Raw genomic sequence first — 288,358 nt, forward strand, 5'->3', positions numbered from 1 at the left:
AGTTCATCCAGACAAAAAAAAAAAAAAAAAAAGCAACAAGGAAACATTGAAACTGAACCACACTTAAGAACAAATGGACCAAATGGATGTTTATAGAACATTTCATCCAACAGCAGCAGGATACACATTCTTCAAGTGCACCTGAAACATTCCGCAGGATACATCAAATGATAGAACACAGAACACAAAACAAATCTTAGCAAATTTAAATTTGAAATCATACCAACTTTCTGACCACAATGGTATAAAACTAGAAATCAACAACAAGAGGAAAAGTGGAAAATTCAAAGCACATTTCTAAATAACCAATGGGTCAAGGAAATCAAAAGGAAATAAAAAAGCTATCTTAAAACAAATAGAAATGGAAATATGACCTACCAAAACTTATGGGATGCAGAAAAAGTGATAAATACATATGTTTAAAGATTAGAAAGATCTCAAATAAACAGCCTAACTTTATACCTCATGGAACTAGAGAAAGAACAGATTAAGCCCAAAGTTAGGAAAAGGAAAGAAAGATGAGAGTAGAGCAGAGTAGAAATAAATGAAATAGAGATCAGAAAAACAACAAAAAGATCAATAGACGTAAGAGCTGGTTCTTTGAAAAGATTAACTGACAAAACTTTAAGCTAGACTAGTAAGTCTAAAAATCAGAAATGAAAGAGGGTACATTACAACTGATGCTACAGAAACACGTAAGATCCTAACAGACTACCATGAATAATTATATGGCAACATATTAGGTAACCTAAAAAATGGATAAATTTCTAGGAAAAAAATGGGTAATATTCTAGAAACACATAACCTACCAAGACTGAATCAGGAAGAAATAGAAAATCTGAACAGACCAGTAATGAATAAGGAGATTGAATCAGTAACCAAACACCTCTCAAAGCAGAAATCCCCAAGACCAGATAACTTCACTGGCAAATTCTACTGAACAATTAAAGAAGAATTAATGCCAACCTTTCTCAAATGGTTCCAAAAACTTGAAGAGGAGGGAGCACTTCCAAACTCATTCTACGAGGTTAATATTACCCTGATACCAATGCCGGATAAGAACATAAGAAAACTATAGACCAATATCCCTGTTAATTATAGGTGCAAAAATTCTCAAGAAAATATTAGCAAATCAAATTCATGAACACATTAAAAGGATTATACCCCATGACCAAGTGGGATTTGTCCCTGGGATGCAAGGATAGTTCACAATGCAAATCAATAAATGTAATACATCACATTAATAAAATGAAAGATAAAAATCACATAATTGGCTCAGTAGATGCAGAAAAAGCATTTGACAAAAACCAACAGCCTTTCATGATAAAACCCTTGACAAATTGGGTATAGACGAAACATACCTCAACATAATAAGGCCCATCTACCACAAACCCACAGGTAACATTATACTCAATGGAGAAAGAGTGAAAGCTTTTCCTCTAACATCAGTAACAAGACAAGAATGCCTTCTCTCACCACTCATTCAATGTAGTACTGGAAGTCCTATAACTAGAGCAATTGTGCAAGACAAAGAAAGAAAATGTGTCCAAACCAGAAAGGAAGAAGTAAAATTGTTGCTATTGTAGATAATACGACTTTGAATATGGAAAATTCAAAAACTCAACAAAAACTGTTGAAACTAATCAATGATTTCAGTAAAGTTGCAAGGTACAAAATTAACATGTAGAAATCAATTGCATTTCTATACACTAATGATGAAACATCTCAAAAATTAAACCATCCCATTCACAATAGCATGAAAAGCAATCAAATACTTCGGAATGAATTTAACCAAGGAAATGAAAGTTCTGTACTATGAAAACTATAAGACTTTGTTGAAAGAAATTGAGGAAGAGATACAAAAACATGGAAAGACATTCATGGATTGGGAGAATCATTATTGTTAAATAGTCCATGCTACCCAAGGCCATCTATAGTTTCAATGTAATTCCCCTCAAAATACCAATAGAAATAAAAATAGAAAAAACAATCCTAAAATTCCTGTGGAACCACAAAAGACCCAGAAATGCCAAAGCAATCCTGAAGAAAAAGACAAAGCTCTCCTTTCAAACTATTTTACAAATCTATAGTAATGAAAACAGCATGGTACTGGCACAAAACATAAACACATAGACCAACAGAACAGAATAGAGAGCACAGAATTAAACCCCAATATATATGGTCAACTAATATTTGACAAGGGAGAGAACACCCAATAGGGAAAGGATGAGTTCTTCAATAGGTGGTATTAGGAAAAAGGGACATCCATATGTCAAAGAAAATTGGACCCTTATCTTATACCAGTCAGAAAAATTAACTTGTGGTGGATCAAAGACTTAGATGTAAGACCTAATACTATAAAACTCCTAGAAGAAAATATGGGGAAGAAGCTCAACATTGGCCTTGGCAATGATTTTTTTTTTTTATTTGAGTATAGTTGACACAATTGTTTCATTAGTTTCTGGTGTATGACTTAATTGTTTGACAAGTTTACACATTATGCTAACAAATGTAGCTACCATCTATCCCATTCCATCACTATTACAATATCCTTGACTATATTCCTTATGTCACATTCCTGTGACATACTCATTCCATAACTGGACCTGTATCTTCCTCTCCCCTTTTGCCATTTGGCAATAAGTTTTTGGATTGGATACCAAAAGCACAAACAGAAGCAAAATAAATAAATAAATAAATGGGACTACATCAAACTTAAATGCTCTGCACAGCAAAATAAACAATTAACAAAATGAAAAGGCAACCTATAGAATGGATGAACATTTTTGCAAACAATGTATCAGACAAAAGGTTAATACAGAAAATATATAAAGAACTCATACAACCGAATGACAATGAAAGAATCCAATTTAAAAAATGGGACGAACTAAATTGATGCTTTTCCAACGAAGACATCTAAATGGCCAACAGGTACATGAAAACATGCTCAACATAACTAATTGCCAGGGAAATGCAAATCAAAACCACAATGAGATATCACGTCATACCTGTTAGAATGGCAATCAAGAAGAAAAGACAGGGGCACCTGGATGGCTCAGTTGGTTAAGCATCTGCCTTCAACTCAGGTCATGATCTCAGGGTCCTGGGATTGAGCCCCTGCATCGGGCTCCCTGCTCAACAGGGAGTCTGCTTCTCTCTCTCCCTCTGCCCCGCCCCCCCACTTGTGCTCATCCTTTTTTTTATATATTACAACATATAAATATAACAAGTTAACATTGTACACCTTAAATTTACACAATGTTATTGGTCAAATACATTTCAATTTTAAAAAATAATGAAAGAAAGACAAATTATAGAAAAGAATATAACCTCATCAAAGAAGTTTCTGAGAATCAATCGCTAAGAAGAACTGGAAGAAGTTTAATTCACGTCATCCACCCCATTTAACAAGTCTATATTTCAGTCCCTACTATGTGTCTAATATCATACAAAGTAATATCCAGATTACAAAAATTTAGAAAGGGTGTTTCTGAAACTAATAATCCAGCTACGGAATTTTTTTTTTTAAGATTTTATTTATTTATTTGACAGAGAGAGAGACAGTGAGAGAGGGAACACAAGCACGGGGAGTGGGAGAGGGAGAAGCAGGCTTCCCGCCGAGCAGGGAGCCCGATGCGGGGCTCGATCCCAGGACCGTGGGATCATGACCTGAGCCGAAGGCAGACGCTTAATGACTGAGCCACCCAGGTACCCCTACGGAATATTTTCTAGATATATTATTTTTATCTTAAAAAATAATTTGTTATTTGGGTTTATCTCCTCTCTCCTTAGGATTCTTAGTAATTTAAGTGAAAAAAGCTGCTTCTCACAGGACACTAGATACATTTTGTTTGCAGGATTATTGCTAAGTAATAATCAAATTGCCACCTTGCAGCTGACAAACATTAACTATAATGTCCACCAAAACGGTTGATTAGAATAGCATATCTGTGGTGCCATGTTGGCCTTGAGATTCAATTTCTCTCTGTGCTCCTTCTTCCAAACTCCTATACTTTTCTATCTCCAAGTCACTTTTTACATTTAAAAATGTATTCTGTGGGCCTTCCCTCCTTCAGCACGGATTCATGCATGCTTTCATTCAGAAATATTTATGAAGACCTTACTATAGGTCAAGCATTTGTGAAAATTATTCAATCACTGAGGATAAAGATTGACTGAACACTAAAGCAGACAGAAATGTTTTTAAAAATTTTTTAAAGGTTTTTAGATTTTTTTTTATTTAGTATTTTTACATGAGTGTTTTTGGAATATTGACGTTTCTCCCAGTGTCAATGGGATTTTAAAAGTTCTGTACCATGACTAAATATTCCATATATGAAATAACATGGTAATCTGGTCCACTTCATTCTCACAGCCCCGGTAGATAAGTATAAACATACTCAAAAACATTTATTGACAGGACATTATGTGTTTAAGTTTAGGTTCAGTTTTAGGTGTATGGAGAGAGGGAGATGACTGAGGGGGCAGGCAGGGAAAAAGAAGCTACAGCTCCCCTCCTTTCAATTCCTTATGATTACTTCACAATGCCTGTGTGGGAGTGGCTTGAGGCCAGTCCATATAGGGGATCAAAGGGGGCAGATAACATAGGAAAGTAGAAATTTAGTGCTGGACAGATATAGAGAGGTTAGAACCCAAACTGCTTCTGAAAAGTTAATAGGATTTAGATGGTTAATGTCAAACACAAAGCTAGATTTGAGGCACAATTTTAAAAGGCTCTTTATTCATAGACTCTGGCAAGGCAACCCATCTGCTCTTGCTTTATGTCAGCAGGGGTTCAAATGAGTTAGCAAGGAGAGTAAGTTTTAGACAGTAAAAAGTGAAAACACGGACAGTCTCTGGTTAGCAAGCATTCTATTCTGGTGGTTTTGGGTTTTGGGGGGAAGTCAAGGAGTCTCATTGGGCTTCAGGGGCATTAGGCAGTCCTTGATTGGCTGTAAGGGGCTAAACACACAGTTTAAGGCCAAAGGCAGAGGATTATTCAAGGTTGGAGGGTCAGTATTTTCTATGGCCAGCAATTTCCTGGAACAAGTGGGTCAATGAGAAGCTTTTTTGGCGGTCAAGTGGTCATAATGGTCCTATTGTGGTTGCTGGCTGCCACAGCCAGCAGTCCATTGCTGGTAGAGAGGTAAGGGCCACTCCAGCATGGAAACTACATGAATTAAGTCCTCAGGTGAGGATGAACAGGCAATGGTCTCGCCATTTATACAGTGAGAAGACCACCCTGGTGAAACATCAGGAGAAATGAAACTTGTGCTTCCAGAAGATGAACTGTGAATGTCTAGAATTGGAATATGGGTTTGATAGAAGAGAACTTGGGGTATCATTTACAGGGTTTTGAAAACAGGTGTGAAGAAAGAACAAGAATTTAAAGAAGGTTCGGAGAGCACCTCGTTAATATGAAGGGACCAAGTGGCTTATAAGTGAGTCATGACTAAGCACGGGGATGTTACTTTGAAAATGATTCTGGCCTTGATGATCCACCTGTTCTTTGTGAGAAGGAAAAGCACACTTAATATTTAAAAACTGGAGGAAAACACTCACCTACACAATTTCTGAATACCAGAGACCAACAGAAAATTCTGCCCAATCTAATTAGTCGAAAATACAAAGCCAACTCTGAAGAGTTTGTACAGGTTAAGAAAAATACTTAAGCATTACATGCTCACCCTAGGAGCCCATTTTCTAGAAATTTGGGGGGGGACTCTTTGGATCAAAAAGTTAAAAAGCAGCTAAATAGGAGAAAGACTTTAGAAAAGAAATTGCTTCTTTTATGCCTACAGATGTGGGGTTTATTCACTATGTGGGTCACTGAGTTTTATTTTCTTATGTCCACAAATAAGCAGAGATTTTAACCAAATATTTCAAATTCGTGTTCTATTCACCATGTAAAAGGCACAAATGATCAACATTAACATCAATGCATTCTGTTCCCCTCAAGGAGAAATTCAAACCACAACTCTCTTAGTAAAGTTAAAAACCAAAACTGTCATCTTGTGTGAAATAACTATTGTCTTCTCTGGTGGGCATCCTCCAAGCACTGATACCTTTGAGCCCCCCAATTATAAAGAAGCCATAATTAGGGCAGGCTTTAGAATCACAAAAACTATATCCTATAATAAAGGGAGACGTTGGAGGGGAGTTTCAAGCACTTACCTTCAGCCTCTCCCTCACCCCAGCACAGACTCAGAGCTGGAGTGAAAGTTCAGCCAACTTGGGAAAGCTGAGGATTTCAGTCGTTACACTACTCAAAAGATCATGATTGAGGCCATGGGTGACTTTTCAAAGTTTCTTACCAAAGTTCCGTGGACTGTGATGGTGGCTCCTTTTCTCACGAGCTCCCTCACTTCCCAGCCTTGTCTTTTCCTCTTCACACAGCACCCTCATGCAGCCTCCCTGCTCTGAAACCAGTCCTGGGGTAGGCATTTCCTCACTGCCCAGAGCAAAGGAGCTCAGCACTCACAGAGATCTAACTGGCTATTTGATTAAAACAGGGACATTTTTACCCTTAGAGGGTCCATTGGAATCACTTGGGAACTTCAGCCTCCTGATTCTGATGCTGTGGGTCTGGGGTGGAGTCCTGGCTTTGTGGTTTGTAAAAGCGCCCCATGTGAGGCTTATGACAACCAGCTGCGGCTGGGAACACTGATAAAAACAACTCCCAAGATGTTAATGATGTTATGAGGGTTGGGGTTGAGAAAGAGGAGCGGTGTATTTGTAAAATTAAGTTTGTTTCCCAAATAACCTCTAGCCAGGAGAAACTTTGGGAGGATAGTTTTTGATCTCTCACCTAGAGGAATTAGAACATGGATGGGGAGAAGGAACGCACATTACAAACTGCATTCATTTTCCTCTTCCCTTGTTTGTGGAACAAGGCCTGTGTGGAGGTGGGGGGAGGGAGTCTGGATGTTGGGGAGCACCAGTGGGAATTTGGGGCCAAGCATGGATCTCTGGGTCTCCTCACCCCTTCCCCTGGAGAAATGGGCTGTGGCTCAAATAGAACACCTCCACCTTTTCCTGAGAGTCTCGAAGAACCTTCAGCCAATCCTTTTCTCCAGTTTAAATAGATACAATCCAACCTCACAAAAGCACCCGTTGGTGCAGATTCAGAAGTGGCTTTTCAGGGTGAAAACCTGATTCTCACAGGGAACTTTCCCTGCATGCCTCCCCCAACATCCCTTTAACCATGTCTACTCAGCACCCTCCCCTCCAATGGGATTGTCTCCCAACTTCGTGGGTTGGGATTATGAGTCTCTCTGAGTACATCCCCTGTCTCAGGGGGAGGAGAGCTTTGGGGTTTGGAGAAGGAAAGAAAAGGTGTGGCTGGTCTGAAGGTCATGATCAAAAAGGAATTTTCCATTTATGTAGTTTATCTCATGTGTTATTCCTTGATTGGCACCATCTGCTCCACCAGGAAATTTAGCAGTGCAGACTGTCAGACCTCAGTCTAGATTTACAGAATCAGAAACTCCAGGGGTGGAGCCCAGCAATTTGAGTTTTAACAAACCTTCCAGGGGATTCTGGAGCACGCTAAGATTTGAGAATGACCACAGGCTGTCTCAGGTTTTCTCTGGGCTTTTCCTTTCCGACCTTTGGTTACTTTAAAAAAAAAGAAAAACAAAAAGGAACTGGAGGAAAGGGGGGAGGGGAAAGAAGGGAAGAGCAGGGGAGAGAGAGAAGGAGAGAGGGAAAGTGATTTTGAGCTCATCTCAGGATTCTATTTCAAACAAGCTGCTCTGAGAGAGGTTGCTGCGTAAACCAAATTCAGTGCTGCCTCCTGCTGGTAAAAACATTTTGTAGGAAGAAAGGAGCCCGGATACAATATGGAAATGTCTGGTTGAAGATTATACGCAACTAATGAATCATTGAACACTACATCAAAAACTAATGATGTACTATATGTTGGCTAATTGAACATAATAAAAAAATAAAAAAATATTTATTGGAAGGTTAAAAAAAATAAAGAGTATTAGGCTAGTCACAAAATGGATTAAAGATGCAGGCAAGTCCCAAAACTGACAGTCAGCTGAGTGGGTAACCCTGCATGCCCAGAAAGGCTCTTGAAATATCATGAACATCTGTTAGAAAACTGCTCAGATTTATCAGGTGCTCTAATTACTTTTCAGGAGGGGCTGTGAATGGCATCTTGCAAAAATGTTCTGTCTCATAGCAGGTTCGGGAGAACTGTTTTCTTAGTTTCTAATCTCTTCTTACTAATTTTCTTTTTCTCTTTTTCATTTTTAGTAAATAATTTAAACTTTCCAAATCTCAATTGCTTCATCTGTTAAGTAGGGAAAATGATTTCGAACCCAAATGAAAGAATAAATCTAGGGAAAAAAAATTATCTTTTTAGAGTCTTCCAAGATCTGACTGACTAATCAACATTATGCATTAAAAGGGAAAGGTAATATGAGATATTTTCTATTCTCAGATTCCAATACGAGCTGTAACACCAAGCCCATGGTAGATGTATTTATTCTGTCATTTATCAATCATACACTTAGATAGTTCCTGCTATGTATTATGCATGCCCTATGCATTCACAAAAACTCAGTCCACGTGATTACTCTGTGAGGTAGGTACAATTATCTCCACTTTACAGATGGTAGAACGGAGACAGGTTAAAGAACTAGCCCAGGGTCAACAGCTGGTAAGTGGCAGAGTCTGGATTTGAACTCAGGAAGGCTGCCTCTAGAGAATGTGTTCTATAAGCTGCTCACTAGTTGATATGCTGTCATTCTGCTTGATTCTCCAGACAGGGTGAAAGGACCTTAGATCACCTTAAAGAAGTTGAACTTCAAAGAGCCCCAGTGGGAGGGAATGAAACACCTAGTTCAGGTAACTGAAGCTAGGTCATTTCCTTGTATTGCAGTGTGTGCTGACTGCCCACTCTGATGCTTGTCCATCTATATTACAGCCCTCAGCCCCTGGCTGAACCTTCTCCACCCAATCTGAGCGTAGGCACTGTGCTTCACCCTTGTTATTCCTCTTATGACAAAGGAGGGTTCCTATGTTGCTCCTCCCCTTAGCAGGTTCTCTACGTTATTCCTAAGGGAAAAAAATGTAACCTCACAGGATGGAAGATATTACTGCCTTGATGTTTTGAGAGCCCCCGACATTTTTTTGAGGCTTTAAAAAAATCACTGTCTCAGGTAGTAGGAGAATGAAAGAATCCATGTTGGGGACTTTGAGGGCTAAGAAAGAATAATGAGCAGGTGTGCTAGTGATAAGTCGTTAAGTACAAGACTGCCGCTGACAAAACTGTTTCTTCAAGTCTGAGCAGGTGGAGAAGGCCTTTCTTTGGCCCTCCTTTGACTGGATCTTTAGGATGGCCCAGAGGATGCACATGTAGGAGACTAGCATTAAGCAGAATAGCCAACTAAGACAAGCATACAGGCAGCAAGGATAACCACTTGGTTGATCCATGTATCAGCACAGGCCAGCTTGAGGACAGAATTTCACAGAAGAGGTGGTTCACTTCCCTGGGTCCACAGAAGGGCAACCTTAGAAGGAGAATTGCATGTGCCAGAGACAGAATAAATCCACATGACCAGGAAGTGACAGCCAGAACCAAGCACACTCTCCAGCTCATGATGACAGTATACTGGAGAGGATGACAGATTGCAACAAACTTTTCATAGGACATCGCCACCAAAATCAGGCACTCTGTAGCAGCAAAACCCAAATACAAAAATGTCTGCATTATGCATGGGACAAAGGAGATGGTTCTCTTCTGAGTCACTAAGTTTGCCAACATCTTGGGGACATTATTGGATGCATAGGACATGTCAATGACAGCCAGGTGTGAGAGGAAGAAGTACATGGGGGTGTGCAGTCTCAGGTCCAGATAGATGAGTCCAAAGATCATGCCATTTACCAACAGACTGCAGATGTAGAACAAGGAGAAGATCCAGAAGAGGAATACTTCCATCTCTGCACTGAGCTGGAGTCCCACCAAGATGAATTCTGTGACCCATGACTGGTTGCTTCCCATTTCTTAATGACAGTTTATCAAGGACTGAAGTGTGAGAAAAGGTAGAGCTGGAGAATTGACAAAAATTAGAGTTACTTATCTCAAAATGAGCTCAGAGAAAGGTTGTATCTTTGGCCCCACTTGCCAGATCCCGCTATTCCCAAAATTGATTACCTTCTTGATTTGAATTTTTGATAAGGAATAAGTTTAAACTCACAGAAAAGTGTCAAGAATTATACCAAAAAAACCCATGTTCCTTTACACAGATTCAACAAATTTTAATATTTCTTTCGTATTTACCTTATTCTCTTTTTCTCTACATTTATGCTACCCTTTCTGAGTGTAGGATGAATTCAGTAATTTTTTAAATACTGAGAATTATTGTATATCCTTTTAGAGCATACTAGGGATAGAGAATTGTAAATTCTCAATCTAGTATATATTGGGCCAGAAAATGCATCTGGGTCATTCAAAAATATTAGTGTGGTTATAAACTGTGTGCATCACTACCCTCATTGTATAATCCTGGTGGGGTGTTGCCATGGGGTCATAGTCCTCCTCATTTGAACCATTTTCTTGTAGGTACCGCTAGGTACTACAAAGAGAAAGAAGGCAGCCTACTTGATCTTCTCTAGGCCCCATTGGGAGGCTAATGATGAAACAGCCTGTAAAAAGGGTCTTTTCTATTCTTGTGAATCAGAGTAGATGCATCTGAAGAAGCTCTTCAGGTACCTATTAAATGTATGGGCGTGGTCAATATTAACAGTTAAGAGGTAGATCATCACTATGAAGATCTGGATAACCCTCAAGATAAAATCAAAGATAGAAAGGGGGTTATACCAAATGTCGTGTATTTGAACTGAGATTCTCTTTCCCAAATAGGAAGTTTTGTGGGTATGTAATATGTTCTGAACATCTTTATATCCCAAAATAACAGGTAAAGTTCTCGATGAAACAGGCACTCAGGAAATGTTTGTTAGATGGATCGTTGTCATTTTAGTTCAAAAATTGATGTGCTACGTATCTTATATGTCCCAGTTTCATTTGACAAAGACATGGTTTCTCCTTCCCTAGAGAAGTTCACAGAATATGATCACTGGAAAATTAAAGAGAGACAAAATCACAGATTCGTTCACCTCCATGAATATGATTGCATTTGGGAAGCTTCTACATAAATGTGCCTTAAGTTTGTGACATGGATTTTTGCTACAATTAAAGACTATGCCTATGTTATGTAAAGTGGAAGACAGCAACATCAGTATTGCAGAATTCTAGAGGCACAGTGGGATACAATAAGCAATGTCTGAACCACATTTACTCTGTGAGCAGAAAGGATAAAAATACTGTGGAAGGCACAGAATCCATCACTGTTCAGTGGGAACATTTGTTTAATAACTTTTTAGCCTAGTTATTTTTGTGTCTGAGTTAGTATATTTTTTCATTCTCATTTTCATTACCGTTATTACCATCTTGCTGTTAAAAAAATGAACAACACAAAATAAAATTGAAAGTAGGTTAAAACTCTTAAGCAAATACATTACTGGCATAGAGAAGAAAATGTCATGGTAGTGATACCTAAAATTTCACAGCCCCAATGAGGTAAATGAAACAATAGCAGCTCAAATAAGGAAAGCTTTGCTCAGTTGGTAGGAGCAGCTCTCTCTGGGCTGTCCTGGACCCCAGAATGTTTCTTGATCAAGGGAGATATATCTATTTCTCCAACCCTCGTCAGGAGCATTAGCACTCCTTCTATCCTATTTTGTGATAAGAAAGACATGTACATAAACTCAGTGATTTTTTAAGCCTAATAATCATCATAACAGGGTAATAACCTCGGATAGTGCCAAAAAGAATGACTATATGGCAAACTTACATCTTACAGTGTTTCAGCAAAGACTTACTGTAACTGTTACTAGAACATTCTTTTCCATTGAGACAGGTTGCTCTAAACATTAAGATCTTCATTTAGGCTAGGTGATATTGTACTTTTGTTAATTTGGCCATTTGGGAACCTTGTTCAGAGAAAATGGCTGCATAAGGCTTCTCATTGTCTGAGCCCCCTCACACTACCCTGAGACAGCTGTACTAGCTCTGCCCACCACCACTCAGTTACATTAGGAGGAAATGGTGAGAGAGATGCTGGGGGAGTTCAAGGATGCCTGCCCACCACACAGTGGGCAGATGGTCCCTAAGATACAGGAGGGAGACATCCAGGTGTCTATTGTATCTACCTACAGGGCACAGTGTGAGTCAGGAGGGAAGTTCACCCAGGAATATCATTTTTGTCCACATAGCCTGCCCTTTATCAACTACCTATACTGAAAATCATCTCCCAGCATAAATTAATAATCTCTTCTGCATAAGGACAAGTTAGCACTGGGTTTTCTCACAAGGAGCAACTTTAACCTACAATAAACTCCACAGAGTTGAGAAATGTACCTCTAAAATGGATGTAGGGTCCTGTTCCCTTGGTAGCTTTCAGAGGATTAAATCCCAGATACAGGAGTCACTCACTAGACTTCTGAAGGTTCTTCAAAGAACCCCAGGAGCATAGCTTTTATTTTAGAGTCAGATGAATTAAGAACATTCTTGAGTTTCTATTGAGAATTCAAATTCCCAGAATGATCATACAATATTATACCTATTTATCTTCTTCCTAAGATTAGGGAGGGAAATCCCTGAATTTTCTCTCTGGGGGAGAGGTTGGTTGTGTCTGATGGTCCTTGGAGGAAAATTCTGGTGAGGAAACAGGGTGGATATTGGCATCACACTGTTTGTACACAAACTTCCAGCTATCTCAAGAGTTATAAGATAAGACAAATGTCACAAGTTACTGTACCAAAACTCTCAAATTGATTACAGTTTTATGAAGTCATGCTTCTTTACAATCCCCATCAAAGCATCTGAGGGACTGGGATTTTTAGATGCTTGAGAAGTGGATTCCCATGGAACGTGTTATGGCAAACCTGAGAGAGAATAGATCCCCAAGCCAAGATGTATCTCTATCTGCAGCAAGGATTGGTAAATACAAATGAGGAAGGTTTCTACTATTCATAAGCAACAATTATTGAGCCCTTCTCTTGTTTCTGAAAATGTGCCAAATGCTCTATACTGACTACATGGTTTAATCTGATCAGCATTACCATTTTATGAATGTGGATACTAAGTTTGAATATACTAAGTTATTGGTTCTTTAAGTGTGGTCCAGGGGCTTGGGGGAATGTCTGAGAATCTCTCGAAGGGGCCATATGATCAAAACTATTTTCATAATTATATTTAGACTTTTTGCCTTTTTCACCCTCCCTTTCTCATGAGTGCCCCATGGAGTTTTCCAGAGGTAACATGACATGTGATATTGCATCAGACAGAGTACAGCAGAAATATAAAATTCAGCTTTCCTTGCTTAAGCCAACATGTAAGATTGTTCAAAATGTGAAACAGGGGTGCCTGGGGGCCTCAGTTGGTTAAGTGTCTGAATCTTGAATACAGCTCAGGTCATAATCTTAGGGTAATGGATCCAGCCCTACGCCAGGCTTTGCACTCAGAGCTGAGTTGGTTTAGGATTCTCTAACTCACTCTCCATCTGCCCTTTTCCTGCTCCAGTTCCATTCCACACCCCCTCCTAAAATAAATAAATATTTTTTTAAAATGTAAAACATAGCTACTCTCTTTACTCTTTTTTTTGCTTTATAAAAGATAGTTATTTTTCATAAAAATACATTATATTAATATATAATAGAAATAATTCTCAATGAATTAAGATATTTAATAAATTCTCACTTTTGACTTCTAATATGGTACATATTAACAAATACTACCATATAAATAATATATCTTTAGGTCCTCAGTAATTTTTACGAGTTCAAAGAAGTCCCAAGACCAGAAATGTAGAGTACCATTGCACTAAATGGTAGATTACTAATCTTGCCAGGGCCAGAGTTGAAAACAAATAGATTTTATCTGATACCAAAAGTTTTATAGTTTTCTCTTGTTGCTGCCAGAAGTGAACACAAACTTAGCAGCTTAAAACAACACACAACTGGTATCTATATACCATGGAATATTACTCAGCCATAAAAAAGAATGAAATCTTTCCATTCACAGCAACATGGATAGACCTAGAGGGTATCATGCTAAGTGAAATAAGTCAGATAAATGGTTTCACTCATATGGGGAGTTTAAGTAACAAAACAAGCAAACAAAGGAAAAAAGAGACAAATAAAAAAATAAACTCTTAACTGTTGAGAACAAACTGGTGGTTACCAGAGGGGAGGTGGGTGGGGGGAGGTAGGAAACCCATGAAGGGGATTAAGGGTACACTTATGATGAGCACTGAATAATGTACAGAATTATTGAATCACTATATTGTATATGTGACACTAACATAACACTGTATGTTAATTATATTGGAATTTTTAACAAATTAAAAATATATATATATATATATAAAGGGTAAAAAAAAAAAAGACCAGACACATTAAAAAAAAAAAGAAAAGCCCACATGTGTTCTCTCCCAGTTTCCATGGATCAGAGTCATAGAATGGGGCAGCTGGATTCTCTGAACCTGTCTCATAGGCTGACATCAAGGACATGGCTGGGTCTGAAGTCCTTATCTACAGACCTTGCACATGACGCCCTCCATCCTCACACTTCAGATATCCTGACCTCCTCCTCTGCTCCTAGATGAGAACACTCCCTGCTTTCCAAAAGCTCACCTAACTGGGGTATGCCCACCAATGTAACTCCATAGTTTAATATCAGTTGATTTATAAAATATCTTCACAGCAGAGCCCAGATTAGCACTTGATTAAAAAAGAGTGGAGCAGGTACCTCAGGGGGTCATCTTGAGAATCCTGCCACCTGCAGTCTTTTCTCTTAACTAGGGAGCAGCCCTTGGATTCCATGTTTTTCCTCAGACACATGCTATCCTGTCACTGCTCTTCATCATCCGCCATATGTGCCTCCAGGAATCCTACCCCTAATTATCAAAGTAATTCTGAATCCCAACTCAGAGGGACACAATTTCTAGTTCTGTGGCTCACTTTAGCTGTTAGGATCAGAATATTTTAAAGTTCCTTTAAATTCCTAACTTATACAAATTTAACTGAGTTAACCCTTTCTTATGGCACGGTCCACACACCTGGACCTCAGCCTACGTGCTCTTCCAGCAAAATGACCATATTTTTCTGAGCATCTACATTTAAAGAGCACTTAGGTAGCAGGTACAGCAAGGTTTTACTTAATAGGATAGATACAGCAAGAGCATGAATATGCCCCGTATTGGGAGGAGCCAGTGGAGACTAGGGATAGATTCAAAGAAACAGTGATATCCTAGAAAGCCATGGCATACATTTTCACATTTTTGTATTAATTTGATTACTTGCTCCCCTTGGAGCTATGTTGTTTGTACCTTGTAATAACCTTGAGCAGAGCTATTTAGCATAGAAATGAGCTGATGGTTAGTCAACTCTAGGGCTTCCCCAGACCAGCCATTTTCCTTTGGTATTACAACTTGAGGAGGCTTTAACGTGATCTCCCAATACACTTGGTCATCAGTATCAGCATTGACATATCATTTATTTCCATAAGGTGGTTGAATTTTATCAGTAATGCCAATGGTACCCCACAGCAGAGTATGGTCATGGTACAATTCGGTTTCATTACGAAACAAATCAGTAAGAATTACAGAAGTATTTGCTGTGATGTTCCAAAAGATTTGGCCCTTGTCCATACACCAGATTATTATGATGACAGGTGTCCTTACAATTAGCCATGGTTCACTGATTTCTGAGTTCCAATCATTTGAAGACAAAACCAGTTACCCTACCTCAGTTTAAAGGCTTGTGCTGAAGCTAGTTTTTATTGTGTGTCATTATATATCAATGAGGACATGGTGTTATTCAGAGCAGTTCCTTTTCCTCCCAGCTGATGACCTTCATACATGTTAAAAACTCATGGGCTTTGTTGCTCCTAAAAGAGGCTCTCAATAGGGCCTGGTGTCTACAACGCCACCCTGGTGTCTATAGGCCTGGTGTATGGCTGTGGGTGCCTCATGAACCTTGCCTTCCCAGCAGTTGTATTGAAAATCCCCATTACTGTTTTTACCTTTAGTAACTATAATTTGGTGACAAAAGGATTGGGTTTTGTTTGTTTGTTTGTTTGTTTTACTTTATTCTCATAATTGAAGGCAGTGTATTTTAGAAATTTGCTTTGAGATCTGAAAAGATTATCTAGTTATCAGTCAGGGTTTAAAAACTCCATTTCCAAGCAAAAGGTATTTATTTATTTTCATTTTGTTTTGTTTTTAGAGATCAGAGATTCAACATTTCATGACTTTGAAGTTTGCAATTGTAAACTGTTCATTTGAACATTGGCTTATTATAATTCTTTTTTAATACCAAGGGATTGGCAGACCTAAGAGGAAATCCATCCCAGTTGTATGAAGGTCAGAATTGGGCATGTTGATTTTCGAGAAAGAAAGGGCAAACAGTAGTACGTACTATTACACAGCACTCTATAGCTCAGGACAGAAGAGAAGGCAGATGGATTTAAAGGAGATTATTGCAAGTAAGGTAACTCGCATTCTGAAGATCACAGAAATTCTCAGCTTTAGAATTCTCCTGGACCATCAGTCTCCATGATGCCCTTTCTGTACATAGCAAAGATTTGCCCATTATACGAACTCCAGCTTATTCTAATACAACCCTTTATTGGGTATTTTCTGTGGAAATGCCCATGAAGGCAATGATGTAAACCTTCCCTTAATCCTGTCTTCTGTCTCCTGAGCACCCTGGTGTCTTTCCTACATGGCCCTGCAAGGCGTGCATGCCTCCTTCTCCAGGACCTGTGAGGACAACAAACTTTGTGTTTCCCTGACATTCCCCTGTGTCTCCTCATGTGGACATACCTGACTCACCATCGCATTTAAAAAATATAAAACACTTCATCTGTGATTTGCATTTCTTGTTTCTTCATAGTGACTTTGATGGTCAGAAGGATTAATTTTGAAAAGGCCTAATATTTATCAATTCTTCAAATTCTGTGTCTTGTGCTTCTTGAATCATCTCTAAGAATCTTTGCATACATACGGTCATGAAGGTATTCATCTATTTTATTTTCTAAAGTCTGTATGGCTTCAGGTTGTATGTGTAGGTCTAAAATATTCTATCTTAATGTGGCATTTATTATAGCATAAGGTGAAAAAATGCCACCTACCATATTTCATGGGGAGCAGAGTGTCCCTCACCATGTTGATTTTCGTTATCCTTCACATGTGCCTCTGCTTGTATAGTGCTCTCCTCAGGGCACCCTTGACCTCTGCGTTCCTCAGGCCATAGATCAGTGGGTTCAGCATAGGGTTGAAAAGGCTATAAAACAGGGAAAGGATCTTCTGCTGCTCCTCAGGGTGGTGGGATTTGGGGGCCATGTACACGACAATGGCACTGCCAAAGAAGAGCCCCACCACACAGAGGTGGGAGGAACAGGTGGAGAAGGCCTTTCTGCGGCCCTCCCCGGACCGGATCCTCAGGATGGCAAATAGGATGCGTGAGTAGGACACCAGGACCAAGCAGAGGGGCCCCAGTAAGATAAACACACAGGCCACAAAGATGACCACTTGGTTGAGCCTCGTGTCAGCACAGGCCAACTTGAGGACAGACAGGATTTCACAGAAGAAGTGGTTGATTTTATGAGGCCCACAGAAGGGCAGTCTCAGGATGAGAATTAAATGGACCAGAGCCAAGAGGAAGCTAAACACCCAGGAAGTCACAACCAGGACCATGCACATTCTCCAGTTCATGATGACAGTGTAATGTAGGGGATGGCAGATTGCCACAAACCGGTCATAGGACATCATGACCAAAATCAGGCACTCTATGTGAGCAAAAGCCAGATACAAAAAAGTCTGCATGAACAAAGGAGATGGTTCTTTTCAGATTCACAAGATTTGCCAGGATCTTGGGGACACTGTTGGAAGCATAGGACATGTCAACAATGGCCAGGTGAGAGAGGAAGAAGTACACGGGGGTGTGCCATCTAGAGTCTAAGCAGATAAGCCCTAGGATGACTCCATTCCCGAGAAGGGTGAGGGTATAGAAGAGGCAGAAAAGTCCAAAGAGAAAGAGCTCCAGTGCCGGATCGACCTGGAATCCCAGCAGGGTGACTTCTGTGATCCATGTCTGGTTGCCTCCCATGTTCCTATGGCAGAGACTGACAAGTCCACATTCACAACAAGAAGGTCAGAGCTCTAGGGTAATCAAGACTCAAAATAGCACTAAATGTTACAGAATGAACATTTAGAAATATATTACTCTGGATCGATTTTCTGTCATTTATTTTTAGATATCTCTAAAAAACTCAGTGTGCTAATATAAATCAGAAAAAAATTCCCCTTCTATCAATGGAATGATAGGCTATATATGTATATAATTTACTACAAATAAAATATATTACAAGATAATATTATACATTATTATATACAGTACCTAATAGCATACACACACATACACGCACACATACGTTGTTTTGGAGAATTAAAGCGCTCTAGCTTCCTTTCAAGGGTGTGAGTCTTGATTATTAAGGTAGTTAGAAGAGAGATGCCCCGACAGAATGTATGGAACAGGAGGTAGTTTTGTTTCCTAAGCTTGCTTGTCTTCTTGGTCCAAGATAGGAGGTGATTAGGGCCCTCTGTTCTTTATAGGTTGTTTACTTAACAATTTCCCTTCTCAGATGCTTTTCTACTTATTTGTTTCAGATTTGAAGCGCCTTCTAAATGAAGTCTCATTTTATAGTGTCTTTATAACTTTGTAAGCCCCTCATTTTCAGCTACTAATCCTCTGTACAAGCTTCTTCTAGTACCTCTTTTCCATTTTCAGTGTTTGCGGTTTTATTCTGAGAGTTTTATTGCAGCACTAGATACTGAAATTTAGGCATAAGTAAAAGAACTCTTTGGCCCCATGCAATGAACACGTGTATATATCCTAAATTCAGGTAAACAGAAGGACATTTCTGCAACTTTCTCAACTATGAATCTCAAAAGGGAAAATGAATTAACATTAACAGCTATATTGTAATTGTATTTTCTTTGGGTGTTTTCTCTTTTTCCTTTTATAACATAATACACAGAAAAATCTCAGAGTTTATCTTATTTTCTGGTGTGACAGAATTGTCATCTTGGTATCTTCCCAGCTTTGGTAACTCCTATGGCCATCAACTCCCCTCAGACCTTCTTCACCCGCTACCATGCTGACTGCCCCCTGCTGTTCTGATGGGTTCTGAGCAGGTCACAGGGAGTGGGAACAGGTGGGGCATTGGTTGGATATTTCTTTCTAGGAAGCTCTTCCTGGGAGGTGGCTGGGTCTATCCAGGGGGAAAACGGTCATGGAACAGCCAGATGGTGACATTATGCCTCGAAACCATGTAAACTGGTGCTTGCTGTCCCTTTACACTCTCTTCACATTGTTCCCAGAAACAACCTGAGAACTATCTTTACTTTCAAATTAGGCTGTAGTTTCAAATCCAACAGAATATTTTACAAATAATTTCATTTTTTTTCTTTGTAAAAACTTGAATCCTCAAAGTCATATTTTAAAATCAGGATTATATTACAGAGACTATTTTTAACTAACATTTCCCTTAATATAATGAACATTTTTCTTGTATTAAAAGTAATATTTTGGGCGCCTGGGTGGCTCAGTTGGTTAAGCGACTGCCTTCGGCTCAGGTCATGATCCTGGAGTCCCGGGATCAAGTCCCGCATCGGGCTCCCTGCTCAGCAGGGAGTCTGCTTCTCCCTCTGACCCTCCCCCCTCTCATGTGCTCTCTCTCTCTCTCTCTCAAATAAATAAATAAAATCTTAAAAAAAAAAAAAAAGTAATATTTTACAGGTATTATTTAAAACTAATGCAATATTCTATTATATTACAATTTATTTAATTTCTTATTGTTGAAAAATTTGGGGTTCTTATTTCTCTTATTAGCATCAAGATAAATATTCTTTCAAACTGAAGTTTTGTCTATGTTCATGATTATTTAGGATATATTCTAAAAGTCAAATTGCAGGTGCTAAAATATATAGACATTTCAAAGCTTGTGATACCTATGGCCAGCTTCCCTGCACGAAAAATGTACCAATGTCCCCCTCTTATCAACTTTGAAAATGGAGTATGTGAGTAGTTTTTTACAATCTAAATTTCTATTTCAATAATTCTTTAACACATATTCCTTGAGTGCATCATCTGTTCCAGCCTCTCTTTTAAACTCTGGAAGAACAGCATAGGGAAAGTAGATGCATTCTGAAGGGGATACAGATATTGAAGAAGCTGGGTGGTGTACTTGTCATCTACTCTTCATGTTTCCATTTAGGGGAGAAATCTCTCTCCCCCTGGATGGAAACACGGGAGGATACCTGCCGCTCTCCTGCTCTCTTATTTATAGGATTTGTAGAACAGGAAACGGGAAATGAGGACGCCCCTTCTCTGCTCTCTTTTTTGGTCATATGCATTTCTATTCTTTCAGGCTAAAGCCTACAGGAGCATGTACTGTCCCATTTAGGGAGTGGAGGTGGGCTAATGGTTGTGATTTTAATTTGGAGAGACATTTTGTTAAAGCTGTAGATCATATTTTCCAATAAACCTCACTAAGAAAGCATATATTTTTAATTTCTACCTGATTCCTGGGTCTATTTCTCTATTTCTTCAGACCAGGAGCAAGGAGACGTCATGGTTGATTACCATCCCTAAAACAACAGGAGCAAAGTCGTAAAATATTTGTTCATAGTGGAAAGTACAATGATGAAAATGAACAGGGTAATATGATTGAAAGTCACTTGGTGTGAAGGGAGGTCCTTTAGATGGGATTGTCAGGAAAAATCTTTCTAACAAGGAGACACATGGGTAGAGTCCAAATGATGAAGGGGAGTCCACCCTAACTATTGCCAAAGTAGACTGCTCCTTGCTCAGGGAACAGTAAAGACAAAATCCCTGGGCAGGAAGGACTTAGTGAGGTCTGGGAACAGAAAAAGTCCAATGTACCAGAACTATAGTGACTAAGAGGTTGTAAATATTCATTATAACCCTGCTTATATTTTAAAAATTTTGGAACTGATATAAAGGTTATAAGTTGGAGATGGATTAAGATATTTGGCTACTTTTATAACACAGGATGCAATGCAACCATTAAAAAGGTTAATATAAATCTTTATATAGTGAAATGAAAAATTTTTCCACATGAAGTAAAAAAATGTGCATATAATATGATCCAACTTATATTTTAATATAAAAATATTTATACACATGTCTTTTGTGCCTACATACATATATGTATAAAAATTCTTTGTTTTAACCATGAAACTGTTTATATTGATTATCTGTTGATATTGATTAACTATTATATTGATTATATGATTTGTTTTTTATATAAATTGTTTGCTTATTTACTCATTTCCTTAATAAACTTTATGCATTACCAGGGGTAAAAAAAACAAAATATTTTCATTTTGGAAAAATCTACAATGTAATATACAACTAAAGGTGCACATTATTCCTACTCATCTTCAGAGTAATCCTCACCAAATTTTAACAGGAATCTCAAATCAAAGCAGATTTTCTTACAGCTTCATATGGGAGAAATCAATCACTACGTTATGAAAAATAGTTAACCTTTGACAGGAAAGGGGAAATTGAAAATCTCAATCTCATTTTTCTTTATACAGATTTTTTTCCCCTGAATTGTCCTAATAGAGAAAAAGATCAAGATCTTCTACTGACTAAAAGTAGAAATAGATCATAAATTAGGTTGAAAATTATTGCAACACTCACCAAAATGTGAACAAGACACAGGCAGAGCTGTGATGTTGCGGAGGTCAAAGAAAGTGGCCTTTGTCATTCAGAGAAGCACATTGAGATGCCCTTTTAATTTCTTCATCTGCAATGTAGCTTTTAGGGGTTTGTAGTTAAAAACCAAAACACTGAAAACAATAAAAACAATAAAACTGTAAGCAGAATCAGAAGTGACAGAGAATTTACCTGTCAGCTAGGAATCTTCCCATCAGTATCTTAGAAAAAGTCACATAGGACCGGCCTGTTTACTAGTGGGAACTTTTTATCCCAAGCCAGTTCATGAAGGCCTCCTCTTTCCCTGGACACTGCTCAAATGTTGCATACTAATGTTTGCCTCTGTGAATTCCCTTTGTTTATAATCATGTAGTTGACCAACATGCTTACTAGCAGACACATTTGTGCAGAGTGCAATGAAGTTGCAAATTTGAGAGGCATTTGCTCTCATGTGAACTTATGTGTCTATTTCTCTGTGAATTTGGTGTTTCTCTTAAAAGGAAGTGGTTGTCTTAAGCCAACTTCCTACGTTCTGTGTGGACATTCACTGGAGGTCCCAAGAAATAGCAGCAAATTATGATCAGTAAAATATCTTACAAAGTCACTCAAATATTACTGATTTTATATGGGCTGATCTACTTTTGACTTACTGACTTATTTTTAAATTCATGCAAGCAGAGCACAGTTAAAGGATGTACACTGAACTACCAATTAGCAGATATGAAATAGGAAACTGTCCAACTGTCTGGACAATACAAATTCTGTCTGAACAGAATATGGCATGTTGTGGACAGACTGAATATTGTGCTAATGGGTCCCAGGAAATCAAGCCGAATAGGAGGGCTCAGAGAGCTCTTAATGCCCTAGTCCTCTGGGAATATGGACATTTTGTAAATTTTTAAGGCTCTTCTGAAATAAACACATTCTTTCACCATGGAAAGCAAGGCACAAGTAATGACAGAAAAGGAGATCATGCTTTCAGAGAAAGTCTTGTATGCATGTCTTTAGAGCTAATAAAGACACAGGAAGCCGAAAGACTAAATTTTGTTCCAAAGATCGCCTTTGGATGAGTCCTAGGAGACCTCCTGGAGGTGAATGTGATATGAGCTTGAGGAGGACGGGCAGGCAGGCTGAGCACAGAGCCCGTGGCCAGGGAAGCCTGTCTGGGCCTGAGATGGGATGCTGAGAGTGGATCCAAGGGCAGGCCCCAGGGGGCTGATCTGTGATGTGTCCCTGTGTTACTCCTGCACCCAGGCCAGTGACCTAGGACAGCAGACACTTGGATCCTTCAGCTATCAGGCCGGGCATTAGCTTCCCTTTCCCAAATGATTAGAATTGTTTAACTCATCAAAGTTCATACTTAAAACAAGCTGGAACGATAGAGTTTTATGTGTAATTCTTTTTCCTAAGATATTTTGAGAGAAACCAGTAACTAACTTCCAAAATGGCAGGAATGAAGGAGGCAAATGGAATTCTTAGTGAAACAACTCGTTTCGTCAAATGTGAGCTAACAGACTATAGGTCCTACTGGATGCCAATCTCACCTTTGTACAGTTCTGTAGGAAGGTCACAAGGAGACCACTCTACAGCACACACTGATTGTTGATCAGCTCATTTGTTGAGAACAAAGAAAGTAGAAAAATACAAGATAAGGTGAAAGCATTATTTCCTTTTAAATATTGGCATGATTTTGCACTTTGAATTTCACAGTTCAAGAAGCCAGATTTGTTTTTTTTCCTCTGAGAAAAAGCCTGGGGCAGATAACAAAAAAGAGAGAGAGAGATCTCAAATTACTTAAGTGTCCGCTCCAGCTACATATTCAAGAAAAGTCTTCAGTGCGCAGAATAAGGGACATTTCATGGATACATTTCTCCGTTCTTCCATAGCATGAAAATTCACAGGGACTGAAAACAGCAAGATCCCTGAACCAGGATGAAAACAGCATGGTTAACAGTGTTAACAGTGCTGGTCAGAGCATCGTTCCAATCTCCATTCTGCAAGGTGAATGGTAGGACCTGGAGCCACTTACTCTAGTCACCGCCTCATTGTTTTCATCCATAAAATAGTGACAACAGGTGTCTAAAAGGACTGATGTGAAGGATAATGACCACTAAACCGGCATATATTAGGAGTTATATAAATGTTAATTGTTATTAACAGTATTAATAAGACCACAAATTTCAAGAAAGAGTCCAAATCATCAGGATTAGAGATCTAACAAAATCATGGTATTGTAAACCTTTTCACATTTATTTTGTCTTTTCTTTTGGTTATTTTTTGACTTTAAATAGAAAACACACCAAATAAATAAATAAATAAATAATAAATAATTTAATAATAAACAAATAAACACACCATTTTACTTTCATTTCTGTTAATGTTTTTATATGCTGATTTTTAAAAACTAATTTTCAAAAGGATTTTAAAGAAATGGAAAAGTCCTTTAAAGGAAACTCACTCCTGGGTTGAAGAGGAAAACACAGGTTTTAAAACTCAAAAATCTCTTGACAGGAAAGAAGGCTGTACTTTGGATATTTAGCACTGACCTACACTGAGAGGTTCTATTGATCACTCTGAGTGAGAGCCCTGGGCCGTCAAAGATGGTGTTCTGGGGCAGCACACATTTGTCCAATTTCCACACTTACTCAGAAATTACTTATCATCTCCAATACTTACTTCAAGACTCAGCTTGATCTTAACGAGTAGCAGAGTGCAACGAACAAACATGGATTCTGAGCCCCCCTGCCTGGGTTCAAACCCTGACTTTGCCGCATGGTAGTTTTGTGACCTCTCTGAGCTTCTCCGGTCCTCAGCTCTACCAGCTACAAAATGGGGTGAACAATAAACCTCATGAGTTAATTCACATAAGACACTTAATAAGTTCCTAACAATATATTAGGGATTTGAAAACCATCACGCAGAGTAACTTCTGGATTAGATAATCATAAGGAAACATGTTAAGAATCGCAATACTTCTCTGCTAAAACAAGGAACAAAAAGAGAAATCTGCACACCAACAGACCTGGGCTTCCCCTGTAAGAGATGCCATCTCTCTCCCAGGCAAGCGACAAGGGGGTCCTGTTGGGGCAGACAATATTTCTGAGCGTCTGCTGGGGCAGGCAGTTAACAAGGCAGGGAAGGAAGATAGGTCTTAGGGCAAGTAACCACTTACCTCCGACTTCAGAATTTTTTATTTGTAAGAAGACGCATCTGGGCCACGTGACCCCCTAAATTTCTTTGTAAGCCTTTTGTCAGTCAGATCATATCCTACTGGATGGTTAGCTGATGCCTCTTCTCTGACATGGTCATGACAAAGCCAAGAGCTGCCACATGAGGACGATGAGGAGAATATGGACCGAGGGTCTTAGAGGGTCAGAGGCATCGTGGCTACACCATGGGAATTAGTAGCGGTACCTAGAGGTCCCCATCAGGGCCCTAGTTATGAAGATAGGCTTAGGGCCACACGTGAAAGGCATTTAGTCACTAATACCCAGAGCCAGTGATTTCATTCCCAGCCCCCTTTTCCCATTTCTCACCTGCAAACCCCTTCCTACGGCTAATGAACCACGTTTACTTACAGTGGTATAATCTGTGTTCTTTTCTTCAAATGTGGCCTTGGGTTTAGAAGAAATCTCACAGGGAAGGACCAGGAATGAGTCCCTTGTCTAACGAGACCTCATCAGGAGGTGAAGCCCGCATTCACAGTTCTCATGGCAGAACCTGATGATGGCTTCGCTTCTGCAAGCTAGGGCTTTGTTCTGTCATCATTTGAACCCAGCTCCATCCCCACAGACACAAATAATGATTCAGGGGACAGAACCCTGTGGCATTACATCCACTCACATTCTCCTCAGAGAGATTTAAAGAGTTTGCTACTTTCCTATCAGCAGGTGAACCAATAAATGCATTTCCCACGTGTATTCATTTTGATCTTTCAGTGTCCCCCGGAAGTTTTAATGTGCATTTGTTTGGGATTTATGTTTGCTTGGGATTGGGTGAGACCAGGATGTCTCTAAACTATGCAAGACCCTGCCACAGAAAATAAAAAATTCAAGGTCCTGTCATAAATTAATTTCTCTCCATATATATTTTACCAGGCTTAAAACTGCTCCACTCTGTAATTCTTCCTGTTTATAGAAGAGAGACTGTGATTTCTTGATGTCTTATGGTAGGGGCGCCATGGACCCTCTTAATACACAATCCAGAGAAACAGCTTTCTCCCAGTGGAGAAATATCGTTGCCAGGAAATCACTGCACATTTCTCACTTACTAGTATTCTTGACTTGGCAGTTTAGATATAATTCTCCCTTAATTTTCTTTAGTTTGGTCTCCATTTCAAACTTCTCAAGATTTCTGGATCACATTTTTATTTCTTCATTCTGGGTTAAGGCCTACAGTTAAAATGAATCTCAATAAAATATTTGAAAAGAAAAAAAAGGGTGGAGGGTGCCTGGGTGGCTCAGTCAGTTAAGCGTCTGCCTTTGGTTCAGGTCATGATCCTGGGGTCCTGGGATTGAGCCCCGCATCAGGCTCCCTGCTCAGCGGGGAGTCTGCTTCTCTCTGTTCCTCTGCTCCTCCCTCCCCCCCCCCCCCCCCACTGGTGCTCTCTCTCTCTCAAATAAATAAATAAAATCTTAAAAAAAAAGAATCTCTCTCCCCGCCACCTCATGTGCTAAATGATGTTTGATGATTGTAAAGTCCTTCCACTTCTAACTTCCAGAGTGTCCATGTAGAGTCTTATTTCTTAAACTTTGGTAGAAAAGTCACTTCAAAATAAAAGTAGTATACTTAATCTATTGGAAAGCAGAAAAAATATATTTAAGGGGGAGGATATTGATGTTATTTCTTTTCTTAAAATAATCTGTGTTGGAAAGAGCCTCACTCCACATACCTTCTCATTCTTCAAGACACTCCACTTTAATCAAGTACTACTCCTCCATAGCTCCCACTCTTGAAATGCTTTTCCTTGTTCCAAGTCAATTTTGTCCTTGTAGTACCCATTTGACTTCAAATATAATAACAATCCTTCAAAGCACTCAGGGTGCTCTCTTCAGCTATCCAAACCCAAATTGGTCTCCCTTCTCCGGAAGACTAAAAGCACTTATGATAACATCTTTCAAAGTTGTACTTAAATAATTTTATAATTTTCTTATTTTTTTATTGTTTGTATTTCCTGTATTTTACAAGGAAAACAAGATTATTACAGAAAAATAAATTTCACTCACCAATACCCAGATAGAACCAAGGATAATATGTTGGTGTATGCTCATTCAAATATACATATTTAGCAGTGCCTGGGTGGCTCAGTCGGTTAAATGTCCATCTTACTCTTGACTTCAGCTCAGGTAATGATCTCAGGGTTGTGAGATTGAGCCCTACGTCGAGCTCCATGCGGGGTGTGAAGTTTGCTTAAGGTTCTCTCTCCCTCTCTCTCTGCCCCTCCCTCTTAAAAAAAATATGTATATTTACCACTTTTATTTCTTTTGGTTGAATGATGATATTTAACACAGCATATTGTGGATACAAAGAGATGTCATGGTTTGTCTCTAATTTTTTGTCTCTAATCTTTGAAGTGGAGAAAGCAAAAGCATTTCTTATGAAGAGTCTTAGACTTATTATCAATATTCATAGTGATTAATACTTTAGTAAGAATAAGTGTTACAAAGCATACGTGGCTCTCTCCTTAGTGATGGACCTTTATTAAAGAGTGTCAGTTTAGAGAGAGGTGTTTACAGATCACAAATACAATACCTACAGCTGCACCTAAATATCATTTTAATATTTTGCCATCTCTGAGACAGAAAATCCTCCTTCAGAGAGCTTGAGTCTTGTCTTTCTTTCTGTCCACATAGCACATAGAATTTCAACATGGTATTTGAAGAAGATAAAATAGTATAAGTGATGAGAAATGAGAAGTGGTTATGATTGTTTTCAGCACTTTTGTCATGATAAACCTTTCTAAGTGTATGAGCAACTGAAGGAGGTGCTCCATAAAAACAAGGAGAGTAAACCAAGAAAGAGAAAGACGAGATTAATGAACTAAGAAATATAACACAGGGTAAAGGCAGATGAAATTGCCAGGAAGCAACCAGTCCAGATAGAAGGAGAATGGAAATCTCCTGAAGGATGGATATATTATTTGAGGTGGCTGATGGGGATTAAGAGATTGTGAAAACCTTAGGAAGAGGGAGTAAGAGTCCAAGTGGAGGGAAAAACAAGGTAATTTGTTAACATCACCTTTATCACTTATACCTAGAAGCATTTAGTTGCCATATACTTCCTGCTTAGAAATTGGGTGAGGGAAAATATTGGCCTAATAAAGAGTTTTCTATACAAACTTTTGCCACGGCTGATGTGTTGCGGATGAATGGGCTTCAAGTGTGGTGGTGTTTCTCTTTCTTCCACCCGTAGACTTTTCCAGAAATTGCGTCTCCATGGTTGGGCTGATCAATGGGACAACAACATTGCATTGTACCCTGCTCAGGATCAGAGTGGGTGCTTACCACCACTATCTTCCCTAATCAGATGTTTATTATAGACCAATAATGGTCAGACACTAAGGGATACAACTGATAGAGACAAATCTGCATTTCCTTTGCTCAGATCCTAGTGGTAAACAGGAGGGCTGCACTCACGTTACCTTCTTTCTTAAAAGTCTTCATGCTTCTTTACCAGCCTCTCTCCACCCACTTTTAGAGGAAAAAAAAAATGGAATTATTTTTGTTGTAAAAAGGAAATGAGCTCCATATGTGAAAAATAAAGCAATCCTGAAAAGTACAAAGAAAAAATCTAAAATTATTCCATATCAAAGCACTCTGAAGTAACTACTAGAGCTCAGTATCCCAGAGATTTCTTCAAGTAAATCGGATTCAGGGCTAATAAAATGTAATCACATGATATTTTAGGAAAGTATTTTGACTTTTTATTTTGTGTAAAAAAATATTTTCCCCAAATGAAAATAAGCAGTTCAGAAAAATACATTACCCACACATTTGGTTAGTGGACTCCCACATATCTCTGTGTGCTTAGAGAAATATAAGGAGGGAAGGATAAACAGATAACATTTTAATGAAAATTGATTCATACTTCTCATGCTATTTTTAAGTATATATATATTTTTAATCTAGCAGAAGGAAAAGTACCTACTATGTAACCAAATTATTCTAATTCAGAATTTTTTAATCTTATAAGATTCTTAATACAATCTCTTTGATATAACAATAATTTTTCATTATATTTAGATGTTGTAGCCTCTAATTTAGGTTTTAAACATTATGCCTTATTGTGAGAAAATATCAGTTGGATTCCTAAAGCTAAAGGATGAGAAAATTAGCACACTTAATTTCCTACTTAAGATTCAAGAAGTCTTGCTTCACAACTTGAACCACTTAGCAGATACTGTTAGTTGTCTGCCCTATGGCCATTACCCCTTCCTTGCTGAGCTAGTACTGATATTCTTGAGGTATTAAGTAGTAAACTTATCAGAGAAAGTGGCTCTCACTCTGAGCCATAGGGGATTAAACCATAATGGATCTAAGTCAAACTCTCAATTTCATCCTCTTTGTCAGAGACTGTTTAGAGATGACCATTTTGCCCAGTTTTTGCCAGTGGAATACCAGGAAAAATCTGCTGAGGGGGAGTAATTCCAGAAAAGATCTTCCTTTTTGATAAAGAGGGAAAGACAGACAAAAAAAGTTTCTCTTTGCTTCTTAATCAGTTTTAAATATTGATATGTCAGAAAATTCTACCACCAAAACATCTGAAAATGACTCATCTACCGTATGTCCAGGAAAGAAAAAATCTTCATTCTGCCTTTATTCCTAAAGTCTGTTTATTCTGTAAAGTGATTTGGATACAAAGATAAGCTGGAGTGATATGGTAGAAAGTCACCTAGTCCAGACAGGTGAGACTCTGAAATATGCTGGTCTCTGCAAAGCCTCTCCTTTCCCCACCGAACTGCCATGCCACATCCCTAATATAGCAAGTGTCATTTTATAAAGTCATGAATCTGCTTCTATGCTTTGTATTCTGTTCAGTTTATTTATTGGTCAATGCCTGGATGAATGACACACTGTTTTACTTACTGGCACTTTATATTACACTTTATTATCTGGAGAATTAAATACTCCCCCAACTTGTCCTTTATCTTTTTTAATAGTGTTTGGCCCTTTGCATTTTAGAATCAGCTTGTGAAGTTCTGCACATACCCACACAACTGGAATATTGTGGGATATTGATTAGGATTACATGAAATATATTAATCAGTTTGAGGAGACCGAATCTTTGTAATATTATGTTTCCTAGTCCAAGAAGTCAGCATATCACATGTTGTATTATCTGTGTATTTAGTTGTCATAGGGACTCAATAAATTTTTCTAATTATATCTTTATAGTTTTTGTATATGGTTTGTTAAATTTATTCCTAAGCATTTGAAAAGTAAGTCCTGTAGTCTATACCAGCATTTTGTAAAATTTCATTTTAATTATTTGTTATATAAAAATGTATAATTGATGTTCATATTGATTTTGTATCAAGCTACTTTGCTAAACTTTCTTATAATTTGGATTTCCTACATATGTAATCATGTTATTTTGTATATAATCACAATTCGTTTATTCCTTCTCAAATGTGTGTGTGTGTGCACAAATGTGTATGTTTCTTCTTATTCTCTAACTGTACTCTTCAGGGTCTCTAGCAAAAAGGTCAAAACAAGGAAAACAAGTGGTGAGAGTCTACATCTTTGTCTTACTTTTTAGCTTACAGGGAAAGGTGTTAGCATTTCACCAGTAAGTATTATATCTATTATATGTGTTCTTTTGTTTTTTTTGTAGATTGTATACTAGGTTTTAAAGAGTTTTACCATGAATTGATGTTGAATTTTGTCAAACACTCTCTTGGATCTACTGATATATATCCTTTAATTTGTTAATGTGGCAAATTATTTTCATTGTTTTAATGTTAAATAATTCTTGCATTTGGAGGATAAAACTTTATCAAAATGTAATATTATTTTGTGGACTTATTTTACTAATATTTTCTTTAAGATATTTGCATCTCTGTTCATGAATAGGATTAGACTGTGATTTTCTGTTTCATAATGTTTATCTCAGGTTTTGTATCAATGGCTTAAAGTGTAAGAGTATTTATATTCTCATTTTATAAGAAATCCAAAGATAAAGAGTACTGGGTTTGTTAAATTAAGGGACTCAAAAGGGCATTCAAGGACCCAGAACCATGTGTTAAAGCTCACAGTCTTGGAATACTCCAAACCAGCCCTCACACTGATGACTTCTTCCTCAGAAATCTCCTCAGGGCACCCTTCACCTCTGCATTCCTCAGGCTGTAGATCAGTGGGTTTAGCATAGGGTTGAAAAGACTATAAAACAATGATAGAATCTTTCTTTGTTCCTGAGAATGGCTGGATTTAGGGGCCATACACATAACAATGGCGCTGCCAATGAAGAGCCCCACCACGCAGAGGTGGGAGGAACAGGTGGAGAAGGCCTTCCTGCGGCCCTCCCCAGACTGGATCCTCAGGAGGGCAAACAGGATGCGCATATAGGACACAGGCACCAAGCAGAGGGGCCCTACTAAAACAAACACAGAGCCCGCAAAGAGAACAATTTGGTTGAGTCTAGTGTCAGCACAGGCCAATTTGAATACTGACATGATTTGACAGAAAAAGTGGTTGATTTTTTGTGGCCCACAAAAGGGCAACCTCAGAATGAGAGTAATATGGATCAGAGCTAAGAGGAAGCTGAATATCCAGCAAGTGGCAGCCAAGATAGTGCATATCCTCCAGCTCATGATGACAGTGTAATGTAGGGGATGGCAGATAGCCACATACCGATCATAGGACATTACTACCAAACTCATACACTCTGTGACAGCAAATGTCAAATACAAAAATGTCTGAAGTAAGCATGGAACAAAGGAGATGGTTTTCATCTGCATTATAAGATTTGCCAGCATCTTGGGGACAATGCTTGAGGCATAGGCCATGTCAACAATGGCCAGGTTTGAGAGGAAGAAGTACATGGGGGTGTGCAGTCTGGAGTCCAGCCAGATGAGCCCCAGGATGAGCCTGTTTCCCATCAGAGTGAGGCTATAGAATAGCAAGAAGAACCCAAAGAGGAAAACTTCAAGTTTGGGGTCAACCTGGAATCCCAGCAGGATGACTTCTGTGATCTATGTCTGATTGCTTCCCATGGTCTTTTCACAGATGGGTACATTGCTGCACTTAGCACAGGAATTTTGGAGCTGAGTGGTAGAAAAGGAAAAAGGAATGATACATTCATACAGAGTAAGAATTTATGCAGAGGCCACAAGTCAGTAATTCATGGATCTAATCTAGTCCAAAGTCTGTGATGTTGATCTGTACATTTGGCTTTTAGAGATACCTAATAAATTTAGTTATTGACCAATATTAACAATTAGTAGACTTCACATAAAAATTGGGGTCTCTGGCTACATTTCAAAAATAGAAGAAATGTCATTTCTTGAAATTCATTGTAAACAATAATCAGCTGAAGATAATAAGGAAATAGAGTCAGATTCTCTTTCACTTACCTCTGCTTCCACTAATTTCTATTTTCTCCCAGAAATATTATTAACAATAATAATTGACACTAACAATTTTATCATTGTATTACACTATTGGTTGTATATTAGTTAAGAAGAAAGGTCTGTGCTCAAGAGGAATTCCTAACACGTGGAGATGAGAAATCAAAATATAAAATACAAACCCCCAAATAGCCAGAGTTTAAAATGAGATCATTTTTGCAACACCAGAAATGAATCAGAAACATGTATGCTCCAAGTATGAAGGCAGAATGTTATACCTGGAGCTCAGCTCTTACGGAGTCAAGGCAAGTTTTGGGAGATAGGATATACTAATACGATTGCTTGAAACTAAGGGCTTGGGTATAAAAGGAGGTATAAAACAACTATTGGGCAGCTGGATAAGGTGACTACAAAGAAGTCAGTATGCTTCCTGGCTTTCTCATTAGATCACCAGAGTCTGAGACACTCTTGTATTATATATTACATATTATATATTATATATGCAGGGCCCATAGAGCTGGGTGAAGAACAACAAAAATTCAAAATCACAAGACAGAAAAAAAGAAAAGTTGGAAAAGGCAAATAAAAATAAAAACAATTCTAACAACAAAAAATCTTTCACTCAGAATATGAGCCTAAACACATTTTGGGGAAAATAAGTTCTGCTAATGAGGAAAAACAAAGTAAACAATTAGCTTTGAATTCATTCAGGATGTAATAAACGTATAGCACAATCTTCCAAAGACTAAGGATGGTTAGGATGCTCCTATAAATTAATAAATTTATAATAAATAAATAAATAATAAATTAATTAATAATAATTACTGAAATGCTTGATAAATTAAGAAAAATGAACAAGGTAGCCATAAAAAATGAGTGTATAAAATAGATCAAGCACAGATATTTGAAATAAGACATAAAGCTACATAATTTTATAACCAATAAGGAAGATAGTTTCCAGGCCTCACATTAAAGAGAAAAAAAGTGTACTGGAAGGTCACATTTAAGAACCCATGCAGATGTTAATGCAGACAAACAAAGGGCTACCATTTTCAAAGTGCAATCTTGAGACATGAATAACAGATTGAGTGGCTAAACTTAGACATGATAAAGTTTCCAGAGCAAAAGAATGGAGAGAATAGTGAAGAAACAGTATTTGAAGAGATTTCAGCAAAAATGTTTCAGAATTCAAAATAGACCTAAGTCCTTAAATGGTTAAGAAAAAAAAAATGCATTCCACTTAAGGAGCACAAAAAAATAAACATAAATGTACACTCAAGCAAAATGAAGTATTTTCCATTACTGAAGAATATATGAATCTTTGGATAAAAAATGTATCCAGATAAAAGAATAGGATAAATAAAAATTCTCAATGAATGTAAATTCTTAACAATTATCTCTTCGACTGTTGTCTTTTCTCCATCCTCTACATTTCACTGTGTCTAGACCTTGTGGGTCTTTTATTCAAAGTGTAGTCGATCAACTTATGTCCCTTAATTACCCTTTCAGATGTTTTTCTTTTTCTCTCTTCACCATGTGATAGACTTTTTCATGACTATATTGTAATTGTACATTTATTCTATGACTAACACCAGGTTAACATTTATCCCATCTGCCTGATTTTTCTTTTTTTAATTTTAATGACTTTATTTTTTCCTTCCTAAGAGTTTAAAGTTGATTCTTCCTATACACATTGTTCTTGGTTCATTAGGGTGCCCTTTCTGTTTCATACATAGGATTTGTGATTTTTTTTCCATTGGGCTACATGCCCAACATGGAGCCCAACACAGGGCCCAAACTCACAACCTGAGATCAAGACCTAAGCTGGGGCACCTGGGTGGCTCAGTTGGCTAAGTGTCTGACTTCAGCTCAGGTTGTGATCTCAGGGTCTTGGGATCCAGCTTGCGTCAGACTCCTTGCTTAGTGGGGAATATGCCCCTCCCCCCACTTGTGCTCTCTCTCTCTCTCTCTCTCTCTCTCTCAAATAAATAAAATCTTTAAAAAAAAAAGACCTGAGAGGCGAAAGATGGTGGAGGAGTAGGGGACCCTATTTCAACTGGTCCCCAGAATTGAGCTGGATATCTACCAGACCACTCTGAACACCCACGAAATCAGCCTGAGATGTAAGAAGATCTGGATCTTTACAAACAGAATATTGCAGGCGGTTGGTTTTGAGGTACGAAGCGGGGAGCCCTGATTCCGCAGGCAGATTTCAGAGGATAAACGGCAGCGGGAGGGTGCCTGGCCGTGGGGATCCTACACCACCGGTGAGCAACAGCCTCGCGCGCTGGGGACGGGGCACAGACTTGCAGACCGGTAGCGGAGGGGAAAGGACTTTAGGGCAGCCCCCAGGGCAGAAACCCAGAGCGGCGGGGTCGCACCTGCAAACTGGGGGCAGCTGGCGGTTTTAGAAGCACAAAGGGCAGAGACATGCCCCGACCTGGAGGCAGGACTGGGGGTGCTATGGAGGGGCGCACAACCCAGGCCGCTGCAGTTTATAGCAGCACGGACAGAAACGGAGACAGTGTGGCCTGGAGAGCTCACTGAAGAACAGACTGCGATCTCTCTGCTCTGAGGCAGAGGGTTGGAAAGGGTCTCTTCTGCTCTGACTTGCGGAAGAGACGCGGAAAGCCGCCAGGGAGAGCCGCCAGAGAACAAAAGCCCCAAAAACTGATTCCCGCTGAGCCCATCCCCCACCACAGGGGGCAGGGCAACTCCGCCCAAACAGGGTTGCCTCAGTAACAGCGCAGCAGGCCCCTCCCCCAGAAGACAGGCTGGGAAAACAAGAGGCCAGCAACCCTAAGGTCCCTAGAAAACAGGGGCATCTTGCTTGGGTTCTGGTCAATAATTTGGACTCTAAACATTCCCTCAAACACCCATCAACAGAATGACTAGGAGGAGGAGCCCCCAAAATAGAAAAGACTCAGAGATCATGACTTACACTGCAGATTTACAAATGGATGCAGATATAACCAAGATGTCAGAGATGGAATTCAGGCTAGCAATTGTGAAGACAATGGCTAGAATGGAGAAATCAATTAATGGCAACATAGAGTCTCTAAGGGCAGAAATGAAAGCTGAATTGGCAGAACTTAAAAATGCTATCAATGAGATCCAATCCAATCTAGATAATCAACAGCTAGGGTAACTGAGGCAGAAGAATGAATAAGCGACCTGGAAGACAATATAATAGATGAAAAGGGAAAAGAGGAGACCAGGGGAAAACAACTCAGAATCCATGAAAATAGAATCAGAGAAATAAGTGACACCATGAAGCGTTCCAATGTCAGAATAATTGGAATCCCGGAGGGAGTGGAGAGAGAGAGAGGACTAGAAGATGTATTTGAGCAAATCGTAGCTGAGAACTCCCTTAATCTGGGGAATGAAACAAACATTCACGTCCTAGAGGCAGAGAGGACCCCTCCCAAGATCAAGGAAAACAGGCCAACACCCTGGCATGTAATAGTAAAACTTGCAAATCTTAGAACCAAGGAAACCATCTTAAGGGCAGTTAGGGGGAAGAGATTCCTTACGTACAAAGGGAGGAACATCAGAATAACGTCAGACCTATCCACAGAGACCTGGCAAGCCAGAAAGGCCTGGCAAGACATATTCAGGGTACTAAATGAGAATAACATGCAGCCAAGAATACTTTATCCGGCAAGGCTGTCATTTAGAATGGATGGGGAGATGCAGAGCTTCCATGACCGGCAGAAACTGAAAGAATATGTGATCACTAAGCCGGCCCTGCAAGAAATATTAAGGGGGTTCTATAAAAGGAGAAAGACCCCAAGAGTGATCTACAACAGGAATTTACAGGGACAATCTATAAAAACAACGTCTTCACAGGCAACATGATGACAATTAATTCATATCTTTCAATAATCACTCTCAACGTGAATGGCCTAAACGCTCCCATAAAACGGCACAGGGTTGCAGATTGGATAAAAAGACAGGACCCATCCATATGCTGCCTATAAGAGACTCATTTTAAACCTAAAGATACATCCAGACTGAAAGTGAAGGGATGGAGATCCATCTTCCATGCCAGCAGACCTCAAAAGGAAGCTGGGGTAGCAATTCTTAGATCAGACAAATTAGATTTTAAACTAAAGTCTGTAATTAGAGACACAGAAGGACACTATATCATTCTTAAAGGGTCTATCCAACAAGAAGATCTAACAATTGTAAATATCTATGCCCCCAACAAGGGAGCAGCCATCTACATAAGCCAACTGTTAACCAAAATATAGAGTCATATTGATAACAATACGTTAATTGTATGAGACCTCAATACTCCACTCTCAGCAATGGACAGATCATCTAAGCAGAAAATCAACAAGGAAACAAGAGCTTTGCATGATACACTGGACCAGATAGACCTCATAGACATTTACAGAACATTCCACCCTAAAACAACAGAATACTCATTCTTCTCGAGCGCACATGGAACTTTCTCCAGAATAGACCATATACTGGGTGACAAATCAGGTCTCAACCGATACCAAAAGATTGAGATTATTCCCTGCATATTCTCAGACCACAGTGCTTTAAAACTAGAACTCAATCACAAGAAAAAATTTGGCAGAAATTCAAACACTTGGAAGCTAAAGACCACTCTGCTCAAGAATGTTTGGGTCAACCAGGAAATCAAAGAAGAACTTAAACAATTCATGGAAATCAATGAGAATGAAAACACATCGGTCCAAAACCTATGGGATACTGCAAAGGCGGTCCTAAGGGGGAAATACATAGCCATCCAAGCCTCACTCAAAAAAATAGAAAAATCCCGAATTCACCAACTAACTCTACACCTTAAAGAACTAGAGAAAAAGCAACAAACGATGCCTAAGCCACACATTAGAAGAGAAATAATTAAAATTAGAGCAGAAATCAATGAATTAGGAACCAGAAACACAGTAGTTCAGATCAACGAAACTAGAAGTTGGTTCTTTGAAAGAATTAATAAGATCGATAAACCACTGGCCAGATTTATCCAAAAGAAAAGAGAAAGGACCCAAATTAATAAAATTATGAATGAAAGGGGAGAGATCACGACTAACACCAAGGAAATAGAAACAATTATTAGAAATTATTATCAACAACTATATGCCAATAAACTGAGCAATCTGAATGAAATGGAGGCCTTCCTCGAAACCTATAAGCTGCCAAGACTGAAACAGGAAGAAATTGACAACCTGAATAGGCCAATAACCAGTAACGAGATTGAAGCAGTGATCAAAAACCTCCCAAAAAACAAGAGTCCAGGGCCTGATGGATTCCCTGGGGAATTCTACCAAACATTCAAAGAAGAAATAATACCTATTCTACTGAAGCTGTTTCAAAAAACAGAAACAGAAGGAAAACTTCCAAACTCATTCTATGAGGCCAGCATTACCTTAATCCCCAAACCGGGCAAAGACCCCATCAAAAAGGGGAAATTCAGACCGATATCCCTGATGAATATGGATTCCAAAATCCTCAACAAAATCCTAGCTAATAGGATCCAACAATACATTAAAAGGATCATCCACCACGACCAAGTGGGATTTATCCCCGGGATGCAAGGGCGGTTCAACATTAGCAAATCAATCAATGTGCTAGAACACATTAATAAGAGGAGGGAGAAGAACCATATGGTCCTCTCAATTGATGCAGAAAAAGCATTTGACAAAATACAACATCCTTTCCTGATTAAAACTCTTCAGAGTATAGGGATAGAGGGCACATTCCTCAAGTTCATAAAATCCATCTTTGAAAAACCCACAGCAAATATCATCCTCAATGGGGAAAAGCTGAGAGCCTTTCCCTTAAGATCAGGAACACATCAAGGATGCCCACTCTCACCACTGTTGTTCAACATAGTACTAGAAGTCCTAGCAACAGCAATCAGACAACAAAAAGAAATAAAAGGTATTCAAATTGGCAAAGAAGAAGTCAAACTCTCTCTTTTCGCAGACGACATGATACTTTATGTGGAAAACCCAAAAGACTCCACCCCCAAATTACTAGAACTCATACAGCAATTCAGTAATGTGGCAGGATACAAAATCAATGCACAGAAATCAGTTGCTTTCTTATACACTAACAACGCAACTGTAGAAAGAGAAATTAGAGAAACGATTCCATTTACAATAGCACCAAAAACCATAAGATACCTCGGAATAAACCTAACCAAAGAGGTAAAGGATCTATACTCTAGGAACTACAGAACACTCATGAAAGAAATTGAAGAAGACACAAAAAGATGGAAAAATATTCCATGCTCATGGATCAGAAGAATAAACGTTGTTAAAATGTCTATGCTACCCAGAGCAATCTATACCTTCAACACCATCCCAATCAAAATTCCAATGACATTTTTCAAAGTGCTGGAACAAACAATCCTAAAATTTGTATGGAATCAGAAAAGACCCTAAATCGCCAAGGAAATGTTGAAAAAGAAAAACAAACCTGGGGGCATCACGTTGCCCGATTTCAAGCTATATTACAAAGCTGTGATCACCAAGACAGCATGGTACTGGCACAAAAACAAACATATAGACCAATGGAACAGAATAGAGAACCCAGATATGGACTCTCAACTCTATGGTCAAATAATCTTTGACAAAGCAGGAAAAACCATGCAATGGAAAAAAGACAGTCTCTTCAATAAATGGTGCTAGGAAAATTGGACAGCCACATGCAGAAGAATAAAACTCGACCATTCTCTAACACCTTTCACAAAGATAAACTCAAAGTGGATGAAAGACCTCAATGTGAGACAGGAATCCATCAAAATCCTAGAGGAGAACATAGGCAGTAACCTCTTTGACATCGCCCACAACAACTTCTTTTAAGATACATCTCCAAAAGCTAGTGAAACAAAAGCAAAAATGAACTTTTGGGACTTCATCAAGATAAACAGCTTCTGCACAGCAAAGGAAACAGTCAACAAAACAAAGAGGCAACCCACAGAATGGGAGAAGATATTTGCAAATGACACTACAGATAAAGGGCTGGTATCCAACATCTATAAAGAACTTCTCAAACTCAACACCCAAAAAACAAATAATCAAGTCAAAAAGTGGGCAGAAGAGATGAACAGACACTTCTCTGAAGAAGACATACAAATGGCTAACAGACACATGAAAAAATGTTCATCATCATTAGCCATCAGGGAAATTCAAATCAAAACGACATTGAGATACCACCTTACACCAGTTAGAATGGCAAAAATGGACAAGTCAAAAAACAAATGTTGGAGAGGTTGTGGAGAAAGGGGAACCCTCTCACACTGTTGGTGGGAATGCAAGTTGGTACAGCCACTCTGGAAAACAGTGTGGAGGTTCCTCAAAAATTAAAAATAGAGCTACCCTATGACCCAGCAATTGCACTCCTGGGTATTTACCCCAAAGACACAGATGTAGTGAAAAGAAGGGCCATATGCACCCCAATGTTCATAGCAGCAATGTCCGCAATAGCCAAACTGTGGAAAGAGCCGAGATGCCCTTCAACAGATGAATGGATAAAGAAGATGTGGTCCATATATACAATGGAATATTACTCAGCCATCAGAAAGGATGAATACCCAACTTTTACATCAACATGGATGGGACTGGAGGAGATTATGCTAAGTAAATAAGTCAAGCAGAGAAAGTCAATTATCATATGGTTTCACTTATTTGTGGAACATAAGGAATAGCATGGAGGACATTAGGAGAAGGAAGGGAAAAATGGGGGGTGGGAATTGGAGGGAGAGATGAACCATGAGAGACTCTGGACTCTGAGCGACAAACAGGGTTTTAGAGGGGAGGGGGGATTGGTTAGCCCGGTGATGGGTATTAAGGAGGGCACATACTGCATGGAGCACTGGGTGTTATACGAAAACAATGGATCGTGGATCACCACATCAAAAACTAATGATGTATTGTATGGTGACTAACACAACATAATAAAATTAAAAAAAAACAAAACAAAAAACCAGTTACAAAAAAGGCAAAAAAAAAAAAAAAAAAACCTGAGCTGAGATCAAGAGTTGGATGCTTAACTGACTGAGCCACCCAGGCACCCTGACTTTGTGATTCTTTAATAGAAGCACTAATTTCATTTGTCTCTTCAGTAACTTTTGTTAGACTGTTTTATCATTTACTTTTTTCCAGGATTAAGAGGAAATATTAAGAGTTACCAAATATAAGAACAATAAAATACATAGGAACAATAATTCCAGTGCCAGTGACTTCTCATCAGCAAGAAAGGGTCTGAAGATACAACCTACTACCTTAATTTGCCAAAGAGGTAAGCTGTTGTTCTAAAATGTACCTTCAAGGGGCGCCTGGGTGGCTCAGTCATTAAGTGTCTGCTTTCGGCTCAGGTCATGATCTCAGGGTCCTGGGATCGAGCCCCGCATTGGGCTCCCTGCTCAGCGGGAAGCCTGCTTCTCCCTCTCCCACTCCCCTGCTTGTGTTCCCTCTCTCGCTGTGTCTCTCTCTGTCAAATAAATAAGTAAAATCTTAAAAAAAATAAAATAAGTAAAATGTACCTTCAAGAACTCTCTTGAATGAATGACGGCAAAGACATTATTGGACATACAGATAAGGAGGGAAACCTACAGATCCTCAGTACCCTATTAAAGTATATTCCTCCATAGAATAAGCGTGAATCAGAGGTTTTTTTTAAAATACAATAGTAATATTGACACAAATAATTTTGACACATCACTTGAAAAAATATGCTGGTAAATTTTATGGCCTATGGATTATAGAATAATTATTTTGGTATTTTAAAGGGGTGAGATGAAATCTAAAAATAGTAAGTAAACAAGGAAGGGATGTTTGATAGGTAATGAGTACTAAATTTCCTTGATGAGAATTGAAACCCCAAATGACTTTAAATTTGTTAGAATAATTTACTAAACTTGGATATTACCAATTAATGAAAATCATCAAAAACAGACATAAAATCTATAGTTTTCAAAATTATAAGGCAAATAAAAGAAACTAAAAGCATTGTCAATCCAGGAGCAAGCAGAAGGGGAAAAAAAGGAAATAAAAAAGCAAATGAGGTTTGATAAACAGAAAATACAAAATAAGCTGGCATTAATAAATCTATATATATTACTGCATTATACGTAAATATAAGTCACTAAAAGACAGAGTTAATCATATTAGATGAAAATCAGAAAATCAATTTACAAAATCTTACAAGAATCATACCTAAACCGCCCAAACATAAATCCAAACTCTTCTCTTTCTGTCTCCCTGTCTCTGTCTGTCTGTCTGTCTGTCTGTCTCTCTCTCTCTCTCTCACACACACACACACACACATATGTACACACACAAAGTTTAAAAAGAAATATTGAAAAAACATGTTCTTGGCACATAGAAACTAGTAGTGGCCATAGTAATATCATTCCAAAGCATTTATCGGCACAGAGGAGATACTGTACAATACTAATGGGAAAAAAATCCACCAACAAGATAAAATTCAGGATCTATTTCCTAAAAAAGACTTGGCAAACTTCAAATAGAAAGGAACTTTAATCTGAGAAAATATTTACAAAACCTATAGAAACATTACATTTAATTAATGAAATATTAAAAGCTTTTTCTGAGCTAGGAGACAAGCCTACTCTGCTATCATAACATTATGTCTATTTAACATTGACTCAATAACTAGCGAGTATATAGGAAGAATAAAAAGTAAAAGGCATAAGAATTAAAATGGAGACTATAAAATGTCATTATTCACAAAAACACAATTATGTATGTAGAAATTTAAAAAAAATTATAGATAGGGTGCCTGGGTGGCTGAGTCAGTTAGGCGTCTGCCTTCAGCTCAGGTCATGATCCCAGGGTCCTGGGATGGAGCCCTGCATCAGGCTCCCTGCTCAGTGGGAGTCTGCTTCTCCCTCTCCTTTTGCCCCTGTACCCTGCTCATGTTCTTGCTCTCTCTCTCTCACATGCTTTCTCTCTCTCAAATAAATAAATAAAACCTTTAAAAAAAATTATAGATAAACTCTTGAAATCAATGAGTGATTTTATAAAAACTCTGGATTCAAGGTCAATGGACAAAATGAAGGATATTTATATGTGCATGTGTTTACAGATTAGATGATTTATAAAGTTCTAAATCTCTCCAGATTATCTATACTTTCAATGAAATTCAAATCAGAATCCCAGCAGGTTTTTTAATGTGTGGAAGTTAATAATCTTACTCTAAATGTTACATGAAAATGCAAATGTCAAGGATAGCCATGAAAATCTTGAGAAGAATGAGGAAGGAGTTATTCCATTGCCAGCACTTATCATAAAGCCACAGTAATTAAGTCAGTGTGGTATTGGGGCAAAGATAAACAGTCAGACCAAAGGAACAACTTGATTAACTCAGAAATTCAGAAACACACGCATGCACTTGTGCACCCCCACTCAAGTGCAAATATTTCTTACATAGAATTCAAACAAAGAAAAGATCATCTCATTATGTCATTTTTTTTTTTTAAAGATTTTATTTATTTATTTGACAGAGAGAGACACAGTGAGAGCAGGATCACAAGCAGGGGGAGAGGGAGAGGGAGAAACAGGCCTCCCACGGAGCAGGGAGCCCGATGCGGGGCTCGATCCCAGGACCCTGGGATCATGACCTGAGCCGAAGGCAGACGCTTAATGACTGAGCCACCCAGGCGCCCCTCATTATGTCATATTACACACACTGACCTGGATTCTCCTATTTCTTTTTGCATTTTTTAAATTTAAGAATAACACATTTTCACTCTAGTTACATTGTTTAAAAAAAAAAAAACACTTCTCAAAAGTGACTTAAAAAGTAAAGAGAGCATTTAAATTTTTTAAATTTTATAGCATAAATGTTTTCACTGAATATGCTGCCAGATACAAAACAGAGGTGAAATAGAGAAGCTCTGTAGTAGTGGTTTTTACCATATTTCCACCAGCTATACTTTCATCCTAATTTTAAGCAAAACTAGTGATCACATAATCCCATTTAGGATCAAAGTGTTCCCCTAGGATGAGGACTACCATCCCTGAAGAGCAAGCCTGGAACACCGAATAAGAAAAAGCTAATCAGGGACCTCTACGAAGCTTCACAGATAAACAAAAAATAATAATGGAGTTTTATCAACTAGCTATAGGATTTCTCCCTGCTACTGATTAAGACCTCCCTCCTGGGCAGCATATAGATGGACCCCTAGTGTTCTCACTTCCCTGGTTGGAAGATATTTCTAAGATGTGGTAGGAGCAGATTGTGCAGCTGGGGAAGAAATGACAAGTCAAGGAAAATTGTGGAAGACCTCTGGCTCATGTTCTTCAATTGTAAAAAGAGGCAAATGGATTAGATGGCTCTTATGCACCTTTCAGTTAGATAGCATGAGTCACATGGTATCTGCCTCTTCCCATAAGTGTGACTGAGGAGGGCTTGTGACAGCATAGTGGTCAGGAATACTGGTACTACTGAGATCCCCAGCATAATGGGAGAAAGAGGTCTCACAAAAGTGGCTTTTTCTTCTTTTTAAACCTGATGATTTCTGCCATCCTTCTGTCTTGCTCTTCTGTTACTCATCAACCAGTTTATCTACAATGATTTGTAAAAGGGGGATGCTATTTCTGGTATATCCCTTAAACTCGGCTTGAATGTACAGGAAAACTCACAGAGATGGGCAAACGAGTCACCTATTCCCTGAAGCAGGTTTGGTGGATGATGAGTCCCAGATATCCTTTCTAGCTTGACCAAGAGGACAGTACTCAGAGGTGCTCAGGAGGTATCTAGATGGGAGAGCTTTATACTCTGATCACCTAAAACAAACCCATTGCCCAGAGGCATACCTGTGGCATCCAGGGAACACATTACAAAGTGTCTTCCCACCATTCTGTCTTCCTACAGAGCAGTGTAAAACCTATGTAGAGTTCTCCAGCTCTGTTATCCGTGTGTGTGTGTGTGTGTGTGTGCACCTGCTTATGCAGAAAAGTGAGAACTCAGGAAGAATGGCATGAGCGATCCTACTCAGGAGGATGTTGGCATGAAAATGTAGCAGATACAAGTCATATTGATGGCTTATGTCACATAGTACAAGCCTCAAGTATTCGGACTTTTATGTACTTGATCTTCAAGTGTGCCTGCTTCCACGTCTCCTCTTGGAATGGTTTAAATGTTACAATGTAAGTGTGCCCCCATGGGGCTTGTTAAGGCAGCACCTCAAAGGACTATATCCTCCTTAGGGAGTGAACAATCTCTGTCTGCTGAAAAGTGTTACTGTAAAGTGAATTATCAAAAATTTCCATCGAAAATATTTATTTTTACATGGAAACTCAGAGATTGAACCGTATTCCCTCAGTGCTTTCCTGTCTTCCTTTGATTACAAACCACCCCCTAAATACGTGTTCATTTTTTTAACATTTCTTTTTCCATCCTACACTTAGAGAGGTAATTTTAATGCCTCTGTTCTACACCTTTAGGTGTTAGACTGAATTTAAATGGTGGATGGCCTTGCCCACCTCCACACATCTGAAGAAAAACACATAACCCTGATGACTCAGGCCACTTTAAATTCATGAGTATTCACATCAGTTTGGTCCTCGATGCCACCAGAACTCATCCTGTTTCCCTAGTCTCCTCTCTAAGAGGATTTTTCCCCCATATTTTCTCTCTTTAACCTCCCAGGAGTCCTCCCACCCACAGTCCCAGCTACTGACTGACAGTCACTGAGAACGCAGAAGCTAGCCGATGATAATTCACAATCTTAACTAAAACATTGACCAGGATCCTGGATCTGCATTCATTCCCAACTCTGCTGTTACTGTGAAGTTACTGGCTTCGACCCTCATGAAGGACAGCCTGCCACTTAGGTTGTGAATCCCACCCCTCCTGCCTACTCAAGAACTTCTCTCCAGCAATTTGTCTCAAATGTCTTTGCTCCTATTCCCTTGAACACATCCAGTCAGCACGTGAAACTCTTTTTCTCAAAGACACTAATTATCTTGATTTTGCTAAACCCAATGACCAGTAGTTCTCTGTCCTTATCTGACTTGACCTGCCAGCACCATTTAACCCAGTCAACAGTGTTCTCTCTTTGAAACACTCCTTTCCTTCGACTCTCATGATGTTCTGCTCCCCCTGTGGTCCTTCTACCTTCCTGGTGGCTCCTTCTCTGTCTCCTTGGTGGGTTTCTCCTCATTTCCCCAAACTCTGAACACTGACATTTTTCAAGGTTTATTCTTTGTATCTATTTTCTGTCCACTTTCTATGGGGCCTCATCAGCCCCAAGGACTTCACTGCAATTTACATGCTGATAACACTTAAATTAGTGTGTCCCGCCAGGCCTCTTCCCAAATGCAGTGTTCCAGACTGAATGTTAGCCTAGTGCACATCAGTGTGGATCAGCAGTGCCCACTGACCTCTTATCTCAAGAGAGGAAATCCAACATCTTTAAAGAGACTTACAAGACTCCAATTATAAGCTTCCCTCTCATGTCTTCCCTCTGTTGTTGAGAGAGTACCTGCTTTATGTAGAGGCTGATCCATAGTATACATTTAGAAATGCACTTCCATACCCCTGTGCCCTCTGTTCTCTCTTCCCTTCTTCTGGCTGTCTTTGGTGATTGCTATCAGTTTATATATGTTTTTGTATTGCTTATTAAACATTGAAAATGTACATTGTATGCTCAGATGTTGATAAAATTTAGTCTTAATTCCACAATTTGGATGAGAGTGTAAGAGTACAGGACCTAAGGTCTACCTGGGCTCTAAGCCCAACATCAACATTTATTTATTTATTTTTTAAGATTTATTTATTTATTCTAGAGAGAGAGAGTGAGCAAGTGGGGGGAGGGGCAGAGGGAGCAGGAGAGAAGCAGACTCCCCACTGAGCATGGAGCCCAAGGCAGGCCTCAATGGAGGGCTTGACACGTGGGCTCCACGCAGGGCTCCAGGCTGGGCTCAATCCCAGGACCCTGAGATCATGACCTAGCCGAAATCAAGAGCTGACTGCTTAACCCACTGAGCCATCCAGGCGCCCCCAAACCCAACATCAACATTTGTACACTAACTGCTATTTGTTTTCCATATATCTTATGATGTTTTGTTCCTCTGTTCATTCCTTCATTACTGGCCCCTTTTTGTTAAATATTTTATAGTGCACTATTTAATTCTCTTGTTGTTTCTTTATACACACACACACACACACACACACACACACAAATATATATTTTCGAGTTATTTTCTTAGGGGCTACCCCTGGGGATTATGATTAGCATTTTAATTTATAATAATATGGTTTAGGTTAATATCAACTTAATTTCAATAGATTACTAATTATTTGCTCTTTTATTGCTTCAACCATATTCTCTCCCTCCAGAGGCTGCAGAGATGTTGGTTTCCACGATGACTGTGGGGCTATTGGTTTTTGAGGATATCACAAAGCTGGGGAGTTGGTGATGGAAACACAGCAAGTTGAACCACCCCAAAGCTCATGGTTCATAACAAGGTCAGCAGTTTTTCTTGCATGCACACTCCCCAGATTGTGCCTTTTTCCCCCCTGAGTTCTGAAAGAGTTGATTTCTACAAATTTGTCAGTGTACTTTTTTCTTTACAGAGGAGAGGATTTTCGGAGATCCTTACTACATTATTTCTATTGACCACTGCCTACATTTTTTTGAAGAAAAAGCATATTTCCTGTCTTCACAGATAGCATACAGCTGCTCTTCACATCATATAAGCTTAGATAAATGTAAAGAAACTTTTCTAGCCTTTCATATCTCTAACTCTTGTCTGTTTAGAAGCCTTATAATTAGGTTTCTGATGATTTCTCCAAACTTTATTGCACTTGGTGTTTAAAACATGAAGTTAGGGAAGAGTTAGCATGGATGAGATTCTTTTTTTGCTCTTTTGAATTCAATCTGCTAATCATCAACCTGGTGTAGTGACTGAAGAATATATATATATCATATACATCCATACTGTCCATAATGGTGTTTATTTTCATGCAGGGTCAATTAATTTTTAAGGTAAATTTTGCTTATATGATTCTTTCAGAGGGTCTCAGAGAAATGCAATGCTTGGCAAATTTATAGATAATCTTGATGTGATCATTGTGCTTTCATAAAGTGAACGTCAACCTGAAGATATCTAAGATAAGAGGTTTTGTGTAATGATACTAGAGATGCTATTTTTTTTCCAAAAGACCTCAATAAAAGACTTTCACAATTAAGAAAAAAAAAATTTTTTTGTTCCCAAACTTGAAATAAACTCTTTGTCATGGTAAAGAATTTTCCAGTAGCTGCTTAAACGGTATCTTTGGTAACTGACTTGCACCTAACAATGCTTGGCTCTCTGCTAATTAATATTCATTTGATTCTCTATTTCACCTCTCTATTAGTTTGCTAGGGCTGCCATAACAAATTAGCACAGTCTGGGATGCATAAACAATAGAAGTTTATTTTCTCACAGTCCTGTGGGTTAGTATACTGAGATTTCAGTGTGGACCGGGTTGGTTCCTTCCAAGGTCCCTCTTCTTGGCTTGTAGATGGCTATCTTCTTGTGTCTTCACATGTTTATATCTGTGTCCTAATCTCTTCTTATAAGGAGACCAGCTATATTGTTTAGAGCTACTCTAAATACCTCATGTTGATATAATTACCTCTATAAAACCCCATCTCCAAAAAGTCCCTCTTTGAGGTATTACAGCACCATGATTTCAACATGTAAATTTTGAGTGAACACAATTCAGTCCAACCCAGCTAATTACTTGCTTGTCAGACAATGAAACCTTATCACATGGTATCTATGATTAACAACCACAAGTCAACTTCCTTAACATTTGCTTCTCAGGTACATGACTTGAGATTTCAGAATAATCATATCTTTTGGAATATCGTTCAGGATTATATTGCCTCAGTTCTTACCTACCTATTAAGAGAGACTTCAGTATAAAAACAAAACCGGAGCAGTTTGCCATTTGGATGAATTACATATAAATGCCCTTTCTAAGCCCTCTTCAAACTGGCAACATTATTTTCATGCTGCTTTAATCATTAATGAGATCAATTTTTCACAAAATTTTTATTTGATGATATTTAATGCTTTGTTGAGCAAGGCAAAGTTGCTAAGATAATTAGAAGTGAGTTTAGGCTTCACATGAGGGTGTTTAGGAAGTATACCAATAGTACAGGGTTGTGCTCCTTGAGAAAAAGATATATAAAGTGAGCTCACATTCACAGAGGCTTTCTTCCAGAAGACATTCCCAAACAGTGGCCATAAAAGTAGAGTCCAAGCAGAAAGTTGCAGTCTTGCTGGGTACAAGCAACAGAAATTGGAGTTACAGAAAAATAAAAGAACTGGGAATTGAGTTGGCATGGGGACGTGGAAGAGGAAGGAACTGTATGAGGGGAGTGGGGAGTTTTCTTAGGCATTTCTTAGTCCTAAGTACATGGATGCTGAAACCTAAAGGAGACCAATGGCTGAGGTGCCAAAAGATGAGGAGAGCTGGGAGGAATTGAAAGGAGCTGAACAGAAACTTCAGAAGTTGCAAAATGTTCCAGGGGATTTGGAGTTACCGTCTAGCCAGGATGGAGATCTCTTCATAAAGACCTTGGTGTAGACACAGAAATGATGCGTGAGCCGTAGGGGTAACGCTGAAATTGGTTAGTTTTAACTAACCTAAAATGGAACCCCAAGAGAAACAAGGTGATCCTCAACAAATTTCACTGCTTTTTCAGGGAAAAACAAAAACATATCAATAATCTTTATAGAAGTCTGACAAAATTTACAGCTTCTAAAATGCATCATTTAACACATGAAAAAGCAAGGAGAAGTTATAACTAATCAAGAAGTAAAAGAGTCAACAGTAGAGGTCCCAGATATAACAGATACTAAAGTTACAAATAAAAACTCAAATAACTAAATTCTGTCAAAGAAAAGGGAAATGAAGATATAAAGAATAAAAAATGTAATATTTCAGTGAAGTATCAGAATCTACAAAAAGAATCAAATATTCATTCTGAAACAGTAATATATAATAAATTGAAAAGACACTGGATGAATTTAACAGATGATTGTGCCCGGCAGAGAGCAGGACCAATGTCTAATATTAAGATTAACAGAAAACTATCAAATAAAAACATAAAAAGAAAAATAATGGAAAAATGAAGTTGAGTCTGAAAGATATAAAGGAGTGTGGTAAAAAAAATTCTAACATATACTCAAGAAGAAAGAAAAACATAATGGGGAAAAAAGCAAATTTTGGAGAAATTATTTTTGAGCATTTCCCAATCATGGTGAAAGTGTGCTCCCATGAATGCATAAATCTCAGCAAGTCATAAGCAGGATAAACTGATATAAAAGATAACTGGAAATTCTATAGTAACATTTTTGAAAACCAAAGATAAAGTAAATATTCTTAATATTTAGAGAAAAAAAATTATACCCATTATGATCCAGGAGCATTCCTGCAGCTAGAAAAAAGGTATTTCTTTAGGATTTCTTGCAGTGTAGACCTATTGGCAATAAAGACTCAAATTCATTTGTTTGCTTGTTGGTTTTATTTTTGTTTTTGTCTGGGAACGTGTTTATTTCATCTGAGTTTTGGAAGGGTACTCTTCTGTATATAAAATTTTTGATTGACACCTGTTTTTAAAGGCTTTAAAGATATTCTCCCACTGTCCTATGACTTTTGTAGATTCAACTGAGAAGTTAACTTCTCAGTTAGCTGCTTATTACTGTATTCCCGATGGTAATGGAGGAAGGGTCCAGTTTCATGAAGGCGTCTTTATTCTGATTTCCTGCCTTACATAAGGGAAGGCTGTATCTCTCATGGGCTTGCAGTCATTGCAACCCGGAATCCTGGGGATTGAAAGTGACCTGAAAGCCAGATGCTGGCTTACAGTCTCACCACTCAGTTGGTGATTGTGCCTCATCTTTGTTCTTTGAGAATTTTATTTATGCTTTTGCAAGCCCAGGTGTGCACTTAAAAGTTATGGTTTTTAAAATATTTTATCCAGTATTTTTAGGTGCTTTATCATAACATGATTTTCAAGATAGGTACTCTGCTATATTGCTTATTGTTTCTATTTTAGAAATCCTAAAAGTAGTCTATGTAGAAAGGAAGCCAAATAATTGCTATTTCTCTTTGCAAGTAAGTTACTCAATGCAAACAGAGCTACACTATCATTACCCAAGGTCACTTACAGCACCTACTTATAAAACCTTGTTTCTCAACTAAACATTATTCTTTACTCTTCCACATTTCCCATTCCAGTTTCCCGCTTAAGTGTTGTTCGATGGTACCTTCATCATCTCCCATTTCCAATGTCATTTCTTCATCTATTTGCAAATTATTTGATGCATAACTCGATTCCTGTTTTCTTATATTTTCCAATTATTCCAGCCCATAATTTTTTTGTCTCTACATGATCAGATTATTTATAAACCTGCATTTAACTGTTTCACAGACTTTCTATTTTTAAAATTGTGCTTTTCAAAAAACTTTGTATTTCTTCATTATATAAACAATACAGATTCCTCAGTTGGATTTGAAAATTCAGATAAGCAAATAGAAGAAAAATCCTTTCTTTATTATCGTGAGTTTTCCCTCAAAAATTGGATATTATTGGGGCATCTGGGTGGGTCAGTTAGTTAAGCTTCTGCCTTTGGCTCAGGTCATGATCCCAGGGTCCTAGGGTCGAGCCCTGCATTGGGCTCCTTGTTCAGCGGAAAATTGGCTTCTCCTTCTCCCTCTGCCCCTCCCCCTGCTCATGCTCTCTCTCTCTTAAAAAATTAAAATCTTTTAAAAAAATTGGATTATGCTTATGGCATTAGTAATCTTCCTTTTTTCATGTAATTTGAATTATAAATATATTACGAGTCAACAAATATACAATAAAACCTGACCCTGATTTTTAAGAAGATATTCTTTAGTATGCATGTTCCATTTAAATATATATTTTACCTATATTCTAATATTGGAAATCTTGGATGTTTTCAATCACAGTTAGAGGGTTATTAGATATGATGAGAATAAATCTGAAAGCACATGAGTATTTCTCTACATTTCCCATTAGTTTCTCTGGCTGGAGACAGAGATACTTATGGGGAGTGGGAGAGGGAGAGAGAGAATCCCAATGTAGACCTATTTTTGAAGGAGATGACAGCTGCTGAATTTCAAATATTGAAATTATTACGTTATCAATCTCTCCCAATTGCTGTATCTTAAACATTCTGCCAATTCCTTGCTTTATTTTACAAAATGTTGTCTACTAGTCCTGATTACAGAAAAATATACAAACTTATTTCCTTTTATTCAGAATATTTCACATAATTATATTAAAAGTGTTTCCACTGTGCAGCTAGCGGGGTTATTTTCATTTTCTTGTGCAGCATTGACTTTCAATGTCAGAGGGAGGAAAGTAGAATGATCTTTCTTGGGAGAGAGTGCTAGGAAAATCTGAAGATGAAAGGATGCCCTAGAGGATATTTATGAATCCTGGTAAATATTGGATGAGATGATTTCTCAGGTCCCTTTAAACTCAGTTATTTTATCATTCTACAGGTTTTCATGACATTCTCTCTTTTTCAAGCATCCTCTTCAGAGCAGCTTTGACTTCTTTATTCCTCAGACTATAGATCAGGGGGTTGAGCATGGGATTGAAAAGGCTGTGAAACAGGAGGAGATATTTCTTCTGCTCCTTGGGGTTCCCATATCTGGGCCCAACATACATTATAATGGCTGTGCCATAAAAGAGTCCAACCACACAGAGATGGGATGAACAGGTGGAGAAGGCTTTCTGGCGCCCCTCCTCTGACTGAATCTTTAGGATGGCACATAGAATATGGATGTAAGATATCACAATTGAGGAGAATGGTCCCACCAGCACAGACACTGCTCCAGCCAAAACCACAATCTCATTAATGTGGGTATCGACACAGGCAAGCTGGAGGACAGCTATGATTTCACAGAAAAAGTGGTTAACTTTCCGGGGTCCACAGAAGGGCAATGGTATGAGTAACACTAGATGTACTAGGGCCAGGAAGACTCCTAAAGTCCAGGAAGTCAATGCCAGGGTGATGCAGACCCTCCAGCTCATGATGGCAGAATATCGGAGGGGGTGGCAGATGGCCACAAACCGATCATAGGACATCACCACCAGAACAAGACATTCAGTATGAGCAAAAGTCAAGAAAAGAAAGGTCTGTGTCAAGCAGCCAGCAAAGGAGATGGGCTTGTCTGGCTTCAGGAGGTTCACCAGCATCTGAGGCACAGTGTTGCAGGCATAGGCTATGTCGACGATGGCCAGGTGGGAGAGGAAGAAGTACATGGGGGTGTGCAGTCGGGAGTCCTGCCAGATGAGCCCAGGGATGAGCCCGTTCCCCAACAGGGTGAAGACAAAGAAGAGGGAGAAGAGCCCAAAGAGAAGCATCTGAATCCCTGGGCTGAGGGGAAATCCCAGTAGGATGAACTCTGTGACAGAGGTCTGATTTCCCCCCATTTCCCTGTGAAAGAGATAATGGAGCTCACCAAGTCTGAATGCCTGAGGGAAGTGTTTAAACATGATAGGTCTGTGTGTGTCATCATTTATTTCCTAAGAAAACATCTTCAATGAGATTTTTGTCCCATTTGTCACTTACTAAGTGAAAACTATGCATTCCAAATGACACAGAAGGAAAATTTTTTCACTGCAATAAGCTAAATCCTAGCATGCTATTACAGTCTTCAGTAAATCTTATGTTTATTGACCAACTTTCACCACAGTTCAAAATGTTAATAATACTTAAATTGCCTTCATAGGACTGGGCACTTCCTTCAGTTTGTAATGATTCTATCAAAGGTTTGCCCATGTGTGTTCCTGGATGGCGATATACATATATCCATATGTGCGAATGTGTGCTGCTATCTCAAGTATCTATAAAATGAGGATGGGAAGAAGGGTAAGGTGCACGTCAGTGATTCTTCCATCAGGTTTTCTCATGAATTTGTTCCTTCAATATATTAATTATTTGTAAGCCTTGCAATCTTTACTGAGAGCATAATCTTGAATGAAATAAGAGAATGGTAGGCTTTTTGTCACAAATTTGGCTAGATTTCAAATGGAGACCTTTGTCTTTTGACTTTTGCACCTACAGATGTTCTATTTTGATTGTGCTATCTCATCATCAGGATGTTACACCTGTCACCCCTCTTATACTCTGTTATATTTAAATTCTGTATCTATCTACCTGCCTACCTACCTATCTAGTTTTTCCCAAATATTTTGCCATCTCCTACAGTAAGAAATACTACTAGGTACATACATGCATTAGTATATATATCCTTGAGTCCTTATTATGTGCAATGTATTTTCTATATTATTGTATTCTATTTAATTAATAAAAATGTTGGTTGAATGATTTCAGGGTGGGTCATAGCCTGGCACTTAACAAGTACTGATCCCTATCCAAGTCTAGAGCAAGAGCCCTAACTATGGACTCATATTCATAAAATCATTAGCATATTTTATAGCTTAACTCTATGTAAAAAAATTATTATTTATCGTGAATCTTTAGGTTTTTGTGGCTTATCAAATTTTAAAAGAATCTTTCTGTAACAGAGTGGGTACTCTGAAGTTTGAGTCATTGTAGCTTTTAAGCCATTGCTTCTGTTTTGCCTGATTCCATATCTTTCTTTAGTCCAGAATCCATCTGAATTTCACTAAAATAAGAATCCTAGAAGAATTCATAATTGAGTTCCTATCAGTTTCCCATTCAACTTTTCTGTTAAGTTAGTATTTGAAAGATTTCATAAACAAAAGCAACTAATCTTTTGCCCTGTTTCAAAGGCAGAATCAGAATTCATAGTAGAAATTATTGAAGGATGATTTTATCTTAGTTCAATAACAGCTGTAACAATTGGAATCACCTCCTTGAAAACTGGTTGTTTTATTGGAGTTGAACTTTAGGTCAGTGAATGTTTTAAATCAGAAATTGACTAACCATCTATTTAAGACAGGATTCCTGTGTTGAACCAGAAGAATGCCAAGGTCCCTTCCAACTATAGGATTCACTGGCCCTAACTGTTTAGAAAAGTGTTAGTCATATTCAGTTCAACTTTCTTGCAATATCTGGAGCCAATGAAGATCACAATGCTATTTCTAAAATTTCATATGATGAAGGCACACAATAAACCAAAGTGGAAGGACCAATGAGTACCTCATCTTCCTCCTACCTGCAAATAGCTAAAAGACAAAATACAAAATCCACAGATATTTACTAAACATATTCTATGTCCTGCTTCATGTCTCAGCTGAGGGTATATAAGACAGTTCATATCTGCTGGTGTATATAACCTGGTTGGAATGACAGCACTGTTAAAAGGATTCACAAAGATGATAATTCTTATATTTAAATAAATCACCACAAGAAATTTCATATTTTAAAAATAAAACTTTCAGGGCACCCCTCTTCTGTAACAAATTCCTTTTTTGGTCAATCAAACCCATTATTTCATGAAAATACCATGAGGCAATAGAAAGGTTTGTAAGCAAACCTCTTCAAACAGCTATGTTATAATTTAAACAAGAAATTCAACACTAAATTCAGAAGAGTAAATGGTACATATTAGGTGTATCTAAAAGGGAAGATAACTTTTAAATTATCCTGTTAGCTAAATTTGGCGTTGACAGACACTAACAATTAATTTTGTATTGTGATTGTTCATTACAGCCTGTCTGATGTTGTACAGTGAACAAAGACTAGATAATACACTTATCTCAGATTTACAGCTAAAAATGAGGAGACCAACTGGATAGAAGTTGGGTGAAGTGCAAGTATACCAATAAAGTAAACGGCATCTGTACATTAGTGTTGAAATTACTTTCTTCCAATGATCTCTTGGAAGAAAAACTTTCTCAACAGAGGCAACGGGATTTCTTTCAGAAGAGAGCATTTTATGCTCTGCTCAGCTCACCCACCTCTCAAGATGCTTCTGAGTGTTTGGTGTCGGGGGAGAGATGAAGACCCATCCTGCACACCGCCATCTGCTCCTGGGGAAGAGGGGCTCTCACTGTACTTAGCTCTGGTTTTCTTAGAGGGACATTCATGACAAAATGCTGCTGCTGCTGATTTCTTCACTCACTATGGAGTCCATGATCCTAAATGTAAGAAGCATTAGAATGTCTTCCAGGCTCCTTCATATAGCACAATTAACAGAACCTTGGATTTATTTCGGTTTCAAAAACTCCAACACCCCCCCACCCACTAGCCCCCCCAAATAGATTACGTGGTATTTAGGGCAGATGAAACTCATATATTTTTCCCATGCTCTCTGGTGTTGGCTAAGTTTTATACCACACCTGACCCAACTGACCATGCATCCTATTTTTTTCATCAAGTCACCACAAGGAATGCAATTTATAAAGTAAGACCAGGTAGCAGGACCTGCAGAAGCTATGGGGAACACGGTAAAGAGTCAGGAAATAGGATAAGGTATCCCAATGGGACTTGTTAAATCCTGTTTTGTAGAATTTAACTGGAGTGCAGAAAGGGAAGGAAAATTCTCAGCAGGAAACAATCTCTATTTTTTAGTTTCCGGAGATTGTGAGCTCAAGGGGGTGGAAAGACCAAGGCTCCCCTAGGTCTGTCGCTACTATATTTTCTCTTCTTCCTAAAATGGCAGAATACAACGGAATCCATTTGATGGTGGCTTTGTGACTTAAATTTCTTTTGTTCTTTTATCTAAATCTATTCTTATACTCAAATATAAAAGAAGTAGAATTTCCTAAGTTAAAGTTATTTTAGTGTACATGCCAACCAAGAAAATTATGGACAGACCAATTGTTTTTTTACCCTGAGAGCACTGACCTGCAGTAGATCTGAAATGGGCTTTTCTCCATCACACCTGTTCAGGGAGAGGCTTATTGGTGACTGACGTCCAGATTTGTACCCTGACATGTCAGAAAGATGCTATCCTCTCATACTGATAATGTCCAAGGGCCTCTGGTGCCTACAGAGAAACAGTCACCATTACCTGTATGTTGTTCATGGTCCAATTTATTAAACATATAAACCTACCATATTTCCTCCTCTTCTAATTCTACTAGCATATAAGGCTCCTATTTTTCTCAAAAAAATTTTTTGCCTAATATTCTATTTTATCTGAAAAATATCTTTTGTTTGATATTGAAAATGCTGTGCTCACTTTACTAATTATTTAAGATTTTTGTATTTATTTCACCTTTTGAGATTTATTCAATAAATTACTTTTCTTCTACTAACCTTTTCTAGTTTTGTCATCAATGTTCTATTAGCCTTGTAAAATGAACTGGATAGTTGTCCCTCTTTTTCTGTTCTCAAAAAGGTTTTACATAAGAAAATTAGCCATTTCTTGAAGACTGGTAAAATTTGACTTTAAAACTATTTGACTTAGTGTTCACTGATTGTAGGATAATTTTGGTCATTGATTCAATTTTTTTGAATATTTATTGTTCAGATTTTCTATTTCTACATAAGGAAGTTTTAGTAATATTTCTAATTTTAAAATTTATTGAAATAAATTTTGTTCATAGAATTCTGTTTTTAAATCTCTACTTTTTTGGTTATATAATGTATTATTCCTAACATTGTATATGTAGATCTTTTCTCTTTTTTTTCCTCACAGCCTTATGTATTTTACTGCTATTTGTAAAAAGAATTAGGTTTATATTTTAATGATCTTCAAAATTGTTTATTTTCATCATTAAGGTTTGCTCTTTAAACTATATCTTATGTTTATTTTAATTCTCTTTTTTAAAAGATTTATTTATTTGAGAGAGAGTGAGAGAGAGAGAGCATGAGATGGGGGAGGGTTCGAGGGAGAAGCAGACTCCTCACTGAGCAGGGAGCCTGATGCGGGGCTCAATCCTGGGACTCTAGGATCATGACCTGAGCCGAAGGCAGACGCTTAACCGATTAAGCCAGCCAGGCGCCCCTGTTTATTTTAATTCTTGATCATCTTCCTGAGTTGATTATTGAACTTACTTTTTGTGTCTTTTTTTTAATAAATGTAACCTGAGATATAAATTTGCTTTTTTTTTTTTTTCCATTTTAGCTATATATCTCAAGTGTGGTAATTAGAACTTTCATCGCTAACTTCATTTCTAAAACACAAATGATGTTGAAGTACATTTTTAGGTTTCCAAATATTTGAATTACCTTTTATTATTAATTTTAAATGTATTATCACTGTGGTAAAATAATGAATCCTTGTGATATTTTTCTTTGAAAATTGGAGAGGTTTTGTTGCTTTGTATATATTCAAATTTTGCAATTTTTATATAATTTGCATGTAATATATATTCCTATTTCTTTTTTTTAAGATTTTGTTTATTTTGAGAGAGAGAGCAAGTATGAATGGGGGGAGGAGCACAGGCAGAGGGAAAGAGAATCTCAAGCCAACTCCATGCTGAGCCCGGAGTCCAACGCAGGGCTCGATTTCACAACACTGAGATCATGACTTGAGCCAAAATCAGGTGTCAGATGCTTAACTGACTGAGCCATCCAGGCGCCCCTCTCTATTTCTTGGGTGTAGGATTCTTTATGTATTAGATCAAGCTTGTTAATTCTGTTTTTCAGAACCTGTATTTCTAATTTTTTTCAGTATTATCACTTCGTTTCTGAGAACATTTTGTTAAATCCCCCACTACCAAGTTGGATTTAACAACTTTTCATGATAATTCTCTGGGTTTTCTTCCCCTAATTCTATACTGTAGCTATATTGTCACATACATACATATTTATGATTGTTACATCTTCTTGATAGCCTATTACCTGTATTTGTATATAGTAACTCTCTCTATCCTAATTAATGTTTTCTGCCTTATATAAACATAAATGTAAATATCTGCCTAGTATTTACATTGTTGCTTCAATTTGTCACATATTTGCACAGGATATGTTCTTCAATACCCTTATTCCCAGGTTTTCTTTGTGACTGTGTTTTAGTTGCTCTTGCAAACAATATATAGCTATATTATATGGGTTTGAAAATATCAATGTGAAAATAGGAGGATGTAATCTATTTTCATTCAATGTAAATATTGAGATAACTAGACCGTCTACCATTTCTGTTTTCTGTTTAGCACTCTTCTTCTTGACCTTTATGTTTCTTTCTTCTGTTCCCTTTATAAAGAGATACTCTACCCTTGTCTGACCTGGTGCCCACTTTTTTTTTTTTTACTTCATTGTTTTGTCTTCACTTAGCGAACAAAATTCCTAAATGTCTTGGGCATTTTCACTCATGGGTATAGGTAACACACACCACACCTATAATTACTGGATCACCTTGAAACACATCAGGTAATTTTAGAAATATTACAGAGTAATTTTCTGTTCTTTAACTCTCATACCTGCCCAGATATTTTATGTAATAACTCGTATAGCTGTCCCAAATTTCAGAGTGCTTTTCAAACCTCTCTTTGAATCAGATGGGAATCCCACAGGAAAAGAGAAGTCATACAGATTTTTCAATAGAGATTTTAATGTAACAAAATGGTTAAAGTGACGTTGCAGAATTTCAACAGTAAAAATGGAGCTCTGTGAGACACAGATAGGAGTTGAGTGAAGCAGCCACCGTCCGTCCCTAAGACTAAGACCCAGAGCAGAGCTTGGCGTAGTTACAAACTAGAAGGTCAGAGGAGTCAGGGTTCAGACTTTACCTCTGAGGGGGAGGTGCTCCCCAGCTTGCACTGTTGCCCTCCAGGGGGAGGAAGGAGGCTCATTCTGGGAAAGTTGGAAAATAAAGACTGGAGCGACAGGCACCAGCAGCACTGGCAATGTATAGGGTGGTTGAGCAATCCTGACAAGACCAGCAAGCAAACAGGAAGGAGCAAGTCCCTTTACCCCTTGTCCCAGCTCCCAGTGTCCTTTAGAGCTCCCTTCCCACGCGGCACAAGCAACTGTAAGCCACTGAAATCTACAATCCAAATGCCCCAGTGTGGTGAGTCTCAACTGTAAGCGTGGGTACAATATGCTGGGGTATTCAAGTTTGTCAATAAAGAACAAGCTTCTACATCACTCCTATTGAGAATTAATTAAGGGAGAGAGACAAGAGCTATTGAAGAAAGACTAAGTGGAGAATGTGATTTAGATGTGGTACTCACGGGGCACCTGGGTGGCTCAGTCAGTTAAGCGTCTGCCTTTGGCTCAGGTCGTGATCTCAGGCTCCTGGGATAGAGCCCCACATTGGGCTCCCTGCTCAGTGGGGAGTCTGCTTCTCCCTCTCCCTCCACCCCTCCCCCCTGCTTGTGCTCTCTCTCTCTCAAATGAATAAATAAAATCTTTTTTTTAAAAAAAAAGATGTGCTACCCAAATAGATTTATTAACTGTTACTCTGAACAGAACCCACTGTCAAGACACAGGAAACATTATAAAACAACTGGCCTTCCTTACAAGACTTACAACACAGAAGGGAAGAGGAGAATGTGTGCTTCGTATTGATAGTTGACACCCAGAGGGAAGGAGAGAGGAAGATGGGAAGCCAAGCACAGTTGTGTCTCAGAAGCTGACAATCAGGAATCTCCTCCATGTTGATTCCTCCAAGGAAAAGGTAGTTATTCCCTGCTCACCTCCATCATACACAATTATCCCCAACCCAAACATTACCCAACACTCTAAAAAAGTACTGTACCCTAAGTACTGTATTGTCGTTTCTGGACTAGCTTCCACTTAAGGTCAGTAAACGAGAGTTGACATTTTATAAATACGGTAGTCTTCCTGCCTGATAATGATGTTCATTGTCACAAGGACTCTCTGACAGAATCAATCAGGACCCCCAGGAGACTCACAGTCTTATTAATGTTTTGTTCTTTCATGAAATGTTACCCAATTTATATACAAAGTGAATGCTAATCCTATTCTACAATACTGATATTTTAAGTGTGTTATACTCCAGTTAGTAACTGAGTTAAAAAATTAACATTATAATGATAAAAAGATAACCTTATGATTATGATTAGCTTTCCTGTCATACAAAGCTTTTTTTTTTTTTTTAAGTATAACAGACACACAGTGTTACATTAGTTTTAGGGGTACAACATAGTGATTCTACAACTCTATTCCTTATGCCATGCTCACCACAAACGTAGCCACCATCTGTCATCATACAATGCCATTACAATACCACTGACTATATTCCCTAAAGGAGGCAAGATCATATAAAATTTTTTGAAAAATCTTCAAAGCAGCAAAATTTTATAATTACTAAATGTAGTCCTACCAAAAATCCTTCACCATGGGCTTCTTTATCTCAGTCATCATTATTATTTTCAACAGCCTTTCTCATAATTACATTATCATGGAGCTATTCCCATTGGAAAAGTACCCCACTTCATAATCTGCAGAAGGAAAACATTGACATCAGCTGACAGGTCCCCACTCTAAAGAGCTTCAGAAGGACAAAATTATTCGAAGTAAGAGTCACTAGGAATCTTTCTGCTCTATGTTTGACTAGTTCCACATGCCTTACATTTCTGCTGTTTATTAATAGTTTCCAGGGTGATTTCCTTTCTTTACATGGAATTGTCAACACAAATTTACCACAGAGAGAAAACTCTAATATAAAAAGAAAATAGAGTTTTATTAGAACCCAAGGTAGGGCAGCCCAAGGGAAACAATCTTCACAGGGAAGAACGTGCTCCAGAGAATGAACGGTTTTTACAGGGTTATATACTTTTTTATGTCTTGTAAAAGCTCAAAAAATTATGCATTTGTCATATAGGCAGGAATCATGAGTTTTAACATCAAGGAATGCAGGGAGTAGGAGCATTGATCAATATCTCAAGGACAAGATGGCTTTCCTTGAGGCTACTCATTCACAAAGCCAATGTACAATGCATGCTTGGCAGGCCATAAGTCAGGATTTTGGTTTGAACAAAGTTTATGGACAATCTTACCGATTTACAAAGAAAAAAAGTTTTTCTTTCATCACTATTGGAAACACGAGGTGGCCTGTAATTTTTGTCCTATCAAAGAAGAAAGGATGAGAATTATCTGTGTCTGACCTCATTATATTTGCTGTGGTCTAAAGGGGTTCTGCACCCAACTCCACTGTGTGTATTGGGGGATCCCCCCCACACATGCAACGATTCTCTAGACACCAGCCAGGCGTTCTACAGTTCAACCCAGATGTGACAGTATCTACCCTGAGATTGTGTCAGATTTCACAGATTTAGCATTCTGCCCCCACAAGGTTGCCCCCCATTTCGGATGCCAATCACAAGCCTTATCTGGGCTTCTGACCTCCCGGCTACAGACCAGAAGTTCCCACTACTGCCTCCTTGGCCTGCAGATGACAATCACAAGTCCATGTCATTACCTATGTGCTTCTCACCAACTGGCTATAAATCCTAGGTTCCTGTGACACCATCATTGGGTTTGCTTAATTTTCCAGAACGGCTCACAGAACTCAGGAAACCGGTTTACTCACTTCTGATTTCTTACAGAAAGGATGCAAATCAATAGCTAGATGAACAGAGACACATAGGGTGAGGTCCTGGTCAGAGGACCCAGACATGGAAGAGTTCTGGTTCCCCAGCCTGGAAGCTCTCTGAACACTGTCCTTTTGGGTTTTAATGGAGGCTTCATTGCACAGGCATGACTGATTAAACCATTAGGCATCGGTGATGGATCCAACTTCCAGCCCCTCTGGTTCCCCTGGCAACCAGCCCCCACCTTAGGTGCTTTCCAAAAGTCACCTCATTAACATAAAGACAGCTGTGGTGGAAGGGGGCTTGTTATGAATAACAAGACACCCATTTCACCTTTATGGCTCCAAAGTAATTTCAGGAACTGAGGACAAGAGACTGAATGTTATAATAAAAGATGTTCCCATTGCTCTTATCCTTCAGGAAATTACAAAAGTTTTGGGACCTGTGAGCCAGGAAGCATGGATGAAGACCAAACATATTTCTTAAAAATCACAACATCACAGGTCAATATCTCACTTATTAAATACTCATTGGGCTGAAAGAGAAATCCTACCAGGAAAATCATAGGTTCTCCAGAATCTGATTCATTTTTATAAACTGGGTCATCTTTTAGGATTCCAGAATATTTTCATCCTGTTTATGGACCATCTTTCTAAGCAACTTGCCATTCTCAAAAATCTCTCTCAGGCGCCTGGGTGGCTCAGTTGGTTAAGCGACTGCCTTCGGCTCAGGTCATGATCCTGGAGTCCCGGGATCGAGTCCCATATCGGGCTCCCTGCTCAGCAGGGGGTCTGCTTCTCCCTCTGCCTCTTCCCTCTCATGCTCTCTGTCTCTCATTCTCTCTCTCTCTCAAATAAATAAATAAAATCTTTAAAAAAAAAAAAAGCTCCCAGGTGATTCCCAAGGTCAGCCAAGGACAAGGACCATTTCTTGTGATTATCTTTTTCTTTTCTTTTTTTCTCTTCCTTAGACTATGCCTTTTCTTTCATTCCTTCAAAAATTCCCATTTCAACACCTGGTTTTCTGTAGGTTTATAAACCACACTGATAGATTCTGTTGCTTATCTAGCAGATTAAGAGAGAACAGCATATTTTCTTTTAGAATCATTAATTTTGTTCTATTCGGGCTCAGTCTTCTGGAAATTTCTTGATAACACTAACTGGATGCTAATCCATTCAAGGCAAGGGCTGAATGTTGTCAATATTATTGTTTTCATGGTTAACAACAGTATTATTCTGAAATGAAAGGCAAAATCCTCAGTCACAAACTGAACACCTTCAAAGAAAAATACAACTCCTTGTTGTGGGGTCGTCAAGCCCAGCGGCCAAGAAAGAATTCTTGAGACATTTTGCGGTGCAACTTTGTAAGCTTATTTAAGTAGCACGGGGACAGGACCCATGAGCAATAAGAGCTTCACTTTTGCTGTATGAAGCTGGTGGTTATACGCTTAGTGCTTAAGGGGACATGCAGGGAGTATTAGATCATAAACGTTTCCTCGAATTTCTACTCGTAAAACTACTTTTGCAAGATTTCTCTGGTGCTTATCATTCAGCTGGATATTAACTAGCGCTGAGATGTACAGGCAGTCATGAGTCCCTTGAAGAATGTAGCAACCAGTATGTATTTGATCCTTATCAGAACTATGAAGGCTATAGGTCAGCCTTCTGGGCTAACGGTGAACATTTTTCTGTTTCTATCCCTCATCACTCCTCAAAACTGTGCTTATTCTGCCTCTTCAGGTAAAGATCACCCCATCTGACACCCTCACTAGCATATTTTGTGATAATTAATTCGTATATCAGGACCCATAGCACAGAGGCTGCCCCAGTGGTCTGGCCCACGTTGAAAATTAAACCTAAGTCCTGCACTTGCAGGAAACACCTGCGGAGGAATCCTAACATGCACCAATCACAATCCAACTCAGCCTCAGCTAGCTTACTTTACTCTAGAACATCAGACCTGCTGGCCATATCAGGAAATCCCCAACCTCCTAGCTAGCTGTGCCCATTTCCAAGGTGCCTCTTCTAACGCTCCTGTGAAACTGGCTCTTGCCTCAAATCCTTTGGGAACAGTCCTCTGTGGCGAGTGAGGCACTGCACTGCTGGGGTCAGGACTACTGGGGTCAGGGCAGCCAAGCTGCACAGACACTGATCTGACCCAGTTGGCACAGAATTCAGGAGCTTTGTGCACCAGAACAGTGGTCCTTGTCTGTGGCTAGAAGTCCATGGCATCACTGCAGGGTGGGTAGACTTCAAAGTCACTGCAACCACCTAATGAGGTAAGGTTTCAGAGGCAGCAAAGATGATCTACCTTTAAATTTTTTAAAAAAGATTTTGTTTATTTATTTGAGAGAGAGAGCACAAGTGGGGGGTGGCATAGGGAAAGGGAGAAGCAGACTCCCCACTGAGCAGGGAACCTGATGTGGGGCTCGATCTTGATCCCAGCACTCTGGGATCATGACCTGAGCCAAATGCAGATGCTTAACCAACTGAGCCACCCAAGCACCCCTTTAAATTTTTAACACACACGTTAATTCTAAATTTTTCTAATGAAGTCTACAATTTTTCAAGATTTTCATCTTGCTAGCTATGACGAGGGACTTCTTTTGATTTAATGACTCACTGGTATTACTTAATCAAACTTTCATTGCTGATAAGCTTTCCTTTTTCCTTGTTTCATATAAAAAGCTGTTTTGTCTACATTAACAGCTACATTTACTAACATGTTTTAGCAACATGTGTGCTCGGCATGCTTTCCTTACATCATATACTTTCACTTCAAAAAAGATCCAAGTACATCGGTTTAGAGTTCTTCCACTGAAGGCCTGTGGGGCATACATTTTGCTAGGCTTTATCTCATAAGATTTCCTCTCGTTTGGTTCTCTTATTCCTGAATGAATTTTTGGCTAAGTGTAAAATCGTAGAGTGATGCCTCCCCCCATCATTTTGAATGTTCTCTTCTGGCATCTGTTTTGCTGAGGAGAAGTCCTCTGTTACTTCACCGTATCTACATTCCAGTGTCATTGGGGAAAGATGCGATAACATCTGGGAAGCACCCAGCAGACTCCTGTCACCCTCAGCCCTCTGGAAACTGTGACTAACATTAAAAGAACATATATAAAAAGAAGTCATAACAACAAAATGTAATCTGTTTATTAAAGTCCTGTAACTCAAATATTGAAACAATTAAGAGTAGTCTCTCATACACTCAGGCATTTTCTTTAATTTCTTAACAAAATACAGTTTTTGGTTTTGTTTTCTCTTTTTGAATCAGAGCCTCTCCTGAGACCTGCTGGAGGACATCTCTTTATAACTCATCTATCCCAGTTATCTTGGCTAAAGCTTGGTCTTTCTGGTCTATGTTGTCTCAAGTATTTTTTGAACTGACATAAAAGTGAATGCAATCCCCTGATTTTTTTAATGGGTCCTTGTAGAAACATTCTGAATCCAAACCTATGGCTTATATTTTCTGTGAGACACATTATCCTATATTTGCCTCTTCTTCTTCCCTCTTTGGATTTTAACCTTAATTTAAGGTATACATATTTTAGTGAATAATAATTTTCTAAGTATAGTTAAAACATCATTTTTATAAAAATATTGCTTGTTTTTTTTCTACTTTTAAAATAGGTCCCACAGTAGCGCCACAGTGCTTATTGTTACATTTAGAGCTAATATTTTTTTAATTCAAATTATTTTTTTTGGTAGGGGGAGAGGGGAGGAAGGTCAGGGGGTAGAGAGGGAGGGAGCAGAACAAGCAGAGCGGTACTGAGCAAGCAATGTCCTGATACTGTGGAGATAAGGAGACTCAGATAATGGCCAGAGACAAAATGTGTTGCCTAAGTTAACTAATGAGTAGAATAGTCAAGGAGATGCATAGTCAGCAACAAGGCTTTTTGAGAAGCAAAAGGAAAATCATGCATTAGGAGAGAGACGGAAGGCAAAGGTTTCCCTGGTGCATCTTAATTTCATGGAAGAAGAAAAATGGGGACTGATATTGATACATGAGAGGATGTGAAAAAAATAGATCTACAGAACATGGATTATAATATATAATCACATATATCATACACCTGAATGGCACACGAGCCTACCAGAGAGGAAGAGAATTCAAAAGATGACATACTTAACATGTTAAAGAAATCACTGTTGTCATACTCTTTTGGCCACTTAGTTCCCAAACTTGTGTTAAAAAGAAAAAAAAATTACTCTTCCTCATCATTCTGACCACTTGGGCCCAAAATAAGTGATCAATATTGCCTAGAACAGATGCTCTTGGAATTTTGTTGAGGTTCCTACAAGTCTTTACCGGACTTTGTCGTGTTAGTGGTTCTAAACATGAGTCTACATCATTATGTTAAGCTACTGGCCTCCCTTCATGTCTTCCTTTTACAAGATTTTCTTACTCTTGTGATATCTTTTTTTAAGATTTTATTTATTTGAGAGCGAGAGAGAGAAAGAACACAGAGGGCGAGAGCACAGAGGGAGAGGGAGAAGCAGACTCGCCACTGAGCAGAGAGTCCAATGCAGGGCTCGATCCCAGAACCCTGAGATCATGACCTGAGCCGAAGGCAGATGCTTAACTGACTGAGCCACCCAGGTCCCCCTACTCTTGTGATATTTTATGCCATCATCCTAACGGTCAATTATTACCTACACCTGGCTTTGTAATCTGAACACTGGAAAAGGAAACTCTCCCGAATAACTGACTCTCATATTTATTCTAAACACAAACTCATTTAAATTAAATGGAGCAGAATTAAATAAAAAGAAACAAAGATCCTGATATTTCTCTGCCTCTCATCTACATATAAAAAATCCATAAAATTAAACTTTACTTTTCACAGAAATAGATTCCTTGGGATCAGATTTAGATAACTTTTCAGAACTAATGTCATCATCCTTAGACTTGAAATTCCTTAGTGCATTTCCAAGGCGGGGACTGCGTAACAAGGTCAGTATTTATCCTCTTATTAGAGGTGCACTATTGCACAGAATATATTATGGCATTATTAGCATATACTTACAGCAATAAGGGAGATGGAAATCTTAAGGGAGATGCGAGAGAAAAAAAGCCTCAAAAGGAAAGAAACTGGATCTTAGGTAGCGCTGGGAACTGGCCAGAGGAGTCCATGACTCTGCTCAGTGCTTCACCAGTACACAATTCTTCTTGTATGACCTGTGCTTTGTGGTCTGGAAGTACCCCATGTCTAGGGACAGAATCTGATCAATATATATTTTTAATATTGAAAATCTGAGACCTTAGATTCTTAAAGCATTTCTATTACCTTTCCTCCAAATCTCATCGAAAACAGGTCTTCCACCTTTAAGACTGTCCCTGGCATCCCTCACATTGATCTCTCCTTCCACAGCACTCTCTTCAGGGCACCCTTGACCTCTGCGTTCCTCAGGCTGTAGATCAGTGGGTTCAGCATAGGGTTGAAAAGCCTATAAAACAGGGAAAGGATCTTCTGCTGTTCCTCAGGGTGGCGGGATTTGGGGGCCATGTACATGACAATGGCACTGCCAAAGAAGAGCCCCACCACACAGAAGTGGGAGGAACAGGTGGAGAAGGCCTTTCTGTGGCCCTCCCCAGACTGGATATTCAGGATGGCAAATAGGATGCGTGAGTAGAACACCAGGACCAAGCAGAGGGGCCCGACTAAGATAAACACAGAAGCAGCAAAAATGACCACGTGGTTGAGCCTCGTGTCAGCACAGGCCAGCTTGAGGACAGGCAGGATTTCACAGAAGAAGTGGTTGATTTCAAGAGGCCCACAGAAGCGCAGCCTCAGGATGAGAACCACATGGACCAGGGCCAGCAGGGAGCCACATGCCCAGGAAGTGACAGCCTGAATGGAGCACACTCTCCAGCTCATGATGACAGAATAATGTAGGGGTGGCAGATCACCACGTACCGATCATAGGACATCATTACTAAGATGAGACACTCAGTGTGAGCAAAAGCCATGTATAAAAACATCTGCATTATGCATGGGACAAAGGAGATAGTTTTTTCCTTGTTGAGGAGGTTTGCCAGCATCTTTGGGACATTATTTGAAGCATAGGCTATGTCGATGACGGCCAGGTGGAAGAGGAAGAAGTACATGGGGGTGTGCAGTCGGGAGTCCAGCCAGATGAGCCCCAGGATGATGCTGTTCCCCAGCAGGGTGCAGGCATAGAACAGGGAGAAGAGCCCAAAGAGGAACACCTGCAGCTTTGGGCTGAGGGGAATCCCAGGAGAATGAATTCTGTGACCCATGTTTGATTTTCCGTCATTCCCTGGCAACAGTATCTGTATCAGTCGCTGCTGCTGCAGTAGGCTGTGTGCTGAGGAGCAAACGCACGTCTGGGTTAGTTCTCAAACAGAAAGAGGGGGTTTAAAGTATATCCTGTGTGTTACGTCAGCTGGCGATCCTTTTCAGAGCCATTACGTCAAATCCTTTAATCCACAGTAAAGCAGAAAGAAAATTATTCAAGTAGTGTAAGTGAGCACAACGTTGCATGTACTATTTTGATGTCTACAGAATTTTATTTAACTTTGATCACAAGACCCTTATTTTTACTATCATGATGGCAGTCACATAATAATTTATTTTCCAGAATGACAAATTATTTCATTTGGGGGAAAGTGCCATAGCCATATTCTCATATATGTTTACTTTCTAATTGATTTAGTTTTCAAATTTTGTTCCCATTTTCTTTTTATCATTTGTTTTGCTTTTATTTTATAACTTGTGGAGTACATTGCACATAGCAGGTGCTCAATAAATGGTAGAGTAAATAAATGAATGAATGAATTAAGGAATAAGATTTATAAATGTAACCTCAAAGAGATCTGTTTCCCTCTCTGTTCACTAGCTTTAGGGCTTTAGCAAATGAAGTTGGCACTAACTTTCTTACTTCCTGATGCTACATAGGGAAATCTGACTGTTTCCCTTTTAAGCACGAGCAGAGCAACATCACTAATCTGGTCAGCATTCATAGAAGTAATTTATGGTATAGGGTCAGGGCAAGTGGTTATCATGTGAAGACTTAACTATATAATGTTTCTATTCCTGCCGCACCCCACCCTCTTGCAGAACTGCTTCCCTGGCTCTGTGTAGATGCTATTTCTGGACCCCCCTGCATTTGGACAGTACCTAATACAGCACCCATTTGTTGGATGGATGGATGGATGGATGGATGGAAGGCATTACATTAGGAATAACATCCAAAGTGCCTCTCCCAGAATTTAATCAAATCTTTGACTCTTCTTTCATTTTTTCTGGCTGCCATTCCACCAACCATATGGCCACAGGGATGACAGAAAGGGAATCCTGGAATGTTCCATAGAACTGATTATATACACCTATTATATGACAACTCATGATACTTGATCATTCTCAATATGCAGCTTATGATTCCAGCTCTGAAAATTTCAACCCTATCTTAAGACCAGAAAGCTGCCTGCCCATAAGTTGACCTTGTACCTCTTGTTCAGGATGCTAATTTCTGAAGCTCTTCCTTCCTCCAGGCCCCACCTTCTCTCAACTACCACACTTTGAAAAAGGCCCCTTACTCACTGTGATACCAGCCTTTGTCTTATCTTAGAGATAGGATTAGATTTAGAAGAAACTGCACAGAAGTCACAAGGGTGAACATTATGCAGTATGTAGAGAAAATTTTAATTTCCAGAGAGCCTGTTAATAAGATGTTAATCAGAAATATACTACAGTACAAATGTACATTGACTTCCTTGTGAAAATGAGAAGTAGCTATTACCCTGTGTGAAAAAAGGACTCAGCTGATAGCATATGATGCCAAGGATAAAGACGCACATGACCAAACATTTCCAAAGTGAGAATTATAGTTCATCCTGCTAGGAATCCATCACATTCAAAAGAAGCTTCTGTTAGTACCCTGGAAGCATACCCATCCTCCAGTAACTCATCAATTAATTCCTCAACACACACAGAAAGGCTGATAAATAGGAAAATAATGGATTTCACACCTTCTTATTTTTTTCTCCAGTTAGGGGACAAAAGTCTACATGATCTTTCATATCTCCAGAACTACAGTACAGACTCAAAAAGAAGGGGAAGGAGCGAGGACATTCTCAAACACAGAGTCAGTGTCAGATGGCCTGTGCATTAATAATACAATTTTGGGGGCGCCTGGGTGGCTCAGTCGGTTAAGCATCTGCCTTCAGCTCAGGTCATGATCCCAGGGTCCTGGGATGGAGACCCACGTGGGGCTCTGCTCTGCGGGGAGTCTGCTTCTCTCTCTGCCTGCTGCTCGCCCTACTTGTGCTCTCTCTCTCTCTCTCTCTCTCTCTGTGTCAAATAAATAAATAAAATCTTAAATAATACAGTTTTGAAGGATAAATTGCATATCTGTTAATTTGTTGTTTTTTTTTTTAAGAAAACCATTCAATTCTCCCTTAACCTTTCAACTATTACCCATTTTGTAGCGTGGGCTTAGGTGATAGAGAAATGTTTCTCAAAGCATGGTCCAAGGACCACCAGCATGAGAAGAGCACTTCACTCTTTATAAGAAAAAAAAGCACTTTGCAAACTCTAAAACTCAAAGTAAATGTACAGTTCTATTTTTAAAAAATCTTTTATGCATGCAAAGAACCTTAGAGAACACTGAATCCAAAGGTGTCATTTTAAAGATAAGAATACTGAAGCTAGGACAGGTATGACTAAAGGCAGATTTCAGATAAGAACCCAGGCATCTCAAATCTAGTGTATTTAAAATGAAATGTTCGGTTTTCTTCTTCTTGACTTATCTATCACAGTAAGTTGCCTCACTACACCCCCTGCCAAGTTACGCAAGTGAGAAACAGTCATTCCTGATTCTCCTTTCTCTCTAAAAGGTATCTGAATTCTGTTCATGGCAGCCCATAATCTAAGCACCATGGGGTGGTGGGGAGGGTGTGTATCTGGATAAGAAGGGAGGAAGATTTGACCCTCATAGTATAAAGGGCCTTAAATACATACCTTTAGCATGGTTTCCATTATTAATTAGTCAAATGAAAATACTTGATCTGTGCCTTTCTTAACCTCTGTGAGGCTTTATTCTAGTTGAAGGTGGACAAAATCCACTAAACTAATGTAACGTCTCTTTAACTTGACTTCCAGCTCCCATTCCACCTCCTGCTTAAAAATTTTCAATGTCCTCTCTTTGAACCATATAAAATCCAAATTCCCTTTGAAGGTTATGAGAGTGCTAAATGATCTGGCCCTTCCGGCTTCTCAAACTATATCTCTGGAAATCTTCCTCTTCGATCAGGGAGTTAAAGTTATACTAGACCTAGGCCAGTCCTAGATCATATCAAAATCTTGCCAGCCTCAGGGTTTTTGTGCTCACGGGTCCCTATGCCAGGAGTATGTTCTCAGTTTAATTATCACTTGTCCCCTTCTCCCCTACCACACTACCATGTCTCATAGCAGCACATGCACAAGCTAAAATTTGTATGCCTTTTCATTGCTGCTTCTGTCTTCTCTACTAGACGCAAAGTCCTTAAGGGCAGGGACTACGTCTTGTATCATTATACTGAAACCCCAGTGGCTTCTTATAGTAGGTGCTCAATTAATTTGCTGCATAAATAAGTCAACACATTTATGATAATTAGACTTATTTCATAGTGGCTAATTGAAAAGAGTTAAGAACATATTAGTCAATTTGTGCTTTTTATGAAATACACATTTTTATTGAAAAAGATTACATTATTATAGCCTTAGAAAAGCAGATTTTCCTCATATGTTTGCTCACGGATCACCATTTCCATTACACTGAGCAGGACTTGTAAGATGTTCAGTTATAAAACTCCCTTTGCCTAACTTCTGTCACTGCTGAGTTTTTTTTTTTTTTCCTTTTTTCTGATCTCCTTTTTCATTTCTTTCTCCCCCAATTATTTTCTCCTCCCTCCCTCCTTCCCTTTTCCTTGCCTTCTTCCTCCTTCCCTCCCTCTCTTCCTTTTACCTTCTCTTCTGTGTGTTCTCTTGGGCCCTTCCCCTCAACCCTCTTCTCTCCTTTGAATGTAAATGATTTTCTGGCATGGTGTGAATCATAACTAAATGAAGAATGTCAAACAGGACTTGAGATAACAAGGTAACAAATAGCAAAAATCAAAGCAAACCAAAAAACAACAGAGATAAAGCTTTTTAGCAGCCTCAGATCTTAAAGCGCCTGTGCTGACTAATTCAGGGGGCACATACCCCATCGTTCCTCTTCCTATCTACCCCAAGAAGGTATAAGTATGAATAATGCACGGGCTACCTGAGTTAGGAACCCTATTGACTTAGCTATTCTTCCTCTCCCAGAAGGCCTAATTTTTCATATTAAGAGAAATCTAATCATAATTTTTGATTTGTCCTTCCCTCTTTCTTGACAAATAGCCTATAGATGCATCTTTAGTAACACAGGTAAAGAATAGGTCTTTTCAAAAAGTTTAACACTGGACTGCTTGTAATTATATCAATGTTCCTCACTGAATATGGCTGAGCATGAGCTAACATCCATATGAGGGGGACTCGTGCTATAACCCATTGGTTAGTATGGAATAGTGGCCATAACACTCAAGTTTGGATTCTTTTATAAGTTTTTTTCTTTTAAGTTGTTTTCATGCCAATCCTGGACACACGGTAGGAGTGGAAGGTGGTGGTATAAATTTATTTCCCTTCTTCTCCATGACAACTTGCATAATATATAAAACATCTGTAATACTGGTATATTAATCAAAGACTATTGGTTTATCATTGATCAAGAGAATAAGAGGGTTTCATGTTTCTATAACTAGAATGGGGATTAGTCAAAAGAAAATTCAGGAGTGCTTAGAACCTGAAGTTCAAGGCAAAGTTTCTCTTAAGCTTCTTAGGTTGAGATCTAGGTAAAATTCATATGATTTAATGATTACTGATGTGGAATTATCCCACATACAGAATCTTAAATATTCCCAAACCCTAAAGACCATGAGATGTCTCACCTACATTACTCAGTGGAGGTCAGACATTTGAGATTTGGTGAGAATTGCCCATTACAGTGAATTCCTTGCCCATCAATGCCCCTTTGATAAATTATTTTAAAATAAATAAAAATTATCTAGTTTAAATTTGTATATTCTACTTAATTGTATTCTCTATCTGGACACATGTTTAATCTCTAACTATATCTAAAATCCTTGAATTGAATTCACATTTATCTCTAGAGACAATCCTTCATCTTCTAAGAGCTCAACTGGTAATGATAATTAACACATTGGTTCACTTCCTGGTGTATATCAGGGACTGTGCCAGGAACTTTGCATACATGCTCTCATGCAGCAATTGTTCCAAATATACCCCAAACTGAATAACTTCATGTGAATGAGAAAATTGAGACTCCAAGAAGTTAAATAACCTTGAACCCAGGTCTGTCTGATTACAAATCTCATAAATTACTTAACTACTGCCCTATTCTTTGTCTGGTATGTTGCATTTGGTAAGCCCAGGAGGACATAAATATATATACCATATGCAGGATGGTCATGACGTCTGAGTTCCCTTTGCCTTAGTGTTTATTACACAAAGCCATTTTTAAAATACTTTCAGCTTTCTTTGATTTTAAATTAACATATATGCTCAAAGTAGAAGAAAATGAAATTCACCCAAAAGGCAACCATTCAGAGGTAAATTTTGTTAACATTTACTGTATTTTTTTGTCAGATTTTATGTAGTTTTAACATAGTTGAGCCCATACTCTATATAAAACTTCCTATGCTACTATACCATTTATCATAACAATCCAGGCAATCTATCAACAAACTTAATTTTAATAGGTGTATAATACCCATTATATGAACATATCATAATTTACTTAATCATTTTTGTATACTTAGATTTTTCCATATACTAAAAATATTATACTACTTTAAGATATTATACTAATACTGTACAAGTTATAGTATATGCACATACTATAAATAGAGGAATATTTTTGTGCATAAAACTTCATTTGGGATTATTGCTTTAATTTTTAGAAATATAGTTACTGAATAAGGAGTGCCTGGGTAGCTCAGTCAGTTAAGTGTCCGACTTCTTGATTTTGGCTCAGGTCATGATCTCAGCATCATGAGATCGAGCCCTGCTTGAGGTTCCATGCTCAGCAAGGAGTTTCCTCTAGAATTTTCAGGTTCTCTCTCTCCTTCTGCCCCTCCCCCCTGCTTTCTCTCTAAAATAAATAAATAAATCTTAGAAAAATATATATATATGTATACATATATACTTACTGAATGAAAGATCAGAAATATTTTCATGACTCAAGTCAGTACAAACAAATGGGTAGATCAGTGAGTCTTGCTCCACCACTTATTAGCGTGTGACTTTAGGCAAGATACTTAATGTCTCAATTATTTCTTCATTTTTAAATTGGGTATAACATCAATACTTCAGAGTTCTTGTCAGATCTAAATAGAAAAATAAAGAGATTACTATTACTTATTATGTTATGAAAGTACTCTGAAAAGATTGATCCAATTAATTTTTCCATCTTAAGTATATAAGAATTTCTTAACATCTACTTGCTGTGTCTTTCTGCGTACATGTATATAATTCTTAGACTTCAGTAATTTGTTAGTTTAAGATTCTATATTTTAAATCTGCATATTTCTTATTACTAGTAACTACGTTGTGCTCTTCTCAGTACATCAGAGGCCACCTGGCATCCACCCATCTCACTATTGGCAATATTTTAACCTTGGTCATCTGATCGTGTTGATTTCTGCCAAGTTTCTCCACCATAAAGTCACAATTTTTCCTTTGTAACTTATTAAAGTTTTGTAGGAGATATTCTGATGCTATACCAACATTTTGACCCTCATCAGAACTTTATCCACTAGGTTTAGCTTCAATTGATACTGCCTGCCTAAATCAATCACCATTATAATGGTCACCAAATGACAAGTTTTTTTTCCATTGTTTCTTCTACATTTATGAGTTGTCATTCTTCTAAGTTGTCTAATTCTTCTAAGAAGAGCTTACACATCTCATTTTACTGGTCATTTATTTGTTTATATCAGTATGGATTCATGAATCCCTATTTTATTAAATGGATTATAATCTGTTACTTTCATTTTTTATTTTTATTTGGCCAATGAGAGTCCCTTCAAGTTGACTCCTATATCTTATTATTACATCCACACTATTTTTTTTTTTTTTAGAATTTTCTTATTTTCTGATGTAAACGTGTTACAGGCTCTTCTTGTATTTTTTTTCTTTATTTTACTTTGGAATTAGCCATTTCTTCAGGCAGCCCTGTTCCCTTTAGTGGAGAAGTTTAAAAACCAGTATCTGGGCTCTTAGTGTGCTCACTCTCAGCAGGGTGTCAGTGTTTGTAAGGAGACCAGCAAACAGGGGTGGGAAAGAAATGCATTTACATGTTTCCATATTTACACACACTAACATATACATCTAAAACTATTTCTGTATTTCTGTATATATATTTTATTTTATTTATTTATTTATTTTTTTTTTAAAGATTTTATTTATTTATTTAAGACAGAGAGAATGAGAGAGAGAGAGAGAGCACATGAGAGGGGGGAGGGTCAGAGGGTGAAGCAGGCTCCCTGCCGAGCAGGGAGCCCGATGCGGGACTCGATCCAGGGACTCCAGGATCATGACCTGAGCCGAAGGCAGTCGCTTAACCAACTGAGCCACCCAGGCGCCCTATGTATATATATTTTAAACATGATTCACTAAAACATAACTTGTACTTAATCAAAATTAAAAACTTCTGTTCTTTGAAAGTCATCATTAAGAAAATGAAAAAAAACAAACTACTGAATTGAATAAAATTTTCACAATGCATATTTCTGACAAAGGACTTCTGTCAAGAATATATAAAGGCCTCTTAAATTTAATAAGGAGACAAATGACCCAAATAATAAATGAGCAAATGGTTTGTACAGATACTTTGCTAAGGAAGATATACAAAGGATCAATAAGCACATTTAAAAATGTTCAACATCATTAGCCATCAGAGAAATACATATTAAAACAAGGAAATATCACAATACATCGACTAAAATGATTAAAATTAAAAACCCAACTGTGGAGAAGATGTTGATCAAATGGAATTCTTATATATTGCCAGGGTGAATGTAAAATGGAACAATTTTTCAGTGCCATATAAACTAAAACATACACTTCTATGTGGTAAAGTAAGTAAATACTTTTAGGTATTTTCCAAAGAGAATGAAAACATATGTTCAAAGACATGTGTACAACTGTTCAGAGCTATTTCTAAAAAAAATAGCAAAACAATCCAAATGCCAATCAACAATTGAATGGATTAAAAAATCATGGCATATCCATACAGTGGAATACCACTCAACAATAAAAATAAATGAACTGCTGATACATGCATTAATATGGATGAATCACAAAATCATGTTAGTGAAAGAAGCTATACAGAAAAGAACATATTCTGTATGATTGCATTCATATGAAATTGTGGAACAGGCAAAACTAATCTATAGTGACAGAAGTTTGTGGTGGTATATCAGTGGTTGCTTAGGGCAGAGGGTGAGGGGACATAAATCCACTGTAAAAGGATACCAGGAGAATTTTTTGAGGGATGGAAATGATCTATATCTTGATTGTGCTGATTTGTCATAACTCATTGGACTTGACTCTTAAATAGATACACTTAATTGTGTGTAATCTATTCCTCAGTAAAGTTGTCTAAAAAACAAAATGATTTCATACTGCTTGCTCCAATTCCAATCCTACTCTTCTGGTGCTTCTAGTCTATCATCATGCCATAGTTGTGACTACCTTTTCCAGTTGTGAGGAAGTCCTCAAAGTGTTTGCTTATTTGTTCAACCAACTACTTCTTTGTTCAATGCATGCAATCTCCCAACCATGCTACCTCTATACTCTGCATCCTGGAGTGCCTCCAGCACATATGCACAGATTCCTGCATGATTATCCCACCCACACCATGCAACTGGCCAACTGCTGATTTCTTTTTCTAGGAAAAGAAGGTGGGAAAGATGGGAATATCTATTGCATTTTATAGCTTTATTCTCTTCTCCTCATCATCATATTTGTTTCCACTGATTTCTTCTTTTCTTTCTGTATTTGTCTTTCATTGGAAACTTCATATGTGGAGTTTTATATAACGTGATAGGATGGTCCAGCTATCCATTTTGTTGAGATTCCCTCAAATATGAATGTTTTCTGGACTGGTTGGTTTATCCAATGAGGTCTTCAGTCTTGTATCTATTTGTGAGCAGGAGGGGTAGAATGAGCCTGAGTGTGAGAGATTGGGGTGCAGGGAGAGTAATTGGGCACACACTCTCATTCTTCAGTGCTCAGACTTTCACTTAATTCCTCTGTCTTCAGATCGAAGCCTCACTGGCTTCTGCTTCATCTGGAATCCCAAAATTTAGGGCTTCTTATCCTCAATTTCTCCGTAAAATGAGCTTCCAGGCTCCTGCCCAGGATGAGTTGTTACCTAGCTGTGTGGAATGGTGCAGAATCAGAAGTTCCAACCACTTTAATAACAGACTTTCATCTTATTCCCCTGTTTTCTCCTCTTTGTGTACCCCCAGGGTCCACTGTTGCTAATATATTCAAGTCTGCAGCCTCTCAGGGGCTCTTGGAAGTAATGTGTCTTACCTCTTACTAGTTTTCCCTTCTGCATGCTCATTAGTTGGTAGCTTCTTGTCTGATAAATTAGTTATCACTCCTCCCTCTGCTTTCTATCTATATTTTTTAAAAATGCTGCAATTCCTCTTATTCACTATGTCTCCTCTGCCATTCTATTTGCTCCTGTGCATTATACATTGTGCTCTATCCATTTTGGTGGTATCTGGGAAGATGAGATAAATATGTATGATAAATCTTCCTTTTCATAAGAAACCATTTATTATCACTTAAAATAATCTATTTCTGTCACTAATCCCTCACTCTAAGAATTCTCTCTAAAATGAATTGAATTTATCTAATCTTTTACAAGAAAATTGCCTTAGCATATTCAGGAAAATCTTTTGACTATCAGTGGATTGCTGGCTTATTTTTTTCAGGAGTTATTTAATAAATGGGGGGATTGTTTACCTTTAAATATGATGTGAAGATTATTAAATTCCATCAGAGATACACTGTCAGTATCTCCCTGTCTGGATTGTCTATAATGAATTGAATCCATCCTGGGTTCTTCTTCCATTTACCTTAATCCCAACCCTGCTCCATTGGTATGTTTGATGGATGGTAAGTATAAAAACCAATGTAAATGCAAGATCAAAGAACTCAAAATTGGTCACTTCAGCAATTAATGTCAGTCTATTTCATTACTTGGCTTCATGGACCCAAACTTACTTCTACAAGAATTTGAATTAAATGTTTTTCATCATGAACTGATTTGTTAGTTCAAATGAATGTCCAATCTGGTTTGTGTATGTATAAGAATATATATACATTCTTTGTGTACTGCTTTCCTGGGGATGAGGGAGTCACCTGACACATCCATCAGGTTAATTTAAAGACCTGAGGTAGCCTGAGTCTGGGGATGGGGTTGGTGAGGGTATATTTATGTTCTTCACTGAAGAATGGTCAGGGTTCTGGCTTCTTCAGTTGTTAGCCAACAGGACAAAGCTGAGAAGCTCAAAGGCTGTACTCAAATATGAACCTAAGTGGAAGAGCCTCACCTATTAGGGACTTATTAAAGCCTTCTGGCATATTCTCCCTTGCTTCCTTCCCCCCTCCCTGAGTAGTTGTGAAAAATCTAGAAAGTTTTTAAGTTGAAAGGTATGTGCACCTCTGAGCCTTCCCAGGGAAATCACCTTCAGGGTTTCTCAGAAGTTTTCTTGTTCTTGCTCCCAGAGAGCTCTTACAACTTCACTTAGTTCACTAAAGAACCTCATGGAGCCATTTAGAGAACTCATTAAAAAGACACAGCTGGAAAGTTGCCTCAGGTATTTTGGCAAAGATGAAAAAAAAACTTTTTAATTGATCTCGAAGGAACAGAAACTATTTCAGGATCTAAAAAGTTAAGTGTCAGGAAAAATCTCCTTGTGGAGTTCATTAAACCTTGCCTCTGTTAATTACAGAGCAGTGCTCTCTGCAGGCAACTACTCAAGAGACCATGGGGCACAATGCCTTTTGGGAAAATGTCCTGGTTGCTACACTGTGGGACCCCAGAGTTAAGGCTAAGAGGAATGTGGAGACACACTCCTTGGAGAATGGAGTTCTAAGCATCTTATCAATGGATTGAGCTCTTTTTCCTATTCACACATTTAAATAAAATAACAAACCAAATAACTGCCAATGTATTTCAGGAACAGATCTTTATATGAATTATTGTAATCATCAAAATAATTTTTATGAGTGAATATTTATTACCTTCCTATTTATGAAAGAAGAAGCAAGTTCAGTCAAGTTAAATAACTCATCCAAGGTCATATAAGTGACAGATCCAAAATTTAAAACTGATTCCAAAGCCTTTTCCATTTTTCTGCTGAGAGAGTCTAGCATGAACTCAAGCACAGTCTCCCTACACCTACTCATAGTCCCCAGTTCAGCCACCCAAACAACCACCCTGTATATTTTTTCCTTGGTAATAGCAAAACATAAAGACGATGATAAAGGTTATAAGCTAGAACTTCCTCAAAGTAACATTATTCCAATTTTAACATTTCCTGCTGCTAGCACGTCTGTCCCATTTGCTGTTAACCCCAGATCTAATTCCATCATCTCCTTGCCACACAGTCCATTTAGAAACCTTTGCTAGTCCACTAATACAATTGAATTTTTCTCAATAGACAGATACCAAACTGATGCCAAATTATTCAACCTTCTCAGTTCTTCTGTAAGGCTTAACTAAGACCCAAGGCATGGAGGAATGCTTGGGGTTAATAAGTTACAATGTTTGTCTGGGTCCTCCAAGAGCTGATGCCATGACATGATTAGATGTGAATGGTATTTACTAGGGAAACCCCATGGGAGAAAATGAGGGATCTAGTGAAGGTTTGGAGAGCCATTTAATTCAGGTCTGATTCCTGGGAAGGAGAGAGAGAAGAAAGGAAGGGAACATATATACATGCACCACCTGGGGTCACAGCCAGAAACAGATGGCTTACCTAAACTCAGTAATTTGAAGAAAGTTTGATGAAGTAAGAAAGCTACTTACAAAGCTATGTGTAGGGTGTGGGAACCAGAAGGGATAGTACAAGATCCCAGGATAATGCAGGATCTTGGGCTGGTAATAAAACTTCTTTACAAACTCTAGGCCTAAAGGAGAAGAGGAGATTGCTGTTACTAGAACCTACAGAAAAGAGGAATGTGTAGAAAGGGTGGCTGATAGAAGATGGAATCTTAAGTCAGTTGGACCAGTCCATGCGGACCCTGCAGGAAATGAATAAATACTAGACCTCATTCTCCTCCCTTTCTATCTAGTCTCTTATCTTTGTTTCCAATGAGCCAAACCCAATAAGAAGCCAGAGGGCAATAAAACCCTAAGGGGGGGGGGGATCGGAGGGGGAAATGAACTATGAGAGACGATGGACTCTGAAAAACAAACTGAGGGTTCTAGAGGGGAGGGGCGTGGGAGGATGGGTTAGCCTGGTGATGGGTATAAAAGAGGGCACGTTCTGCATGGAGCGCTGGGTGTTATACGCAAATAATGAATCATGGAACACTACATCAAAAACTAACGATGTAATGTATGGTGATTAACATAACATAATAATAAAAACAAAACAAAACAAAACAAAAAAAACCCTCTGGTGTAGTATACACAGATCAGTTTTACTGGGCACAGAGCACGACAGAGAAAGGTGAATCATGGATATGGAAGGGGCAGAGGGAAGATGTCCACACACAATTTGATTTGTATATTTTTCAGAACTGGCCACAGTTTTAGACTCCATCGAATCAGAAATCTCAAGGAAATTCTACACATATTGTATTTATAAATATTTACTTCAGGAATAAATAACATCTTGAATAGCAATAAAAAATACAGGATTTAATAGTGATAAGAGGAAGGGAAAGTTCTTCTTTAGAAAAGATTGTCAACTAATAATTGTAAAAAGTAATGACAGAATTGGAAAATCACTATTTTGCAGCCAACCTAATAATTGATTCAGGCAGTCAATGAATTCAAAAATAATTGGCTAAAAATACTGTTAGGAAACAGAATCCTTACAAAGTCTCCAAGATTCATGATGCAGAATACTAATTAATTTCAGTGGAGAAAAATGTTCCTTTACAATGGAGAAATCTCGTGGAAATCACCTAACCAGATCACCAAACTTAACATTATCAATAGTGGGACATACTGGCATCATGTGCCTCATCATACAATGCTGGGAAGAATACAACATAATCTAGGTAGAATTCCTCCACAAAAAAAGCTTTATCTGGATCTAGATATGATGAATCCAAATTTCAGGGCATTCTACAACTACCTGGACTCTTCAGAAATATCAATGACGTGAAAGACAAAGGGAGAGGCAGCACTTTGAGAATAAATGAGGCTGAAGAGATAAGAAAATAAATGCAATGCATGATCTTTATTGGATCTCCAATTGAAAAAACAAAGAGCCATTAGTACATAATATTATTGTATCAATGTTAAATTTTGTGAGTGTGATAATGGTATTGTGTTTAATATTTGTTTTTAGGAGATTCATGCTAAATTATTCAGGAGTGAATGGGTATTTGTGTACATATATTCTACTAAAGTTCACTCATACTGTCTAAAACATACTTTTAAATGATTCAGCCAAAATATATATTTGCAAATCATATATATTTTGTATATATCATATCTTATATGCTAGAATAAACTACATTAACAAAAATTATATTATATTATATATTCCCCTCCTTAACCTCAGCATTATTGACATTTTAGACAGGAGACCAATTCTTTGTTGTGGCCAACTGTCCTATACATTGTAGGATGTTTAGCAGCACCCTGGTCCCTGCCCACTAGTCACCCGTAGCACCTCCCTTCCTTAATCATAATAATCAAAAATATCTCCAGACATCGTCATATGTCTGCTGAGGAACAAGTAAAAAATCACTACTCCCATGTGTCTAAGTGTATCTGTGTATCTGTATCTAGCTAGTGAGCAACCAGTAGAAAGCAATATAGTTTGGTAGGTAGGCAGGTAGTTGGGTAGGTAAGTAGACAGACTGACAGAAAATACTTCAAAATACTACTGGCAATTAGTCAATATAAGAGGAGTTATGGATGTTCATTATATTATTCTTTCCAAAGTTCTATAGTTATAAAAATTTCACAATAAAAAATGTAGGGAAAAGTGAATCAAATGACACATCAACTGAATTGGCAAACAAATATAACACAAAAATAAGAAGACCAGGAAAACCATACCATATAGAATACTACATGACGGTCTAACTTTGAACCACTCTCCTTCTCTCATTATTATGTTGATTCATTTTTGATAGGCAAAAGGTCACAAAAAAATGTGTTCATATATATTTGCTTTCTCTTACTCTCTTAAATTATCCGGCACAGACCAGTTACTTGACACCGAGGCAGCTGTGGACCATCAGCTGTTATCAGGGTCATCCCTAGGCACATTCGACTTCAGGTTTTAGAACGCAGTGTCTTATTTATGACAAATAATAAAACTAATATGCAAACAAAGAAACCCTACCCAGAAGGGGCAGTCCGACGAATGAGCACACCCTTCCCAGCCAGCCTGCTGGACGCCCTCACACCAACCTTCTCTCCTTCTCTGCCCCCATTTGCCAGTCTCTCCTCTCATACGGAACTCCTGAGTTTGATGAAACTCAGGTCACTCAGCTTCAGCTAATTTTAATTCAGTCACTTAAGCTAAAGCTTAGTAATTTTGCCAAGCTCGTATTTTAGAATCAGACCAATGTGGTGAAAAAAAGAAAAGAAAAAGCAGCAGCACGGTATGGGTCACTTAATTGCCTTTATTTCCCCTCTTCTAACCTGCTGCCGCCCTCACACCCTGTGAAATGGGGAAAGGAAACCTCACTGAAAACGAAGTGGGGATCCCTGGAGGGGGCGCTCACACACGTACCACTCCTTGCAGCCTGCCCCACCAGCAGGAGGAAGGGTGTTGGGGCAGGCTGCTAGGTGGGGGCTGGGGGGGCACTTTTCACATAAGAACTTTATCTCCTGCCTTTAAGGAAAAGAAGGAAGATCCCTCCCTGCCCCAACAACAAGGCACTAACCACCTCCTACAGCCAACGAGAAACTGTCACAACCTCGAACTTTTGTTCTTCTCCAATGAACTTCTGTGCAAAACGACCCTCCCCAATTTACCCCAAAGCCTAATAAAAGCTTCCCTTCCCTTTGTCTTTGGACTTGCCATAGTTTGCTTGTCCCCAGTTGCAATTTCTCTGCTATTCCCAAATAAATTCATTTTGCTAGTAAAGTAACTGGCTATTTTATTTTTACGGTTGGCACCCTGAGCCCTGTGGCCACCCATAACCTCTGAATATTAAATCCACTCATCAGCTTTCCTGTTCATTTAAGTCCACTTGTCCTGGATATTTTACCCCATAGGAACCTCTAGTCTCCCCCTGTCCTACATTTTCTTCTCTTAGTTTTCACTTCTTTTCTTACCCTGCTTAGACTCCAAGTTCCATCAATAAAGAATATTTTTAATAAATTAGCTCAGTTCCATTGCCATGTCACTGAAACTTCCAGGAAAATACACCATCCTTGGACTAATCCCACTGTCTTACCATCTTTGCCATGGCACTCAGGCTGAGTACTGCTAAAAAAAAAAAAAAATCAAAAAACAAAACCAAACAAAAAAACCCGACATTGCTGGAGAAGTGGTTTGAATAAAATCCATAAAATTCAGCCTCATCTGGGCCATTGACCCTGACCAGCAATCTTTTCTATCATTCTCCACACTGATATTTTAAACATTTTTCACTTTATTCAAACCTCAGACCACCCACCTAACTCACCAACATTCCATGTCACACATGACAGATGATTTTATCTCCTTTTCACAGAGCAAAACAGAAGTCATCACATGGACAGCCTTCGACTTCCCAACACAAAACATTCAAGTGTCCCTGGGCCTACACCTATGCTTTCCTCCTTCCTAACCAATGGAGAAAGGGTTCCCTTCATATGAAAGCCCATTTTCTATAGAGGTGCTCTTGATCCCATCCCTTTCTTTTTCTCAAGAAATGGATGATTTCAGTTTTCCTCATTTCCTCTCTATTGGCTCTTGATATCATTCTTCCCAAAGAGCACAAACAAGCCAACCTGTCTCACCAGCTCCTGGCCTGTCCTTTCCTGCACTGCCAGAACTGTGGAAGAACTATTCCACCCTTGCTCTCATTCCTTTGATGTACCCTAAAACCCAACTTTTCACTAAAATCCCACTAAAATTATTTTAATAAGTTACTAGTGAATTTCACATCAATTAAAATCTTACATGTTTTCGATGTCACCTTAAATTTTTTTTAATCCCCAAATCTCAGAAGTAAAAAGGGGGACTTCCAGTTTTAATATTGAGGTATACATTTGTCATAGTCTCTTCAGGCTGCTATAATAAAATACCATAGACTGGCTGGCTCATAAACCACAAATATTTACTTCCCACAATTCTGAAGGCTAGTAAGTCCAAGGTTATGGTCCCAGCAGATTCAGCATGGAGTGAGGCCCGCTTTCTGGTTCAGAGACAGGTACCTTCTAGCAGTGTCCTCACATTCTGGAAGGGACCAGGGATCACTGTGGAGCCACTTTTATAAGACCCCTAATCCCAATCATGAGGCTCCACCTTCATGACTTGACCACCTCCCAAAGGCCCCACCTCCTAACATCATCACACTGGGACTCAGAATCTCAATACATCAATTTTGTAAAAAATCAATTAGCATTTTAAAAATATCAAACCTTCTTTTACATGAGCATATCATATTTCCATTTTTAAGGTTTTCTTTAAGTTATCTCAAAAATATTTCATAGTTTGCAGAATAGAGGTCTTATACATCTTTGGTCAAATTCATCCTCCAGTGTCTCATAATTGTGTTGCTACTGTAAATTATTTCAGTTTTCAAGTTCAAATTTTATTGTTTAGCATTTAGAAATATAATTGATTTTGTATATTGACCTGGTGTCCTGTTACTTTCCTGAAGTAATGTGTTAGTTCCAGTAGCTTTTTTAATACTATAGTCCTTCCTTCTGCATACATACACACACAAACACAATCATGTTATCTGAGGATAATGACATTTTCCTTCTTCATTTCCAATCTACGTGCATTTTCTTTCTTTTTACTGCCTCATCACACATCCTAGAACCTTCAGCACAAAACTGAATAAAAGTGGTAAAAGTAGCCATTTTTGCCTTATTCCTGCTTTTCAGCAAAATCATTCAGTCTTTCATCATTATGTTAGTTGTAGGTATTTTGTAGTTACCCATGATTAGGTTGAAAAAGTTCCTATCTATTCCTAAATAAGGGGATCTTAAAAACTTCCTTCTGCATCTATTAAAATGATCATATGAGTTTCCTTTACTTTTTAGATACAACACCAAAGACATGATGCATGAAAGAAATAACTGATAGACTGGACTTTATTAAAATTAAAAAATTTCTCTCTGCAAAAGACAATATCAAGAGAATTAGAAGACAAACCACAAAGAAAATCATTTGCAAAAGACACATCTGACAAAGAACTCTTATCCAAAATACACAAAGAACTCTTAAAACTTAATAATCAGAAAACAAACAATGAAATTAAAAAATGGGCCAAAGATTTCAACAGACACCTCTCCAAAGAAGATATACAGATGGCAAATAAGCTTATGAAAAGAGGCCCCACAGCATATGTCATCAGGGAAATGTAAATTGAAATAACAGTGAGATATCACTATGTGTCTATTAGAATGGCCAAAATCAGGGTGCCTGGGAGGCTCAGTCATTAAGCATCTGCCTTTGGCTCAGGTCATGATCCCAGGGTCCTGGGATCGAGCCCCGCATTAGGCTCCCCCGCTCAGCGGGAAGCTTGCTTCTCCCTCTCCCACTCCCCGTGCTTGTGTTCCCTCTCTCACTGTGTCTCTTATCAAATAAATAAATAAAATCTTAAAAAAAAAAAAATGGCCAAAATCCAGAACACTGACAACACCAAATACAGATAAGGTTGTGAAGCAACAGGAACTCTCATTCATTGCTGGTAGGAATGCAAAATGATATGGCCATCTTGGAAAACAGTTTTATGTTTTCTTACAAAACAAACACATTCATATCACACTATCAAGCAATCATGCTCCTTGGTATTTACCAGAAGTAGTTGAAAACCTATGTCATGTAAAAATCTGCATATGGATATTTATAGCAGCTTTATTCATAATTCCCCAAATCTAAAAGCAACCAAAATGTGATATTATATCTAGACAGTGGAATATTATACAGAGCTAAAAAAAAAAATAAGATATCAAGACATGGAAAAACCTTAAATGTGTATTACTAAATGAAAGGAGCCAATCTGAAAATGCTATATGTGCTATGGTTCTAACTATGTGACATTCTGGGAACAGCAAAACTATGGAGACAGTAAAAAGATCAGTGGTTGCCAGAGGTTGAGCAGGGAGGGATGAATAGGTAGAGCAAAGAGGATTTTTGAGGCAGTGAAAATATCTGTATGATACCATAATAGTGGATAGAAGTCATCATAAATTTGTCCAAACCCATAGAATGTACAAAACCAAGAGTGAACCCTAATATAAACTACGGACTTTGGATGATTATGATATGTCGGTGTGGGCTCATCAGTTATAATAAGTATATCGCTCTGCTGGGGAATTTGATAATGAGGGATAATGCATGTGTTGAGGCAGGAAATATATGGGAAATCTCTGCAGCTTCTGCTCAATTTTACTGTGAACCTAAAACTGCTATAAAACTAAAAAAAAAAAAAAAAAAAACATTTTAAAGCAAATCCAAAAAATACCTAACTCTGTTTTTCCCATAGGAGCAATGATTCAGTATTTGTTAATTCGGTCTTCACAGCAACTTTATAGAGCATAACTACCACAAATAACAGGAATCAACTCTATTACTCAGGTTCATAAGGAAATTTCCTATTGGGTTTGCCTCTTCCTTTGCTTGTCTAAGAAAATTCATCTGCTTCAAAGATAGTCAAAGGGAACTAGAATAGCACAGTTGATTCTTGTTATTTGCAGTGGTTATGTTCTATAAAGTTGCTTTGAGCACTGAATTAACAAATACTGAACTCCTAGGGGAAATACAGTTAGGTTCTTGCAAATCTTTGGTCGCAACATTTTAATTAACCAAAATGCCATTTGCATTATATGGGGTACTTTACCAACATCCTTGCAAAACAAGAGCATCTCATCAATATTGAAAACCTGTTCTTACACATAACCCTTTTCTTGTATAACATTTAGCAAGAATTTTTAAAATTCTTCTGCAGCCATCTTATCTGCAGGACATCTTGGCTGCAAGTTTAACATTTCCCATGCTATATTGCCTTTATTAAAATGTCAGCCAGCCAGCTTGGCTGAGAAGGGTTTAAGAAGTATTTAACATTTTCCTGATTTGGGGGAACATGACCATAAATTTATTTTGCTGTCGGCCTCACAATAACGCTGTCCATTATACTTTTTAAAAATCAGTTGTCATCTCATGAATGCATAAATTTAACCACTTTTTTATATCTTCCATAGTTATATCATGCACTATAGTTGTTATGTTAGCACTTTCTGGAGAGCTCTCATATACAGATTGGCATATTTCCTCTTCCTTTTTCAGAATGTATTGTACTGTTGATTCATTAACATTGGATTCATGGCCAACAGCACTATAAATCATGCCTAAAGAAGGTTACCTAGCCTTCATCAACCGGATTTATGGTTATTTTCTCCATAAAGCCCATCACAATCTCTTTGTGTTTAGAAACACTAGACAGTACTTCAGCACTACATTATACTTGAGGACCATTTGAAACAGCAATTATCAACAAAAACCACCAAAATGGAAAAAATGTGGCACCAACTAGACAATGAAAAGGACATTAGTTTACAACATGAGAGCTGAAACAAGAAGACAGAATATTAGCTTGTTCAACCTCAGCTGGAAATATGCATATTGGGAGACTTGCAATTTTTCACATCCTGCACATACTCATGAGCGACCATGAAAGCACCCCATGTGTTGATTTGGAGTTACAAATAAATTTCAGCAAATAGACAAACTCACAAATACAGAATCTGCAAATAATGAGAATTGACTGTATCATTGAAAATATTCTGCAAGAAAAACGGAAACTAGAAACTTAATGGCTGATAGAGAGCACACAAAAGAAATTTTCCCACGTAACAGGTGACAGTGGTAACCAAACATTTCTCAATAATTTTTTAAAAAAATGAATGAAACTCTTTTCTTTATAAAACAAGAAAACTTTGCAGAGACTTAAGACTTTTCAGAGAATCCAGAATTTAGGAATGGTACATTGATGTAGTAGAAGGAAATAAAGTATGAAAAAGCAAAGCTTAAAATAGAAATGAAAAACATTGAAAAATACTCCAGAAATGAAGTTGAGATTAGAAGGGGGAAAAGAGAATAGAAACACAGCTGGAAACACATTAAGAAAAACTGAGCATATAAATAAAGAAAGCAAATATAATCAAATTGAAATACAGAATTAAAATGAATTAGTAGTAAAATGATAGGTATGGAAAGATAGGCATAGAAGACCTAATACATTCATTTTCTAGAAAATCTAAGTAATAAAATACACATTTTTAATATATAATTTAAAAAATTTCCTGAAGTAAAAAGACATGAATCTAGAGATTGAAAAGGCAAACTGTGTCCCTGAGAAACTGATACAAAGCGGCCATTTAAGGAAATATTCTAGTAATGTTATTAGATTAAAAAGATAAAAGATCATGTGGTTAGCTAAGCCAAAAAAAAGCTATTTATAAAGCAAAAAGAATTACTCTGGACTTACACATTTCCATAGCAATATTCAATGCTAAAGTTTGTGCAGTCCCTCGTAGAGTCCTCCAGAAAGAAAGAATCATCCAAATTTTATACCCAGCCACATAGTTGTACAAATGCAAAGGCACAAATATGGTAGAAATAGAAGGAATTTAAAGAATATTAGTCCTAGAAAATCCATGGCAAAAGAAGTGGCAATGAGCATTGAATCTTTTCTCATTATAGGTCTATGATGAATATAAATATGAGGATTAAGGTGGTAGAGCAGAATTCAAATGCTTAAAACATGCCCTGTAGAAACATATTTAAGTAACAAAAGTTGAGAGGAAAAAAAGACAGTAGATTGTGTAATGTTGACTTCCTCATCTTTAATATCTGGTAACAAAGTGTTTTACTTAAATCTGACAAATCAAGTGAAAGAGATATAAGTACATTTAATTAATGATAATATGATTAAGTAAAATCGGGTGGTGAGGAGAGAGAAAGAAGGTAGGATAAAGGGTACATAGATAAACTTCATTATTGCCCATACCAGGTAATTACTTACCTGTGGCAGTATATTAAATTCAATATAAAGAAGTAGAAGATTAAGAATGTTGTAGAAAATTACAGATATCAAACATAACCTCCAGAATAAAACCACAATTCTCCTAATTTTTAATAAAAAAGCACACAAGAATATAAAATATACAACAGAGTTCTATAAAGTTATAAATACACCAAGCTTAACATAAAATCAGATGATAGAATCCAGACCATTTTAGTTATAACAATAAATACAAATAGACTTAAACTGACATATTAAAAGAACTTACAGACTGAATTTTTAAAAAAGCTCAAGTCTATGCTGTTCACAAGAAACATAGTTAAAGCAAAGGGATTCAGAATATTTAGGGAAAAAAGTGTAGGTAATGGCAAACGGCAAACACAGAAAAAAGTAAAACAATATTAATATCAGACAAGATTTTATTCAGACCAAAAAGAAGCATGAGTAAGTTATACAAGAGTACTAATAACACTAAATACTGTGATCAACACAGAAGATAAAATAGTTTTAACTATTAACTTCAAATGAAATAAAGTCAACCTTCCTAAAGCAAAAACTACATGCTATACAAGGAGAAATAGGGAAAGGAAACAAAGAAAACAGAAGCAGTGGGAGACATTAATTCATCTTTCTCAGTTCATACCAGATCATTGAAAAATTTAAGTACAGGACTAAAAATATCATGATTAATAAAGTAGATCTAATTAACATTTCACAGATTCTGAATCCTGAAAAAAATGAACCTTCTTTCAAATGCCAATAGATCCTCCCTGGTAGTCTAATGGTTAGGATTTGGCATTCTCAAATGCCAATAGACATTCTCAAAAAAAAAAAAAAAAGAGGGGAAAAAAGCCATATATCAATCCTCAAAGAAAATAATTTTAAAAAAGTAGAACTAAGCCCGGTGATGGATATTAAGGAGGTCACGTATTGCATGGAGCTCTGATGTTATTCACAAACAATGAATCTTGGAACACTACATCAAAAACTAATGATGTACTGTATGGTGACTAACATAACATAATAAAATAATAATAATAATAATAATAGAATTAATACAGGTATTATTTTCTAAACAATTCAAAAAATAGAAAATACTAAAAAGTAGGAAAATTAAAATTCCATAGTATCTTAAAAATTTAACACAATGTGTAAACACTGTGAAAAAAACTTTAAAGCACATCTCAGTGCATCAAACTTAATCAAATGGAAGAACTTACAATATTCTTGAATGGGAAAACTGAGCATCAGAAATTCACCAATTCCCCTAAGCAAGTCAATAATATAGTGCAATCCCCAAGTAGCAATAGGATTTATTTTCTAATTGGATAGGGTGATGCTAAAATCATATGGAAAAGTAAAAAGCATGAATCACCAGAAAAATTCTATAAAAGAAGAGTTATGAGGGCCAATATCACCCTCATACTGACACCAGATAAAGATACCACAAAAAAAGAGAGAGAGAGAGAACTACAGGCCAATACCTCTGATGAACATAGACACAAAAATCCTCAATAATATATTAGCAAATCGAATCCAACAATACATTTAAAAAAACATTCACCATGATCAAGTGGGATGTACTCCCCAATGCAAGAGTGGTTCAATATTCATAAAACAACATGATACAACACATCAATAAGAGAAAGGATAAAATTCATATGATCATTTCAACAGATGCATAAAAAGCATTTGACAAAGTCAACATCAGTCATGATAAAAACACTCAACAAAGTAGGTTTAGAGGGAACATATCTCAACATAATAAAGGCCATATATGAAAAACCCACAGACAGCACCATATTCAGTGGTGAAAAACTGAGAGCTTTTCCCCTAAGGTCAGGGAAAAGACAAGGTCTTTTTATTGTCACTTTTATTCAACCTAGTACTAGAAATCCTAGCTATAGCAATTCAACAACAAAAAGAAGAAAAAGGCATCCAAATTGGTAAAGAAGAAGTAAAACTTTTACTATTTGCAGATGACATGATACTACCTATAGAAAATCCTAAAGACCCCACCAAAACCTGTTAGAACTGAAAAATGGGTGCAGTAAAGTCACAGGATAAAAAAATCAATGTAGAGAAATCTGTTACATTCCTCTATACTAATAATGAAGCAGCAGAAAGTGAAATTAAGAAAATCTCATTTACAACTGCACCAAAAATAATATCTAGGAATAAACTTAACCAAAGAGGTTAAAGACCTGTACTCTGAAAACTATAAAATGCTGATGAAAGAAATTGAAGATGACACAAAGAAATGGAAAGACATTCCATACTCAAGGACTGGAAGAACAAATATTGTCAAAACACCTATACTACCCAAAGCAATCTACGCATTTAATGCAATCCCTATCAAAGGATGAACAGCATTTTTCACAGAAATAGAACAATTCTAAAATTTGTATGGAACCACAAAAGACCTCGAATAGTCAAAGAAATCTTGAAAAGGAAAAGCAAAACTGGAGGTATCACAATTCCAGATTTCAAGTTATATTACAAAGTGGTAGTAATTAAAACAGTATGGCACTAGTATAAAAATAGATACATAGACAGAAAATCCAGAAATAAATCAACAATTATATAGTCAATTTGTCTTTGACTAAGGAGGAATGAATATAAATGGGAAAAAGACAGTCTCTTCAACAAATGGTGTTGGGAAAACTGGACAAGTATATGCAAAAGAATGAAACTGGACTACTTTCTTTCACCATACACAAAAATAAACTCAAATGGATTAAAGACCTAAATGTGAGACCTGAAACCATAAAAATCCTTGAAGAGAACACAGGCAGTAATCTCTCTGACATCAGCCATAGCAACATTTTTTTTGAAGTCTCCTGAGCAAAGGGAAATAAAAGCAAAAATGAACTATTGGGGCACTGCATCAAAATAATAAGCTTCTGTAGGGTAAAGGAAATAATTAATAAAACTAAAAGGCAGCCTGTGGAATGGGAGAAGATATTTGCGAATGATATATCCAAAAAGGGTTAGCATCCAAAATATATAAAACACTTATAAAACTCAACACCCCAAAAACAAATAATCAAAATAAAAAATGGGCAGAAGAGATGAACAGACATTTCTCCAAAGAAGATGTCCAGATGGCCAATAGACACATGAAAAGATGCTCAACATCACTCATCATCAGGGAAATACAAACTGAAACTACAATGAGATATCACCTTACACCTGTCAGAATGGCTAAAATCAACAACACAAGAAGAACAGGTTTTGGCGAGGATGTGGAGGAAAAGGAATGCTCATGCACTGTCGGAGGAAACACAAATTGGTGCAGTCATTTTGGAAAATAGTATGGAGTTTCCTCAAAAAATTAAAAATAGAACTACCCTATGATCCAGTAATCACACTACCGGGTATTTACTGAAAAAATACAGAAACACTAATTCAAAGGATTCATGCACCCCAATGTTTATTGCAGCATTATTTACAATAGCCAAACTATGGAAGCAGCCCAAGTGTCCACTGACTGATGAATGGATAAAGAAGATGTGATATATATATATATATACACATACACACAATGGAATATTAGCCATAAAAAGAATGAAATCTTGCCATTTGTGACAACACAGCTAGAGCTAGAGTATAATGCTAAGTGAAATAAGTCAGTCAGAGAAAGACAAATACCATATCATGTCACTCATATGTGGAATTTAAGAAACAAAACAAGAGAGCAAAGGGGAGGGAAAAAAAAGAGAGAGAGACAAACCAAGAAATTGACTTTTAACTACAGAGAACAAACTGATGGTTATCAGAGTGTGGGGGGGGGGATACTGGAAATAGGGGATGGGGATTAAGGAGTACACTCATCACGATGAAATAAAATAAAATGATAAAAAAAGAGGAGTTGAGCATGATTCACATTTTCGTATTTTTAAACTTCACAAAATTACGGTCATTAAACCCTGTGTTACTGGTACATGGCTAGAGAGATGGGCCAGTGGATCAGAATAAAGAAACTGTAAATAAACAAATATATATTGGATTGTGTTCATGATGAGAATGGTATCTCAAGTCACTGATGCAAAGATGGATTACACAATAAATGTAGTGAACCCACTAAATGTATGAGAAAAATAATAAAATTGGATTTATGTCTGTCACTCTGTACTACCATTATATCTCCCAGAAAGCCAAATTCATTCCCAAGACACGGGGAAGCAAAGGAAACATTTCCACTACATACTCTTCAATTTTAAACCATGATAAATGCATAAACGTTTTTTAAAAATGAAATGCAAAGAGCCTTTTGCTATATTCAGTTTTGAAATCATGTATTTTTCTTATTTTAAAAGGAACATATGTTGTAGAAACATGAGGAATATAGAAAATATAGGAAATTGTCAAGACACAATAAAAAATAATCTCAATGCAAAAAGAAAGCAAACAGCTTAGTTATCTTTTCCTTTCTTTGTATGATATTTAATTTGCTCATTTAATTATACTTAAGTCATATATAATATTTTAGACATAATACTTCTTCAACTCAATTTCATGCCCCAATTTTTTTAAATTTTTGTATTTGAGTACAGTTGACATATGTTACTTACTTTCAGATGTATGACATAGCGATTCAAGTTTATACATTATGTTACATTCTCTAAAAGTGTAGCTACCATCTGTCACCATGCAATACTGTTACAAAGCCATTGACTATATTCCCGATGCTTGCTTTTTATTCCCATGACTCAGTCATTCCGTAATTGCAAACTTGTACCTCCCACTCCCCTTCACCAATTTTACCCATCCCCCACCTCCTTGCTCTTTGGCAACTATCAGTTTGTTCTCTGCATTTAAAGGTCTGATTCTGCTTTTTGCTTATTTATTTGTTCATTTGTCTTTACACCCCACATATGAGTGAAGTCATATGATATTTGTCTTTCTCAGTCTGATGTGTTTCACTTAGGATGATACCCTCTAGATCCATCCATGTTGTCACATTCATGCCCGATTTTATTCCAACTCTCCACCGGTGTCTTTAACATCAGCATCTGTCATCAGGGCTACTTTGTGAATCATCTAACAATTTTCTAAAGCACACCATTTTTACCTTCCCTTGGGTTATTTGAAATACAACATCTTTGAATCAATGTATTATACTGTAGTGAATCTCATACTAAGCTACAAGTGCTATTTCATATAACATTAGGATATTTCTTTTTAATTTATTCTTTTTTTTTTTTTTTTTTAAGTAGGCTCCACTCAGCATGGAGCCCAGTGCGGGGCTTGAACTCACAGCCCTGAGATCAAGACCTGAGCTGAGATCCAGAGTCAGACAATCAACTGAGCTACCTAGGCACCCATTTAATTTATTCTATATATATAATTTTTTGATCTAACCACTGTTACTTAAAAGAATTTAAATTCCAACTCCATGATTTTGCCTTTGAGTACATTCACAAGATTGACTCAATTTAGTGATTCAAGTTATCAGTTTATTGTTTGCCTTCTCACACCAAATTGATTCAAAGCATTTCTTTATATCTTATTTGCACCAGCCTCCATTCCACTTAAAGCAGTTAATGCTCTGTTATTACCTCCTCTATTCTCATGCTCAGTGTCCCCTAAATATGTCTTTGTTCTATCCTTTCCATTGCACTAAATGCTCCTTCCTTGCTCCCCTCACTGTCCAAATCCTTGTGTACACAACTTTCAGGATTCAGCACAAACCCCACCTCTTCTAGAAACTTTATTGTTTAATGCACTGTGCTCTTAGCACATTTTTCTTACAGGGATTTTTGTCTGTGTATTTTACCAAGCTGTTTTCACTCATATTGAATAATTCAAATATTTTTATTGCCATTTTTTACAGATTAATGTTTTATGTCGCTGTGTTGGTGGTTAATTATGTGAGGTAGGAAGCATGCTTTATGATTCTTAGTAGCCCATGTAAGTTCATTTCACATAATAGATGCTCAGCCATATGCAGACTGTGAGAAACTGCTTAATTCTTCAAAATCTCAGTTTATCATTTGTATAATGAAGAGCATTGGACCAGATGATCTTCAAGCTGGGCTCAGAACTAGCTCTCCAAAGCCAAATCAATTGTTGAGCATTACTCGTACTTCCCACTAGATGGTACCAACAACACCAAATATACACTGCTGGAAAAAACTGACCATTTTTTAAAGTGAGTTGGAGAAATGAATAATCAGAACAGGTAGCCTATTAAGTATAATAGTTACAATTTGTGAAATAAATTATAGAAAATCAGATTTTTTCCCACTTTTAAAACTGTAAGCAGCTTAACACATATCCCCAAGGAAATATTATTTGAAGTAGTGGTTATTAAATCAACCCCAAATTCCTTATTAAGCAAATATTTACTGAGTGCAGTGTGAGAGTTGTTTGTGGCCAAAGACAAACCACACGTGGATGCTCTTATAAAGGAAAATGAGACATAAATTAAAAAAAAAAAAAAACTATAATAAAAGTAAAAAAATGAGAACATTCAGAGGGTGCAGATACTACTTTCAGCTACAGAAATCAGCAATAGTCTTCAAGGGAATTGGGGTATTTTAGATTAATTTTAGGTTATGGTTTTGATTTGTTGTGTCACATAAAACAAAAAGCATGTTGAAGCAGATAGTGGAGGATATTGAATTTCAAACTAAGGTCTGTGACCTTCATTCAGCAGATAATGAAACAAAATTGAAGCCTTTTCCACAGTTTCATGATCAGAGCTGTGTTTTAAAGCTACATGTGCTCACAGAAGGACTGCATGATCTCACCTGCATACGGAATCTAAAACGGATAAACTCACAGAAGCAGAGAGTAGAGTGGTGACTGACAGGGCACATGGTGAGGTGATAGTCAAAGGGTACAAAATTTCAGGTAGGCAACAAAAATAAATTCTGGACATCTAGTACACAGCACAGTGCCCATAGCTAACAATACTGCATTGTATACTTCGTTTTTGAGGGGATAGATCTTATGTTAAATGCTCTTATATTGTTACAAAAGTAACAATAATTAATAATAACAGCAGTAATAAACGGGGTGGGTGCGAGGAAATTTTAGGAGGTGATGGACATGTCTATGGCCATGATGGTGTGTATATTTATCCCCAACTCATCAAGTTGTGTACATTAATGATGTACAGCTCTTTACATGTCAATGATTCCTTAATAAAGCAATCTAAAAAAATACATCTGCTTGGGGTGTGGCTATTTGATGAGAATAGGAGGATGGAAACGGGAGAAGGGATATGCCAGCACATTCACGTGAGGGGTTACAACAGCTTAAAGGTGAATGGTGGCCATGGTGATGAAGCGTATCAGGCAGGGAACACAATGAGAACAAAGGTAATAACTGGATAACAACTGGAGAAAACTGGAGTCAGTTTTGCTCCTGGGGGTTATGAAGGAACTTGAAAAGGATTAATTTGAACATCTTGAGTTTTAGAAGCAGACACTACAGCTTCTCTGTCAGTAAACCCAGTTTCTGCTCAGCAACAGCGGCAGTTCCCAATTTCTGTTCTAGTAGCATGGTACACGTTTGCGGAGGATTTAAAAAGCTCCGAGATCTGGTGAGTAAATGTTATGACCGCAGCACCACCTAATGCAAATAACTCATAGCTTGGTCTTTGACGAGACTGTTAGTAATAGCTACAGAATGTGTAGATCTTTGGAATTCTTTTTTTTTTTTTTTTTTAAGATTTATTTATTTTTGACAGAGAGAGCAAGTTGGGGGAAGGGCAGAGGGAGAGAATCTCAAGCAGACTCCCCGCTGAGCACGGAGCCCAACATGGGGCTGGATCCCACCACCCATGAGATCATGACCCATGAGATCATGACCTGAGCCAAAACCAAGAGTCAGATGCTCAACCGACTGAGCCACCCAGGTGCCCCGACCTTTGGGATCCTTAAGGAATCTTTTCAAAACATTTAGGATAGTTGGAAAGAAATACCATGCATGGTCCTGGGAAACTTCTTATTTCCTTTCATTTTTCTCAGAAGCACCAACTACATCCCAGGTGCAGTGGTAGACTCTAGGGACACAGAGACGAATAAGACACAATTCCTCCTCCTTTGAGCTTAGAGAAGAGAATATAGGGCAGCTGATTGTGACTCAGGTAGGAAAGGAAGCCACTAGTTAGTAATTTTCCTGGAGGAGGTGATGTCTAAGCTGAATTAGAAGAAAGGGAAAACAAACAAACAAACACTAATCTTAAAGCTGGAGAAAGAAGATGTTGTAAGCCCAGGAAATTGCTGGAGCAAAGATGGGGTGCCTGAAACAGCATTTGTATTGTAGAAACTACAGAAGTTTGAGAACATCAAGTGCAGGTGGGAGAACCGAGTAGAGGCTGGAGAAGCAGGTGCTGAGTCTGGATGCAGAAGCAGGAGCACAAGAGCCTCTGACCAAGCTAAGGACCACATCTTTGCAGAAGGTGGAACGAAACACTGTTTTAAAGAGGAGTATGATGGGAGCACAGCGGCATTTTAATTTGGAGGAATTATTTTATCTTAGAAACTAGCAATACAGCATTTTTACACAGAAAAAAAAAAGCTGAAAATATGAGGTAAGTGAAAAAGGAGAAGGAAGACCAGGCGAGGAGGAAGAAAGACAAAAACTTGTAATCCATACACTCCTAAACAAATAATTCTTAAATTTTGTGTCTAGACCTCCAGATTATTTTCTTATTAAATTATTATTGACCACATGGTCTCAGCACACATGGAATCTTTCAATGTCCCAGGCTAACCATGAATCAAAAGGGAAATACTCCAAGTGTTGATACGTTCTGTGTAGAGCTGTAATAGCTGTGTTAGCCTGCTCTTGCTTCTGAGCCCTACCGTTACCATGACAACTTTCCCAGCAAAAGGCGAGGTTGATGAAATTGCCTTGATCCAGAAGCTTTGCATTGCTGTTGGAGGCTTCAAAATTTTTAATATCAAATAAACCAGAGCCAACCTTTGTGCACACTCTGTCATACAGCAGAAACCTTAAATGACCTAAATTTCATAGTTCAGTGTAACACTTCCCTATGTATAGACTTATGGGGTCATAACTGGCTCAATCCATTGATACTTCTGGACCTCGGAAGAATCTAGCAGTGAACAAAAGTAAAAGAGCAACATCACTCTGTATATATTTACCACTCATTTATTTTAGAGAGAAAGAGCAAGAGAATCCTCAACAGATTCCCTGCTGAGTGCAGATCCTGACTTGGGGCTCAATCCCAAGACCCTGAGATCATGACCTGAGCCAAAATCAAGAGTCAGACGTTTAACTCAATTAGCCACCCAGGTGCTAAGAGGTAGTGGATGCCTCGGTTCTCTCAAACACTGCGGGACTTAAACTTTCATTTGATGAATATTTGACCATCGACTTTCTCCTCTGCATCCTAAATCTCATTAATTCTACCTTCTTTGGTTCAATTTCTCTAACTAGGCTGCAAAATTCTAACGTCCCATCAATGTCTGCAAGTTGACCTCTAACTGCATGGGGCTCTAAACTCTGTACCTTTGTCTGTTGTAAATTGTTAATAAAACATTTGGCAACATTCTATTTGCTCAGACTTTCCTTTCTCAGTGAGGGCTTTTGTAACCATTGGATTTAAAGCTTAAAATCTCCACCAGCACTTGTCATTACTCTTCCCTTTCTCCACCCCCCATGCACCACTGGGCTTACTGCCACCAGAATTGGTATGAGTACTGCTTTCCTAAGGCTGCCATAACAAATTACAACAAACTCGGTGGCTTAAAACAACAATTTTATTTTCTTACAATTCTGGAGGCCAGAAGTTCAAAATCAAGGTGTCAGCAGGGCCACATTTCCTTTGAAAGCCCAAGGGGAGAATCAGTCCTTGCTCTGCCAGTTTCTGGTGGCTGCAAGCATCCCTTAGCTTGTGGATGCTCAAGTCCATGCTACATCCATCTTTGCATGGCCCTCACCTCTGCTTTCTCCCCTTCTCTGTCTTACAACACACTGGTCATTGGATTTAGGGCCCATACAGATAATCAAAGATGGCCTCACTTTGAGATCCTTAACTTTAAAAGATTTTACTTATTTATTTGACACACAGAGAGAGAACATAAGCAGGGTGAGAGGCAGGCAGAGGGAGCGGGAGAAGCGGGCTCCCTGCTCAGCAGGGCTCAATCCCGGGACCCTGGGATCATGACCTGAGCTGAAGGCAGATGCTTAACATGAGCCACCCAGACACCCCAAGATCCTTAACTTAATTACATTTCCAAGGCCCCTTTTCCAAAAAAGTTCATAACCAAAAATTCCAGCTTGAAGTTGGGACAAATCTTTCTGGGAGCTGCCATTTAACCCGCTACATTACGTATATTATGTATGCATTTTGTATGTATAATTATATTGTCTGCCATCTGTTCCTAAATACAAGTTTTTACATTTTGTTATAAAAATACATTTTCATTGATTTGATGAACTCCATTACGAGTTGGTTGGTCAAAAATGAATCCTGAGGCGGGGCGCCTGGGTGGCTCAGTCGTTGAGCGTCTGCCTTCAGCTCAGGGCATGATCCCAGCATCCCGGGATCGAGCCCCGCATCGGGCTCTCTGCTCTGCACGAAGCCTGCTTCTCCCTCTCCCACTCCCCCTGTTTGTGTTCCTGCTCTCGCTATCTCTCTCTCTCTCTGTCAAATAAATAAATAAAATATTAAAAAAAAAAAAAATGAATCCTGAGGCTTGGTCTCCAAGTAAACCGCTAAAACTGACTACCAGAGTCTACAAGGTGGTTACCTACCCCCATGCAGTCTTGTTCAAAATGTCCGCCTTGCTTTGTGTGGCTCACTTTACAAATAATACTCTTTTGGGTGCATTTATCCGTTACACTGCTATACATCATCTTCCCTCTGTTGAGGCTGATTCCTACGTTGGTCTGATCTGTACCCTCTAATTTGCTTAGCTTATGCATTTAGGCGTTCCTCTCACAACGAGGTCAAGATTACAGATCTGATTCCCATCTGCTCTTTGAAACACAATCGAATAGAACTTGTGAAGAAATCCTACTTCTACACCCTCTCTCACCCAGACACTTACGAGAAATAATAAAGAAACAAACAGCCCTTATATTTGGAGTCTCCCAGACTGTGGGATGTGGGGCTCAGTCAGTACAGGTGGTTTTGGAGATCTACAGACACTTTGCAGCTTGTTTCCCCCAGTAAACTGTAACCAAGTTTTGGCCTGCCTAGATCTTACACTGGCCCAGATCTTGAACAACCAAAGTCTTTGGAATCATGTCAGTTTATCCTCATAACCATTGTGGAAGGGATGCAAAGCAGGCATTATTATTTCTGTTTTACATACGAAGAATCAGTGTTTCAGAGAGTTTAGATGGTTTGTCCCACGTCACATGACAAAGATGTATCCAGAACTAGAACTCAGATCGTCAGCAGCCAGTTGGTAATTTTTATCCCCCATTCACTACTTCCTGTTTTTCAGCGCATGCATTTCATAGCCCTATTACACTGCAACATTGTGACTGGTTTATCTGAATTAGCTCAGAAAATAAACACTTTCCCTTATATGTTTGGTTTTAAGTGGAAATATATGTATAATCACTTCTTTACTGCATCAAGAAACCAAAATATGCTCCAGGAGCAAACATTAAATCATTTCCATTATGAGAGTCATTGCCTTTTGTATGTTTATTCTCTAAAGTAAGGTAGGCTTGCGTTTTATCTTTGTTTCTTTGCTTTCCTAAGGAATATATTTCACATTTGTCCATTTTTATTTTATTAACAGTTTCTCCAGGTATAGCAATTGATGATTCTAACCAAATCCCTACACACTTAGTCTGCTGAAGAAGCATGTTTTCTCTCTAGAAAGATCCCATGAGCTAAGGACAGACCCAGGGCTCAGAGTCCGGAAACCTGGGCTTTTGACCTCTGCTCCCCACTGTCTGTGATTTTCTGTGATTGTACGTATTTACTTCCTAAGCTTCTGTTCCACAAGTTTGTAAAATGTAGCAAAGAATCCTTCCTAATGCCTCTTACTTCAAAAAAAAAAAGAAAACATTTTTGAAAATGTTACTTGTTTTTAGGTAAAAGATGTTGAAAATGCTAAAAGCCATTCTATTTTCAACTGTTTTAATGGAAGATTTAAATTCCTGCTGACATCGGCATATTATATTGAATACAGCTTAAAGTATGGCTCCCTTTGCCATTGACAAAACTGTGAACCAAGAGTGGGCACATCTATACCTTCTGTGGGTGTGGCACCTTTGATCAGCAAGTCTAGTGTTCATAGGTAGGGTTTCAGATAAACAAGTAGGGGAGCTGAGAGTCACTGTGGCATAGGATGATAATCTGTCAAGTCCTAAACTTGGACTAGTTGCTTGTATTTGAGATGATGTGCTGAGAGATGAAGGCCAGGGGGAGTAAAAGTAGATTAAAGAGGAAGGAGAACATTGAGGTCAAAAGAAAAGATGATTAATGAGGGCAAAGTTTCCTTCAGCAAATAACATATTTGCTGATATTTATTTATCATTTATTTTCTGCTCAACCACTAGAGGATACAAACAAACATACTGTAACATCTAGAAGGGAAATGTGAAAGTCAGGACAAAGCAACAGTATAAGTTATGTCAGAAGACAAATTACAATTGCTTTAAGTATAGTTCATGTACAGATAAGAGGAAGCACTCTAGCTACCTGCAGCAGAAATGTGTGTAAGGCAGGGAAACGGCTACATACGAAAAGTGTTGGGGGGACTAGGGGAGCAGTCTCTAGTCTCTGCCACCAAGATTGATGGCCAGCACAACATCCCCAGGATGGGATTGTTGAGGACGCTGCTACCTCTGTCTCAGTCAGGAAGCCATCTCAAATCTGTTGGCCCACAACGCTTAAGGCTTGTTACATCCCAAAACAGCTAATTCAGATACTACCAACCTGCTCACCCACTTTGATCCATTAGGGATTTACTCACAGTGTCAGAAACCCCATTTTAGGTCTCAGCCAAAGAGAATTCTCTCTACAAGGGATCTGCCCTTAGACCACAGACCACGTGTGCTGATGCACACCTCACAAAGCAGCCAAGAGCCTGTGGTTGATGTGGATGTGGTGATATCATATCAACATGAGTACTATGAGCTCAGGCATTAAAGGAGAAGGACCAAGGAGGGAAGAGCAGGCCCCAAATCAAATAATTTCTTTCTAATAATTTGTAAGTGACTAGTCCGATTGGATAGCTTGGCAATAGACCAGTTTCTTCAGAGCCTCTTTGACCTCTCTGTTCCTTAGGCAATAAATGAAAGGGTTGAGAGCAGGGGTGACAACAGCATAGAAGATGGAAATCACTTTGTTCATGTTGAAGGCATGGATGGCTCGGGGTCTGGCATACATGAAAATCGTGGCTGAATAAAAGATGGTGACCACCACGAGGTGGGAGGCACAAGTAGAGAATGCTTTCTGCTTTCTGGTGGGCATGTGCAGAACGGTGGCCAGGATGCATCCATAGGACAGGACAGTGATAGAGAGGGGCAAGAGAAAGATGACCAGTGCCAGGATGAAGTCCACCAGCTCAGCTACAGACATGTCTGTGCATGAGAGGTTAAGTACTGGAGAGATGTCACAGAAGAAGTGATTGATGACATTGGGGCCACAGAAGCTGAGGCGAGAGATAAAGTAAATCTTAGCCAAGGAGATGCCAAAGCCAATGGCCCAGGAGCCAAGAGCCAAGTGGAATCAAAGCCCGTGGCTCATAATGGTGGGGTAGTGGAATGGACGGCAGATGGCCACATAGCAGTCATAGGCCATGGCAGCCAGGAGCACACATTCTGTGCACATGAGGGCAATGAAGAAGTAAAGTTGTATCATGCAGTGAGTGAAGGAGATACTGTTGCTCACAGACCAAAAACTAAATAGCAACTTAGGCACAGTCACAGAGATGTACCAGGTCTCCAAAAAAGACAGGTTGGCCAAGAAGAAGTACATAGGTTTGTGCAGTGGCTGGTTTTGCTGCACCAGCAGGATAATGACCACATTTTCGGCCACTGTCAGAATATAGGCCATGAGGAACATCAGGAACACTGCTACCCGCATGCCCCAGTTCCCAGGGAACCCCCCCAGGATGAACCTGGTGACCTGGGTCTGGTTCTCACTTCCATATTGGAGATACAGGACTTAGCTCTCCTGGGGGAAAAAAATCACTTGGTCAGAGTCCATGGTCCAGTTAGATTCTTCCATCCTCTGCCTTCTCTGACTAGCAATAATAGTAACATATCATTTATTCATAACATATTATAGACTAGACCATACACTGGGTACAGTAGGCACTAATGTAATTTAATTCTTACATAGCTTCTTCACATGTTATTATACCCATTTTAGTGATAAGGAAACTGAGTCTTGGAAAGACATTAAGCAACTTACCAACTTCCCACTGGTAACAAGGCAGGAATCACCTTGAAGTCTTCGTCCAAAGCCCATGCTCTATTCTACACTGCCTTCACAACCACCCCCAAATTAAACAATATCCAGTCTACATGTTCCATGTTACCACTGCCAGTTCCAAAGGATATGCATAGCGCTCCTGGCCCATGTCTACACAGTGCTTTGGAAGTTCTTCCTTAAGGCTCACTTACCCCTCACATACCATTACATCCTTGCCCTCCACCATCATGGAGATGGAGTGCAGCTGTCACGAGCTAATGATGATCACATGAGGTATGTGAGCACTGAGATCAGGAGAGCTGGCTTTCCGTGTTAAAGACCTGGACCTCAGTCAAGTACCGGGTCTGCCCCAGTTTGCTATATGACCTTGACCTCTTATCCTCTCTGAAACCCAATTTTCTCTTCTGTAACGTGAATATTAATATTCACTCAGCTTATGTCGCCATGGATCAAAACCCAAATGAAAAAATGTGAATGAAAGTTTATATGAACTGTAAATGACAGCAAGTGTGAAAGGGGCTCTGACCCCTTCTTATTAGAGGAAAGGAACCTGGGCTAACAGGAGGGAGGAGAGGAGCTGCTGTGAGCCAAGCAGAGTGGAGATAACACAAACACGGGCTTTGCTCTCAGGCAGCTGCAAGTCCTCACAGGTGGGGCTGGGAGTCTCTGGGAGGAGAGTCTTTAAAATAAGCAAACAAAAAGAAATGCATAATAAAACTTGAGACATTTTCTAGGAAGATTACAGAACAGAAAGTGATACGAATGTGATCAGGGAAGTTCACTTGGACCTCTGAGGAGGTGACCCGGGCAGAGAAGGATTCCGGGGCCCCAGTCCTTTGAGTTGCTGAGGAGGGACAGCACTGCCTGAAATGCGGCCACCACCATGTGCTGTGGTCTGTGAGGTAAGGGACACAAGAGATGGGAAAAGTAGGCAGCCCTGGAGGTCATAATAAGGGCTCTGAATGGCAATCTCAATACAATGAGAAGTATGAGAAGAGCTAAAGCCCAGTAGGGACACAGTATGGTTTATGATTTATGAGTGCAAAGATAACTCTGTCAGTGCACACGTCTCTGGAAGCAAGAGTGGTGGGGAGCCTGGTAGCAGGCTATTCAGAGAAGGTGGTGGTAGCCCTGAATACAGTGGTTTCAGAGAGGTGAGCAGATTTCAGATGCATCTTAGAAGAATCTTTAATGGTAATTGATGGTTTGAATACAGAAGATAAGGGAAAGAGAGATATATAGGACTCTCAGATATACAGCTGGTGACATGGAAGGGACACCATTTACTAAGATGGGGAAAACTTGGGATGCTTACAGGCATTTTCCTCAGAGTTGAAGAAATGGCAGTGAGGTAGGGTTGTGTTTTTGATTTATTTTAATGTGAAGCTTAAACAATCAGTCCAGAATATTCTCTAATAATAATTTATTGAGCACTTACTAGCTGCTGAGAAGTTTGCTCAGTTCTAAGTACTTTTCATACAATATCCCATTTAATCCACAAAACAATACTAATGAGGTATTGTTATTCTAATTCCCCAGAAAACACTGGTTTGGACAGAGTAAGAAACATTTCCAAGTTAGAGAGTGGTGAGATCATCCTGACAGCCAAACTGAGAGCTGTCTGAGAGGAAAGGCATGGCCTGACCCCCTAGGCTGACATACAGATTTGAGGCTCATCACCACCTTGTTATATTTAAAGTGTCTGGCTATTTTAGGAAATAACCTCTAGTTCTACTGAAATTTCATTATAGACACCAGTTATTAGAGATGAACCCAAATTTAAAAAATAATAATATGACATAAATACATATTCAGTGACACACACACACAAAACCAGAAATAAACATATAGAAATGCTTAGTAACTGTATCAGAGAAGAGGCAATCATTGGACTAAGACTTGAAACATAAATAAGTGAGAGGATGAGACATTTTAGGCAGGTGAAACAGAGTGAACAAAGACACAGGAGAATGAAACAGCCTGACATTTTCAGGGAAGCAGCTGATTAAGACCTATTTGCTGTGTGCGTGGGAAAATTATGAGAGAATGAATGAGTAGAAAAGGGATGGAGAGAGAGAGATTGAGAAACAGAGACAGAGAGAAATAGTGTCAAGGGCCAGATGATGGAGCCCTCCATGTGAAATACTAAGGCATTTAAAAATTGTCCTGTAGTCTAAACAAAAAATAGTTGCTGAATGTTTTCAGTAGCTGATAACATCCTCATATTTCACCCTGGCTTTTGATGCAGGGAGATGGATTTGCATGGGACAGAACTAGTAAACCAGAGATCAAGAGACTAGTTGGAAGACACCCTCATAGCAGACACTTGAAGACACACAAGAGAACAATCACCCTACTTACAATGTTTGTTAAAGAAACAAAGTTAACCTTTAGACATATCTGTTCACAAATTACACAAGTAACTGCATTCCTAGAGGAAGCTCGACTCCTCACAAGCTCCCAAAAAAGAAGAAAAAAGATTGTCCTATTTCTCAACTAAAGGAAGAGTATATAGGCACTAATTATGGATACTAGTAAGTTGAGCTGGCCATATTTATTGTCAATGTATTATTTCACCATAAATTTGTGACCTTTCATTCATAATAGTTCCTACTCCATGAGAGTGATCCCTCATAGCAGATTTTTACCATTGATTTAGAATCAAACATTTTAGCTTCTTCTCCATTCTTGTGCCCGCTCTGTATGCACTTTCCCTTAATTTTGTTTGGATTCTGTACAACTGTAGGTTTCAGTAATTTAAATTTGATGAAAACATAACCTCTGTCCCTGCCAAAAGTCCAGTGGTTTTGTAACCTCCTTCATAAACGAATTACTGGGAGGAGGCAGCAGCATAGGGACCCCAAGAGGTATGGACAGGATCTGCAGGTTGGCGTCAGAATCTGGGGTGCCTATTTCTGATCCAACACCAAGAGATGTCCCTCAAAAACAGCAGGGGGAGTGTGCTCTCTGCTCACTGCATGCCTGGCTGTACTTAGAGTATGACAGATGGGAGTATCACCCTGACCCACTGATGGGAACTGGGGGTGAGTATAAGAGAGGGGCACAACGATAGTGTTAAATATTTAGGATTTAAACATTTCTGTGCCATGGGAGTCTGAAAGGGAGCTGCCTGCATAGTTAGAAAGTGATGCTCTGAGAGGAGACACTTACCTTGGCTCAGCAGCCTCTGCTGGGGTGGAATGTGAAAAGAAATTCTTCACTGATTCTAAAATAGGAAGAAGTATAAAAGAATGATTCAGGTACTGAATAGATGTGAGGAACCCACTCCCTAAACCTACAAGTAAATGGGCACAGATTACCCAAATGCTTCCAGCCTGAGAGCCAGGACTAACTGAGAGGTGAGCCCCAGGCTCTAGGATCACATCTGTGCCTGATACGTCACCAGGCTGTCTCTCCCAGCACCCCGGGGCCAGAGCACCCATTGCCTTCCTGGTGGAAGCTGCAGTGGTCTTAGACTCACCAAGCTGTGAAGAGCTTTGGATTCTGAGGGCTTTAAATGGTATCAAGACTTTCTCTACATCTCTGCCAAGACCCAGGAGAAAAGTACTTTGATGATGGCAGTAGGTCTCTTGTGGGAACCATGAGAAATTTCTATCTGCCTATTGTGACAGTCTTATTTGTTTTATATAATAGTAGTTCCACAGGGGGAAAAATCCACTTACGGTCACACACTTTGAAAAGAACCAGATTTGAATTTATTCTTTGTTGAAACATGAAGAAAAAAAATGACTACTTTTAAATCTCTCTGCAGATTTTCAATTTTATTCAATCTTCACGTTACTTAAAACAAGATGATCGATCAGTGCTTCAAGGGAGACATCAGTACCCAAAGTAGACTTATATTGCTACACTTCAGTAAAAATTTTTTTTATTTTATTTATTTATTTTAGAGAGTGGTGGGGGGAGGGGCTAAAGGAGAGGGAGAGCATCCCAAGCAGACTCCATGTGCTGAGCATGGAGCCCAACGCAGGGCTTGATCTCATGACCCTGAGATCATGACCTGAGCCGAAATCAAGAGTCGGTCACTTAACCAACTGAGCCACTCAGGGGCTCCACTCTTCATTAAAATTTTAAATAAAAGTTTTTGTTTTAAATGCTTATGCCATAACTGTATCCCAAATACATTTATCATGATGTAATCATCCTTACTTTGTCAGCTGCCTTTGGGAACCCCTTGACCAATATTTCACTTTCTGAAACAAAACTCTATTTTACTAAACATCACTTCTCTGCAGCCTGCTGAAATCTTAAGTAGCTTTCACATAAAGAAAAGTTGTCAAATTCACTGTGCCTCCGTGAAATGGTAAATGGAGATACTGACAGCTATAAGCAATTCAGTCTGCAACACAAGGTTATGGTAATTACTTTTTTTAAAGGAAATGATACATTTTATTATTTTAATTTTAAGAACATTCCACTAAAAGACTCACAGCACTCTTTAACATGGTTTCCTTATAGGACTGAAGTGTAAAACAAAATTACCGTGACAAATAAAACTAATAAAACTAAGCCATGCCTTTCAAATCACTGGCCTCAATCTATCTCTAAGTTCTATAAAAACTCCGACTTCCCCTAAAATGTATAATTTGGTATTATCTACAATTTTCTAATATGGATTTTAAATATAGTGATAGAAATAGAAATGACAGAGCGCCCACCAAACAACAGTTGAGCTAACTGTTCCGGTCACCTATTGCGGTGGCCGTGCCCTAGGCAGACTGAACAGGGCTGCAGGGGGCATACTTCTCCCTCAAAGACAAGGAATGCACATCTGTAGTGAGTGGGTTCTATGAACTACTGTGACCACGATCCCTTATACAAGAGGTTTGGGGTTCGAATTTCCTACAAATAATCCCCCAAACAGGTTGGAGATGTTCAGCTGATACAAATGGTACATTCTACAACATGCCGGCACTATCTTATCCTAGAATTCAGCTATGTAGGCTTTCCTTGGAGGTTTTTTTTTTTTCCATTTGTACCTGTTGGCAGGTCCAGGTCGGAGAATTCTGCAGACCCGTCTAGGATATGTTGGGAAGCAATAAGGAAATCCAAGAAACTCGCTGTCGTGTTGTTCTTCAGGTCCCCAGATCCCTTGGCTATCTGTCTTTTTTTTGGTCAGTCTTGTTGTATCTGTTGTGTTATATCCAGATTTTGTAACAGTAAGGGGCTGTTCATTTTTTATATTATTGAGTAATATCCCAATATATGGATATTTTCGCAGCGTGTTATGTATTCACCTCTTGATGGACTGTTCTGTTTGGAGCACTCCTTCAACCCTTACCTAGGCCATGTAAAACTCTGCCTCAAACTTTATTCCCTTGCATACAGAGCCTGAAGGTCACCCAGAAGTAAAATCTTAGGGTCTTTTCAGGCTTTTTCTCAGCGTATGTTCAGTCCTGGGCATGCGTGTAGTCTTCTCAATTCCCTGATATAAACCTGAGGTTTTAAAAGCCCTTGCTCTGCCATGTATGTCCATTCCCAACCTCTTCTTTCTCAATCTGTCAGCCTATTGCTCATCTCAACGGTTATCACTAGCCTCAAGCTGCTGTAGCCAATTCTTCTACCTTTAAATACTTTCGGCAAATGCCACCTGGGAAGCCACCCCAGCCCTGAGATTGCTCTGAGTCAGCGAAGCAAAGGTAACCTATATGTCAATCCTTCAGATAGCTGCCATATAGGGTGAAACATTCAACCAAAATTCTCTGAAAGTAAGGTCCATATTACTGGTTCTGGCTACCAACGTGCACCAAGAGTGTGGGCTATCACCTTCATGGCTGCAACCAGTCATGGTCAGACAGATGGGAGATGATAGGTGGGCAATTTGGATGTCCCAGCCCCATGGCACCACAATGCAACAACTTCATAATCTTTCCCATCATTGCCATTTTTATACTAGATCCCAGAGTCCTACAAAAGGCAATTCTGAAAGTTTTTGATAGCTTATTAGCTATTTTTATAGAGGGATGGAGTCTTGGGATTCCCTGCTCCACCATTTTCAGTGATGTTTACTGAAACATCATTACCTTAAAGTAAAAATTTATACTTAAGTATATTGGTATACATACTTTATATATTGCCTGCATTTTTCAAACTTGCCAAGTTCCCTTTTTAATTCTAGGACCTATGTTGTATGTTCTTGGGGATTTTCTATGTAGATGATAATGCTGCCTAAGAATAAAAATGATTCTATTTGTTTCTTTCTAATTTGCATCCTTCTATTTTTCTTTTCTGGCCTTACCACTTTGACTAGTATCTCTAGTTGAAGGAAAGTGATGAGTATGGACACCCAGGTCTTGTTCTCAATCTCTGAGGGGAAATCATTCAGTCTTCCACCATTAAGTATGATTTTGGCTGTTAAGTTATTTGAATAACTTTATTAAGATTTAAAAAGTTCCCATCTATATCTAGTTTTTAAAGACCTTTATTATGATTGATTTGTAATTATATTAGCTAGTTTTTTGCTTCTATTAAGATGATAAACTGGGTTTCTCCTGTAGTCTATTAATATAATGAAAGACACTGATTTATTTTTGATTGTTGAACCAAACTTGCATTCCTTGCTTAAACTCCCCAAGGTGATGATCTATTATATTTTTGTAAGTCATTGAATTTTGATAATCTTTTATTAGAAATTTGTGTGTCTGTTCAGAAGGTTATCATTCTGTAGCTTTCTTTTCTTTTAGTGCCTTGGTTTGGTCTTGGTGTGAAGGTAATCTTGGCTTCACGGTGGCATTTGCCAAAAGAATGTTTCCTTCTTTTCTATTTTCTCAGAGTTTGTATAGCACTAATACTATATGCTCCTTATGTGTTTCATAAAATTTATTAGTGAGCCTGAAGTTTTCAATGTGGAAAAATTTTTAACTCTATGTTCAATTTCTTTCATAGATAGAAAGTTTGCAGGTTGCCTATTTCTTCTAATGAGGGCTTTGGTAGCTCTTTTATTTTCCAGAAATTTATTTCATCTAAGAAAAAACCTTCTTGAAATGATTGATATAAATCTATGAAAAATATTGCCATAATATTTTTTCAATATCTAATGGGTCTGTAGAAATATGCCCTCTTTAATTCTTGATATGGTTATTTGTGTTTTTCCTCTTTATTTCTTGATCAATCTGGCTTGAGGTTTTTCAATGTAATTAAACTTTTCAAAGAAACTATGTTTAGTTCCGTTGAATTTTTCCATTGTTTTTTTCTGAGAATTTCTTAAATTGTTTTTGTTTTGTTTTCTTCCTTCTGCATTCTGTGTGCTTAATTTGATCTTTTCTGTCTAGTTTCTTAAAGTGATAGCTTGAGTCATTGATTTGAGACATTTCTAACATAAGCATTTAATGCTTAAAATTTTCCTGTAAGCCCTTTTTCAGCTGCCAAAGTTCTTATATATTGCATTTTCTTTTTATTCAATTCAAAATATTTTTCTAATTTCTTTTGTGACTTCTTTGACTTATGGGTTATTTAGAAGAATGGGGTTGAATTTTCACATATTTGGGGATTTTCTTATGGTCTTTCTATTACTCATTTCTGATTTAATTCCATTATGTTTAAAGAAAATACTCTGCATGATTTCAATTAGTTAAATGTATTGACATTTGTATTCTGGATGGACTATCCTAAACACACCATTTAGGTCAGGTTGATTCAAGTCTGCATATATTTACCGGTTTTTGTCTAATTGATCTATCAAATACTGGAAGAATGATGTTAACATCTCCAATAATAGTAGTGGATTTGTCTATTTATTTTTTATGTATCTGTAGCTTTGTTATTAGATTATTAGAATATTTATGTGCTCTTGATTGATCAATACTCTTATCATTAATGTCATACTTTTTCCCCTGGTAATATTTTTTATTCTGCTGATTACTTCATTTGATATTAATATGGTCATTCCAGCTTTCTGATTTTAGTGTTGCAAGGTATATACTTCTCATCTTTTTACTTTGAATCCATTTATGTCTTTATATTAAAAATGGATTTATTTCGGGGCACCTGGGTGGCTCAGTTGGTTAAGCGACTGCCTTCGGCTTGGGTCATGATCTCAGGGTCCTGCAATCGAGCCCTGCATGGGGCTCCCTGCTTGGCGGGAGGCCTGCTTCTCCCTCTCCCACTCCCCCTGCTTGTGTTTCCTCTCTCGCTGTCTCTCTGTCAAATAAATAAATAAAATCTTTTAAAAAATGGATTTATTTTATTTTTTTAAGGAAATGTTCAATTTATTTGATCTTTGGTAAACAAAGAACAGCAATTAAAAATGAGATCTGTATATTCTTTCAAGTTGATAAAGATTGGAAAAATTACAGTATTTTCAAGATTTGGAGGGAAAGGAAATTTCATACGAAAAATGGATTGATTTTAGAAGGCACATACTTGGATCTATGTTATCCTACATCATGTCCTCTGTCTTTTAATAACTGTATTTAGGCCATTTTAATTTAATATTATTATGAGTAACCATACATTTAAATCTATTGATTTTCTATTTGCTTTCTATTTTTGTTTCATTTTTTGTTTCCCCTTTCTGCTTTTCTACCTTTTCATATTAATTATCCTAATTATTTTATTTTACAATTATTGGCCTATTAGTTAAACCTCTTTCAAGTGAGCAATAAGTTTTGGAAGAAGTTTCCACAGACTAACTCCTGTTTCCACAAATGACCCTAGGTAAGTCAGCATAGTGGAAAGTAGGAGTATTCTTGAAAGCCACTCCTGAAAGCCAACCAGTGTGACTGGCATTAACTAAACTATATATTGAAGTGACTTATGAATGGCATTAAAATGTGTCCCACTGAATTCAAACTAAATATAACTATACTGGTTTGATTAGTGTACACCCTACCCCAAAAATACATGTCCACCCAGAATCTTGAAATGTGATTTTGTCGGAAATTAGGATCTTTGAAGATGTAATTAATTAAAGATCTTGAGATGATATCATCCTGAATTTAAAGTGAGCCCCAAATCCAACTGGAAGAAGAGAAGACACAAAGAGCCACATGGAGAGGATGCTCTTGCGATGACAGAGGTAGCTAGAAAGGAGTTATGCTGACACAGCCAGGCGACACTTGGGGCCACCACAACCTGGAAAAAATAAGGAAGGTTTATTTCCTAGAATCTGCAGAGGGAGCATGGTCCCACTGAGATCTTGCTTTTGAACTTCTAGACTCCAGAACCATAAGAGAATAAATTTCTGTAGTTTTAAGCCACGTAGTTTTGGTCCTTTGTTACAGAAGCCTTAGGAAATGACTACAATACCCCAACTCAATTTTCCCTTAGCTGGATCCCCAAAATGCTCACAGCCACTTGAGTACCTGCCACTAGGGTAAGTGTGAGAGATGGAAAATAAGAATGGAAAGTGACATCAGCTCAACCAATTTCAGTTAAAATTCTTAATTTTGAAAAACTTCATTAAGCATATTTTACAAAAAACCACATGGCCATGCACATTGGAGGACCCCATGCAAGTAAGGGACCCTGAAGCTTAAACTTCTTTAGCTTCACGGTAAATCCACTTCTGGATATAGGAGGGGAGAGTTAACTGCAAGGTCAGTGTCCTTGAGATGACCATGGGATATATGTAAGAAATGATCATACAAGTGGGCTTGGAACCTACACCGAGAAAGAGACGTAATAAGACAAACTGGGTGGAGGCGGTTGGTAATGGATGAGGAAAACGTCATAGAGTTAATGTAATAGGGGTCATAGTGGGGTCAAAATTTATTGGAGTTATATTAGGTGGTGTGAACTAGAAAAAAGAAATAGGGGTGAGTGGTCAGAGAGTGGGGTGCTCAGATGGAGGGGTTAGAGGGAGTGCAATTATTGACAATAGAAAGGATAGGATACAATCACAAAAGAGGGTGGCTGGACATGAGGTAGGGAACCAAACTTTAGTAGAAGACAGGAAGTCAGCTGAGAGGACAGGACGCTGAATGATTTGCATAGATGTTGAAATGTTTACACGCACAACTGAATTAGTGGTAAACCAGTGTAAAGTGAGGAGACTGGGTAGTAAACGAAGAAAAAAAAAGATGGGGTGATGGTGCTATAGTCTGTTAGCACATGCTTCAAAGGAGCTCGAGTTATTTTGGCAAAAGTAAAGAACAGTGCTCTGAAAATGGCAGAGGATCGAGAGAGACACACTCTTCACCTTCCTACCCAGTATTAGAGAAAAAATGGGAGAAAACGACTCTGTATTTGAGAGAGCAGAGGGGAATCAGAGTTCACAAGAAAAGTCAGGTTGGAAATCAAGCAAGAAAGAGATGAACACAATCAAAAAAGACAGAATATAGAGTATTTTGCTGATAACAGAACATGAGTTTCAGGGAACAGTTGGGAATGAATGTGGTATTGGAAGTATTCTGGTCAGATGTGTAGACCAAATTGGGATAAAAACCCAGGTGATGGACAACCTGTGAAGCATGGGCTTCCTGCGGAGCCTCAGATGAACAGGGTGGTGAGGCATGAAGGAATTGCTTGGGATCGTCTCTTAAGGGAAAGTGGTTGATTAGAGTTAATTAAAATCTCTTTCTAGACACTGGGCTCTATCCAAGTCCTCACTCTCCGTGGGGGCACAGCTTCATTCTGTACTTACCACTCTGGTCTTTATTTCTTCACTCTCAACACATAGAAATTACAGCTTTTGAAACTTAATTTTATACTTAGAAGTTTCTGGCTTGTTGCCTGTTTCATCACAACTTCACTTTCATGCCTCCAGTTTTATTTTAAGTCATCTTTTGTTGCCTGAAGTTGCTTTCACATTTTTTTTTGTAATTGTTATAGTCTTAATTCAGGAGGAATGGGTAATAATTTTGAGTTCTTGCATACATAAATATGTATTTCTGTCATTATTTAAAAGTGAATGATGTCAAGAGAATTAGAGAACAAGTCACAAACTGAGAGAAAATTTTTGCAAATGACACATCTGATGAAGAACTATTATCCAAAATGTATAAGGAACTCTTAAAATTCAACAATCAGAAAACAAAGAAGTCAATTAAAAAATGGACAAAAGACCCTAACAGACACCTCACCAAAGAAGATACCCAGATGAAAAATAAGCATATGAAAAGATACTTTGCAACATATATCATCAGGGAAATGTAAATTGAAACAACAATGAGATGCCACTATACACCGATTAGGATGGCCAAAATCCAGAACCATAAATGCTGACGAGGATGTGGAGCAATAGAAATCCTCATACACTGCTGGTGGGAATGCAAAATGGTATGGTCACTTTGGAAGACAGCTGGGAGGTTTCTTACAAAAGTAAATATTCTTACCATACAATCCAGCAATCATCCTTCTTGGTATTTACCCAAAGGAGTCAAAAACTTATGTCCTGCACACAAATGTTTATAGTAACTGTATTCATAATTGCCCAAATCTGAAAGCAACCAAGATGTTCTTCAGTAGGTGCATGGATAAATAACTGTGGTACATGCAGACAATTATACAGTTCCAAATTATTATTCAGAATATTCAGAACATTATTCAGTTCCAGAAAGAAATGAGCCATAAGCCATGAAAAAACATAAATGCATATCACTAAGTGAAAGAAGCCTATCTGAAAAGGCTACACACTGTATGATTCCAACTCTGACATTCTGGAAAAGGCAAAACTATGGAGACAATAAAAAAAAAACAAAAAAACAAACAAAAAAAAACAATGGTTGTCAGGGACTTGGGGGGAAAGAGGGATGAAAAGATGGAGTATAGACGATTTCTAGATCAGTGAAACTATTCTGTATAATCCTATAATAGTGGATACATGTCATCACAAATTTGTCCAAACCCACATAATGTAAACAGTAAGAGTGGACCCTAATGTAAACAATGGATTTTGGATAATAATGTATCAATATAGGTTCATCAGAGGTAACAAATGCACCATTCTGGTGGGGGATGTTGGTAATGAGGCAGGCTATGCATGGGCGGGGACAAGGAAGATATAGGGAATCACTATATTTTCTGCTCATAGTTACTGTGAACCTAAAACTGCTCTAAACAATAAAGCCTATTTAAAAATAGTGAATAGTGCCTTGATCTAATAAAGAATTTTTCTTTACTAACATTTACTCTCAGGATTCTGTAAATAGATATTCCATCGCCTTCTGTCATCTAAAATTGCAAAGACTGATTCCAGCTCTCACAGGCAGAATTCTAATTTGGCCCCTGGGATTCCCACCTCTTGGTGTCTATGCTCTGTAGAGTTCTCTCACCTTGAGTATGAATATGACTTGTGAATATGATAGGATCTCACTCCTGTGATAATGTTACACTACATGGAAGAGGGGATTTTGAAGATGTAATTAAGACCCCTAATCAGTTGAATTTTATTTATTCAGAAGAAAGATATCCTGAGTGAGCCTGACCTGATCAAGTGCACCCTTTAAAGGTATCCAGGCTTTCCTCGAAGTCAGAGATTCAAAACAGTAGAGATTCTCCTGCAGCTCTTGAAGAAGCAAACTGCCATGTTGTGAGGACAGAGACATGTAGCAAAGCCATGAAGGTGACTTCTAGGAGCTTATTATAAACTTTTACCAATTAACAACAAGCAAGACAATGGGCATCTCGGTCAGACAGCTGCAAGAAAATGGATTCTTCCAACAGTGAGTGAACTTGGAAATGGACGCTGAATCTCAGACGAGGTCATAGCTCTGACTGACACCTTGACCTGAGCTGAGTGTGATCCTGAGCAGACAGCGTGTTTAGGTTGTGCCTGGGCTTCCAACCAACAGAAACAGAAATCTGTGTGGTGTTCAGCTGCTAAATTTGTGATAATTTGTTACACAGCGATAGAAAAAATATTTTCTAAGTGACCCTTTTGTTTTATGTTCTAGATCTTTGTAAATTTTCATTACACTTGAAATTCAGTTATTTCGCCAATGCATCTATAGACCTTTTTTTAATATGGTGAGACTCTTTCATATACAACATCAGTTCCTCCTTAATTTAAATGAAGTTTTCAGTAATTACAGTTAATAACAGGAAAACTAAGCAAGGTGTGACTTAAAATGCTAAAAATAAAGTGAAGAATTTAAGAAGTTCATGATATTTTAAGTAAAAGACCTAGAAAAAAAAAAAAACAGGGCTCTCTTTAGAGAAGAAGATCTGATGTTAATGCACAGATAAAAGGGGTGAGACAGAAGGCTAACCTAATCTTTTCATCAAATGAAATGACCTGTATATAATAAAGGAAAGAAAATGATTTCCTCCCATGATGCACAAAAGAACAAACTAGCTATTTTAAGTTAATTGCATTCATCCGGATTCTGAATTTTATCCCAGGATTCTAGAAGACTAGTATATGTTATTTCCCTGCTCCCTATTGTAATCTGTGAGGAACCACAGAAAATAGGATCTGTACCAGGAAGTTAAGGACAAACAAATGTAGAGTATTTTACTTAAAATTTTCAAAATTATCAGGAGATTGGATTTGAAAACACATATTATCATGGCAAAATTCTAGGATTAACTATCAAACACTGTTTGTGAGCATTTAGTAGCCTATTGTTAGCACTCACCAGGAACCAGTTGAAGTTCAATAAGAACAAATAATGCATACTAACTATGTATGCTTTCTATATCAATAGGTTGATAGATTGATACAAGAAGTTTTTTTTTTTTCTTTTTCTTTTTAACAACACAGTGTATAGGTTAGTTTTGGTTTGGCCAGAGCAGACAGGCTGATAGTTCAGGATGTGGGGTTCCTATTTGTTACAGCCTTAATTGTGTCCCACCAAAATTCATATGTTAGAGTCCTAACCCCCAGTACCTCAAAATGTGACTGTATTTGGAGAAAAGGGCTTTAAAAATGTAATTAAGGTAAAATGAGGTCATATGTGCAGGCCCTAATGCAATATGACTGATATCCTTATAAGAAGAGGAGATTAGGACACAGACATGCATACATGGGGGAAAGACCATCTGAGGACACAGCAAGAAGGCAGCCACCTGCAAGCCAAGGAGAGAGGCCTCCAAGGGAATGATGTTGTCAATGTCTTGATCTTGGACTTCCAGCCTCTAAAACCGTGGGAAAATAAATTTCTGTTGTTTAAGCCACTCAAGCTGTGATATTTTGTTATGGCAGCCCTAGCAAACTAATACAGCATCTATTGCTCACTAGATGTCTTCAAGGAAGGCTGGACAGACCAGTCTCTGAGTATCAAAGAATGTCGAAGGAACTTTTTTACTGCTATGAAATGTCCAGTGCACAGACACAAATACCCAGACTTAGTCTTTGATTTTCCTTTGGTAAACAATTTCACTATAGTTGACTTAGTCTGTACTAATGTCACATTCAATCATTTTAGGCGATGGTTGACCACTTGCCAGTCTTTCCCTCCCTCCTTCCCTCTCTCCCTTTATTCCACCCTCAATAAATGTATAGAGCTCTAGCATACAAGAGAGACCTAGATTCATTAGTCTTACAGCTGTACTTCGAAGAACATACTCTTGAGAAGCTGAAGATAATCTGTTACTAAAAGATGAGTCTAGAGGAATTTTACAGAGGCATAGGCATTGGCTTTGATGTGTGAGGTCATTTTTTACTTCACCTGACACCCATCCTTGCAGGGGTTCCAGAGAACCAGAGATTAGTGCAATATAAAGACCTTCAAGTTACACATTAACATCCCTGGGGATGTTCAAGATCTGGGCATAGGAAGTACAAGAATATACTCCACTTCCAGATTATAATCAGATGGAGCTCAGAACATCAGGAATTGTTATTATGTAAATTTAGCACACTTATATGGAAACAGGCAAGGACCAGAATATAACAGTTAAAAAGGTATTTGACAAAGTCTTATTATATGCTTCTAGATAAAATGATTAAAATATGCTTGAATAATCTATTTTAAAGTAGATTTAAAAGCATGTACAAAATCTGCTCAATAAAGGCTTTAAATGTGGAAATAGGTTCACAGTAATATAAAATTGACATGTAGTACTTGGTAATTCTTTTTATAATTTTTGTGTTTATTATGTCTATGAAACAAAGAAAGCAAACTAATGGAATAAATTTGAGAATCAAGATTCAAAATATTCTTGGTGGGTTGGTGTAATGCATGAAAATCAATAATAAAAATTAGCAGAGCTAAATACACATGTCTTCATTTAAGCTTTAACAAAATAAGAATGCAGTGGGTATGGAGATTTTGTGAACAGTTTATAGGTCTTGGGAAATTAGTTAAATAAAAAACTACAGTTATGAATAATTTTGGAAATAATGGTAATGTTTGCACAACATTGAGAAAGTAATTAATGTCACCAAATTGTACCCTTAAAATGGCTAAATTGGCAAATTTTAATGTTTTATATATATATTGCTACAATAAAAAAAAAGACTATAGTGAAGCCACAGATATTTTGCATATTACAAACAAATTTGATCCTTGAAAAGCATACAAGAGGGGCACCTGGGTGGCTCAGATGGTTAAGCATCTGCCTTTGGCTCAGGTCATGATCTCCGGGTCCTGGGATGGAGCCCCACGTCAGGCTCCCTGCTCGGCGGGGAGTCTGCTTCTCCCTCTCCCTCTGCCTCTCCCCCTGCTCATGCTCTCTCTCTCTGTATCTCTCTGTCTCAAATGAATAAATAAAATCTTAAAAAAAAAAGAAAATGAGAACCAACATATTGGGGTGAACAAATATAGCATCATATTTATTTCAGAATATCATGTCACACTCTAGACTAAAGCACAAATGGTGTTGAAAGTTCTAAAACTGCCATCATTTGAGAAAGAGTTAAAGAAACCATTTGTGTTTATCCTGGAGGAAATAAGGTTGTTCTACAAATAAATGGAGCATTGTCATATAGAAAGAGGAAAATACATTCTCCATTCTGTTCCACCAGGTAAAAGCAGACCTAATTGGTGGAATTCATCTCTCCATTCATTCCACACCAGGTCTGCTGGACAAAGCTGCAGATCATTTCTTTACACATTGATATGCTAATAAAATTTTTAAAATGGGCAGATGAAGTCTAACTACCACTGGATATCTGAGAGAAGATGATCTAAGAAGAGGTCCTCTCATGGATCACTGACATGTGACTTATCTTGCACTGGCCTATATGAGGAAATTCATTAATCAGGTGGAGGGATGCTTTATCCATATGCAAGGCCATGTTAGTCTTCCTTAGTGTAAGTAAGGGAGTCCTGTATACCCTCAGCCAATCTCCCTTTTGGTTTTGATGATAGCTAACAAGAAGTTCTTAACAGTCTTTACTCTTAATCTCTGAATTTCTCTAGAACCTTTTGAAAAGCAGCCATAACTTCCTTATTCCTCAAGCTGTAGATCAAGGGATTCAACATAGGTGCCACCACAGCATAGAATAGAGCAACAATTTTCTCCATTTCCACTGAGGAGGCTGACCGTGGACCCAGGTAGGTGAAGATGGCAGCCCCAAAGCACATGCAAACCACAGTGAGGTGGGAGGCACAAGTCCCAAAGGCTTTGCTACGTTCCTAGGCAGAACGAATTTGCAGAATGGCAGTAACTATACGACCATAGGAGAACAGAACCAGGAATCAGGGAAGCATGATCACCAGAAATCCTGAGATGGCCACCATGACCTTGTTGAAGGAGATGTCCACACAGGCTAACCATAGCACTGCTAGGGTCTCACAGGCAAAGTGATTAATAACACTGTGACACAGGGGAAGCCGGAAGGTAATGATTGTTTCCATCAACGAATTCATGAAACCAGCCGCCAAGCAGCCAGCAGCCAGCCCCAGGCACAGCCCTCCATGCATGATGACTGTGTAGTGCAGCGGATGGCACACCACCACAGAGCGGTCATAAGCCATGGCTCCCAGCAGGAAGAACTCAGACCCACCCAATACCAGGGAGATGTAGAGCTGGAGCATACAGCTATAGAATGGGATGGACTTCTGGCCTGAGAGCTGGAGGGCCAGCATTTGTGGGGCAAAACTGTTTGCACAACAAAGGTCCACAAAGGATAAAACACTAAGGAAGAAGTACATAGGGTTATGAAGTCTGCTGTCCAGTCTGATCAGAAGAAGAATGAGGACATTTCCCACAAGAGTCACCAAGTACATTGTCAGGACCAGGACAAAGAGGAAGACTTGAGTTTCCGGGTCACTGGACAACCCCAGCAGAATGAACTCACTCACCCATGTCTGGGTTTTATTTTCCTGGCCCATGAGTTTCCAAGGACCAAACTCTAAAGATGTTGAAAAGCCAAATCACAAAAACTTGGGATTAGAAGGGTGACTTTTAGACCATATAGAGAGAGCCTACCCATCTGAACCAAAGTTCTCCTAGAACATCTCAGCCAAATCATCATCCAAACCCTGCTTGAACGTATCCATAGATGAGGAACACAATGGGACCCAGCTGTGCAGCTGGAAATCAAGGAGTAAAGAAGTTACATTCTTATAATTCAATTTATTAGATCATAATTTCTTTTCTGAAACATCTGCTCTTAAATGGAGGAAGGAAATTAATGAAGTATTTAGACTTAAATCCTACTCAATTTGTAGTTATTATAGAGAATTCATGTCTTTTTGGTGAAAAAGTTTTTGGTTCACATGAAAGATATTTTTCTGAATCCTGAATGATGTCCAGTCCTATTTAACTTCCTTTTGCTTACTGGATTTCCCCTCTAGATATCTCAGACACAACCCTACTTACCCCTCCTCAGTGGAATGCATCCATGAAACCCTGGATATTTTAAATAATATTCTTATATTTTTATTAATAAATGATTTTTTTTTTTTAAAGATTTTTTTATTTATTTATTTGAGAGAGAGAGAATGAGAGAGCAAGCACATGAGAGGAGGGAGGGTCAGAGGGAGAAGCAGACTCCCTGCCGAGCAGGGAGCCCGATGCGGGACTCGATCCAGGGACTCCAGGATCATGACCTGAGCCGAAGGCAGTCGCTTAACCAACTGAGCCACCCAGGCGCCCCTATTAATAAATGATTTTGAATGTATTTGCTGTAACTTGTCATTTTGAGAGTGTCAAGTAGAAGGCCTCCTCTCTACCTAGGTCACAACAGTGGCCGCACTGGGTGAGATCAACCCAAGACAGCCAACTTCAAGAATCGGGTGTTGCATGAAGAGAAAGTATACATAGCTGCTAAAATTCATCTCCTGTGCCCCTCAAGGGGAGTTTAATAAAGTGTTTAATGATGTGAGGTTATGGCGGAGCAAGATGGCGGAGGAGTAGGAGACCTGGATTTCGTCTGGTCTCAGGAATTCAGCTGGATAGGGATCAAACCATTCTGAACACCTACAAACTCAACAGGAGATCGAAGAAAAGAATAGCAACAACTCTCTGAACAGAAAAGCGACCACTTTCTGGAAGGCAGGACGTGCAGAGAAGTGAATCTGAGGCGATATTCGGAAGGATAGACGGCAGGGGAGGGGGCCTCCGTCGGCCGCTTCTGGCAAGTGATAGAGCCGCGGAGCACAAAATGATGTGAGGTTATTACTTTACAATGATGCTTTCTCAGGAAGGAACAGCTCATTCATTTCTCAATACAACATTGATCACTCCTCACCAGTGAAGATAGGATAAAAGATCAGGTGTTAATTATAGAACATGATGACATAGGCAGTAATTCTTTGACCCAAAAACAAAGAAGTGATCCATAACTGAAGTATACAGACAGGAGTCTGAAGTCTTAGAGACTATTTTAGTGATGGTACATGAAAGATCTATGTAAAAGATTATTACTTTTACACTGTATGTTAACTAACTGAAATTTAAATAAAAACTAAAAAAAAAAGATTATTACTCCAATGGCGCCTATGCTATATTCATGCTATAATTATTGATGGACAGCAGACTATAACTGCATTTATCAAAAACTTCCACTTTCAGCCTAAAAACTTAGAATAATTGTTAGAGGTCATACTTCTTCTAACATAAAGGGTTGTGGGACTTAAGATTAAAATTCATTGTCATGAAAAGAGCAATATTCAAACCATTAGTCATTAAATATTCAGGATTTAGTATTGTTTTGAATAATATCCAAAATGCCAAGGAATTTATTAAAAACTGAGCTTTCGGAAACTGGGTGTTACACAGAAAATAGTGGACATGATCAAACAATATCAGAAACCCATTCAAGACCTTGCACTGGAAACTTCCAGTCATTCACACCAGAATTAACCAGAACAAGATACTTAGCTACAAGATTGGCAAAGAGATTCACAACTCTTAAAGTGTAAGTAAAGTTCCTCACTGTGTAATAAGATACAGGATTCAAAATCTTCATGACAAATAGGTAGTTCAAGAATTATATTTTTCCAGAATGTTCAAAATTAATAGGTTGTTTAGCTTCATGGCTAGAAACCAATAGCATAGTCTTAATTCTTTTGTGTTCCCTTGCTTGTAATTTCTGTTGCACTATACCTATTTGTACATCAGCTTCTTTTCATTTTGCCATATTTTACCTTGAATAAAAAATATTGTCATTATACTGGTTAGAAAATTTCCTGGTCATGAAAACCCTGATAAAAATATGGACTGATATGTTTATAGTGCTTTCCTATCCTTACGTAAATGTATTTTTAGCACTCCAATGCTTTTTAGAGATTCACCAATAGCTAAGGAGATCACACTAGAAAACACAGGTCTCTCTCTGACATCCATAAATCTGCAGTTTTTGAAGAGAATTATCTCTCTCTCTTTCTACACGCGTGTATATACATACACATATATATTTCAAGAATTGCTGAAAAGGTAGATGTTGAAAAAAGTATTTCGTGCTTACTGCTTTGTGTTAGGATTTCATGAAATAAACCAAACAACTGTATAAATCACACTTAATAAAACCTGAAATATACCGAGGTGCCTGGGTGGCTCAGTCGTTAAGCGTCTGCCTTCGGCTCAGGTCATGATCCCAGTGTCCTGGGATCAAGCCCCACATCAGGCTCCCTGCTCCACAGGAAGCCTGCTTCTCCCTCTCCCACTCCCCCCTGCTTGTGTTCCCTCTCTAGCTGTGTCTCTCTCTCTCAAATAAATAAAAATAAAATCTTAAAAAAAAAAAAACCTGAAATATACCAAAGTGAGATGAATTGTTTCCAAGGCGTATTTCTATTGTAACCTGTTCTTTAAAGCAATGCCAGTGATTTGTACCACATTGTATGTAAGACTTACTCCAGATAACCTCTCTTCAGTTCTGTCTGACGAGGGCTCAAATATAACTGTGATGCAGCCACTTTTCCAAGTTATATCAGAAGGTGTGTATGTGCACACAGGTGGCGGAAATGCAAAGGTGATGGGTCATGGTAGATTCATTTACACTCTTTGCACTTCTATAACCAGGACTCAAATGTCAGCTTTAACAAATCAAACAAACAATAACAAAACAAGTAGTATTTTCCTACCTGTCTCCAAAAACATATACAAAAGGGGGGGCATTTGTTATTACAGCCATGTTATGCTTGCTCAGTAACATAGTCATTTCTAAGTGATACATAATTTATGTGAGTGATTTTGCTTTTTTAAATAAAATATATTTGATATTTTTAAAAAGTGGTGTGTTAAAAAAAAGTGATGTGTTAAAGTCAAAGTAAATCCTGTTTCTTTGTAAAATTGTTTCAAATGACTTACCCAAATCAATTGCCCTGTGAATCACAGAATAGTCAGTTCAGTTTTAGAAAATCTTAATCTTATCTGTTCTTTTGGGGGCAGATGGTGGGAAGAAAACAAGCTCCTGAAACACTCTTGCCCATCCAGAGTGCAAAAATTCCCTGGGTAGGAAAAATGTTATGAGAAGAATTAAAAACTGTAACTGTACTTGTTTCTATATCAAGTTGATATAAACAAACATTTTATTTATTCCTTACTCTGTACCAAATTATAATAAATACTTTATATATCTAATAATTAATATGATATAATAATCTTGACAACAACACCCTGAATTTTGGCCTATTATTTTCAGGCGTCAAAGGAGATGAAGAGACTAGACAGAGGAGGAGTGAGCAGGTAAACAGGGTTACCTGATAACCTGGGGCACATCCCTAGTGCTTCTATGCACAACATAACCCATCTGCTGCACAGTGATAGTCACTGTTTAAAGGCTATGGATTCACCTAACATAAAATCAGGAGACATATTGGGACGCCTGGGTGGCTCAGTCCGTTAAGCGTCTGCCTTCAGCTCAGGTCATGATCCCAGGGTCCTGGGATCAAGTCCCTCATTGGGCTCCTTCCTCAGTGGGAAGCCTGTTTCTCCCTCTGCCTGCCGCTCCCCCTGCCTGTGTTCTCTCTCTCTCTCTGACAAATAAATAAAATCTTAAAAAAAAAAATCAAGACATGTCAAGAGGACTGAGCTCCTACTTTTGATCCCATTCACCTCTGAGTCCTGGTGGAACAGAGTAGGTGCCTCCCGCTTACCTGGGAAGTTGAAGTCTGGCTTTCAGTCCTCGCCAATAACAGGACAAGGAGAAACAAAGCACATCTCCTTCATTTAGAAACTCTCTTCTTCTTGCAGAACATGATTCACTGGCCTCTTTTACAGACTTGGAAAGGTGATCATGCTTCTACTTTTTGTCTCATATAGTGATGACTACAAGATGGGTCCATGGCAGGGAGTCCTTTCTTCCTCCCTTAGGAAAAAATGAAGGGCTATGATTGTGGACAATAATGGACACAAAAATGACCTAATATCAGAAATGGATAAAGGTATGTGCTAGTTTTTTAAAATCAGCTTGCAAAAGATGATTAAACCTAAGTATAATTTTGTCTAGCCAAAGGACTATCCCTAACAAGGAAAAGATGAGTCACGACAAAGGATCCTGGACTGTGGGGATGAGTCTTGTCTGGTTGGGAGATTTGTCCCTTCTGATCTGCATCCCACACGTAATTTGGACTCTATTCTCCTTAGTGGTGAGTGCTTATAAATAGTGCCAACATATCCCCCCCTCTGTTTGTGTAAATAGTTACTGTCACAATAACATAAAAAGCAGGCTACGTTTCCAGGTCACTTGGTAATCACACCCAAGGCAGAGAGGTAAAATGTTGAGTGTCCATGTAGGTAAGCCCAAGCCATGACACAGGTGAAGAGATGCAGTTCTTTCCGGTCAGAGGAATGCTTCCAGAGCGCCCTCTTGCGGTCCCACACACAAATACACTCTCTCATGCCCAAGCTGTTCACAGTTCTTTGATAACTATTTAGCTGTACCTTCACAACATAAAATCACAACTCTGGGATGTACTGACACTGAATTATGCACTACAAAATCCTTAATTTTGTATGATATGAATTATAACCCAATTTAAAAAATCTTCATTGAATGTCTTTCATTAAATATCTTCTTTAAAAAAATTAAAACTAGCCCAAACTTAAATAAACAAGTAGTAAATAAATATCTGAAGGAGAAAGGTATGCAAAAGGTAAGCAGAGGAAGAGGAGAGGATACTGAGATGCAAATAAGAATAAATAAATGAGCAAAGTCATTGAGAAGCTCTCTAGGGAAAAAGGGAAAAAAGTCAGAGAGAGAATTAATGGTCAGAAAGGAAAAAAGAAACCAGAAAGGAAGACAAAATTTAAAAAAGAGTACAGTGAAGAAGTAAAAGAAATTGAAATGAAATCAAATGAGGAAGAAAAGGAACAATGAAAATGGGAGAAAAGAAAAAATATTTATCGATGACCTTTTCTTGACATTTAATCAATTAGCACATTGCTAAAATTATCCAATATTTCATATACCAGAGCTTCCCATATTTTATTTATCTTAGTGTTCAATCCCAGAGTGTTATTTTTAGTCCTTTGCAGTGAAATTTTCTAGAATTTGGTTCTATCATGTTAGAAATCCTGCTCAAAATACATTTACCAGAGAAATTGATGAATTCTCAGAAAATATGAACAGTGAGATCTTTCAGGACAACCCTCCCCCCACCCCCCCCCCCCCCCCCCCCAAACACCTCTTTAGGACAAATTTTTCCTCAGTTACATTATTGAAAAACCCCAAATTCCTCGCCAAAAGATAGAAGACTCAAAGACACTTAGCTAAGGCATTGAATTATTTCTGTTCTTCAGCCACTTTATCATAATCTGCTTTGCAAAGAGGAGAAATACTTTACCAGAGTCATCTCAGCATTGCCAAAGCACACCAGAGATGATCAGAAACCCATATCCCTTTCCTCTGAGCTTTTAGAATAGTTTTGAAAGGAGAGGGACATGGGGCAAAGAAAAGGTGAAGTAAAAGGAAAGAAAGAGGGGGATGGCACAGATTTGAACAGGAGAAGGTAGGACTCCTGGGTCAGCTGCCTCCTACAGGTAAGGACTCCTCTCCCCTCCCTTTCCTTCCCCTCCCCTCCCCTCCCCTCTGCTCATCTCCCATCTAGCCCTGCTCCAGTGTTACACTGTTTTCTCTACCTTGCCCCAGACTACTTAGAGAATGAGCTTTAAGCTAGAACCAGGCATGGTGAGTAACCCACACAAATTTTTATTTCAAGCAGAATAGCTGCATTTATCATTACCAACAGCTCTGCATCTTTGGATCATTTTCATGCAGCTTGAACATTTGATTTTCATTTTGAAAGACCTCTTCCACTGGAATGAAGCATTATGGAAAAGCATATATTTCCCTAAAATCCTAGCACATCAGTTTTCATATCTGTAAAATAAAGATAATGGCATAAACTATGCCTTTCCTGGAGGAATATACACGTAGTTATCCAGCAATAAAAAATGTAATAAAAATGCTTTATTAAATTAATAAACAAATGGAAATAAACTTGAAAATTACTATTTTAACAACATGCATCAGCTAAGCAGCCTATTCAGCATGCGAGTGTGGACAGTGAGACCTAGCAAAGCTATATTAGATTCCTGACCAGCCCCAGATGGGCAGTTGCGGGAAGCATTTCAGACAAGGATGTTACTCTAAAGACTTGTTCTCAAAACAGAAACTTCGTGTACAGGGGAAAGAGCTAGTCTCTGAGGGAGTCATCTTTCTACTGGCAAAGAAAAGGCCCATCAGCACAGACCTGGCACCTGGACCCTCTTTCCAGGAGTCGATGGGTGAAAAGCAAAGATGAAGACTGGTGCCAACTTGTTAGCCGGCTCAGGCCACCACAGGTGGGGGACCCTTAGATCACTTGAAAATTCTGGCTTCCTAATTTGAATAGCCGGAACACATGTTCTTTGGACAAATCTCCAGGAGAGGACAACGATGTCAAACTGCCATGCTCTTAGGCTTGAAGAATACAGGAGGGACTACGGATTACAGGAACCTGGTTTCATAATTCATGTTGCTAAATACGTGTTAAAAAGAGACTGACAACGGCTGACTCACCTCTGGAGAGTGGAGGAGGCCATCCTGTGCGATGGCAGAGGTGGGCAAGTTGTGAAATTTGAAGCAAGTGCAATTGGAACAGGTAACTTTCTCTAACTTTAGTGATGAAATTTCAAGGGGCCAATTATGCTTTGTTTGTTAGATTTATTTTATTTTCCCTCCTCCTCTGTCTGGTCACTTCCGCATCAAACAGCCTAACCTACATTTCAACTTTGCAAATCCCAAGTTTTGTTTCCTTGTCCCCAGAGCATGGGAAGGAGCTCTCCAAACTTTAATTTCTCAAGGGGATGGGGTGCATCTGGAGTCTTCAGTGACACCACCTTTACATGGTGGAAATTTTTATTCCACTTTATGAGCATGAAAATGTGATTACATCTCAAATTCCTCATTGCAGTTCACCCATCTCCACATTCCTTTGAACAATAGCCCCCAGCCAGGCAACTCAGGGGGCCAATGGGATGCTTTGTGCTTCACTGTCTGCTCTTAGTGTGGGCAGGGAGACTTTTTTATGCCAGTCCCTAGATAGATGCAGCCTAGGGTAGGGCTGCTCTCTAGGTTTGGAATTCTACCACCACATCCTGTAAACTTCTTAGAGCTTTTGACTTTTCCTCTAAGGGAGATAATCTTCCATACCCTGGTTTATACTTAGAGATTTTCAGTGTTCAGAATCTTTAATAAAAGTGCAGCCATCCTGTGTGGGAAAACTCGAGTGAGGATGTTAAACACTGTGTAGTGAAACCTATAGAAGCCCAGTGTATTCCCTTCTCCAAGAGGGAGGGAGATTTCCACTCATGTGCCTTGTCCCTGTGAGTGTGACTGGGCTGCTCTCACCCTCTGCTCAGCTACGTGGCATTGCCCCAGGAGTGGGCTTGTGATTCATTCTCCCCAACTTATTCGGATTCATTCTCCCCAATAAGTTGGGGAGAATGGAGCTTTGACAATAGCATTTTCTCCCAGCCAATGGTCTGAGACCCACTTTCTTTATTTTTCTTTAAGATTTATTTACTTATTTGAGATAGAGCGAGAGCAAGCAGGGGGAGGGACAGAGGGAGAGGGAGAGAGAATCCTCAAGTAGACTCCCCAGTGAGTGCAGAGTCCAACGTGGGGCTCCAGAACCTGAGATCATGACCTGAGCCAAAAATCAAGAGTCAGAAGCTCAACCAACTGAGCCACCTGGGTGCCCCTGAGACCCACTTTCTGAACAAAATAATGTGCCTGCAGAGTGCTGCCTATGTGAGTGCTGGAGTTGGAAGGGCAAATGTAGTAGAGCCTGTTAGCTCTGGACCTTAAAAAGACAAGAGAAGAGAAAAAAAGTTGCTTTCTAGCTTCCAAAATGTTGTTGGCATTTCTCATAAAATATATTTTTTAAATTTATTGTCCTCTTTGCTTTATGGATTTATTATCTTGTCTCTTATGCTTTTACCATTATTTAGTACATTTTTAGGAGGGAGCAAATATAAACTCATTTGTAAAATCATTTCCTCACCTTTAGATACTTGGAATTTTTCATGGCATATTAATAGGAAAGATGACATTTCTTTGTCCTGTTAGTATAGCCATGTGTCCCAACATCACTTATTTAGTAGTACATATTTTCCTATATTACCTTGAAATTATACATCTATGATATACTAAATTCATATATGTAAAAGTTTCTTTTGGGATTATATTTGGATTCATGAATTTTTCTACAACAATACTACAATTTTAATTGTACTTATATATAATCTGCTTTGATGTATACGAGGGCAGGTACTCTCTCACTTTATTACACTTCTTTCTTAAAAACTAAATTTAATAAAAGTTAAATGCCCTAAATCCACAGCAAACATTATACCTAATGGAGAATCTGTAGATGCTTTCCTTGGATCAGGAACCAGAAGGATACCTGCTATCACAGCTATTGTTTGACCTGACGTTAGAGGTCCTGAGCTACGATATGAGAAAAGAAATACATTGAGACATACAAAGATTATAAGGAAAACTATCATTTTTTACAGATGATATTATATATCTGAAAAAATTTTTCAACAATTAGATTTAATAAGAAAGAACTACATATGAGATCACCTCACAGAAATCAATAGTGTTTCTGTATACCAGCAATAACCAATGAAAAAAATAAAATTCTATTTATAATAGCAACATAAATTATAAAGTATTTAGGAATTTCTCAGCGGAGAGAATACATGATTTCTATGGAGCTCTTTGCCAAAACTTTTAGTCCTTCCAGTATTCTTCCTCTTCCTTTCCCATTTTCCTCTGTAGCAAGTAATACCTATAATATACTATATACATTAATTGTTTCTTATATTTATTATTTCCCTTAAGTAGAATGTAATCTCCATGAAGGCAGAGACTTTTGCTTGCTTTTCACTGTTGTATCCACAATACCTGGAAGAGTGTCCGCCATATAGTATGTTTAACAAATATTTGTTAAACAAATATGGAGAAAATATTAAAACTTTAAATAGCACAAAAAAGATTATCTGAATAACCTCAAAGACATTCTTCAGATGAGACAAAGTATTATAAAGATGTCAATGCTCCAAAATGAATCTACATATTCAATGCAAACCTAATCAAAATTTTAGATGAACTTTTTGGGAACTTAATAAAATTACTCAAAAATTTATTTGGAATACATCACTCTATAAATAGCTGACTATTTGTAGATTGACTATAAATAAAATAGGTCAATAAATATAAACAGACTAGCTGGCTACTTTGACTATATATTTAATAACTTTGAAAAAGAAGATGAGTTTGGCCATCTTATTTGATAAACTACACGTGACAAATGAAGACTTATTACAAGCCAAAATGACTTTTAAAAAGAGAATAATAGAATTATATGATGGGAGAGCAAATAAATGAACAAAGAGAAAAGAACAGAGTTCAAAAACAGATCCGTACATAGGTAAGTTCAATGTACATAAAAGTTACTGCAGATCAATGACTAAAAGATAGACTGTTTAATAAATGGACCATAACATGGAAGAACACCCACCAGATCCATATTTGACAACATATGCAGAACAGAATGTCAGATAAACTAAAGAAATAACTGTGAAAGGTAAAAGTAGAAAACTGGATTAAATAGGAAAATATTTTATGACCCTGATGCAGGAATTTTTTTAGAAAAATTCATAAGCATGAATCATAGAACAAAAATATGATGAATCAGATCATATCAAAATGAAGGGTTTTTGTTCAACAAAGGACTCCATGAATAAAGTTAACATATTAGAATAGTTGTCCACACAGCAAGGAAGAAATAAAGAATGAGATAAAAGAGAATTTTTTAAAATTTTAATTGCAATATAATTAACATACATGGTTATATTAGTTCCAAGTGTACAATATAGTGATTCAACAACTCTATACATTACTCAGTGCTCATCATGATGAGTGTACTCTTAATCCTCTTCACCTATTTCACCCATCCCCCCACCCACCTCTCCTCTGGTAATTATCTGTTTCTTCTCTAGAGTTGAGTCTGTTTTTTGGTTTGTCTCTTTTTTCTTTGTTTGTTCATTTTGTTTCTTTAATTCCACATATGAGTGAAATCATATGGCATTTGTCTTTCTCTGACTGACTTATTTCACTTAGCATTACGCCCTCTAGATCCATCCATGTTGTGGCAAATGGCAAGATTCCGTTCTTTTTTACGGCTGTATATGTATATATACACCACATCTTTATCCATTCATCTATTGATGGACACTTGAGCTGCTTCCATCGTTTGGCTATTGTGAATAATGCTGCAATAAACATAGGGGTGCATATATCCTTTCAAATTAGTGTTTTCATATTCTTTGGGTAAATGCCCAGTAGTAGAATTACTGGATCATATGGTAGTACTATTTTTAATTTTTTGAGGAACTTCCATACTGTTTTCCACAGTGGCTGCAGAGAATTAATTGTTTAACAATTAATAACAGGGTCCTTCTGCAGGTGATAATGCTCCATCTACTAAGGAATATTATCTACCAATTATCTCTGCAGAAGCAGCTGGACCATGTCGGGCCACACATGTATGCAGCTGGACTTTATCCTAAGCAGGATAAAGATGTGACCAGATATATTTTCTAAGCAAAGGCACCTTCTGCAAGTCAAATGACCTGGGCCACTCAAATAAATTGCAGGATAAAGAAAGAGTTGGACAGAATTACAGATTAAAGAGACTTTAAAGACATACCAAGTTGAAGAAAAATGGGCAAAACCAAACTACAGCGACTAGGGATATTTGCTTAGGTCACAAAGTCATCAGTAATGCAGGAAAGTGATTGCTGCAGTGGTCAGGATAGCAGTTACTTTGGGGGAAAAGGTGTCATGCTTGGGATGGGACACATGGAGGGACTTCCTCAGTAGCTTGCAGCTCTGTTTTTTTTACTTGAATGGTTTATATAAGAAGGGTTGTCTTATCATAGTTCACTCAGCTACACATTTGTGTAGTGTGCTTTTCTGCCTCTGTGTTTTATTTTACAACATAAAGTTAAAAAAAGTTTTAAGTACACTGTTGTATGAAGAATAAAATGTAAAAAGCAGAGGTGCAGAGAGACCAGATTGAAGATATATCTTGTTGATAAGGCTAATGGATTCTATTGACAGAGTGGGTATAAAAGAAAGGAATCAAGAATTATTCTGAGTGTATAGGGTTCTTTTTGCTACTATAGTGAAGGTGTATTAGAGCAAGAGGAAAGGAGTAGCTTAGGATAGAGGAAGCAAGCACAATCATTCTATTGTTAAGAATGCAATTCAGGGGGCACCTGGGTGGCTCAGTCGTTGAGCGTCTGCCTTCAGCTCAGGTCATGATCCGAGAGTCCTGGGATCGAGCCCCACATCGGGCTCCCTGCTCAGCAGGAAGCCTGCTTCTCCCTCTCCCACTCCCCCTGCTTGTGTTCCCTCTCTCGCTGTGTCTCTCTCTGTCAAATAAATAAAATCTTAAAAAAAAAAAAAAAAAGAATGCAATTCAGGTGATGTAAGTGAAGGTATTAAGCAAGCAATTGGATATACGTGCTTGGAACTTATGAGAAAGGTCTCGTCTGTCTTGGAGCAAAAAATATATAACAGATGGAGATTGAGATATCAAGAGATCAGAGACTGGCAGAGAGAGAGAGATCTGTAGATAGATGTCGTGGTTCTGGGTAAGATGATACCCTAGAGCAGACATAGTACAGGGATCTAACAAAGCCATGGAATAGAGAAAAAAAGTTCACTTTCCAGGAGCCTGGGTGACTCAGTCAGTTAAGTATCCGACTCTTGAGTTCCACTCAGGCCATGATCTCAGTGTCCTGAGATCAAGCCCTGAGTCGGGCTCCATGCTGAGCATGGAGCCTGCTTAAGATTCTCTCTCCTTCTCCCTCTGCCCCTCCCCACTCACACACACACACTCTCTCAATCTAAAAAAAAAAAAAAAAAAAAAAGGTTCATTTTTAATAATTGTATATAGAGAAAAGTTTGCATAATGCTTAGCCCTATAATGGTGTCCTAAAAACTATTTTTAAATATAGTTGAATATCTATACCACCAGTCTACCAAGTATTTTACATAGATTATCTATAATATTCAAAATAATCACACATACTGAATATTATTACTTCTTATATTTGAGAAAACTGGAGGTCAGAGATATTAAACACATCTGTCAAAGCCACAATGCTGGTGAGGGGTGGGTCAACATGTAAAGCATGGCTGTCCTCAATCTGAAACTTTCACTGTTCACACTGCATTTCCTAGGGGCAAATGCAGGAGGAATAAGAAAGGAGAAGGGGGAATGTGAGCTCTAGAAGGACAGCTAACCCAGCAGGCCCAAGCTTAATAATTGAAGGCTTTTTTTTTTTTTTTTTTTTTACCTTATGTACAGTGGGGCAGTAATACATAGTGAAAATCTGGACTAATGTGAAAAGTTGGTCTTCAAAAATGTGTTCACCATGATCCACCTTATTGGTTAATCCAGGGAAAAGGGCATGTCAATCATTTCCTCTTTGTTTGAAATATTGTTATTTGGGCTATTGGAAGGAAGGAGAAATCTTTTGAATCTTTACCTTTTTTCACTAAGTTTTCCCAACAGTCTCCTCAGAGCACTCATTACCTCCTTGTTCCTCAAGCTGTAGATTAAGGGATTCAGCATTGGGGTCACCACAGCATAGACCAGGGCAACCATCTTCTCTTGCTCTGCTGAGGAACCAGCAGTGGGTCCCAAGTACGTGAAGATGGCTGTTCCAAAGCACATGGAAACCACAGTGAGGTGGGAGGCACAGGTCTCAAATGCTTTGCAGCGTCCTTCGGCAGAGCGAATATGCAGAATGGCGGTAACTATACAACCATAAGAAAACAGAACCAGGAAACAGGGAAGCATGATCACCAGAAATCCTGAGATGGCCACCATGACCTTGCTGAAGGAGATGTCCACACAGGTCAGCCTCAGCACAGCCAACATCTCACAAGCAAAGTGATTAATAACATTATGGCACAAAGGTAGCCGAAAGATGATGATCGTCTGCATCATTGAATTCATGAAACCAGCCGCCAAGCAGCCGGCAGCCGGCCCCAGGCACAGCCTTCCATGCATGATGACTGTGTAGTGCAGTGGATGGCACACCGCCACAGAGCGGTCATAAGCCATGGCTCCCAGCAGGAAGAACTCGGAGCTGCCCATCGCCAGGGAGATGAAGCGCTGGAACACACAGCTGTGGAATGGGATGGGCTTCCAGGCTGACAGGAAGTGAACAACCATCTGTGGGACAGTGCTGTTGGTAAAACAGATGTCCACAAATGACAAGACACTGAGGAAAAAGTACACTGGTGTGTGTAGCCTGCTGTCCAGTCTGATGAGGAGGAGGATGAGGAAGTTCCCCAGCACGGTCACCAGATACATGACCAGGAAAAGGACAAATAGGGATAGCTGAGTGTTCCAGCAGCTGGACAGCCCCAGCAGAATGAACTCATTCATCCATGTCTGGGTTTTCTCTGCCCATGAGACTCTGAGGACCAAATCCAAGTTATAAATCAATGAACACCAGATACTTAAGGTGGCAGGGGGCCTGACGAGGTCATTTCGACCAAACAGCCATGTGACATTGCACTGTGTGCTTTCCCAGATTATATGTCTCCTTCAGGGTTTGGGACCACAATAGAACCCATTGATATGGCTCAGATTCAAGGAAGGAGAAAACTCTTCTCCTTCCTTAAATAGGAAAGGTTTTATGAAAATGCTTAGACATTTGAGATGAAACGGTTAACTGTAAAACATGCTTCTCTTATTTAGGGCCCGTTCCAAGGCATGGAGTTTGTTTACTTCTTTGTTGGATGCAAGTATTTCCCTCCTCCCGCCTCAAAATCCATATTGAATGGAGCCTAACAGGTACTAACTGTTTTTTTTTTTTAATTTACTATTTTACTTCTGGAGTCTATATGAAAACGAAATACTAAATTTCCATCCTTTTAAAATCAGAAATTTTAGGTTGCAAGTTAGAAGATAGCAAATATAAAATAGATTTTTCAGTAGGAACAAATTGTCAAAATTACATTTCAGGGTCAGGGAAGTAAAGAATGAAGACCTGGGGCGATCAGCCTCTGTTTTGAAAATCTTCACCTGCTTGTCTTTTATCAGTGTGAGAGGGTAAGAGGAAAGAATCTGTAATGTTATTTTCATCCTCCTTTGGAAGAGCAGCATAGCACTGATAGGCAGGGTATGTCTGTGAAGAAACAAATCAAAGTCAAAGATGCATTAACTGGCTTCCCTAATAAATGATAGGAGCTCAAATACTTGCCACACATACTTGCCTATTAACTAAGACAAAATGGAAAACTGGCTGCACATTTGCTGACTCTGTATGTATCCTGCGTAGTGAGAGTTATGGTTTGGAGACAATAGTGTGATGGAACATCATTAACTGGAATTAACTCAGTGAAAAGACTGTTGATTATCTTTTCCTTTGATCTCCTCTTACTTTTATCTCCATCTGAAATAGTTGACTATTTTCCCCTCTTAGGAAACTGTCATAGTCCATCCTTGTGTTAATGCTCCCTCTACCATAACTTACCCGAGCAGAAGGTGATACCTTAGTCTGCTCAATAACATCTCTAAACTTTCTAATCCTGCTGATGTGTTAGTATTTCAGAAAGTTCAAAGGCTCTAGTATTCAGAAATTCTCTTTAGAATTCTTAGTAATCTTATTTGCACCTTAATTCAAATCACAAGTGAAGGGGGGGGAATTAGAGGGGGAGACGAACCATGAGAGACTATGGACTCTGAGAAACAAACTGAGGGTTCTAGAGGGGAGGGGGTGGGGGATGGGTTAGCCTGGTGACGGGTATTAAGGAGGGCACGTATTGAATGGAGCACTGGGTGTTATACGCAAACAATGAATCATGGAACACTACATCAAAAACTAATGATGTAATGTATGGTGATTAACATAACATAATAAAAAAATTTAAAAAATCACAAGTGATTTCTAAAAAACTCATGGACTAAATAAAGTCCACTCTCAACTTCCCACATCCTCTAATTACTCTGCCCTTTGGATGGAGAAAGTGAAACTCATTCACAGCTGTCCCAAGGAGATATTATCTGCTTGTTGCCTGTGATTAGATAGTGCCATTGAATATGTTACAAAATCCCAATTTGTATTGAGGGCATTCATGAGAGTAAGGGCAGCTAACCACAGATCAATAGGGTGCCTGAGATGCCCCTGTGGCAAGCTCCCTGCTCAGCAGGGAGTCTGCTTCTCCCTCTCCCTCCTGCTCAAGCTCTCTCTCTCTCAAATAAATAAAATCTTAAAAAAAAAAAAAGAAAAAAGAAACATGGTTAGAATATCATGTTTCTGTATCATCTTCATGGTTTTTAAAGTGCCTCTCTCTTGGGGCGCCTGGGTGGCTCAGTCATTAAGCGTCTGCCTTCGGCTCAGGGCATGATCCCAGCATCCTGGGATCGAGCCCCGCATCGGGCTCTCTGCTCTGCACGAGGCCTGCTTCTCCCTCTCCCACTCCCCCTGCTTGTGTTCCTGCTCTCGCTATCTCTCTCTCTCTCTGTCAAATAAATAAATAAAATATTTAAAAAAATAAAAATAAAAAAATAAAAAAAATAAAGTGCCTCTCTCTGGGGATGAATGAACTGCTTTGCCAATAAACATGCATTTCCCAGTTCAATTCTCATTACCTAGTTTCTCCATCTGTCTAAAGGGATCATACATTCAGGTTTATCCTAATTCACTGGAGGGAGGGAAATAGAGACAAGGATGGAATAAGTACATAATATCAATAAGAAAAGGAAGGTTAAAAAAGAGGTTAAAAATAAATAAAAGTTCAAAACAGTTTTGAAAATTTGATATGTAAATAAAAGTTTAAAGCGGATTCAAAAGTAAGGTGGAGGTGTTGTAACCTATTTAACGGCAAGCATGCATCATCTTTTCTTCCTGGAATTGTGGTTCAAGCTCCCTGAAATTACACATTACAAGTATTCTTCTCAAAAAAGGAGCACCTGGAAAGTGTGATACTTCCCAAAAGTTAATTGGCTAGGTTGCTCTCTCCAGCCCATCCCCACTTCCTTATGCATACCTATATTGCTTAGGTCAACAGAAAGTTTGAAGCCAGCTTCCGACCATCATCATTTAAGAATGTTGGTCAACACAAACCTGTCCGCTGGTGCAGATTTCCAGGAGCAGGCAGGTGCTGAGGAGTACAGAGTGGTGGATGGGACATGACCTGTAGTAGCTAAGCCCAGTGCTTCCTACGGTTGCAGCCAAAGCCCTGTGCTAGGTGCTGCATTTCTCAGAGGTACCGGAAAGAACTTTCTCCCCAGTTTGGCTACCCCAAATATGTTTTCTTTTAACATAATAGTGAACGTTAACTATACTGAAATTTAAATTAAAAACTTAATAATTTTTTTAAAAACTTAATAAAATTAAAATATATATGTTTTCTTTAAACCAATTGCCAAAATGGGACATTTATTTCTCCAGTAGCCAGATTCAATCCAATTGCCACATGAGCCAAGGAAGAAGTTGTGTGTGAAGGATACCCTGGCTTCCTGATGCTGGTCCTAAGAACCCAGGGGAACACCTCTGAGCATGACTGTCTTACCTCTGGGACGGGACGTCATCACTGCCCCAGGAAGAGCAGAGATGGGCAAGATGGGGGATTTGGAAGAAGTAACTTTCTTTTCCCTCAGAGAGACAATCTCTACAGGCCAATTATGCTGTGCTTATTAGGCTTCTGTTACTTCTCTGAATAGTGATTTCCTCACCTGAAACTCTTACCTATTTTTTAAAAGAATTTACTAATCAGAATTTAGTTTTTCCTGACCCAGAAACATGAGAAGAGAAACCAAAGCCCCAGTTTCCCTTGGAGACATTCCCCTGCCTTTACTGAAGTTTCTCTTTGAGAAACTACAACTTGCCCATGACTTTCTGTCCATGTACTCAAGACTGAGACCATTTGACCCAAAGTGCCCAATTACTCAGGGATCACCTGGTGGCCCTTCAAACAACATCCCCTGTAACATGATTCTGAAGTGAGCTATGGTCAGATATTCTCTTCACAACTGATACAGCTATTTGGTGAGACTTTTCTCCATTTTGTCTCACTATCGGAAGGCTTTTAATTGGGCACAATCAAATTATTTAACTATTTTTGTACCTAGATGTCTGCCCTCATATTCTATAAATATGACAAATTCATGAGCCACTTTGAGTATCTCAAATTACATATTAATTTTATTGATAGACATTTAAGTTGTTTCTAGTTTGTGGCCATTGAAAACAATACTACTGTGAACATCCTCTCCTCTCCTCACCTTGCCTTGCCTCTTCCTCTCTCTCTCACACACACACACATACACACTCACACACACACACGCAAAGTCACACTCAACCTTTTGTCATATATATCCATTTCTGTTACCTAGAGTGGAATAGCTGCATCACATCATGTGCAGGTCTGTCTTCAGCTAATATTGCCAGTTTGTCAAAACAGTTGTACCGATTATATCCCCACAAACTACATTTGTGTGAGGACTTCTTTTGCTCTAGACTTTATCCTCGGATTATCAGTCTTTGTCACTGTAGCCATTCCGATGGGCATATAGTAGTATCTCATGGGGATTATATCCCACATTTCTCTGATGACTGATGAGGTTGTGCATATTTTTAAATACTTATTGGTCATTGAAGATTCCATTTTCTGAGGTGTGTGTTCAGTTGCTTGCCTGTTTTTCTCTTGGGTTATCTCTCTTTTTCTTATTGATTTTAGTTCTTTGTGTATTTTTAATATGAGCCTGTTGTTTATATGGATCACAAATATTTTCTCCCACATTGTGGCTCTTTCATTCTCATAATGGTGCCTCTGATGAAGGGATGCCCTTAATTTTAATGTAGTTCTATGTATTGTTTTTCATATAGTTGCTGCTTTTTTGTGTCTTGAGAAATCTTTGTCTCTCCCAAATCACAAAGTTATTCTTCAATGTAATCTTTCAGAGCTTTAATACTTTACTTTTCACATTGAAAACAACAATATATCTGGAATTTATGTCTGGGTATTTTATAAGATAGAAGCCCAAATTTATTGTTTTTCTATGTGGATATCCAATTTTATCGAGAGACCATTCTTTCCTCACTGTTCTCCTGTGTTGCCATAAATCAATTTTTGATTTATGTGTGTAGGTTGATTTCTAGACTCTTTTTTCTGACCCATTGGTCTATTTGTCTGTTGTTATAAAAATATTACATTGCCTTAATTACTGTAGCTTTATAATAAAGCCTGTTTTTATCATAGTGTAAATCCTCCAACTTGATTCTACTTTTTCTTTCTTTTGGGGGGCAGGGCGTGGCTATTCTTGGCCATTTGAATTTTCAATCTGATTCTAAAACTATCTTGAAAAATTTCAGGAAAAAAATTTGCTGAAATTTTAATTGGGATTTAATCTAAAAATAAATCTAAAAAAATAAAAATAAATTGGGATTTAATCTAAAAAAAATAAATTTTAATTGGGATTTAATCTAAAAAATCTAAAAATTGGGGAGGGGCACCTGGCTGGCTCAGTCAGTAGAGCATGTGGCTCTTGATCTTAGGGTTGTGGGTTCAAGCCCCATGTTGGGTGTCAAAATTACTTAAAAATAAAATCTTTTATTTTTATTTTTTTATTTTATTATGTTATATTAATCACCATACATTACATTAGTTTTTGATATAGTGTTCCATGATTCATTGTTTGCGTATAACTCCCAGTGCTCCATTCAGTACGTGCCCTCTTTAATACCCATCACCAGGCTAACCCATCCCCCCACCCCCTCCCCTCTAGAACCCTCAGTTTGTTTCTCAGAGTCCATAGTCTCTCATGGTTCGTCTCTCCCTCTGATTTCTCCCCCTTCATTTTTCCCTTCTTGCTATCTTCTTCTTCTTCTTTTTTTTTATTAACATATAATGTATTATTTGTTTCACAGGTACAGGTCTATGATTCAACAGTCTTACACAATTCACAGCACTCACCATAGCACATACCCTCCCCAATGTCTATCACCCAGCTACCCCATCCCTCCCACCCCCCACCACTCCAACAACCCTCATTTTGTTTCCTGAGATTAAGAATTCCTCATCAGTGAGATCATATGATATGTGTCTTTCTCTGATTGACTTATTTCATTAGCATAATACCCTCTAGATCCATCCATGTTGTTGCAAATGGCAACATTTCATTTTTTGATGGCTGCATAATATTCCATTATATATATATACCACATCTTCTTTATCCATTCATCTGTTGATGGACATCTAGGCTCTTTCCATAGTTTGGCTATTGTGGACATTGCTGCTATAAACATTGGGGTGCACATGCCCCTTCGGATCACTACATTTGTATCTTTAGGGTAAATACCCAGTAGTGCAATTGCTGGGTCATAGGGTAGCTCTATTTTCCACTTTTTGAGGAACCTCCATACTGTTTTCCAGAGTGGCTGCACAGCTTGCATTCCCACCAACAGTGTAGAAGGGTTCCCCTTTCTCTGCATCCTCACCAACATCTGTCGTTTCCTGACTTGTTAATTTTAGCCATTCTGACTGGTGTGAGGTGGTATCTCATTGTGGTTTTGATTTGGATTTCCCTGATGCTGAGTGATGTTGAGCAGTTTTTCATGTGTCTGCTGGCCATTTAGATGTCTTCTTTGCAGAAATGTCTGTTCATGTCTTCTGCCCATTTCTTGATTGGATTATTTGTTCTTTTGGTGTTGAGTTTGATAAGTTCTTTATAGATTTTGGATACTAGCCCTTTATCTGATATGTCATTTGCAAATATCTTCTCCCATTCTGTCAGTTGTCATTTGGTTTTGTTGACTGTTTCCTTTGCTGTACAAAAGCTTTTTATCTTGATGAAGTCCCAATAGTTCATTTTTGCCCTTGCTTCCCTTGCCTTTGGCGATATTTCTAGGAAGAAGTTGCTGCAGCTGAGGTCAAAGAGGTTGCTGCCTGTGTTCTCCTTTAGGATTTGGATGGACTCCTGTCTCACATTGAGGTCTTTCAACCATTTTGAGTCTATTTTTGTGTGTGGTGTAAGGAAATGGTCCAATTTCATTCTTCTGCATGTGGCTGTCCAATTTTCCCAACACCATTTGTTGAAGAGACTGTCTTTTTTCCATTGGACATTCTTTCCTGCTTTGTCAAAGATTAGTTGACCATAGAGTTGAGGGTCCATTTCTGGGCTCTCTATTCTGTTCCATTGAAATATGTGTCTGTTTTTGTGCCAGTACCATACTGTCTTAATGATTACAGCTTTGTAATAGAGCTTGAAGTCCAGAATTGTGATGCCACCAGCTTTGCTTTTCTTTTTCAACATTCCTCTGGCTATTCGGGATCTTTTCTGGGTCCATACAAATTTTAGGATTATTTGTTCCATTTCTTTGAAAAAAGTGGATGGTATTTTGATAGGGATTGCATGGAATGTGTAGATTGCTCTAGGTAGCATTGACATCTTCACAATATTTGTTCTTCCAATCCATGAGCATGGAATGTTTTTCCATTTCTTTGTGTCTTCCTCAATTTCTCTCATGAGTATTTTATAGTTTTCTGAGTACAGATTCTTTGCCTCTTTGGTTAGACTTATTCCTAGGTATCTTATGGTTTTGGGTGCGATTGTAAATGGGATCGACTCCTTAATTTCTCTTTCTTTGTCTTGTTGTTGGTGTATAGGAATGCCACTGATTTCTGTGCATTGATTTTATATCCTGCCACTTGACTGAATTCCTGTATGAGTTCTAGCAGTTTTGGGGTGGAGTCTTTTGGATTCTCCACATAAAGTATCATATCATCTGCAAAGAGTGAGAGTTTGACTTCTTTGCCAATTCAGATGCCTTTTATTTCTTTTTGTCGTCTGATTGCTGTGGCTAGGACTTCTAATACTATGTTGAATAGCAGTGGTGATAGTGGACATCCCTGCCGTGTTCCTGACCTTAGGGGGAAAGCTCTCAGTTTTTCCCCATTGAGAATGATATTCGCTGTGGGTTTTTCATAGATGGCTTTTATGATATTGAGGTATATACCCTCTATCCCTATACTCTGAAGAGTTTTGATCAAGAAAGGATGCTGTACTTTGTAATGCTTTTTCTGCATCTATTGAGAGGATCATATGGTTCTTGTTCTTTCTTTTATTAATGTATTGTATCACACTGATTGATTTGAGGATGTTGAATCAACCTTGCAGCCCAGGGATAAATCCCACTTGGTCGTGGTGGATAATCCTTTTAATGTACTGTTGGATCCTATTGGCTAGTATTTTGGTGAGAATTTTTGCATCCATGTTCATCAAGGATATTGATCTGTAATTTTCCTTTTTGATGGGGTCTTTGTCTGGTTTTGGGATCAAGGTATAAGTGGCCTCATAAAACGAGTTTGGAAGTTTTCCTTCCATTTCTATTTTTTGGAATAGTTTCAGAAGAATAGGTATTAATTCTTCTTGAAATGTTTGGTAGAATTCCCCTGGGAAGCCATCTGGCCCTGGGCTTTTGTTTGTTGGGACATTTTTGATGACTGCTTCAATTTCCTTAGTGGTTATAGGTCTGTTCAGGTTTTCTATTTCTTCCTGGTTCAGTTTTGGTAGTTGATACATCTCTAGGAATGCATCCATTTCTTCCAGATTGTCTAATTTGCTGGCATAGAGTTGCTCATAATATGTACTTATAATTGTTTGTATTTCTTTGGTGTTGGTTGTGATCTCTCCTCTTTCATTCATGATTTTGTTGATTTGGGTCATTTCTCTTTTCTTTTTGATAAGTCTGGCCAGGGGTTTATCAATCTTGTTAATTCTTTCAAAGAACCAGCTCCTAGTTTCGTTGACCTGTTCTACTGTTCTTTTGGTTTCTATTTCATTGATTTCTGCTCTGATCTTTATTATTTCTCTTCTCCTGCTGGGTTTGGGCTTTATTTGCTGTTCTTTCTCCAGCTCCTTTAAGTGTAGGGTTAGGTTGTGTATTTGAGACCTTTCTTGTTTCTTGAGAAAGGCTTGTATTGCTATATACTTTCCTCTTAGGACTGCCTTTGCTGCACCCCAAAGATTTTGAACAGTTGTGTTTTCATTTTCATTGGTTTCCATGAATTTTTTAAATTCTTCTTTAATTTCCTGGTTGACCCATTCATTCTTTAGTAGGATGCTCTTTAGCCTCCATGTATTTGAGTTCTTTCCGACTTTCCTCTTGTGATTGAGTTGTAGTTTCAAAGCATTGTGGTCTGAAAATAGGCAGGGAATCATCCCAGTCTTTTGGTACTGGTTGAGACCTGATTTGTGACCTAGGATGTGATCTATTCTGGAGAATGTTCCATGGGCACTAGAGAAGAATGTGTATTCCGTTGCTTTGGGATGGAATGTTCTGAATATATCTGTGAAGTCCATTTGGTCCAGTGTGTCATTTAAAGTCTTTCTTTCCTTGTTGATCTTTTGCTTAGATGATCTGTCCATTTCAGTGAGGGGAGTGTTAAAGTCTCCCACTATTACTGTATTGTTGTCAATGTGTTTCTTTGCTTTTGTTATTAATTGGCTTATATAATTGGCTGCTCCCATGTTAGGGGCATAGATATTTACAATTGTTAGATCTTCTTGTTGGATAGACCCTTTAAGTATGATGTAGTGTCCTTCCTCACCTCTTATTATAGTCTTTGGTTTAAAATCTAATTTGTCTGATATAAGGATTGCCACCCCAGCTTTCTTTTGGTGTCCATTAGTATGGTAAATGGTTTTCCACCCCCTCACTTTCAATCTGGGGTTGTCTTTGGGTCTAAAATGAGTCTCTTGCAGACAGCATATTGACGGGTCTTGTTTTTTTATCCAATCTGATAGCCTGTGTCTTTTGATTGGGGCATTTAGCCCATTTACATTCAGGGTAACTACTGAAAGGTATGAATTTAGTGCCATTGTATTGCCTGTAAGGTTACTATTAAAAATAAAATCTTTAAAAAAAATTTTTTTTTAAATAAATGAGAAATGACTTTTCTATGTTCTTGAGTATTTCAATCCATAAAAAAGATATATTCTTCCATTTATTTACTATCTGTTATTTTTTTTCTATGTAACAGTGTTGCATATCTCTGATTAGATTTATGCCCAGTATGAAGTTTTGAAAGCTACTTTAATTAGTATCTTTTAAATTATGTAAAAGTATAATTGGCTTTTATATATTAAATATGTATACATGAAATTACTTTATGAATGGTGCCATTTCTTCATTATATATTTGGTAGAATTCACTGGTGAAACCACTTGGCCCAAGTGGTTTGGTGGAAAATTCTTAAATATAGTTTTAAAGTTTTTAGTATATAGGACTATTCTTTTTATTCATGTGTCCATTTGGGTAAGTTTATTTTTCCTAGGAATTTGTGTATTTCATCTAAATATTTATTTCTAAAATTTACTAGCCAACCCATATATGTTAACTAACTAGAATTTAAATAAAAACTTGAAATAAAAAAAATACAATAAAATAGGGGCACCTGGATGGCCCAGTCAGTTAAGTGTCCAACTCTTGATTTTGGCTCAGGTCATGATATGCTGGTGAGATGGAGCCCCAGGTTGGGCTCCATACTCAGCACAGATTCTGCTTGAGATTCTCTCTTCCTCTCCCTCTGTCCCTCCCTCTGCTTATGCACATGTGTGCACACACACACTCTCTCAAATAACTACTTTTTAAAAAACAAATAAAATAAAATTTACAACCTAAGTTTCTTAATATCTTCTTACATATTTTTAATGTATAGAGAATCTGTAATGTCTCTTTTTCTTTCCTGACATTATTTATTCCTTCATATCTCTCTCTTTTTTTATTAGTCTTGGTGATAAGTTGTGTTTGCTATAAAGTATTTTTAATATCATTTGGGTTTAAGGAAAGCAAGAAAGAAGAGGGCAGTCCCATCCCTTGGAAAACATCATTTAATAGATAATAGGTAAAAGAAAAATATTTCCTCCTTTATGAAGATAAATCTTAAGGGTATAAAAGAAATTAAACATCATTAAAAATTATCCCAAAATAGGGGCACCTGGGTGGCTCAGCTGGTTAAGCGTCTGCCTTCGGCTCAGGTCATGATTCCAGGGTCGTGCGATCAAGCCCTGCGTCGGGCTCCCTGCTCAGCAGGACCCTGCTTCTCCCTCTCCTCCCCATTCATGCTCTCTTCTCTCTATCTCTGTCTCTCTCTCTCTCAAATAAATAAAATCTTTAAAAAAAAAAATCCCAAAATATATATGAAGAGAGTAAGAGAATATATAGCTCCTCTGAGCTATTTTTGGTATAGGACAGAAAATTATTAGGACACTAAAAGAACCATAGCTATTATATGAGGGCCATTTCTAAGAATTTTAAGCAATCTTACAAATAAGATCACTTACACTGAAGATAGAAAAATATTCTAAATTTCAAAACCAGAAAGAAATGCATGTGCTAAGAAAAAAATATATATCAAATTGACCTTACCTTCTTTATCAAGAGGAATTCTCGACTATTGAAAAGGATTTGACTTCAGCAATGTATTTTATGGCTTTATTGGAAATTCTATCAAATATTAAAAGAACATATACTTTCAAATTTGCACAAGACTTTCCAGAGAAAAGAAAAATAAGGGATCATGCTTTAACTCATTGTACAAGGTTAGGATGGCCATCATACCAAATGTTGACTGGGAAAGTAAAGGAAAATTACACTTTGAGCAGACTCAAGAAAACAGATAGAAAATTCTCAAACAAAATAATGGCAAACTACATCTATAAATCTATAAAACTGCATCATAACAAAGTCAGTTTTATTCAAGAAGGAAAGGTTGGTTTCATATAAGAAAACAATTGATGTTATTAACTTCATTAATAAATTAAGAGAAGAAAAACATCATATGATCATATTAGTGGATATAGAAAATAATTTTAAATGTAACATCAACTCATGATTTTAAAAAAGAGAACTTACTAATCTGATAAAATGCATATAGAGTAAACATACTTATTGTGATTATTTTGAAAGTATTCCTTGTAAGTTCAGAAACAAAATAATAATGCTACTTATACTCATCTCTATTTAACATTATACTGGTGGCCCTAACCAATGCAAGAAGACAGTGGGAAAAATATAATACTATGAGGATTGAAAAGAAGTAACAATTCTATTATTTTATTTGCAGATTATATAATTTTCTATGAAAAGCATCCAAAAGAATCTATAAATAAATTATTACAATTAATAATTAGGCAGTTTTTAGATTAAATAAATCAATATCAAAAGTCATTGTGAATGTAGTTTCCAGTGATAAGGGAATAACAGGGATGGTATTTTTTCTCTTACCTTGAACAACTAGAAAACTGAACAAAACATATGAAGCAATGGTTTTCATACATTGGACAACAGGTAGTGCAAGACAGGGATGCCCAAGAGGAGAGAACAAGTAAGGTGAGCTACAGGTACCTCTGCTCACTGCCTAGAGAGTTTGCAGGCCACAGGATGAGGAGAGGGAACCAAAGCATAGCTTGTGGTCATCCTAAATTGAAAAGACAGTTCATATTTTGGGACAGAGTACTAAAGAGGAGAAGCTGCAAAGAGAGAGAACTTGTGTGATCTGAAAATTGGTATCCTTAAATATTTTGCTGATTATTGATCTTTGTGTGAATGTGAGAAACCTACAAGGGCCAAGGAAAGAACCACCAGAAAAAAGTAAACAGAACGATCTCTAGAGGTGACACAAAGCCCAGGAAAGGACTCACTAGCCAAATGGAAAGACGTCTAACACACAAGACATTGAGTAGAGTCTTCAGAAAAATATAATCTCGGTAATGGTACAAACTTCACTTAAGCCTGCTCTGGAGCCAACCTAACAACACTTAAAAGAAAGCCTCAAAAGATCAAACAAATTCTCAGCAACTGAACTGCTTCCCAGGACAAAGTGCAGAAATACTTAAAGGAAAGCAAAACAACTTAAAGCCCCCAAAACATAAAACTCACTATGTTTGTAATTCATAAAAATAATTCCAGACATGCAAAGAGGCAGGAGAGTTTCCAGATCATAGCACAAAGAAAGGGAACCCAAACAAATCATAATGAGGAGAAAAATCAGTCAATGGAAACACAAACAGAAATGACACAGATGATAGAATTAGGATACAAGCACATTACAATAGCCATTACAAATATACTTCCCATGTTCAAGAAGACAGAGGAAAACCCAAGCACAATGAGAAAAGAAACCAAGGATATAAAAACACTTAATTCAAACTATAAGGAGATAAAATATATATCTAAAATGAAAAATAGACTGGATGCAATGAATAGCAGCCTAGACACTGCAGAAGAATTTGGAGGACTTGTAGACATAGTAATACAACCCACCCAAAGTGGAAGAGAGAAAAAAAACAAGACTGAAAAAATTGAATAATGTTTCAATAAGGTATGAGAAATAACAAACATGAAATCAGAGTCCCAAAAGGAAAAGGGGAAGATGAGGTATGGGGAAAGACATAACGAATATTTTTAAAATATTAACCTCAAACTTCCAAATATGATGAAAAGAATGAATCTACATATTCAAGTGGCTTAACAAACCCCAGTTATTTAAAAAAATACTAAAGTACTACATCTAATAAAGCAACAATAAAAATAAAATTATTAAAGCAATTGTAGAAAAAATTATGCATTACATACAGAGAAAAAAAGATAAGATTAACAGAAGAACTGGAAGAAAACAAATGCCAACCAAGAATTCTATGCCAGTGAAAATAAACAAAAAAAGAAGAAAAAAATTTCCAAAAAATGAAAGATAAATAAAGATGTATTCGTCATGCAAATGATAAAAGTATTTATAGTCAGTAGACAAAAGCATTTCAAGCAAAGTTAAGGACATAAACCTAAGAAAAATAATAATAAAGATAATTAAAAACCAATAGAAAACAAAAATAATAGAGAAAATCAAAGAAAACAAAAGCTAAAAAAAAAGGAAACAAAGCTGATTTTTTTGGAAAATATCAATAAAATTGATAAACTTCTATCCAGACTGATCAAGAAAGAAGATACAAATTATCAATATAAAAAATGAAATTGGTGACATCACTACTGATCTTAAACACATCAAAAGAACAAAAACAATTTAAACCTCCCCACAAATAAAACAATAGGCCAATGGCTTCATTGGTGAACTGTACCAAACTTTTAAGGAAGAAATATTCTAGAAAATTGAAACAGAAGTAACTTTCCCCAATTAATTATCTAAGCATTACACTGATAACAAAACAAGACAAAAACATCACAAATTAAAAAAACTATAGATCAAAATCACTCATGATCACGGATACAAAAATATTTTTTAAAATATTAGCAAAATGTATCCAGCTATATAAAAAAAAATAAATAGAAGTCTCTTGAGAAAGATGGCAGCAGAGTAGGAGGATCCTAGGCTTGCCCCATCCCGTGAATATAACTAGATCACTATCAAATCATTCTAAATACCTGAGAAATCCACCGAAGACTGGCAAAACAAACTACAGCTAAAGGGAGAGAAGAGGCCACATGGAAGAAGGTAGGAAGTGTGGAGACAGGGCTTAGAAGAGAAACAGATTACAGCTGCTGCAGAGGGGAGGGAGCCATGGACTCAGAAAAGAGAGAGGGAGGGAGAGAGAGAGAGAGACAGAGAGAGAGAGACACACACACACACAGAGAAGGACACAGGGGAATGCACAAGAACACTTCCCCATAGCTATTGGCTTTGAAAACAAGAGGAGCTGAATTTCATGAGTTCTTTCAAACAGTGGGGCTTAAAGCCTGGAGTTTTAGAGGTCTGCAGGCTTGGCTGGGATAAAGCCCTGAGGGCATTGCACTGTTTGTGGAGAGAAGGCAGGCAAACAACCTGGAGGCAGACAGCATGGAAGCAGTGATCTAAACAGTACCTGGGGCACACAGTGTGGAGATTATCTGCCCTTCTAGAAGCATGCCCCAGAGGGGCAGCATTCACAGAGAGACCTCTCTGAGAACAAAGGAGCTGGCTGGTGCCATTTCCCTCTACCACCCCTCAGCATAAACACAGAACCATATGCAGGAAGCAGTGCTTCCTAACTTGCTTACACTAAGCCCCACTCTGCTGCAGTCTGGTGGAACTGCCCTTCTCAGTTATACTTGCCTCAGTCCCAGCTTGGGGGGCCCTTCCTCCAGAAGACCAGCACAAACCCTGCCCACACCACATCTCCCAACCAGAGAGCTTTTCAGGGCCTCAGTTACAGGGGAGGTAGTGATGAGTCTCATTTCACAAGCAGAACACAGCACACCTAGTTAAAACTCACCACATTCAGGCCAGGGACCAAACATTACCCACAGCAGGAAAGGAGAGCTTCTGAAGACAATGGGCCTAAAGGATAGAGCAGCCAGAACACAACAGCAGAACACATGCAGCACACACAGGAGATACTCCCTGAAGCCTCAGGCCCTGGGCACTACATCACCTCTTCTTCATAAGGCCATTACTTTCAGGAACAGGAGAAATAACTGGCTTTTCTAACACAGAGAAATAGGCAGAGACTTAGACAAAACAACAAGACAGAGGAATTTATCCCAAATGAAAGAACAAGATAAGGCCACAGACAGGGATCTAAGCAAAACAGATGTAAGTGCCTGATGGAGAATTTAAAGTAATGACCATAAGGATACTCACTGGACTTGAGAAAAGAATGGAAGATATCAGTGAGACCCTTACCACAGAGATAACAGTTATAAAATCAATCAGAGATGAAGAGTACAATAAACGAGATTAGAAATACAGTTGATGCAATGAACAGCAGGATGGAAGAAGCAGAGGAATGAATTAATGACCTAGAAGACAATATAATGGAAAGCAATGAAGCTGAACAAAAGAGAAAGAATTATGCAAAACAAGATTATACTTAGGGAATTAAGTGACTCCATCAAATGTAATAACATTTATATTATAGGAGTCTCAGAAAAAGAAGAGAGAGAAAAGGGGGCAGAAAATTTATTTGAATAAATAATACCTGAAAACTTCCCTAATGTGGGGAAGGAAAGAGACATCCATGAGGCACAAAGAACTTCTATTAAAATCAACAAAAGCAGGCCTATACCAAGACATATTGTAATTAAATTTGCAAAATATAGTGATAAAGAAAAAATCTTAAAAGCAGCAAGACAAAAGAAGTCATTAATTTACAAGGAAAAAAATCCATGAGGATAGCTAGAGATTTTTCCACAGAAACTTGGCAAGACAGTAGAGAGTGGCATGATATATTCAAAGAGCTGAATGGGAAAAATCTGCAGTCAAGAATACTCTATCTGGCAAGGCTGTCATTCAGACTAGAAAGAGAGATAAAGAGTTTCTCAAACAAACAAAAACGAAAGGAGTTCATAACCACTAAACGAGCCCTGCAAAAAATATTAAAGGGGAGGGGCACCTGGGTGGCTCAGTCAGTTAGGCATCTGACTCTTGTTTTCAGCTCAGCTAATGATCTCAGGGTTGTGAGATCAAGCCCTATGTTGGGCTGTGCCCTGAGTATGGAGCCTGCTTAAGAGTCTCTCTCTTTCTCTCCCTCTGCCCCTGACCCCCTGCTCATGCTCTCTCTTTAGAGAGAGAGAGAGAGAAATAAAAAGAAAAGAAAGAAAGGGAGAGAGGGAGGGAGGGAGGAAGGTTGGTTAAAGGGGACTCTTTGAGTGGAAAGGAGAAACCAAAAGTAACAGTATAAAAGTAGGAAACACAAAAGCAGTAAAAATGAATATTTCTTTTAAAAATCAGTCAAGGACCTCACACACACAAAAAGGATATAAAATATAATGACACATACATAGAATATGAGGAGGAGAGGAGAAAAGAATGGGTTCAAACTTAAATGACCATCCGCTTAATATAGGCAGATATTTGCAGAAGAGATTATATACAAACCTAATGGCAACCATATATACAAACCTAATGGCAACCACATATCAAAAACTAATAAACATGCAAAGAATAAAGAGGAAGAAATCCAAATACATCACTAAAGAAAATAGGCAAAACATGAAAGAGAGAAATATAAGAAAGGATCAGAGAAAATCTCCAGAAACAACCACAAAACAAGCAATAAAATGGCAACAAATACATATCTATCAATGATTACTTTGAATGTAAAAGGACTAAATGCTCCAGTCAAAAGACATAGGGTATCAAAATGGATAAAAAACAAGACCCATCTCTAGGAATTTACTGAAGAAAAATTAAAAGCATGTGTCCACAAAGAGACCTTTACATATATCAGTTTAATTCATAATTGCCAAAATCTGGAAATAACACAAATATCTATCAACTGGTGAATGAATAAACAGATTATGGTACATCTGCATAATGGGACACCACTTGGCAATAAAAAGAAATCAGGGGCACCTGGGTGGCTCAGTCAGTTGAGCATCCAACTCTTGATTTTGGCTCAGGTCATGATAATCAGGGTCATGAGATTGAGCCCCACGTCAGGCTCTGCACTCAGCTCGGAGTCTGCTTGAGATTCTCTCTCTCCCTCTTCCCCTACCCCTGTTGGCACACGCTCACTCTTTCTCTCTCTCTCAAATAAATGAATAAAATCTTTAAATAAAAAAAATTCTGCTATATACAGCAGTATGCATGAGTCTTGATGGTATTATTACAAGTGAAAGAAGAGAGGCAAAAAAGGCTTCATCAATGTGATTCCATTTAACATACTGGAAAAGGCAAAATTATAAGCATAGAAATGAAATAAGCAGTTTCCTGGGGCTGAGGTAATAAGAGGGCATTGACCACAAACTAGAAAAAGGAAACTTTTAGAAATATTCTATATCTTGTTTATGGGGGTTATAAACATTTGACAAAAATTATGTAATTATATACTTTAAAATAATGAATTTTGCTGCATGTAAAATATACATCAATAAATATGATTTTAAGAAAGAAAAATGATAAATGACAAATAAAATAATAGTAGAATGGGAAAAGGATATAAACACAAACTCAGTAGACATTCAAAGACAATAAGCAAAACTATGAATATATTGATGCCAATAAATTTGAAAACTTAAATCAAAGGACAAATTTCTGTTAAAATATAACTTACCAAAAGCTGATGGAATATAAAATATCCTGAACAAAATCCTAAAGCCTTAGAGAAATAAAATCTATATTAAAAGTATTTCCTCAAAGATAAGCTATGTTGGTGTGTTCCATCAAACTTCCATGAAACAGAGTCATTTCAATCGTACTGCACCCTGGTGCTAAAGTGTGCATTACACAAACATAGAGACATGAGGTAGTAAGAAAATATAATCAAACCCATATTTGGCTTGGCGATGGACGTGCTGACCTGGGACTTTTTATCCTGAAGGGATGCCTTTTTCTACTTGGAACAAAGACCATGTTGTCTTATGAACCTGTAAGCCCTGTTATCAACCTTCTACCAACAGTAGAAAGTCGGGTCACATGACATCTACATTTATTCCACGTCTACAACACATAAGTTTATGACAATCTATCAAATTATCATCTTTGCACAAACTGGCTCTTCTTCCTAATTTCTATACACATGTACCTTTCAATCATGCCCTTTCCTTTAAAAAAATATAAGAAAAATCAAGAAGTGTAGGGGACTTGTTCAGTCACACTGTCTCCTTCTTCTTAAGTGTTTTATGGATCTCTAAGTGCTCACAGATTATCACAAATCTGACTTTCACTTGACCTCTGGTAATAGTACTTAGCATTTAGTAAGTGCACATAGAGAGTTCTTATATAGTACTAATAAAATACCTAAATAATAGTTAGATAGTGCTTAGTACTAATGATAGCTCTTAGCAGAAGTGCATCTCTGTAAAACTGCCTCTGATGGAAATTTATTTTAAAAGACTTTTTCTTACCTATAAGACCTTTCTTATCTTTAAGAGACCTTTCTTATCTTATAATTAGCCTCAGTAATTTTACAGAAAATAAAATACCAATCAAATTAAATTCTTTATAGCCTTTCCAAATTCTCTCCTGATATAGGTTTCCTCATATTTTGAGTGGGAATAATAATGCCAGCTCTCCTGACCTTAGTGGATAAAGTATAAAGGAATGGGGCTATCACTGTCATAGCCATAATCTTTGTTGAATATGAGAATGTTATGGGCTGAATTAGGTCCCTTCCTAATTCCTATGTTGAAATCTTAATTCCCAAAACTTTAGAATGTGACTATATTTGGAAGCAGGGTCTTTAAAGAAGTCATTAACTTAAAATAAGATCATTAAGGTGGGCCCTAATCCAATATGACTGGTGTCCTTATAAGAAAAGATTAAGAAACAGACATGCAGGGAGGGAAGACCATGTGAAGACACAGGGAAAAGAAACCCACCTGCAGAAAGGACAGAAGCCTCAGAAGAAACCAACCCTGCCAACACCTTGATCTCAGACTTCTAGAATCCAGAATTGCAAGAAAGTATATTTTGTTGTTTAAGCCACCCAGTTTGTGGTACTCTGTAATTTCAGTCCTTACAGGGAATTAATAAAAAAAAAAACAGAATGAGATGATAGTTCCAAAAACACTTCAAAAATTAAAACTCTAACATAAAGTAATATTGCCCAAATTAACAGTAACAAAAATAATGCTGATACCCATATCTATATGCACTGATTTTTCTTTTAAAAGTTGTTTTCTGTACAAAAGTTTAGAGAGATGGAACACCTTTCCCCTCATCATGCAGGGATTTTTAGGGATTTAGATCTAGTCAGCTCCAGAATCACCATTCTTTCTTGAATCATAGGTTTTGTAGAACACATTATTTTAAAAATAATATTTTTATTTTTTGTAATGACTGTTAATAACAGAAGCATTATATTTAAAATGCCTACCTTTATTAAAAATTCCCAAGTAACAACACGGTATCTTTGCCCACTATTACATAAAATTCTCTGTTGTATCACAATAAAATCAAGTCAAATTTCTGTGTTTTTAAATATTCTTTATTACAGTTACAGCTTCTGATTCTTAAGAAAATCAAAGCCAAACAGAATTTGTTTCTCAAAAAGTAACAGTGAACTTTTTAGGGTAAACTTATCTGATATATTAATCTTCTGCAGGAAATAGGAGTCCCACAAATTCACAGAATAACATAGCTTTATGGAAGTGATTCCCTCCTAGTCCAGTTTCCTCACCTTTCAGATAAGGTAAAAAAAAAAAAAAAATCTCTGAAAAACGTTGGCCTAGGAAGCCCTGGAAGGTAGAGGTTCTCCTGTGAGACCTCTATCTTCTCACCACTAAAAATAATAAAATATTTTAGAAGCAGTGTGGGACAATGGTTCAGAGCACAACCCTAGAGCCAGATAACCTGAGTTCCAACAGAGAAAAGTGAAAGAATCTTGATAACTCTTTTGAGTTTACAGACGTTTCCTCATGATATTTGTCACAATAAGAAAAATGACTCCAGAATCCAAACACAAATTTAGTTTTAGTAGGCTTTAAAAACCAAGAAAAGTCTTCTGTTTCTAGCCAAGACAGAGAAACTGGGACTGGATTTACCCTCCCACCTGAACAACTACAGATCAGGACAAAATATACAAAACAACAATTTTCATTGGATATCAGGCAATGAAGCACAGTGATCCCTGAAATATGAGAAAGAAATACCATTTTAATGCTAATTAAAAGAAACCTGGAGTTTCAATGTTAATACCAGTCAAAGTAGATTTCAGAGGAAAGAATAGTACCAGGGACAAGGAAAGGCATTTCCTAATGATAATGGGTTCAATTAATGGAGAATACAGAACAAGTATAAATATTTAGATGCTTAGCATCAGAGCTTCAAAACATGTAAAGCAAAAACTGATAGAAATGCAAGAAGAAATAGACAACTCCACAACTATAGTAAGAAACTTCAATACCTGTCTCTTAATAACTGATAAAACAAGCATAAGGAAGGGAATAGTAAGGAATCAGTAAGGAAATAGAAAACTTGAACATTATCAAACTCAACGTGATTGACATTTATAGAATAATCAATAACAGAAAATACATTTTTTCAAGAGTACGTGGAACATTTATCAAAACAGAGTATATGATAAGATAAAACAAGTTTCTATAAGTCAAAATGATTCAAGTCAACAAAATATGTTAATGCCTGGTCAAAGTGCCTCCTAACTCTGACAGAGAGCTTAGTTGAGTGAGGAAAGACCACATGATTCAGGCTAAGCCGATTCAAACCCATCTCTGTGGCTTTTCTGTTGGAGCTGGCCGACAAGTTAGGATTTTGTTTCTCATGTCATAATGTATACCTGGGACCTCCAAGTTACTTTTTCCACCTCATGGAGGAAATCTATGAACCATAAAATAGAATAAGGCCCACAGAAAGAAGCAAAGCTGAGAGATAGGAGAAAACAAAAAGATAGACATACTTCAAAAAACTTTGGATTCTAGATTCACTATTCAGATACCAGTTCATTACACTTAGTTGTTAATTTTGCATATATCAGTTTGTTTTGGATTTTATTACTTGGAACTGTAACCATCCTAGCTATAATAGTAACATTATGGCTCTGTGGCTTTTTCACATCTTCAGCTAAACATTGATCCACAAACAGCTGATATCCCAAGAGGGGTGTCCTTGTTGAAATTTATGATGCCTTTGGAATCAGACAAGTCACATCTGTACTGAATCCAGGCTCTAAGTGTAGATTGCTAGTTGTCTACACTCACACAAGTTATGTATATGTGAATCCCAACCTCTTCCTCTGTACTATGTGGATACTAATACCCATATTTTGAGGAGAGGCGTCAACACAAACTTATGAGATTTAAAAGGCCTCTAAAACTTATAATTTGTAAGTGCAGCACAGGTGCTAGCTAAGATTGCTCTATTCCTTCAAATTTTTATGAATCTGACTTAATAAATCCTATATTACATACTTATGGGAATTCTAACACTCCCTATAAAACTTCCTAGATATTTGGGATCCCCAAAAGTGAATAAACGTGTGTGAAACAGTGCTATCATATAACAGAACCCCACAAAACATAGCAATATATATATAATATATATCTATGGAATAGCTGACCAGGTGTTTAGGCTGCTCAGAAGGGCTTGATGAAGCATCACAGCACTGTCATCAGGCACATGGCCAGGAACATAACAGACTCTCCAGCGACTCAGGTGCTAAGGCAGGAGGAACTCACTCAGCAACATCCTATTGTCCATACCCATGAGGTTATAAAAGTCCAAAATAGGTGGAGGAACCAACTGGGCAGAAGAATTTGCTTAGAGTAGGCAAGGTCTAGGAATGCAAACTAAAATAGGCAAATACAGATGAGGCAATCTTCAAGTCCAAAGTTAATTAACCCTAGACTATTTGTCTTCTGTCCTTTGTGCTTATGACTCACTTACGAATATTTGTGCCCAAACAAGAAATAGTTCTCTACAGATAGAGCAGCGTTTCTCAATCTTTTATCCACTATTGTTCACCTAAGGAAGGAAAGTTTTTAGATATCTTTTTCTTAACCACTCACCCCATGAAGTTTTAACACCACAGATATAGTGTATATCTGTTTATGTACCATGGCCCTTTGAAGGACCATAAGTCATTACAATAATTAAGATATTTTTATTCCCTCTACAAGGACCAATTTTTACCCCCTTGGGGATAATATTCCTCCCATTAAGAATGCATGAGACAGAACCAGATCTTTGTTGCCAAAAATCAGAGGTCTGTTTTCTAAACACTTTTTTGGTATCTACTCTTATGTCAGACTCTTTACATTGCTTTGGGTGGGCTAGCTAATAGGGCTAAAACATTTTTAGAGGGTCAGGGAGGACAAGGGGTGGGGGGGAAATGGGAAAGATGCTCTATTAGAAAAAAACAATGACAGTAGCTAACAGTTATCAAGTGCTTTTTGTGTGTCAGACATTGTACTCAGTGCTTTACAAATAATATTTCATTCCATCCTCTCAGACTTCTCATCAGGGGTTTATTATTATTCATGCTGTAGAAAATAAAGCTGAGTCTTATTTAAGTTTTGTAACTTGTCCAGGATTGCACTTATTGTTTAATATGCTGTTGCACTTTGATGAGGAAGATATAGAAGGCTCAAAGGCATCAGGGAGTAATGTGCATACAAGTGATAAAAGAAGTTCTAGAAGATGAGGGAAAATGATATTGAAGATCAGATTTCACAGAGAGCAGCCTAACCCAATGATGGAGCAGAAGGGACAACCGAACCATATGGACACTGACTTGGTAGTGTGCACCTATATTTAATAGGGGCAGGTTTAGATCTTAAAATACTGGATTTTAATGGAATGGGGGAACACCTGATGGTCCCATTTATCAGGATAAGGGACAGTAGAATGAAAGCTTCAGCTTGAATACGAGAGAATGTGCTCACTAAGACCTGCCACTGTTGTTAAATACTTCAAGGACTAAGAAGTAATACAAATCATCCAGTTACTATTCAGCAGATATCTGAGATGGTGCTCAGTGCATGATTCATCTCCTCCATTCACCCATTAGTGTGGAGTCCTTAGATCTTGGGTAATTGAACCTAAATGACTATGAGAAATGAGATGCTTTATGAAATGGAAACTGAAATGAGAATTACTTCATCTTCTCTCAGAAACCTTCTCCTATATGACCCTCATTCCACATCCAGGAAAAAAAAAAAAAATCCCCTCTCTCTTTGAATTTCCGGAGCTCTTTCTGTGCATACCTTGTGTTATAATTTTACATTTTTATACAGTTCTTCTATAATACTATAGAAAACTGCAGCCCAGAGGCCAAATTTGGCCTGCTGCCTGTTTTTGTACGTCCCACAAGAAAAAGATGTGTTTTACATTTTAAATGGTTGAAAAAAATCAAAGAAGAATAATATTTTAATAACATAAAATTCAAATTTCAGTGTTCATAAATTGGGATTTATTTGTACTAGCCCCACTCATTCTTTTATGTGTTGTCTATGGCTTTTAGTGCTGCAATGGCAGAGTAGCTGTGAAGGACTGTATGGCCCCAAAAGCCTAAAGCATTTGTAATCCGGCCGGTTACAGAAAGTTTCCCAACCCCTGCCCTAGAAGACTAAAAATTTCCAGAGGCAGTGGCCATATCTAAAGACAATTTGGTACCCCACAATGCCTATAGCAGTGTCTTTAACAAAGCTGATGCCCACAAAATGATCATCTGTGACTTTATTTTAGAAAAGGCTAAGAATAAAGTTGTTCATATGAGAGGGAAAATTTGACCACTATGGCCTTGTAATTGGTACTGCATGAAATGCCCAACAGTGGCATCCATAGCTAATGGGTCACATTATCCTAGACCCCAAATGGGCTTTTAACCTTCACCATTCCCACACCTCTTATTCCTGCCTTTCCTCCTCTGCTCTCTCAGCAATGGGCACCTCCTATTGTTTCACAGGGAAAACAGGTGCCAGTGGAAGCCCTTCAACTCCTGATCACTAACTCCCAAATACAAATCAACCAAATGAGAATTAACAGACTCAATGGAGAGACAAAGGGACAGAAAGAGGGCACTATTCTGAGGTTCTTGAAAAAAGTGAGAAGACCCACAATTATTATTAATAGTATATTATATATATATAACTATTATAATAATAATATATTATTTCTCCTCCATCTCCTACATATGCCTTGTTTAATCATTTCTTCCCTCTTGTATATTTTTTAGGTTTATTGTTAGAGGTGAGATACACTCACAGATGATACTAGCTTACTATATTTACAAAAGTTGAGTAGGGCCTCGTGGGTGTGTGTTGGGGTGGGGGGTATGCAAGAAGGCTCATAATACGGAGACTTGCAAGTAACATCTGCACAGCAGACTGACCTATCTCGATAACCCAAACTCCACATCAAAGCTGCATTTATCTTTCATTGATCGCCTAAGGAAAGTGCTTTTCTTATACTGACTATATCTTTGATATCTTACACATTTATCTCATGGTTTATTTGCTTACTTTATTTCTAAAGTTTCAGAGAAAAAGTTTGTTGAATTTTCAGAATTTGAGAATTTTTGCCTTTGAATGAACGCCCAGGTATACACAATAAATTAGCAGTAACTGGATCTCAGATCTTCCTTAGCCAATAATGTCATTGTGTACAAACAATCCTTGGTTATAACCTCTTCAGGGTAAAACAAGAATTTTAGTTGATATTTCTCCACCTAATTATTTCCATTACTCAAGATAGTCTTTATATCCACATGTAGTGAATGTAGCACAAATAAATATCTTCATCAGCCTTGATAGCAACATTCTTCTCGGAATAGTGACTCACACAGTTACCGAATATGGCTACATATACCACACATTTTAAGTGAGTCTTCAAATTGAAAATGATTTTCTTCCCAGTGGAAACATGATAACCTTTCACAAACTGTGGATGAATAAAAAATTGTGTTCCAAGGTAAGATTCATGAATAGGTCCATAATTACAAACAATGTGACAAATAAAAAGAGTAAATGGTATTGTCTTCAATTACGATCAGGCCATATGAAAGAAAATTGAATAAGGGTGAGAAGTTCTTTTTTTTTCTCTTTTTTTTAGAATTTATTATTTTTTATTTAAATTCAATTAATTAACATACAGTGTATTATTAGTTTCAGAGGTAGAGTTCAGTGATTCATCAGTCTTATATAATACTCAATGCTCATTACATCACATTCCCTACTTAAAGCCCATCACCCAGTTGCCCCATCCACCCATCCCCTTCCCCTCCAGCAACCCTCAGTTTGTTTCCTATGATTAAGAGTCTCTTATGGTTTGCCAAAAGTGAGAAGTTCTATTACAGCAGTTCAACTCCACTGAACATGCCGCTGTGATATAAAAATATATCCACACCCTATACCCCAACCCAACCTCCAGCCTCCTACCCAGCATCACCAGTACATGTGTCGTCATCTTCCTGGTTGCCAGGGCAATGCAGGTGATTCCTGCCATATCTGAGTTAAGTGGGAGAAAACACAGGCAAAGCTCCTTTCTCTAAGTGATGCTCAGGATTCATCAAGTTGCCAGTTTTGAAGTTATTCCAGAAAATTGCCCTAATAGTTTCTGCCAGGCGCCCTTTACCTCCTTATTCCTTACACTGTAAATCATGGGGTTCAGCATGGGTGTCAACACAGCATAGAAGAGAGAGATCAACTTCTCCTGAAGAACAGAGGGGCTGGAGCGGGGCTGGATATAAGTAAAAATGGCCATGCCATAGCACAGGACAACCACTGTGAGGTGAGAAGCACAGGTGTGGAAGGCTTTCTTTCTTCCCTCTGTGGACCGGATCTTTAGGATGGTGGAGATGATCTGGATGTAGGACAGGAGAACCAGGCAGAAAGGTGTCATCAGCAGAGCAATGCTAGAAACCATGATTATGATCTTGTTGGAGGAGGTGTCCACACAGGCTAGTCTGACCACAGCTAAAATTTCACATGATATGTGATCAATATACTTGTTTTTGCACATGGGCAGTTGAAACGTGATGGCGGTATGGATGAGAGAGTTGATAGAACCACTGACCCAGGATGTGATGGCCAACCTAGTACAGAGGCCTCCATGCATGATGACCGAGTATCGCAGGGGGTTACACACAGCCACATAGCGGTCATAGGCCATCACTGCCAGTAGAACAAACTCAATCCCACCCCAGCCCAGGGAGAAAAATAACTGGGCTGCACAGCTCACAAATGGGACTGCTTTATGTGCCGCAAGAAGATGCACCAACATCTGAGGAATGATGCTTGTGGCATAAGAGACATCAACGAGGGAGAGGTTGGTGAGAAAGAAGTACATGGGAGTGTGGAGTCGGCTGTCCAGTCTGATGAGGAGAATGATGAGGAAGTTCCCCAGCACTGTCACCATGTACATAACTAAGAACAGGACAAAGAGGAAGACCTGCATGTCCCAGTCACTGGACAGGCCAAGGAGAATAAATTCTCTCACCCATGTCTCGTTATCTGTTCCCATTTAAAAATGTGAGAATCATTAATCTGCAAAGAGTCAGAGATAACAGAAGATGTTGAAACAAAGAACCATTTATAGATAATGCAGTGCAATTCTAGGAGCTCACATCTTTACCAATTTACCTCAGATTCCAGGGCAAGGAGAGTTTGGTAAGTGATAATGGTAGGTAAAATGATAAACAATGAAGACGACTTGGTTGGAAAGTTTTTAAAAGCTATCTTACATATGTCAACTAGACCCATCATAATGAAAAGGGGAAATATATTACAAAAGGAAATATTGGAAAGGGTCGGGTCCTTGTGGAAAGAACTGGAATCAGAGAACCTAAATTTCAAAAATGATTTTATTTATTATTTATTTACAGCTATGTGATTTGGGCTAGGTGACAAGCTTTATATAGAAAACAGAGGAATATCATATAATTCACAAGTACATTTAAGCTCACCTGTAGATAACTTACAGGGAAAGTACTTGTGAACCAATACTGGCAGTAGTACTATAGTAGTAGGGGTATTAGTAACATGACCTCTGCCTTGGAGTAGATAAGGTGGCAAACATGATTTTCTTCATGCACCCCCTCCACAAATTAGAACATAAATAAAATTGAAGGCAATCTTCCCAAGGACTAAGGGTTTAGGAATGGGTGGGAGGCTTTGAAGACTTTTTGGGTTTTGATTGCCTTTGATCCTCTTGGCGTCTGATCTCTCAGCCTTCAGTGGGATCATAAAGGGAAAGGTATTGTAATGGTATCTTGTTCTTATTTTTCTCAATTTACTACTATTAATAATCTACCCTTCATATATGAGCTCAAAAGAAAGCAAAGAAGACTTGATACAAAAAAGGAAGAAAACACAAATGTTTAAGCGCCCTTCTTTATTGTCCAAGGCAGAGAAGAAAGTATGAATTCATGTAGATGTACACTGGAATGGAGTTTCCTCCTGTTTCTCCACTCAGGAAGTGCCTTTCCCATAGACTTAATTTGTTATTATATCTGTTTTGAACATTAAACAAGAATAATTAAAATTTTAAAAAATATTTGAATCACTGTCTTTTCACTAACTTTCCTTTCCTTGCAGTGTACAAAATAAGGGAAAATAGGTGTTAAAGGCAGCAAGAGGGGCTGAGGGCAGAAACAGAGCTACCTGCCAATCCCAGAACCCATACAGGTATCAGGTTAGGGTCACTGAGCAGAAAAATGAAGACTCTACGCTTCAACTCTCTTAGCTCTTAAACAATAAAACAGAACAAATCATTCCAGAAATGCCTTTCTCATTCGTGATTCACATGATATTTTTATAAATAAATAAATTCACATGATATTTTTATAAATAAATAAATAAATAAATTCACATATATTTTTATAAATTTCTTTAATTTCCTTCTCAAAACCTGATCTGTTCTTTCAACAGTTCTTCTTTCCTGCTGTATCATGATACTTCCACCACCACCCTTCACTTTGCTTTTCTTTAATCATGATTAGTCTGAGAAAACATTTACTTGCCTCAAAACCAGTGTTGATCAATCAGCACAGTTAAGAGTTGATCCTGTTTAGCTTTCCCTCCTATATAAATTTGTTTGTGTTCTCTTCTATTTGTTACAACTTTGGCTACTTTACCTTTTTGCTAGGTACCAAATGCTCCTTTAGTGTACAATAAAATCTGGGAAAGGAGGTCAGCAAGATGGCAGAATAGGAGGCTCCTGACTTTCTCTCCTCTCACTGATGCATCAAATAAACAGCTGTATACAGATCGAATCCCTCTAAGAGAAATCCAAAAAGTAGTTGAGCAACTCCTACACATAGGATGATTGGGAAAATACCCCCATTGAAACAGGTTGAAGATGCTGAGACACACTAGTGGCACAGTCCCCACAACCAGCACAACTGTAACTGGGAGAGAACCCACAACTCCCAGCTTCTCTCTGAGGATAAAGTAATTGGACCGCATATCCAGCACCCCAACTTTTATGGCTGTCACCTGAGGGAATGACTCCATAGCTCTCTGGCCCAACAGGGCTCAGCATTCAAGAATGTTGAACCCCCAGGTCCACAGAAAATAGACACTTATCTTACATATACATTAAAATAAACTCAAAAATGAGTTAAAGACTAACCTGTAAGACATGAAAACTCCGAGAAGAAATCATGGGGAAAACATCCTTGACATTCGTCTAGCAGTGATTTTTTTTTTTTTATACTAACATCAAAAGCTCAAACAACAAGAGCAAAAATAAACAAGTGGGACTATATCAACTATAAGCTTTTTTGCAGCAAAGGAAATAATCAACAAAATGAAAGGGCAACCTAGGGATTGGGAGAAAACATTTGCAAACTAGGTATCTGATAAAGGGTTAATACCCATACTATATAAAGAATGCATACAACTCAATAGCAAAAACAACAAACAACCAGATTTTGAAAATTGGCAAAGCCCTGAACAGACATTTTTTCAAAAAATACAGATGGCTAACAGGTATATGAAAAGATATCTCAGCAACACCAATCATCAGGGAATTACAAATCAAAACAATAATGAGATACCACCTCACACATTAGGATGGCTATTATCAAAAAACAAACAAACAAGCAAACAAACAAATGTTGGCAGGATGTAGAGAAAAGGGAACCCTTGTACATGTTGGTAAAATGTAAATTGGTGTAGCCAATATGGAAAATAGAATGGCATTTCCTTAAAAAATTGAAAATAGAACCCTCGTGTGATCCAGCAATCCCACTTCTGGTATATACCCAAGGGAAATGAACTCAGTACCTTGAAGAGATATCTGCACTCCCATATTCATTGCAGCATTATTCAGAACAGCCAAGATATGGAAAAAATTAGTATCTGTTGAATGGATAAAGAAATTATGATATACATACATACAATGGAATGTTTTTCAGCCTTAAAAAAAAGGTCCTGCCATTTGCAACAACATGAATGAACCTGGAGGACATTATGCTAAATGAAATGAGCCAGATACAGAAAGAAAAAACCTACATGATCTCACTTTTATATGTGGAATCTAAAATGTCAAATACGTAGAACAAGAGAGTAGAAGGGTAGTTACCAGGAGCAGAGGAAATGGGAAGATGTTGATTACAGGGTACAAAGTTATTTGTCTACTCAAAAACAAATAATCCATGCTGCCTACTCAGAACATCATATTAAACAATTATATACCCCTGTGATTCCTCCTTGGACAAGAGCACCATGAAGGAAGCAATTCCTCCTGTTTGTATTTTATGAATTGTGGTAGATGTAGGGTAATTACTTGGGCCATAACAAATAAAACACAATATGTGATATAATAGATATCATTGAAATAGTCCATGAAAAATTATCTCCTTAAAGCACTGTCAGTAATGCCTGAAATCTATTAGTGTTATATTGATCACTGTCCTTTTGGTGAAATGATTTAAAATGAAATAATATTTTAAAAATAAAATGATATTAAGTGGGAGTTTTGTATGAAGTACCTAATCTTGTAAACTAGTGTACCAGCTTATACTGACCCTTAAAAATAAGTCATGTAAGAGTAGAAAATCCGGGACACCTAGGTGGCTCAGTCAGTTAAGCGTCTGCCTTTGGCTCTGGTCATGATCTCAGGGTCCTGAGATCAAGTCCCGCATCAGGCTCCCTGCTGAGCGGGGAGCCTGCTTCTCCCTCTCCCTCTGCCTCTCTTTCCCACTTGCCCCTACGCATCAAATAAATAAATAAAATCTTTCTTAAAAAAAGAGTAGAAAATGGTAAGTTTCATGAATGACACGGAAGTTGCAGGAAAAGTTAGGTCTGGAGTGTGGAGAAAAACTTTTTTTATTTAAAATATTATCATTGTTGGGGGCACCTGGGTGGCTCGGTCAGTTAAGAATCCAACTCTTGGGCGCCTGGGTGGCTCAGTTGGTTAAGCGACTGCCTTCGGCTCAGGTCATGATCCTGGAGTCCCTGGATCGAGTCCCGCATCAGGCTCCCTGCTCGGCAGGGAGTCTGCTTCTCCCTCTGACCCTCCCACTCTCATGTGCTCTCTCTCATTCTCTCTCTCTCAAATAAATAAATAAAATCTTAAAAAAAAAAAAAAAAAAAAAGAATCCAACTCTTGATTTTGGCTCAGGTCATGATCTCAAGGTCAGTATCCATGCTCAGCACGGAGTCAGCATGAGTTTCTCTCCCTCTGCTCCTTCCCCCACTTTCTCTCTCTCTTTAAAATAAATAAATAAATCTTTAAAAGTAAATAAACAAATAAAATATTATCATTGTTGGACTCTAGCTAAAAGTAGCTTCATTTATCTTATCATAATTTCCAGTAATTATTAGTTACTGCAGATATCAGGATAGAAATGTTCTTATCACTATGACAAAGAAATAAAAACAAAAAGTAGGTAGTTGCATTTCTATACACTAACAATGTGACTGAAGAAAGAGAAATTAAGGAATCAATCCCATTTACAATTGCACAAAAAACCGTAAGATACTTAGGAATAAACCTAACAAAAGAGGTAAAGGATCTGTACTCTAGAAACTACAGAACACTTATGAAAGAAATTGAGGAAGGCACAAAGAGATGGAAAAACATTCCATGCTCATGGATTGGAATAATAAACATTGTTAAAATGTCTATGCTACCCAGAGCAATCTATACATTCAATGCAATCCCTATCAAAATATCATCGACATTTTTCACAGAGTTGGAACAAACAATCCTAAGATTTGTAATGGAACCACAAAAGACCCTGAATAGCCAGGGGAATGTTGAAAAAGAAAGCCAAAGCTGGGGGCATCACAATGTCTGACTTCAAGCTCTATTACAAAGCTGTGATCACCAAGACAGCATGGTAATGACAGAAAAACAGATACATAGATCAATGGAACAGAATAGAGGGCCCAGAAATGGACCCTCAACTCTATGGTCAACTAATCTTCAACAAAGCAGGAAAGAACATCCAATGGAAAAAAGACAATCTCTTCAATAAATGCTGCTGGGAAAATTGGACAGCCACATGCAGAAGAATGAAACTGGACCATTCTCTTATATCATACACAAAGATAAACTCAAAATGGATGAAAGACCTAAATGTGAGACAGGAATCCATCAAGATCCTAGAGTAGAACACAGAGAGTAACCTCTTTGACATCGGCCACAGCAACTTCTTTCAAGACACGTCTCTAAAGGCAAGGGAAACAAAAGCAAAAATGAACTATTGGGACTTCATCAAAATAAAAAGCTCTGCATGGCAAAGGAAATAATCAACAAAACTAAAAGGCAACCTATGGAATGGGATATTTGCAAATGACATAACAGATAAAGGGCTGGTATCCAAGATCTATAAAGAACTTATCAAACTCAACATCCAAAAAACAAATAATCCAGTCAAGAAATGGGCAGAAGACATGAACAGACACTTCTCCAAAGAAGACATACAAATGGCCAACAGACACATGAAAAAAATGCTCCACATCACTTGCCATCAGGGAAATACAAATCAAAACCACAATGAGATACCACCTTACACCAGTCAGAATGGCTAAAATTAACAAGTCAGGGAACAACAAATGTTGGTGAGGATGTGGAGAAAAGGGAACCCTCTTGCACTGTTGGTGTGAATGCAAGCTGGTACAGCCACTCTAGAAAACAGTATGGAGGTTCCTCAAGAAGTTAAAAATAGAGCTACCCTAAGACCCAGCAATTGTGCTAGTAGGTATTTACCCCAAAGATACAGATGTAGTGAAAAGAAGGGGCACCTGCACCCCAGTAGCAGCAGTTCATAGCAGCAATGTCCACAACAGCCAAACTGTGGAAGGAGCCAAGATATCCTTCAACAGATGAATGGATAAAGAAGATGTGGTTCAGATATACAATGGAATATTACTCAGCCATCAGAAAGGATGAATACCTACCATTTACATCAAGATGGATGGAACTGGAGGGGATTATGCTAAGTGAAATAAGTCAATCAGAGAAATACAATTAACATATGGTTTCACTCATATGTGGAATATAAGGAATAGTGCAGAGGATCATAGGGGAATGGAGGGAAAACTGAACGGAAAGAAATCAGAGAGGGAGACAAACCATGAGAGACTCTTGACTCTGGGAAATAAACTGAGGGTTGTGGAAAGGGAGGTGGGCAGGGGGATGGGGTAAGTAGGTGATGGGCATTAAGGAGGGTACATGATGTGATGAGCACTGGGTGTTATAAGCAATGAATTACTGAACACTACATCAAAAACTGAAGATGTACTATATGTTGGCTAATTGAATTTAAATAAAAAAAAATAGGTGTTGAGATTTCTCAAAAAAGCCTTCTTTTACATGACACAATACATCTAACTTAAAAGTTAAATTTTAGTCAATCATTATGATCTTTTTTTAAGTAAAGCAAATTCATCCATTGATCTTATGGAACTGTTACATTTTCTGTATTATAAAAATTGAAATTGTAAACAGATTAAATGTTATTTTTCAACCTATTCTATCTTCATAAATTGAACCACAATTATTTTTCCTGTTGTTTTAATCTCCTACAACATGATAACACCTTCAGATAAAAGTATATGTCACCTGAAGATGAAGAGGGAAAATTCAGACAATGGCACTTGCTGATGTTAAAATCAAGACTGGCTTTTATCGCCATGGGGTAGATAAAATTTAGCCTTAGCTTATTCCTGACTCCCTCTATCTGAGTCTGCCTTCTAACCCTTCATCTATGGACAAATACTTTCATGCCATCTCTAACTCCCTATACCAAGGTCTGCCCTCCAGTAAAGTAGTCCATGCTCTAAAATTGCCCTTTCCTCTCCCATCTTAAGAAGAATATCAGCAAAATCAAGATCTTAAGTCAAGTTAAATATATTTCTTTTTTTTAAAGATTTCACTTATTCATTTGACAGAAAGAGAGTGAGCACAAGCAGGAGTGGTGGCAGGCAGAGGGGGAGGGAGAACCAGGCTCTCTGACAAGCAAGGAGCCCAATGTGGGACTTGATCTCAGGACCCCAGATCATGACCTGAGTCTAAGGCAGACACTCAACCAACTGAGACACCCAGTTGCCCCAAGTTAAATATATTTCTAATGGTAAATTCTCAGGCAGTGATTTTTAGTGATATTTGTTGTAAACATCTGATATTTTGGAGTCTTAAAAATGAGGCATCTCCCAACTATCATAGTATACTTAAATTCTGACCAGTGGACCTCCCAGGTGGGAGCCCCTTTCATTCCAACCTCCCTATAGCTCTGCAGTATGCCTGAGAGAAAGGGTATTGCCCCAAGCAGCAATTCTCAACATAAAGTACCATTTTAGCCTTTACCACATCCTCCCCATATTCCTGCTCTAACAATATGATACAACCTTGAGGAATTACAAGGAACTGCTCATCAAGAACAAGATGAGTAACCTGACCCATACTATAGACAAATAAACCAAGTATGATGGAATTTTTCATGTGTTAGTACACACAGACAGGATCATCACTTGTGATTCTCTAGAGATGTCTTCAGGTGCTGCTGTCCACATTTATTAATCAATTTTTAGTTGCATTTAGTTTCCATTGCTACTTTATGAGCCAACACTCCAAAATACTAAATTTTCCTTTGCAAGGAAGGAAGTATCCAGGGCTTGACACATGGGTGTATTTACCTATTCAACATTCATTGCCACATTTAATATCCTACGCCAGTGAATGTGTTATCCATTTAAATGTTACCCATTTAAATACATTTAAATTAAATCTATCAAATAATATTTTCCGTTTCTATTGACTGATGGCTTCATAAATTATCTTCTCCCTTTCCCCCATATCATGAAGAGAAAAGTATTTATTTGAAAAGACTCAGGAGGAATGCACACTATAGAAGGATTCTTCAGTATCTAAACTTCCAGAGTTATATTTCAGAATAATTACCCCTTCCACTATTCATGCCAATTCAAAGAGTTCATGGATGACAAAACCTTGGATCAGCCTCAAAAATCCAGTTTGAAACACAGTTGAGGTTTATAGGTGAGCCCCTTCTTCATATTTTCCCCCCATTCATTATAGAAATGATGCTTTATGGCTAAGAGATAAAATGCCAAAAACTTTTTCTCCCCTGAAAGTTTGTGCATCATCTTTTGTAACACTCCATTGAGTCGTAATCATATTTGGCCTTCTCACTGGAGTCCTCTACAGTCTTAGCAAAGACCAATTACAATTCTTGAATTCAGAAGCAGAGCACATGAAGGTAAGTCCCACAACCTACAGATATGCTTTCTTTCATGCTGGTCAAAATAAACCAGACCACACTTTTACACAATTGAGTTGTCAATAGAAATGTCACTTTTATTTAAAGAGTCCTCTAAACTGTGGCTGAGTATTTAGTTGTTGCATACACTGACTATATCATCATGGACAGGCATATTTGCATCATCTTAATATCTGGAAACAAAAGATCCCAGGGCCACTTGGGAAGGTGATGTTTTAAAGATAATTTTTAATCCTGAGAGGGCAATTAATTTTTCTTCTTGGATTCTTGTTACTGTTTCATATCTGGATTTTGTTAACTGACTCTTCACATATACTGAATCCAGTTATTGAGGACCCAGTTTCTCCAACATGTGCAATCCTGAAATTTACTTTTTGTGATATATTTTATCATAATTTCATTCTATAAATGCTCAGCTTCTTTATATGTCTTGTGCTTTGTAGGAAGATTAGCCCAGTATAATTCCCTCAAAAAACTACGTCTCCACAGTACAATTTCTCCAGCCCATTCTAGAGGAACCAACCCTGAAATGAGAGTCAGGAGAACTTATTTCTAGTCCCAGCTCATATTCTTGCGTGTATATGAATTTGAGCAATCCCATTTAATCACTTTACACTTTAAATCTCGACCGTAGAAAGGAAAATCCAAATACTTTGTATATATACCCTTAGAGAAATAACTGAGAAAAGGTATTTTAAAGCAATTGACAATTTATCTTGTCTGGAAATATAATATACTCTTACTTCATGTTCAAGAATATCAAAACCTAACTAATCATTTCACAGATCTGGGCTTGTTTCCTAACTGCTTTCCCCCAAAAGATGCAGAATTCATCCGTAGGAACTCCACTTTTTAATTATTAATCAGGTGCTTCCTCCCATTTCCCGCCATTGTACTTTTTCTCCCTCTGTCAGTACATAAGTTGGGAATTAAGAACCCTTAGAACAGAAATGTACCTGAACCCCCAGCTTCATGAAGGCAGAATCACTTTCAGGCATTTGCCATAATATTCAGGGTGAAAAGATTGTAGCCTCTGTAGGTCACATTCCTGATCCAAACTCCCTAACAAGTCAGTTAACAAGTCAGATTGGTTCTAGGTCAGCCCCTCTAGACACCTCTGTGTATACCCACCCTCTGTTGGTGCCTCCATCAGAGCTCTCAAACAGTGATTAGTGCCTAACAAACAGATGCATCTACTTCAGTCTAATTTTATGTTGGTTTCTAAAGAATGCTTCCCTCTAACAAAGTCATGGACCAGAGAAATGAGTCCTAGACTCCTCAGGCTCCTGGCTAAGAGCTCATCAGGGACTAGTTTAGATGTGAGGTAAACAGCTACTAGAAAGTTCACAGGTGCCCCACAATTGGCTCCCATGCAAACCTAGTGGGGAGCAGCAGTGTCTGAATTAGCAATGTGGGGCGGACAGACTCCCCTCAGGAGCTTTATGCAATAGAATGTCCATCACCGTCACCACTCCAAGTTCTCAAGGGCAGGGCATCCATGCTGCCCTTCTTCTCCCTGTGAAGCCTGTTCTTCCCCATACTCCTCAACCACAGCAACCCCCTGAAGCCTAGAGTCATTCTAAAAAGCCAGAGATACTAGTTTTCTGAGGTTTTAGAATATTCTGTAGCCCAAACCTGACATTTAGCACTCATGCCCCTATTTTGCTGAGCAGTGACTAGGTCTGCAATCAAACCTGGTGAGAAAAAAAAAAAAAACCAGTTGTCCCCTTAAGCTCCAAGATAACCTCATCTCTCCTTCTGAACTCAGGAGCATTGTACCTCATTCCCCTGACAAATGTGCAAAGACCCACTGGACCTTCTTCGGGTTTTGCAAAGATGGATGCACACCTGAGTACATCTTTCATGGTACTTTCCTAGATTTAAAAATAGTAACATCACATAATATACTTAACACTCCAAATAAGATCCCAAAAGGGGGATGTAGAAAATCTTAAGCTCTACATGGGGGCAAAAAGGAAAGGAAAAAGGTCATTGAAATTCTCAACAAAGAAGTACAGAAGTGTTAGCTTTCTATACCTTTCCAAATCTTTAATTGTTATGAATAGAGTAAATGCAAAATTCACAAAATGCAGTCACATTACATCTCTTGATATATTCTTCAGGCATCATGAACCCTGTAAGTGAATCATTTGTCCATTCATCTCCAAGTCCAACACCCAGTCACTCTTAGCACTACCATTTACATAGCCACACACTTACCCACTGTATATTGCCATCTCCATACTCACTCAGCCACCTGCTTATCTGCTCAGCCAACCATGTATGCATCCCCTCATCATCCACATGCCACCTCATCTATTTCCCTAATGTCCAAAAATTACTCCCACATCTTCTATTCTCACCAATGTATCATCCTGCTTGTCCCTTCATTCATTCTGCCATGTTCCTATAACGTCTGATACTACAGCACCCAGTGACTTTGACAATGTTTCTGTGATAGTCCAGGCAATGGAAAGAGAAAGTAGAGATGCTTCTCATTTCTCACCTGAATTTCTGAACTCCTCTAGATTGACAGAATTGATTGGATACTTTCTCTGAGGAAAGGTGGAAAAATTCCATGGCTATGAGTGCTTTAGTCACAGTATCCAACTGCTGTTTTCCTCCACTCATCTGCAGACAACAAAAAGGGAAACTCCCAAATTCCAAGCTTTGGTAAGGACCCCACAGCAAACTCAGTCACTTCTGCTCCAGACCTGGGGAGCCTTTCTTTTCATTCAACCTCCATCACTCAGTAAGTTATATCAACTTTTACTGGAAACATTGTCACATGGATCTTTTCTTTCCATTATTAAAACTGCTGACTGCTATTATTTTAGCATTCATACCAAAGTGCTAAGTAATTCAGTTCATTTCAGTGCATGATAGGCTTCATTCTACCCAAACTTATTGAATCAGATATGTTGCAGAGGGTCCAGAAAACTATTTTAATGAGTCTTTCAGGTGTTTCTGATAGAATACATTTGAGAACTCCTGGAACAATTCATTCTGTAAACCACTGTCACATTAATTTTTCATTACAACACTTTATTCTACCATTATTCACTTCACAAATATTTGATCTTAATGATTCTAATGCTGTATCTCAACTAACTGTGAGAAAAGAAGTTCAAAGTCAACCACAATCTCAGTTTTCCCTGTTTGTCTCCCCTGTGAGCCCCTACCTATCCTACAATTCCTGCTGTTCCCCAAATAGGAAATGCTCTCTTCTGACCAAGAAGGTCATCTCATGGGTGTCAGCCTATGAATTGGAATACGTTCTTCAAGAAACACTTGTGATGAACACAATAATATTACTACCTATGTGTAGGCTTGGTTTGCAAGAAGAACACAAATATTTGCTCCAAGTACTGCATCTAATTTGGGTATGCTGCTTCCAGATAAGTGATTTGTTGACTTAAAATTCCTTGGCCTAAAGAGCTTTATTTGTCATTGTTATACTAGTACTTAGCTGAAAATTAGCATCTTTTTCCCTCTTTTACTTTGTCTGTAAAATACACTTTAAAGAATAATTTAGTTACTTCTAGATTCCATTTAGGTTGTAGAAAGCTTAAATGAACATCACCTCAAACATCAAACATCATCAAACAAGCAAAGAACATCAAACAAGAAAAGAGCAGATAATCTACAAAACCATAACTATCTTTAAATCATCAGAAAGCTGAGGTTGCAGGGAAACCAAATAAAATGAAATCTCAAGAATGATAGTTGCATCCAGAAAGAGGTGGGACATGGGCTTTGTCTTACCTGAGCCAGAGTATGGGATGAATGTGGGGCACCATGCAAGCCTATAAGAATTGATTTATCAGATTGGTAAAAGCTGAATGTGGGAGTACTATGAGTATACAATGGCTAGGAGCCAGAGAAAAATAGAGGTAGTTCACACATATTCTTGAGATTTTCTCCACATACTTAGAGCAGTACTCATGAGAATTTTTGAGGGAGGTAGAAAACCAGAGAAAGTCTCTCTCCTTCATAGTGCAGGTCTAGGTGAAGGCAGCCACATCTGCCACAGAAGGATGAGGAACTCTCATCACCAAATCATCTCCATTATGGAACACAAGCCTGAAGCCACTGGGGAAGGGTAGCAAACCCTGTTTTCCTCAGAGACAGATAAAGGCTCATTCCTGAGGGAACGGGGAACAGAAAAAAAACAAAAAACAAAAAACAAAACAAAACAAAAAATCACCTCTAGGTCTGGGGTTTCCATTGGCAGGGACCAATCTAGGTCAGTCTGTGAGCCATCTCCTAGAACCACAGAGGGGGAGGATCACTAAAAAATTCTGAAACACAGGGACAAATGATGTGCCTAAGACTGAGAAAGAACCAGGACAAAAGGAATAAAGCCTCACCCTCCATCGCCAGGCCAGCAGGAATTCAGGAACAAGTCAAAGCTGTTACCATGGGGTAGAGGCAGTCTGTGGACAGACACACTCTCCACATGCAGTCTAATAGAAAGAGCCTAAAACTCAGGGTGGTTCAGTGACACTGGGAAAGGCCCTCCAACCACTGAACATCCCAAACTAAGAATAAATCGTGATAGAGAAAATTGAATTTGTTGGTGCACTGAGGATAACCATAGCAACATAAAACTCAAACCCAACACAATCCTGGCTGCACTGATTCCACACCACATACACACTACCTCACAGGGTAAACAGAAGAGATGTGTCCACTGCAAAGCATAATACTATTTATCTCATAGTCTGTCATCCTACACACACACGTCTGGGTTTAACCAAAATTAAAGATCAGAGAAAAAGCAAGAAAAAATATGCTGTTACTGGGCCAAGCAATTGACAGAACAAGAATTAAGTATGATCTGCATATAGGAACCATCACACGGGGCTTTAAAATAACTCTCATTAAAACATTAAAGGATATAGTGGAAAAGATGGACAGTGTCATAAATGCATGAGGAATTTCAGTAGATAAATGAAAAATATATGGAAGAATCACATGGAAATACTAGACTGAAGAACACAATAACAAAGATGAAGACTGCTTATGGGCAAATTCAACAGAACTGAGAAAAAGTCAATGAGGATAAAGTTGATAGAAATAAGCAAAACTGAAGTACAAAGAGAAAAAATAATGATGATGATACAAAGAGAAGAGAGCATGGGATAATATCAAATAAGAGCTAACATACATGAAATTAAAATGTCTCACCAAAGAACTGCTAGAACTAATAAACAAATTCAGTAAAGTCACAGGATACAATTCAATCTACAGAAACCTGTTGCATTTCTACACCAGTAATGAAGCAGCAGAAAGAGAAATTAAGAAAACAATCCCATTTACAATTACACCAAAAATAATAAGATACTGAGGAATAAACTTAACTAAAGAGGGGAAAGACCTATACTCTGAAAACTATAAAATACCGATGAAAGAAACTGAAGATGACACACAAAGAAATGGACACTCCATGCTCGTGGATTAGAAGAATAAATAAATATTGTTAAAATGTCTATACTACCCAAAGCAATCTACACTTTTAATGCAATCCCTAAAAAAATACCAACAGCATTTTTCACAGAACTAGAACAAACAATCCTAAAAGTTGCATGGAACCAAAAAATACCCTGAATAGCCAAAGCAATCTTGAAAAAGCAAAGCAAAGCTGGAGGTATCACAATTCCAAACTTCAAGCTATATTACAAAGCTGCAATCATCAAGACACTATAGTACTGGCACAAAAACAGACACATCGATCAATGGAACAGAATAGAAAACCCAGAAATTGACCCACAACTGTATGGTCAAGTAATATTTGACAAAGCAGGAAAGAACATCCAATGGAAAAGAGACAGTCTCTTCAACAAATGGTGTTGGGAAAACTGGACAACTGCATGCAGAAGAATGAAACTGGACCACTTTCTTATGCCATACACAAAGATCAACTCAAAATGGATGAAAGACCTAAATCTGAAACAGGAAGTGATCAAAATCCTAGAGGAGAAGACAGGCACTAACCTTTTTGACATCAGCCCTAGCAACTTCTTACTAGACACATCTCTGGAGGCAAAGGAAACAAAAGCAAAAATAAACTATTGGGACTTCATCAAGATAAAAAGCTTCTACAGAGAGAAGGAAATAATCAACAAAACTGAAAGACAACCAACAGAATGGGAGAAGATATTTGCAAATGACATATCTAATAAAGGGTTAGTATCTAAAATCTATAAAGAACTTATCAAACTCAACACCCAAAAATAATGAATAATGCAGTTAAGAAATGGGCAGAAAACATGAACAGACACTTGTCCAAAGAAGACATGCAGATAGCTAACAGACACATGAAAAAAATGCTCCACATCACTCAACAACAGGGGAAATACAAATCAAAACCTCAGTGAGATAACAACCTCATACCTGTCAGAATGATTGAAATTAACAACACAGGAAACAACAGATATTGGAGAGGATGTGGAGAAAAGGGAACCCTCTTACACTGTTGGTGGGAATGCAAATTGGTTCAGCCACTCTGAAAAACAGTAAGGAGGTTCCTCAAAAAGTTAAAAATAGAACTACCCTATGACCCAGCAATTGCTCTACTAGGTATTTACTCGAAGGATACAAAAATACAGATTCGAAGGGGCACATGCACCCTGATGTTTATAGCAGCATTATTAACACTAGCCAAAATATGGAACAAGCTCAGTGTCCATTGACTGATAAATGGATAAAGAAGATGTGGTATACATATACAAAGGAATATTTCATTTCAAAAAAAAAAAGAAATCTTGCCATTTGCAATGATGTGGTTGGAGCTAGACTGCATTATGCTAAGCTAACTAAGTCAGAGAAAGACAAATACCAAATGATTTCACTCATATGTGGAATTTAAGAAACAAAATAAATGAACATAGGGTAAGAGAAAAAAAGAAAGAGAGGGAAAGAGGGATGCAAACCATAAGAGACTCAACCATAGAGAAGAAACTGAGGGTTGATGGAGGGAGGTGGGTGGGGGATGGGCTAAATGAGTGATGGGTATTAAGGAGGGCACTTGTTTGTTTTTTTCTGAACAAACAATAAGTTTATTTTATTTATTTTTGATTTTTTGTTTTGTTTTCATTTCTATTTAAATTTAATTAATTAACTAATTAATTAATTTCATTTCTTATTAAATTCAATTACTTAGTTTCAGAGGTTGAGTTCAGTAATTCATCAGTCTTATATAATACCCAGTGCTCCTTACATCACGTGCCTTCCTTAATGTCCATCACCTAGTTACCCCATCCTCCTGCTCCCTCCCCTTCAGCAACCCTCAGTTTGTTTCCTATGATTAAGAGTTTCTTATGGTTTATCCCCTCTCTGATTTCATCTTGTTTTATTTTTCCCTCCCCTCCCCTATGCTCCTGTTTTGTTTCTTAGAATACATATATGAGTGAAATCAGATGATAATTGTGTTTCTCTGACTGACTTATTTCACTTAGCATAATACCCTCTAGTAAGGAGGGTACTTGTGATGAGCACTGGGTGTTATATTTCTACACCTGAAACCAATTTTACCACACATGTTAATTATTTAGAATTTAAATAAAAATTTGAAATAAAAAAACATTTAACACTCATTCATGATAAAAACCGTCAGCAAACTAGGAAAAGAGAACTTCCTCAACCCTGATAAATGGCATCTTAAAAAACCTTTAACTGAGTTCATACTAAATGGTAAAAGATCAAATCCTTTCTCCTTACAATTGGGAATAAGGCAAAGATGCCCTTTTGTACCACTCTATTCACACTGTACTAAAGGTCCTTGCCAGCGCCTTTTATAAGGCAGCAGAAACAAAGGGCATTCAGATTGGAAAGGAAGAAAAAATTCTGTCTCTACGCACAGATGACAAAATTATCTAGGTAGAAAATCTAACTAGTCTACAAGAAAGCTACTATAACTAATGGGTTTAGCAAGTTCACTAGACATGATAGCAACACACAAAAATCAATTGTATTTGTAATTACAAGCAATAAAAATTGAAAACTGAAATTTGAAAGGCAGTGCTGTTTACAATAGTACATAAAAACATGAAAGAATTAGGTGCAAATCTAACAAAATACATGCTAGATCTGTATGCAGAAAACTAAAAAACACTGATGAAAGGAATGTAAGAACACCAATAAATGAAGAAATATTTACCATGTTCATGGAGTGAAAGGCAATATTTAAAAAAATATATTAATTCTCTTCCAAACTGATCTGTAGATACAAAGCAAAACTAATTTTGTAGGAATTAATCTGACTCTAAAAGTTTGTGGAAAAACAAAGGATCTAGAATAACTGAAAAAATTTTGAAAAAGAAGAACAGAGTTGGACAATTTACACTACCAATTTCAAATCACAGCGTTAGATAAAAGGATCAAAGGAACAGAAGAGTCCATAAATACATACACCCATATATGGTCAATTATTTTTGGAAAAAGCACAAGGAAAATTTAATGGAGGCAAAAAACAAAACAAAACAGAATTTTCAACAAATTGTGATGGACAACTAGATATCCATATGCAAAAAAAGAAATTGGATCCAGACCTTCAATTATACATACAAAATGGATCAAAATGGATCAGGGACTCAAATATTGACCAAAATCTTTGTGACCTTGGATTAGGCAGAGATTTCTTAGATAGGACACCAGAAACACAATCTATAATGAAACAAATGGATAAATCTGACTTCTTTAAAATTGGAACTTCTGCTTCTTGAAAGACTGTTAAGAGAATGAAAAGACAAGCCACAGACTGGGAAAAGATGCTTGCAAAACACATATCTTATAAAAGACTTGTATCTAGAATATTTAACAAATCCTCAAAACTAATTAGTAAGAAAATAAACAATGGGGGGGGGGAGCAAGATGGTGGAGAAGTAGGAGACCTAAATTTCGTCTGGTCCCTGGAATTCAGCTGGATAGGGATCAAACCATTCTGAGGACCTACAAACCCAAAAGGAGATCAAAGAAAAGAATAGCAACAACTCTCTGAACAGAAAAGCGACCACTTTCTGGAAGGTAGGACGTGCGGAGAAGTGAATCCGAGGCGTTATTCGGGAGGATAGACGGCGGGGGAGGGGGCCTTTGTTGGCCGCTTCTGGCACGTGATAGAGCCACGGAGCACAAAATCGGAACTTTTAGAAGTCGGCTCTGCTGAGGGACGTCGCTCCAGTGGCTAAGCGGGGGGTGGAAGCAGGAGGTGGAACCCTCGCGGGACAGTGTGGACTCAGGACCCTCGGGGTCACAGAAAGACCGGGGGTGCCTGAGTGCGGCAGAGCTCCCAGGTATCGGAGCGGGGAAGCCGGCTGCAGAGACGGAGCCCAGGCGCGGGCTCTCAGCTCGGGGTTGTCATAAACCATGATCCGGGGCACAGTCGGGCCACTGCTCCTCCAGCAGGGACCCAACAAGCGGCAGATCCGGGGAGACTCACCTTCTTCCCCCGGGAGGAGAGGTGCGGGAGCGCACCGCAGGGATCTGCTGGGTTTGGAGACTCCACACGGGGTCGGGTGCCAGAGATAGAAACACGCGGTCACAGGCCGGGTGAGCACGGAGTGCGGCTGGAGACCGGGGAGACGGGAGTGACTGACGGCTTTTCTCTGGGGGCGCACTGAGGAGCGGGGCCCTGAGTTCTCGGCTCCTCCGGGGCGGAGACTGGGAGGCCGCCATTTTCACTCTCATCCTCCAAAGCTGTACGGAAAGCTTGCAGGGAACAAAAGCTCCGGAGAGCAAACCCGAGCAGATTACTTAGCCCGGACCGGCAAGGGCGGGGCAATTCCGCCTCCGGCAAAGACATTTGGGAACCACGGCAACGGGCCCCTCCCCCAGAAGATCAGCGAGAACAGCCAGCCAAGACCAGGTTTACCGATCAATGAGAACGGCAGAACTCCAGCGCTAGGGGAATACTGCACATAGAATTCATGGCTTTTTTTACCATAATTCTTTAGTCTTTCAAAGTTAATCTTTTTTTAACTTTCTTTTTCTTTTCTTTTTTTTTTAAATTTTTCTTTTTCCCTTTTTCAACAACATCTTATCAATCCCTTTTTTAAAAAATCTTTTTTATTTTTCATTCTTAGAGTCATATTCTATCCCTTCATAGTGGTTAACTTTATTTTTGGTATATATATAAGTTGTTCTCTCTTTAAAATTTTGGGATACAGTTTCTTCTAACAGACCAAGATATACCCTAAATCTCTAGTGTATGGCTTTGTTCTAGTCTCCTGCCTGATCACATTCTCTCCCTTTTTTTTTTCTTAAATCCTCTTCTTTCTTCTTTCAACCAACTTCTTATCAATTCCTTTTATAAAATCTTTTATAATTTTCATCTTTATATTCACATTCCATCCCTTCATCATATTAACCCCTATTTTTGTACATATATAAGTTTTTCTTTCTTTAAAATTTTGGGAGGCACTTTCTTCTAACAGACCAAAATACACCCAAAATCTAGTGTGTGGCACTGATCTATACACCAACCTGATCATATTTGATCATATTGTTTTTGTTTTTGTGTTTTTGTTTTTATCTTTATCTTTTTCTTTTTCTTTTTTTCTTTTTTCTTTCTTTCCCTTTCTTTTCCCCCAGTTTCAGGTCTCTTCTGATTTGTTTAGTGTATATTTCCTGGGCACGTTGTTACCCTCTTAGCATTTTGTTTTCTCATTCACCTATTCTCCTCTGGACAAAATGACAAGATGGAAAAAATCACCTCAAAAAAAAGAACAAGAGGCAGTACCGACTGCCAGGGACCTAATCAATACGGACATTAGTAAGATGTCAGAACTAGAGTTCAGATGATGATTTTAAAGATACTAGTTGGGCTTGAAAAAAGCATGGAAGATATTAGAGAAACCCTTTCTGGAGAAATAAAAGAACTAAAATCTAACCAAGTCAAAATCAAAAAGGCTATTAATGAGGTGCAATAAAAAATGGAGGCTCTAACTGCTAGGATAAATGAGGCAGAAGAGAGAATTAGTCATATAGAAGACCAAATGATGGAAAATAAAGAGGCTGAGAAAAAAAGAGATAAACAACTACTGGATCATGAGGGCAGAATTCTTGAGATAAGTGATACCATAAGTTGAAACAATATTAGAATAATTGGGATCCCAGAAGAAGAAGAAAGAGAGAGAGGAGCAGAAGGTATATTGGAGCAAATTATAGCAGAGAACTTCCCTAATTTGGGGAAGGAAACAGGCATCAAAATCCAGGAGGCACAGAGAACCCCCCTCAAAATCAATAAAAATAGGTCAACACCCCGACATCTAATAGTAAAACTTACAAGTCTCACAGACAAAGAGAAAATCCTGAAAGCAGCTTGGGACAAGAGATCTGTAACCTACAATGGTAGAAACATTAGATTGGCAACAGACCTATCCACAGAGACCTGGCAGGCCAGAGAGGACTGGCATGATATATTCAGAGCACTAAATGAGAAAAATATGCAGCCAAGAATACTATATCCAGCTAGGCTGTCATTGAAAATAGAAGGAGAGATAAAAAGTTTCCAGGACAAAGAAAAACTAAGGAATTTGCAAACACAAAACCAGCCCTACAAGAAATATTAAAAGGGGTCCTCTAAACAAAGAGAGAGCCTAAAAGTAACATAGACCAGAAAGGAACACAGACAATATACAGTAACAGTCACCTTACAGGCAATATAATGGCACTAAATTCCTATCTTTCAATAGTTACCCTGAATGTAAATGGGCTAAATGCCCCAATCAAAAGACACAGGCTATCAGATTGGATCAAAAAAACAAGACCCATCGATATGCTGTCTGCAAGAGACTCATTTTAGACCCAAGACACCACCAGATTGAAAGTGAGGGCATGGAAAACCATTTACCACGCTAATGGACACCAAAAGAAAGCTGGGGTGGCAATCCTTATATCAAATTAGATTCTAAACCAAAGACTGTAATAAGAGGTGAGGAAGGACACTATATCACACTTAAAGGGTCTATGCAACAAGAAGATCTAACAATTGTAAATATCTATGCCCCTAACATAGGAGCAGCCAATTATGTAAGCCAATTAATAACAAAAGCAAAGAAACACATCGACGACAACCATACAATAATAGTGGGGGACTTTTACACCCCCCTCACTGAAATGGACAGATCATCTAAGCAAAAGATCAACAAGGAACGAAAGACTTTAAATGACACACTGGACTGAACGGACTTCACAGATATATTCAGATCATTCCATCCCAAAGCAACAGAATACACATTCTTCTCTAGTGCCCATGGAACATTCTCCAGAATAGATCACATCCTAGGTCACAAATCAGGTCTCAACTTGTACCAAAAGATTGGGATGATTCCCTGCCTATTTTCAGACCACAATGCTTTGAAACTAGAACTCAATCACAAGAGGAAAGTCGGAAAGAACTCAAATACATGGAGGCTAAAGAGCATCCTACTAAAGAATGAATGGGTCAACCAGGAAATTAAAGAAGAATTTAAAAAAATTCATGGAAACCAATGAAAATGAAAACACAACTGTTCAAAATCTTTGGGATGCAGCAAAGGTAGTCCTAAGAGGAAAGTATATAGCAATACAAGCCTTTCTCAAGAAACAAGAAAGGTCTCAAATACACAACCTAACCCTACACCTAAAGGAGCTGGAGAAAGAACAGCAAATAAAGCCCAAACCCAGCAGGAGAAGAGAAATAATAAAGATCAGAGCAGAAATCAATGAAATAGAAACCAAAAGAACAGTAGAACAGGTCAACGAAACTAGGAGCTGGTTCTTTGAAAGAATTAACAAGATTGATAAACCCCTGGCCAGACTTATCAAAAAGAAAAGAGAAATGACCCAAATCAACAAAATCATGAATGAAAGAGGAGAGATCACAACCAACACCAAAGAAATACAATTATAAGAACATATTATGAGCAACTCTATGCCAGCAAATTAGATAATCTGGAAGAAATGGATGCATTCCTAGAGATGTATCAACTACCAAAACTGAACCAGGAAGAAATAGAAAACCTGAACAGACCTATAACCACTAAGGAAATTGAAGCAGTCATCAAAAATGTCCCAACAAACAAAAGCCCAGGGCCAGATGGCTTCCCAGGGGAATTCTACCAAACATTTAAAGAAGAATTAATACCTATTCTTCTGAAACTGTTCCAAAAAATAGAAATGGAAGGAAAACTTCCAAACTCGTTTTATGAGGCCACCATTACCTTGATCCCCAAACCAGACAAAGACCCCATCAAAAAGGAGAATTACAGACCAATATCCTTGATGAATGTGGATGCAAAAATTCTCACCAAAATACTAGCCAATAGGATCCAACAGTACATTAAAAGGATTATCCACCACGACCAAGCGGGATTTATCCCTGGGCTGCAAGGTTGGTTCAACATCCGCAAATCAATCAATGTGATACAATACATTAATAAAAGAAAGAACAAGAACCATATGATCCTCTCAATAGATGCAGAAAAAGCATTTGACAAAGTACAGCATCCTTTCTTGATCAAAACTCTTCAGAGTATAGGGATAGAGGGCACATACCTCAATATCATAAAAGCCATCTATGAAAAACCCACAGCGAATATCATTCTCAATGGGGAAAAACTGAGAGCTTTCCCCCTAAGGTCAGGAACCCGGCAGGGATATCCACTATCATCACTGCTATTCAACATAGTACTAGAAGTCCTAGCCACAGCAATCAAACAACAAAAAGAAATCAAAGGCATCCAAATTGGCAAAGAAGAAGTCAAACTCTCACTCTTTGCAGATGATATAATACTTTATGTGGAAAACCCAAAAGACTCCACCCCAAAACTGCTAGAACTCATACAGGAATTCAGTAAAGTGGCAGGATAGAAAATCAATGCACAGAAGTCAGTGGCATTCCTATACACCAACAACAAGACAGAAGAAAGAGAAATTAAGGAGTCGATCCCATTTACAATTGCACCCAAAACCATAAGATACCTAGGAATAAATCTAACCAAAGAGGCAAAGAATCTGTACTCAGAAAACTATAAAATACTCATGAGAGAAATTGAGGAAGACACAAAGAAATGGAAAAAACGTTCCATGCTCATGGATTGGAAGAACAAATATTATGAAGATGTCAATGCTACCTAGAGGAATCTACACATTCCATGCAATCCCTATCAAAATACCATCAACTTTTTTCAAAGAAATGGAACAAATAATCCTAAAATTTGTATGGACCCAGAAAAGATCCCGAATAGCCAGAGGAATGTTGAAAAAGAAAAGCAAAGCTGGCGGCATCACAATTCCGGACTTCAAGCTCTATTACAAAGCTGTCAACATCAAGACAGTATGGTACTGGCACAAAAACAGACACATATTTCAATGGAACAGAATAGAGAGCCCAGAAATGGACCCTCTACTCTATGGTCAACTAATCTTTGACAAAGCAGGAAAGAATGTCCAATGGAAAAAAGACAGTCTCTTCAACAAATGGTGTTGGGAAAATTGGACAGCCACATGCAGAAGAATGAAACTGGACCATTTCCTTACACCACACACAAAAATAGACTCCAAATGGTTGAAAGACCTCAATGTGAGACAGGAGTCCATCAAAATCCTAGAGGAGAACACAGGCAGCAACCTCTTCGACCTCAGCCGCAGCAACTTCTTCCTAGAAACATCGCCAAAGGCAAGGGAAACAGGGGCAAACATGAACTATTGGGACCCCATCAAGATAAAAAGCTTTTGCACAGCAAAAGAAACAGTCAACAAAACCAAAAGACAACCGACAGAATGGGAGAAGATATTTGCAAATGACATATCAGATAAAGAGCTAGTATCCAAAATCTATAAAGAACTTCTTAAACTCAACACCCAAAGAACAAATGATCCAATCAAGAAATGGGCAGAAGACATGAACAGACATTTCTGCAAAGAAGACATCCAAATGGCCAACAGACACATGAAAAAGTGCTCAACATTGCTCGACATCAGGGAAATCCAAATCAAAACCTCAATGAGATATCACCTCACACCAGTCAGAATGGTTAAAATTAACAAGTCAGGAAACGACAGATGTTGGCGGGGATGCAGAGAAAGGGGAACCCTCCTACACTGTTGGTGGAAATGCAAGCTGGTGCAGCCACTCTGGAAAACAGTAGGGAGGGTCCTCAAAAAGTTGAAAATAGAGCTACCCTATGATCCAGCAATTGCACTACTGGGTATTTACCCCAAAGATACAAATGTAGGGATCCGAAGGGATACGTGCACCCCGATGTTTATAGCAGCAATGTCCACAATAGCCAAACTGTGGAAAGAGCCAAGACGTCCATCGACAGATGAATGGATAAAGAAGAAGTGGTATATATATACAATGGAATATTATGCAGCCATCAAAAGGAATGAGATCTTGCCATTTGCAACGACGTGGATGGAACTGGAGGGTATTATGCTGAGTGAAATAAGTCACTCAGAGAAAGACATGTATCATATCACCTCACTGATATGAGGAATTCTTAATCTCAGGAAACAAACTGAGGGTTGCTGGAGTGGTGGGGGGTGGGAGGGATGGGGTGGCTGCGTGATAGACATTGGGGAGGGTATGTGCTATGGTGAGCGCTGTGAATTGTGTAAGACTGTTGAATCACAGACCTGTACCTCAGAAATAAATAATACATTATATGTTAAAAAAAAAAAAAGAAGAAGAAGAAGAAGGTAGCAGGAGGGGAAGAATGAAAGGGGGGAAATCGGAGGGGGAGATGAACCATGAGAGACTATGGACTCTGAAAAACAAACTGAGGGTTCTAGAGGGGAGGGAGTGGGGGAATGGGTTAGCCTGGTGATGGGTATTGAAGAGGGCACGTCTGCATGGAGCACTGGGTGTTATACGCAAACAATGAATCATGGAACACTACATCAAAAACTAATGATGTAATGTATGGTGATTAACATAATAAAAAAATAAATAATAAAAAATTAAAAAAATAAAAGGATCCAGATTAAAAAAAAAAAAGTAAATCAGCAAAGGTGGTACATCCATACAATCAAACTATTACTCCACAAATAAAAAGAATGGACTATCATAACATGAAAAAACACGAATGCACCTCAAATGCTTTATGCCAAGGGACAGAAGTCAGATTCAAAGGCTGTGTCCTACTGATTCCATTGACATGATATTTTGCAATAGACAAATAGAGAAATCTGCTTGGTGGTTGACCATCAATGGTGTTCAGAAAATCATTTGACTAAAAAGGGGCACCAAAATATGCTTGGATGATGAAAATTTCTGTCTTGATTGTGGTGGTACTTATATGACTGTACACATTTTTAAAACTCCTGGAATTCTGCACAAAAAAAAAGAATGAATTTACTATATGAAAATTTACCTCAATTAAAAAATAAAATAATGAATTAGCCTTTATTATTTATTAATCTTAGCATTGTACTTGGAGACAAAAAAAAATCAAGTAGTAAGGAATTTGGAGTGTTGGCTCAACAACAGCTTATATGATAAAGACATGAAGCTTTTAATTATCACATTTCAATACTTGGTATCTACTTAAAACTTTAGCTAAAGCAATCTTAAACACATTTGTAATAATTATGAAGAAGTCCAAATTACTGAAAATTGACTGGACTGTGAGCTGCCTGAAGGCAAATGTCATTCATTAGTTATAAGTAGCAGGGTACTAATTAGATGTACATAGGATATTTGTGAAATGATCATATTAAAATAATAATCTCATTGTACTATTCAAAGTGGGCTAGATCTGAAATAAACAGTTCCCAAGTAACTATGGCTTAACACAATAAAATTTATTTCTTATTTATACACATTCCCATGTGGGTAACACTGGTGGGGATGGCTCTTCTGGCTAGTTCTCATCCAGTCAGTGACTCAGGATCCAGCCTTCTCCACCCTCTGAGCCCCCCAGAGTCTTGTGCTGGATCCCCTGTATATGGGTGACTTCAGAGCAAAACAATGAATAATGGAGGCTGCTGGCTGGGAGATTTCAACAGGCCAGGCCTGGAAGTGGCATATTGTCTCACTTTGCATCTACATTTTCAGAAGTTAGAACTTGGTTCCATGGTTCACCTCACTGTGAAGCAGAGGAAATGTTTTATGAGCAGCTAGCCAGTTTCTGCCACATGCATTGGACTCTGACTTGATTAGACTACATTTGAGATCATTGTTTACTTCAGAACTCTACAATTTAAAAGGGATATTTAGAATATTCAAACCCCATAGAAGAAAGCCCTTGATAGTAAGAAGTCTGAAATTATGCTAATGTGTATGCACTAAGGAGTATTTAGCTTGATCATTTCCTCCCCTCAGTGTCTCTCAGGAGAAGGACCCAGGATCAGCATGTAGTTTTCAGCCTCCACAGACCAGACCAAAGAATCTGACCCAGATTGGAGATCCAGTCTGCTTCTAAAGCTGGTTTGCTCTGATCTAAGAAATAAGTAGCACAAAGAATATTTTTTTATTTTATTATTTTTTTGAGAGAGAGAGAGAGCTCAAGCAAGTGAGAATGGGGTGGGGGGCACAGAGGGAGAAAGAGAGAGAGAATCCTAAGCAGGCTCCACACCCAGCATGGAGGGCTCAATCTCATGACCTTGAGATTATGACCTGAGCCAAAATCAAGAGTTGGATGCTTAACCGGCTGAGCCACCCAGGTACCCCTAGAGAATACTTGTAGAAGCAGGTGGAGAACAGGTTATATTCCATATAGAAACTCATTGTAAGACAGTGATCCCTGCATCCCATTCAGTGGAACATCAAGTCAATATCTACAACATTGTACCATATAAGGAAATAACTTCTCTAATCAATGAACTATGTCATTGAGGCCTAATACCTGAATATCCAGCCTGGAAGCTTCTATTGTGGTAACACCAGTGCAATTTATGTTTATTCTTTATCTGCATCTGTTTTCTTCAAGACTCAGTTTTTTCCATATTTGTCCATTTTGGGTTTACCATTAGAAGGCCAATCAGGTTAGGGTGCCATGTATGCCAGTTTCAAGAACAGCGCAAAAGAAACTCTCCAGGTGGTTCATCTACAGTGCAAACAATCTTCTACTTGGTCCTTATGACCCCATGTTCTCACTGATCCTTGAAGTATCTATGGCAGATTGAAATGCTGAATAGGCCCTATAGGAAGATTTGATTAAAGAATCAAAGTGCTGGTCCATAGGGTTTTCGGGGGGGAAATGCCTTTGTCAAGTTACCTGATGTTTTGAGAAACAACTTTTACTTGCTATTGGGCCCTAGTAGGCCATGGGAATGCCTGGTCATGGGAAACCAGATCACCATGAACCTGGAGCTGTCCATCAAAACCTGCTTTGAGGAACAAATCATAAAGTAGTATATGTGAGACTAGGCCTGAGCAGATCCTAAAGACTCAAACTAACTGTCATAAACAGTTGATTTATACTTCCATCATGTCTGTTCCTGTCATCCTGCCATTGAATCTTCAACGCATAATATGGTCTCCTACGTAATTTCTATGACTATTTAACTGAGAAGGTGTGGTCCAGAAAGACCATGGAGAAAGTGTTCTTCCTAAAGAGGAGAATTTTATACAGTACATTTCACCATAACTTTGCATGGAAGAAAGATCATTGGAAGCCATGATATGAACTGATTTAAAGGCCACACCTAATCTTTTACCTTGATATAAAAGAAAATTTTTAGAGGATTGGGACACAGAGCTTTAAATAAGAAGGAGGAGTAAATTCATGTGTGTTCCATAGGATTTCTCATGACAAAGGAGGTTCTCAGTTTCCATGTGGACAAGAATACTGGTATACTCAGAAGTCAATCAGCCTCATTTCCGAAGCACATCAGTGGTCATGGTGATGACGGTGACTATCTATGGGTTCAACATACTGGATTTTATTTAGCCAATACTAGTTCAATTACAACCATTACTGACTATACATCTTACCAACAGCCAGTAGAATACAGTACTCAGACTGTGCTCTCAAATTCCATTTTCCCTCTAAAGGAATCAGTGTTTCTTGGAGAAATAATTCCAATTATAAGGCAAGAAAGGTAAAAGATGGGACTGTAATGTTGTATCACACCAGAAAGCAAGGGAGCTATTGAAGATACTAGGATCATGTGGGGAAAAAAAACCAAAAAACTAAGTAGCCAATTTAATAGGCTCTTTGGTAGCCAGAGTAATGACCCCTTAAAGATGCCCATGTCCTAATCTCCAGAACCTATATGTTATTCATATTCATATCCAGAACCTGCCTTACATTGTTAAAAGGAACCTGTAGATGCATTTATATTAAGGATCTTCAAGTGGAGGGATTTTCCTGGATAATCTGTGTGATCCCAGACAAGGGTCGGTATAGGAGTAAGGAGAAAGGCTCAGGGTCAGGAGAAAGAGATATGAGGATGGAAGCAGAATCAGAGTCAGAGAGAGGTATGAAGGAGCTGTGCTAACCTTCAGGGTGGAAGAAAGGGGCATGAGCCAAGGAGTGGAAGCTCCCTTAGAAAGCTGGGACAAGCAAGAAATCAGATTCTTCCCTAGCCTTCCAGAAAGGGATACAGCCTGTGGACATCTGGATTTTGGCCTAGGGAAGCCCATTTCAGACTTCTGGGCTCCAAAACCGTAAGATAATAATTTTGTGTTGTTTTAAGACACAAAACTTGTGATTTGTTATAGCACCAAAAGGGAATTAAAATAGACTCCCACTCAATAAATACAAGACAATTTGAACATCGATAAAGACAATAGCTGCAACAAATAAAAATACAGCAAATAAGTTTACATTGATGAGCTCATCATGATTTTTTTTAAAACATCTCTTTTGTTGTATTTTATAAAAAGTGGTAAAGAAAGGGAAAAAATAAAACATTTATCCTGCCTTTCCTCTATTAACTATACCTCAGGAAGATAAAAAGGTGGTGAGGAGGAAGTTTCTACTTATAAATGCATTTCAAATACTAAAGAGAAAGGGACAATAGAATATCCCCACCTTGCAACCCCTAATAAATTAATGGATCTAAGTTAGTAGTTTTCTACCAGGGGTGATCTTGCTATCCCCAGGGACATTTGGTAATATCTGGAGACTCCTGATTGTCAAAACTGGAAGGAGGTGGGGAGGGGACACAACTGCCATTTAGTGGGTAGAGGTCAGGAATGTTGAAAAATACCCTACAATGTGCAGAAGATTGAAGAAGAAACAACTATCTAGCCCTAAATGTCAATAGACGTTGGCTGCTGTTGAGAAACCCTACGCAATGCAATAACCATAATAAACCCTAGAGAAGAGAAACTGAACACTGTGTCCCTCTTGATAGAAGTACAAGCCACCATCTGAAAAATCTTGCCAGAAAAGAAAATATATTTAAATCTGATCAAGCCTCCAGATCTAAAAGGAGATACAGGGTAAATGGAACATGCAAAACTACACTCCGGGGATGTCATCAAAAAATCCAAGCTGCAAGGGAATCCAACTGGGAAAAACAATCCTGTTTTATTCAACAAATAATTCCGAAGGGAAAAAAGGAAATTGAAGGTGAACCTATACATTAAGCAGGTCTTCAGAGACATAGGAGACAATGGTAATGTATGGATTTTATTTGGATTCTTATTTGAACAAATTGTAACTTTTATATATATCAGGTTTTTTGTTTCTTACAAAATACCTCAGTGATATTTTTATGGTTATTAAATAATGAACAAGATTTTAATTTTCAAATATTTTTCAGTGCCCAATGTTTTTAAGGAGTTATATTTAATGGCTTTAATGTTTAGAACATCATCTTATTTTGCCCCTGAATCAACAGTACTTTCCTCCCTTATACTGAGAATGTCATTCGCAAACAGCTATTAATGAGGAATGCCAGTTGTCTCAAGGTATTCACATATATTAATGAAAATTTAAATTTCTGAGAAAAGGCAGTCCTGGAAAAAAAAAAGTCCATAATATGAAAAAGATGAAAGTAGAAATTTAATGCATGGAATATAAAATGACACTCATTTGTTTCTACATATCTAAAGCCCATTCTCAACATTTCTGCTTCCTGAGAAATGCAGATCTGGAAAACTTTTCAGGTGAACCCAAACAAGCTAAGTTGCTGGGTGAAAGCAAAGGGGTCATGGGATGGGAGGTGGAGAAAAGTCACACTGGGACCACACATCAGTCACAGAAATGAGGTACAGCACCTTCACATATTCTCCTCCTTGAAGTGTCCTGTATATATTTGACTAATTTCCTTCTTTTATATTTTTCTCCTACATTGTATATATGATGTGTTCATAGTGGTCAGTTTTTCAGTTGACTCCACAATTTACAGAATATTTAGACAGGATATTAATATTTTAGAAGACAAATGAGATGCACATGGGAATTCCAAACTGAGAGCAGATGAAGTATTCCTCTGAAATAACTTTTAAATCACAAGACTTGATTTTTTTTCTCTGTTGCCACTATCTTAATTCAGATTCCTCTAATGTCTCAATAGTGATTGTGGAGCAGCCCCCTAGGTAGTCTCCTCTGCTCCAATCTTTTCTTCCTCTGACTTGTTTTCCAAAATGATATCTCAAGAATGTAAATTTTATCAAGCTACCACTGACTTAAAAACATTTACTGGTTTGAATTTGGCATTCAGTGCCCTCTAAGACCTGGCCCCTGTCTACCACCTGCCTTATCTTCACTAGTTCCTCATCCTCTCTGCCCCATAAGCCCAGCTTTGGATATTTTTGAATTTTTATGCTCTCTTCCAGCTCAGCACACTTCACAAGGTGCTCCTTTGCTTGAGTTCCTTGTTATCTGGATCAGTCGCAATCACTTTCCTGGCCTCCTACAAGATATTTTCTGGTCCTTCCATACAGGAAGATTTCTGCAATCACCCACAAAGTCTTACTCTCTGTGACTCTTCTCACCCCTACATTTTAATTGCTTTACTGTCATCCTTGCTATGCCATCATATTGTCAGGACTGATTCACATCGACTATTGTGTCTCAACAATTCACTGTCACTGATAACACAGTAGATATTCCACTGATATCTGAATATCTAAGGAGAATTTTAGCCCAGTACCACTGACATCTATTGAGACACATGCCAATTTTGAAAAATTTAGGATTGATTATTTTTAGGTAGATTTAAAATGTCAAATGAATTTTGGATTATATGAAACTTCAACTCTGCTTGGACACTGAGAATGTGTGATAACATGTTCACAAATGGAAGAACTGTGAATCCCCTGACTTACACGAGACACAGGAAGAAAGGACTTTGAGGGGCGCCTGGGTGGCTCAGTCATTAAGCGTCTGCCTTTGGCTCAGGTCATGACCCCAGGGTCCTGGGATTGAGCCCCACATTGGGCTCCCTGCTCGGCGGGAAGCCTGCTTCTCCCTCTCCCACTCCCCCTGCTTGTGTTCCTGCTCTCACTAACTCTCTTTCTGTCAAATAAATAAATAAAATCTTTAAAAAAAAAAAAAGGAAGAAAGGACTTTGAGATTTTTTCCAAGGGAGTGAGATGAGTTACTATCCATTCTTTCTCCTCTTTCCCCTTCCATGCCTATTGTACAATATTCCTTCCTCCTTTTGTTCCTTACTTAGGTGTTTTCTCAGAGATGAGACCCAGTCGCACATATTCAATTTCACTAATTTACAAAGATCAGCCAGAACCCTGTTGTGTGGAAGGAGGGATGGGAGAAGGTGTTCGGACAGACACTAGAGAGAAACACTGCCCAGCTAATCCAACTCTCCTGATTACCAAAATACATATTGAAATTATCTTATCTTTCAGTGGCTTTGGCTCAGGAATCTGTCTTTTCTAAGATTAACTATACCTCTTATATTTTATATATTAATTCGTATTTTATGTGCTTATTGTTTCTAAAGTCTCAGAAAAGAGGTTATGGATTTTTCAGAAATTGGGCAATTTTAACATTTAAATGGTACCTTATACATATGCAGTAAAATTCCTCTCAAATTGCTTATATGCTGTCAAGTAGTGCCCCAGACGTGGCTTTTCCTTGGCCAGTAGGAGCCTTGAACAAACACCTTTAGTTATATTCTTATCTATAAAATAAGACCTTTAGTTGATGCTCCTTTCCTGAGGTACCTTCAGCACTCCCACAAGATGCTATGTGCACAGTTAGTGGTCCAGCACAAAGATATCTTAACAGCCCCCCTCGCATCTCTCTCAGAACAGTGACTCACACAGTTACTGGGTGTGGCTTCATACGTCACACATTATTATAAGTGAGTGTAAAATATGAATATGTTTCCCTTCCCAATGGAAACACAATTACTTTGTACAAAATTTGGATGAATAAGAACCAGTGGTCCAAAGTAAGATCCACAAATAGGTCCATGATTACAAACTATGTGACAAATCAAAACAGTGTGTTTTTCTTCTCATTACTCTCAGGCCATATGAATGGAGATAGAGAAAGTGTGGGAAGTTCTATTATAGCAGTGCTCAACTCCACTGAACATGCTGCTGTGACATAAAAATACACCCACACCCCAACCCAACCTCCAGCCTCCTACCCAGCATCACCAGTACATGTGTCGTCACCTCCTTCCCGGTTGCCAGGGCAATGCAGGTGATGCCTGCCATATCTGAGTTAAGTGGGAGAAAACACAGGCAAAGCTCCTTTCTCTAAGTGATGCTCAGGATTCATCAAGTTGCCAGTTTTGAAGTTATTCCAGAAAATTGCCCTAATAGTTTCTGCCAGGCGCCCTTTACCTCCTTATTCCTTACACTATAAATCATGGGGTTCAGCATGGGTGTCAACACAGCATAGAAGAGAGAGATCAACTTCTCCTGAAGAACAGAGGGGCTGGAGTGGGGCCGGATATAAGTAAAAATGGCCATGCCATAGCACAGGACAACCACTGTGAGGTGAGAGGCACAGGTGTGGAAAGCTTTCTTTCTTCCCTCTGTGGACTGGATCTTTAGGATGGTGGAGATGATCTGGATGTAGGACAGGAGAACCAGGCAGAAAGGTGTCATCAGCAGAGCAATGCTAGAAACCATGATTGCGATCTCGTTGGAGGAGATGTCCACACAAGCCAGTCTGACCACAGCTAGGAGTTCACAGGATATGTGATCAATATACTTGTTTGTGCACATGGGCAGCTGAAAGGTGATGGCGGTCTGTATGAGAGAGTTGATAGAACCACTGACCCAGGATGTGATGGCCAACCTAGTACAGAGGCCTCCATGCATGATGACCGAGTATCGCAGGGGGTTACACACAGCCACATAGCGGTCATAGGCCATCACTGCCAGTAGAACAAACTCAATCCCACCCAAGCCCAGGGAGAAAAATAACTGGGCTGCACAGCTCACAAATGGGACTGCTTTATGTGCCGCAAGAAAATTTGCCAGCATCTGAGGAATGATGCTTGTGGCATAAGAGACATCAACGAGGGAGAGGTTGGTGAGAAAGTAGTACATGGGAGTGTGGAGTCGGCTGTCCAGTCTGATGAGGAGAACGATGAGGAAGTTCCCCAGCACTGTCACCATGTATGTGATCAAGAAGAGCACAAAGAGGAAAACCCGCATGTCCCAATCACTGGACAGGCCAAGGAGAATGAACTCTCTCACCCAAGTCTGGTTACCCGTTCCCATTAAAATATCTGAAGATTATTAATCTGCAGAGAAAGTCAGAAACAATAGAAACTGTTGAATCAAAGAATTATAAAAACAATTTTTTATGAATATCTATTGTATACAATTGGCCAGCCTTAACCAGATGTTTCAGACCACTTACTGGCCAAGATGATAGGCTTTATCCCAACATGTATTACATCTATTCTGCATCAGAGTCAGGCCAGCACTTTTATAAGGACGTGAGGTGGTCAGGATAACCCAGTTAAAGACTGGCGATGATGCAGTGCAATTTCAGGAGCTCACATCTTTACCAACTTACCTCAGATTGAGAGTGAGGGGAGCTTCGTAGGTGACAGTAGTAAGTAAAATGACAAACAATGAAAAAAAATCTTGTTGGAAAGTTATAAAAACTACCTTAATTTTGTCAACTAGCCTCATCATGATAAAATGGATAAATCTATTACAAGAGGCAGGCACTCACTCTTTGGGAAGAAGCAGGGCCTTGTGGAAAGTTCTAGAATCAGAGAAGCCAGGTTTGAAATCTGATTTTGTTTAGCAGTTTGTTACTGTGGTTTAGTGACAAACTTTTATATATGAAACAGGACAATATTATACAATTCACAAATACTTTCAAGCTGAAATGTAGGTAACTTTGGAGAAAGTACTTTATAGACTGTACTAGTAATAATAGTACTATACTAGTCTGAGTATTAGTAGTAACATGACTTCTGCCTTGGAGTAGATAGAATAGCAAAGGATTTTCCCATGTATAACCTCCACAAACTCAGATATAAATGAAATGGAGGCAATCAATAATAGAACTGAGGGATTCAGGATGACTGGTCACCTTGAGGACCTGGGGATCATTTGTCTTTTTTTATAGCCCTGATCTCTTCAGCCTTCAGTGGTATCAGAAGGGAAAGGGAATTGTGATCATACCTTGTTCTCTTTATTTTTCTTCTTAACTTGATGTTCTTAAGAATCTATCCTTTGCATATGGGCTCAAAATAAAGGAAATGACAGTATGGATGTTTGACTTTCTATTTACAAAAGAGGAAGGGAAGCAATTGTTTAAGGAACCTTCATCATTGACCAAGGCAGAGTACAATATGTGTATGAATATATGTACATGTATGCTGGAATGGAGTTTCTTTTGTGTTTTCTTTCATCCCAGAAAGGCTTCTTAAGTAGAACTGTATGTTACAATATCAATGTTGAACACTAAACAGAAACTGTTCAAATTTTTAAAATTTTTTTAAAGTTAAGGATAAAGGCAGTAAGAGGGCTTGAGGACAGAAACAGAGCTGCTTGTCCTAGAATCCAAAGGGGTCTTGCTAGGGTCTGTGAGCAGAAAGGTAAGACTGTCTATGCCTCCACTCTCTTACCTGATAAAGGCTGAAACAAAACAAGCAGTTCCCCTAAATGCCCATCTCTTTCATGGTTCAGCCACATACATTTTCATAAACTCTGCTGGTGTCCTTCTCTTAACTGATCTCCCCTTTCAACTGTTACTCCTCTTTGGCTCCATCATAAACCTTCCACCACCACCCCTCACTTGGCTTTTCTTCAATCATGGTCAGATCAAATGCCTCAAAGATGACATTCAAATTTAATTCTAAAACCTCAAGAAAAAAAATCTGTTAACTGTTACTGAATTTTAACAAATCTGCAACAGAAAGTAGACATTTCTTTTTCCACTCACTTGGCAAACATCCATGAAGTGCCATTGCTGCTAGATGCTAAGATTTCAAAGTAAATATTACACTTCCCTACACTTAGAGTTCATGTGGATGGAAAAGACACAGAACAGACTGTCATCCTATCACTGTCCCCCTGTTGCATGTGCAAGCTGCCTGGAGAACAAGCCAGCCCACGACTCACTCTAGTCTTCCTGCCCACCCCCCACATCACTCTACTACAGCCCTTGTCTCATGACAAATGAACAACAGTATCACATCTCACTGTAGGTGCGAGCTTCAAAACTTAACAGTCTGTGCTCTGAATCCATTCTCTTCCACTTCCTGGGACTGAAGCAAGTTATCCAGCCAACCCTGTCTCATAGTTTTTCAATGGCACAATGTGGATAATATTGGCCAACTAAAAGGGTCATTGCTGAAATTAAGGAGTTGAAGATCTAACCTTCCTATACCAATGACTGAATCAGGGCAGGTATCCATTATTTGGTGATGACAATTGACCTAAACCTTTGATTTCATACTCTCTATCTCTTTCATCATCTTTTTCATCTATCTCTTTCAATAAGGATGTTATTCTTTCACTTACTCCCTCTTTTTGCCATCCTTGTGTTTCTCTCGTCTCTCATTGACCACTTGTCCCTCATTAAAAAAATATATACAACCTCTCAATATGGGGAGAGGAATCTTTGCTATTTATCATTCTAATTATTTCCTCTTTCACATCAAGAGTTCTCAAATGATTGGTGGCCACCTGCTGGAATTATTTCCTCATAGAATTCATCCTTTGAGCCAGAAAACCGTGGTTTTTACTTTCACTAAATCATGGAAATTATACTCTTAATGATCCCTGGTGACTTTCTCATATCAAATACACAGGCTTTCATTTGATTTTCACTGTTTAACTTTTAATAGTGTCAAGTATTTACTCCTTCAAACCCTTGACTCTATCCTGTGCTTCTGTCCTGACTAGCCTCTGATCTGTTATTCCTTATCTGCATTCGTGAGGGATTTCTCCAAACCCTCCGGCTCCACTGCTGTGAAAATCTGGTCAGTTCTGTGCTCACCAACTGTATTCTTCTATGGTTTTTCCCCTTGAAGGGCTTGTAATTTCTAATGACAAAAATTGTGATCAACTGTGTGCAGCTCACCCTCAAGTCTATATTTGTCTCCTGGACTTCCCTCTGAAGGCCCAGATGCTTTCCCCAACACCATAATGAATGTCCATCTCAGAAATGTCTCACCAAGGCCTCCACTCACCTCCCCACACATGGGGTCTCTCCTGACTCCTTCATTTCTGTCAATGCGACAAAAATTCTCCCATTCTCCCAACACTTCATGCTTGACTTTCCCCTCCTCTTCCCCACCCATTGGAATAAATCCTCTTTCTTCATTTCCTTTACTGCATATTCCCCAACTTCCCCCAGCGTCATTCGTACTTACACTTGCCCTCATCACCCCATGCCATAGAGTGCAAGGCATCCTTGTAAATTTCCCTGATGCCACCTCCACCCACTCCACACTCCTACATGCTCCCTCCAACTTCATCAGAAGATACAAGTGTTTCCTCATCACTTCCCCACACAAACAGATCTATGAGGTCTACATGTACACAGAATTAAGGTTTTCCTGCACAGAAGAATTTCCACACAATCTTCAGTCTGGTCCTGTACTATTTCTAACTTTTATTTTATTATCTCTAGCATTTATTATAATACTGTGTGTTTTACAGCAAAGTATTTTACTAAAATAAGCTGTTAATACTCAAGTAACTTTCAGTGATACGTTAGCTGATTATTTTTAACCCACCGAGGCTGCTATTCATTTCCAAAGATCACTGCCTTATTTCAAAATCATTAATAACCAATTACACCTTTTGTCCACACTCGTAGTCATTTTGGGGACTCATGGTAGATAAAGAAAATAGATCGGCCTTTGGAAAGGCAAATGCAGGAGGAAACATGTGTTCATCAGATGCTTTTAGCATGCCCTGCAGTTAATCCCATCACCTTATTACTTTGGGAGCAGCTCCATTTAAATTTAGCTGGGTTCCTATTCTGGCCTAGGGTGGAAAATGGACTCGGTGCCAGATGAAGACTTCAGATCTCACCACTCCTATCAGAAAGCCAGAGCTTGGGCTTCTCAGATCTAACTAATTTGTAGGATCTGTAGCTCTTCCTGAATGTGTATTTTTCACTGAGGTCAAAAAACAAAGGGAAAATGTGGGACTATTTGTTCCATTTGTCTGCATAAATAAGACAACAGAAACCTTTTAGTATAGGGTTAGGCAGGCAGCTGGTGTTCGAAACCAGTGTTGAACAATGACCACAGTTAAGAGCCACATCTATTTAGCTCTTCCTCCTGCACAGTGTGTTTTGTGCTCTCTTCTGAGAATTTGTCCTAACTCTGGCTACTTTACCTTTTTGCCAGGTCCACAGTATTCCTTTAATCAACAACAAAATGCTATTTTACATATTTTCTCAACAAATCTGAAACCATTCTCTATAGGTTTTGAGCTTTCATGGTCTACTCACAAATGAATAATCCATGCTGTCTGCTCAGAACATAGTACTGGGGAATGACATATCCCTTGGTTTATCTCCTTGGACATGAGCACCTTGCAGGAAGGACTTCATGCCTGTGTTTTATGAAGTAGGGTGGATGTAGCATAATTACTAGAGCCATAACAAATAGAGCATACTATGTGACTTAGTATGAAAGATGCTATAGAAATAGTCCATGAAAAATTTTCTCTTTACAATACTGATACTAATGCCTGAAATGTGTTTTTTATGTGGAACATCTTTTGAGGACATATTTAGATATTAAAAATATTAAATGCAAAGTTTATGATATAAAGCAAATAATCTTTTTGTGAACTTGTATGGGAATGACTCTGACGTTGCAGAAAAAGTCAGGGGTAAAGTATAGACAGCAAGATCAAATTTTCCCAGTTAAAATATTACCTTTCCAGACCTTAGCTAAAACTAGTTCCCAGTGCCTCCTCCCATTATCCAGTAATTATTAGTTATACAAATATCAGGACTAAAATGTTCTCTCCGTGACAAAGAAATGAAGACATAAAGTAGGTGAACAAATTTTTCACATAACACCTTTTATATGACACAATACACCTAATTTAAAAGTTAAATTTTAGCCAACCATTATGATCTTTTTAAAAAATAAATCTATTCATTGATTCCATGGAAACGGTTATTTTTTCTGTTATAAACTTGATGTAAATTATAACAAGTTAAGTGTTATTTTTCAACCTATTCCACCTACTTAAATTCAACCACAATTATTTTTCTTATTGTTTCAATCTCCTACTACCTGATGACATCTTTGGCTGAAAGTACATGTCATCTGAACAAGGTGAACAGTGAATAATTCAGACAACAATGCTTGCTGATGTTAAAACAAAGACTGGCCTTTATCTCCATGGGGTAGATAAAAATTTGGCCTTAGCCTATTCCTGCCTCCCTTTATCTGATTCTTGCTTCTAACCCTTCATTGACAAGCCAAATATTTTCACTCCATCTCTGTAACTCTCTATACCAAGGTCTACGTTCCACTAAAATGGTCCATGCTCTAATAAAATTGCCCATTAGATATATGGTAAATTCTCAGGCAGTAAATTTTGGTAAAACTTGTAAACGCATGGCATTTGGGAGTCATGGAAATGAGGCATCTCCAACTCATCTGTCATAATTTACTTAAACTCTGATCAGTAGACCTCCCAGATGGGAGCTCCTTCCATGTTGAGCTCACTAAGCTCTGCAGAATGCCTGAGAAGAAGGGTGTCGCCCCAAGTAACAATATGGCTTTTCAACGTAGTAAGGGGCCCTTTTAGCCTTTTACCACACCCTCCCCAGATTTCTGCTCTAATAGAACTGGTAAGAACTACTGAAGAACTATGAGCAACTGCTCATCAAATAAGACAAGAAACCTGACCCACAGACAAAATCTAACAAGCACTGACAGAATTTTCACTATGCTGTGCCACACAGACAGGATCATTTCTTGTGGTTCTCTGGAGATGTCTGCAGTTTCTGCTGCTCCTGTTTTTCAATCATTTTTAATTGCATTTATTTTCCATTACTACTCTATGTACAAACATTCCAAAATACTTGATTATTTTTTTTAAGGATGGAACTATTCAGAGTTTCATAAATGGGTAAAAGGTTTCATATACCTTCTCTATTCTCAGCATTCATTACCAAATTCACTGTCTTACTATCATGTGTAAACATTTTAAACAACTTTTTTCCACTTCTTTTGGCTGGCTGCTTCAAGAAATTATCTTCTCCGTTTCCTTGTACATTAGGAAGAGACAAGTAATGATTTGAACAGACTCAGGAGGTATGCACGTTATAGGATTCCTCAGTGCCTCACTTTCCAGGATTATATTTCAGAACCATATTTCTTTCCACTATTCATGCCAATTTGAAGAGGGCATGGATGGACAAAACCGTGGATCATCCTCAAAAATCCAATCTGAAACAGTGAGGCTTATGGTAAGCCCACTACCCATAATTCCCCCTCCCCATTCATTGCATTAATAATGCCCTATAGCTAAGGGGGGAAAAGTTTTTTCTCTCCTGAAAGTCTATGCACATCTTTTGCAATCCTCCATTGAATCTTGATCATATTGGCTTCCTATTTGTAATCCTCTACAACTTCACTGCAACAGACAGAAACGAAGCACATGAAGGTGAGTCCCACAACCTACAGACATGTTTTGTCTAATGCTGGTCAAAATAAACCAGACCGTACATTTACATACTTGAATTGCCAATAGAAATAGCACTTTAATTTAGAGAAAGATTCATAAGACCTATGGCTGAACACTTGAATGCTATATACATTTAATGCATTCATCATGGGCAGAAATATTTGCAACAACCTAATGTTTGGAACAGAGTACCCAAGGATCACTTGGGAGGGTGTTCTACAACAGGTTTTATATCTTCAGAAGATAACCAGTTTGCTACTTCCCATCTAGATTTGGTGCCTGGCATTTCACATAATCAGCAACTAATGAGGCTCAGTTTCTCTGATATATGGAATACTCAAATAACCTTGAATGATGTTTTACTATGGTTTCATTCAGTAAATGCTCAGCTTCTTTGTGTGTCTTGTCCCCAGTGGGGAAACTATGGCAGTATAATTCCTTCAATCTACCATGTCCCCACAGTGCAATCCCTACAGCCTAATCTAGAGGAACTAACCCAAAAATGAGTCAGGAGACCTCAATTCTAGTCCCAGTTCACATTCTGAGTGTTGTAGGACTTGAACAATCCACTTACTCATCTTACATTTCCACTTTCCAACACTTAAAGGAAAATCAAAATACTTTGTACACAAACTCTTCAGGAAAATTGAGAAAAGAGACTGCATAGTTATTAACAATTTGTCTTTTTGGAAATTTAATAGACTCCTACACATGCTCATGAGTAAAATAACTATCACCTTACAGATCTGGTTTGTCCCTTAGGTCTTCCCCAAATATGATGCAGAAATCCTCCCCACTATCTTCAGTTTCCAAATATTAATCATCCTCTTCTGCATCTCCCCGATTTCACTCTCTCTCTTTCTCTCTGTTAGTACATAAATTCAGCATTGAGAACCCTTAGAACAGTACCTGAGCCCCCAGCTTCAGGAAGTCAGAATCACTTTACGACATTTGCCATATTATTTCGGGTGAGAAGATTGCAGCATTTGTGGGTAAAATCCTGATCCAAAGTCCCAAACAAGTTAAGTCAGTTCTAATTCTGCCCCTCTAGACACACCTGTGTACACCCACCCTCTGCTGGTGCCTCCATTTGAGCTCTCAAGCATTGATTAGTGCCTGACAAACAGACGTGTCTACTTCAGTCTAATTTTATGTTGGTTTCTAAAGAATGTTCCCTCCAACAAAGCCATGGACCAGAGAGATGAAGAGTCCCAGACTCCTCAGGCTCCTGGTTAAGAACTCATCTGGGAATAGTTTAGATTGTGAGGGAAACAGCTGCAAGAAAGTTATGACTCCAACATAAACCTAGTGAGGTGCAGCAGTGTCTGAATTAGCAATGTGGGGCTGAAAGACTCCCCTCAGGAGCTTTATGCAATTGGGTGTCCATCAATGTTACCACTCCCAGTTCTCAAGGGCAGGGTCTCCTTGCTGCCCTTCTCCCTGTGAAGTCAATTGTTCTCCACTCTCTTCAAAAAAAAAAAACAACAGCAATCCCCTGGAGCCAAAGGTCATTCTAAAAAGCCAAAGATGCCAGCTTACTGAGGTTTTACAGCATTCTCCTCTAGCCCAAACCTGACATTTAGTTCTCTTGCCCCTTTTTTTCTGAGCAGTGATTAGGTCTGCAACCAAACCTAGTGAAAAAACAGTTATACCCTTTAGCTCCAGGATGCCCTTGTTTGTCCTGAACACAGGATCATTGTGCCTCACTCCCCTGAGATGGGCAAAGACCCTACTAGACCTGCTGAGAGTTTTGTAAAGATGGATGAACCCTATGGAGAGCACATCTCTCATAGTACTAACCAAGTTCCAAAATAATAGCACTGTGTAAAAAGATTTAAGACTCAAATAGGATCAATAAAAATAAAGTTTTATGGTCTCCAGGGGGAAAAAGGGAAAAGTAAAGGAGATCCAAAATCATTAATACAGTCAATTTTCTATACCTCTTCAAATTTTTAATATTTATGAAAAAATTGAATGTAATTTTGACAGACTGCAGTCACATTACATCTCTGACATATTCTTCAGGCAATGCTTCTGTAAGTGAATTACTTGTCCATTCATCTCCAAGTCCAATACCCAGTCACGCTAACACCATCATTTACATATCCACACACTTACCCACTGTCTATACCCATTTCCATACTTACTCAACCACCTGCTTATCTGCTCATCCACCAACATATGCATCCCCTCATCATGCACTTGCCACCTCATCCATTTCCCTAATATCCAGTAATTATCTCCCACATCTTTTATTCTCACCAATGTGAATATCATCTTGCTTGTCTCCTCATTCATTCTGCCATGTTACTATAACGTCTGATACTACAGCACCCAGTGACTTTGACCATGTCTCTGTGGTATTCCAAGCAATAGAAAGAGAAAGTAGAGATGCTTCTCATTCCTCACCTGAATTTCTGAACTCCCCTAGATTGACAGAATTGGTTGGATACTTTCTCTGAGGAAAGTTGGAAAAATTCCATGGCTGAGAGAGTGTAGTCAGGGTGTCCAGACGTTCACATCACTGCTGATCTTCTCTACTCATCTGCAGACAACAAAAAGGGAAATTCCCAAATTCCAAGCTTTGGTAAAGATCCCACAGCTCTCTCAGTTGCTCCTGCTCCAGACCTGCTCCAGACCTTGTCATTCAACCTCCATCACTCAACAAGTTATATCACTCTTACTGAAAACATCTGTCCCATGGATATTTCCTTTCCATTGTTAATGCTGCTGACTGCTGTTGTTTTAGTATTTGTACCAGAGTGCCAAATAATTCACTGCACTCCAAAGTATGATAGCCTTCATTCTGCCCAAACTCACTGAATCAGACCCTACATAGGAGGGTCAGCAAATTGTGGCTTAATGAGCCTTTCAGGTGTTTCTGATAGAATAAATTTGAGAACTCTTGGAACAATTCATTCTGTAAACCATGGTCACATTAATCTTTCATTTTAACACTTTATTCTATCATTATTCACTTCACAAATATTTCATCTACATTCTCCAATGACTCCCACCCATTTTCCAATTCCTGCTGTTCCCCAAACAGGAAATGCCCTCTTCTGCCCAGGAAGGTCATCTCATCAGTGTCTGCCTAGGAATCGAAATAGTTCTTTCAAAAACATTTGTGACAAATGCAGTAATATGTACTATCAATGCGTAGGCTTGGTTTGCAAGATAAACATGAATATAATGAATTATTTTCTCTAAACACTATGCATATAATTTGGGTAAGCTACTTTCACAGAAGCAGTTTATTTGCCTTAAATTCCTTGGCTTAAAAATCATTATTTGCCATTTTATATTATTACTTACCTGTAAATTATCACTCACATCTCCCACTTAAACTTTGTCTTTTAAAACACGCCTTTAAAAGTAAGTGATTATGGGGGCGCCTGGCTGGCTCAGTCAGTAGAGCATGCAACTCTTGGTCTTGGGGTCGTGACTTCAAGCCCCATGTTGGGCATGGAGTCTACCTAAAAGAATATTTAAAAAATAAAAATTAAAATAAAGGTAAATGAAATGTACTGCTCTGGTACAGGATGTTTCTAGGGGCAGAGCAAGGAGGGGGACAAGGAGCATATGGGAACTCTCTGTACTTCCTGCTCAATTGTGCTATGAATCTAAAACTGCTCTAAAGAACACAGTCTCTTTTAAAGGAAAAAATATATTTGAGTTTGTTCTACCTTCCACGTAAGCTGTAAAAAGCTGGAAAGAACGTTGGTTCCCTCCTAAAACAAGAAAGGTTAAACCACAGAATCATAACTATTCCCAGAATCATCAGAAAGCTGAGATTACAGAGCAACCCGAAAGCATGAAATCTCAGGAAAGATCGGCACATCCAGGGAGGGAGAGGATGTGAGCTCTTACTCACTTGGGCCAGAGCCTGGGAGGAAAACAGGGCCAGCAAACAAGCCCATGAGAATTGCCTTAACAAATGGCTAAAGTTTGAGGGTGGGTTACTAGAAACACAGAATGGCCGAGAGCCACAGCAAAAAGAGCAGTGCCACCAGTTCTCAAGATTTTCTCCACACACTTGGGACAGCCCTCGCAATGATGTTCAGGGAAACGTGGAAAAGCAGAGAAAGCCTCCTGCCAGGTGCAGGTTTGGTGAGGGCACAGCTGTGCGGCTGGGGAAGGCACGCTCTGGGCACAGGTTCTGCTTGCATCATGGAACAAAAGCCTGAGCCACTGGGGGGAGAGCAGCAAACTGGTTCCCTCAGAGACAGATGAAGACTCATTACCGAAGGAAGAGAATGGAAAACAAAACAAAACATTCTTTCTCCGGGGTCCTAGGGCAGGAAACCACTCTGTTCAGACAGTGAGCCATCTCCTCAGGCTGTGGGGTGGAAAGACCACTAAGAAGGCCCCAACCCTGAGACACAGGGACGAAGGACGTGCCTGAGACTGAGAAAGAGCCAGGACAAAGGCATAAAGCCCCACCCTCCATCCCCAGGCCAGCAGGATTGAGGAACAAGTCACAGCTGTGGACCAGGGGCAGGGGCAGGCTGTGCACAGACACTCTCTCCACATGCAGCCTCCCAGCAGAGCCTACAACTCAGGGTGGTTTAGCGACACTGGGGAAAGCCCTCCAACCCCCGGACACCCCACATTAAGCACAAGTCCTGATACAGAAATTAATTTATTGGTAGAGGGGGATGATCACAGCAACCCAAAACTCAAGCCCCGCTCAACCCATGAGTGCATTGATTCCCACACTCTCCTCACCAAGCAAGACCACAGCACAGACAGAAGAGATGTGCCCATTTCAAGGCATAATGCTACTTATCTCAGTTTATTATCCTACACTCAAAATGTTCAGTTGCCAGTCAAACTAAAGGTCAGTGGAAAAGGCAAGAAAAATTCAGTGTCATTGAACAAAGAAATTAACAGAACCAGGATCAGATGTACTTGATTATAGGAACTATCACACAGGGGTTTAAAGTAACTCTCACCAATCTAGTTTAAGGATCTAGTAGAAGAGAGGCAGTGTGTCATAAGTGCATGAGAATTTCAATACAGATTGAACGCCACATGGAGGAATTAAGTCAACGTGCTGGACAGGAAGAACACAGAAATAGAAATAAAGGTTGCTTATGAGTTGACTCAGTTGGGCTGAGAAACAATCAGTGAGCATGGAAGCAGAGGAGCAGGTCCAGAGAGGTCACCTGTGCTGCTGACCTTGGAGAGGGGGGAGAAGGGGCAACCGCAAAGGCATGGGGGCCGGGGGAAGGCAAAGGGACCCCTCGAGGAACAGTGAAGGAGAGTCCAAACATGTCAACAAGATGCAGAAATGAGCATATTGCATCTTCATACTTTCCTCCTTTGTGTGTCATGGGTACATTTGTATTTTTTACTGATTTTCTGCCTCTTTCATCTCTTTCTCCTACCATTTTATATACAGTTGTTCATGGTGGTAAAATTCACACTTTACTCCATGATTTACATAATATTTATACCAGGATAATGAAGTTTTAGAGGAGGAATGGGGTCCACATAGCAATTGCAATCCCAGAGAAATGCAATGTCCCTCTGAAATCTCTTTTAAATCATGTGACTTGGCTTGACTTTTCTCTTTCATTCAGATTCCTCTACTGTCTTAATTGTGTCACTGGAGCAGGCAGCCAGCTGGTCTCCTGATGTCTAACCTCTTCTTCCTCTGACATTGGCAAGTGTGATAATTCTAAAATGTAAATTTTATCAAGTCATATCTCTGCTTAAAAATCCTTGCCAACTACACATTGGTAATTTGGCATTCAATGCCCTCTGTGATCTGACCCTCTTTACCTGCCTATTTCATCCTCACTACTTCCTCTTCTCTGTCCTACAGTCATGGCTTCAGGGAATTTTTGAACTCTTGTGCTCTTATCCAGCTCTGTATTTTTCACTGGCTGTCCTCTTTTGGGTTGTTGTCACTTCAATAACTTGTACTATTTTCTGGTCTCCAGCTAGACATTTTCTGGTCCTTTCATACAGGAAGACTTTGCAATCACCCCAAAAGGCTTATCTCTATGACTATTCCACCTCACTAGTGTACAAGGACCAACTAGGGTCCTGTTGTACATGGGAGGAGAGATGGAAGAAGGTGTTCAATATGGAGACTAGAAGGAGACAGTGCATAGCTATCCTGATTCACCAAATGCATATAAAGTTGTCTTATCTTTCATTGGCTTTGGCTGAGGAATCTGTGCTTTCTAAGATTAACTACATCTTTTATATTTTATACATTATGTCAAAATTTATGTGTTATTCTGCATTTAAAGTCTAGGAAAAGAGTTAATACTTATTTCAGAAATGGGATGGTTTTAACATTTAAGTGGTACTCCTTATAAATGCAATAAATTCCTCTCAAACTGTTTGTATGCTGTCAAGTAGTGCCCCAGACGTGGCTTTTCCATGGCTTTGCCTTGTACAAACACTTTTAGTTATATTCCTATCACTATAAAACAAGACCTTCTGTTGATGCCCCTCTCCTGAGGTACCTCAGCACTCAGACAAGATGCTATGTGCATGGTTAGCGATCCAGCACAAGGACATCCTAGCAGCCTTGATAGCATCTCTCTCCTCAGAACAGGGACTCACATAGTTACTGGGTGTGGATACATATGCTATGTAGTATTTTGAGTCTAAAATGTGAAGATGCTTTTTTTCCCCAGTGGAAACACAGTAACTTCATACAAAATTTGGATGAATAAGAAGCAGTGGTCCAAAGTAAGGTCCATTAATAGGTCCATAATTACAAACAATGTGACAAATCAAAACAGCAAGCTGTACTCTCAGGCCATATGAATGAAGATCGAGTAAGGGTAGGAAGTCCAATTACAGCAGTGCTCAACTCCACTGAATATGCTGCAGTGACATAAAAATACCCCCACATCCCACATCCCAACCAAACCTCCAGCCTCCTGCCCAGCATCACCAGTACATGTGTCGTCATCTCCTTCCTGGTTGCCAGGGCAATGCAGGTGATTCCTGCCATATCTGAGTTAAGTGGGAGAAAACACCGGCAAAGCTCCTTTTTCTAAGTGATGCTCAGGATTCATCAAGTTGCCAATTTTGATGTTAACCCAGATAATTGCCCTAGTAGTTTCTGCCAGGCCCCCTTCACTTCCTTATTCCTTAGACTATAAATCATAGGGTTCAGCATGGGCATTAAAATGGCATAGAAGACAGAAATTAACTTCTCCTGAAGGACAGAGGGGCTGGAGTGAGGCTGGATATAAGTGAAAATGGCCATGCCATAGCACAGGACAACCACTGTGAGGTGAGAGGCACCAGTGTGGAAGGCTTTCTTTCTTCCCTCTGTGGACTGGATCTTTAGGATGGTGGAGATGATCTGGATGTAGGACAGGAGAACCAGGCAGAAAGGTGTCATCAGCAGAACAATGCTAGAAACCATGATTGCAATCTCATTGGAAGAGGTGTCCACACAAGCCAGTCTGACCACAGCTAGGAGTTCACAGGATATGTGATCAATATCCTTGTTTGAGCACATGGGCAGCTGAAAGGTGATTACAGTCTTCATGAGAGAGTTGACAGAACCACTGACCCAGGATGTGATGGACAACCTAGTACAGAGGCCTCCATGCATGATGACCGAGTATCACGGGGGGTTACACACAGCCACATAGCGGTCATAGGCCATCACTGCCAGTAGAACAAACTCAATCCCACCCCAGCCCAGGGAGAAAAATAACTGGGCTGCACAGCTCACAAATGGGACTGCTTTATGTGCTGCAAGAAAATGCACCAGCATCTGAGGAACGATGCTTGTGGCATAAGAGACATCAACGAAAGAGAGGTTAGTAAGAAAGAAGTACATGGGAGTGTGGAGTCGGCTGTCCAGTCTGATGAGGAGAATGATGAGGAAGTTCCCCAGCACTGTCACCACATAAGTGATCAAGAAGAGGACGAAGAGGGACACCTGTGTGTCCCAGTCACTGGACAGGTCGAGGAGAATAAACTCTCTCACGCAAGTCTGGTTATCTGTGTCCAATAAAAAATGTGAAGATTATTAGTCTGCAGAGAGTCAGAGAGAAGAGAAACTATTGAATTAAAGAACTATAAGAATAACTTCTTAAGAGAATGCACATCTTAATGATCTGCCATAGCTAGATATTTTTGATCATATGGGCCAAGATGATAGGTTTGATCCTAATACCCATTGTATCTACTCTACATAAGAGAGGAGGCTGGCACTTTCATAAGGACATGATGTGATCTCAGGGAGTCAGTTAAAGCCTGGAGATAAAACAGTGCAATTTTTGGAGTTTTATTATCTCTCCAGTTTACCTGCTTTTCCAGGGCAGGAGGGAATTATAAATGACATTGGGAGGCAAAATAAGCAATGATGGTAAACATGGGCCAAAATTCAAGGACAACCCTACCCGTATCTATTGTGCAAACATGACGAAATGTATAAATAAATTACAAAAGAAAAAAAAGATTTGGAAGAGGCAGATATATACTGCAAATAAGGCTGGTGTCTCATGGAAAAATCTGGAATTAAAAAACCTGAATATGAATTTTGTTTTAGTGACTTAACAGAGATGAGATTGAGTTAGATATTTAAACTTTTACATACAAAATGGGCAACACTGCATAACTCACAAGTATGTTTCATTTCAAATGTAGATAACTACGGGGAAAGTACTTCATCAACTCTTCATGGCAATAGCATTCTGTTTATGGGTATGAGTTATAGCAGGAGCCCCACTCTGGCAGAGACAGAGTAACAAGTGCTCTGCTCTCCTCTCATATCCTGTCCACAATTTCAAACATAAAGAAAGGAAGCAAAACCTTTAGTAGATTTGAAATCTGCAAGGTGCAAAAATATAGGTCTTTTGAGAATTTGGTGTCTTTGGTCTTTGGAAGGAGATGGAGAAGAGTGGTCATTTTATCTTGTTCTTTTTATTTTGCTACCCTTTTCTTCACTCATTCTGACTTGCTTTTTATTTTTCTACAACTCTAGCCCTTGTGTATGGTCTCAGTAAAAAAGGACAGTATGGAAATGGCTGCTTTGGCTTTCTAGTATAAAAAGAGAAAGAGAAAACAAATCTGTTAACTTTTGTTGACTATTTAGCAGATCTGCATAGGAAGTAGACATTTGTTTTTGATTAATTTGGCAAATATCTCTAAGTGCCATCTTTGCCAGATGCTGGGATTTCAAGGGCAATATTACACTTCCCTGTGCTCTTAATGCTCAAGTGGAAGAGAAAGACACAGAACAGATTGTCTTCCCATCACTGTCCCCCTGTTGCATGTGCAAGCTGCCTGGACAACAAGCCAGCCCATGACTCACTCTGCTCCTCTCGCCCACCCTGCACATCTCTCTACTACAGCCTTTGTCTCATGACAAACAAGCAACAGTGTCACATCCCAGAGAAAGCAGGACCTTTAGAGTCTGGAAGTTCTTGCTTTAAATCTGTTCTCTCCTGCTTACTGAAGGCTAGAGCAAGCTACTTAGCCTCTCTTCGTTTTATATTTTTTAATTTGTAAAATGTGGGAAATATTGGCCAACTGAAAGGGTCATTGGTGAACTCAAACATTTGGAAGATCTACAATTGGTCCGTTAGTGGCTGAATAGACAGGTGTCCATCATTTAGCGAGGATAGCTGGTTGACATTTCATTTCACATTGATCACATTTGGGATCTTATTTCTTCATTCATTCCCCTTTCTACCATCCTGGGTTTCTCTTGCTCTTGGTTGATTCCTTTTCCCTCATTATAAAAACCCAATCTTTGCTACATAATTACCATTCTGATTCTCTCTTCCTTTCACATCCAGAGTTCTGAGATGATTGGTAGGGTTTATTTCCTCAGAATATTCATCCTTCAAGCCATGGAAATCTGGTTTCCATCTTCACTAATCCATGAATACTGCATTCTTGAAGGGCACTCTGTGGCCTTCTAATCATCAGATTCAGAGATCTTATTCTACTTTATTTCTTTATTGTTTAAGCAACTGAACTATTTGTTCCTTTAAATTCTCCACTCTATGATGCTCTTCTGTCCTAATTTTTTCCAAACTAATGTTCTTATCTCTCTCATGGAAAACTTTTAAACTTCTGTAGTTTTTGATAATTAAGCTCTCCTACTGCATTACTGTGAGGATTTTCTAAGGTTCTGTGCACAGAGCTTGTGCTTTTCCTATAGCTTCTGCTTGGAAGACTTGTCTCTAACACTGGATCTTCCATCTCAAGCCCACAATGACCTCCTAGACATCGCTACAAAGTCCAGATGCTTCTTCAACAGCATAATGAATGATTCCTAAATATCCCACCATGGATTCAATTCATATCTCCACAAACTGTATGCCCTCCATACTCCTTAATCTCTAGCAATAGAATAAAATTCTTCCTCTCTCCCAGGACATCTTTTTTAATTCTTCCTTCTTCCTTACACTCCACAGAATAAATCCTCTTCTTTCATTGTTTAATTACTAATCTCCCACCCCTCCCTTTGACTTCATTCACACTGCAAATATACCACCACTGTCTTATCTCCTTCCATCTGGTCAGTGCAACTACTTGCTTTTGAATCTTGCTGATACAGCCGCTGTCCACCGCTGCTAATACTTAAATACCTTTCATGGATACATCAGCTAATTATTTTTAGCCCATCAAACAGTATATATATTTCTAAAAAGTCCTTTGCCTTGGATTTAAAATTTTTAAATTTTAGTTAATTGATTTCCAAATATTTCTGTTTTCTACAGTGATAGAGTCCATTTTTGAATACCTGGTAGATTAAGAAAATAGAAATAACATCTATGTTTATTCCTTTGGTCAGGAAAATATCCTTTTTGTGAATTTTATAGATGTAATTATTCAAAATGGGATTTTTAAAATATAAATTACCTGACCTTATTGTGACCTTTAAAATATGTCACATAACAGTTGAAAACCAAGACCCTTACAGATGGAGGAGGGATCAGGAATGACACTGAAATTATAGGGAAAATCGGGTCTCAGGCATGGATGCAGACCTCAGCTCTTCATTGTTAAAATAGAGCCCTTGGCTCCAGTTAAAGTACCTTCATGTGCCTTCTCTCATTACCCAGTTATTAATACAAACAGCAAATAGAACCAAAATGCTTTCTCTCTAGGACAGACATATGCAAACAAAAAACAAGTGTTCAGATTCCTAATACAAACACATTTTATCTAACTTAATACAACTAATTAGAAAGCTCAACTTTAGTCAGTTATGGTTTTTTATTTAAATAAAGAAAAATCCATCCATTTCCCTGAAACAGGCTGTGTGTTGGGGAGCTAAACAGTCTTGGCTGGGAAAAGTGAAAGTCCCAAATACAGAAGCAGAACATGTGAAGGTAGGTCCCACAACTCATGCTGCTCACAATAATTCAGAGCCATACCTTCAACAAGTTGACCTGTCCATAGAAACGGCACTTTCATTTAGAGAGAAATTTCTGTGACTCCTGACTGAAGAGTTGGTTGATGTAGACACTGAGAACATCCATCCTGAGCAGGAATACTTGCATCATCTTAACGTATGAAAACAGAGAATCTATGATGGCTTGGGTGGTTGGTATCTCAAAGATGGGTTTGACATCCTGAAAGAAAATTACTTTGTTCTCTTTGTGGTCTTGCTAACTTCTTCTAGCCAGATTTGGTTACCTGACTTTTTACTTAATCTGAGACCAGTTACCAAGACCCAGTTTCTCAAACATGTATGAATCTGACATTCACTTTTGGTGACAGATTGTATTGTGGTCTCATGTAAATTCTTGTCTTCTTTATATTCTTGTTCCCTGTGGCTAAGACTAGGATTTTCATGGCCATATCATTCTCTCTGTCTGGCAAGTCTCTATGGTTTAATCCCCACAGCCAGTTCAGGAAAAACCAACCCTGGGATGAGTTAGGACACCTGAATCTTGCATCCAGTTTATTCTCTGAGTGTCAAGGGTCTTTGAGTAAGCCCTTAATTGCCTTATGTCTTCATTTATCTATTTTTTTAAAAAGAAAATCACAATATTGTGAGAACCAAACTCTTCAGAAATAACTGAGATAGGAGATACGAGGATTTAAAGCAACTGATAATGTATCTTTTCTTGCCTGAAAATAATATTCTAATATTACCACCACCTGCTAGCCAATATCAATACCTAACAAAAGATATCATCATACTTGTGGGTTTCTTCCCTCTTTCTTTCTCCCTCTATGTCAGTACTAAGCTTTGGAATTAAGAAGCCTATTGTAAAATTATACCCAAGCCTCATGCTCCTGCAAAGCACAATCACTTTACCACATTTTCTATAATACTTAAGATGAGAAGATTTCACCAGTCATGTTTTATGCCCCTGATCCAAGTCCCTAACAAGTCACATCATTTCTGTCTCTGTCCTTGCCAAGGCCACACTCCCACAGACTGTGGATGCCACTCAGATGTTCATCAGTTCTGACAGAGGAGATGTGTCTGTTTTCCTCTAGGTTTAAACTGGTCTCAAGAGCTCTCCCTCCAGCACAGGGATGGACCATATAAAAGAGACACCCCAAAGTCCTTGGGCCCCCGGGGCTCCTCAGTTCCTGGGGACTAGTTGCCATTGCTAAGGACACTACTGGGAGGACGTTGACAAGAGCTCAGAAACAGCTCACACACAGACCTAATGAGCTTTGGCAGCAGCTGCATTTGCAGAGGAGGGCTGACACATCCCCCCAGGAGCCTCCTGCATGACAATGTTAATTGCTGCCACCACTCCCAATGCACAGGACAGGGCCTCCACCCTGTCCTCCCTGTAGAAGGCTCTTCTCCATCCCTCTGCCTCTCACATCTTCATTACAGACTTAGGCCATTCCAAACAGCCAGAGAAGCCAGCCTTCTGAGGATGGAGGATGTCCTCCTAGAGCCCAAACCAGACTTTAGCCTTCAAGGCCCCAATCCAGGGAGCAGTGACTGGGGCTGCATCTAAATCTGGTGGTAATACCAATTCTCCCCTTTTGGCACCACATGCCTTTACTTCTCCTTCTGGAGACAGAAGAGATGTTCTTCCCTCCCCTCATGTACACGCAGTGCCCAGTGGGCTTCTGTGACCACTGCAAGTCTGATGGGCATCCTAGCACATTCCTCATGGTACTATTTAAGCTCCAAAAATAACAGCATCACATAGGTAGATTTAAAAATCTAAATGTAGAGAAAGTTGATAAAGGAAGTATTAGCAACTACTGAAAAAAAAAATGGAAAAGAATTAAGATCATCCAAGATCCTTAACATAGAAGAGTGAAACTTCTATCCCTCTTCAAACTTTTTTGTAGGTTTATAAACATATAACTGACAAATAAAATTGCAAAATATTTAAAGTGCACAACATGACTTAATATGTGTATACATTGTGGAGGGATTCAAATTTTATTTTTAATTAAACATTGTAGTTTAAGATCATTGCAGATATACATGCTGTTTTAGGAAATAACACAGATGTATCCTTCTACCTTTGCCCAGTTTCCCCCATGGTAAGTAACATCCTGCAAAGCTATACTACCATGTCATAAGATAACATGATATATAATAGGATATAATTATATACATATTAAATTTTAATCACATGACAATGTGATATAATATCACAAGATATTGACATTGATATAGTTAAGAATGTTCCATTACCACAAGAATCCCTCATATTGTCCTTTTATAGCCACACCACTTCTGTGCAGCCCTCACCCTCTCCTCGACCTCTGGTAATCACTATCTGTTCTCCATATCTAGAATTTTGGCAGCTCAAGAATTATATATAAATGGAGTCATATAGTATATTTCTTCTAGGACTGGCTTTTTCATTCAGCATAATTCTCTAGAGATTCATCCAGGTTGTATCTATCAATTGTTTATTCCTTTTTATTGTTTATGAGTATTCTATGATGTGTATGTACCACCTTTTACTTAATCACCCACATTTTGAAGAACATCTAGATTGTTTCTGGATGGTGGTATTATAAATAAAGCTGCTGTAAACACTCACATGTAGGTTTTTGTGTGAGAATAAATGTTCATTTCATTAGGATAAATGGCGAACCATGCAGTGGCTGCTCATAGGAGGGTACAAATCAAACTAACATATACACAAATGGAATCCCAGAAGAACAGAAATAAAAGAACAAAGAATAAATATCTAAAAAGATAATGACAGGAGATTTTCCATAAATCATGAAATACATCCAACCACAGATATGAGAAGTTCAGAGAACACTAAGGAGGATAACTATAAAAACAAGCAAACAAATAAAAATAACTAGTGATATCATATTCTAACTGCTTTAAAGAAAAAAGGTGAAAATCTTGGAAGTGACAAGAAAAACAGATATGTTATATGCAGAAGAACAAAAATTGAATTAAAAGACGTCTCTTTAAAAATATGCAGGCTGGGGACACCTGGCTGACTCAGTCGATGGACTGTGCGACTCTTGATCTCGGGGTTGTAAATTCAAGCCCTATGCTGGGTGTAGAGATTACTTAAAATAAAATCTTAAAAAGAACAAATAAAAAAATAAAACTATGTAGCCTGGAAGGCAATTGAATGATAATTATAAAGTGCTGATAAAAAAGAATAATTGTCAACTCAAATTTCTATACCCAGAGAAAATATCTTCCAAAGATGAAGGAGAAATAGGAGTTCATCAGACAAACAAAAATAGAATTTACTGCTGGAAAATCCACACTACAAAAAAATGTTCATGAAGTTTTCTTAGACAAAGGGAATTTGATACCAAACAGAATTTGGATACACAGAAAGATGTGAAAAGTGCTAGAAATGGTAAAATTGAAGAAAAACATAAAACCCATTTTTTAAAGATTTAACAGACAACAAGATAATAGACAGTGTAAAGTAGAGGCTGCTTAGTGTCATCTCACAAGAAGGACCAGGAGTAGCACATGGTCTTCAGCTTCAACAGGCCAGACCACTGAATGTGATCCAGACTGGAGATTCAGTATGTTTCTAATTTCATTTTTTTTTTAACTTGGTTTGCTCCTGATGTAGCAAATGCATAGTACAAAGAATATTTTTAAAAATCAGGATGCAAGGAGCACCTGGGTAGCTCGGTTTGTTAAGCACCTGGCGCATGGTTTCAGCTCAGGTCATGATCTCATGGGTTGTGAGATCAAGCCGTGCATTGGGCTCCATGCTCAGTGAGGAATCTGCTTGAGATTTTCTCTCTCTCCCTTTCCCTCTGCACCCCCCCTCTCCATGCACTCTCTCTAAATAATATATATATTATTTATATTAGAACATTTAGTGAATAATGATATTTAGGAATTTTTTTTAATTTTTTAAGTATAATGATAGTATTTTGGTTATAAATTTAACAAGTTTCTATCTTTCAGAAGTTCATGGTAAAATATCATTTCAGAATGATTGAGGGAAGGGGAAATGGTGAGGTTTTATGTACCCTCTCTATATTAATGGCACAAAATGGTTTCTGTGATATGTTGTAGAGTAAAAAAAGCAAGATCTAAAGTAGTTTGTATGGCATACTACCAATTATGTTCAAGGGGACTATACATACACACATACACACTATGTGTGCCTTGAAAAAAGACTGCAGTAGATGTGTGAAGAGATTTATAGTTTATAATGTACCCTTTTGTACTGTTGGAAAAGTTTTGCCAGGCACAAGTAATTCAAAAGAAAGTAATATGTTTTAAAACTCGATTTTCAAAATCTTGGCTTTATCCCCTACTAGCAGCGTGGCCTTAAGGATGTTTCCTAACCTCTCTGTGGCTCCGGTGTGTCTTCTATGAAATAGGGCTAATAAAAGTGCCTTCCCCCAAGGGTAACACTGAGCACCAAATTAGTTAACATGTGAAAAATGCTTCCTGCCTCGCTTATAAGAACACAAATCTCATAATTTTACTTGTATTGTTGAGAAAAAGAAATAAGGAAATGGTCTAATGCTTGAGGATTCACAAGTCTCACCACATTAACACATTACTCAGGTAGAATAAATTGTTGAAGGGTCCGGATGTCTTCCACTGGGAAAAAATATCTTGTGGGTTGCTTTGTTGTATATGCTCTAACCCAGTGGCTCTCCGCTGGGGGGTGATTTTGTCCGCTAGGGGACTCTTGGTTGTCTAGTGGGTAGAGGCCAGGGGTGTTACCAAAGACTCCACAATGGACAGGACAGTCCCCTACAACAAAGTATCAGACAGCTCAAAACATCAACAGCAACAAGGTCGAGAAACTGCTCTAATCTGTGACCAGCATGTGGTGCTGTTTCTTCCAGAGCCAGAAGAACAGTCAGATCCAGGCTCCAGTGTAAATTGGAGAGTAGCATTTTTCATGATTAGACCTGTCATGTCAAAAATCACTTAACTGCATCCCTTTTAAGATTAAAACTCCAGGGGCGCCTGGGTGGCTCAGTTGTTTAAGCGACTGCCTTCGGCTCCGGTCATGATCCCGGGGTCCTGGGATCGAGCCCCACATTGGGCTCCCTGCTCAGTGGGCAGCCTGCTTCTCCCTCTCCCACTCCCCCTGCTTGTGTTCCCTCTCTCGCTGTGTCTCTCTCTGTCAAATAAATAAAATAAAATCTTTAAAAAAAAAAAAAAGATTAAAAATCCACCAAAACCCTTTATTTGCCTTTATACGCACAGAGAAAATATATAAATCAAGATTTTTTTTGACTAAAAGACATGTGTGTTCATAGATGTTCTAAGATTCCACACATGCATTTAAGTACCACTATCCATGGTGACTAATTACCCTAAAGCCCTGTGGAGATTGAATGTTACGGTCCACCACGGAAACAGGGCAACCTTTCATACCTAGATGTCCCCAAAGGCCTTGTTTTACAAACTTTAAGGATGCCTTTACGGTTATTAAATACTGAATCAGATTTTTATTCTCAAATATTTCTCAGTGCCCAACTTTAAAAGCAAGTTTCCTGTTAAAGGCTGCAGTGTAGCATTTCCTCTTATGTTTCCTCTCTCCTGTGCATCCAGAATATGCTTTGTAAGCACCTACTAATTAGGAATTCCTGTAGTCTCCGGGTGGCCCGCTAGAATGTAATGTATTGGCACTGGCTGAGAAAACGTCGCCCTGAAAAATACACAGTCAGTGCAATGAAAAAGAGAAAAACAGAAATTTAACAGGTAGACTCTGAGGTACATGATATGTTTCCACATACTTAATGCCCACTCTCAACATTTCTGCTTTCTCAGAAGGAAGACTGGATGACCCTTTGAGTGAAGAACGCCAATGAGCTGCGCAGCTGGGGGAGGGGGAGGGGTCACGGATGGGAGGTGGACAGAAGTCACACTGTGACCACACACCAGTCACAAAACGGAGTACAGCGTCTTCACTTATTCTTCTCCTGGCTGTTGCTAATCTTCTTTTTCTGTTTTCCCCTACCACTTCACACAGGGTGTGTTTATGGTGTGGTATTTTTCACATTAGTACACAGGTAGCAGACTACGCGTGCAGGACTTTGACATTCTAGAGGAAGAATGGAGTAAAGACGGGAAGAAGGTGATACGTTGATCTGGGCAGCCGAAACTGTGAAACGTAAGCAGTTACCTGTCCTGATTTTTTTTTTCAACCTGTCATGTCAAAAATCACTTAACTGCATCCCTTTTAAGATTAAAAATCCAGGGGCGCCTGGGTGGCTCAGTTGTTTAAGCGACTGCCTTCGGCTCAGGTCATGATCCGGGGTCCTGGGATCGAGCCCCACATCGGGCTCCCTGCTCAGTGGGCAGCCTGCTTCTCTGTGTTTGGGGTATCGTCCCCCCAAAAGAGGCTAAAATGTTCTCAGCATCCCTTGCAGCAAGAGCACAGGGTGTGATCCAGGCTCTGTCACGTAGGGCTTTTGTGCCAGATTTGGGACAAGGAACCAATGATACAAAAAAGGGAGGAACTGCCCAGAGCTGAACACTGTGAGGCCGGCACCAGAGGCAGAGCAAATGTGGTTTCTAGAATCAGCAGTGGTAACGGGGCACCAGGGGTATCCGCAGCACGCACTACATTCTCCAAACCCAGGAAAGACTGCGGGGTGTCTGCCAGGGACCGCTTCTGCAGAAGGATTTTTGACCATTTTTCATAATGTTGGTCAACTGATTTCAGAGATTCTGTGAGCTATTTAGTCCCCTTTAATAACTGTATTTTCTGCTTGCCTTAGCCAAACTTTTCCTCTACTGCTTGCAACTATGATCACTGGATGAGGATATATGGAAATTTGGTAAATAATAGGAATAGGACAATGAGTGCGTTTTTTTCTTCTTTCCAATTTTTTGTTTCACTATCATAACAGAAGAAGGGGAAAAAATGGGTTTCCTTTTGTGTTTGCTTATCTGCTTTTTCCTTTAAAAACTTGGCTCTCAGGCTATAACCACAAGGAGGAGACCCTCAAAGAATGGTCACGAGGATTAACTCTTGAAGCTTCAAGGCACCAACCTCAACTCACTCACCTGCCATGACCTGTTCTGCACCAAGATGATAGCTTTGCCCTATAACAGGATGACTCACCACAGAGAATCAGGAAAAGCACTTCAAGCTGTCTGTCAGCAATTGCTTCTCTGGACAGCTTTCAAAGCCAGCCTTCTGTCCCTGCCAGGGTAAATTTTCCTAGCTTAAGCATTTAGAGCTAATTGAAAAGATGTATTTGGTTTGCTTTTCTAGCTACCTTTATTCTCTGGGAAAATCTTTAGTATTTCCCTCTATCTCAATCCTCTCAATATTTTTGTCCTACCCACCTGAAACCCAGAGGGAAGCTTGTTAGGTGTGTAGGGGCATGCCATTCCTCAAATCATGAAAGCACCCTGACTAGTTCTTTCCAGTTGTAAAGGCCTTTGGGTTTTCTATTTCCTTTTTGAAGAAATGTGATGCAACTCCCTTCCCTTTGTCATATGGATTTTTCTGACTATCCTTGGTTTAAAGTTCCTTGGCATTTAAGAGTACTTCTCAAAAACCTTTGGAATTAGTAACCAACAACTTCTGCAAATTCTTTACCATAGTTCTTCTATAAGAGATGTGTTTAAAAGTTGGGGTCCCTCCAAAAACAAAACATTTTAGCATAATATTCAAATACTATTTTTGAATTAGCAGAATCAGTTTTAGCTCCCCAAATTTTCTAAGAACAGAAACTCACAAAAGTGCATCTATAAACCTTAAATTAATGATCTAGCACAATTACAGTCAGCAAAATAGCCATAATATGCAAACTGCACATCCATGTGATGGGCAGCAGGGAAGTTTTTCCTGAAAAATGGAACTGTGAGCTGATATATAAAATATAAGCAGGAGTTAATATGATGTATGTGGAGGGGGTGTCCTGGGGAGTGGAGAATTGAACAAGAACTTGATCTCTGGGAAAGAGAAGCGTCTCTTGTACAGCTCTAGCTGTGGGAGGAAGTATCACAGAGCTATGTGCTACCAGAGGAACCTGGATAGGTGAGTGAAATCAAAATTTATAAGCCATAAAAAATTTTAGTCTCTCACAACCAAAAAGGACATGATTATGTGTGCCTGGCTACAGTATGAAGAAAGGATTGTTGGGTACAGGAGTAGATATGGGGCCAACCAGGTCAGAGGTGTGGCCATTCTTGGAGAGAACTGAAAGCAGGTTGGACTTAGGCAAGGGGAGTGGCCATGGAGAAAAGGAAATGAATTTGAAATCTGGGAGGTGAAACTGATGTGACTTAATTATGCATTGACTTGACACTCATCAGCAAATTCTTTATTGAGTTCTTGATTCTCATCTGGGATGGTTCTGCACACACTCAGCCACCCTCATGACTTGACCTCATATCCCTCACTCTCTCAGGACCTGCTATTCCCTGACCATGCTTGGCCCTTTCTACCTCAGATCTTGGCCTGGGCTGCTCTCTTGACCGGGACCCTCTTCTCCAAATCCCCACATGGCTCATTTGACATCTCCTTCAAAGATCTGCCCAAATACTGGATTATCACTGAGACAACCAAGATCTCCCTATCCTCCACACTACTGATCTTCCTACTTTCCTTTTTTTCTACAGACAGATCATCTTTGAACACCCCTTAAAATTAACATATCCTTTTCTTACTATTATGTTTATTAAATCTCTTCCCAGTAGAGTGTAAGCACCATGAGGAAAAAGATTTAGTCTGTTTCACTCACTGATCTATCACCAGCTCCTAGAAAACCCATAGATACGTAAATTCACAGTAAGTAGTCGATGAAGGAATGGATAAATGAAGAAGGAATATATTAATTATCACCATTGTCCTGATGATGAGACCCACCAAATACTAAAGAAACCTTTCTTTACCTTCATGTCGCATCTGAACTTTCTTAGTGTGTTTGATTCCATGTTGCTGATTTTTGTACATGTCAAAGCCAGCTGCCTATGTTTTCTGAACTAAAATGACATAAACTCAAATTCTACAGCATTTTCAACTGTGCTAAATCCTTTAATCCACAGCTGGAGGAACGTGGTAATAAAAAGCATCCTATAAGGAGAATTAAGGTCAAAATACAAGTCCATTCATGAGTGGAGTCATCCAGACTGTCATTTTAAATGTGCATTTGCTTGGGACTACATTGCAAAAACTGTATCATCTTGCTTTTCATGGTCAAAATCAAGACACCCTTGAAAGATAAGTTGTAGCCTCTGGAATCTAGAATAGAAATATTGACCAAAAGACTAATCATTTGCCTATAACTGACTACCTTGAGCATTCTAACCTGATATGCTCAGTGGCTTGACGATTAATATTAGCCCAATATTTTCCATCACTGCACGTTACTTTTTAAAAATGAGATAAAACTTTTATACAATAAAATGTATAGATTTGAATGTCCAGTGCTGTAAGTCTTGACATATATACCCATATAATCTGCACCTAAACAAGATATAAAACATTTCCAGAAACTCCTTTTGTGCCCCATGCTCCTTTGTAGCCAATATACTCCCACAGAGGCAACCACTTTCTGATCTTTATCCCACTAGATACTAGTCTTCCTGTTCTGGCCATTCATTAAAATGAAATCTCCAGGGTGGGGGGATGGGTTAGCCCGGTGATGGGTATTAAGGAGGGCACATACCTGCATGGAGCACTGGGTGTTATATAAAAACAATGGATCGTGGATCACCACATCAAAAACTAATGATGTGATGTATGGTGACTAACATAACATAATAAAATTAAATTAAAAAAAAAAACCTAAAAAAAAAAAAGAAATCTCCAGTATCTATTGGGTCTCACTTTTTTCACTCATCACCTAACATATATGTTTATTTTTAAAAATTTTTTATTTTCTGTCTCTTCTCAATAGAGCAGGGATTTCTGTTTGTTCACTGCTGCATCCCGGGTGTCCAGAACAGGGCTGGCAATACAAAGCGTACAAAATTATAGTATGTTTTTCGGGTGCAGGTGGCTAAAAAGGGGTAGGATGAGGGAAGTTTGTGGTGGAGCAGTTCTGTATCTCAGTCACAATCAAGATACACAAATCTACACATGTGAAGCAATGGCATAGAACTGTACACACACACACACACACATACACACACACACATACACACACACACAGGAGTGCATATAAAACTGGTGAAATCTGAGCAAGCTCTGTGGCTTGAACCAATGTCTGTTTCCTGGCTGCGGTATTTACTATAATTACGCAAGATGTCACCATTCAGGAAAACTAGGTGAAGGGTACACAAGAATTCCCTGTACATTTTTTTAACAACTTCCTGTGAATCTTTCAAACTAAAAAGTTTTTTAAGTTGTTGAATGATTTGATTAATCGATTCAGCACAACATGAGGCTATGTTTTTAAAAATAGGGACTGAAAAAGGAAGAAAATATTTAATAATGTTAAGAGTAGCTTTCTTTGGATCTTGTAATGATGGCAGATTTATTTTCTCTCTCTATCGAGATGTTTAAATTCCTAATGGAAAAAAATTTAACTTTAGGCTTTCATTTTTGTTTTTGTTTTGTCTTGTTTTGTTCTCCTTTAGATATTCTTTGAGTCTCCTGGCACAGAAAGAAAGAGGTTTCAAATAATCTTTGAAATGTAAAGACGTCAACCCTGCCTCACCCCCCCGCCCCCTAAGCCAAGTCCCCAGTTTGCCCTAAAGTGAGAACATGTCCCTGGAACAGAGTGAACCACATGGATGGCTAGCAAAGCTGCTTTTGGGCTTTAGATAGCAATGGTCTCTCTAGCCAGCCTTCCTAAACTGCTTGCTGCCTTCTGCCACCGGAGTAGTCAATTTGTCAATTTGTCTTGCTTGGCATTGGAAGCTCAATGAAAGAACAGATTTGGTTTGTGGCTTTTAGGTTGTTTGCCTAAAGGAAATATTTTCTCCTTGCCCCTCCCACCTGAAACAGAAAGAGAAGTGTTGTGAGCATGTAAGGGCACAGTGATCTTAATGCCACTGGAAAGCCATGCCCATGACTCATTCTTTCCATTCCTAGAAGGCAGCTCAGCTTTTTAATTTGCACTTCTTTATTCTAATGCAAAACAACCTCCTTCCTTCTCCTTTATGCTTCTTTACCCGATAGCCCCTTGGTAATAATTTTCAGAAGCCTTTTGGAACTAGCAACCTCCAATTGAGCAAAATGTCTCCGACAGCACTTCAGTGAGAAACCTGGGTCAGAACCAACAGCTAAGAAAGAATTTGAGCCTTTAAAAGGAAAAAAAAAAAAGGCACATTTTCACAAGACTAAAAGATTTTTAAGTGGTTTTGTAATTTCTTTCCACCCAGCTCTGTGAATTGCCTCAGCCTAGGAGCTTTACAAGCTGCATCTATAGATCTTACTGAGTCAGGAGCATCTCCACTGCAAAGCTCCAGCCCCTCTGGCCTCCAGTGAAGCCCAGAAGGAAGAATGGGACCTTCTATCGACAATAATTTTCCTTTCCACTCTCTTTTCCTACTTTAAAAACTCTAGGCTGTTTTTCTCTCCTTACCACTTCTCTGAGGGTGAACCTCCTTCTAAGCATGTTCTGAGCTGAAATAGTAAGTAGTGTAGATGAGGGAGTTTTTACCTTTCAGAGTTTCTGGAATATGCAAGATTAGCTTACCAGGCATCGAGGATCAAGGATGAGAGGGCAGGAAGACCTTTCCTTGGGTGAGGCGGCGGGGAGGGGGGGCGCAGTCATAAAGGGTGCATGTGGTTGCAATGGTGGATCTTTGTGAACATGTGAGTCATAGGAAGGTATGTTTATGAGGTAAAGACCTCTCTGAAAATCCAAAGGGGCCAAAGTCTCCTTGAGGATTATCTGTTTCTGTTTTACTCCTCTTGTGTTACTCTTGTACCTTTTTCTCATCTCAGAATCTCATGGTCCTGACACATTTCCTTTTTTCTTTTGCTGTGTTGAAAGAAATTGTCTCTGTTCATTTCCATGACATGAAAACTGAGCTCCAGGGAAGAAGAGGATTGCTCAGCATCACACAACAAATTAATGACAGAGCTCAGGCCCAACTCCCCAGGTTCTCTGCCTTCCATCTCTTCTTTCCATTGTACAAACCCTGGAGCTAACCACACTCGCCCACCAGTTCCATGTGTTGGGGGGGGGGGACAGGCAAGGGTGATCCACCAGCCAGCACTCACAACCTGGCAGCCAGGCTTGGGTGCAAGCTTGATTCATGATGGCAGATACAGACACAGCCCTTCCTCTCCCATCTGCTTTTGCCATCCCACTTTTCCTTACCCTCCCATCAAAAAAAGCTAAGAGAAATGCTTTAAATAATCAAATAAAAAAGGCTAATGTGATATGAGAACTATGCCAATACAAATAAAACCAGGCCAGTGATCTGAGGTATGCCATCACTGCCACATTTGGAAAAAGTGAGTTTATGGTGTTATAAGATGGGTGCACTAAATTAAAATAGCATTGGAGGATTGTATTACAGGGGAGCTAAATGAGAGATTTTTATGAAAGAAACTGCTTGGCAGACATCACCTTAATCAAGTAATGGGCATGAACATCATTTGTAATGGGAGAGGTTGAAATCACATGACATCCGATAGAATGAAGAATTCTGAGTTGCTTCTGCTATACTCTGGCCAAAACGTCTAACCTGAAACTCATGATGTGGAAATAGCAGAGAAATTCAAATTGAGGATACAGAAAGTAACTGGCTGTAGTCATCAAAAGTGTCAAGGTCATAACATGAAAGAAAGACGGAAGAAGACTAAAAAATGACAAATATAACACACGTGATTCTTTGGAGTGAGCACTGCCAAATCCTTCAGGGGGATCATGGGATCTCCAAAGGTCAGGGGGGCTGTGGGATCAATAATGAGTCGGGCAAGATTCTGACTCAAATGTCCAACATCTTTCTACCAAAATCATCCAACTGGCTATTAAGACATTTTGTTTAACTTCAACATGAAAGTGAAGTCCCTCCAGGAGAGTAAAGTTTGTGATCTCCTGACCATCGAGTTTTCATCAGTAACAAAAGGACTGATGAGGTGTCCTTTCCACCTCATCCTCCCCAGGGCAACATGGGGTTTGCTGCCTCTCGGGGCTCTCTGTCCTTAGAAGAGAAGAACCACCTGTTCAACCTGTCAGCTTGTTCATCACCCTCCAAGACATGAGCTAGGGTCCAAGATGCAGTCTCAGCTGTTCCATCCTGAGTCTCATAATTCTCCCTGGCTCTGCCTTCCTCTTCTGCCTCTTCCATTACATATCAGCAAAAAGAACTCCAGGCAACTCTCAGGCTGGTTATGCAAGCAGAGTCATGAGTCAAGCTTGACTCTGTGCTTGGCTGAACCAGGCCATATTTTCAGGGTCTTTATTATTGCTTTACAGAAAACTTTTTGCAATCTCATTAGATAGTTAGAATTTTTTGCTCATCCCCTGATACTCAGAAATCTGGCATGCATTTATTCAGCCCTCTCTACCCTTCCAAAGACTCTAAGACCAAAACCTAGTAATGCACTGAGCTATTGCTTTCACAGCTTTCAACTCAGGCATCACCTTTAGATTCTGCCTGCCATAAGTGTCCTTTGTCTCTCTAATGTATTTGTTCCATAGTTTAAACTCCTCATTATTTCTGCCCTGCCTTTCTGCACCTCATAAATACCCTTGGCTTTCTGGACTTGGTAGAAAGACATGGATGTGATCCCACAGGTATGTGATTGCTTGTCCTGTTGCCCATCATAGGCCCAAAGCCCAGGATTCTGGAAATGAAACCAGCAAATCCCATTCTGTTTGGATTTGTCATATTATCCATCGATCTAATGTTTTCCTCCAAAATATGTTAATCAATATGGACTCGTCCTCACCAGCACACATCCCCCACCATGCTACGAGCTATACCCTGGCATCTTTCACAACACAGAATAATCCTGACTCTGCAATTGAAGCATCAGTTTTAAATTATAGACTTAATCTTTAGAAATGAGAACACAGCATCCTCTTTTCCCCTCAGAACACATTTTACCATTATCACTTTCTCAGGGTCTACTTCAGTTTCTTGAAATTATTTTTCTAACAGTTTAGCAGCCATGGTTAACCAATGCCGTTTGCTCAGTTCTATGACCTGATGATATTCAAACATTGTAGGGCAACGCACAACAAGAGAACAGCCTTCATATTACCCAATCCAATACATACTCATAATCCCAGAGAAAGACTAATCATTTCTTATTACAAGTGTGTGTGATAGATTCTAACTCATGCAGAGATTTTGAACTTTTGGTATTCAACCTGTTTCCAAACTCCATCCATGAGCAAAGGGCTTTAGTCCTATATTCTCAAGGTTTATCCTAAGTGTGCTCCTGCAATCAGCAGCAAACTTTCTTCCTGGGTCTTCTCCCTCTTCTTTCCCAGCCCCTTGGTCCTGTTCCCCCCATCTGCCCACCATAAGTCCTCTGTGCCCAGTCTTCGGCTCGAGTTTCCAGTCATTTCTCTTGCTCCATTCAGCTTCCCTACTTATTCCAAGGCTGAGATGAGAAAGGATAAAGAGATGGGGAAGGAGAGGGAGCAGGATCCTTACCAGACCAGCCTCTGCAAGGACTGTCTAGGAGATATATGGACTTATAAACTGCAGATACTAATTTTAAGCTGGTAAATCTTCCTAAATTCCCCCTACCCTGGCTTATATTTTGAAAATATGCCTCTCTCTCATTGAAAGCTCTATATACATTGGGCTCCAAGAAGGAAAGAAAGGAGAGAAAAACCCGTTCTGCCACACATGCTTTAATCTGTACCAAAAAGGATTTCAGTCAACATGTGGAGAGCCTACATAATGTTTGGAAAAGAAGAAGATACTGAGTCCATCAGAAGTTCAGATGGGTACACTCATATCCAGGGACTGGGAGTATAAATGTACAAAATATTTCTAGAGGATAATTTGTTACTATGTATCAAAAAACCCTCTAAATGCTAATCTTTTGGCTTGTTTCCATTCTCCTTCAAAGAATCCACCCTATAATCAGAAATGTAGCTCAAGAGGTAAGTAAAACAGATTTTTTAAAAAGATTTTATTTATTTATTTGACAGAGAGAGACACAGTGAGAGAGGGAACAGGGGGAATGGGAGAGGGAGAAGCAGGTTTCCTGTGGAACAGGGAGCCTGATGTGGGGCTCGATCCCAGGACCCTGGGATCATGACCTGAGCTGAAGGCAGACGCTTAATGACCGAGCCACCCAGGCGCCCCAGTAAAACAGATATTTTAAACACAATTATTGTGATTAGCAAAGTTCTGGAATAATCTAATTTCCAAAATGGAAAATGACCAATATAATTTCAGTAAATGAGTTGAACTGTTATACAGCTGTTAAAAAACCATGTTTGAACACTTAATAGCACGGTAGAATGTTAAAGATATAAATCATGCAGAAAAGAATACAACCTGGAACTGTATTGTTTGCAGATGATATGATACTTTATGTGGAAAACCCAAAAGACTCCACCCCAAAACTGCTAGAACTCATACAGGAATTCAGTAAAGTGGCAGGATAGAAAATCAATGCACAGAAATCAGTGGCATTCCTATACACCAACAACAAGACAGAAGAAAGAGAAATTAAGGAGTCGATCCCATTTACAATTGCACCCAAAACCATAAGATACCTAGGAATAAATCTAACCAAAGAGGCAAAGAATCTGTACTCAGAAAACTATAAAATACTCATGAAAGAAATTGAGGAAGACACAAAGAAATGGAAAAACGTTCCATGCTCATGGATTGGAAGAACAAATATTGTGAAGATGTCAATGCTACCTATAGCAATCTACACATTCCATGCAATCCCTATCAAAATACCCTCAATGTTTTTCAAAGAAATGGAACAAATAATCCTAAAATTTGTATGGAACCAGAAAAGACCCCGAATAGCCAGAGGAATGTTGAAAAAAAAAGCAAAGCTGGCAGCATCACAATTCCAGACTTCCAGCTCTACTACAAAGCTATAATCATCAAGACAGTATGGTACTGGCACAAAAACAGACACATAGATCAATGGAATAGAATAGAGAGCCCAGAAATGAACCCTCAACTCTATGGTCAACTAATCTTCGACAAAGCAGGAAAGAATGTCCAATGGAAAAAAGACAGTCTCTTCAACAAATGGTGTAGGGAAAATTGGACAGCCACATGCAGAAGAATGAAACTGGACCATTTCCTTACACCACACACAAAAATAGACTCCAAATGGTTGAAAGACCTCAATGTGAGACAGGAGTTCATCAAAATCCTAAAGGAGAACACAGGCAGCAACCTCTTCGACCTCAGCCGCAGCAACTTCTTCCTAGAAACATCGCCAAAGGCAAGGGAAGCAAGGGCAAAAATGAACTATTGGGACTTCATCAAGATAAAAAGCTTTTGTACAGCAAAGGAAACAGTCAACAAAACCAAATGACAACTGACAGAATGGGAGAAGATATTTGCAAATGACATATCAGATAAAGGGCTAGTATCCAAAATCTATAAAGAACGTATCAAACTCAACACCCAAAGAACAAATGATCCAATCAAGAAATGGGCAGAAGACATGAACAGACATTTCTGCAAAGAAGACATCCAAATGGCCAACAGACACATGAAAAAGTGCTCAACATCACTCAGCATCAGGGAAATCCAAATCAAAACCTCAATGAGATACCACCTCACACCAGTCAGAATGGCTAAAATTAACAAGTCAGGAAACGACAGATGTTGGTGAGGATGCAGAGAAAGGGGAACCCTCCTACACTGTTGGTGGGAATGCAAGCTGGTGCAGCTATGCTGGAAAACAGTATGGAGGTTCCTCAAAAAGTTGAAAATAGAGCTACCCTGTGACCCAGCAATTGCACTACTGGGTATTTACCCTAAAGATACAAATGTAGTGATCCGAAGGGGCATGTGCACCCCAATGTTTATAGCAGCAATGTCCACAATAGCCAAACTATGGAAAGAGCCTAGATGTCCATCAACAGATGAATGGATAAAGAAGATGTGGTATATATATATAATGGAATATTATGCAGCCATCAAAAAAATGAAATGTTGCCATTTGCAACAACATGGATGGATCTAAAATCTATAAAGAACTCATCAAACTCAACACCCAAAGAACAAAGAATCCAATCAAGAAATGGGCAGAAGACATGAACAGACATTTTTCCAAAGAAGACATCCAAATGGCCAACAGACACATGAAAAAGTGTTCAATATCGCTCGGCATCAGGGAAATCCAAATCAAAACCTCAATGAGATACCACCTCACACCAGTCAGAATGGCTAAAATTAACAAGTCAGGAAATGACAGATGTTGGCGGGGATGCGGAGAAAGGGGAACCCTCCTCCACTGTTGGTGGGAATGCAAGCTGGTGCAGCCACTCTGGAAAACAGTATGGAGGTTCCTCAAAAAGTTGAAAATAGAGCTACCATATGATCCAGCAATTGCACTACTGGGTATTTACACCAAAGATACAAAAGTAGGGACCCGAAAGGCTACGTGCACCCCGATGTTTATAGCAGCAATGTCCACAATAGCCAAACTGTGGAAAGAGCCAAGATGTCCATCGACAGATGAATGGATAAAGAAGATGTGGTATATATATACAATGGAATATTATGCAGCCATCAAAAGGAATGAGATCTTGCCATTTGCAACGACGTGGATGGAACTGGAGGGTATTATGCTGAGCGAAATAAGTCAAACAGAGAAAGACATGTATCATATGACCTCACTGATATGAGGAATTCTTAATCTCAGGAAACAAACTGAGGGTTGCTGGAGTGGGGGGTGGGGTGGGAGGGATGGGGTGACTGGGTGATGGACACTGGGGAGGGTATGTGTTCTGGTAAGCGCTGTGAATTGTGCAAGACTGTTGAATCTCAGATCTGTACCTCTGAAACAAATAATGCAATAGATGTTAAGAAAGAAAAAAAGAAGAAGAAGAATGTAGCAGGAGGGGAAGAATGAAGGGGGGGAAATCGGAGGGGGAGAAGAACCATGAGAGACGATGGACTCTGAAAAACAAACTGAGGGTTCTAGAGGGGAGGGGGTTGGGAGGATGGGTTAGCCTGGTGATGGGTATTGAGGAGGGCACGTTCTGCATGGAGCACTGGGTGTTATGCACAAACAATGAATCATGGAACACTATATCTAAAACTAATGATGTAATGTATGGGGATTAACATAACAATAAAAAAATTTAAATTTAAAAAAAAAACATGGATGGATCTAGAGGGTGTTATGCTAATGAAATAAGTCAATCAGAGAAAGACAAGTATCATATGATCTCACTGATATGAGGAATTTGAGAAATAAGACAGAAGATCATAGGGGAAGGGAGGGAAAAATGAAACAAAATGAAACCAGAGAGGGAGACAAACCATAAGAGATTTTTAATCTCAGGAAACAAATTGAGGGTTGCTGGAGTGGAAGGGGGTGGGAGGGATGGGGTGGCTGGGTGATGGACATTGGGGAGGGTATGTACTATGGTAAGCGCTGTGATTTGTGTGAATATGTGAATCACAGACCTGTACCCCTGAAACAAATAATACATTATATGTTAATTTAAAAAAAAAAAGATGTGTTGTATATATATACAATGGAATATTACTCAGCCATCAAAAATGTAATCTTAATATTTGCAATGATGTGGATGGAACTAGAGGGTATTATGCTAAGCAAAATAAGTCAATCAGAGAAAGACAATTATCATATGATTTCACTCATATGTAAAACTTAAGAAACAAAACAGAGGATCATCATAGGGGAAGGAAGGGAAAAATAAAATAAGATGAAATCAGAGAGGGAGACAAACCGTAAGAGACTCTTTGCTATAGGAAATAAACGGAGGGTTGCTGGAGGGGAGGTGGGTGAGGGAATGGGGTAACTGGGTGATGGACATTATGGAGGGTATGTGATGTAATGAGCACTGGGTGTTATGTGCAACTGATGAATCACTGACCTCTACCTCTGAAACTAATACACTATATGTTTATTAATTGAATTTAAATAAAAGAAAAAGAAAAATTTGGAAGTTGTAAGAGCATAAAAAAATACTTGTTAGTATAAAGCAAAGAAGGAATGGAGCACGACATCATTCCATAAAACCTAAAAGTGAGTATAGTTTAATAAACGCATGGCATTTACTGAGACCTGCTATGTACTAGGCTCTCTTCAAACCATGTCTTATGTAAGAATGACATTGTTGTGGACTGAATGTTTGTGTCCCTCCAGAATTCATATTTCGAAATCCTAACCTAAGCTAATGTTGATAAACTTAGCAGGGAGAGCCTGGGGGAGGTAATAGGTCATGAGGGTAGACTCCTCATGAAGGGGATGGGATGAAGAAATCCAAGCTCTCTCCTTTTGTCATGTGAGGATGTTGGCAACTTGATCTTGTACTTCCTAACCTCCAGAAAATTATGAGAAAAGACATTTTTGTTCTTCAAGCCACCCAGCTATGATATTTTTGTTACAGCAGCCCAAAGTGACTGGGACAAATTAAATACCTTTTAAATTAAAAGTAGCACGTGCAGAAGTGCCTGGCTGGCTCAGTCAGGGGAGTGTGTGACTCTTGATCTCAGGGTCATGAGTTCGAGCCCCACGCTGGGTGTAGAGATTACTTAAATAAGTAAAACTTTAAAAAATAAAAATAGCATGTGCAGTATAATCCTTCCTTTTTTCTTGATTCCCATCTATTAATGCACTATATTGCTTTAATAAAAATAAGGAAGTCTTTGTCCTTAAACAGAAGATAGCACTTAACTGTTCTTTAAAAAAAAAAAAAAATTCTCCTGCTTTACCAGTCTTCCCTCAGTTTCCCCCCATCCTCCCACTGTTCCTATTTTGATTATATTTATTTCTCAATGATTATATTTATTTCTCAATTTATATTTATTTATTATATTTATTTCCTATTTTGATTATATTTATTTCTCAACTATTCATTTCTTTTTTTTTTTTTTTAAGATTTTATTTATTTGAGAGAGAGAGTGAGAGAGAGAGAGAGCACAAGAGGGGGGAGCGGGAGAGGGAGAAGCAGACTCCCTGCTGAGCAGGGAGCCTGATGTGGGACTCGATCCCGGGACTCCAGGATCATGACCTGAGCCGAAGGCAGTCGCTTAACCAACTGAGCCACCCAGGCGCCCCTCAACTATTCATTTCTAAACACAAAATGTTCCAAGAATAAGCTTTAAACATGTTCTTCTTTGCACTCGTGTTTGTAATAATTCCACTTAAAAAACTGATTTTAGTCCCTATTAAAGCCCACAGAGAGGGACACATAAGGACATGAGGGAGAAAATGGGGAGGGATGGAATCAACCATAAAGGTTCTCTGGTAGCTGATTTATTTTCCTCAAGGCTTTTATCCCAGACTATAGTGAAGAGTTACATTAAGTGTACTTAAATGTCCCCCTCCCACCCTAGAAGTCCCTATGTTATGCAACATAGAGCTTTTAGGGGTGGTGGGGAGGAAAAAAGCTTAGGAAAACACACAGGACGGAGGCCTGCCTGGTAAATAACGAAAAGCACCAGTGAGGGGCTACAGATAGGTGCATCTGTACAGATCGGGATAGAGGACATTGATTTATTACAAGGAGTTGGCTCAGGGGATCTGGGAGGCCAGCGAGTCTCAGACTCTGCAATCAGCCAGCTGCAGACAGGAGAGCTGATGGTGGAATTCCAGTCTGAAGGCCAACAGGCTCAAGATCCGGGGGAAAAGGACAGGAGGATCAGTTCAAAGGCAAGAAGAATTTTCTGACTCAGGAGAGGGTCAGCCTTTCTGTTCACTGGTACAACCACTGTCCCCTTCTCCCTGGAAATCTGCAAGCCACCTGTCCTCTCCTAGCCTCCCTGCAGAAACCTAGCCTCCCTCAGAACTGCCCCACCAGAGTGGAGGGCAGACATGGGGTTCAGCTCTCAGAGGTTTCTAAAAATGAGCAACTGGCTTCCCAGACACAGAAGGGTAGTTTCTGACTAGAAAGTCCTCCTAGGATGAAAGACAGAGCCAACGTCTGGGCACGTTTGTGCAGCTGAGTGGGGTGTCTGGGGTCTTCTGTGGAGGCAGACTGAGTGTTCCTAAAGGACCCGGGGTGCCTTGGCATTGAGCTCTCTCTCTTTCTCATTCTCTCTGCCAACGCAGCTGCATTTCTCTCTTGCCATATTCCTCCTCCTCTCAGAAAGGGAGAGTCAAGAGCACACATGCCTGCCCTCCCCCACTCACTCCCCTGACACTCACAAAACCCACCATTCTGCTGTGCAATTGATCATAGAGTTTGGGAGCTAAAACATCTCCTCCAAGCTCCTTTCTCGAAAAAGGAATACTGAATTCAGACAGCAGAAAGGGTTAGCCCAGGTGGAGATGGAGCATGACCTTGACATTTCTATGCCCACTGAGGCCAGTGTGTTCAGTACAGAATCTGGGAGGCCGAAATCACCGGCCCTAGGCTTGGCTCCTAATGTGTGTGGGGAGGGGGGCGGGGGGGGGGGGTCTGGGAGGAGACAGGGCCATGGCAGCCTGCAAACCTCCTCCACCCAAGCACAGGCAGACATCACCGACCTCAGCCAGCAAATTCCCTGCCAATGGGGGGCTTGGCTGTTTTGCTCAGCTCCTCTCCTCCCACAGCTGCCTCCCCGCACCCCAGCCCCGTCGCCCCTCCTCCTCTGACGTCACCCACACGCTCTTTGAGGACTGGCTCTGGGCCTGGGAAGGAAAGTCAGTCCCTGGGTGAGGGTCTGGACAGGAACGCGCGGAGAGGCGGGGCACTCGGACTGACAGCCGTCAGAGTTAAGAACGCCCTGTCTCACACGGTATCGCGTGTGTTTCCACAGCCCTGAAAAGCAGCAGAGTTTTAAGTGGCAGTAAAAGGGCACAACCAAGTGTTCTGTTCATAAGGTGCTCTACCCACTACACTTTCTACCTGTAAAGAAGGAAATTATCTGGGGGGACAAAGACGAACCAATGCAGAAGAGAAGATGAACAGAAAGAGAAATAAGCATAAAAAGGGAAGTGGGATTCAGAACTGAGGGTGGCCTGTGGGATCCAGGGCGGAAAGGGAGCTAACAGGTCAAAGTCGCTCAGAAATAAGTGAAAGAGAAGCAAGAGAAATATGAGGACAGGCATAGAGGTCCAGGTAATGAGATGGCTGGCTTTGAAGGTGGAACCCAAAAGCCAAAGAATTTGGGTAGCCTCCAGGAGCTGAAAAAGTCAAGGAAATGAAGTCTCCCTGAGGGCCTCCAGAAGGAACACAGCCCTATCTACACCTTGATCTCAGCCAGTGGGCTTCTGAGCTACAGATGTATATGATAATAAATGTATTGTTTCAAGTCACTAAATTTGTGGACACTTGTTATTGCAGCCATAGGAAGGGAATGCACTCCCCGGACGGTAAGGAGGCGATGTGCCAAGGCTTCACAGTCTAGGTTCATAATAGCCACACCTTTCTTTCTCTCATGCCCAATATCTGCCACCTATTTGTTAGTTAGTAATATTTTTAACACCTTCCTGTTTTTTATTTAACTTATAAAACTATACATGTGCTATTTTAAAATAATTCAGTGGTTATGAAGATAAGTATCAATAGCCAACTCCTTCACTCTTAGCCCTGCCCGGTATATAAGCCTTGCAAGATTGTTTTCTTCTTATAAGAATGTAACCGTATGCTCCATTCTAATGCACCTTGACGCTTTTAATTAAAAATGTATCTAGGACCCGAAGATTTAACTCTTAGAGATAATTGCGCATTATCTTATATAAAAATATATTATTGTATATCAATTACTCACTTGTTCATAAATTGTCTCAGATTTATTTTTCAACAAACTGCCCTGCCGCGCTCCCTGGACGGGTGCTGGGGTCCCCATGCCGGATTTGGGGCCGCATCTTCCTGCAGAAATTGATACAAAGCGAGGCCTCTACGGTCCGGGGACTTCGGGCCAGGCTCCGCCCCAGCGCCGCGGCCACCAATCAGCTCCCGGGACGCCCCCCCTGCCCCCCGCGCGCCCCCCTGTCTGCCTGAGACTTTCCACGTCCCCAGCCTCGGCGGCCGCCCAGTCCCTTCTCACCTGAGAAGCTCCTTCCCTTGGGGAACTACCGCTGCCCCTCCGAGCCGGTCCTCTCCGCCCCGAACCCGCGCTGCAGGGAAAGCGGGGCAAACGGTAAGTGGGGGTCAGCGATGGATTCTGGACCCAAAGAGGCCTGGAAGCGACACAGGCCACAGCCCGGAGCGCCGTGGCCCGGGGGTGGGGTGGGATGGGGGTACGGGGAGACAGAGGGAATGCCCGTGGAGACTGTGCGTGCTGTGGGGTAGGGAAGGATGGGGACTGGTGTGGGGCCTCTACTTGTCCTCAAGGGGAGGGTGGCAGACGTGTTTAACAGAATTCCTTGCTGTTTACCTCCCGGATTCTTCTCTGCTGTCTCCCTGCAACTCGGTCTCTATTTTCTTCTTGCCGCAGTGTTTGTCTCCCTTGCTTGTCAGGAGGCGATGACCTTCCCCCTCCCCATTTTCTTGTGCTTTTTTTGTGCGTGTGCTCTACAAGGAGTCATTGAGATTTGAGCTAAAACGAACCCCGGAGGTAATGTTACCCCATCTCCTGGGGCGTTGCTCTTAAATTATCTGGCTGTTGCTGGCCTCTGCAGGACCACTCCCACCCCCCACCCCACCCCTCGAAAGCCTACTCCAGTGCTCTAGGCGCCCAAAGGCTCTGAGTGTGTCTGCGCTGGGGGAGGGAGGTGCGGGGTGCGGGAGGGGTGGTGGTAAGAGTAGGTGCCGTGAAGGGGGCGGAACGTCAGTCTGGAATGTGTTTGGCCTGCAGCCTACTGGATTATACAGTTCCCAGGTAAACAGCTCGGGCTGGCCAATGAGTTGGGTAAACCTGCAATGAACGGAGAAAGCCTTAAGTATAGGAGAAAAAGATTTATGAACCAGATAATCATGAAATTCTTTTCTTTTTTTTAAGATTTTATTTATTTATTTGACAGAGAGAGACACAGTGAGAGAGGGAACACAAACAGGGAGAGAGGGAGAGGGAGAATCAGGCTTCCCGCAGAGCAGGGAGCCCAATGCGGGCTCGATCCCAGGACCCTGGGATCATGACCTGAGCTTCCGGAAGGCAGACGCTTAAACGACTGAGCCACCCAGGGGCCCCCAATCATGAAACTTCTTGAAAGAAGTTCAAGTTTGATTAGACATAGAGGACCGAATGATCCATCTAGCAAACCACCCATCCATCCATCCATCCTTTCTTTCATATTCCAAATTATTTATTTGTCCATTGACTTCATTTCAATACCTTGCTTTCTTTTTTGCTTTGGTTTGATTTTTTTGTGTTTATTATAAAGGGGTATATAAAACGTCTAGAACGGTCTAAAGAATAATGAACAGAATGCCTGACCATCTCCTAGATCGAAAAAATGACAGTGCAGTACCACAGAAGCCCCCTGCGTGTCCCCCTAAAGCCCATCCTTTCCCTTCCGTGAGAGGTGACAGCTGGTTTTTGGATTAATCATTTCCTTGCTTTTCTTTATAGCTTTGTGATTTGTGCGTGTATTCCAAAAACATGTATGTACATGTTTGCTTTCCCTAATTTTTTAAATTTTCATATTAATGGCATTATACTGTACATACTCAAGTTTTTGAGATTCACCCTTGATGATTCCTTCATTTTCACTGTTTATGGTATGAGAATACTATAATTTATCCATTCTACATTTAGGTTGTTGCTAGTCTGGGAAATGTATTAGTTATCTATTGCTGTGTAACAAATTACCCCAACACTTAGCAGGTTAAAATAAAAACCTATTAGCTCACAGTTTCTGTGGGTCAGGAATCCAGAAAGAGCTTAGCAGGGAGTGTCTGACGCAGTATCTCTCACCGGCTATAAGCGATATCGTCTGGTACTTCAGTCTTCTCGAGGCTGAGGATAGAGGGAACCCCTTCCAAGCTCCCTCAAGTGACTGTTGGCAAGCCTCTTGGCCTCACTGGCTTTGGTTGGACACATCAGTTCTTTGCCAAATGGGCTTCTGTTTAGGAACTAGTCACAACATGGCAGCTTGCTTCCCCCAGGATAAAGGCTCCCTGAGAGAACGAGAGAAAAAGATGAAGGCCAGATTCTTTTTGTAACCTAATCTCAAAAGTGACATGTGATCTTCTATTTATTAGAAGTGAATCACTAAATGTAGCCCACACTCAAGAGAAAGGGCTTACACAAAACCATGGACATCTGGAGGTTTTAAAGGCTGCCTACTACAGGGGATATTAACAAATAACGTTGTTCTCTAACATTCTTGTACATGCCTTCTGGTTCACATGCACAGGCTCACTCTGGTTCCCTGGATTGAATTACCAGGTTATAAGATTTGTGTATGTGCAACTTTATTAGGTTATTTCCAACCTGTTTTCAAAGTATTGAGCTGGTTTTTACTCCCTCTAGCAATAGACAAGAGTTTCTGTTACTCCACATACTTGTTATAACTTGGTATTATCAAATTTCATTTTTAGCCTGTCTGGTGGGCATGAATAGTGTTTCACTGTGATTTTATTTATTTTTTTTTAAAGATTTTATTTATTTATGTGAGAGAGAGAGAGAATGAGACAGAGAGAGCACATGAGAGGGGGGAGGGTCAGAGGGAGAAGCAGACTCCCTGCTGAGCAGGGAGCCCGATGCGGGACTCGATCCAGGGACTCCAGGATCGTGACCTGAGCCGAAGGCAGTCGCTCAACCAACTGAGCCACCCAGGCGCCCATTCACTGTGATTTTAATTAGCATTTCTCCAATAACTAATGAAGTGACCATCTTTTCAAACATTGGTGAACTATTGTGTTCACCAATGAAATCCTGGTTCCTGTCTTTTACTCATTTTCTCTCTGAAATCCTGGTTCCTGTCTTTTACTCATTTTCATATTGGGTTGTTTGCCTTTTTCTTATTGACTCATTGGAATGCTTTCCTTATATAATGTATAGTATAGGTAATCAATTCTTCATCAGCTGTACATGCTGCAAATATCTGCTTTCAATTTGGTGCTTAGCTTTTCTTTCTCTGTATGTCCATATCTCTCAGCGAACTAAGTTTTGAATTTTAATTTCAAGTTACCAATATTTTCTTTTATAAAAAGAAAATTGGTTTCTCAAAACAGTAATTTTACTATATTTACCTCTAAAAGCATTTATAGTTTTGCATTTGGCAATTTGTCTTAATCCACCTGGAAACTGATTGTTATATTGTTTATTCCATATGGATAATCAGTTGTCTCAGCACCAGTGATCTGCAAGAATTCGGTTTTTCATGTAAGCATGAATTTGTTTTAAGTTTCCTAATCCTGTAGTTATCTAAAGATCTTACCATTTTTAAAATTTTTCTTCAAGAGTTTTTAGCAATTCTTGGATCTTTGATCTTCCATATAAATAAATTTTTTAAAAATTTTATTTATTTGTTTTAGAGAAAGAGAGCATACGGGCAAGGAGAGGGGTGGAGGGAGAGGGAGAGAGAGAATCTCAAGCAGACTCTGCACTGAGCATGGAGCCTGATGTGGGGTTCGATCCTGTGGTCCTGTGATCATGAGCCAACCCAAAACCAAAAGTCAGACGCTCAGCCAACTGAGCCAACTAGGTGCCTCCATATAAATATTTACATAAACTTATCAAGTTCTCCAAAACAAGGAACAAACAAGCAAATAAACCCACTGGAATTTTGGTTGATATTGCATTAATTTTATATATCAGTTTGGAGAGACAAGTCCTCTTTAAGATGTTGCATTTTTCCATCTATGAACTTGGTATATAATCCTATTTATTTAGCTCAACTTTAATGTTTTTTAATGTTTTGTAATATTTTTCATTGTTTTCCTTCTGCTTATGTTTATTAAATTTATTTCCAAATACATTATGTTTTTACTGCTATCGTAAATGTTTTCTTTTATAAAATTATATTTTATAGCTTATTGTTTCTGTTGTATAGAAATTCAGTTGCCTTTTATATATTGACTCTATATCAAACATGACAAACTCCATTAATAGTTCTAAATTTACCTGTACAATCTTTCAGATTTGCTACACAGGCTATCGTATCATCTGAAAATCGACAGTATTGTTTCTTCCTTTCCAATCCTTATACATTTAATTTCTTTTTCCTGTCTCACTGCATTGGCTAGGACCTTCAGTATAGAGTTGAATAAAGGTGAGAAGGGCATCTTGTTTTTTCCTTAAGAAAGAAAAAGATTTCATTATGTCAACTTTAAATATTGCATTTGCAATGGTTAGTTTGTAAATGCCTTGTCCCATGATAAGAAAGTTTGATTCTTCTTCTGGGAAGCACTTTTATTATAAGTAGATGTTTTATTGAATGCTTCTTCTGTAGCTATTGATTTTCTCATATGTTTTTTCCATTTAAATATGTTAATATGATGAAGTGTAGTATTCAATCTTTAATATTTAATCAGCTTTGCTTTCCTGGAATAAATTGTCTATGGTAAATATGCAATAACTTTTATATAAAGATAAGCATTAGATATTTGCATTTATATATGTGAATTGAGATTGGCATGTAATTATCCTCTTTGGTTCTTACTTTATTATTTGTTGATATCATCTCATAAAATAAGATGGATAGTATTCTCACTATTGCTATTCTATGGAAGAATTTGGGCTAGGTTGGAATTATCTGGTGCTTGACTATTTCCTCAAATCACCAGCAAAACCCCAGGTTGTGGAGTTTACTTTATCAAAAGGTATTAAACTTGTTGGTTCAATTACTTTAAGGATTATAGGACTATTTAGGTTTTCTTATGAGTCAATTTTCATGAATTTATTTTCTAAGATATTTAACTGTTATATATATATAATCAAACTTAATAGAATAAAATGGTTCATAATATTCTCTCATTACGTTTAGTTTCATCATCTATTATTATGACCTGTTTTTATTATTAATGTGTGTAAATATACTTTCTCATTTTGTTTTGACTAATTTTGCCAGAATTTGGACTACTTTATTAGCTCTTTCATATACTTACACCCATACACACACATACATGAAACTTAGTTTTTTTTTTCATTAATTGTTATTTGTTTTATTAGTTCTTCTTTAATTTTCTGTTATTTTCTAAGCTTTTAAGGTATATGCTTAGCTCATATGTTTAGCACATTAAGCTCTTAAATTTGTGTCACTGCTTTTTAGCTATATCTCACAAGTTTTGATACGAATATTTTGCTATCATGTAGCTGTAAGTATCTATAATTTTCATTATGATTTCTTATTTGAGCCATGCATTTTTTTAGAACAGTGTATTTTAATTTCCAGTTACTCACATGAGGTTTCTTTTATTATCTTGCAGTAAATGTTACCTAATTCATAATATAGTCAGAGAATGTATGATATCAATTCCTTTGGATTTATTGAAACTAGCTTTATTTATTTTTCTTTTTTAAGATTTTATTTATTTATTTGACAGAGTGAGAGATAGCGAGAGCAGGAACACAAGCAGGGGGAGTGGGAGAGGGAGAAGCAGGCTTCCTGCCGAGCAGGGAGCCCGATGTGGGACTCGATCCCAGGACCCTGGGATCATGACCTGAGCCGAAGGCAGAAGCTTAACGACTGAGCCACCCAGGCGCCCTGAACCCAGCTTTATAATCTAGCACATGATCAGTTTCATTTGTGTGCTTGAAGATAATGTATAGTGTCTAATTATATTAACAAGTGTGGTAATTATACAATCCAGATCTGCCATATCCTTACCAGTTTTTTATCTGTTTGAATTGTCGATTACAAGACAAAAAGTATGTTACAATCTCTCACTATGATGGTAGATTTTGAAATTTCTCATTGTAGATCTGTATATTTTTACTTTATATATTTTGAGGCTCTGTTATTAGTGAATTGGAGTAAACTGAAAATTTTAACATAATGTAAGGATTCAATATTATGGCTACCTATTAATGCTTTTTGGCTTAAATTCTTAATTTGTTCACCTATCAAATCAAGGTTTCTTTGACTAATGTTTACCCTGATTGGTGTTTACCTCCGAGAAAGATTTATCTTTCTTTCATCCTTTGACTTTAAATCTTTCTAAAACTATGTTTTAGGTCATATATAGTCATAAACTTACCGGTATTTTTTAAATGCTGGTTTTAAAATTATTGTTTGAGAGATGCCTGGGTGGTTCAGTTGGCTGGGCATCTGACTCTTGATTTTGGCTCCGGTCATGATCTCGGAGTCATGAGATTGAGCCTGGCATCAGGCTCCATGCTCAGTGGAGATTCTGTTTGAGAGTCTCTCCCTCTGCCTTGACCCTCTCCTCCCCAAATAAATAAATCTTTAAAAATAAGTAAATAAAAAAAATTATTGTTTGACAATTTATAACTTACCACTGAATAATTTATTCCAGTTATATATATTGTGATTAGTAGTGCAAATAGATTTATTTCTATCTCTCTCTCTTTTTTTTTTTGCTTATTATTTTTTGTGCTTTATCTGTCTCTTTCATTCCCCTCCCCTCTTTTACTCCTTCATTCCCCATTTTTCTGCTCCTCTTATTTCGAAGTTATATGTTGTAATGTGTTAGGTTGAATGTTTTAGGAATACTCTAGTTGTATAACACATTTAATTCATAACATTTATTAGGGTATAATTGAGAAAATTTGCATATATATAAAATGTACAATGTGATGTTTAGATATATGTGTACATTGTGAAATGATTACCACATCAAGCTAATTAATATATTGATCATCTCACATAGTTAACCTTTTGTGTGTGTGTATGTGTGTGTGAACAATTGAGATCTATTCTCTTAGCAAATTTCAAGTATATAATACAGTATTATTAACTATAGTCCTTGTGCTATACATTAGATCTCCAGAACTTATTTACCTTACATACCTGAAATTTTGCAACCTTTGATCTATATATCTCCCCATTTCTTCCACCTCCCAGCACATGCCACTTTCTGTTTCTGAGTTTGACTATTTTAAATTCTACATATAAATGAGATCACACAGTATTTGTCTTTGAATTATTTTGAAACTTAGCATAATGCCATCAAAGTTCATCCACGTTGTCACAAATGGCCAGGTTTTCTTCTTTTTATGACTTTTTTATTACTTTTCTTCTATTTATTTATGACTAAATAAATTCCATTGAATATACATACAACAATTTATTTATCCATTCATTCATTGGATAACCACTTAAGTCATTTGCCATATCTTGACTACTGTGAATAATACTGCAATGAACATAGGAGTGCAAATATCACTTCCAGATATTGATTTCATTTCCTTTGAATATATACCCAGAAATTGGGTTCCTGGATAATATGGTAGTTCTATTTTCAAGTTGGGGAAGAATCTCTATGCTGTTTTCTCTAATGACTTTACCAATGTACATTCACACCAACAGTGTGCAAATGTTTCCTTTTCCCCATATCCTCACCAACACTTGTTATCTTTTTGATAGTAGTCCTTCTAACAGGTGTGAGGTGATATGTCATGGTTCAGATTTGTATTTCCCTGATGATTAGTGGATTTGAGTACTTTTTCATATACCTATTGGCCATTTGTATGTCTTCTTTTGAGAAATGTCCACTTAGATCCTTTGCTCATTTTTTAATTGGATTATTTATTTTCTTGCTAGTGGAGTTGTTTGAATTCCTTATATATTTTTTGTATTAACCCCTTATTGGGGACATATGGTTTACAAATATTTTCTCCCATTCCATAGGTTGTCCCTTCACTCTGTTGATTGTTTCTTTTGCTATGCAGATGCTTTTTAGTTTGAAGTAGTCCTATTTGTTTACTTTTGCTCTTGTTGCCTGTGTTTTGGGGGTTATATCCAAATATTTATTGCCCAGACCAATTTCAAAAAGTTTTTTCCCTATATTTTCTTCTAGTAGCTTTACAATTTCAGGTCTTAACATTTAAATCTTAATTACATTTTGAGTTGATTTTCATATACGGTATTTTTCTGCATGTGGATATCCAGTTATTCCAACACCATTTATTGAAGAGTCTATCCTTTCCCCATTGTGTGTTCTTTGTACCTTTGTTGATAGTGAGTTGAATGTAAATGTGTGGGTTTATTTCTGGGCTCTCTATTTTTTCCCATTGCAAGTACCATAGTATTTTGATTACTGTAGCTTTGTAGTATAGTTTGCAATCGGGCATTTGTAATGCCTCAAATTTTATTCTTCTAGCTGAAGACTGCCTTGGCAATTTGAGTTCTTTTGTGGTTCATATGAATTTTAGAATTGGTTTTTTTTTCTAGTTTTGTAAAAAATGCCATTGGAATTTTGATAGGGATTGTATTAAATCTGTAGATAATTTTGGTTAGTATGGACATTTTAACATTATTGATTCTTCCAAACTATGAACATGGAATATCTTTTCATTTATTTGTGTCTTCAATTTCTTTCTTCAATGTTTTATAAATGTCATCTTTTACCTCCTTGGTTAAATTGGTTCCTAAGTATTTTATTGTTTTTAATGCTATTGTAAATGGGATTATTTTCTTAATTTCCTTTTCAGATACTTCCTGGTTAGTTTATAAAAACACAACTAATTTTTGTATGTTGATTATGTATCCTGCAACCATACTGAATATACTGAATTTGTTTATTAGTTCTAACAGTTTTTTGATGGAGTCTTTATGGTTGTCTATGTATGAGTTTTATGATACTGAAATTCTCCAGCCTTGCTTCTATAATTTTTTAACATATTGACTCAGTTATTTTAAAGTCAATCCCTAAGAATGCAAATGTCCAAACCACCTGTGAGTCTGTTTCTATTATTTGTTGTTTCTTCTGAGTTCTTGGCAATGTAATCTGATTTTTAGCCTCCCCCTAAACCATAAAGTTATGGTTGATGTTATTGTTTTTCAAAGAGGATTTTGGGGGTGGGGGTGAGAAATGATAAAGCACCAGAAGAGTACTTTCATGCCATTAAAGGTTAGTTTTAAGCTTTCTTAAAATTGGTGCATTTTAAGTTTTTCCTTTACCCAAGACCATAATCCTGACTCCAAAGGTGTCATTCTTTTGATATGCCATGGATCCTCTCATGTCTCAACTGAAAGAGTGTGTTGATTAAGAGTGTATTGTTTTTGTGGGACTTGACCTCCACTGCTTTATTCCCAGAATAGTACAGGTACTGAAATAACTGTCACCTGTTTGACATTTTAGCTGCTATTTTCAACAAGCTTTGGTGGATTTTTTTGGAGGTAGTGGTCCCTTCCTGTGTGTGCATAGTTTAAGAGTCAGCCAGTGACAAATTAAGGGGAATTTGTATACAGATTTTTAATATTCACTCTCATAGATAGCTTCTCGTCTGAAATTTTGCCCTCTGAGTTCAGTTGGTTTGAGAATCTTGAATCAGTAAGACTGACACTTTCTGCTTGGCCTCACTTTTTCTGCATTGTGAACTTGAAAATCCCCAGTGGATGCAGAGCTCATGTCCTGTGTATTTCTTCCCTTGGGATTATAGCTTCTCAAATTCTCCTTGTGTTGTTTGCTCTTCCAAGTCTTCCATTGTTTCCTATATTTTGTCCAACTTTTATTGCTGTGAATTTTCAGTGGAAGGATTGTTCTAAATAAGGTATTCTCTCAGTGCCAGATTTAGAAGTCTCTTACCATTTTGTCTTACATTTCAGATAATTTATCTCAGATTATTTTATTTCTTCTTGAGATACATCCTTTAGAATTTCCTTAAAGATCTTTTGAAAATAAATTCTCAAATTTATCTGAAGATAACATCTTTAAGACACTTGTAATAGAAGATAGTGCCAGGGCAGAACTAGGGGTAAGAAAGAAGGGAGGGTAGTATTGGGTAGCATCCAGTTTTAGCTTATTATGGATGGTGCTGCCTTGAACATTATAGTACATGTCTTTTGGTGACATATATATACATTTCTCTTGGGTATATACCTAAGAGTGGTATTACTGAATAGTCCTTATATATATATATATATATATATATATATATATATATATATATATGTATATTATGTTATGTTTGTAACATTTTAAAAGTACAAAATGCTAAAGAAAGGTGCCTGGGTGGCTCAGTTGGTTAAGCGACTGCCTTTGGCTCAGGTCAAGATCCTGGAGTCCCAGGGTCGAGTGCCACATCAGACTCCTTGCTCAGCAGGGAGTCTGCTTCTCCCTCTGACTCTCGCCCCTCTCATGCTCTCTCTCTCTCTCATTCTCTCTCTCTCAAATAAATAAATAAAATCTTTTTTAAAAAAAAGTTTAAAAAAATAAAAATAAATGTCTAAAGAAAAAATTACTGGTCAACCCTCTCCACTTCCTGAGGTAGCCAAATATGTCCTTATTTTTCCTGCTTAGATAAACATAAACACATACTAGGAGCATTACAAATTTTTTGCTGAAAATATATATTGAAAGCATTCCTCAAGGTATGACTTGAGCTTATCCTTTTTCAGAACTGCATAATATTTTATAGTATGGGTTTTTAATAAATTGTTCATTCATTCCAATTTAGCTGAGTATTTACTGAATGTAATATTTCAAAAGTTATTTCATTACATTCAGGATTTCATGGCAGTCTCAAAGTAGAAACTGGAAAGAAAAACAGAAACTCTAGAAGGATACAAGATTTAAAACAGAGCAAGTGATGTGAAGTTTGAAACAGAGGGAGAGATTAGAACTAGCTGAAATTTTAGCAGATATAGGAAGAAAACAAAAGGCTTATGGGAGAAGATTAAAAGAAAAGAACATGAAGAAGACGAGAAAACTTACAACATAGGAAAGCTGTGATTTGATTCACTGTTAAGCTACTCTTTGTCTTGTTGAGGAGTGTGCTAAGATTGCCTTCCTCACCCCACAGTCATGTATCTTGTCCATCCATCCATCAAGCAGACATTACCAAGCACCTGTTTGTGGCCACATGAAGTGGAGAATCTAAAGAAGAACAAAACACAGTTCTTGACTTATGTTTACTCTAGTTTGGGGAGTTGTAATGAAACCCCAAAGTGATACAGGATGTAGGAATCTATCTCCTTTACCACTGAAACCACATTCTTGTCAAAGGTCCGGCCTGGACACTGTTTTGTGGTAGGGGAGAAAGCTTTTTACTGGTCACTTCCTGAGAACAGTTTGATCAGGGACACCTTCTCCTTAGGCACCCAGAGAATAGGGGCCAGTGCAGTGATGGGTGAAGGGTGAGGAAACAGCAGAATGTACAGATGCCACACAAATCTTTCAGGCCTTTGGGACCAGCCATAAAAGGGAACAAGCTGGGTTTTGTCCCAGCTTCTAAATTTGAGCTCACCAAGCTAGATGAGCAGACATGGATTCAAGGCGGGACCATATAGTCAGGTTATGGCTCAAAAGTCAAGTGTTATATCCTGCTCTTACTGACTAAAATGAGACAGGACTAGGGACAAAGTTCAAGAATCCCCCACACAGGGAAAAATCATATTTATGGCTGTGTCACTACCAGCTATTTGAGCAAGGATATTTTATCTGTTTTAGTTCATTAAATTTATCAATTTTTATCACAAAATAATCTATATTTCTACTGAAATGTTAACGAGGTGTATGAAGAAAACATACTTAAAAGTAATCTACTGTTAACTGTCTGAAGTAACTGATTCTAATTGTTTGATGTATGTTTTCCACATAATTTGTGTTTATATAAGCATATATAAATATTTAAAAAGTTTTTCCTACAAAAATGCAAGCTTTATTTTTAATACCATGTTAAACGTTCATTAAAAATATTAATATAGATACAGCCTAACTCCTGGCACATATATGTATAGTTAACTCTTTTCTTGTAAATAGTTATGTATCGTTTTATATACAAATCTATATTTATCAACCCCTCCCTCGGTAAAGTCTTACGGATTTGTTCTTTAACCAATCGCCCTGTCGCACTCGGAGCCGTGCCGGGACCCCATCCAGGATTTGGGGCTGCATCGTCTCAACACAAAGCAGGGCCTCTGAGGTCTGGGGGCGGCCAGCCAGGCTCCGCCCCCCCGCCGCAGCCGCCAATCAGCTCCCGGGTGGTACCCCCCTCGCCCTCCCTGCACTGCAGCCCATCTCCCCGCTGCACGCCTCCCACCGCCACCTCCGCCAATTACCGAGTCTGCAGGCTGACTGCCCTGTCTCCTTGTCACGTCTCTGCAGATCAGTCCCTTCCCCCTCCGGTTAGCCCGGTGTGAAAATTGCTGGATAACGGGTGAGTATCGTCTAAAGATGGTTCTGGAACCGGAGCAGGCCCCGGCGCACCGACCAAGCCCGCGCGGCTGGGGTGGGAGAAGGAGCGACCCGGCCAGAGTCCGGGGGAGCGCGGGGGAGGGGGCGCCTGCGGGGCTGCGAAGGTAGTCAGGGTCTGGGCCTGAGACCGCTTGGGCCTAAGGAGGCAGATGTCTTCCAAAGGGGACTCCCTGCGGTCTCTCCATCTCTGTGTCTGGTTCTGCTTTTTTCTACCACTCTGGCTCTTATTTCTTTCGTGCTTCATTCTTCTCCAGGAATTTCTGCCCTATTACAACACTTCTCATGATGAAATGCTTCGAAGCTGCAGATACGTACAGAAAATAATATAACAGAATTATCAGATGCGGACATTTTATTACCTTTGCTTCAGCGCACTTGCTCTCCCCGCCCCCCACCCTGTGGATGTGGATGTGTGTCTCCCCCCTCCCCCCGTGTGTGTATATGTGTGTGTGTCTCCTCCTTTCTAAGAAACAAAACCTGACAGTTAAAATCTTTTCCCCATGAAATCTCATGTCCATCCTCAGATGTAAGTTAGGGTCTATCCTTCTCACGTATATTTTTGTCCTTTTATTATTTATTTTTATGTAAACAATATGTGCGTTTTTGTTTTGCATTTTAAATTTTTCCGTGCAACTCAGTACTTGGGGGGTTTGCCTTGCGGTGCTATTAGTCTTGTCATTTCAGACTGGAAAGGGACTTAGCAAGCAAGTCTCCAGCCCTCCTTGTTTATTAGCTCAGAAACTTGAGCCCTGTCGGCGATAAAGGACGTGCTCACTGTCGCTCAGGTGGTCCTTCACTGGGCAGGATCCTGAATTGAGGTTCTCTTGATTTCTGTTCCTGGCGTTCCTTCTATGTTTTATGCCACTGAGCTCACCTACCCATATCCCTTATTGGCTATTAATTATACGGTTCAATTTGGGGAAAGATTTAAAGAAGAAAGGAAAGCGGAAAAGGAGGTTGAAGGGGACTCGGGAAAGGAAGTACGACTTGGATTTGGACCAAAACTCTAGCCAGTATATTAAAAGGTATGCATTTTCCTGGAACATGAAGTATTGAATCTTAGGGCAGCCTGAATATTTATTTTATTTAACAGGCACTAGTACAGTCTTACTGCATGCCAGTCATTGATCTAAGAACTTTACAAGTATTCACTCACTTAATTTCAGCCTTACAATAAATCTGTAATATAGGTACTAATTTTATCATTCCTATTGTACAAGTAAAACTGAGGTCAGCCTGTAGATTGTAGCACTGAGATTGAATCCAGGACATCTGGTGACAGTCTTGAGTTTTTAACTGCATTTCACATGCTAGAACTAGCTCCTGAGGACGGTGAAGTCACTGGACAAAGGAGAACTCACAGTTCACAGAAGGGAGGGCAGCTGTCAACCGGTGATCAGAAAAGACTTCAAGAAAGAAATAGGAACTGAAATGTACATAGAAAGGTAGACTCTAGTACCTATTGTCCGTTTGAAATATAATATATTCATAACTGACAAAAGAAACATAGATAATGCAAACAATGCAGAGCTATATAAAAGTTGCCCTGCGCTCTTCCTCAGGTCAAACAATATTAACAGGTAGAGATGTAGTCTTCCCTTCTCCCATCATAGTACAAATACGTAAAGGGCTATTTTTTTTTAATTATAAAAACGAAAGCACAGCTAACAGTTTTGTACAATTTTTATCCCCCCTCCGCAGTATGTCAAGTACATCCCCCCCAACCAAATGGAGATCTAAGCTCTTCCTAAGAATTGAATAATCTGGCACCGAAGGTGTCCTATCATTTATTCATCCTTTCCCTTAGTAACGAATAGTCAGAGAAGTTTGTCTCTAACAGAACGGCCGTCCACTCTGCCAGGATGGGGGCCGCCGCAATGCCGAGCCAGCAGGGCCGGCGACACAAAGAAGCGCTGTCCCCTGCCAAGCGCCGCCCCTCGGGCTCGCTCTCGCGCCCGGGAGGAAGTGGGGAGGAGGAGACTCTTCGGGAACCTCTCCTCCCCCCCTCCATCCCGGCTGCGCCTCCTCTCCGCTACCAGCTCGCTCGCCCGCCCGCCGCGGCGCTGCCTGCAGGGAAGCCCCTTCCCCGCCGCACGGTGCGTCCCCTCTGCACCCAGCCCTGCCCCCGTCCGGCTGCCGCCGCGACCCGGTGAGTGGCCCCCTGCCGAAGCCCCGCAGGCGGGAGAAGGGGCGGCTGGCGAGGAACTCGGCCTGGCTCTGGGGGAGGGCGGTGCCGGAGGCCGAGGGGGCCCGAGGGGGCGCGGGCGGACCTGCGGGACCTGCGGGGCCTGCGGGACCTGCGGGACCTGCGGGAGGGGCCCCCGGATCTGGGACAGGTCCCTCGCTGATTGTGTCCTAGCCTCTGTTGCTGATTTTTCTCTGCTCTGGGCTCCGCGTCGCCGCTGCCGCATTGCTGCCCCTCTCCGGGTTCTGACATCTGATGTTTGTGTTTGCGTGCTTTGTGTGGTCGAGATGGAACAGGCCCGACGGGAGAACAGCATCTCCTCCGCAGCTTCGTCGGATGAGAATGCCCCAGACCAGGGACGAGGCAGGGCTTGCCCAGGGTCACACAGGTGGCTGGTGACAGAGCATCACTTCTGTCCTACTGCCCTTTGATCTTTGCAAACACCGGCTCTGGGACTGAGCTCCCTTACCCACTCTCACTAGCCCCCGGGGGACCGGTGTGTGGGTGTGTGTGTGGGGGGGGGGTTAAGTGCAAGAGGCGCCAGTGGTCTGCGTACCCCTACCTCACCCAAACCGTGCCAACAGGTCTGGAGCATGCCCTGCCAGGCAGAGCTTTTCTGCTCAGCTCCCTTCCTCCCCCTATTGCCACCCCCCCCCAGCCCCTCTCCATTCCTCCTCTGACGTCACCAACACGCTCTTCGCGGACTGGCTCTGGGCCTGTGTACAAGTCTGGCTGGGGTGAGGGCCTGGGGAGGAACCGAGAGGATCCCGCACCAGAACTCAGTACGGACAGCCCCTCAAATTTAAGAACGACCTGTGTCCCACGTTGTCTTGTTTCACAGAACGCTGTGCTGTGGGAGGCAGGCTGGTCAACACCCCCAGGCTTGTGCTCCCTGTGATGCTGTTCTCTTGGGAGTTTCCTCGTGAGAGAAATGAGCAAATATGAGTGAGAGAAAGAGAGCCCCTGGGGAACTCAGGAATTGAGAAGAGAGTGTAGTAAGATAGGAATAGGGGAATAGGAAAGCAGCATTTTAAATCGTGCTTACTTTTTTGGGAATGGGGGAAGTATTAGAGAGGACAAGAAGGCCTTTAAAAATAATGGTAATGGTCTCTTTTTTAAGCTGGGTAGTAGGTATATAGGAATCTGTTTAATTTTTAAAATTAACGTTCTAATACATGTATTTCATATTCTTTTTAAATATATTAAACCATTTTTCAATCAAAAATAAATAAAATTGATCTGGGAATATGTAGGACAGAATACAAAAGAAGGGTGAACCCACCCCAATTCTAGCTTAGTAGAAGTTGATGGACATTGGACAGGGTATTGGATGTATAAGGAAAAAGAAACAAAGGGTTCATGGAAGAAAATGGCAGGAAGAAGAGAAGACCCATAGGACTGAACGTCTGTGCTATTAATCATAGGCCAGGCGAGCTGTTTGCCGAAGAAGTGATCTCGGTCTGCCCTTGACACCATCCATCACTCCCGTTATCCACCCACGGAGCACCTCTTCATTCTCCTGGAGAATCCAAAGAACCCACATAGCCCTGATCTCAGACACTTACCCTACTTGGATCTGAAATCAAACTATAATGCAGGATGTGGTGCAGTATCCAAGACAGGCCTGCTACCCTCCTTCCCTTCCAAATACATCTCTTAAAGGGAAGCCCCATTTAGGTTGCATGGGGCCTCTGTGGTAGGGGTAGGGGACTCGTAAAGCTCTCTGCCTGAGTTACAGGTTGAGCGTGCTTTAGAGGTGCCTGGGGTTCCAGCAAGCTGAAAGAGGGCCGAGTTGGCCCAGAGTAGAGAAAGCAGAAGCCACAGAAGGAATACCAAGGATGAAGAACTTAGGGAGAGAAATAAAAGGGATTCCCCCACCCTGCCCCCACCCCAGGCTGTGTCCCTCTGCAGTCCCCAAGCTAGGAGAGCGTAAACAGGCATAAACAGGAAGCTTTCGGTTTAAAAGTCAGGTGTTGGAGTCATGGATATAGCTGGTTAAGGTGGGAACAGAACCAGCTGCAAAATTCAAAGAACCTCATAGAGGAGGGAATCAGATTTTTTGAGTAGGTAAATGCTCAGCCGATTGGGAGATGAAAAAATACATTTTAGGTGAGATATGATCAGGTAAGCAATCCAGTAATATATATACCCAAGCATTTAATGTGTGTTTACTTGCTTGTTTGAAGTTATATTACCTGTGTTACTTTTAAATGTAACAGTAATACATACAATTCAAAGGATGAAGACTTGTATAGGGAGAAAGAATACTGTTCACCTCTTCCCTCCCTAATGCAGTTAATGTTGGCATGTTAAAATGTGGCCCCCATAGATTTTTCTCTTGTATAGAAAATCCTGGTCCTTAACCAGGCTTATATATTTCTGGTACTTAAGAATGTGGACTCAGTACAAGATTCCCTGGGTTTGAATCCTGGATCCACCACTCACACTTGTGTGACTTGAGCAAGTAACACATTCTCTGGCCATCACATTTTTTGTTTTGTTTGTTGTTGCCTACCTATAAAATGGATAGTGATCGTACATACCTCACAGGTTTGTTGTCAGGATTAAATACTTTATGAAAGAAACTTATAATAATGCTTGGAACCTGGAAAGCAGTGTGTTGTGATTACTCCTACTAAAATTACTAGTACTACCGTTACTATCTTCATCCCTACAAAAATGGGTTTGTGTGCTATATATTACAGTGATTTGAGGTTTCCACTTAAAGTATATCTAGGGTTTTCTACATATGCAAAACAGATTTAACTCATTCTTTGTAATAGCGACATGATATTCTATAATATAGATTATCATCCTTTATCCAAACACTCTCCCTCTCAGACGTTGGCTTGCCACACACACAGTGTTGGTATCAGGCTGAGGCTCTATCCCAGTCCCACTCGTGGTGCAGGACAGGGGAAACTGGCCGATCAGAGGGGAGCCTGAGTGTTCCCTACCAAACCCCAGCAGGTAGGAGGAGGCGACTCCACAGGAAAAGCCCTCTTCGTTCTGGTCCCCTACTTTTCAAATCTCCGGGCCACCTGCCCATCCCTTTGTCACTTCTCCACAGACTGTTCTCCCATGAGCTAGCTTGAAATACAGCTAGGGAGACAAAAACGTGAGTTCTCTGCTCTGAGTGTTTCTGGAGTACCAGCCCTGGCGGTGACCAGGGCCCAGAGAGAAGGGGTCTGATGGGCAGCTCTTTAGGGGGTGTGCATCCGTGGCTGGCTGGGGGCCATGCCCCAGGGTCTTATGTTGTAATACCAGACTGTGAGGTGGGGTAGCCTGCAGAAATGGGATAGGGTTAGAGAGCTTTGGGTTAGAGAGCTGCATCCACAGAAGTCATAGATGGTTCTGGAAAACATTCCCTGTCATTTATCTATCTCCATTTCTAGGTTTGCATTTATCTGTCTCCATTTGTAGTTCTGTATGGCAGTGAGCATCCTTGTACATATATCTTTAATACTGCTGCTCTTGTTTCTGTAAGAAAGGTCATCAGAAGAGGGATTGCTGGTCTGAGGATAGGCTCACCTCTGAAACGGAGCTGCCACCGTCAGATTGCTCTCAGCTTCTCAGCCCTTCCAGCAAATTGTGCTCATGTCCTCCTAGCCTTTTGGACATTGGGCATTATTATCTGCCTTCATCTTCTTCACCTTCTCCTCCTCCTTTGCCTTCTTCCTTTTTGACAATCTTGTGGGCAACATCATGCATTCTATTTTCAATTGCCTTGACTAGTGAGATTGAGAGTATTTTCACAGACTACTTGGCCATTTAAATTTCCTCTTCTGTGAATATCTTCTCTTAGAAGGGTAGGATTTCAACAGATAGAAAGAGGTGGGAGAGGAAACAGGAAGGGAAAAGAATGGAAAGAGACTCTAAAATGAAAGCAGGGCATGTCCAGGGATGCCAAGTGTTCTGGAAGCTGCAGAGAGGTTAGGTGGCTGGAAACTGTAAGGAGCAGCCAGCCCTGGAGACCTCAAAGCCCAGGATGAAGGTGTCAGATTTAACCCTATGGGAAAAAGCAAAGCTCTGGGAGGGGGTTCTCTCCTGGGAAATAATGCTATCAGTGGCTTTTAGAAGAACAGAGGCAAGAACAGACCCTGGTGACTCAGAAACTGGGTCAGTTTAGTCGAGGAATGAATTACTGAGCATCTGAACTAGGTTCCTGGCACTATGGTTGGAAACCTTGAACGATGACATTGACAGGACTGTGACCAGCTGGATAGGGGACAGGAGGGAGAAGGGGCACAACTGTGACTCTTTGCGGTTTGCTGTCCTGGCTATTTGTGGACACCAGGAAGAGCAGGGAAAGGACAAGCTCTTGTGAACCAGCTGCCTGCTGATTCTAGCATCTCAAAGATTCTCTGAGGTAAATGTCACCCTCCTTAGCAGCTAGGGACATTGAGCTCATGTAATGTGCCTAAGAGGAGCTAGTTTGGAGGGAAAAGACTAAATTTAAGACTTCTTAATTTTAGAGACCCCTGCAGATGGTAGAGTGCTCTTTCAGGAGGATCTTGAGTTTATTCGTTACCTCAGAACCAGGGCCTTTTCATCTGTGCCTGCGGAAGGCACAGTGCTTGTGTCCGGGACTTTCTCAAGGGCCTGTGGAAACACTTGAGAAATAAATGTAATAATAATTAATATTAGTGTTAGCATTGGCTCCAAAATGTGAAAACTATAAAATCAGAATCATTAGATGCTTAGTTCAGTTTTTATAAAATCTGACATTAGGTTTGGTTTTTGTTCACTTTATAAGAATTCTCTATGGGGCGCCTGGGTAGCTCTTGATTTTGGCTCTAGGTCATGATCTCATGGGTCATGGGATCGAACCCCACATTGGGCTTCACACTCAGCTGGGAGTCTGCTTGAGGATTCTCTCCCTCTACCCCTCCCCCACTCGCTCACTCAGTCTCTCTAAAATAAATAAATCTTTTAAAAAAATAAGAATTCTCTATTATGCACATTTGCAAGTTAAATAGCTTACTCTTAACCAAATAATTATAAGTAAACATACATATAAATAAACACATATACACATATATATAATAAGTAACTGAAAGACACCTAACTTGTTATTTCCTTTAATCCTTGGGACAACCTTATATGCTAGACACTCTTGTCCCTACTTAATGAATGAGGAAGTGAAGTCTGAGATGTGTCACCCCATCTCACAGTTAGTAAGCAAACAGAGCTAAGATTCAGGCCCAGATAGCCTAACTCCAGAGCCTGAGCTTGTAACTGCTTTGCCATATTACCTTGAGAGTGAGCATATTCTCTGACAAGGGAAATAGAAAGATGTTAAGGACCAAAGATAAAAACATAAGGAACATCTGCATTTTCAGAAGAGGTAAGGGAAGGATAGAAAGTGAATGGGTCAGCAGGTTGAAGATGATGAGGTTGGCTCTGGCCATAACATTACCTGCGGTGAGAGCCTCAGGGACCAGGGGAGCAGCATTGCCTGGTGCCACCGAGTGGGCAGTGAGAATGCCAACCCCTGGATGTCCTGATTATGAAAACACAGCTGCTCTTGGGGCAACTGCTTCAGTAAAGTGTATATAGTGGAGGTCAGACGTCAAGCATCCTAAACAGGGAGCTCATGGTGAAGAAGCAGAGGATTTATGTGAGTACGCATCCACAGACATACACACCTTTCTCCACTGTGTCCAGGTACAAGTAAGAATCTGCCATAGTTCCTGGTTGTCTGGGACCTGGATTCAAGCCACAGAGGACTTATGCTTTCCACTTCCCCAGCCTATGACTGCGACCAAAGAAGCTTCTCTGAGGACCCAGACTTTCCAGACTGAAATTCTGGGATCCCCAAGCTGGGATTAAAAATATCAGTGTGGGAGTTGAGTGGGGCAGGGGGCAGCATGCGGCACCACTGGATTAGTTTTCCGGTGGCTGTTGTACCACATCACCACAAACTGGGTGACCTAAAACAGCAGAAATATGTTCTCTCACAGGCCTGGGGGCATAGAAGTTTGAAGTCCAGGTGTTAGCAAGGTGGTTCTTTCTGGAAGTTCTGAAGGAAAATCTGTCCTATGCCTCTTCCAGAGCTTCTGGTGCTCACCAGCAACCTCTAGCCTCCCTTGGTGTATAGATGCATCGCTCCAGTTTCTCTTAGCATTCTCCCCTGTGTGTCTGTGTCTGCATCCAGATGTTTCTTAAAAGACACCAGTCATTAAATTAGGGCTCACTCAAATCCAGCATGACCTCATCTTAACTTGATTGTACTGCAAGGACCCTATTTCCAAATAAGGTCACATTCACAGGTACTGGGAGTTAGGACTTACAGATATCTCTTTGGGGGCACTATTCTGCCCACATTCTCCACTTCGAAGGTTTGCTTCCTTCTGCAATGGAAAAGTGTCAAGCTCTTTTGGTTTGGCCACAAGAATTTAGGAGGACCGGGAGGGGTGTGATGGGGTCTCCTGGGTTGGATACCTTGACACCCCTGGTGAGTCCCTGAGTCAATTCAGAGTCTGTCTCATCTGCGTCGTGGGAAGAACTGTCCCTGCTAGGGGAGGAATGAATTGTTTGGCTCCTTTATTTATTTGTTTATCTATTCTTCGCCAAACTGAGTCTTTGCTTTCCTCTCTACAGAAGTCAATCCAGCCATGGCGACTCCCTCTGCTGCCTTTGAGGCCCTTATGAATGGAGTGACAAGCTGGGATGTCCCTGAAGATGCCATTCCATGTGAACTGCTTCTAATTGGAGAGGCCTCCTTCCCAGTGATGGTGAATGACATGGGCCAGGTCCTCATTGCTGCCTCCTCCTATGGCCGAGGCCGCCTGGTGGTGGTGTCCCATGAGGACTACTTGGTAGAAGCCCAGCTCGCTCCCTTTCTCCTCAATGCAGTGGGTTGGCTCTGTTCTTCCCCAGGGGCTCCCATTGGTGTACACCCATCCCTGGCACCCCTGGCCAAAATCCTTGAGGGTTCTGGGGTGGAGGCGAAGATTGAGCCAGAAGTAAAAGACTCCCTGGGGGTTTACTGCATTGATGCCTACAATGAAACCATGACGGAAAAGTTGGTCAAGTTTATGAAACGTGGAGGGGGTTTGCTCATTGGAGGCCAGGCCTGGGACTGGGCCAACCAGGGTGATGATGAAAGGGTGCTTTTCACGTTCCCTGGCAACCTCGTGACCAGTGTGGCCGGCGTGTACTTCACCGACAACAAAGGGGACACAAGTTTCTTCAAAGTCTCCAAGAAGATGCCCAAGATTCCAGTCTTAGTTAGGTGAGTGCATTACCCCAGTGGGGATTTGGTCCCACGTTAAAAAAGACACGGTTCTTGTCTTTCGGTCGCTCCCAGGCTAACAGAAGAGAACTTGGCACTTAGGCATAGATTCACCCTAAATCAAGCAGATTTACCCTCTATCAAACAGATCACCCTAAACCAATCAAGGTCCCCATTGCTACTGCCTCCCCAGACCAGACCACTTAGCTCTTTGAGCAGAGAAAACTTCTTAGTGACCATTATTTCCCTGGTGTCTAGCTAAATGTGAGGAAATGGAAAACAGACATGAGGGACCCCATAAGACAAAGTCTAAAGAGCTGTGGGAAAGGCTTTGAAATGTCCAGCCAGATGGGACTGGGATGGAAGTAAGAACTAGACGATTCAGAAGGTGATCTAGAAGAAAAGATAGCATGAGTTGTTTGTGCTAAATCTAGGAGTTAGAGGAGGATTTTATGTCTGCAGGCAAAACACCTGATGTTGAAGAACGAGGGAGGCGATGGGTACAGAGACAGGCTACGTGGAAGTTCTTTAAGAGCACTGCCCAGTCTGTTCTGTTCACATTGTGCTCCAGCATCTCATATAGTGCTGAACATAGAGCAGGTTAGCAGGTGCTCAGGAAACATTTGTTGGCTGGTGATTGGATGGATGAATGGGGGAGATTAGAGGCTGGAGCAGTCCCAGGAGTATAAGAAGTATACCAGGCCACGCCCTGTTGTACATTAAAACTCAAAGCATCTTTGGAGCAGAGAGCACTGGGATTTCTGACTGGCAGGAGCAGAGTAAAGTAGGATTGGGTGAGGAAGGCATACGAGGGTTAGTACGGACACATAGGGCATGGGCCATGGCCTCTTCTTGGCATGGAACGTTTGAAACAAAACCCCACATGTGCCATGAGGAAAGACACAGTCGTTCTGAGGCATAATGACTGACCAAATTGATCAAATTTTCAGCTTACCAATGATTTTCATCCTAAGGAATAGGGAGGTAAGACTTGACCATACTTCTATTTCTAAACAACCTAATCCCCCTTACTTGCCTTCACAGATGTTTTTCTCTACCAAAATCGTACCTCTTTTTTCTTTGGCCTACTCACCTCTCATCATCAATGATTCTCAGCTTGTGGGGTTGAGGGGGTTGGGCTGTACGTGTGTGTGTGTGTGTGTGTGTGTGTGTGTGTGTACTGATACATGTGTATGCGCACATGTAAAATCAGCTTGAAGATTAATGCTTGAGAAACAAATCAGAGTTAATAAGGGAAGTATGCAGACTCTGTTGTGGAGATTGTGGGTTATCAGTATTGGTTATTTACTAGGTAAGACTGTGTCACAACTCTTGCTTTTGCGGGTAGGTATAGCATAGCTTTGCTCATATGTTGGGTGGGTCATTTTTTAACTTGTGGATGGATTGAAGATGACAGTAGTGATTTTCCTGAGCTGACTGGGTGACAGAAGTATGGAGGAGAAAGTAAAAGGCACAAGAGGGTGTGTGTGTGTGGGTGTGAGAGAGAGAGAGAGAGAGAGAGAGAGAGAGAAAGATGTGAAATACTGATTAAATGCATGGGTTGAGATTAGTATGGAAAAAAAGAAAACAAAAAACCCTCTCCTCCTCACCCCATAGTTTACTTAATATTCACTCTCATGGGGGCGCCTGGGTGGCTCAGTCGGTTAAGTGTCTGCCTTCGGCTCAGGTCATGATCCCAGGGTCCGGGGATCCAGCCCTGCACCAGCCCCTTGCTCAGCGGGGAGCCTGCTTCTCCCTCTCCCTCTGCCCTTCCCCCAGTTGTGCTCTCTCTTTCTGCCTCTCTCAAATGAATAAATAAAATCTTAAAAAAAAAAATTCACTCTCACGTAGCCAATGCTGAAAGGTAGACATTAAGTGATCTTTCTCCCACCTGATGTTGTGGTGGTTGCCAAACGGTATATCAAAATCCATTAATTATAAACCTAAATCAAGTGAATTTTATTTTATGTGAATTAGGCCTTAATAAACCTTTAATACGTCTTTTTTTTTTGAAGATTTTTTTTATTTATTAGAGAGAGAGAGAGAGAGAGAGAGCATGAGAGGGGGGAAGGGCAGAGGGAGAAGCAGACTCCCCGCCGAGCAGGGAGCCCGATGTGGGACTCGATCCCGGGACTCCAGGATCATGACCTGAGCCGAAGGCAGTCGCTTAACCAATTGAGCCACCCAGGCGCCCCTAATACATCTTTTAATAGGACTTTAAAAAAGAATCAGATATAATCAGATTCATGTACAAGGATATGCAATTCAGCATTATTTGTAATAGGGAAGAGTAGTATGGCTAAATAAATTACAGATTTACCAACCATTAAAACTATGTTTCCAAGAATAATTAAAGGCATGGAGAAAATCTTTTAGGGGGTATTATTAAATGAAATAAAGTAGGATACTAACCTGTTTTTCATTATGTTCCCACTTTTGTTCAAAAAATATAGCTATGTGTAGAAAATATTATAGAAGGAAAAGGTCAAAATATCAGTAATGGGTAGAACTCTGGGTCATGGAATAATGGTAGATGATTTTTACTTTTTAACTTTTATTTTCCTAACTTTCTACCAAATTTTATTAATAAGGTATATATTTCATTACCTCACTTCACATGTAAGAACATTAAAAGACAAGAAAAATAATTCACAAGTCACATTAAAGACCTTCCACATCTGTCAATGCATAAATACTTTTATGACATAAACAGAAAACCAAATTTAACTCTCCAAATGATTCACTTACCTTTTTAACATCTCTGATACACATACAAATATGTCTATGTGTGTATGTATTGTCAATTGCCAGTACATTTGAATTATGAATCTTCTTCATGGGATACTCTTTTAAGCCACTTTTTCAATATTTTTCAATATCTCCTATATTTTTAAATGTTCACTTTAAAAAGTAATAGGTCATAAACCTACAACACAACTCTTTTCATCTTTGCATATTATTTTCCCCACTCATCCATAATTTTACATATTTATCATCTTAGTATACATACTGTTTTGAATTCCACTCACAAATATTTTTCATTCTATATAATCTTCAAAGTTATATTTGATTCACTTCATGAGAATGCCTCATTTATTTAATCATTTGCCTGCTGTTGAGCATTTGGATCTTTCTCCACTCTTATTGTGATTGGTAGTACTATACAGAATATCTGCAAAATGTTTTAGAAACATTAGACAATGCAAGACGCCAGGATGCTTCTATTAGAATTCAAGAAGGAAGATTATTTCCATCAGATGCTTAGCAAAGTTCAGATTGAAAACCCCTATGGATTTAGTTACTCAAAGGATTTATTTATTTTTAAGCCCTCATTTAAACATGGGAATGTGAATTAAGGTAACTTTAATCTTATTACTTGCATATTTCTTACTAAATTCTAAATAAGATCTTGGGATCCTCTCGCCCTTCTAAGAGTAAACTGTGGCAGGTCTTATCAAGATGAATCAAATTTTTATCAGAGGACATCTACTTTATGATCAGAAAAACAAATCCCTAAGCAATAAAACCAGATGATCTACTTTTACCCTGGTGAGAATACCCACGGGTGTCAGGACATGAGCCTCCTAGTCACTGCCCTCCCTTCCTGCCTGGAAAGCATCATCATCTGCATTTAGAATGCTAGTCTCCGGGTGCCTGGGTGGCTCAGTCATTAAGCGTCTGCCTTCGGCTCAGGTCATGATCCCAGGGTCCTGGGATCGAGCCCCGCATCGGGCTCCCTGCTCGGCAGGAAGCCTGCTTCTCCCTCTCCCACTCTCTCTGCTTGTGTTCCCTCTCTCGCTGTCTCTCTCTGTGTCAAATAAATAAATAAAATCTTAAAAAAAAAAAAAAAAAGGAATGCTAGTCTCCATGCCCTCTGTAAGACCAAGCCACCTGTAGTCTGTTCCCTGAGCAGTTTCTCCTCTCTTATCATCTTCATCCTCAGTGTCTCTCCTGTGCCTCTAGTTCTTAGGCCAGTGGTGGTGTACTTTACGTGCAGAAGGAACTCACCTTCTATTAAGTATTTCATTTGACAAAACACTGTGTCCATTGTCATAAACTACTCATAGTCTCACTGCAGGACTCAGGATTCATATAACCTGGAAAAGGCCCAGATTTTAGAGAAGGAAGACTTCAGTAAGTTCCCAAGCACTGTCTGGTGCACGCTCTATAACCTGGTGTCATAGTCACCCTCTCAAGCCTCATCTCTGAAGTGGGATTAATAATGGCTGCCTTTCAGGATGGTTGTGAGGATTCAGTGAATTAAGAAACATGCTCAAATACCTAAAACACTTTAATTATTTTCACATCCAGCCTCCACACTATGGTATATGAGTATGATGTCATGAATATTATTCCCAACCATTGAAACTTACCTAGCATCCATCATTATGGTGCCTTACTCCAGATCATGTATGTTGTCCCAGTTGTATGAAGTATTGGCATTTTAACTCATGTTTTTACCTACTTCCTCCACCAAACTGAGACAGCATCATCATGATCAACTGCCACATTTTATAAATTTAACATTTATACACTTAATAAAACAGGTACTAGAGATTGAACTGGCTCCACCAATAAGAGATGTGATGCAGATAAAATGCATCATTAGATGATCAATCTTAGGGAGGTTTTAGGAGAATCAACCAGAATAGTTTGCCTAGTTCCTCTTTGGGATAGAAGTCCCTTGTCTCATTTTTATCCAAACCTCAGGCTTCTATTAAAGAGTTCCAACTCTGTTGTTCATTCATCCATTTATATAGCCAGCATTTATGGATTATATTCTATATCCCAGGCATTATTTCTTATGCCAAGAAAATGATTTCCAAAGACCTGAGAATTAAAAGCACATAAACATCTCCAGTAACAAGACCTGGAAGGAATTACAAAAACCGAACAACTGTTGTAGGAAGGGGTTGTGATATTGAGTTTCACTGGAACCCCGGGATCTTACTGCCAGTAAATGCAGCGTGACCTTGGCATATCCTTCTACCTCTTTTTCCCTCTGAATACAAAGTGCTGGAGTAGAACATCCTTGTCCTCCTTTAGGCTGTAGGCCATTGAGAATGGTTTTCAGTCTACAGTGATCCCCATATAAAGTCAAAGTCATCAGAGATGCATTGAAAAGAATGTTGTACAAATGGTCATACCCTGAAGTGTCTGCATGCTCCAAATTCCTTGACTTGAAAACACCCTTGTGAAACCTGAATTGACAAACATTACACACTGATAACGATTTATATTCCCTTCATTTTGTAAGATCATGAAAGGATATTACACACAAAAAAGTCTTTGAATTCCAGATCATTAAAATTTCAGAATTTTGAAAATTGAGTAATCTACTTGAAATTAGCTGAAATGAAGAAAGAAAACTGTCAGTTTATGGGAGATAATCATAGCTATTACTTCCCAAGCAGTTTGGAAAACAAAAAAATCTGAGCGGATATTAATTAATAAGCTTATTTATAACAAGGATCCACAAATCGTTGGAGGTCATTGCCTGTTACATGTTAGGAATTTTCAGAATGCTAACTATGGAATTTTATGTCAGGATCATGGCCAGGCGTGGTGGGGGTAAACATAAGGACCTAACTCCTACTCCACCATTCTCACTTCATGCTTAGTTATGTAGACTACAATTGCATTAGTTGGTTCTCAAAAAATAAACAAGATGTTTTAGAGAACGAATCCAAGTGGGAAGACAGGGCACTTTAGAAGAGTAATTGCTAAATCACAATTCAGATCTCTTTCTCTTTTTATGAACATTTTCCTCTCTTCAGTTTCAAAATACATGCTTGTTGAAAAATAACTGAAATAATCCAGAAGTATGCAAAGTAAAAAGTAAAAGATCTTCATCTCCACTTCTCCCTCTGCCCCAACTAATTCGTTCTTTTCCCCAGAGTTTGGACTCTATCTTTTCTGACTTTTCTTCCGTGTGTGTGTGTACATACGGGGGAGGGGGTGGTAGAGCTGGGGAAGAAGAAAGAGAAACAGAGAGAGAGAGATCTGCAACTTGATTTTTCACTTAATGTATCTTGAACATTTTTCCATGTGCACCTGATAAACGTACAGCATCTTTCAGAATAAGCTGTATAGCATTCCACAGTTGGATTGTTCCATAAGTTACTTAACCATTCACCTATGAGTACACAATAAAGTTATTTTCTAATTTTTCTCCTATACATAAAGATATAATGAATATCCTTTCACTAAAACCTACACAGGCTAGATATATACCTATTCATTTTAAATACTTGTCAGTTTCCTTTCAGAAACTTATTTTGGAAATCCTCAAACATATACAGAAATAGAAATCAGAATGGTGAACAAACATGTACCCATCACCCAGGTGCCACAATTACCAACTCCTGCTAACTGGTCTCAACTCATCACCTGCCCTTTCCCTCCCTCTTCCAGTTTGTTTTGAGCAAGTCCCTGACAGTGCATCATTCCATCCATAAAATAGTGTATCTCTAAAAGATTAAGGTCTGATCTTTAAATATAACCACAATGCTGTTATCACATACTTTCAATAGCATTATTTTTTCTGACCTAGCAAAATATCAATAACAGTATCGTTTTTTGAGAGCATTCTGTAAATTCTCTGTTATGTACATATGTCTAAACTTACCCTTTAGATCAACTGGATTATTCATATTTTCCATAAATTACTTAATTTTATATACTTGATGTAAAAGAGAGTTCTAAAACAATTGTTCTGTACTCCCACTGTGATTTTAGAATTGAATTGGTTCTTATTTTCCATATTTCAAAGCTATATTTTGGTATCCTAAAAACTCATGAATTTTTTCATGGTGTGTATGTTTTGTCGGTCTAGCATATCCTTTCTTGCAACTAGTATTTTTCACCTTGAACTCTATTTTGTCTAATACGGTAATAGCTATTCCTATTTTTTTTTTTTGTTTTGCTTCTTTGTTGATCCTTTTACTCTGTCTTTCTGTATCTTTTCCAAAAGATTTGTCTCTTACTATAAATCTGATTTTTTAACCTAACAGAGAGCCTCTGCCATTTACAAGGGAAATAATCCATTTATATAATCGAGAAAATTGATGCTCTAGTTGCTATCATCGTACTCGATATTTTCTGTTATACTTTCTTGTTGTTTCTTTTAAAATTTTCCTTTTCCAGTGCTCGCTTCAGCAGCACATATACTAAAATTTTCCCTTTCTGCCTTTTGCTCCATTGGTTGAGTTTCTTTTTCTCTTTTCACTGTTTAGAAATTACACATGATTTTTCTATTCTTCCTATAGTTCTCTTTCATTTTTTTTTTCCCAGATCTTTATTTAAAAATTTTCACATTTACAGGAGCGTTGCAAGAATAATGTAATGATAACCACACCCTTCACCTAGATACCTCAGTGGTTAGATTTTCTCACATATACTATGTAAACACATAGGAGTAATTATTTTGCCTAACCATTTGAGAGTAAGATATAGACAAAGTAACACTTCACATCTAAATACTTCAGCATGTATCTCCTAAAAACAAGGGCTTTTTCCAGTATAACCATAATACAATGATCTCAAAAAATGTGCCATTGATACAATACTATTATTTAATGTCCATGTTCAGATGTCTGCAATTGCTCAACAATGCCTTTTTTAGATTTTTTAAAAAAATATAGGATCCAACCAAAACATTTGCCAGCTTTTCTTATCTTTCAGGACATTAGTGTTTTTGAAGCATCTAACCCAGTTGTTTTGTGGAATGCCCCTCAGTTTGGATTTGTCTAATTGCTTTCTCATGATTATACTCAGTCCAGACATTTTTGGCAAGAATACTACATAGGTGAAATTGTGTTCATTACAATGTATCAAATCGGGGAGGCATGTGATGTCAGTTTTACTGTTAACGGTAATGATAGAGTTAGCCATTTAGTTAAATTGGAGTTAGTCAGATTTTCCTATTGTAAGAGCCTTTCCCCCTTTGTAACTAGTTTAATCTATGGTGTGACAATTTGAGAGTAGTAACGTCCTGTTCACCAACAACCTTCTACCCCTGGTTTTAGCATTAGTTGATGATCTGTGCCTGAGTCAATACTTAAAAAATCAATTACTTCTACTGCTCTTGGGTAGCTCCTGTTCCTTTCTTAAAAAGTCATGTGAAATGTCACCTCCTCCAACGCCTCCCATTCTGATATGGGTGCCTCTCTTCTGTGCACCTCTGGCAACCTGACCTTCTAGCTGAGTGTAGTTCTGCTTGTAGGGTTTCTGCTCCCAGAATGGGTTGAGATCCTTCTGTCAGGAAGAGCTTTCCTTCCGCACCCCCACAACATTTGTTGTTTATTTTGTGGTGGTTTTAAAATTTTGTTTTAGTCTCACTCTGTACTCATGTCATGGACCTTTTAAAAAAAAATCAAATGTGTTATAATTCATTTATAGTCAGTGTTTTTTGAAGGTCATCTTGTCACAAATTTGGCAAGTGAAAGCCCTATTAAGCTGACTGCCAAATGATTTGACATGACCAATCATTTTTTAGTATTTACTCAATGTCTGGTACAACAAGGTGTTGCAAGTTTATCTTGTCCTTTTCTAGTCCAAAACCTGGATTCAGCCATATCTTCAAAGATTCCTAGCTCCTTTCAGTGGTGAATAGTATTTAGAAACCAGGATCACCTCAGTGTGCTCATTGCTTTTGGACTGTCTTCATTCCTGGGCTCCTCAGAAGACAGCCAGGAAATATTTATTTTTTAATAAGTTCATACTGATACCTCCAGTTTAATCCAAAACTACAGGGTTTCTTCTTCTCTTTCCCTCATTCCTGATTTGTATCTTCCATCTCCCATAATGAGAATACCGGTTTCCTCAACTTCAGTATTTACTCATTTGCTCAATCCTACAGTGCACACAAAATACTTTCATGATTACTGTCCTCATACTACTACCAACAGCATAAATAATAAGTTTTAAAGATTTCTCTGTATTTAGTTTTGTCCTCAGAATATACTGCCCTGAACATAGAAAGTCCGAGTACTGTGTTCAAAAGGTACTTGGATTGTCTGTCTGTTTTTCATTTGGCCCTACTTTTATTTAATGTGGGGTTTTACCCATATTTATATATTTAATTTTACTTTTTGAATGTATAAACTATTAGCATGGTTACAACAGCAGAGTACACATTCTTTTTAAGTGTACATGAAACATTCATGAAGATAGACGATATGCTGAGCCATAAAATGTCTCAATAAGATTAAAAGGATTGAAATCATACATAGTATGTTCTGATCACAGTATTACACTAGAAATCAATACCATAAACCTATCTGGAATATCTAGATATTTGTAAGTTAAAAAATACATAAATACCCTGCAAGTCAAAAAAGAATTACAAAGGAAATTAGAAAATATTTTGACCTGAATAAAAATGAAAACACAACATGTCAAAATTTGCGTAATGCAGTTAAAGTAGTGCTTAGAGAGAAAGGTATGCCTTTAAATGCTTTTATTAGAAAAGATTAAAATTTAAATTCAATGACCTCAGTTTTCCACATCAAGAAGCTAAACAAAAAATGAAAACCTCATCCAAAATATGTGGAAGGAATAAGAAGATAATAAAGGTGAGAGCTGAATTCAATGAAACAGGAAATAAAAAAACAATAGGTAAAATCAAAAGCTGGTTAGTTGAAAAAAATCAATAAAAATGATAAATCTCTCTATATATATTGATCACAAAAACAAGAGAGATAATACAAATGATAAATTCTAGGAATGGAATATGGATGATTAATACAGATCCTACAGGCATTAAAAGGATAATAAAAGAATATTACAACTGTATGCCAATGAATTTGACAAATGAAATGGACAAATTTCCAGAGAGAGGCAAACTGCTAAAAATTGACGCAAGAAGAAACAGAAAATAGGTGTTAAATGAGTTGGAACTGTAATTTAAAACATCCCAATACTAAATACAATGTGGTTTCCTGGATTGGATCCTAGAAAATGTTGGTGGGAAAACTGATGAAATTTGTATAAAGTCTGGAGTTAATAGCATTTTACCAGTTTTAACTTCTTAGTTTTGGCAAACATACCATGATTGTTAATATGTTAACATTAGGAAAACTGGGTGAAGGGCTTATAGAACTTGGTACTATATATGCAATTTTTATGGTTTTTTATTTTAAAATAAAAATTTTATTTAACATCAACAACAATGCAAAAAAAAAAAAAAATCCCAATAAGGAAAACTTCAGATCCAAATAGTCTCACTGATGAATTTTATCAAACAGTCAAAGAACAAATAATACACTAATCCTACATAAAGCCTTCAAGAAAATAGAAGAGGAGGAAAATTTTTGCAACTTGATTTATTAAACCAATATTTCTCTGATGCCAAAGCCAGAGAAAAACATTCCCATAAAACTACAGAACAATATCCCTCATGAACAAAGATGCAAAAATTCTTAATAAAATATTGTAAAAAGAATAAAAGTAATATATAAAAAGGATACTACATCATGACCAAGTATGGCTTATCCTAGGAATGCATGGCTGATTTAACATTCTTACATGGAAGTAATTCACCAAACTAACAGAATGAATGAGAAAACCATATAATTCAATATATGAAGGCGCATACACAAACACATGCAAGCATTTGACAGAATTCAATAACAAATCATAATATTTTATTTAGAAATAAAAAGGAACTTCTACCATATGATGAGTCATCTTTGAAAAAGCTATAGCTAAGAACGTGCTTAATGGTGAAATACCCCAAGATCGAAAATAAGACAAGGAAGGATACCTGCTCTCATTGCTGTTATTTAACATTGTACTAAAGGTCCCAGCCAGTGCAGTAAGGCAAGTAAAAAAAGGCACAGGTATGAAAAGTTAAGAAGTAAACCTATGCTAATTTGCAGAAAACATGATCATCTATGTAAAAGATTCTTTAAAACTACAAAAAAGCACTATAATAATTGAATTAGCAAGGTTGCAGGATACAAGGTCATATACAAAAATTAATTTTTATATACTAGCAGCCAGAAATTGGTAATTGAAATTAAAAATACAATATCAGTTAAAACAGGACACAAAATTGTGAAATACTAATGAATCAAGTTAATAAAATTTATTATGAGACCCATATCCTGAAAATTATAAAATGTCACTGACAGAAACTAAGACCTAAAGAAATGGAGAAATGCACCACATCGATGAATCAGAACACTCAATATTTTTAAGATGTCAGTTTTCCCCCAGATGACATAGATTGAACGCAATCCCAACCAAAGTTCAAATGGACTCTAAAATTAATGCACATGAAAGGAACTAACATAATCTAATTTCAATACTTATTAGAAAGCTAAAGTAATCAAAATACTGTGGTATTGGCATGAGGATAGGCATACAGATCAATGAAACAGACTATATGGTTCAGAAATAGACTCACAGATCCATGCTCAATTATTTTTTGGCAAAGGTGCCAAGGTAATTCAATGAGGAAAAGATAATCTTTTCAACATATGGTTCTGGAATAAATGGACACCCTTACGGAGAACAAGTGAATCCTGATGCTTATCCCACTCCATACAAAACAAATTATTGAAAAGATCTGAACCTAAATGCAGAGGCTAAAATCCAAAAACTTCTATTTTTTGTTTGTTAAAAACTTGTAAATGAAAGCACAGGAGAGATTATCTGTGATCTTAGGGTAGGCAAAGATGGCCTAGATAGGACACAAAAAGTACATAGGCCATAAGAGGAAAAGACTGATAAATTGAGCTTCATCAAAAAATTTTTAAATAACTTCTGCAGTTCAATAGACAGTATTAAGAAAACAAAAAGGCACAAGCTACAGACTGGAAAAATTATTTGCAGTACTTAATCTGACAATGGACTTGCATTCAGAATACATAGAGAATTCTTACATCTCAATAAGAAGATCAACAATCCAGTAAAAAAAATAAAAGGATAAAATATTTTAACATACTTCACAGAAGATAAACGGTAAAAGGCCAATAAGCCCATGAAAAGATTCTCAACATCGTTGGTCATCAGAGAAATGCAAATTAAAAGCACAATTAGATACCATACACCCCCCACTAGAACAGTTCCTAAAAAGACTCAGAAAGTGTTGGCAAGAATGTGCAACTGGAACTCTCCTGTTACTGTTGGGAATGTACAATGATACAATTACCTTGGAAAACAGTTTGGCAATTTCTTATAAATTTAAACCTCCTCTTACCATACCACTCAGCCACCTCATTCCTAAGTATTTATCCAGAAGAAAGGAAAACATGTCCACACAAAAATTTTGTGCGTGAATGTTCATGGCAGCAAACCCCAAACTGGAAGCTACGCAAATGTTCACAACAGATGAATGGATGAACAAAATGTGAGATATCTACCCAGTGGCATACTACTCAGCAATAAAAAGGAATGGATTACTGATAGGCTCAATAACATGGATGGCTCTCAAAAATGTATTCTGAGTGGAAGAAGCCAAACACGAGAGAGTCTATACTTTATGATTCCATGTATGTGAAACTTTAGAAAAGGCAGATCTCATCTACACTGAAAGCAAGCACGTTAGTGGTTGCCTGGGGACTGGAATGACTGAAATGGGGCAAAAGGTAGCTTTCTGTGGCAATGGAAATGTTATATATTTTTATTGTGATTATACAAGCGTATAAATGTAACCAAATCTCATCAAGATGTACACTTTAAATGAATTTTACCACATGTCAATGAAGTTGATTTTTCAAAATGGCATGTTCAACACAATATTAGAGGAGAACAGAGTTGGAGGACTGACACTATCTAAGTCTCACTATATAGCTACCATAATCAAGAGTGGTATTTGTGAAAGAACAGACTAATTGAACAGAATAGAGAGCCCAGAAAGAGACCTACATAAATATGGTCATATGATCTTTGACAAAGGAGGAAAGGCCATACAATGGAGAGAAGAAAGTCTTCAAAAATGATGATAGAACTGGACATCCACAAGCCAAAAAATGAATCTAGACACAGACCTTATAGCTTTCATAAAATAACTCAAAACAGATCACAGACCTAAATGTAAAACACAACTATAAAACCCCTAGTAGATAACAGGAAATAAGCCTAGATGACCTTGCATATGGCTGTGACTTTTTAGATACAGTACCAAAGATCCATGAAAGAGATAATTGATAGGCTGGGCTTCATTAAAATTAAAAACTTCTGCTCTGCAAAAGACAATGGCAGAGAATAAGAAGGCAAGCCACAGACTGGGAGGAAATATTTGCAAAAGACATATCTGATAAAGGATTATTATCCAAAATATACAAAGAACTCTTAAAATAACAGCAAGAAAACAATCCAATTTTAAAAACGGTCCAAACACCTTAACAGACACCTCACCAACAAGATGTACAGATGTTAGATAATCATATGAAAAGACGCTTCACATTATGTGTCATCAGGGAAATGCAAAATACAATGAGATGTCACTAAACTGAAAATCCAAAATACTGACACCACCAAATGCTGATGAGGACTTGGAGCATCAGGAACTCTTTATTCATTGCTGATGGGAATGCAAAGCGGTACAGCCAGTTTGGAAGACAGTTGAGCTTAAACTAAACTGCTCTTACTATAGGATCCAGCAATCACACTCCTTGCTATTTATGCAAAGGAGTTACATCCACACAAAAACCTGCACACAGATGTTTGTAGCAGCTTCGTTCATAATTGCAAAAACATGGAAGCAACCTAGATGTCCTTCAGGAGGTGAATAGGTAAGTAAATTGTGGTACATTCAGACAATGGAATATTATTCAATGCTGAAAAGAAATGAGCTAATAAGCCATGAACAGACATGGAGGAACCTTAAATGCATGATCAATGCATGATTCCAACCGGATGACATCTGGAAAAGGCAAAACTATGGTGACAGTAAAAACCTCAGTTGTTGCCAGGGGTGGGATGAGAAGATGAATAGGCAGAACAGGAGTATTTTTAGGGCAGTGAAAATACTCTGTGTGATACCGTAATTATGGATACATGTCATTATACCTTTGTCCAAACCCACAGGATGTACAACAACAGGAGTGAACTCCATTTATCACTATTACTTCCTTGGGTGTTGGTTTTCTCAGGTTAGTTTGGTGCTTCTCTTTCGTGCTGTTACTTTTCATCAAATATTTGGTGATTTTTGTTTATGTAAATGTTAAATGGCATTGGAATTCTAGATTGATCGTTATTGGTTACTGAAGTGTATTTTCTCAGTAATAATTATCTCCGTATTTTCTCAAAATCCCTATTCTTTTTTTCTTGATCTTTTCCTCTCACATATATGCAGTTACAGAGTTTTCTGTGCTCATGGGCTTCTGATCAGTTTGATTCCATTTGATTTATATTTTCAATAAATTTCTCACTAGCCCAGTTTACTGATTGTGCCCTTTACACAACTCAGTGCAATCATGGATTTATTCTGATTTTAAAGCTTTTGTTTCATTTCAGAAGAGAATGGGAAAGAAAAGTAAAAATCCAGTTCAGATTTTTTCAGTTTATGAAACAAAAATTTATCTTCCCCAGCACATAAGTCATGGTTATTAGAAATAACAGATGCCTGAGTGTTCCCCCCCTCCTCCGGCTAAGCATGAGCAGGACCTCACCTAGGGTCATTGTCATTGTCTAGATGAGATGCTAGTGATTCAGTGTCTGGGCCTCAAGTTTGCACATTCAGTATCACCCACCTAATCATAATAGCTAATGTATAAACCCTGATGCCAATGTTTTAATCTAAAACACAGTAGCTTACCTTTTCACTGACTTCACTTGTCAAACAATTAATTGCATGAAATTTATAAACAGAACTCCTTATTATGAGAATCAAAACACATTTTTCATTTAATTTTGTATACAGGTATAAAGTAACAAAAACTCTTATTTATTTTTTTATTCTTATTATGTTATGTTAATCACCATACATTACATCATTAGTTTTTGATGTAGTGTTCCATTGATTCATTGTTTGTGTAAAACATTTAAAATTAATATTGTTAATTGCAGAATCACCAAATTAAAGATAGACTGTGCAAGCTATTCCTTGAGAAATAGATATGTCACAGAACTAGAACATTCTGCTTGGCCTGGCCCCTGACTTCCTTGTGTAGGCAGATGATCATCAGAAGCAAGATTATCATCACAAGGCGGTTTGGTAAACTTGGAATCAGAGCGAGAAGAGCTAGTTGAATGATTTCAGTGGTTAGTGCTTCGAGGAGCAGGAGAGTCACTAGTAAGGTGACACCTTTGTCTTGAGGAAAGGATCGTACCTACTAAGAGCACCACAGTCTCCCATCAGTTACCTGGAGTTTTTGCAGCCACAGAGAGAGAGCACAACACAGACACACAGCGATGTCTACCTGACTCACGTTTTTCAGTGTTTGCGTGCACTGCTTTCTGACCATATAGTTGCCAACCTTTACCTAACAAAAGTGGCATAACCAGCTCTGGGGTCTCCAGCTTTTAGAAGTCATCTACCTTTCCCCCCTAATGATCCCACTAGGTACCCAGGACTGCATCTCCCGTTTGGGGGATATGGGTGTCCTGAGGTCTTACAGGGGTTTGATGGCCACAGACAGGTCCGGATAGACTGAGAAACACCTTATAGCATGGATATGTGGCTCCTGTAAGCCAGCAAGGAATGGGTGGAGTGTTGGGTGCAGACAGTCAATCCTTTTGGGTTCAGGTAACAAGAGGGTCTCTACTAGAGTTGAAGCCAGCCAGCTCCCCTGCCCCACCTTTTGAGATAAGAGTGATTCTTCAACGGTGCCACCAACTCAGCCCTCCGCTGACTTTACTTGAAAATTGGCTGCATGAAATGTATAAATAAGACTCTTTATAAGAATGAAAACACAATTGCCCATTCAGTTATTTATGTAATGCCCAACAGGCTGAAATAAACACTTAAATCTAGAATAGTTAAGACACGATATCGGGTAAACATGGCAGAGCTTCCTTTGAAGGATCTGCATTCCAAGAATGAGCAGAGCAGAATGAATGTCCCTCTGTCTTCCCTCAGACCAGCCTGCACACCCAGTGAGGTCAGATATGTCTACTTTGTTCTCCCGGCTCTCCTGCAAGAGCTAAAGGCGATCATGTCAGTAAAGCTGATGCTTGCTGTATGCGGGGCGCCGTTCTCAGAGCTCGATGTGGTCACTCCTTTAATAGAGAACACCTGTGCCTTTTGCAGCTGTGAAGATGACCTCTCCGAGGACAGAGAGGAGCTCCTGCACGGGATTTCAGAGCTGGACATCAGCAACTCGGATTGCTTCCCCTCCCAGCTGCTAGTGCACGGGGCTCTAGCCTTTCCCCTGGGGTTAGATTCCTACCACGGCTGTGTCATAGCGGCGGCCCGCTATGGCCGGGGCCGGGTGGTCGTGACCGGCCACAAGGTATTATTCACCGTGGGCAAACTCGGCCCCTTTCTGCTCAATGCTGTGCGCTGGCTGGACGGGGGCCGCCGAGGCAAGATCGTGGTGCAGACGGAACTGAGGACACTGAGCGGCCTGCTCGCGGTGGGGGGCATAGACACCAGCATTGAGCCCCATCTGACCAGTGATGCGAGTGTCTATTGCTTTGAACCCGTGAGTGATGTGGGGGTCAAAGAGCTGCAGGAGTTTGTAGCCGAGGGCGGGGGACTGTTTGTTGGCGCCCAAGCCTGGTGGTGGGCCTTCAAGAACCCTGGAGTGTCCCCTTTGGCTCGGTTCCCAGGAAACCTCCTCCTCAACCCCTTTGGCATCAGCATCACAAGCCAAAGCCTCAATCCAGGGCCCTTCCGTACGCCTAAAGCAGGGATAAGGACCTATCACTTCCGCTCCACTCTGGCGGAGTTCCAAGTTATAATGGGCAGGAAGAGAGGGAACGTGGAAAAGGGCTGGTTGGCCAAGCTGGGGCCGGACGGTGCAGCTTTCCTCCAGATTCCCGCCGAAGAGATCCCTGCCTATATGTCTGTGCATCGGCTCCTGAGGAAGCTGCTGAGTCGCTATCGGCTCCCAGTTGCAACCCGAGAGAACCCCGTTATCAATGACTGCTGCAGGGGTGCTATGCTTTCCCTGGCCACTGGCCTGGCCCACTCTGGAAGTGACCTCTCTCTGTTAGTGCCAGAAATCGAAGACATGTACAGCAGCCCCTACCTGCGCCCCTCGGAGTCTCCTATCACTGTTGAGGTCAACTGCAACAATCCAGGTACGGAATGGGGGGCGGAGCGTCCAGCGTGGGGTCCTGTGGGAACGGGGTCTGATGGCTTCAGAAGGCCATCTCCACCCTTGGCCGTGCACTTTCAAGGAGATGGGGGTGGGGGTTTTAAGTAACATTTGCAAGAGTTGAGTCAGGGCAGCATGAAGGGAGAGAGCCGTGCAGAGTTCCCAAAAGGGCCGTGGATTCGCCGGACGGAGATGGCATCACGGAGGAGGGATAAAGTCTGTCCTTCCTGTGCTTTGGCAGGCACCAGATATTGCTGGATGAGCACTGGGCTCTACATTCCTGGAAGGCAGATTATAGAGGTCTCACTGCCTGAAGCTGCTGCCTCTGCTGATCTGAAGGTAATGTCGTGCCCCATCTCCACATGACACAGACCCAAATGTTCTGGCTTTCACAGTTGCCATCTTATTTGATCCTCATAAAAACCCTATTGGCAACATGGGGCATGTACTTTTATCCCATTTTAAGGATGAGGCAACTGAGTTGCAGGTGCAGGTGGATTGAAAATATCGATCTAGTACACCTAAAACTAACGTAACACTGCGTGTCCACGATACTCCAATCAATCAGCCAATAGATCTGATACATTTCAGAGCCCAGGACTCAAACCTAACCAACTCCTGGCTCTTAAATTTTGTGCTTTTCACTTATGTCCCAGAGTGGGGAATAAGAAAGGCACCAAACAGGGGCGCTTGGCTGGCTCAGTCGGTAGAGCCTGCGATTCTTAATCTCAGGGTCGTGAGTTCAAGTCCCACGTTGGGCATGGAGCCTACTTTAAAAAATAGTAATAAAAATTCTTTAAAACTAAAAAAACAAAAGGCACCAAATGGAGGGCACCCGGGCATGCAGAAGTGTTCAATCAATCTCAGTTCCCTTTCTGTGCTCATCCAATCTCCCATTGGAGCGCAGGGTCTTTCTGCCTCTTTCCTGTGACACCGAGGACTGTTCCTGGCTCCCCTGGTCCCCCTTCAGCTGTCACTTTCTTTTTTTTTTTTTTAAAGATTTTATTTATTTATTTGACAGAGAGAGACACAGCGAGAGAGGAAACATAAGCAGGGGGAGCGGGAGAGGGAGAAGCAGGCTTCCCACGGAGCAGAGAGCCCGATGTGGGGCTTGATCCCAGGACCCTGGGATCATGACCTGAGCCGAAGGCAGACGCTTAACGACTGAGCCACCCAGGCGCCCCTAGCTGTCACTTTCATACACACACACACTCTGTTCGAAAATTAAGTAGTCATCCTGCTCTGTCCCCCTGAAGAGTCGTTGTGACAGGTAGGGTCTGTTCTGTGCCCTTGTTCTGGAACTTGTTTAGCATAAACCTGGGAGAACGATCCCAGGACTCCACCCAGTACAGGAGCTGCTCCATCGGCCCAGGAGAGGAGCCCTGGAGAACAGGAGGAACTGAATCCACCCTCCAGTTCATGAGCTGGTCACACTGCCCCCCCCCGCACCTCCTCCCCAGTCAGCAAAAGTCCCAAGTCAGCAAGATCCCCTCTGCCCTGTTCCCAAGGCCAGAGTCACCACAACCAAATAGGCAACCCAGGACTCTGTGGGTTCCAGAGACACCCAGGGGCCTTTGTGGGAGTCAGCCCTCCTCAGCATTAGCCTATGGGCTGCACCTATGGGTGCCCCTCACTTCAGTGTCTCAACATGACCCTGTGTGGAGCTGACGCCCCAGGGAGGACGTCTACGTAAAACACGATTCGGTCCACACAGCCCCGAGGAATGATGGAATGGCATGGGCTTGCATGGGGTCATGGCCCAGTGACCTTTCCTGTCCCCACCTCCTGGGAGCCCTCCCTCTCCACCTGCACACACCCCAAGGTGACTCTTAGGGGGATCTCTCTGCTCCAGATACAGATCGGCTGCCACACGGATGACCTGACCAGAGCCAGCAAGCTGTTCCGAGGCCCACTCGTGATTAACCGGTGCTGCTTGGACAAGCCCACCAAGTCGATCACCTGCCTCTGGGGCGGCCTGCTCTATATCATCGTGCCCCAGAGCAGCAAACTGGGCTCTGTGCCCGTAACTGTTAAGGGGGCCGTGCATGCCCCATACTACAAGCTGGGTGAGTGGGAGCCGTGGGGAGTGGGAGAGCTGGGTCAGGAGATCATCTGGGGCTGTTTGGTGTAGGAGGAGAGAAACTCTGGGCTGGTAGAGGGGAGGAAGCTAAGTTTCCTTAGATTCAGCACTGGGGCCAAGGAGATGAAGACCAAACCACATTCTTGGAGACTTCCTAGAAGGATCAAAGGGGAGATATGGTCACTCATGACCTCGGTGTTTTCCTCCTGGGCTTCAAGTTGGATGTTTTAACATAAGGGATTTGGGGAAGTGAGTTTCAAGCCCCATGGCCTCTCTTCCCAGGGGAGACCTCCCAGGAGGAGTGGAAGAGGCGCATCCAGGAGAATCCGGGTCCCTGGGGAGAGCTGGCTACGGACAACATCATCCTGACCGTGCCAACCGCCAGTCTCCGCACACTGGAGAAGCCCGAGCCGCTGCTTCGCCTCTGGGACGAGGTGATGCAAGCGGTGGCACGGCTGGGGGCTGAGCCCTTCCCCCTGCGTCTGCCTCAGAGGATCGTTGCGGACGTGCAGATCTCAGTTGGTGGGTGCTCTGCGCATGCTGCCCCTGGCAGCCTTCCTTTCTTTCAACAGACAAGCGGTGGGCAGCCAACACGGTAAAAACGTTTTTCTAGCAAGACATACAAGATGTAAGTCTTGCTATTTAAATGAAAGCGGGGAGATATGTATTTAAAAAAATAGACTCAGCCAAATCCCCCAACAAAACAACTGGAAACTACCTAAGTACCCAACAGTATGGAATGGTTAAGTAATATATGGACAGACACTGAGGAAAATTTCTAAAGTGCTATTTTGATGGCATAAGGAAATATGATGGGATTATGGGACATGAGAAAAGTGGGCTGTGGAACTGTATGTGAGCAGCATGTGAAATAATTAACAGTCTAAGTCGGCATGTCAAGAGTTGTCTTCCAGCAGCCAGAAGAACGCAGGAACAAAGTGCTAGGCTTTCACAGGAGTCCCATTGGGGGCTTCAAGGAGAAAGTAAAAGTGGTGGGGGGTCTCCGCCCAGGGTCACAGTTGTTGGGAGAAGGAATTTAACAACGTTGAGAAGACACTGAATGAAGAGATCTCTGCCAGTGGGTCAAGAGCCTTACAAATCAGGGGGTGTGTAGAAATGAAAGAACGATGGAAATTTCTTTAGACCCCAGTTTTCTTGCCTTACGGAGATGATTACTATAAAGTAGCGTCAATGTGGGCAACACCGTTTCTAAATAATGAGAAGGGGAAACCACCATCCAAGAGTTCTCCATTTTGAGAAAAGAATATAATGAGACAGATTCACATGACAGGACACCCTCACAGAAGTGAAAAAGCTGGAGAGTAACATGAAGGGCTGTTTGTAACATGCGTCAGACCCGTTACTGTCAGGCCAGAGTGAGGGTGGGGGAGAGCCCTGGTGGGCCTCATGTGGATTGCCCTTCTGAGCATTACGGGGTTCTGGAAGTCCTGGTAAAGCTGGGTGGGGAGCGTTCTAACCCCTCTTCCCTCCCTCCTGCGTTCCCAGGCTGGATGCATGCCGGGTACCCCATCATGTGCCATCTGGAATCTGTGCAGGAGCTCATCAATGAGAAGCTCATCAGAACCAAGGGGCTGTGGGGCCCCGTCCACGAGCTCGGCCGCAACCAGCAGCGGCAGGAGTGGGAGTTCCCCCCGCACACCACCGAGGCCACCTGCAATCTGTGGTGTGTTTACGTGCACGAAACGGTCTTGGGCATCCCTCGAGGCAGGGCAAATATTGCTCTGTGGCCTCCAGTTCGGGAGAAGAGAGTCCGAATCTACCTGGGCAAGGGTCCCAATGTGAAAAACTGGAATGCGTGGACTGCGCTGGAAACGTATCTACAGGTACTGGGCAAGAAGGGAGGGGGATGGGAAGCCCCGCTGGGGGGACCGCCCGTGCAACCTCGAGAGGGGACACCCTAGTGACCCCAAAGTGGTGGACTTAATTGCCTCAGCCGCACCCTCACGCCATGATTTTGAGGAGATTCATGAGAGTAGGTAGAAAGCACCAAGGCAGAGGCGAGGACAGTACTCTTCAGTTACCATGGCTTGCTCTGAAGCCAGACATACCTGAGACTGAAGCCAAACCATGTCACGGAATAGCTATCTAACACCAAACACCATGCCCACCCCCCCACACACACACGTTATGGGAGGGGACCCATCACTTTCCTTAGAAACTGCCTCAGTTTCTCCCTCAGAGGCAATCCAAGATGCCGCAGTGGCCTGCACATGAGGTTGCCTCTGCCTTTGAACTATTGTCCAGCATCCAAGTTCCCTCCTCCCAGTCGCTGGAGTGGCTCCCAGGCCACCGTGCAGAGTCTCACCACGTGGGGTTCCGGAACTCAGTCTCCAGTCAGGTTCTTCCACGTGCCCGACTTCCTCTCTGTGTGTACCCACTGCCCCGAGAACGATAGCGAAACTGCCCGGGACTCTAACCTCGTCGCTGGGGCCACTTCACCCCAGGGACAAAAGTTGTTCAGCTGTGAAATCCAGGTGAGGGTGTTTCAGAGAACTGCTATTGTCCGTCCTAACCTTAAAGCTCCATAACCCGGACTCACACGGGCTTTTCCCAGGGGCCTCGGGCCAGCTGCCTTTTCCTAAAATGATGCCTTACTTAACTTCGTTCCAACCACCTAGACTATACATCATCTTCTGTTTCTAGCGGACTCACTTTTTTTTCCTAAAGGCCATGTCAGTAGCCTTGCAGATTGGCACAGACCTGTGACTGATGCAGGTTATGTCCGGGTAAGGGAGAGGGGGATAGTTCTCCTGTTTTGGGGGTTTAACTCTGCAGCTGTGAAAGATACAAGGATCTTTTTCACTTCAGTCAGCTTTAAACCCTTGTGTGATATCCTCTCGACACTTTCACGATGGAGTGAGCTACCACCTAATGACATAGGTGGTAAATACTGATAATAATCATGACCGTGATTACCACAGCCATCCTTTATTGAGTGTCTGCTCCATGCTGAGCACCTCGCTAGCTCAGAGGCCCCATTAAGATAAGCCAGAGAGAGTAGCCCATGAGGCCCGCAGCTAGAACTGCAGAGAGGGCCAGTGACAGAAATGAAACTAATGTTTTTGGGGGTTAAATACATTACATTAATTTATTATAGTGTTTTTGGGGTCTTTCTGTGGATTAAATGTCTCTTCCTGCTGCCCCTTTCTCTCCCCAGCTACAGGAGGCCTTTGGTTGGGAGCCATTCATCCGTCTCTTCACTGAGTATAGGAACCAGACCAACTTGCCCACAGATAATGTTGACAAAATGAATCTGTGGGTGAAGATGTTCTCCCACCAAGTGCAGAAGAATCTGGCTCCGTTCTTTGAGGCCTGGGCCTGGCCTATCCAGAAGGAAGTGGCTACCAGCCTGGCCTATCTGCCTGAATGGAAGGAAAATATTATGAAATTATACCTCCTCACACAGATGTAAGGAGTGCCCAGCGAGGTGGCAGGTAGAGAGGTTTGGGGAGGTAGGCAGAGATGGGGATTCATTCCTCGACCTCTGTCTCTTAGGGTTCTAGCCTTGCGCTCTTGGCTCATTGCCCCCGTATCTTAATACCTAGTAGTTCTAGCTCTAGGAAGTGGGTTAATAACACAGCAAAAAGGGGAATCAGAATTTCTTAGGAGCAAGGCCTTCTGTTTATGAGTCTCATTCCTCTGCTCTCAGCTATCATATTCCCTCCTGGCCCTATTTTGGCCTGATTCTGAGAGCTTTGGCATCTGCCTCTATGCCAGCCCTTGGTTCACCACTATGGGCCATGGCCCTTGCGGGTGGTTCTTATCCTGACATCCTGAGGACTCTCTGGGCTTTTGTTTTTGACCAGTTGTTCCAAAAACCTGACCATAGAATCCACTGAAACACAAATTTACCAGGATAAGCAGACAGTTCCTTGATATTCTGTGTCTAAGGTAGTTTTCAAAGAGCTTGGAAAGCAGTCTGGTGTCGTAGAAAGAGCCCATGGCTAGCGTTAGCTCTTGGGGAAGTCATTGTGTCTCTACTCACATTTCCTTGTGTGTGAGATGAGGACAAAAATCCCTGCCTCACAGGGTTGTCGTGAAGACTCAGACTGACAGTTCTGAAGAGGTTTGTGAATGTAGGGATTCTTCTATGTTCTGCTGGCCCCCAGAATAGTGAGCTGAGTACTCCCCTTCTCTCGCCATAGCCTGGCGGTTAAGACCATCATCTCTAAGAGTAGACTCCCCGCATCCAAAGCCTGGTTCTTCCACCTGTTAGTCACATGACTCTGGGCAAGCTCCTCATAAAATGGGATCTATTTCATAGAATTATTGTGAGGATTAAATTTTAGTCTCTCTAAAAGGAATTAGAACAGTGCCTGGCAGTTGGTAGGTATTGAGAAAGTGCCAGGTGCCTTTATTACTAATTGGCATTAATTAATCATTTCAGAACTAGACTACCCTTTTACATGGCATTTACAGATGCGGTGTGATCCATCCCATCCCATCCTACACTCTATACACCAGCCTCTCAAAGGATTGGGGTCCATTGCTTTATGAGCTCTAGGATCTACAGGATCCACGGGCTCTAAATTCATAGTGGGGGTCTTACTAGCTACTTGGGGTTTGGTCTCTTTATTCAATTCCATCTTTCAGGTAAAATTCCTTCTTTGATTAAATCAAGAGTGGAAGTCACTTGAAAAATCAGAACAAATCCATGAGGGCGTTTGTCTTTAGCAAACAATGGGCATCCGACTTAGGGATGGTGTTCCTATCAGATTCCTATCACTGCCCAGAATTCCTTACTAGTTTGGCAGATAAAGTCCACACACAGAGAGAATCTTGACTTCAGAACCAGATAACTGGATACGACTGACCCAAATTTTATTTAATTACAATGCAAAGATTTTCTCAAGTTTTCTTCTAATCTTATTCAAAACCTCCCATTTCTGTGTAATTTTAACTAGAGTTGAGGCTCTGGGATTAATGCACACATCCAGCCAGTTTTCCTTTAGACCGCTTATATTTATTCAGATGTAGTTGTTTCAGTACACTATTTTATTTGCCTTATTAAGAATTGGGTGGATGCAGAGACAAGATTTGACCTAGAGAGTGTTTTTCTATGGATTCCTTTATTATGTCATTTCTTAATCCTAGAAGTCTTTTCCCTTATTTCATGAATATCTATCATCTAGATGCTTTAAACATAGATGATGTTGGACATTCATTCAACATTTGAAAAAAATTCTATTGATTAGTTAGAATTCTATCAATTAGATAGTATGTGCCAAATACTGTACTTGTTCTTTTATATAGATTGTTTAATTTAATCTTCACAATAATCTTATGAGATGGAAATTTATCACTCCCATTTTAGGAAGAAGTGAACTGAATTTTACAGAGATCAAGTAAATTGCCTAAGTCTACACTGCTAATAAATGGTAGACCTGGGATTTAAACCTGGGCACTCTGATTACAGAATGGGTGTTAATAACTACAGTGCTTTGAATATGCAAATAAATGAGTAAATGAAGAAACCAGCCAGCAAACAGAAGGACCTTTATGTCCCTACTTGCCAGCACTTTGCCTGCTTGTACTCACTCCTCATCCAATTTTATCAGAACAGAAAGTCCCTTTGTTTCTCCCAAATGCCAGTTAAAAGGAAGAACTTGAGGTAGTCTCCTAAGGTACATCCCAAAGACAGTGACCCGTTTAGCATCATCCAGGTCCTTCAGATCCCAGTTTATTCAGGTTTCATTTATCATCTCTAGGGCACCATGAAAGCATTCTAGTAGGGTACTGGGTTTTGAATGATGGGTTATTTTGGTAAAGTGCCTGACTCCCGAAAGTCCCAGACATTGCATGTTCTCAGCAAGGAAATCAGATTCTTAGTCTTCTAGAATAATATTTGTATCCATCCTGGCCCTCTTTAGTTTATTTTTAGCATTATGGCCCTGGGGACCTTCTTAAAATAGGAAGCTATTCATGTCACTCCCCTGTCTGAAAGCTTCCAGTGGGACTTCGAATATAAGATGATGAACTGAGCATATAAGTTTACCTCCCCTCCCTCCCTAGGCCCCACTGAAATTGAAGTCAAGAAATGCAAGAGAGAATTGACACATCTCAGCAAAGAAAACTAAACAGATTTGATTATAACTGAAGAAGATCTCAACACATTTCTGGAAGAGAGAAAGTGGATGAAGCATGAGAATGAATGAAAGAGTGAAGGTATCTTTCAGACAGAATAGAAGCTGATCTGAATAACATAATTCCAAAGAAACATGAGCACCTGAAAAGTCTACAAAGTAGAGTTATACCAGTTGTAAAATTGAATCCCATCCTATTCTGCCCCAACCATTGTGCATAGAATACAGGCAGTCTATAATTGGTATCCACTACAAATCTATTGTTCTTGTTGTTGTTTGTATAGAAATTGAATAAACTGCCTGAGGAGAGGTAGGAGTTGGTGCCCCAGAATAAAATTTCTCTTTTTGTGGAAATAAGTGACCCCTAGCCTATCGGCTAATCCTCTGAATGTTGAAACCCCTCCTCAAGTAACCCTAGTGCTTCTAGTCCTAGAAGAGGCTTATTGGAGAAACAGATCCAACCATACACTGGCCGAGGACACCCACACCAACTCCTGTAAAAGTTAACAGTTATATTGATTCTTAAATGAAAACAGTCAGCTAGGAATCCCCAGTCTTTGGGCATCGGGGGGTGGAGGAGGAGGACCAGGGGAGGAGCACTTAAGAAAAATAATCAGTTAGAATTAGGACGCTTGAAAAATACAACAAACTCTAGAGGAAACAAAGTGAATATGGAAAGAATAACTTTAAAATCTGTATCTTCAGAGAGATTTGAGGTGTATTTGTAAGATGAGTACAGAATGCTACACAGAAATGAAAAACTGAGAATAAAAGAGCCCTTGAAGGTGAAATAAAACTGCCCAAAATATTCAGTGGACAGGCTGGAAAATATAGTTGAGGGAAACTCCTTAGATATAGAACAAAAAGAAATAGCAGAAAAAAATAAAGAAAGGAAAAGATCTAGACAATCAATATCTAAGCATTAGGACTTTCTGGAAAAGAGAACATAAAAAAATATAGGTGAAGAAATAAAAAGGACAAAAAATGAAGAACAGAAAGAACCACGTCTCCAGATTGAGGAGCCCCATTACAACCTACATCTAGACACAATTTTGTGAAATTTTGGAATATTAAGGATACAGGGAAGATATTAAAAGTGCCCAAAGAGAAAATAAAGTTAAGTCATCACAATTAGCTCAACTAAAACAGGAATAAGAAATAGACTGGCAGCAGATTTTTCATTAGCAGTACTGAATGCTAGAAGCCAGTGGAATTTCTTCACTTACGGAAAATTTTTGTACTTAGAATAACATAGCAAGCCAAACTGTCAAGAGTAGTGTCAAAATGAAGACCTTTTCTGACATGCAAGTTTTCAGAAAGTCTACCTACTTTGCACCCTTTATGAGAAAGTACCTCAAGGAAGTTCTCCGACAAAATGATGAGGAAAACTGGGAAAGAGGAAAAAACAGAATCCAGAAAACAATGGATCTCACCCAGGAGGTGTCACTCTAGCAGACCCATTTAAGATGAGACTACACAGTCTCGGGCTCCTTGGGGAAAGTATGCATTCTGTTCCATAGATAGTTTCATTGAGAAGCTGGAATGTTTGAGTATATGGAGGACATACATTCTTTAGTCAGCAAAAAGAAAACAGAAATAAGTCAAGACATTCGTGAAATGTGAAACAACAATAAAAACTCACGGGATATAAGAAGAGACTCAATTGGACATTGGCGGTAGGTACCTCTCCTTACAAGAGGCACGGGCTTCATGAACACTGGATATGTACGGGAGAAAATGGCCTAGCTTCTACTCAGCTCTCAGTAAACATGACTTACTTAGCCAAAGTAATGCAGATGCTGTTTGTTGGTATTCAGTGTTCTGATCAGTCTAGAGATAAAACATGAAAGGCTTACTGTTTTATTCAGGAATGAAACTGAAAATAATTAATTCTGACAAATTAAGAAACAAGAGAGCAGAAAGAGGTTGAGAATTGGTTGGGGGAAGAGAGGTGTCAGGAAGAGTGGGGCTACTTAGATATTCACAGTGGGAATGAGAAGATAAAGTCTGCAGCTAATGGAACAAGAACCGGAGGATAGTATATTGTCCAAAGTTATAAATTAAATCAATAGAAGTCTTAAAAATGGCATATCTATCAAAAATTTGGGAAAGGATAGGCATAGGAAAGGTGGGGATAGTGTAAGTTAAATCCTTATCTTTTGTAATGGGGAATTATTAAAGATTGTCTAAAGTTAATAAGTCAAGAATTATTGCTCAGACATATTATTTAATGTTAGCAAGTTAGTCAACAAAAGATCTAAAAATAGAAATTGTTAAATGCATTGCCTCTAGGGAGTGGGTCTAGGGTTAAAAGGGGTGGGGTGGGAAACTGTGTTTTTCATTTCAAGTCCTTCTGTACTATTTAATTTTTTACCTTGTGCATGTATTTGAAAAATTTTTAATAAACTCAAATAAAAATTCTTCAGTGACCTCATATTGACTAAGATATGCCCCAACCAAAACCCTTAAAATGCCTTATGATGCCCTCTGATATTTGGATCCACCTGATGTGTCCAGGTTCATCGTATCTCCCCATTACTCTCTGGTTCTAGCCATACTAAATATCTTCCAGCTATTCACACTTCACCTTCTCGTTTCTACAGGCGTTCCACAAAAAGCAAAGCCTGCCCCTGATCTCACCATGTATCTGAGATTAAGCTTACTCTCTAGCAGATTTTCAATATTTGTTGAGTGAGGGAACACTCATCAGGTGTTGCATGAAGATGGCCAACCAGTGTTCCTTCCCAAGAAGGCGTATGATATTTGTCGCTATTCCAGGAAGCATTTCAAGATCATATCGGTTTGTAAGTTTGCCTGTATTCCTATTCATCTGACAATTTTAGAAAGTTTTAGTCCTATATGAGACCAGATGGTGTCAGAGGATTTCATCCATCAGTCTCCTTGTTATATTCCTTGCCACTTTGCTTGAACATCATAATCTGCCTTCTGCTGTTTCCCCCTCTCTTCCCCCACCATATTTTGGAGAAGTAGTCAACTCTCAAGGGGAGATCTTCAGGCTCCCAAATTTCTTGTGTCTTGCTATTCCTAGTCTCTTGGTGGCTCTTCCTTCTCTGCTAGTTTACTTTCTTCTATTGTCTAACTCCCAAGGCCAGATAGAGCTTCCTAAGGAATATTGGCCTTACATCCTTACATATTGGCCTTACAGATCAGTCTGATATATTTAGTCCCTAAACCAATGTCCCCACCTGATGTCCCAACCTCATCTAATACATATGCCTAGCAAGCCAACCGGTAACCAGATATGGCCTTAGATGTTGACTATTTTTGCTGACAAAAGTAACACATGCTATCCCTTCTTCCAAGACTACATCACATCTGTGTTCTTAATTCCTTCAAAGCTTTTGGACCCCTGCTCAGCTTCCATTTTGAAAAGGATTTCCTTCTTTGACCCTCATCATTGAAGTCAATCTTCCAAGTGTCATAGAGAAGGAGTGATGGTTGATCCTCTACTTTTCAGACATCTTCTAACTACACACACACACACACACACACACACTCCACATCTAATTCAAGAGAGCTATAGAAATGCTATTTATACATGTGGATTCTTATACATTTGAATGCTATAAAGAAGCATTTCTTTGTGAGGAAAGGTTGTGTAGATTAAGTTACTGTCAATGTTCTATCCTCATGTTGGATGATTAGTTTTATAGTATTCAGCATATTAGGAAAAAATAGAATAAATGAATGAGTAAATTAAAAAAAAAAACATGCATTGACCAGTGATGGCAGTACCAGGAGCCAAGGATTATGTTAACACAAATATGTGTACATGAGGGCCATTAAAACGTTACTTCTGTTCATCTGAACTATAAAGGGACTCAAATATACATAATTAAGGGATACATACATGTAGGTACTAAAAATTTCTTTGCGTGAACTGCCTAAATTTTGACATAAAATTCACTTTCACAGACTGCCAAAATTATTTAGTATAATTTTGAGATGTGAAATAATACAGGTGAGAGGGAGACAGTGAGGGTGGGAGCTAGGAGGGCAAAATGATCAAATGCAGAACATGAAAACAATGAAATCACAGACCCCACAGACACAGAAGACATCCCTCCCTCCCTCAGTACAACCTGGAACCCAGGGCCAAGTATATATGACGGGCTGTACCTCTGCCCCATCCTGTTATCTGCAAAGCGCCTGTGCTTTAAATACGAGCCAAGTGCCTGAAGGAGTTCGCAAACTCTTCCCTCAGCCTCCAGCAGGATGGAGAGAGGCAACTCCAACTTTTTGTCTTGTTTTTTAACATGGAGTTTCTCCTTTTGTTCTTGCTGTCAGAGCAGCCTTGAGACCAAACTGTTCCCAAGGAAACAGTACTAAGCCTCAACCAAGCCTTTTGACATTTATTCACAAGACTTGTGGCACTGTGAGCTTGTCCATTGGTAACAAACAGTCAAAGCCTAGAGCAGACTTAAGTCTCAATGCTCCTAGGAAACTGAGATTAAACTATAAAAAGGCAAACAGCTGACTCGTGTCAGTAGGGTTGGAGTGACCTTTGGATAATGCCTAGTGGATCTCTGGTACTGGATAAAGAAGAGTGTTTAATGGGATGGGGAGGAGAGAATACGCTCAGGTATGACAGATGATGGTATTCATGCCCTCCAGCCAAAGACGACCAGCAACACACCTCTAGTTGAACAAGTTGGATCCCAGTGAGAGTAAACACTGCAGGAAACTGGGGATCTCAGTAAAAGGGTGTTAAAAGAAACTACTAGAGAATTTGGGCTTTGGGTGGATAATTTTGGGGAGAGTCTAAGGAAGCAAGGGTAATTCTATGATTGTCTCAGTAAACGTCATCTATTGGTGGGGATGACTGAAGTGCCCATAAAGCTATAATTGGTTTCTGAAAAAGTAGCAGGTCCTCATTTTAGACAAGAAAGAGGGATATTTGGCATTGTGTGGTTGCCCAGGGATCTTGTTCTTGCCTTGCTTGATCATGCTGTCAGAGTGCTCTTGTTTGATGTGGTTGTTCTATGAAATTGTTCATGTACAAAGGGGAAAAACAGTGCCTAGCTGTGAGTGTGTCAGACAAGCACCTGCATGTCAAGAGGTGCTTTTGTTTTCTTCCTCAGCCCAAAAGAATGGATGAAGAGCCGTTGTTCTTCTTTTTTTTTTTTAAAGATTTTATTTTTAAGCCGTTGTTCTTCTTACACAATATTAAAATATGCATTCTTCTTGACTGAACATGGGGATAAATTGGGGAAAAAATTAATATCACAAGGTACCCAAGAGTGACCCTTGCAAAGAATGACTCCTTAATGCTTCCCTAGACAGGATGTTTTAACTTGGTTATAACTCAAAATGAAGTTGGGACCACAAGTCAATGCTAACGGGTCACTTCCTTATTGTCTGAAACATCCCCCCTTCTGAATGTAGATGCCCTGAGCCGTTCCAGGAGGAATAGAAAGTAGGCTCTAGGGCAGCAGTTTGCTTTTACCTAGCAGGAATAACGTAACAATAATATACCTTCACAATCTGTGTAAATGCACTTGCTAATTGAGTCACACAGAGAAAAGCTGGAATTTAAAACAGAAACTAAAGATGCCTGTACATTAGATACATAATGCTTTTCTAAAAGGAGTAGTGGAAGCCATTTTCTCCTGCACTCAAACTCCCCTTTTTGAATTTACAGTCTCTGTGGGACAGAGAGTAAGGTAGTAAAGATCTGGGGCCTCACTGAATCTTTTTTTTTTTTTTTTTAAGATTTTATTTATTTATTTGACAGAGAGAGAATACACAAGCACGAGCACAAGCAGGGGGAGTGGCAGGCAGAAGGAGAGGGAGAAGCAGGCTCCCCGCTGAGCAAGGAGCCCGATGTGGGGCTCGATCCCAGGACCCTGAGATCATGACCTGAGCCGAAGGCAGCCGCTTAACTGACTGAGCCACCCAGGCGCCCCGGGCCTCACTGAATCTTAAATATTTTTTAGCACAGAACTAGAAGAAGCCACTAGAAAAATACTTTCCCAAGTTAAATTAAAATCCTTCGTGTTTTATCTGCCCTCTTTTAAGAAATGTTCATGGAAAAGTTTCCTAAACATTCATAAAATCATAATAAAATTTTTATAAAATCTGTAAGATGCATGTCCCACATTTGGGCATCCCCTTCCAATCAGGTCATTGGGTCACCTATAAATTCATTCAATTAACATTTATTGAACGCCTACTACAATGCTAGTTACTGTTATAGGGTCTGGAAATACACAATAAACATAATAAAGCATCTATCCTCATAAATATTCCAGTTTGAACATTAAAATGAA

General features: G+C 39.1%; 9 protein-coding genes and 3 pseudogenes across 12 annotated transcripts; 1 reads left to right on the top strand and 11 right to left on the bottom strand.

Moving 5' to 3' along the window:
- Nucleotides 1-9,000: 9,000 nt before the first annotated feature.
- Nucleotides 9,001-125,818, bottom strand: LOC116630693 (annotated as a pseudogene).
- LOC116630690 (olfactory receptor 2A14-like) lies at nt 15,328-18,381 on the bottom strand. The gene is given in 2 exon segments (XM_032401406.1): nt 15,328-17,904; nt 17,906-18,381. Coding segments are annotated over 2 exon segments (924 nt in total). The 5' UTR covers nt 18,184-18,381; the 3' UTR covers nt 15,328-17,258.
- Nucleotides 30,824-32,187, bottom strand: LOC116630692 (olfactory receptor 2A12). The gene has a single exon (XM_032401407.1). The coding sequence runs from the start codon at nt 31,916-31,918 to the stop codon at nt 31,100-31,102; it is 819 nt and encodes a 272-aa protein (XP_032257298.1). The 5' UTR covers nt 31,919-32,187; the 3' UTR covers nt 30,824-31,099.
- On the bottom strand, nt 51,720-53,107 carry LOC116630682 (olfactory receptor 2A25-like). The gene has a single exon (XM_032401400.1). The coding sequence runs from the start codon at nt 52,917-52,919 to the stop codon at nt 51,924-51,926; it is 996 nt and encodes a 331-aa protein (XP_032257291.1). The 5' UTR covers nt 52,920-53,107; the 3' UTR covers nt 51,720-51,923.
- Nucleotides 66,467-68,080, bottom strand: LOC116630688 (olfactory receptor 2A5-like). Its single transcript, XM_032401403.1, is given in 4 exon segments — nt 66,467-67,011; nt 67,090-67,697; nt 67,700-68,029; nt 68,032-68,080. Coding segments are annotated over 3 exon segments (927 nt in total). The 3' UTR covers nt 66,467-67,011; nt 67,090-67,149.
- LOC116630563 (olfactory receptor 6B1) lies at nt 101,464-103,729 on the bottom strand. The gene is given in 2 exon segments (XM_032401259.1): nt 101,464-103,422; nt 103,705-103,729. Coding segments are annotated over 2 exon segments (975 nt in total). The 3' UTR covers nt 101,464-102,472.
- LOC116630687 lies at nt 119,488-121,109 on the bottom strand (annotated as a pseudogene).
- Nucleotides 125,819-133,937: 8,119 nt separating the features above from the next.
- LOC116630564 (olfactory receptor-like protein OLF3) lies at nt 133,938-136,077 on the bottom strand. The gene is made up of 2 exons (XM_032401260.1): nt 136,040-136,077; nt 133,938-135,106 (listed from the first exon to the last, which is right to left on the bottom strand). Exons 1-2 carry the CDS (start codon nt 136,075-136,077, stop codon nt 134,035-134,037), a joined length of 1,110 nt encoding a protein of 369 aa, XP_032257151.1. The 3' UTR covers nt 133,938-134,034.
- A 24,285-nt stretch (nt 136,078-160,362) lies between these two features.
- LOC116630684 (olfactory receptor-like protein OLF3) lies at nt 160,363-162,379 on the bottom strand. The gene has a single exon (XM_032401402.1). It carries the CDS (start codon nt 161,418-161,420, stop codon nt 160,467-160,469), a length of 954 nt encoding a protein of 317 aa, XP_032257293.1. The 5' UTR covers nt 161,421-162,379; the 3' UTR covers nt 160,363-160,466.
- Nucleotides 162,380-192,417: 30,038 nt separating this feature from the next.
- Nucleotides 192,418-204,095, bottom strand: LOC116630683 (olfactory receptor-like protein OLF3). Its single transcript, XM_032401401.1, has 3 exons — nt 203,960-204,095; nt 203,054-203,189; nt 192,418-194,256 (listed from the first exon to the last, which is right to left on the bottom strand). Exon 3 carries the CDS (start codon nt 194,231-194,233, stop codon nt 193,280-193,282), a length of 954 nt encoding a protein of 317 aa, XP_032257292.1. The 5' UTR covers nt 194,234-194,256; nt 203,054-203,189; nt 203,960-204,095; the 3' UTR covers nt 192,418-193,279.
- Nucleotides 204,096-207,686: 3,591 nt separating this feature from the next.
- LOC116630565 lies at nt 207,687-208,640 on the bottom strand (annotated as a pseudogene).
- A 26,383-nt stretch (nt 208,641-235,023) lies between these two features.
- Nucleotides 235,024-283,062, top strand: TCAF1 (TRPM8 channel associated factor 1). Of its 4 annotated transcripts, none has more exons than XM_032401409.1 (9): nt 235,024-235,181; nt 256,038-256,671; nt 272,873-273,867; nt 274,126-274,223; nt 275,737-275,950; nt 276,247-276,486; nt 277,471-277,808; nt 279,143-279,393; nt 281,998-283,062. In XM_032401409.1, the coding sequence occupies exons 2-9, from the start codon at nt 256,052-256,054 to the stop codon at nt 282,005-282,007; spliced, it is 2,766 nt and encodes a 921-aa protein (XP_032257300.1). In that variant the 5' UTR covers nt 235,024-235,181; nt 256,038-256,051; the 3' UTR covers nt 282,008-283,062. The 4 variants fall into 4 exon arrangements, with proteins under 4 accessions (XP_032257300.1, XP_032257302.1, XP_032257299.1 ...); XM_032401411.1 differs by lacking the exon at nt 235,024-235,181 and adding an exon at nt 247,048-247,211 and having other exon boundaries at nt 279,143-279,419; XM_032401408.1 differs by lacking the exon at nt 235,024-235,181 and adding an exon at nt 247,048-247,211.
- The last annotated feature ends 5,296 nt before the right edge of the window (nt 283,063-288,358 follow it).

The sequence above is a fragment of the Phoca vitulina genome, unplaced genomic scaffold, assembly GCF_004348235.1.
Source record: "Phoca vitulina isolate PV1807 unplaced genomic scaffold, GSC_HSeal_1.0 scaffold4, whole genome shotgun sequence".
Taxonomy (NCBI): Eukaryota; Metazoa; Chordata; class Mammalia; order Carnivora; family Phocidae; genus Phoca; species Phoca vitulina.

What these genes read in the sequence shown, in the direction of transcription:
- LOC116630692 (XM_032401407.1), bottom strand. Translation starts at nt 31,918, where the DNA reads ATGGGAAACAGGCTCATCCTGGGGCTCATCTGGCTGGACTCCAGACTG.
- LOC116630682 (XM_032401400.1), bottom strand. Translation starts at nt 52,919, where the DNA reads ATGTTTAAACACTTCCCTCAGGCATTCAGACTTGGTGAGCTCCATTAT.
- LOC116630564 (XM_032401260.1), bottom strand. Translation starts at nt 136,077, where the DNA reads ATGTTATTGAGCAGACTAAGGTATCACCTTCTGCTCGG. An exon ending in AGGTATCACCTTCTGCTCGG is followed by an intron (nt 135,107 to 136,039) that starts GTAAGTTATGGT and finishes CAAACCCTGAAG; the next exon opens with GAGACATATAATCTGGGAAA.
- LOC116630684 (XM_032401402.1), bottom strand. Translation starts at nt 161,420, where the DNA reads ATGGGAACAGATAACGAGACATGGGTGAGAGAATTTATTCTCCTTGGC.
- LOC116630683 (XM_032401401.1), bottom strand. Translation starts at nt 194,233, where the DNA reads ATGGGAACGGGTAACCAGACTTGGGTGAGAGAGTTCATTCTCCTTGGC.
- TCAF1 (XM_032401409.1), top strand. Translation starts at nt 256,052, where the DNA reads ATGGCGACTCCCTCTGCTGCCTTTGAGGCCCTTATGAATGGAGTGACA. An exon ending in CTGCCTCTGCTGATCTGAAG is followed by an intron (nt 274,224 to 275,736) that starts GTAATGTCGTGC and finishes TCTCTGCTCCAG; the next exon opens with ATACAGATCGGCTGCCACAC. An exon ending in CGCTGGAAACGTATCTACAG is followed by an intron (nt 277,809 to 279,142) that starts GTACTGGGCAAG and finishes TTCTCTCCCCAG; the next exon opens with CTACAGGAGGCCTTTGGTTG.